The sequence below is a fragment of the Pomacea canaliculata genome, linkage group LG3, assembly GCF_003073045.1.
Source record: "Pomacea canaliculata isolate SZHN2017 linkage group LG3, ASM307304v1, whole genome shotgun sequence".
NCBI lineage: Eukaryota > Metazoa > Mollusca > Gastropoda > Architaenioglossa > Ampullariidae > Pomacea > Pomacea canaliculata.
This window is the reverse complement of record NC_037592.1, coordinates 5,698,347-5,986,704: the sequence shown is the minus strand read 5'-3', so window position 1 is coordinate 5,986,704 and position 288,358 is coordinate 5,698,347. Positions and strand designations below refer to the sequence as shown.

The following is a 288,358-nucleotide window of genomic DNA, read 5'->3' as shown; positions in this document are numbered from 1 at the left end:
TAATAATAGGAATACTGCTTTTTTGGAGCTGCATATTTGTGGAAGAGTTGCTGACTCATTTTTTTCACCAGTAAAAAGTGATTATTGCTGTATAAAACAATGATCTCAGCACTAACTTTGAGAATAATGCACCAACAACGCTCACAGTATGTGCTCTTGTATAATGGAGACTGGAGCAAATTTGCTTTGAAACTATGATTGATATCCACTAATTCAGAACTGTGCTGTGAGCAGGATGTTTTCAATTACTCATGGAATTAGTAATGTGAACAAGGGAGAAGGAAGGGGCGTTGTACTCTGAGATAGCAACTAAGGCTGTATCACTGCAGAGCTGCCAACCCTGTAAACAAATGCCTCATGCAGAGAAAGAACATGTTCAACACAAACAAGTGTCATCAACAATTAGTGTAATGAAGAATAGTAGTAACTACTTTTTTCTGTCAATATAGCAAGGGAATTACTGGTAATTTTAAAATCAATACAATTTTACATTAATATTCTTTATTGTTCTTTGACCTTTTAAATTATTCTTTGCAGAGATGCCCTGGATGCCCTTGGACTTAAAAGATATTGTTGCAGACGAATGCTGCTTTCACATGTTGACCTCATTGAAAAACTTTTGAACTATGCTCCCTTGGAAAAGTAGAAAATGGCTCTAAACTTCTTTCAGCTGCTATTTTATCAGAATTTCAGTGGAAAATAAACTGCATTGTTTGTGTTTAATATCCAATACTCTTTCTGGAATAATTTTGTGTGTGTGTGTGTGTGTTGGTTCCACAAATGTCAGCATGTGTTTAAACCTGCAGTGAAAACATTGATATACATTATATATATGCTACTCTTACCATGTCTTTTGGAAAGATTCTGTAGCTTAGTGGTAAGTGTGCTTAACTGCTAAAATGGCATTTGATTTATCAGAGATGTGAGCAGTAGGAGAGGTTAGGCTCTCTACCAAATGCCATGCCCTAGAGACGGTGAGGTATTTTTGTTTATGCTCTGAGTCTTTTTATCATTTACTTTTTACTTATTTCTAACCCTCTATATTTCTCCTGTTATGTATGATATCAGCTTTCTTATTTTATTCATTATTTGCAGCGAGAAGCTACAGCCTAATGGCATTACTGATAAAGTATAGGCATGATGTTGGGAGATATTATCATTCCCAGCCTAAAATCTGTATATGTTGCAAGAGAGTGAAGAACATTACAGATGACCATTTTGATTCAGTTGTATAAAAAAATTCTTTCTATTTCCTCCAGCCAAAATATGTGTTTTTGCTGATTGAGCAGGAGCTGTTTATTTTTAAAATAAAATTACAGCGGAATCTCAATTATCCGGTTTAATGACCGGCGCCCGTCCTCCATAGAGTCGAAATTCATGGATAATTGAAAATAATTCTAAAAATTTGCAAATGCTGGAATAGGTGCATTGTTTGGTTTCAGATGAAAGCTCGCCAATTGATTTCCCCCTTTTCGGCACGTTCCACACTTTACTGTTTAGCAGCAACTGACAAAACAACATTTTCTTTTTGTTCCCGCACCTGACTTTTCGGCACGAACTTACCTAAAGCCGCTTTCTCGCCTCCAGGTGCGGACGCCAACTGAATTCACGCGGAACAAGTATCACCTACACAGACGGTGTGACTCATACACAATCTTTTCCAAGAAAAACATTGAAGCAGAAGACAAATGTCAATTAAAACTTATTGACGAATGGCAGTATTGGGAATTTGGAGACTGGAGGGAGAGCGTTCGGAACGAGTTCTTACATCGGATTCAGTCTAATAATATTTCACAGCAGGGGATTGCCTGACTGGTGCACAAATGCTATACTTTAAATCCTTTTGAAATAATTTTCAAAAACCCATCGAAAAGAAAAGCTGTGGCTCACGTACAGTACATTCTTGTAGTCGGAATTCTTGGCGATCTTGTGATATCTAGCAGGTTTTGTTTTTTTTTTAAAGGTGATCAAGGATAACTGAATGCATGATTAATTGGAGACCGGATAATGGAAATTCTACTTTAATTAAAACTTGTACGATGGATTTTGCAAGTCAGAAAATTAAAAAAAAAGACGGAGGAAAGTTAAAACGCTCATCCTTTGGGGGTAGTTTAATATCCTGTGACTAAGTCAAACTCTAGCAGAAAAATATGCTGAAGAGGGTAGAAATGCTCGGTATCACACTGGCTTAGATATTCGTTTGTCCCAACCGCTCTACAAATGTCAAACATGGACTCGGCTTGTCGAGACTAAGAAGAGTATCAAGGTTTTCGAGAACAAGTGCCTTCTCCGAATCTCGTACAGAGAACATGAAAACCAATGAATCTTTTTTCCGAAGCAAATACTCGAGGATGCGCTCCTGTGCTCGTCAAAGGAGCAACAAGGAAGAAATACATTAAGGAATCCAGGAAACCTAATTATAACAGTGAAGCTGCAGAAGCTGGTCTGGTTTAGTTGTGTGACCCTGTCACGCTGTTGAAGCTATATCCTGTTCAACCAACCGACCATCCAAGGCAGACGATGGACTATAAACAGCTTATCAAAAATACTGTCCTCCTGATGCAGTGTTTAGTCACTCAAGTTATGACTTCAGTTTCCCGGTTTCACAATACTTGAAGAAAAGAGTTTTGTCACTAGTGGGCCCACTACAAGGAAATAACAGATAATATTTCAATAAGTTGCTGTACAAATGTATCTCATTCGAGTCTGTACATAGAGGAGAGAGTCAACTGTCTCTCGGTAAGCTAATGCTTTAATCTTTTGTTCTTGTTGTTTTTCGGTAAGCTCATATTGTAAAACTTATTTTCTTATTCCACTTCTAATCTTAATGCAACTTTTACTTTCGTTTCTTTTTCAAGAGCCAAGATTTTTGTTTCCCAGCCAGAGATTTCAGGCTGAGGATAAAACCGAATGCCTAGTGCTGAAATAATTTGTGATGATGGGTAGATTTAGGGGGTTTATTTTTTTTCACGAAACACAAATATATTTAGGTATATAGACTTGTATTTCTTATCATCTTTAGCTTTTTTGATAGATATAAAACGGACAGTATAGAGTTGTTACAACTGGAAGACCATTTACTTTCATAAATGTCTTAGTAATAAGTGTGAAACTAAATGAATTAAAGTGCCTAGTGAGTACTACTGCACAGGAAGTAGAAATTTAGCCAAACCTCTATGTCCTCTTGAATGAATAACAGATTCATTCACGCCTGCATCTTTTGGTTTGAGGACAGATATTTATCTCATAAATATTGGTCAACGCTATAGAGATGGTTTGTCAGTCATATAAAATCGTTTTTACCTTTCCACGAAATCCAGTTATGACTAGAAATAATGCCAGACTGACCGACTTGAAAAATGAAAGAAAAAGTAACCAAATGAAACTACAAAATATACCTTTAGTAATTTTTCTAATTAACCTTTACCGTTCTAAATTCCCCTTGTCTCGTTTCGAACTACTTTCTCATTCTCGGTTTTGGCAAATGACGATAGCGTACAAATCTTTCAAGATCATGAACACGACTTAACAATCACGATCATACCAGAGGCATTTATTTCTATTACCGATATATTCACAGGTCTTCTCACTCCATTCGTGGAAAATGGTATCAAATAAAACTGGAGTATCAGCACACAACTGGACCGATTCTGCGATCGAGGAATACCTAGAAACCCTGAGTTTGCAGAAAACTCTTGAACTTTTGACCCCCATCCTCTTCCTGTCGCTGTTGATGCTGGTGGGGATTCCCGGTAATGCCCTGGTCTTCCTGGTGTTCTGGAAATACTTCAAGGCGAGCTCCACCCGAGTGTTCATTTTGGCAATGGCCGTGTGCGACTTCACCACCAGCGCTGTTGCCTTGCCTTATACATCATCCGACTACGGTTTCACTACAACTTTCCAGACCCTGACCTTTGCAGGGTGATGTTCATCTTTCAGAGACTTCCGGTCATGGCCTCGGCATGGCTTCTGGTGTCCGTTGCTCTTGACCGTCGTCACCGGATCTGTCAAGCGTTGAAGCCACAGCTGAGTCCTCGCCAGGCCGTGTACCTGGTTGTGGGGTCAGTCATCATGGCTTCTCTGGCATCATTTCCCTTCACTCCTTTGTACGGCGACTTGCGGATGAACACTGCCCAAAGCGAGGTCAACGGAAGCCAGTGTGGGGTCACCAACGACCTGGGCAGCTCGATGTACAGACAAGCAGAGAATTTAACACTGATGTTAAACTTTGTGCTGGGGCTGATTATCATGGTCTTTTGCTATTCCCACATCGCACATCGGCTTCGCAAACAGAAGAACATTATATCACTTGCTCTCAGACCTCGGGTACCAGCGGAGGACACCAGGAACAGGGAACTCAAAGCCGAGTCCGAGGGTGGTAAACGAGGAGACGGTAGCATCCTGGAGGATCATGACGACAGAGAACGAGTAGTGATGTCGACACCATCGTCGAGCATGGCGACGCCAAGCAATACGCTGGAGGAGGGTACTATTGCTGAAGGAAATGTCGAGAAAAGGGAGGAGAGCGCCAGCCGATCAGAGGTGGGCGTCTGGCGTCGGGGTAGCAGGAGGATTGGATCGCGCACTACCCTGATGATGTTCGTGCTAACCATTACGGGGATAGTCACCTTCCTCCCTTTCATCGTCCTGGCGTAAGTTGACCGACTAACACCCAAGGGTCATGAGATTACCTTTATTTTTTGTTGTTGACTAAAGCAAAAAAAAAAGTCATTATTCAATCTACTGAAGCTTCATATTTTATTTCATCAACTAAATCTTCGCATTTCATGAATGTGAAGGCCAATGGTCGTGATATATTATCTGTAGATTTTACGAATTTGTTATGAGATACTGATTATTGTAGGTTTGTGGGGCAGGGGTAGAGAGAACAATTGACCAGTTGACAATACAATGAGATTCTTAAGGCTAGCAACAATAACTTATTTTCCAAATCCCTCGTCATTATACATTACATTCCTTTCCCTAGTAATTTGATTCTTTTGTGACACTGACTGGTAGAAAAGATAGTACGAAGGAAAAGTTTAAGTGAAGGGATTGGACCTCCTAAACAATCATTTCTCTTTTCAATGCACTAAGCCGTTCAAGTATTTTCGGGGTGAACCTCCATGTACAAAATAAATGCAAATGCTTATTTGCAGGTGCATCAGCAAGGACGAGTTTGCCCACTGTCAGCAGCTGAGTGGATGGCCAATGAATGTGTGTATGATCGCGCTGTACTTTCCAAACGTCAACAGCGTCGTCAACCCCTTCATCTACAGTTTCTGCCACCCGAGGTTTCGCCAGAAGTGTCGTCAGCTTCTTTTCGTAACCAGTCACAGCCAGCTTCGGGGTGGTGGAGACTAAACACGGGTGTGCACCCGATACATTTAAACAGGGTTGTTTTGCATGGGCTTGTGAAGGGTGGAGATGTTGGATGATCTTTCAAGTATCTGTATAGAAACGGCAATGGTTGTCCTAAACTAGTCGCTGTTAGGCAATGGTTATCTTATCATACTGGCTGTAAGCAAACAAAGAAAGCCCAAGGTTCTTTAAGTCGCAAACTGCCAAAGAGTGAAACATCCGAATTCCCGCGTTTTTAATAGTCTCAAATGTTCGCCCATAAACCAGTTTGTGTGTGTGTGTGTGCCACATATAACTTGACCAAACTTGCTAAAACAGAGTATTTGAGTCCTGGCAAAGTTTTACTTATGTTTTCACTCCAATGAACGCATGCTCTTGATGTCTGTGGTTATCAGTGACCACATTTTTTTCCAATATGACCTTCCTCTCCCTCCGCCAAGTTTATTTTCTTCTCTTTGTCTGTGAACACTTCTTGAGTTCGTTTATGTGTCTCCTTATTTCGGTTAATTTTTCAATGTTTAATTTCATGCCCTAGCCACAAAAACAAGACTGTCTAAAACTGAGACACACATGTCCTTCATAAAGTTCTTGATATTCTTTAATATTTGCCTTCCTTAATATTTTTTTCCTAGCTTTGTTTTCTTGCTTTTATTTCATGTTTATTTGATGCTTTTTTGTGTTCTTCTTTCGATCTGCTTATCTGTCAGAAAATATCTTGCAGCTTTTCTAGCTTCCTGTGCTCTTTAATCTGTCGCCAACAGATGTTGTTTTCCTTTCAGCCGGAAACACAAGACAAGTGTCGCCCAACACAACACGTGGACTGAGCAGATGGCATTCACATGGCCCGTTCTATTCTTGCATAATTTTACACTGGTACCTTTATTTCAAAGAGGTTTTCAGTCAAAAATGGTTAATATTCAAGTGGTGTTGACTTATGGCATTGTAAAGGTGATGCATATTTTTCAAACTGATGTCGAATTCTATTTAAATTCAAATATGACCCAGTTTACGGCATTGATGCACTTTGACCTCACCTTGTTCTACTATTTTGACTAGGGCCGATTTCTGGGCTCTTCTCCTCCCATTTTTTAGTTTTCATTTTGTAGAAGGGGACATTAATTTTTGCTGTATTCTCCTTATCGTGCTGCCAGAGGCAGCGTGAAGCCGAGACTCAAGTGTTACCTTTATGATCGATGCCAGAACTCATCTTGTCAGTTTATCCTTTTATCAAAGTTATCAAAGGTCTAATAGCAAGACTGAAGAAGCGTGGATCAACATTAACCGATTACATAGGGATTCTTGATGAGATATACTGAAACCTGGTTAAATAAAAGTGACTAATCTAGATGTCACTGTCTTCTTTGGCCCAGTCGGACCAGACAGACCTGCCACAACTACCGATAAAGAGTCCGGGAGGCTGAATAACTTTTCGCAAATGTCGCACCGGAAGAGGTGCCTGTTTTTAAGTTTAAAAAAGTTCACAGTGATACGGAAATTCTTCGAGGAAGGATGTGTACTCGCGACCTTGACCTGATCACGATTGTTTTACTCTCATATTACCAAGAGCATTGCCCTACCGTTCTGCTCACTTGGTGTATATTCATCCCAGGGCAAAGGTCACCAACGCTTTACAGCACGTTGCTGTAACACACAATTTCGACTTTATTCGCTTCTAAATTCATCTTAGCAGACTTCAACCATCAAGACCAGACACAGGTTCTTAAGATCTTTGACCAGCATATCGCATGTCCTCGTACTCAGCGTTTAAGACCACACTTGACCTTTTCTATGAAACTGCTTATAGCTCTTTACTCCTTCCCAGTCTCGGCACATGATATCATCTGAGTAGAGCACCAAGAGCTAGACTGTAGATGTTACAAGTTTATGAGGCTGTTTCGCGTGTACATACTGTAAAGTCTTTTGATACACATATACTTATGTCGACGACTTGGTCAACACCATATCCTTGTAATCTCCTTGTGTAGATCATATCATTCTGTCAAAGCGATTACCCAGACAACAAACCCTGGGTGACAAGAATCATGAAAGCAATACTGAATGAAAAAAACATGTTTGTTTTTCACGGGTTGTGTCCATGACAAGAAACCCGCAATGTGTTTGTTTGTCAGGCCGTGTTGCTATATAGGGAGAACGTGGACCCCAACTTTAGTACAGATCACATTCGTGAAGGTTGACAGGGCTTCAGGAACATAGCCATTGTTGAAGGGATCGGAAATCTCACTCTGAGGTGTAGACAGTACGGTTATGCCAAATGCTGTCAATGCTTTGTTTACTCGGTTTGAGACACACGCCACACAGGTAATATTTACACCTGCACTGCTCTGAACATTTTCTCTGGCCGTAAACAGAACGGCGAAAACTTGATCTGTGGACTGTTAGTGGCCCAAAACTAATTACAATTACAGTGTACAAATCTAGGATTTGTTTTACAGCGGTATGGCGGGTATGATTGTGTTAAAGTATTGTGAGTGTTAGTATTGTACTGTGGTTCGAACCCTTGTTTCCTAACAGAGCTGATACTAATTGAACTCTGGGATATTAAAAGCTGTATGTTACCACTGGGATAAATAAAACTGTATCTTTTCTTATTTTCTTTCCACCCCACGCTCTCCCTTCTCCCTTCTCCTCCTCCTCCACTCATGATGCCAATGAAATAAAATAGATATAAGTCATTCAGCAGTGTTACATTACTGAGGGCTACGGTATTAATTCATGACATTCATGGCAGCCAATACTCTCTAGTGTGCAGGGTATTCTGCACCGCAGGACATAACAGTCATTGTTGTCTAGCTAGTGATGCAACAAACTGTACACATTTACAGAAGTTAAAACAATTCTTGCTAAGTTAATTGAATACTTGATCAAAATAGTTCAGTACAAAAAATTATTAACTAAAGTTGTATCATATTTTTCACAAAAACACAGCTGTCTCTTGGTTAGTTTGCAGGTTGATTTTTTTGTTTGGTAGAACGAATACATCACTAAAATTACGGTAATGTTTAAACTTGTGCCAGCAAAAATAACAACTGAAGGAGATCGTGAAAAGGAACAGATACTATTAAACATGACACACGTTGAAACCAAGCATCTAAAACAAAATTAAATTAATGGAAAGCTCCGTGCATAAACTTCAAAGAATACTCCTGACTTTCCTGAGAAACTGGACACTCTTCAGACGAAATTCAGGGTTCCAGATGCTGTAAATAAACGGATTGACAACAGAATTGACATATGGAAGTGTTGCTATGATCAAGCACAAGTTCATGGTCCAGTCACTCAGCAGCGGACATTGCTCAAATGCACCATCGTAGATCACACTGCAATAACAAATACAATTTGAAATCTTAGCTGGATAAATGTTTTTTTTTATGTGGAAATATGTACACTAAATAAAAAAAAACTTGTTTTTGTCAGCATTATTATTTTTTCTTTAGTTACAGATGGATTTCATTAATAAACCTCCTGATCTTGCTAGAATCCAAACCTACCACGTATAACAAGAAAACAAAGATGTTAAGCCTACTCGTATATAATATCAACTGTTAAATTATAAACGAGTGTCGAAAGAAACCCTTGTTTGATTTTAAAACAATTCGCGATACTTTCAGTTCGTGTACAAAATTCAATACTGCTTGAGAGATGGGCGTGATTATTCAGAACATACAAGTAGAACTGTCTGTAAGCTGCTTCCTTACGACTGCGATAAGGCCACTACTATGAACTAGAATCATATAAATGAATAATTAAAATTAGGAACTTACGTCACTATGGTGTAGGGATAAAAGTGAGGATGACAGTTAAGTTCAGAACAAACATCATGAGGGTAGTTCGTGAACGGATGTTCCTGTTATTGCGATGTCGAACGACGGATGGCCCTTTAAAACAACAATTTCCATTCCGTTCAGATCTCCTTCTCTGGTCGTTTCTCTTTGGTCAGCACCAGTACCATTGGTCGCAATGGTAGTACTCGATGTGACCGTTTCTTTATTCAAAAGTACATGGTCTGCTGAGCAAGGCTCCGATGATTTTGATGGGGGTTCAGACTGCACTACCAGCTCTTCCCCTCCTGATGTCTCATTTGGTTTTCCAAGATTTGGAGACTCCTGAGTTATAGTAGAAGACAGATACACAGAACTCAGAGTTCCGGTTTGGTCGGAAATGGAAAAATCAGCCGGTTGCACTTGTTCAGGGGAAGATAACTTATCCATTTCACCATGTTCTCTGCAAGCAATAGAACTCTTCTGAACATAATCGCAAGTTTGGTTGACAGTTTTTGTAGATGCTTCCTTGCTAATTCCTTCACTTTTGTGAAGCTCAACCTGGCAGACCCAGTTTCTTTTCTTCTTTTGTTTATACAACTGGTATCCAATCTGAGAATAGCAAAACAAAAACACAACAATCCCAACAACAATATTCAATGACAGAAAGGAAGATTCAATAGTTGCATAAACTGAGTTCCTGTACTCTCTTATGTAACCGCATCGCCTTCCAAACAGGCCGTCAACATCTGTAGTCAAAAGCGACTCGCCCTTAAGGGGCAGGAAGGGGAAAGTGAACAACAAAGCCAGAATGAGTGAGAGAATGACCACGTAGGAGGCTTGACGAGGGCTCAGCTGTCGTTTTAGAGGTTTACAGATGCGATGACGACGGATCCAGAGCCACGCCCACCAGGATGCAGCTGGAGGCAACAAACGGAAATCTTTGCATCGCTTGCATGAGCTTGCAGAAGCGAAAGTCGGGAAAGGTGTACAAGAAGTGGAACTCGAATATTATCAGCGGAAAACTGAGTGCGCTCGACACGAGATCAAACACAGCCATGGCCAACACAAACACCTTGGTGGAGCCGGCTTTGTAACACGTGGAGTAGACGAGAATGATGAATGTGTTTCCGGGTATCCCTACAAAAACGAGAAGCCCGAAGACGGCGATGGTGGGTATCAAGTCCTGCATCTTGTTCTGGACTCAGGCCTCTCAAGTACTCCTCTGCCTCCTCAACCGTCCAGTTGAGTTCTCGTGATGTTATCGTCTCGTTGGTTAGGCTCATTGTTGTAGGGTCTGAGACACGCGGTTAAACACAGAAATGAACAGTTATCAGTATATCTCCTGGCATCAAAGAGGTACTAACAGAGGAATAATGCTTACGTGAATAAAAAGGACAGCATTTAAGGTTTTGATACAATTGCCGAGCTGAAGGTAGACTTTATTGAATTTATTTTTTTTTACATCTTACTTCAATGAATTGATTTATGTGCTACCCGTATGGACGGATGTGAACAAATGGGTAATGTCCCTGATACCTACAAGCTTCACTTACTTTTTTTTTAACCCAGCACATATCTTGTAAATATACAGACTTGCACTAACTGTAACATGAAACAATATGTGACCCACTTGCAAGCCGCCAATCTCTTACAAATGTCCTTTATTGTTCAACAATAAATCAAGATTTTAGGATAGGTTGAAGCTCGTGAATTAAGATCAATCAAGAGGAAAATATAAAGAAGAATCAAGAAGAAAATATTTTTGAATCTACAACTGCAAATATAAAATGTATATATACATTGTATCAGCTGTTGTCTGGTCTTGAAAATGTGAAGTATGCTCGCTTGACAAAAGTATGTGTAACATATTGTAGTCTCTTGTGCTCACATCTTCTGTGTATGTTATGTTAATGTTTCCTTTTACTGAAGCTCAAATGGCTCTGAGAAATAACCATACCATTTAATAAGCTTTAAGAAAAAAAAATCCCCCAAAAGAGAAACATTAACGAAAATCCAGTTGGTTGGTATAACTTTAAAAGCTGCAAGTCACCCGTCGGTGATGTTTAAATTAACTAAAATCTTAAAAAATAAAAAATACTTTTTAAGAAACAAGTAGGCAACAATGCTCACCCATGAAAACTCACAGCTGCACACAGCTCCAGTATGTTTGTGATTTTTCAGCTCCTTTGTATTGCCGTCTGCTACACGATTGTCAGATTTTTATACTTCCTCTTGTCCTAATGCTCTGTCGTGGTCACGAGCACAGACAATGAGGGCAGTTAATTAAAAAAATATGTTTCCCCTGCGATGTTCACTCCAGTTGAGAGATCACTAGGTCAGATTGCCCAGCAACATCGGGTTCTTGAAGTAAAAGTGAAGAAGAGCGGGTGAAGTCGCCGTCGTTTCTCTTCACCTTGACCTCTTTGTGTGTTTGGGTGTGTTGTTGTTTAGGAATTCCATGTCACTTACCTCGTGAAAAACATCCGGCTAACGGCAGAACGTTGAAGGCGTGCAATAAAAAAGAATGAAAAGGAGAGCACAGTTTAAACTCATTATTCTATTTTTTCATTTGTCTTATCCCTTAATAAAAATAAACTAATCCTAACTTTAGTTTCAATAAATGTTAACTCGTATTTTGTATATATGATCTGCACATCATTTGAGTAGTTCGTTTTTCTATCCAGTGGGATAGTTAACCAATACTAGGGATTTCTACAGGACGTGTTTTGGCATTAAAAAAAGGGGAAAATGGCATATGCACTATGATAGAGATTGATGTGTAATTTGAAGGTCTTGTGACTAATGATTAAGATTTGGTTGATATTCATTTCTTTATTGGTATTAAAGAGTGTTTAAATTAGGTGGATGTCATCAATAAGCAATTGAGGTTTTGATAGGAATGTAGAGAAGTCTTGCTTTGAGCTGGTATAGGCTGGAATCCATTTGTTGGTGTGAATGATGGGTGCTCCATAGAACACTACCTGAATATTTCAGCTCGTACTTGAGCTACTTTTTTTATGTAGCCGGTACACGATTTTGCAAAAAGTCTAGGCTACATGGCTTTTTTGCACTTTTCGATTTTAGTAGGCTTTAGTTTTTTAAAAATCGGAGTGTAAAAAAGTCTAGGAGACACGTTTGTAACTATTTGTTTTTAGAAAGACGAGCATATTTTCTTTGGAAAATGTCAACCTCTTTATCTTATGGACAAACTGGCAGATCATAAGTTAACACTGACACTGACATTGTTTCCAAAAGCATAGTCCTGGCATACGAGTAGCAATAATGTACACACTGAAATATATTTTTCAAAATGATCTGATACAAGAGCTTGAATTTCTCTGTTTGTCGTTTTTGACATCCAGTCTGAACTATAAAAACATACAGAGCTACAGCAGTAAAGTTGCAATTTTTTTTAGAAATGCATAAGCTACTCATTATGCCTCCACCACTGTCAGCCCTGCTATTTATTCTCCCTCCCTCGAACATTCTAGCACAGACATTCTATTTCGTCGCATTTTTGAACATCGCTACATTGTTGAACATCATTTCCTCCTCGCGCAAAAAGACATTTTTACTTTGACATTGCACTCATTTCCGCCCTCGCACAAAGACCTTCTATCTTTTACATTGCTGCCGTGCTGGAATATAGATGCAAATCTACAACCCAAAGACATTATACTTTGTACACTACTAGATACAGTCAAGTAGCCAAACATGTACGGCTACAAGCTACTTTTTTTTTTGTAGCCGGCTAAGCTACAAGCTACTTTTTTGTTACAGTATAGGCTACAGCTACTCCCCATCCCTGTGTATATGTAATTCAGGCGTGCTTTATACAGGGCGATGTGAAGTAGGGGAGTGAATGGCAGCGTTGCGCAAGGGAGGCAACACCAATCATCACAGATAATTTAAAAGGATCATTTCCCTTTACCGGAACTGATTTTCTTTACATTAAATTATCCTTTATTATCTATAAATTTAGCACAAAGGATACAAAAGTAGAAGTATATTACTTGCCTCAAATTTTCTTGTATGTGACATTTCTACATGATTTTAGTCGGAGAAACCTGCACATGCATTAACATCTACCATTCGCCATAAACTTTGATGTGCATCATTCCCTTTTTCTGGACATCAAGTTTATAGTCGACACTTGCACGCAGAAATCAGCATTACACAACACCTTTATTATAGTCCTTCTTTGATACGGAGACCTCATCATAGACTCCCAACACGATGTTGTGTAGCAGACGACGCAAGCTCTCTACTGACGGAGATGCCAAAAGCTAAATACTTGTACTCAATCTTGCCTCTAAAGCTAAGGTCTCACACAGCTCTCTCACCTCGAAATAAAGTCCAAAATCTCACTAAAGAAATTATGGTAAAAATGATTTGTACATAACAGTCACCGAGCTGATGCAATAGTTGCACAATATACATTCAAAGATTATCTGAGGATTACATGCAGCTAAATATTCCATCATGATAAACCTTGCAAAAACATTATTATTTTAATGTGTGTAATGTCTTTCCCCAATCGTGGTATTTCAAAATTTAAATTATTAAACGTAGCACTAGCTAAGTTTACTCTCCAGTACAGGTACATAGGTTTATTGTTGTGGAAAGTTCATAAAACTGTGGTACATATATACGCTAGTGAAGCTGCCTAGACAATGACATGATTCATTGTATGCTTATCTCGGTTTTAAAAGTAATGATGGTCACTGTCATGTGGTAACTTAAATGGGGAAAGATTTTAACAGTGGTTAAAATAAGCTGCAGCTTTTTCTTTGAGAAAGTGAAAAGGTTCTTCCGACTTAGCAAAGAAGAGAGAAATGTAAGGTTGGCACGAGGTACCATCCATCCCAGGAGTCCCCCTCGACCAGCCTCTTCATCCTCCCCTCGCACTCTCCAGTATCCACTTCCCTCCTGTACTGAGAAACTACAACCTACAACCAGAGGAAAGGTGTTCATCTAATTTTATTCTATGAAAATAATATTTTTTTCCTTAACATTATTCATCACTTAAAGTAAAGGTGGGCTTTTTTTGTCTCGATGCAGTTCTTCCTTGTAGACCGGTCAAGTCTGACTCATCCACGACACCGGCCACTGAACGCAAACAAAGGACAGTAAACAGAGAGGATGTTCACAAAAATATCCACTGTTAACTTTCCTTTACACGCACATTTATTTTCGAATACAAATAAAGGATTCATTTCGTTGGGTTTTTTTATTTCAAGTATTTTTACGAAATGCACAACGAAGAGTTTCATCACACGAATGTTTTCTCTGACCTAAGCGGAACTGATCAAGTTTCTCCAGGTAGCGACCTGTTGACCTCACGTGACGGTTGGAGCTGTTTGTGTGCAACCAGGGTGCATACATCCAGGGCTGCACATCAAACACGGCATTCAGAGACGTCTCACCTGCACAGGTAGCGTGATTTAACAGATTTCCTTTGAAATGTGTTGCATCTTGTCTAGTGTCATGTCCACAAACTGATTTAAAATTGACTTTGCCATCAAATGTTCCAGTCGTTGCTTGGGTGACTAATGGGGCGCGCAAACAAGTTCCTGTCAAAGTATAGTTACCCTTCCAAGCATCCGATCGTTGGTAGGATTCAAAGAAAGTTAAATGTTCTTCGTTGTTATATATCTGAAGGCATCATAAAACAAAGGTAAGCATAACTTCAAAGACATATTTGGCTCTAAATACTAAACACAAATGCTTGTAATAATGAGGATTTATATAGCCATTTTCCAAGGACCTGCTCAGAGTGCATTGCATAACTATGCAGACTGAATTATTAACAACCATGCATCCACATTCGCATAGAAAAATCACCCTCACTTTTATACCATACACATTTTATTTTCTATTTGGTAGCATCCAGTACTGCCTTTCCCATACGCGTGCACACACACAAACAAACATTTTCACATTTTAACAACTACTCAAACACATCAAGGACTGAATCGTGACATTTTGTGGTTCCAGGTCCACCGGCCAACAGCTGCAATAATATCTTGTTTTCGAAACAACAACTTCGACTCTCCGGTTACAGTGCAGTGGCCTTGTCTACTGATTGTGTGATTCTACATTTTAACACCCTTAATAAACAAGGCATTTAAAACAGCTGTGTGGGGAATACAACAAGTAATAAAAAGGGGAGAAAGGCTAATCTCACTTTATTTCAAGGTATCATCGGTTGATTATCTAGAATATTCTGTATGGAACCTGGCGATTCATCTGAGAGCAATAAAAACATGGATCTGTTGTCAAAACCTCAAGACATTCCGGTAAACCCGGACTCAAGGGACAGCGAAGGCTTCACATTGCTGATGAGAGCTTCACAACACCCGCCAACAGAATGTGAATGTGTGGACTCTAACAACAGCACTCTAAGAGTTATTAAACACTTACTGGACAGTGGGGTCGACCCTGAAGCCCGTTCTCCCGATGGGAGGACCGCCTTTGAAATGGCTGTCCAGTGTAACAACTGGCCTGCAATACTAGCGCTTCTTCCTCGATGTGAGGTGAAGATCGGTGATAATGTTTCATTGACGGGGACACATTATTTTCATGAGCTGGCTAAACAAAAAGACATTTGTGATGAAAAGCTAAGATCGTTCACGAAAACTTTACTTGCACATGGCTTAAACATCAACGAGCTTGACAGACATGGTCATTCACCTTTGACCCTTGCAGCAAAACATGAAAACTGGAATTATATTATTGCACTGTTAGAGTATGGCGCAGGCGCAAGTGTACACATATATTTCTCTCTTTTTGATTTTGTTATTTTTCACCATAGCAACATTCCTCACTCAATATTGACGGCTTTGTTGGATGCAATTCAGGCTCAGGGAGTTGACTTCAACAGTCAGAATAGGAAAGGAAGAACAATCTTGTTTGAACACAAGGTATATTCTTCTATCTATTTTGGAAATGGTTGTCATCGTGAATTGTTTAGTTTACTTGTCGACAGAGGAGTCAATCCGTTGCTGCCTGATCGTCATGGACACTCACTGCTCCGATTCTCCTTAGATGTCTATAGAGATTTTGAATTAAGGTTTCTAAAATTTCTCGTAAAAATTGGAGTAACTACCCATCAGCCAGCCGTTGACAGAAGCTGCCAGAACCAGAACTGCTTCAGCCTCCTCAATGCCATCTCCAACTCAAGCCGCCTTTGAAGTGGAAGACGTCCAGGCCTTGAAGATTCTGATAGAATCAGGTGCCAGTAACAACAGGGAATTGTTTGAGCTCAGTGCGCACCTTGAGGAAAAATTCGTAAACAACAAGACAAGAGCAAAGACAGAAATGCTGGACATTTTGAAGCAGGCTGCCTCTCAGCCTCGGTCTCTCGAGTCTCTGTGTCGCCTGACTGTCTCTCACGCTCTTGGCTGTGGCACCAGGAGGGAAGAGAAGGTCACGTGTCTTTCTGTCCCTCAACGACTTCAGCAGTACATCCTGTTTCATGACATACTGTCAGAAGAGCTTCAGACTCCAGAAGAAATATCTCATCATAATCTATGTAGGAGAGAGAGAAAAATGTTTGGCCAACGTTCCCGAGAACATATATGTCGTCACGGTCGAATGTCACGGTTTGAACAAAACGAGATGTGGCTTTTATACACTGAAGAGTAGCAGCTGGAGAGAATTTCAGTGATTATTTGACTTCGGAGTTTTTCTATTTTCAAATTAAAAACTTGTTCCCTGCCCAATTTCTTTGAACAACCAATCCTTCAGCTGCCTTTAAAAGTTTTTGAAAAAGCTGGGAAACTTGTCTTCTCGAGTGGGCTTGAATTTCAAGATTTCAGATTTCTGGCGTGCAGTCAACTTTGCTCTTTGTAATTACTAATAATCAGACTGCAATGATCCTTTTGTAAAAAAAATTTAAAAGGCAATCGTACGAAGGAGAAAGTATTTAGGATTAAGTGGTATTACCCAGCATGCAAAGCTTGCAGGCCAGCTTCACAGGCCGTGGGGTTTTCCCTCACGATCTTGTCTCCTCACCTGGTATTTCCACCTGTGTGACTAACAGCGCGCGTGACTGTGTCAACTGCTTCACTGTGCGCGTGTCACATGTCATCACTGTCCTGTATCTTCGTACCAAGCTTAAGTGTATTGAATGCCCATCAAGTAGTATTACTCACTCTCTGTCACTCCCACACACACACACACACAAAGGAAAAGGAGGTAATGAAAGAAAAATGCTAGAAAGGAAAGAAAGAAGACAAGAAGAAAGAAAAGCAGGAGGCGAGAGATGACTATCCAGAAAATAGTTTTTTTCATTTTGCTTTTAAGCACAAGCTTCAAATTTCCATGTTGATTTCTCATCAAAAGAAGATGCACAAAACGAAAGATCAAATACAAGAAAGTGACAAATATTGACTGAAAATACAAAATACACCGGACATTATATTATTTGTTGTTGATCCTATTGAGTCGCGTTTTGCCAGTTGTTTACTGTGGAAGAAAGACAAAGAGAGAGAAACTATGACCACATACTTGAATGCTTTCTTGAGTGCTTGTTAAACTGAACTGTATAGCAGCCATGTGTAATTATCACCACTTGTAATTGATTGTAAAGAAGTTTATAATGTTTAAAACATGTTCTTTAATGTCGATCATCTTCTGAAGTGTCGACATCTGTCAATTTTAGAGTTCACGCATACGTGGGTACAAATATTTACAGTTTATAGTTGGAGAATGAACAGTCAGCACTAGCAAGGGGCGACATGGACTGGCAAGTCGACACACGCCGTGACACAGAGACTAGCAGCGACACTCACTTGGACATCTGTGGGCACTCTCTCAGGGTTATGTATCCATATCCACACTCTACCAGTTCTTATTTACTGTTTTCTAAAGAAAAATACATGAGCATCCACCAACTACCACTAAAGCATGTGCTCTCTCGGACCAAACATTCTAGTCAGTGATACTTTGGAAACCTCGAGCAGTTGAATCCAGCGGACCAGGTAAAGCCAGCATCAATGAGGTCAAGTTTGGGGTCAAGTACCCAGTAGGGCACCGACAGCCACTGACACACCACCCTGGTTACAAAATGTAATTACTATCATTTATCTTTATCTTTTGAAAATCGTCCCTCGTCTTGCAATTCCTGTAACTCCACCAACGCAGCAAGTTGTGTTGTTTCCGTTTCAATGTATCAAACAAAAGTTTGTCCACACCCTCGGACTCATTGCGACACCACCTCCCTCCCTGAGAACAGTATCATGCAAACAGATCGTTAGAACCTTGTCGTCACACGCCTGGATTGTTATCACAACCACCGCACGTTGATTGGTCTCGCGCGTGACGTCCTCTCGTGGCCACGTGACCTCTTCAGCAACATCCAGGACAGCGCCAGGTCCTGCCAGCAGCCACAACATGGCGAGCAGAAGATGGAGAGGTGCTCATTGGTGCTGGCTTCTGATGATGATGCTTCAGATCCCGTGTATGATCTGCTACGAAGGTTGTTGACAATGTTTTTCTTCCTTTCTAAGTGTGATGGTTGTAACCGTTTTAAAACACTTTGACTGCATTTGTTGATTTTTTTTCTCTTGAATTTTTATAGAATAGATAGCTGCTAAGGTTATTGCTATTACTAGACTCACACAAACCCTTGCAAACGTTCTTGTGTGTATATTTCAGTTGAATTCTCAGTATTTTGGGAAACATTTCAATACAACGATAAAGATTTTTTACATGTTTTTAGTACAAGTTGTCTATGCTGGAGATTAAATCCGTTCATGAATTGCGTAATGGTTGTGTCAGACTACTATGTCTATATACTTATACTTCAAAACGAAAATAGAACTGAAATACTACCGCTTATTTGGTTTTTTTTTTTTTCTTTCTTCTTTCCTTTTATTTTTTTCTGTCTTTCTGTTTTATTGTTTCTGTTTAGTTGAAGTTTTCCTTTATTGTTCTTGTTTTTCTTCCCTTCTTCTTTGCTGTTGCAACCAGCGCCATAGAGATATTGATTAACCTAAAGGATTTTCATTAATTCCATAGTCAATATTTTATTACATGCTTATAGGATTTTTCTCTCTTCACGATACATGGTTCTGAGACTTCCTTTATCTAAAACTCAGTTCAGTTCATTCCTTGTTACTCCTCGAGGAGCATAAAGCCGTAGCATTATCTAAAGGTGGTTCCTATTAAATATTTAAGCTTTGTGATGCCTTTACAGTTTACAATTTCAAGAAAAAGACTACAATTCAAATATCGTTCTTTTATTACAAAGACAGTCCCACGTGCTCAATAACCAGCTAACTGATTTTTTTCTCCACGGAAACTGTACATTTTTTGTTCCATGTTAATGGAGGTTCATACTGAACAAGCTATTCCCTGTTTGGTTTAGGAACTACAGCAGCCCGATGGACACTCTACCAAGGTCTTAGTCTCTCTTGGAACGAGGCTTCTATGTTCTGCAAGTCTTTGGGAGGACATCTGCCGGTCTTCAACACCAAGCTACGGAGTAACGGCTTTAACTCAACGGTGTTAAAATGGGATAAAAATAATTTGGTGTAAGTTCATCCTGCTACAATATGTTCAAAAGTTAATAAAGGAACATCTGAAAGCACATACACACACATAAACTATCTCACAAAATCCTGTGTCGCCCTACCATCCTAGCATCAGGTTGTTTTGCCCGCGCAGGTGTTCTTTGAGTCCCAGCTGTCAGACTGGAAAAATTCTTATTTCCTCGGCCGTCATTTTGTTTCTCTGGCCCACGACCGCGACTGGCGGAAACGCTCACAACAGGGAGACAACAGGGAGACGCGAATCAGTGTGGTTCTTGTTTTTTTCATTAATTCATGACATGAATTCTCCTTTGTGTTATTATAAAGACTTTTTATAACATTTTATTTTCTTAATATTTTAATTCTGCATTCTTAATTTTACTTTTCTAATTGGCGATTGAATGTGATTAGATATTTTTTAATTTGTTTTTGTTTTTGTTTTTATCTGAGGGGAGAACATCAAAATGACTCACCCCCTCCAATATTTAGTTAAAATACTTCCTAACTTTGCACCAGAACAAAAATCAAAGGAGCCTTTCAGAAAACTAAGCAATTAGTTGCCATTAATTTTTAAAGATGTTGAGTTTAGGAGGAAGCTGAGAAAATAGTACAACTACTAACTACAAACTATTACTCTTATTTTGTACTTTAACAAAAAAATAATAAACATCTAGATGACTATATGAATCACATTTACATTAATATGTTAGATTTAATTTAAAACTAGAGAAAAATGTTTCTGTGCGCATCTTTTGGGGCACCATGAAGACTGCCCACCTCCTTCCCCGCCAGTCCACCTCTCAGTCAGCATATTTTTAGAAACATCTTATCCTTGCCATCGTGATTCGATCTATCTTTATGCTTTTATGTTGTTTTTTTCTAATTTTTCCTTCAAAAAATTACTATATAGCATAAATATATCATTTTCCCTTTTTCCTTCTGCTTTTGTCGCAGGTCTGTTTACTTTTTTTAAAAAAAAGCACTTATAATCGTATTTACTTTCGTTCTATCATTACATCGGCCTTTCCTAGCCTCCACTGAATAATTTAGATGTCCACTGAGTCGGTATGTAGCTCGGCACATAGCCCTGTACAAAGCTATAGGCAGGGTCTTGGCGGGAAAATTGTAAAACCGTAGAACAGAGTGAGCCAGGGTGTCTTATTAGGAAGTGCTCAATAAATAGTCACAGCAAAAAACTAACATAGTTAAGACCACAACTACTTTCAGTAATTAAAGATTAAAACAAATAGCTAACGCTGAGTTTGGAAGGAAGCTGTAATAACACATGCAAACAACATACCAATAACATACAAACTACACACTGCACTTATTATTATAATCACCTATCAGTAACTGCCAGTTGACGCATAAAATCAGAAGTTATAGAAACAACGAAACAGTTTAATTAGTGGTATTGTGATTGTTTAAAATGTGATGGTTGACAATAAATGCTCTTTGAAGATAAGTAAGTATACACTAAAAGCGATGTGAAAACATGAAGAGTTTTTACTGTTAGGTCCCAGGACATTTGGACTGGTCTATTTTCCAATAATTCCGGAAAGGCCCCCATCACCTGGGAGGAAAACTGTTCTCAACAGCCGGGCAGTCTAACCGTGTGGGGACCCCAAGAGCCTGACGCATTAGGGACAGACTTTTGTGTCCGGTACAAGTTGCATCCCTCAGATTTCACACCAGGCAATGCAATAGTTCGGAAAATGTCGTTTGCGAGTTTGATGCAGGTAAGCTGAACTTACTTTTCGTTATCTGGAGTTCAAAACTAAATCACCTTAGTATAGGTTGTGAGAAGAATAATGGCGGTAAAAGATCGCTAATGCCTGTTTGTAAGACTTAGTTTGAAATATTTTTCTCGCACGCCGTCTGGCATTTAACAACTTGTTAATAAGAACAAAATTTTCTGTATGAAATGTGACTCAGTAAAAATGTTTTAAACTTGCATTTACACTTTATTCCTTATACTGGACCATAAGATGATGAATCATGGTTGCAGGGAGCTGTAGTTATAGCACACAGCCCGGCTCACTGCTCACATCGCTTGTAAAAGTCATAAACGTAAACCTGGGTCAGTCTTCCAAAGACAGCTGTTGGCAGGCGTGCATGAACTACTCTTCGACTGTCAGCGGGGAAGAGTGCATAGCTGCAGTCTTTGACTCTGTCTTGACAAAGTGCACGGGATACGTGGGTGACACGTTGATGTCCACTCAGACAGCATTGCTGAACGTATCAGTCGTGCAAACAGCAACAACGATGTTAAAAGAATGCTTTCAAGGTGAGAGTTCCTGCCTCTGTCTGTCTGTCTGCTTGAGAAAAACAGATATAGGCGAGGAAGAGAGAGAAATGTCAAAGCAGCGGTCAACAGTAAAACAACTCCTTGCTTGCTGGCTGCTCATCCACAAACTCCAGAAAGTACAGAACTCTGCTGCACGTCTGGTGCTTAGAGCTTGTAACGGGACCACGCCACCCCTCTTCTTTGTTTTCTACACTGGCTTCCCATCCCTTCTCGCATCCAGTACAAACTGTCCGTGCTGTGTTTTAATTTCTTTGCTGGCACCTGCCCTGATTATTTCTCTGAACTGCTCCTCCCTTATGCCCCAGCTAGACAACTCCGCTCCTCGTCTGATGATCGTCTCCTTACTCTTCCTGTCACCAAAACAACAACACATGTCCACAGGAGTTTTAGTTATTGTGCAGCGAAACAATAGAACTCTCGCCGTTTCCATACCCGCCACCTACCCACTATTGAATGCTTTAAACGTGCACTGAAAACGGACCTCTTCCATAAACATTACTCCTAACAACCTTTCCCATAATAATAGTCCCTTTTCATACCCTTTCTTTTGCAATATCATGTTAGTCTCAGCTCTTGTTCTTGTTATTTGGTTCCTCTTTGTGTTTTCTGTATTTGATTTTATTCTTTGTTAGTACTGTTGTTTATTCTTTAATAGTTCATGTTTTTTTGTTTTCCTGTCTCTCATATCCAGTCCATGTGTCGTTCTTGTTCTTAGGTGCTAAGAGAATAATCCTTAGGAGTGTATGAGCTTTATAAATTTGGCATATATGATTTTTTTATTATTATTATTATTATTATTATTATTATTATTATTATTATTATTATTATTATTATTATTATTATTATTAAAGCGAATGAAAAATATGTCATTTTCAGATGAAATTAGTGAATGCTACAGTGGATATACTTTTTTCAATAAAAATGACAAACCAGTCCAGCAGGAAATCCCTGCAGCTCTGTTAAAACTCCCTTCGTCCCAGTCGTCCCCAATTCCAGTTGTGTCCAGACGTCTACAGCCACCTCAACACGAACAAGATCAGATGAGACCACCACTCAGAGGACAACCGCTTCAACTCAAACACCAAGATCAGAGACCACCACTCAGACGACAACCGCTTCAACTCCAACACCAAGATCACAGACCACCACTCAGGCGACAACCACTTCAACTCAAACACCAAGATCACAGACCACCACTCAGACGACAACCGCTTCAACTCCAACACCAAGATCACAGACCACCACTCAGGCGACAACCACTTCAACTCAAACACCAAGATCACAGACCACCACTCAGACGACAAGAGTACAGGGGAGCACTGAGCACCAGACCTACACAACATGGTCGTCAAGGGAAAATTACACCCTGGAAGTGAATAGGACCAGTGCTACCCAAGCACTCAGCAGCCCAGGTTTACAATTCAGCGATTTTCCGACGATGCCAAGCTCCAGGACACCAACAACAGATGGCACTGCGGCTACTTCCCAGTCTAATGAAGTCATCGTCGAGAGCACAAGTAGCTTCAGCACGAAATCTCAAACTACTATTGTCTTGGTTTCACACAATGTAGGTCCTTGTTAAAGCGGCCCTTGTCGCCGAAAGGTAAGCATAAACAAATTCTTCTTACTGGTGATCGATGAAATAAGGTTGAAGCATTCAGTGAGCCGAGACGACGATCAAAACACATTGACTTATCAATAGGAATCTTTTTTAAGACATTCAGTACAGCTCGAATTTTCTTCTGTTCTGGATGACATTGTACAAGCAACAGATGAGTAGTTTGTATTATTATTATTATTATTATTATTATTATTATTATTATTATTATTATTATTATTATTATTATTATAGTCTGTCATGTCACTGTGTGTCTGTCAGCCACAATTAGGAGGTGATCTTTTGTGTCTCCGTTAATATTAACATTTAAAAAAATACCACTTACATAAGCACATACAGCTACAAACACATGCACACATAGGTACATTCATACGCGCGCACACGCATAAACACAAACACGAACATACACCAACTAAGAGGGCTTATTTATTTTGATTGATAAAATCTTCATAAAAAATTAACATGGAGCTAACCGTCAATAGCAGTCAATGGACCAGTCCCACTCTCTACGATTTCTGTCGACAGGTTCTGTATCACCGTTGTGCGCGTGCGTGAAAGCCAATACAAACATCTCCAGTACTCTACCCATCGTGCACCGCAACTCCACGTCCAAGTACAGAAGGAACCACAACTCCGAGTGGGGCTCTCCCAGCATCCCCAGCACCGCCTACTCCGCCATCTTCATCGCTTTCACGGTCATTGCCAGCCTCTTGTTTGTAATTTGTGACACCAACAAGTTGATGACACTTTTCGATAAAAAACACAGAGGAACAGTCGATGAAACATCGAGGAAGTGAATTTAATCATTGTCAGACAGAGAGGTGGACAGAAAAACTGACTGGCAGGACGTGAAGAGTCTTCTGTTAATAAGAATGATTAATGATAAGTTTAGGGATACACGAACAGAAAGAAAATAATGATACAATAATGTGAAAAAAGAAAACCTTTACACTTAAAAGAATTGTAAAATTTTTTTTCCCAATCGCAAAGAAAAATTTGCTGGTGTTTCAGCAAGGGGAAGCATTTAATGAAAAAATATTCTTTAGCAATGTTTACGTTAAAGGTAATTTTGGAACCAAATGATAATCGACAGAAGACAAAATATATTAATATGTAAAAAGAAAGAGAGAGTATCGACCACCTTCACCACCTTTATTTTACCGTAGACTGTTTAAATATATTGCGGAATGAAGGGGAGAGAAGCACACTATAATTGTGTGCTTATGTCCCTTACCTAGACCAAGACAAGCATTGTTCTCGTACATCTATAAAAATTACATGGCGTTCACATGTACCTTTTCTTCGGATTTTTTTAAAATTATTATTATCTGATTCTGCTTTTCTTTCTGTGTAAGAACAGGGTGCGTGTGTGTTGGTGGGATTAGTTTGGAGTAAATTTTAAACATAGGTATGTGTATTTTCGAGTTATTTCGCTTTTTTCTTCCATATTTAATATGCATACGCGATTAATTAATATCTTGAAGAATTTCTACACGAGTTTAGTAATAGCCTGAAGGTGTGTTTGTGTTTTTACCGTGTCAGCAGTAAACGCCTAAAACAGACAAAACATGAAATAATATCTTCTCTCACACTCGCTGCTTTACCTTCTCCATACGGAACCGATTCGTCACAGGTGGGTGACTTGGAAGGAAGCGATGTCCTGTATGATGATGTGAGAGATTAGTCAACTACCCATCCCTGTCTGTGGAATCTGTGGCTTATTATTCAGGGTGGCAGTTAATTTCAACTACAACAAGTACAGTAAATTTTATTGAACATCAAGTTTTTCTGTTGAACTCTAACCGAGGGCATAACGTGAGCAAACAAAAACCTTGCCGTAGGAAATATTAGAGCAAAACTTTGCAAGAGAAGTAACAATAGGCCCAACTAGGGTCTAGGGTGGCTTGTTGACAAGAATGAGAATCCTTATTCAAGAAAGGAGGGAGAGTATGTGCCTATGCGAGTATGTAACTGTGGGGGGCAGCCAAGCGTGACCAGCCGGCTGGCGGAGGTGTCAATGAAGTCTAAGAGATACAGAGAGGTAGCTGGACTGGAACAGTGGAAGTACGTTTAGCATGGGTAGGTAGTACTGGGACATGCTCAAGTTTTTGTATTGTATGTTTTGTTTGTTTAAATAAATCTTTTATTAAGACATCTCACTGAGTCTTGTGTTCGAAGAACAGCAGGGGGGGTGGGCTCGTGAGCCGTGTAGTTAAAACTGAGTGATGGAAGTTGTGAGTATTGTATGTATGGTCCCCCTGTAACTTATCTTGACGTGGGTAACTGGAGTTAAGCCCTAAGTATCGCCCACCTGCCCGGTTACCCGGGGTAAGTCTTCAGGTTTGGTTAAGGCAGAAGAGACGCTCTCCTGTTTTCTGGAAGCTGTCCTTCCATATGGCCTTCATACTGTGACTTCAAATATCAATGGCTAGCTATCTGTCACATTTGTATTCAATCACCAGAGTTTGAACCTTACATCTTGAAAATGTTTGACTCGTCACGTTTGCACATTTGTTTTCTCTCGTTCGCTCCTTTCCTCTCTCTCTCTCTCTCACACACACACATATATGTCTGAAAGCTTTCTACCACAGACAAGTACATGATTTTTTGAGTGTTCTAACAAGAGTTTTGTTGATAAAAAGACACTAGAACAATGGATTGAATAAATATTGAATATTTAAAAATTCTCCCAGCTACGCTTAGCGAGCAACAGTAGGTAAGTGTCCATCCATAAAGACGTCTACTCTAGTTCGATAAATCGTTGTCTGTTCATTAAAATGCGACTTTCAAAAAGGAAGAAGCCGTTAGCCGACAATGCATCGCTGACTACGTCAATATTGGCAAATAGACAATTTTTGAAGAAAAGAAGATGCAATTAATTTTGTAGCAGTATTTTACTTTGAGACTGGTCAGTAAGGAGTCCCTTTGTTTATATATATATTATAATCCATTTGAAATTTTCTTTCTAGCTTTCTTTCCACGTTTTCTTCCTTTTTTCTGCTTTTATCTCTATACAATATTGCGCTTTTCTGACTACACTACTTTCTTAACACTCAACGCCACACCACGCCGAACTATGAAGTATGATATTTATATACACACACAGAATGTTACATACTCCTTTCTAATCATCCACAATGTCTCACTAAAAGGACAAAGCTTCTCGAAGTTTCCCCTCCCCACCTGACGTTGTCTCAGCTAAAGATGGTGGACAAGGACTTGCTGCGTACTCGCCCCAGCAGCCACCGCGCGCATGGCTGTTTGTGTATGACGTCACCCCGGGACCGTTATTTCTGTCGGAGCTATGAAAGGAGTAACGATGCTGTCTGGAACCAGCATTCTGCCAGTACCGAGGACAATGATGACACGAAGACAGGAGACTGTTTCCTGGTGGTGGGTGTGTGTGGACTATGGGGCAGTGTCCTCCCTGTTTGTGTTCGACACCTTATGTAGGTTGGTATGGTCACAGTCATTTCTTCCATTCTATATTTAGCTGCTTTATTGTTTTTAACGATTTACGATTTATACAGTTTATCGTCTTTACCGATATAGTTGTTGAAGATATTTGTTTTATTAATGACATGCACGCACGCGCGTCAAGAAGCTACTGAATTAAAGTCACTTGTAATTTAAGTGGATGACATGGTTAGAGTTATAGTCTTCCGTTCGGATGCTGTTGTACCAAGATGATGCAACATCCCGCGATTTACACAGTTCACAACCCGTTCTGTTTTTTTTCTGTTTTGTAATATTTTTAGAGACAACAAGACTATAATACATCTCCAAATTATTTACTTATAAGTTAAATACTTATCTTAATATTTGTAAAGGAATACAGTTTAGGAATGTTCGACTTTTTAGTGCGTAATGTCTTTTTCTCGACTGAAAAACGGATGTGAAAACTAAATGAGCTAACTCGTAGCCCTGCACAACAAATTCAAGAAAAAATAAAACTCAGGCAGTAACCACAAGTCAGTAGGTAGCTTTTCTGTTATGAAGCAAGTGCAAGACAAGTGACCATCCAGGAACTGGACACATCTCAATGTCAGGTTGTGAGGGGAAAATCTGACAAACCGAAACAGGAGTCAAAGCCTTCTTCCCCGTCTGCTACTGTTAGACATTTACGGTCTAATTTGTAATTAGAAATAAAAAGACTTGTCTGTTGGCACTTGGTGACATACTGTACAAAAATATTTGACAGCGAGAAAAAAAAACTATTATTGCATCATTTAAAATTATTTTGTACAAGCAAACAAATCTGCATAACCTTTGACACGAACACGGAATGATTGACCAGAAGGTAAAGGTGTATTTTTTTTTAACATTTTGCAAAAAAAGTTCTGATCTTTATAGGTTTTTTCCCCAAAGAGATTGTTCGTGTATTTTCTGCGGTCAGTGAAGCTTCCCACTAAGTCACGTGACGTTTGGTCTTTCTTAGCCACCACGGCAGCTCAGTGGACACTGTACTCGGGTCTCAGCCTGTCTTGGAACGAGGCTTCACACTTTTGCAAATCTTTAGGCGGACATCTTCCGGTCTTGAACTCCAAGCTGAGATGGAACTCTTTTGACGCAACGGCTGTGAGCTGGAATACACAGAAGTTGCTGTAAGTTGAGGCTGGTGTCTGTTGCTTGAATTTGTGGACACGATGGACACAAACATGATTTTTTTTCAAATCAAATGTGCGTCTATCAAGCGATTCTATGCGTGCACATACCTGCATCATAACAGAACATAAAAAGGCAATGTTGGCTATTAAAATATCCATTTTAATTAAATCTGACAAATCATACTAACTTATAATAAATTGATAAGAATAATAGCAAGCAAAGTGTTACAATATTTACCATTCCATTAAGGGTGTCTAAGAAGCGGTTACTGTACTCGTGAATAATGGATGTAGTAGAAGGAAAACTAAACCTTTACTCTCAAGAAAGAAGCAGCACCGACTGAAGCTTTCGAGATATATTCTGGAACTAAAAGTGATTTTGGTGTGACACCACCCTAATGGTAACAATCGAGTATGCAACATAACATAAAATCTTTACAATCTATTATTACTATTTTTTACACTAAGGTCTAATGATGTGTGGACCGGCCTCTTCACGCCAACTGTCAACAACGAGCCCAACAGGTGGGAGGCAGACTGTTCGCTGCAGCCAGATGGTCTAAAGTTCTGGGCATCGGGTGAACCTAATGATCTGGATCAAGACCTTTGTGTAAGGTATCAAAAATCATCTCGAAAACTGTGCACCAAGGACTGCTGGGATCTGTACAATGTCGTGTGCGAGTTTGACACAGGTAAACGGAGCTCTAGTTGACATTCCTTATTTTTTCTGTGTTTTTCTTTGTTTATTTGTCTGTTGGACTCTTGTATAAATGATTTATCTTATCGTTTCTCAAAGTATTTGGGAGCCATGGGATAAAAATTGGATACACGTGTAGTGCATCCGTCGTCTCCCAGTCGACACACTTGTCGGGAATGGTTAACTGACTCTCCAGAGGTTGGGAAAGGCAAGGAAGCGAAAAAAGGAGGTGATAACTACCTTACAAAAGCTAGACCCGAGATAAGTGAGGTCTCTTCAATCCCCCCTGTAATATCTCACTACCCCTCACCTCTCCCTCCAACAGCATACTACCCCATCCAACACCTGACGACACAACGATGTAAAAGTTACGGGATGATAACAACCTGTTTATTTTATCATTTAAAAGATGCCAATCTTTGCCATAAAATGTATAAACCTACTTCCTAGGGTAAATTTTTGTTGTTTTGATGAGTTACACTTGAGAGAGAGAGACACTGTCGGCGGTAGAGCAATGCTCTCTCTTCATCTCATTGTGTTGTTCACACTTTTTGCAGGTGGCTGTCGTAAGAACACACAGTCTGGCTCACTGCGTTCACCACCACAACAAACTGTGACCCTCAATGAGTCTGCCATGGACAGCTGCTGGGAGCAGTGCATGAGCTTCCCCCCGACCTCCAGTGGTCTGGAATGTGTGGGTGCGTTGTTTGGCCCGACAACGTGCACAGGATACCTGGGTGACACTTTGATATCCGTCGTGAGTATGACGACGAACACCTTAACGACCACGATGATAAAATCATGTTTCGACGGTGAGTCTTTCTCTCTCTGTTTTCTTAATCACTGCACTTTCATCCCATTTCCCAAGGTTTATTGTGTAGTTGTGGCGAGGGTTTTTGGTATTTTACCGGCCCGCTGCGTAGTTTACAACTGTGAGAGGCCCGCGAAAAGAAAACTTTGCCCATCCCTGCTTTATGGAGAAGAACTTTCACTTTTCAACATCTTCATCAGCAGAAAAAAATGAAAAAAAGCACTCTAATGAAAGACACCCTTTTCAGGCAATGTTAGCAACTGCTGCGTGAACTACGCTTACGTGGATAAAAGCAACTCACCACGACCTGCAGGAGATCCGTGCACCACCACTGTTGTCCAATCGACTACAGACGGCTTCAACTTCATCCACAAAGGTCAGAGGAGAGAACGACTGAGGAGACAAAAGCACAGTGGAGCGCTGAACCCAAGACAGAAGCAACATGGCCGACAGCGGAGATGTCCTCCCCAACACTTATGGAGACAGGTAGTACCCTAGCAGCCAACGGTTCAGAGTTTCAAAATGAAGTCCTGCTGACGACGGTAAACGACAGGAAGACGACATCAGAAGGACCTGTGGAAAGGGAAAGCACTGTTAAGGACAAGGACAACACAGAGCAGCTGTCAATGAACTCTGACCTCCCTGAGTATCGACATACTACTGTCTCGGATGTCACACAAGATGGATCATCATCTAAAGAGACCTCTGCAACAAAAAGTGAGGACGATTGTAGCTTATAGATAAAAACAAAAATCAAAGCATTAAATGAAAAAGAAAATGAATGATACAAACAAAGTAAAGTCTGTAAATTATCGACAGTCTGGTGCGAAAAGATATACATACTACGATAAATTCAGCTTGTATCAATCAAGGGGTTTGTAAAATTATGATCATCGGTCTGTCTGCCTTTTTCATTCTTTTATGTCTATTTTTGCATTCTTCGTGCTTTTCTTTAAGTAAAAGCATTGCGGCATTTACAAGCGGTTAAAAATTAAACATCTCCCTTCTACTTTCAGTTTCTCAACCCTGTTGTGCCCATGTATGAAGTCCCGCCCCAACATCTCCCTGATGATGCAGATTCCCATCATGCACCGCAACACCACGTCCAAGAACAGAAGAAGCCTCAACTCGGAGTGGGGATCTCCCAGCGTGTACACCTCCACCTCCTCCGCCACCTTCGTCATTGTCGTGGTCGTTGCTGGCATCCTGTTTGTGGCGTCCGACATCAACAGGTTGACAAGTCTTTGTGGCAAAAAGTACCCGGGAACAGTTCAAGGGGCAAATCCAACCGCTTGACATCATTAGCCACTGACTGATTATCTTAACACTATGTCGTTTAATACTAAAACAGCGTATGCGAAGAAATTGTAACTGATTGGAAAACAATTTTTATCAGTGGTAATAATTTTCAAAATACATCGAAGAAAACAAACAGATAAGTGACAGCAGACATGAGAGTGTTCGGTTCGAATCTCTTGTCACGCGAACTGTACTAGATCGATTGGACCATATTCGTTATCTTTATCTGCCATATAGTTAATTAATTTGAGTACAGACTAGTTGCTGGTCGGCTCTTTTTTGTTGATATTCTGGGTGTTAGGAGTGAGGTCTCACATACTTTGCAGCCACCAGTTTGGCACCTCTGTCTAAAAAGTTACAAGTCCATCGACGAGTGTGAAACCAAACCATAATCAATATACCCTAAACATTTCAGAGTTCTTAGAACTCCTCTCTTTATATTTTCAGCTAGACACCTACGATACAGGTGGAAGAATACACATCAAGAATACTATACCCAAAGATTTAAATGTACTCACAATCGGGGTGTCCGCTTACAGCAAACGGAGGATGCTCAAATGATGTTTGTGTTGCTGTACTTTGGTCCAGCACGGAAAGCAAAGAATGAATGACAGAGGAAAACAAGACAATGACATCTCGTAGTTATGCAGTTTATATCTTTTTTATCAAAGGCTTCATTCTAAACGGCAAGTAGACATGTTCTATGATTTCTTGCTATTGCCTTGTTTTGTTATGTCATCCGCACAGCATGTGTTCATATGATGATAACCGAGTGTCATTCGCTAGTTTACAGATTTATATAAGTCATGACAATTCTGTACCTAGAATTTTGGAAATAGTATTTGGACAGATATAATAATTGCCACTGAAGTACATATACATGCATGTTAGTGCTCACAAACACACATACACACGCGTGCGCGCATTCGAGAGCGAGCACAGGTACATCCTTGCACCCCTCATGGATGAACGATTTTCTTAGTGTCGACCACAGACAACTACCCTAACAGAAGTAAAAGAAGCTCTTGCAGGATCAGGTTTTAAAATAAATGTACCGAAACAGCATCCTGGGCAAATAATTAATATTTTACAGGTTTGCAAACATCTAAACAGTTCAATAAAACCTTTGCCTTTAAAATTAGGCTTTGTGATGAGCTGTCACCGAAAAAATACTGACAGTGTCCCACTCAATCCGATAACATTCACTAAAGAGAATAATTTTTTTTAAGTTATTGATTGTGTCGCTGCGTCAACTCCGGTTAGATATCTTCAGGTATTGTATCTCGATCAACAAAATATATTGTTTCCTTCCTGGTCGTTCTTTCCTAGTTGTTCTGTTATTTGTATCTTTGTTCTGTTGGCGAAACGTAGGATGAACAGTCACAACTTATTAATGTTTTCTGTCCATGTACGATTGTCTATTATTGTTTTGTCTGAGCCGCTTGTTTATTGGTACATCTTGAATTTCGGGATTCTCACTTTTATGGATGCAGAACTTTCATTGTATTGAAAAAAAGTTTCTCTACACCACTACACTGCAAGGCGTGCATATTTCATGTGTGTGTGTGTGGCAAAAATAACAACACTTGCTACATACCCGATCCTTACCATCGCCCTTCCACAGTTATCTCCCCAGCCTTCCGTGCGCGCGCACACTCACACATATTAACAAAGCGCGCAGAATCCTCTGTCCCTGAAGGGTCTCATCAAAAGTTCATGGATAAGTGTTGTTCGACTAGTAACAGACACTACAGCTACACAACATTGGAAACCGAATTGCGCATGACTGACGTCAATCGTGACAGTGTATTCCTCCGCTGAATTTAGTGTGAGGGCGACATCCGGGTGTCCAGAGCTAGTCCTGCATGTGGCACTGACAATGGCGACAGGAGAGTTTTGTGGTGCTGGCTGCTTGTGGCAACTTGGCAATATTTGTCGTGTTTCTGTACAACAGCTTACTCAGGTTGGTGTGATAACATCTTCATTTTGACCCACACATACACACACACACGCAGACCCACACACACAAAAAAACCAACAACACACGCACACAAATCATAATAGTGAACGAATTTTAGATAGCAACTGTTCTTTATCTGTTGCCAAAATAAAAAAAAATTGATGACCTGTAATAGTCACAAATAACATGATTTACTGCGGTCTTTCCATAACTATTGTGATTATAATCTCCAGAACTAATTCACACACAACAAACAAGTCAGAGAAAACATTGCGCGCACACTCGCTGTTGACGAGAGAAAAGCGGGATTTTTCTTAGGTCTTGGTATTGTGACAAACAAGGTTCCCTTTGTGTGTAGGGAAACTTCTACCGTGAAATATTTGTAAACAACTATCTATTTGAATGCCAAGATTTCATAAATGTGTTTGTCACAGTTCCGTTTCGACCACTGGTCATAAGTAAAACTTAAGAAAGCAGGTTTTTCCTCAGGTAATGTCGACAACAGCATCAGCACGCCGAAAATTTCCACCACCAACATCAACAGCTCACCACAACCTGCGGTAGATGCATGCAGCACCATCACAACTTCTTCATCCCTTGTCGTCCCTACGTCCACTTTAACCCAACCACAAACATCATCAGAGACCGACACTACTCCACAGTCTACTGACTCTGTTGACAACATCAGAACCACAAGTACAGAGAGGTTAACATCCAGCACTGAGCTCAGTCAGTATCAACCTCCCACTACCTCCCACACCTCCTCGTCAGAGATGACCCCTTCGACAAATGGTGAGGATAAATATTGACTTGCAAGTAATATATAACAAGAGGTCAAAGCAGGAAAGGCAGTAAACCCACGGAGCACGAAGCTAATGATAAACTAAAACCTTTTCTTAAAACTTTGTCTTTTACTCACTTCCTCCTATGGAAATCTTGCACTAGTATAAAGAAAATATTGAAGACAATAAATTACAATGCTTTTATTTTCAATATCGATGATGATGTCTGGTTTCATTGTAGTATAAACAAAATATTTCTTTCTTAATGTGTGGTTAATATGTCTAGCGTCTTTCTTTATTGACTTACAATAGAAATTAAACTCAATGTGTCAAATATTTATATATATATATGTCTTTCCTTAAACATGTCTATCTTTTTGAGTGCTACTTTAATAGTGTTAACATTATCTGTCAATAGATGTGCCAGAGTACTTTCTGTGTCTCTCTTTCTCCTATTGTACGTTAGTTTGTGAAGGTTGCTGTCCGCACGATTTTCTTTGAAGGGGAAATCGCTTCTTCCATAATCGGTAAATGTTCTTTTTTTTTCTCGAGGGTCTGAGAGGGTGGTGTGCACGTGCATAATGAAACTCCCTCCCAACGTCTCCATGGTGATACCCGCCATGCACCGCAACACCACGTCCAAGTACAGAAGAAGCCACAACTCGGAGTGGGGATCTCCCAGTGTGTACACCTCCACCTCATCTGCTACCTTCGTCATTGTCGTGGGTGTTGCTGGCTGTCTGCTTGTGGTGTGCGACATCAACAGGTTTGCAGGTGTTTGTGGCAAAGGGCGCAGTCTTCGTCAGCGCGACAAAGTCAGCCATCCATGAACAGATAGTCAGCCATCCATGACAGAGTCAGCTATCCATGAACTGGCTGAGACAGGCAGGCAGCTATACACGAGCATGAAGAACAAAGGATGACTGAACAGATCAGTGGACATGTCTGACGAGAAAGCAACAATTCACAGTGTATTGAATATCTGTAGAAACTGAATAAACAACATTTCACAGTTTGCTTGGTACCTGTGGGAACTACATGAACAATACTACAACACATCTTTAATACTTACTGATTTATGCTTCAGGTAATATCAAATTTCTTAGAACAAGATAGCAGACGAGAATTTATATTAAGACCTAGTAGTATTGGTATAGGTAATAGTATCAATATTACGCCTAATATTAGTACTGATATTATTATTTAATACTATTATTATTCTTGTTAGACCTAGTAGCATTAGATTAGTATTAGATACTAAAAGATTCGTATTATATTAGTTTCATTATATTATAGTGGTATTAGTTATCAAAAAGACTATAGAAATTAATTTGTTATAACAATAAAGCTAGTAATATTGGTATTATTATAAATAGTAGAACTAGAAGCTAATATTATTATAACTACAGTTAGTAGTATTATAACTAATAAAAGAATAATTCTTAGTCTAAGAACTATTAGTCTTACTATTGTTATTAATGTTACAACTAGCAGTATTGGAATAAGTTTTATTACCATTAGAAATGGTATTATGAAAATTAGTATTAACATTTTAACCAGTAAAATAATTAAATTAATAATTCAACTATTAGAATGAGAACTAGTATTGTTAATATTATAATGAGAACCAAAAGGATGCAGCACAGTTTAAAACAAAAGTATGGATTTTTTTGTAACTTAAAACTAGAAAATTAAAGAGTATAATTGCCTGTAAGACTCTTTCAAGTGTACTAACAAAGTACTAACACCAAGGTGTTTTAGCAATAAGGAGAACAGACATAGGAATGTTGAAAGCTTTCTCAGTATTGTCTGGACCATTTTACTCTGATCATGAGACGATTGTCAACGTTTATTTAAGGCGAGAAACTTATCTTTGAAATAAAATAAGTTTTCATCACTGACTGATTTTGAAGGAAACTGTTTCCATTTAAAGTTGTGTTCTCTCAATGTAAATGTTTTTAGTCTTTGTGTGTACGTGTTTCTACATACAAAATTGATGTCTTGGTGGGCAAATAATGATTTATGCACAGACCTTGAGGATTTAGACAGCAGTGTATTTTGAGATGATATTGTGCAAAATCACATGCAAAGCCTGCATGAGCTGCCTCCTATACAGTTTTATGTTTAAAAAATTCAGTTGTTACACTATCACGCGCACGCGCCGGGGAAACAATGGAGATGACAGTCATCAGATGGATGTCCGGTTTCTTTGTGTGAACTCTGACATCTCGTGTGACAAGCCTCATGTTCCGCTCTCCCTCTGTTAGAGGATTTACTGAGATCAATGTGATCAAGTTCAGTAATCATAATAGTCTCAAATGACGATTGCTTACATTGACACTTATGTGTATAGCAGGGGTGGGCAATTAATTTTCCCAAGGGGCCGCATGAGAATTGGGATGGTTTTAGAGAGCCGGACTAATATAGTTAACTCAGTTTTACCCAATACTGTATATATAGTGTATATACTGGCAGGCGGGCCAGCGGGCCGGTCAGAGACAGGAGGCGGGCCGGATCCGGCCCGCGGGCCGGCCTTTGCCCAGGTCTGCTATTGATTGTGTCGCTGCGTCCAACTCCGGTTAGATATCCTCGGGTGATTGTATCTCGATCAAAAACATATATTTTTTCCTTCCTGTTCTGTTATTTGTATCTTTGTTCTGTTGGCAAAACTTAGGATGAACAGTCATGACTTATTAATATTTTCTGTCCATGTACGATTGTCTATTATTGTTTTGTCTGAGCCGCTTATTATATTGGCATCTTGAATTTCGGGATTTTTACTTTTATGGATGCAGAACTTCATTGTATTGAAAAAAAGTTCCTCTACACACCACTGCACTATAAAGACGTGCATATTTCTATGTGTGTGGTCAAATTCCTCACCATCGCCCTTCCACAGTTATCTCCCAGTCCTTCCGTGTTGCGCGCGCACTCTCACATATTAACAGAGCGTGAAGAAACCTCTGTCCCTGAAAGGTCTCATCAAAAGTTCATAGAATTGTTGTTTGACTCGTAAACAGACACTAGCTACCCAGCATTTGAAAGTGAATTGCACATGACTGACGTCAAGCGTGACAGTGTATTCCTCCGCTGAACTCCGTGTGAAGGCGACACCCCGGGTGTCCAGAGCTAGTCCTTCGTGCGGCGCGGAAAATGGCGACAGGGAGAGTTTTGTGGTGCTGGCTGCTTGTGGCAACTTGGCAATATTTGCCGTGTTTCTGTACAACAACTTACTCAGGTTGGTGTGATAACATCTTCATTTTGACACACGCACACACACCGCACGCGCAGACAGCCGCACACAAAGCATAACAGTGAACGAAATTTAGATAGCAACTGTTGTCTCTCTGTTGCAAAAATTAAAAAAAGATTGATGATTTGTAATTGTCATAAATGACACGATTTACTGCAGTCTTTCCATAACTATTGTGATTATAATCTTCAGACCTAATTCACAAACAACAAACAAGTCACACTCGCGCTTGACGATAAAAAAAATCGGGATTTTTCTTAGGTCTTGGAATTGTGACAAACTAAGTTCCCTTTGTGTGCAGGGAAACTTCTACCGTGAATTATTTGTATAGAATTATTTATTTTGAATGCCACGATTTCATAACATGTTTGTCACAGTTCCGTCGATTATGTTTATAATACCTTTGCCCCAGAGTATCTTTCCCCTTTGTTCTAGACCTCAGGGGTAAAGCGGGGTCTCGACAATGATTCCTAACTTCGGAGACCAAAATCTTACCTTAGTTTCCCTGTTGCCCTGGAGAAACTTAACATTGCTTCATAAATATAGAATAAACTGGCTAAGTTATGGTTTAAAACGTGGTTCCAAAGTGTAAACAAAAATAAAATCCCATATTTTACAGACATACAATAGAGACCAAACATTCTTAATGGAATTTTTCTCTCTTTTTATTTTTTTTCCTTGCAGCACATTAATAAACTATTTAATGATAATTATACCAGCCTTATTCATAAAATGTCTCCTGCTTTTCAGTTCAGAATACTTTGCCACTATGAATAAAAGAAATATTTAATAGCAACACAAAACTATTTCAGTTTTTTTCCTGTGGAAAATGACAAAACATACACAACCAACTCATAACCACTGACATACAGATTCCACAATGTTGCCTTTTCATAACAATTTAATCAGACGACTGATAACAGCGATGGGTTTGTTTGAAGTCGAAGATTTAGTTAGATGAGACGGTAAACATTTCTTCTGTGCACAGGAACTACGGCGGCTCAGTGGACACTGTACCCACATCTACAACTGTCTTGGAACCAGGCATCCCAGTTTTGCAACTCTTTAGGAGGACATCTGCCGGTCTTGAACACCCAGATACGATATCACGGGTTTAACGAAACAGCTGTAAAATGGCGCAGTGGGACTTCGTAGGTCTTTTTTAAAACAGATAATGGGTTTATATAATATTATTTTTATATAATGTAAGCACCATTACAAACAGCAATGAACAAATTCGCAATCGTTCATACACTACAGTATTCGGAAACACACACGCACACATAAAAGTAGAAGTCTAGTGGTTCAAGGCCTGCTCTAGCCTGGAGATAAATGATGGAAGGTAAACGCGGCGGACGAAGAGGGATTTGTTACGCTTTCAGATATATTGTTCCCTAGACACGTTGAACCACTTACAATCAATGCTCTTCCAGGCACTGAATATGAAAACATCTACCTAAACTTAACCTTCTATAACTTTTTGGTAAATCTTTACAGGAATAATTTTTATAATAAAATAAAATTGTAAAAGGTGTGTTAAAATTGTGGTGGTTAGGGAGGGAAAGGGGATTACTGTACATGCGCGGTGTAGCATTGACTACACAATGTTCAAACTTTTCCATTATGATTGTGTCTACTAAATATTTTCTACAATAGGATAAACGACATCTGGACTGGCCTTTACTCACCAACTCCTAATGAGACGCCCAACAGATGGGAGGGAGACTGCTCGCCACAGCCGGATGGTCTCTCGTTCTGGGGAGATGGTGAACTAATTTTCAACAGACAGATTTTTGTGTTATGTACAAACAGGACAACCAAAAATTGTGTACCTGGAACTGCAAGGCCGTGCAGCGCTGTGTGCGAATTTGACAAAGGTAAGATTGACTTGTCTGCTGTGACTTTGTTCAAAGAAAATAAACTCTCTCAGAAAAGGTCAGACCCATGTCAAAGGTCAATACACGTACACCTTTCACCCTTTAAGCTAGATCCATCTACATATTTTTGTTTTTGTTTATTGGTATGTATGTATTTTATATCTGCCTCTATTAACGTGGAAATAATTTCTTATACGATTCCAGACAACTTATTTACTGACCTGACAATTTCCGATCATTGTTTACATCCATGTTGCTAAGTAGATAAAGTGGTCTATTGTGGACTAAAACCTGTCAAGTCACCAAGACAGTTTGGTCATGTGTCCGTGTTTGCAGGTAGTTGTCGTTCCACTACAATGCCTGGTTCATTGCCTGGTTCATTGCCTGGTTCATTGCCAAACCTGCAGACTCAGCAGCTTAATGCGTCTACTCCGGACAGCTGCTGGCAAAAGTGCATGAGTTATCCTCCCTCAAACGGACAAGAATGTGTGGGCGCAGTGTTTTTCTTGCATGCACAGTATACTTGAATAAATACATTGCTGTCTAGACTGCTCATTACAGTGAATTCGTCAGCAACCACGATGCTAAAAGAATGCTTTGAAAGTAAGATTCTTCCTTCTCTCGCGCGCAGGAGAGAAAGAATTGTGTGAAAGAGAGAGAGAGAGAGAGTGAGTGAGAGAGATAGTGTGGGAAAGTCGAAAAGACTGTGCGAGAGTGTGTGTGACAAAGAGAAAGTTTGTGTGAGAGAGCGATAGAGTGTGTAGTATGAGCGAGAGAATTGTCGCTCTATGACCTTTGACTTCGACCACTGGTCATAAGTAAAACTTATCAAATCAGGTTTTCTTCAGATGACATCAACAACATCAGCACGCAGAACATTTCCACCAACATCAACAGCTCACCACGACCTGCGGTAGATCCGTGCAGCACCATCACAACATCTTCATCCCCTAATCGTCCCTACGTCCACTTCAACCCAACCACAAGCATCATCAGAGACCGCCACCACTGCACAGTCCACTGACTCTGTTGACAACACCGGAACCACAAGTACAGAGAGGTTAACATCCAGCACTGAGCTCAGTCAGTATCAACCTCCCACTACCTCCCACACCTCCTCGTCAGAGATGACCCCTTCGACAAATGATGGTAAAGGATAAATATTGACTTACAAGTAATACATAACAAGAAATCAAAGCAGGAAAGGAAGTAAACCTATGAAGCACGATGCTAATGATCAACTGAAACCTTTTTTTTAAACTTTGACTTTTACTCGCTTCTCCTATAGAATCCTTGTACAAATATAAATAAAATATTGAAGACAATAAATTACAATTCTTTCATTTTCATTCAGTATCGATGATGATGTCTGGCGTCATTAGTACATGTATATACAAAACATGTCTTTCTTAATGTGTGGTTAATATGTCTAGCACCTTTCTTTTACTGACTTACAATAATATGTTATATACATACATTTTTTTACTATATATATGTGTGTGTGTGTTTGTCTTTCTTATCTGTCAATAGGTGTACCTAGCGAAACTTTTGTCTGCCAGAGTACTTTCTCCTATTGTTTATTAGTTTGTAAAGGTTGTTGTCCAGCGCCATTTTTTTAAAAGGTGAAATTGCTAATTAAAACTTATTAAAGCAGATTTTTCCTCAGATAATGTCGACAACAACAGCCCGCCGAATATTTCCACCACCAACAGCAACAGCTTACCACAACCTGTGGTATTTCCATTCAGCACCATCACAACTTCTTCATCCCCGGTCGTCCCTACGTCCACTTCAACCCAACCACAACCATCATCAGAGACCGCCACTACTCCACAGTCCACGGACTCCTCTGTTGACAACACAGGAACCACAAGTACATCCAGCAATGAGCTCAGTCAGTATCAACCTCCCACTATTTCTGACTCCTCAAATACAGCTCCTCGTCAGAGATGACCCCGTCGACAAATGGTAAAGATAAATATTGACTTGCTAGTAATAGATAACAAGAGATCAAAGCACTAAAGGAAGTCAACCCACGGAGCATGAAGCTAATGATCAACTGAAACCTTTTTTAAAACTTTGGCTTTTACTCTCTTCCTCCTATGGAATCCTTGTACAAATATAAAGAAAATATTGAAGACAATAAATTATAATGCTTTCATTTTCAGTATCGATGATGATGTCTGGCTTTAGTGTAGTATAACAAAACATATCTTTCTTTATGTGTGGTTAATATGTCTAGCACCTTCTTTTGTTGACTTACAACAGAAATGTGTTATATAACATATATTTTTTTACTATATATATGTGTGTCTTTCTTTAAGTATGTCTATCTTTTTGAGCGCTACTTTAATAGTATTGACATTATCTGTCAATAGGTATAGCTAGCAACACGTTTGTCTGCCAGAGTACTTTCTGTGCATCTCTTTCTTCTATTGTTTATTAGTTTGTGAAGGTTTTTGTCCGCGCCATTTTTTTAAAGGTGAAATCGCTACTTCGATAATCAGAGAAACATTCATTTTTTTCTCAAGGGTCTGAGCTGGTGGTGTGCAAGTGCATAATAAAACTCCCTCCCAACGTCTCCATGGTGATACCCGCCATGCACCGCAACACCACGTCCAAGTACAGAAGAAGCCACAACTCGGAGTGGGGATCTCCCAGTGTGTACACCTCCACCTCATCTGCTACCTTCGTCATTGTCGTGGGTGTTGCTGGCTGTCTGCTTGTGGTGTGCGACTTCAACAGGTTTGCAGGTGTTTGTGGCAAAGGGCGCAGTCCTCGTCAGCGCGACAAAGTCAGCCATCCATGACAAAGTCAGCCATCCATGAACTGGCCGAGACAGGCAGGCTTCTATACAAGTGCATGAAGAATAAGGATGACTATTCACAGTGTATTGAATATTTGTAGAAACTGCAGGAGCAACATTTCACAGTTTGCGTGGTACCTGTAGGAACTACATGAACAATACTACAACACATCTTTAGTACTTACTGATGTATGCTTCACATAATATCGAATTTCTTAGAACGAGAAAGGAAGTGAGAATTCATATTAGACCTAGTAGTATTGGTATCGGTAATAGTATCGACATTAGGCCTAATATTAGTACTGATATTATTATTTAATAGTATTATTATTCTTGTTAGACCTAGTAGCATTAGATTAGTATTAGCTATAAAAAGATTAGTATTATTAGTATTATATTAGTTATAATATTATATTGGTATTAAGTATTAAAAAGACTATGAAAATTAATTTGTTTTAATGTTAGAGCTAGTAATATTGGTATTATTATAAATCATAGAACTAGAAGCTATTAATAATAATATTATTATTATTACTACAATTAGTAGTCTTATAACTAATAATATCAGAATAATTATTAGTATAAGAACTTGTAGTCTTACTATTGTTATGAATGTTAGAACTAGCAGCATTGGAAAAAGTATTATTACCATTAGAATTGGTATTATGAGTATTAGTATTAACATTTTAACCAGTAAAATTAATTAAATTAATAATTCAACTATTAGTATTATAATTAGTATTGTTAATGTTATAATGAAAACCAAAGGATGCAGCACAGTTGGAAACAAAAGTATGGATTTTTTTTTTGTAACTTAAAACTAGAAAAGTAAAGAATATAATTGCCTGTAAGAATTTTTTCAAATGTAATGACAAAGTACTAACACCAAGGTATTTAGCAATAAGGAAAAGAGACATAGGAATGTTGAATGGTCAACGTTTATTTAAGGTGAGAAACTTATCTTTGAAATAAAATGAGTTTTCATCAAATGACTGACTTTGAAGGAAAACTGTTTCCATTTAAAATTGTGTTCTCTCAATGTAAGTTTTTTTAGGCTTTGTGTGTACATGTCTCCATAAAAAATTGATGTCTTGGTGGGCGCATAATGATTTATGCATGGACCTGGTGCGCGTGAGCATTGAGGAATTAGACACCAGTGTATTTTGAGATGACAGGAAGTGTCGGTCATTGTTAGGATTTGAAGTCAGGTGATCAGTGGTGTGTGGTTAGTTGGATGATATTATGGATAATATATATATTAGTGATAACAGTAAAGATGGCTGTGAGCAATGTCCAATCATATCATGTCATCAGCTCACACTGGGGTCGAATTGAGGTCATCGGAGGACGAAAGAGACTAAATATATGTATATATCTATGCTTGTTGGTTAATGTAGTGATCATTTCTCGTCAATATATGAATATCATGGTAGGTCAATATATCCGTGTCTTATTGTTCGTCAATACACCTGTCATTGCTCATCACTATATCTATCCTGCTTCGTCAATATACTTGTGTCCATCATAGTTCGTTGACATGTGTGTGTTCATCAATTTCCATAAATAGTTATGTATTTGATATTTCGTCATTGCTTTACTGAGTTATTCATTAAAGATTTGTTATTAGCAGTGAGGCTGCACTTTTTATTCCAAGTGCTCAGTTTGTTTTTATTAATTCTGTCAATGTCCTTCTCGCACCTTTCTTGTAGACTGGTCTCTAAATATTTTTAGAGTAATGAAACTTGTGTAAGCATGCTCTCTCTCTCCTTCCATCTCTCACGTGACTCAAGGTTTTCTTGGGGTTTTTTTTACGGTTATGTTTTGAACAAATAGTTCCAGATATGTGTGTAGACATTTCAAACGCTACACACGCACTATCCCCTCCCACATATACACACATGAACAAGAACACTTGCCTTAACTCCCACCCCAATGAAGCAAGAAGCCTTCCACCTGTAAATGTCGGAGGATGGCGATTGGCTAGTGTCCTCCCGACATTCCCCCGCGCGCCTGAACCAGCTCGCGTGTGACGTCACCACGTGATGGAGAACACCTGGGTGGGTTCACTACGGGGACAATGCATTTTCTTGAAGCAATTCCAGTGGCGAGAACCATGGTGGCCAGAAGAAGGCAAAGGTTTATCTTGTTGTGGATGCTGGTGGCTACCTGGGAGTGTCTGCCGTACTTCTGTACACCTGTCACAGGTGAGTGAACTTGTAAATCATGTCTTATAGTCTTGGCGCTTAATTTTATTTATTGTCTTTCAATAAAGGCCACATAAGATTTTCACGATTTATTCATTTTTTACCTTTTGTATAGATTTATTTCTGTTTTCGTGTAAACAATTTTTGCTATTGAATGTAACAGTAACGGTCGTTTCTTTTAGGAACCACGGCAGCTCAGTGGACATTGTACTCCGGTCTCAGTCTCTCTTGGAATGAGGCTTCAATGTTTTGCAAGTCTCTGGGGGGCCACTTGCCTGTCTTGAACTCACGGCTGAGATTTAACGGTTTTGACGTAACTGTTACAAAATGGCGCAAAGCAAACTTGGTGTAAGTTTTCCTTTTGATTTCCACTGAATGTGAAAAGTACTCTCTGAAAACCACGCTATAACACATAGATACTATTATTTTATTATGATGATTATGATTATCATCGTCATCATCATCATCATGCGTGTGGAGCCCGGATGTGTGCGGATGTTTGTTCTCGTACCCGTCTGTGCATGCCGCCAATCTCGTCGTCGATTTTATGTCATCTTTATCAAATGTGTTTAACAAACCTGCTGACAGTTTGACATTTTAACGACTTTTAACGAACAAGGCTTTATGGTTGAACAAGAAAAGCTTTTCCGCCCACTGTTTGCTTGGCGACTATATTTCACACCGAGTTCTGCCCCGCACAGCATCACGGGACAGACAGGCTCTGTTGATGATGGGATGTAGTTTACACACATGTATACATATATACACACTTCTCTTATTCTCTTATCACTCCTCTCTCTAATTAAGTTAAAATCTCTCTCTGATTAAGGAAAAAAATAAATTATGGTGACTTAGAAGAAATATATTCATTGAGAATAGTAGTGAATGAAGGAAAAGATCATGAATTGTGAGTGCGCATTTTTTTTCTTTATTAGGACAGGATATCTGGACTGGACTCTTCTCGAGAAATCCCAAAGTGGCTGCCGATGTCTGGGAGGCAAAGTGTCTGGCACACCCGGATCGGCTGGTTTTGTGGGGAGCTAATGAGCCTGATAACATAGGGAGACATCTTTGTGCCCGGTACAAACTGACGACTGGGAAGCTTCACACGAGGTCCTGTGGTGATTCACTCAGTGTCGTCTGCGAGTTTGATGCAGGTACAAGTGTGATGGATGCTTGTCCTCACCACTGACCAACATCTCACACACACACAACCTAAACTACTTTGTCTTACACGTTTCGAGCTAACTAATGTAGATAATATATCTGGTTTTGTATATTTCTTAACGCGTTCCGGTGACAGTGAAGATTGGGTGTCCTGGGTTCAGATCTTGTCTCGGGCACACTGGTCTTTTTCTGAAAGTGTTTAGCTGGCTTTTTTGGATCGGTGTCAAACACCAGTTCGTCCATTTCCAAGAGAAGACATAGAAGACATAGTCTGTGGTTTCAGGTAATTGCCATTATAGCACTGCCTCCGGCTTGGTGCCTAAGCTCCAAAGGAATGAAAGCCTGAGTGGAACCACCATGAACAGTTGTTGGGACCAGTGCATGAAGTATCCTCCCACGGCAACCGGACAAGAATGTGTGGGGGCAGTCTATAGCTCTGGGAAATGCACAGGATACGTGGGAGACACCTTAGTGTTTGCTTGGAGTTTGACGGGGGACTTATCAGTAATAACGATGGCCAAAGAATGTTTTGATGGTGAGTGTTTAAGTTTTGTTTCTTTATATTTGTGTGAGCACACGTGTGGGATTTCTATGAACTTTCACTATGTGTGTGTGTGTGCGATAGAGAAAGTGAGGAAGTAAACTAAGAGTCATGCCAAGACCACCTCGGGAATAATTTGTTGTTCATAGGGTCCATTGTGGACCAGGAACCATGTGAAAATTATGCTTTGATTATGTTTATTTATATCTTCCTCTCCCTTACTCTCACACTCACACAGAGAGAGAGAGAGAAAGAGAAAGACACGCACACTGAAAATGATTTTAGAGTCCCATATTTGTCACTAATTCACTCTAACGGAGAACGCCATTTTCAGTCAACGTCAACCGATGCTACAACAGCTACACCTACGTCGATAAAAGTAGCAAACCACGACCAGCAGGTGACCCCTGCAACCCCTTCAGACGTTCTATCCTACTCGTAGTCCCCACGTCCACTTGTCGCCAGACGACAACAACATCAACTCAGACACAACCGTCAGTGCTGACCACCATTCTAGCGACGGGGGAACACTCGAGCGAGAAACTCCAGACTCAGGCAACATGGCCGACGACGGAGATTTCCACACAGGAAGTAAGTGAAACCAGTGCTACACCAACTGTGAGTGGCTCAACGAGTCTAGAGAGTTCCTTGCAAACCACAACAGAAAGGGCCGCAGATATTTCCCGTTCAGACGAAACGACTGCCGAGAACACGAGCAATGAAAGGACAGAGGAGCTAACAACGGGCATTGACCTCAGGATTCGGAAACGTCCACTGTCTTTGACGATGGAAGAAACGGTTCATCGTCCGGAAATGTCCTATCGACAAGAGGTGAGGACAACGTCTTCTTGCAGGGAATCGATAGCAGGAGATCGAAACACGAAGAGCGAAACCCATTTATTTAAAGATCGACGAGTTTCATTTTACAATGCTTAGTCCTTCTCAGGTTTTATTTGTCAACGGCATCGTTAAACGAATAGATTCTTGACCCACCGATACCTTCAGTGATTATATATATATATAATTTTAATTTTTTATAAATCATGCTATTTGCGTGCAGTTGAAAAGTTTAAGCTGTGTTCACTGTTTTCATATCATCATATCATCATTTGTATTTTAGTCTTTTTTATTGCCAAAATATCTGTTTAGAGGACTTTCTTAGGGTATGATGCCTACAGTGGAGAGATAGTCTGCAACCCTTAGTCAAAACACTCCCTCATATTACAAAATATTTTGATTCTGACCAGGTGGTCGGCGGCTAATGTGCCCTTGCATGAGATTCAATCCCAACGTCTCCTCATGGCTACCCACCATGCACCGCAACACCACGTCCAGGTACAGAAGAAGTCACACCTCCCAGTGGGCTCTCCCAGTGTGTACACCTCCACCTGCTCCGCCACCTTCGTCATTGTCGTGGGCGTTGGTGGCTTCCTGTTTGTGGTGTGCGACATCAACAGGTTTGCAGGTGTTTGTGGCAAAAACCCCGTACAACAGTCCAGACGCTGTCATCGTCACAAACATCGATGTAAGTTCGTATTTGTGTAAAAAACTGCACCTGAAAGATAATTTTTATTGATCATATAAATACCTAGAATCATGGAGATTATGTCTTCATTAATTGGTATTTAATTATTCTGCTGCTTACAATTTTTTTATAGGTTATGAATTTTTTAAACGTAATAGACATGTTTATTGGCCATACAAGTTTTATAAAAATTATAATTAATTTTACTATTGTTACAACTCATGTCTATAAATTGATATATCGGCATCCCTTCACACTCCTCTTTGTATGGCTTGCTGAGTGTCGATCACTTTGAGTATCGTTCATATTTTTCTCATAAATCATTTTAATTTGTTACTGCTCCCACCAATAACTAACATTATATTTTTTATTGTATTTTATAGTACGGACTATAAAGATGGGATTGTTTCAAATGTTTTATTTTAAAAAATATCATTCCATTACTACTATCAGCTAAAAAATTTTAATTTGGCAATAAGTTTGTTTTTAATATAATTGCTGTTCTTATTTTTTTCCTTCACTTTTAGAATGTTTCTTCAGGGCGATGATGACTGTACGTGCATATCCGTACACAACCTGCGAGAGGTCCTGACATCAGCAGGTCAGGTGATGTTTACCTGTTAGTCTCCCCCAGGGTCGTCAGGTGTAAGTGTGGTGTCTACTACAGGCTTCACACGAGGTCGACTGCCGAGCAAATATTGATGACTAGAAAAGCTCGACCTATGAGCACTGAAGTCTCCTTTACATCGGCGCCATCAGATCCATAAATAAATGTTGTTCACAATTTGTTTGATGTCTGTTTCTATTTTTTCGATTTCTTGGTTGCTTTGTTAATTTTCGATACAAATTGAAATAATAGTCTGCTTGCATAGATTTTCGAAGAAGCATATACGTAAACAAAATGTGAATACACATGTGTATTTTTTGTTGTTGAAAATTTTCATTAATATTTGGCTTTATTTCGGCATTATTCCTTTATAACTTGCGGCGCTATGATGCATCTTGCAGATACTTGTAATTAATAAATATTATAAGCAATAACATTTTCTGGCGCTGTGCCACTTTTTTCAAGTATATCTCTGTTGACCCTCGATCAAAGAAATCGAGAGTGTATTTCCTATCCCTGCCAGTAAAACTTCATTGTTCCTCCTCTGTCATTGTTGTTTCTCTCTACCCTTGGTTTCCACATTTTCACAACTGTGTTGATTCACTCTCCTGCCTTTAAGTGCAAATAGTTCACAGCCATGTGAGATTGTATGTAATAAAGAGACTTTCGATACTATAATCATTAATGTCAGTCATAGAACATAGAAAAACATGTTCACACAAAAAGTTATATCTGGCTTTATTACATGAGGCAAATGTCCCGTGACCATGAAATGACATGGAGTAGGACATTAGTATGAGGGTTGCTCTAGTGCAAGGGTATAATAAGTAATGATTTTATCTTGCAAACAAACAAACAAAGAACTGTTAAAGGCCAATACAAAGTAGTCTTTAAATAGAGAAAAATACTAAGAATTGGACCACGTCGATAAAACTATCATCATGGCAACTCTGGAGACAGGCATGGGGCCAGAGGGAGCATGGTCTTCTGTCCATCCCTCAACTGGTGCAGCGGGACCCCAAACGGAGGAGGTCGTTCGTCGTTTCTTCCCTGTAGGAGATCCGAAGGAGTCTCCTGAAGCATTTCATTTCGCGTATATAAATTTGGATCCGTCGTTCTCATTCTGTGAGCAATGTCCACATCTCGAATCCATGTTCAGTTCATTGTTACTCCTCGAGGAGCTCTCTAAATACACGCCTTCACCCATTACCTTTATAGAAAGGAGACCATCAACACATACGTCAACATTGTATACATTGTATGTTGCCGGTGTCAAGGTAACAGGGTTAGGGATTTATGAATGTCATTATCTGGTAATTCGGAGTAGTTGATGACATCCATTGATACCTTCTGTAGTGATATTTCAAGGTTTGAGAATAAAAGCAGGATTTTCATTGAGATTTTTTGTATCGGTCCTACACACAGCACTCAGTCAATAAAGATAAAGACTAACAAGGCCTGTAATCAACTATAGCTGGCCTGCCATAAGGGAGAGTCACTCAGTCTGCTGATATTGTTGAAACACCAGTCAATAGGATCGTTGTCCTTCACTTAAAATGCAGCATCGATGTATGGTGTAGTTCACAGATAAAAGGAGCTCGTAAAACCGAGAGGTGATCCTTAGAAACGATGATGCGAGCGCAGTCGCCCTACCTCCCAACACACACCTATGTTGCCCCGACATTGTGTCTCAACAAAGCTGTATCTATAACACTTCATCAAAGACAAACAGAACTGTGAACGAGGCTTGAGCAGGATGTCACTCGTGACTGTATTTCATGTAGCACAGGGCGACATCTGTCCACAACTAACGGGTCCTGGCACTGGAGACAACAATGACACCAAGAGAAGGTTGGGTGCTGGTGGCTGCCTGGCTCTGTCTGTCGTGTTTCTGTACAGCACAGTACATAGGTTCGCTTCTTGACTTATCTTCATTTTATTTTAAAAGTTTATGCTGTTTGTTACATATATGTTAATTAGTTTTTAATTACGGTATTTTAAATCGTTATAATTACTTTCCAATTATTTCTAAGTATACAAGTATTTTTAAAAAGTCGATTGTTTTTCCTTGTCTTTTATCTATCAGAAAAAATACAGGTGTACTTCATACCATAGGATATCGTTGTTATTATCACAAATTAAAAGGATTTGGGTTACTATTAAAATCATTGGTAATGTTGGTTACAATCTTTGTTTTTTCTTAGATACTGTAAGTTGGTAATTTTGAATAAAAAAATTATAAGAATGTTAAAATGTTGTATAAATGTTTGATAGCAAGATGAACCGATAGTTGGTATTTTTTAAAGGTTTCTGTATCCCGAAAGGTCAATGTACAAGATATAGAACATCAAATCCTTGTAAGACGGTTGCTGATGTGACAATACCAAATATCTTTAAGTCGGTGATGTTTCATTTGATTGTGGATCAATTTACGGTCGTTTCGTTCAGGAACAACAGCAGTTCACTGGACACTGTATTCAGGTCTCAGTCTCTCTCTGGAACGAGAGCATCAAACTTCTGCAAATCGTTAGGAGGACACCTACCGGTCTTGAACACCAAGATCAAGTGGAACGGTTTCCGTGCAACTGCTGACAAATGGATAAGTGGCAATCATCTGTAAGTTGGTGTGTCTATGTATGAATTCAAGGCACAATGAAGCATCTATTCAACTAAATTGTATTCAACCTATCAACTGAACATCGGATATTTTGCATTCAGTTATTTTCCCCAGACGGCTCATGTACACAGGACATACAACTATCGTTGTTATACACCCCCATTAACATACTTGCAAACACGCAGTAAGACGTAAGAATTCGTGTTTATTTTAATATAGTAAAATCATCCACATTTGTGTCTTTTTATTTATTATACCTGTTAATGACTTTGAGTGTAAAATACAAGGAATATACCAATAATGAGCATTCATGGCGAGACGGTATTACAATATAAACTGTTTTCTGCAATTAGGACAGACGATGTGTGGACAGGACTATTCACACAACCTCCCTTTACATATCCCAAGCTTTGGGAGGCAGACTGCTCGGTGCAGCCGGATGGTCTTGGATTCTGGGGAGATAAGGAGCCTGATAACACTGGTACTGACCTGTGCGCCAGGTTCAAGCTGTCACCTCAAGGACTGTTCACCTGGAACTGCAAGAGTGAATACAACATTGTCTGCGAATTTGACAAAGGTAGCTTGAACTTGCATGATAAACATGCCTTGTCCAATGAGAAAAAAGAACAGCTCTTAATTTTGTTGCCCCAAACAGCTAAAAAAATGTTCCTGGCAAGCTTGATTATGTACACCGGGTGGAAGTGTATGAGTTTGTTTTATTGGAATATATTTTTTCTTGTCTACATGCTTGAATGGCGTCTTCAGGGGGCGTGGAGGATGTCTTTTTGTGTGGTTTGTGCAGAATTTTCAATCGTTATTACGTGAAAAATACGGTAATTATGCATGACAGTGTCCTCCTTCCTTCGTGGTTTCAGGAAGCTGTGGTCAAAGGCTCGGCTCGATACCTGGAGCTCTCCTTACAAGCTTAACCCTAAACACTCTGAACCTTAATTCGCTTAATTCGTCTACAATGAATGAGTCCTGCTGGCAACAATGCATGAATTATGCTCCTACCTCAAATGGAGGCGAATGTGTTGCTGCAAACTTTACCTCGGATGAGTGCGTGACATTCGTGGGAGAGGCCTTGGTGTCCACTAAAAGCACCAAAACACTACTCTAGGAAACACGATGCTAAAAGATTGTTTTGATAGTAAGTGTTTCCTTTTCGTTTTTGTATGTTTGTGTGTGCATGAGTGAGTGAGAGTGAGATACTCCCATACACAGAGAAAGTAAATAAAGAGATAATGTGTGTCAGAGAGAAGGAGAGAGAAAAGGGTTTGAATAGACTTACTGCCATGTTTGTTATGGTCAACGCTAAGCAGTTTCTATTTTGCAGATGACATCAACAACAGCTACAAGATCCCTGTGTTTGTGGACAAAAGTGAAAACCACGACCTGCAGGAGACCCATGCAGCCCCAACCTAACTACCTCCATTCCGCTCGTTTCCACCACTGATGTCATGACCTATGGTTTCTCGTCGGAGAGGACATCTTCGATTGCAGGTAAACAACTTCTCTTCATGGAGAAGATCGAAATCTTCAACAAAAAAACTGGAATATAACCCACAGTGTCATGATCGACAAGACCTTGTTTTAGGCACTTCGTCGGGGTCAATTTTTTTCTTCGATAAGCGGTGATACTGAAGTTCTGTACAGATGAATAGTTTAAGGATCAATGCTTTGAATACTATTGTTTCTTAATTCTGACATATTGTTTGTTTAGTTTAAATCATTTTATTCCCAACACGTTTATGTTGAGTCCTGCTTTTCCGCGAGCTGTTGGCGCCGCTTTTATTTTTTTTTCAAACTCGCTTCTGCCATCACAAACAATATTTTAATTTGTCTTCCAATCTATTGAGTGAGAAGTCAGTAACTTGACTGGTGACCAGTTTCGTTGAAACTGCCATAGTAAAGGGTGGGTAAAGCCTAATTGTTTCCATGTGAACGTTACAGGCTCGATTTTTTATTATTTGTTTTCCTTTTTCTATGCAATTTTTATATATTTTTATTTAGACTATTGTGTGTGTGTGTGTGTGTGTGTGCTTTGCTAGCCCGACATATGTATATAAATTAGCGCTTAGTTTATGATTAGTAGGTTTGGGGCGAAAGTTTGTTGCAGGATTTTAGTTTTTAAAAAATGATCTAGGAGACAAAACATATTGCTATACTTACAACTGCAATCGGATGCTCCTGCAAGTGTAAAACAGGTCAGTAAATAGAATCAGGGTAGAAAAAGTAATTGTTACTTTAATTCCTTTCATGATCGCATCCTTCAGGTTCTCAGCCTCTGCTGTGCCCATGCCTGAAGACACACACGTCCACCGACAAGCTACCCATCGTGCACCGCAACACCACGTCCAGGTACAGACGAAGCCACAACTCGGAGTGGGGATCTCCCGACACTTACACCTTCTCTTCCTCCGCCACCTTCGTTGTTGTCGTGGTTGTTGCTGGCTTCCTGTTTGTGGTGTGCGACATCAACAAGTTGACAAGGCTTTGTGGAGAAAGTCGCCATGGAGCAGTGGAGACGATGACATCGTGACAAAACGAACAGCAGCACATTTGAAAATATTTGTGTGGAAGATCAACACTGTCACCAGGATCAAGTGAGACGACAAGAGAACAGTCAAGTAAGGAGCCCAAGACCCAGGAAACATTGTTGACAACAGAGGTGTCTACCCAGAAGGACTCTGAGACTATTGCTACCCACATAGTCAGCTATTATGACAGATGGATATTTTTCTAAGGCGACTTCAGTGAATATAAGTGAGAATAAACTGTTTCTATTACTCCTGATCCATAAAAAAAATCGTAAAATGATAAAAAAAAAAAAAAACCAAACAAAAAAAACAAACAAGCAAACAAAAAAACCCGAGAACAAAACTCCCAACAGAAAATGAAATAGTTTATTTCTTCAGTTTTTTTTCGTGAGCGACAACTAATGGTAAATAATTTTTCAAGCGATGTTTTAGATATTATTACTGCTTAACTGTATTATGTTTTGTCTAGATTAAATAATATTACCCAATAACAGTTCAGTGTTTTGTAATCCGTCAGTTGTATAGTCTATATGGCAGGTTTGGTTAGTGACACACACACAGACAACACAAGAGACATGACACCAGCACTAACACACTTAGGACTAGCAGACAACGCGCCACACACACATTCAAACAACAACAGCAACAACAACAACAACAGCAACAACAGCAACAACATCAAACAAACACATCAATACCTCAGCCAATGGCATTGAACATGCACAGTGAACATTATTCTATCTATCTATCTATCTATTCCTCTTCGTGCATCAGGTTGCACATAAGGCCTCAACCAGAGTCCGCCACCGATGTCGATCGGCTGAAACCCGCTCTAGGTGACCCCATGTCCAGCCCTTTCCTTTCATCTCCCTTTCCACTGTTCTTCTCCATGTTTCCTTTGGGCGGCCTCGTTTTCTTCGGCCGTCTGGAGTCCATCGTAGGGCGACTGTGGAAAGGTCTGCTGTCTGCTGGCGGAGCACATGTCCAATCCATCGCCAACGCCTTCGTTGAACCTGCGTGGTGATGGACTCGGTTTCACTCTTCGGTGGAGTTCTTCGTTGCTGATGGTATTTGGCCAAAAGATGTTAAGATTATGCGCCTGAGCATCTGTTTTGGAAGACGTCAAGCTTGTTACTTTGATGGTTTTGGTCATCTTCCATTGATTCTGATCCGTAAAGGAGGGTGCTAATAACATTTGACTTGAAGATTCTCAGTTTGATCTTCTTACTGATGTTTTTGCCTTCCATGTGCTCCTGAGTGAGGCGAAGGCCTGGCTGGCTTCGCCAGTCGGGCTCGAATCTCCACCTCCGCATCCCCGGTGTTTGACATTTTGGACCCAAGATAGGAGAAACTGTCAACTTCCTCAATCTCTTCTCCATTTAGTTTGATGCCGTCTTGGACTCTGGCGTTCACTCTCATACTTTTCGTTTTCTTTTGTGCTGACCTTCAAGCCAAGGTTTCCAGCTGTTCTGAGAAGGCCTTTGTTTTTTCATGCATGTCTTGGTGGCGGTGTGACAGCAGGGCAATGTCATCAGCAAAGTCCAAGTCTTCCAGCGTTGTTGTTGCTGTCATAGTCATGGTCCATCTGATCCCTCTCCTCTCACTGTCGGTGGAAGCTTCATGATCCAGTCCATGGCCAGGATGAAGAGGAACGGCGACAGAATGCAGCCCTGCTTCACCCCGGTACTGACGTTGAAGGGGTCTGTGAGCTCCGTGTCACAGACAACCTGGGATTTGAAATCGCATGTACAGCATTGCAATGACCTGAACAAGTTTTGCAGGGACTCCGTAATGCTCAGGATCTCCATAAGGACTCGCGGTGGATGCTGTCAAAAGCCTTCTCCAGGTCGATGAAATTGATGTACAGCGGTGTGTTCCATTCGTTGCTCTGCTCCAGAATCTGTCGCAGAATGAAGATGTGTTCGGAGCAGGATCGCCCAGGACGAAATCCTGCTTGCTGTGGTCGGAGGTCTTTCTCAAGAGTTGCCGTCAGTCTTGACAAAACAATCTTGCTGAAGACCCTTGCTGGTGAGGGAAAGAAGTGTTTATGCCCCTCCAATTATTGCAGTCTCCAAGATCTCCTTTCTTGGGTAACTTGAAGATGAGCCCTGTCTTCCAAGCAACAGGGAGCTGCCCTGATTCCCAAACTTGCTTGAAGATTTCAGTCAGCTTGGGAGCTGTCACATTTATATCTGCTTTCAACATCTCTGCTGTTATTCCATCTGCCCTGGTGCTTGCCGCTCTTCATTGTCTTGACTGCTGCTGTCACTTCTTCCAGGCTTGGTGGGTCTGTGCAGATGTCAAGGTCTATAGCTGCTGGCTGGATGTCTGCAAGCTGAGGGGATCTGGTCTGTTCAGAACCGACTCAAAATGTTCCTTCCAGCGCTGTAGTTTTTCTGCCTCTCCTCGATGACATTACCGTTCACGTCTTTCACTGCACATCACTGTTCTTAAACCCGTTGTTTAGCTGTTTGTTTATCTTGTACAGTGTCTTCAGGTCATTTTTACTTGCTGCATTTTCTGCTTCATCTGCCAGTTTCTCTATGTGGTCTCTTTTGTCGGTTCTTGCCATCCTCTTTACCTCTTTGTTTAGTTTTGCATATCTTTGTCTGAGTTGTTCTTTCAGGCGTTCAGATCTGGTGCTGTTGATTCTTTGTTTGGCTGACTTTCTCTCTTCTATCTTCTTCCATGTCTCTTCTCTGATCCACTGTTCTTTCTTTTTCCGTTGGAAGCCCAGTATTTTCTCTCCTGATTCCTGTAAGACTCGATGAAGTCGTCTAAGGTCATCTCTTGTTTGGTCTCCTAGTGCTTGGAACCTGTTCTTTACTTCCATAGCAAAGGCCCTTTCGATGACTGGATTTTTCAGTTTGCCAGAGTCCACTCTCTGCTGACGTGCCTGTTTTCCTCGTGATCGACGTAGCTTCAGGGAAACTGTGGCTATCACAAGAGTGTGGTCACTGCAACGTCTGCTCCTCTGTAGGCTCTAACATCTTGAAGTGAGCTCCTCCATTTTCGGTTTGAGATGACATGGTCTATCTGGTTCTTTGTGCTCCCATCTGGTGATGTCCATGTTGCCTTGTGGATGTCTTTGTGTGGGAAGAGTGTGCCACCAATCAGTAGGTTGTTTTCTTCACAAAAGTCTGCCAGTCTCTCTCCGTTGTCATTGATGGTTCCGATTCCATGTTTGCCCATGACATGCTCCCTGCAGGTGTGTGTCACTTCCCACCTTGGCATTGAGATCGCCGATGATGAGCAACAATGTCGTGGGCTGGAACGCTCTCTGAGGCTGCTTGAGCTGATCGTAAAAAGCATCCTTGTCTTCTGCCTCAGAGTCATTTGTTGGTGCATAGCAGGCTAGCACTGTCAGCTTGGTGTACTTTGAATGGAATCTTGCTCTCAAAAGCCTGGGTCCATAAGGCTTCCATTCCAGCAGTGCCTTTTCCGTTTTCTTGTTGAGGAGTAGAGCTACTCCTTCAGAGTGCTGGTCGTCTGATCTTCCTGAGAACAAGATGGTATGTCCTGACGCTAGTCTCCTCTTTCCCGTGCCGGTCCATCTGACCTCACTGACTCCCAGGATGTCCAAGTTGTAGTTGTCAAACTCCTTGACTAGTTGGAGCATCCTGCCAGTCTGGTACAAGGTCTGGACGTTCCAGCACCCCACCCTCAACTTCTGCCTCGGCTTCAGTAAATCCACTGTCGGGGCGCCAGCTCCCTTTCGGGTTTGGCTGTCGTCCGTCATTAGTCCAGTCTCCTGGTGTGCTTCATTACCTTCGCCATCTGTGACGAGTTCTCTGGTTTTAGTTTCTGTAACATACTTTTTTTTACATGGTGGGGTTGTTAGCCCTACCACAACCTAATTTACCTCTAGGTGAGGTGTCCACCTTAGTCGCCTCTTACGACATGCCTGGCTGGATGGCAGGGACCCTATTCTTACAATGCTTGCTAGGCAAGCATACCCCGGGGTCCCACAGGGGAGTGAACATTATTAGGAATATGAAAGTGGAGATCGGACAGAAGGTGTGACATGATCAGCCGTCCGTTTGCGGAATACAATGCGAGTGACATTGTTTTAACGCTCTGAAGCTTGTCAGGCGGCTGGTCAGGTAGACCAACACATATTAGATATAATAGCCGAGGCTGGACAATGCAAATGCCGACACAAGCTGCTTGGTGGAAGCCAAAGACAAAAGATGTCTAATGGGGCTGAGCCTGTCCAGTCAAAAACAGGAAATGTGATTTGCAGACAGAATCAATCTCTCTAGAAGGACAATGAGGTGTCGAACGTTAGTCCAAGGTTACAAACAAACTGACAAAGAGTAATGATTGATTCAGAAAAGTGAGTGAATCAAGGTCTAACTTGTCCGACAGCATCCAGTGTTGGACAGTATCCAGAGTGTGCTGAGTGCTGGCGAACAATCTGTGGAGCGTGCAAACTGGTCCAGAAGTCAGACGATGAGTAAGCCAGAGTGGCGAATCACGTGACCAAGTGGCTAGACATAAGATGTAAACAACAAAGTTCTCTTTGAAGAACACCTCCCCTAACCCCAAGTACTGAAACATTTCAAAACATTATGCGGCTTTTTAAAATCGGTATCATTCCTTCTTTCATAATATATACGTGGAGAGAACTCTTTGTTGACATCTATCACTGCCATTAATACAAGATGAAACTCGTTTCTTTCCATTCACACATATACATGCTCTCACACACCTGCATACATAAATATTCATATTAAAATCTTCGAACTTAAGAGAAAGTGTTACATTTTAATTCTAAAAATAGTATAAAAAATTTATTATTGCAATTTATTTTCCCAACAATGGGAGGTAAGCGTAAATGGCCCATGGTATGCGGTTACTTCCCTTGTCACACTAAAACCTATTGTTAAAGGACGCGCATTCATGTCTATAAATAAATTTTGTCCTTTGAATGTGGGTTTTGTTGTTGTTTTGATCGCTATTCTCCTTTTTCACTGTGAATGCGAAGCAGATGTTCATGTCGTCTGAGACGATGAAATAGTCTGATGCTGACAAGCCTGATGCTGTTACCTGGTAGAGACACATGCAAGCTCTCCTTCCATGTCATCCATACAAACGACATGAGAGAGAGAGAGGCGCAGTGTCTCATGGGTTCCTTCTGTCTCCGTTCTTCCTGAGCCTCCCTCTGCCCTCTGCCCCGTCCCGACAGCCTGTGCGCGACCTTCAACTGTTCACAGGCATGGCAACGGGAAGTCTGAACAGCACGCGCATGACGTCATCGCATGACATACAAGTTCTTGGGGTCAGTGTGGGGGCGCCACGGGACAGTCGAGAATTCCTGCCAGTGGCGAGGACGATGGTGACACGGAGAAAAGAAAGAGTTTTCTTGGGTTGGATCTTCATGGCTACCTGGCATTACCTGCTTGTGTGTCTACATCAACAAACAGGTGAGCTGGTACCTGTAATCTGTGTTAATAGTCCTACCAGACATACAATCTTCTTCAAGACATCCGTCTAGAAATAGTGAACACACACATATGCAGGCGCGCACTCACAAACACGCTCACGTGAATATGCTTATATTTAATAATATATCTAAATGTAAATTCTAGTAATGTACTTTGATAGCTTTCAAAAAAGTCCACTGCTTTCTAAACTATTTTTAGCCTGTGGACGTGAGTAAGTTATGGATTCAATGACAGGTGTAAGTGCCGTTGACGAAGATAGGCCACACCTGACAAACACCGGGAGTTAGAGACGGGAGATATACATTCCTTGTTTGTTCTTTTGAAATCATATCTGTTTGCATTGTCCGTTCTTTTTGTGTTTTATTTCTTTTCTTATTTCCTTCTGTTCTTTCTTTTTCTTTCTGAAGTAAATCGATGCAGATTCTGCTTTGTCTGCAGACCATCGAAACATTTCACTATGGTTGGCATTAACTTACATTATGTGTAGAGATTTCGTTGTCCTGCAGCTATAACTATTTATTTTATGAAGAAATATTTTTCAGACATTTTGTTTCCCATTCTCATTTTGTTAAAAACTATTTAAATATATTTATATCAATTGTAAGATACTATTTACTTAAATTCTTTCAGTTAAAATTTTTAATTTGGGTAAAAATTGGTTTGCACTCTTTTGTTGCAAATGAAAATATTTGAAGGCAATAATCTGTTATTATATTTTTGAAATATGTAATAACTTGCCGGCATAGTCTTTGACATCTATCTAAAATATGTAAGGGGTGACATCAGGGTGGCACCGTAAAGGTCAGTGAAAGAAACTTTTTAGCACAGTCTAGGCGATAACCACCCTTACATTCTCAGAGGGATTAACCCAGAGTACGCAAATTATTATCTTACAGTACGTTTCTTATTGTTTCATATGGTGTCTTTTAGGTACCAAGGCAGCTCAGTGGACACTGTACTCAGGTCTCAGGCTGTCTTGGAACGAGGCTTCCATGTTCTGCAAGTCTTTAGGAGGACATCTGCCGATCGTGAACACCAAGCTGAGATGGAATGGCTTCGACTCCACGGCTGCACAGTGGCGCACAGATAATGTGTTGTGAGTTGACAAAGCTGTCCATGCATGCATGCATTTAATGAAGTGCAAACAGAGAAGTGTCGTCAACATCAAACCAGACGCCGATAAGCACGTGCAGTCACACTAGGCATGCGCAGACTGGAAAGTCTAAGACCGTGTATATGCGAGTGTGTTCATGTGTACTGCGCGTGTGTGTGTGCATGTGTGAATCAAATGGATTTTTCTGTTGTTTTTTTTAAAGATAATAAGAAATGTTATTTGTAAAAATAAAATAAGCACGGAGCAAGGTTGTTGACTGGGTAAAAGTCAACGCAGAATCAAAGGATTGATGTCTGTTTAAAAATGTAGATTTTACTTAACTGTAATAATTCCGTTCTTTCTTCTTATTTAAAGATCTATAAAATGTTGTAGAGATAGATATAGTCTATGCAGACGAGCTTTCTACATGTGTGAATAATCGGCTTAAAAAACACAAGTAGATAATGGCACAATATCCAACATGCTAAGGAGAGATTTGGCTAAAGTCTTGTTCATATTTTCGAGAATAAAATCTTTGTATTGGATTTCTTAAGTATGTATTGAATGTTTATATTGACAAGTATGCAATATGTATGTGAGCGTCTGTGTGAAAAAGAGAGGGGAGGAAGAAAGATAGAAAAAGAGAGAGGAGAAAGAGAGAAAACTTGAGGAAGAAAAGAAGACAAAGGGTTACAATAGGGAAGAGCTTAGCAAACATTTCCTGGAGACTTGTGATAACAAGCGACTAGCGAGTCCTACTTCGCGATGTTTTCTGTTCTCAGGTCAGACGACATCTGGACTGGTCTCTTCTCGCCAACACCCGGAGCAAAACCTACCCGATGGGAGTGGGACTGCTCCATACAGTCGGATGATGTACATTTCTGGGGAACTGGGGAACCTGATAGTTTGAGTGTCTGTTTTTGTGTCAGGTACAAACTGGCAGCCAGAAAACTCCATACCTGGACCTGCAAGGATCTTCACAGCATCGTCTGCGAATTTAACAAAGGTGAGTAGAATATGTTTGCACTGATTTATGTGTTACATCATTTCAGAAACCTAAAAAAGTCTTCATAATGATGAGGCCTTAAATACCAAACTCTTGCAAAATAACACCACCACTAACAAAAGCAATAATAATAAAACATGATAATTATTATCATTATTATTACTTACTTTTTGAAAAAAAGTTGATCCATGTTTATGTTTGCTTGGCTGCTCTTGCATTTGTGTTGGTCTCTCTGCGTTTGTTATTTAAATGATTTTTAAGCATATTTATTGACCTAACAGCAATACAATCTTTTGTTATATTAAATAAGTATTTTTTGTAATAGCAGAGTGGCATTTTGGAAAGGAGGCAGATTTCTTGGTTACAGTGACAGACAATTATGAAAGTCAACAAGACTGCTATTATGTAGATATGATTGCAGGTGGCTGTCGGTATGAGAAAAGCCCACTACCACTGCTTGCAGCCACCGTAGGATCTGTGAACTTGACAGCATCCACCCCAGACAGTTGCTGGGAACAGTGCATGGACCTTCCCCCTACATCCAGCGGAGAGGAATGTGTAGCTGCAGAGTTTAGTTTGGGAACTTGTAAAGGTTACCTAGGAGACAGGTTGCTGTCAACAACAGTGGCCTCATCAGCCAATAAATCCTCGATAGTGAAAAAATGCTTTAATGGTGAGTGAGTGAGTGAGTGAGTGAGTGAGTGAGTGAGTGAGTGAGTGAGTGAGTGAGTGAGTGAGTGAGTGAGTGAGTGAGTGAGTGAGTGAGTGAGTGAGCGAGTGAGTGAGTGAGTGAGTGAGTGAGTGAGTGAGTGAGTGAGTGAGTGAGTGAGTGAGTGAGTGAGTGAGTGAGTGAGTGAGTGATGCCAATGATTAAAGGCCAACATTCATTTGTAGCTCTCTAATAAAGAATATGCCATTTTCAGAGGATGTCAACATTAGTTACAAGAGCTACAACTACGATGACGAAAGTCGAACACCTCGACCAGCAGGAGATCCGTGCAGCGCCAACAAAACTACCATCCCTCCCGTTGTCCCCACGTCCACATCCTTTCAGCACAGCCACCAAGATCAGAGGAGACCACCATTCAGACGACTAGAGAACAGTCGAGTTCACAGGGTCAACTTTTGACGACGGAAATCATCTCGGAGCTGCCTAGTGAGACTGTCATCGTCGATAAGTCGACAACAAATGCCTCGCCCACCCTGCCTGTAGGTGACCTAGGTTCGGGCATTTCCACATTCAACGGGACCTCTCTAGCACGAGGTAAGCACATACAACTTCTTGAAAGCAGTGAAAAGCACTGAAATTGTTCTTCCCCGTATTGTTCTTTGAATAAAGTCAGTGCATTCTGGCTACAGTTTATTCTTCAGCTGTAGGAGAAACATTTTCTCTATTTTCAATTTCCGTCTTCAGGTTCTAAGTCATTGCTGTGCCGTGTATAAAATCTCATCCCAACATCTCCACCAAGCAACCCGCCATGAATCGCAGCACCACCTCCAAGTACAGAAGAAGGCTTCGCTCCGAATGGGGATCTCCCAGCATGCACAGCGTCGCCTCCTCCGCCATCTTCCTCACTTTCGCGGGAATTGTTTGCATCATGTTTGTGGTGTGCGACACCAAGAGGCTGATGGGACTTTCCCACCAAACTCGCCGCGGGAAAAATAAAAGCCAACAAATTTAGCCATTGACTAGCTATTAGACCTGCAAACAGACAGTCAATGAAATATCTGCCTCTGTCAACACATTTTTTATTTTTTATTATTTTTTTATTTAACGTAACACTTCATAAACAAGAAAAACAAGCGATTAACAAAACACTTCACAACCAGGGGAGAGAAGCGCATTTTGTCCATATTTAAGGTGTCATGTTTACCTCCCTTTACATGACAAGCCTTAGACTTTCTTTGGCTGCGGGCATTTTCAGGTCTTTAAAAGGTGCTTGAGTGCATGTTCTTTTTTATTTTCTCTTGTTTTATTTTGAATGGTGCACTTCGCTTTATGTGGGTATGAAAAAGAAGCTCAACATTGCACTTTATTTGCTCAAACTAGAATATATACAAAGACACTACATTGGAGAACTTTCGAGACAGCAGCCATGCCCTTAGGCTTAGTTCTGACTGTCGAAAACAAAGTTTTGAACAAGAGGACATCGGAAATTTCAAAATAAGTCCGAGACACATGTGTTTTTTAATATCAGCCCTGTATTTGTTTTTCTTCAAAAATAATGCACGTGCTTAAAAAGAAGTGTTATGCTTACTCTGGTCAAGCACCGAAAGGCACCGAGAAAAGAAATGTAGAAAATAAACAAGGAACTCTAGTAGTGATGAACATTTTTGAAATAAACATGATAATTACAGACTCACGGTGTTGTTACTATTGTGATGAGTGTTGTGTGGCATTTCTTACCTCTGTTCTACAAGGTTAATGAATACATAATACCTTCCCTCTCACACACTCTTTTTGTTTGTTTGTTTGTTTTTTTTTCTTGCAAGACAACAGAATCCGTGATTCACACAATACAATCCCATGACAATAGGTTCACGCATACTTAATTTTAAAAAAGTTTTCTTTAAATAACAATGGCAGAACGTAGAATGTTGTTCTGAATAATTAATTTTTTGAAGGAATTGTATAAGTTTCCCTAGTCTCTTGCAAGAAGAGTAACCCAGTCTACGTACATTGCTTTTGAAAAACACGTTTTCTAGCAAATACTTTTTTGCCAGAAAAGAAAAGCCAAAGTGAAAATAGAAATGTCAACATTAAACAAAAGAGTGTCGACAGAGTGTTAGAAAGCACTCATTATAAGATTATATCTCAGTCAAGTTCAGCAAAGGACGGTCTCCCGACAGCCTCTGCGCGTGCGAGCGATGAAAGCTCTTCACACCCAGAGACACAAAAAGTCTTCAGCGACTCGTGCATGACGTCACTGTGTGACCGTGTAGACCTCACGGAGCTCTGTGTGGACAGGACATCAGTGTTGTCCACAACCTGAGAGGTGCTGTCAGTGGCCAGGACAATGGTGACACGCAGGAAAGTCGTTTGCTGGTGTCGTCTGCTTCTGGTTACCTGGCAATACCTGCCGTGTGTCTGGGCGACATCTTACACAGGTGAGTGCCTTGGTTGTGAGGATCTCAGTAAACTTTGTTTTATTTTGTAAATATCGCGCATTGTTGATTTGATACTTTTGATTTTTGTAACTTAGTACGTCTTATTATGTTTAATAGACACACACACACACACACACACACACACACCTGTACTTTCTTTAGACGTTCTAAAGCTTTTGTTTGTTTGTTGTTGTTTTTTGCTTGTTAAGGTGTTATGATGTTTTTTGCGTTTTCTCATTAAACATAAAACTGGGGCGCGCGGTTGACAGGACCCCTCGAAGGTCTAAGACATTTTATAGCAAGTCACCTGTCGTCTGTTTGTCGCAGGCACGACAGCAGCTCAGTGGACACTGTACTCAGGTCTCAAGCTGTCTTGGAACGAGGCTTCCATGTTCTGCAAGTCTTTAGGAGGACATCTGCCGGTCGTCAACACCAAGCTGAAGTGGAACGCTTTTAATGCCACGGTTGTAAACTGGTACAAAAAGCCAATCTTCTGTGAGTTGACAAAGTTATCGATACATCAAAAAATTGACCCTCAAAAACAGAAATGTTGTTGAATTTGCAAACATAGTATACATAGAAATCGATACACAATAACATTTTTGTACATATTTATAATACCGCCATCATACCTTCGTTGGCAGGTTGTGTGTGTATATATATATATCATGTATATATTAATGTCATAGTAGGAGAGAGAGAGAGAGAGAGAGACAAAAAAAAAAGCAAAAAGAAACGTCCTTTCTTCCTGTCTTCTAACAGACATGACAATATTGTACCCTGTTTGTGTGAGCAGGGTGGACGACGCGTGGACTGGTCTGTTCTCACAAAGTCCCTCCGCTAAGCCCGATTCCTGGGAGGCCGACTGCTCACTACATCCGGGTGGACTGGACTTCTGGGGACCCTTGGAACCGAACAACCTGAATACTGACATGTGCGTCAGAATACAACTGGTCATCGCAAGACTATGCACCATCAACTGCACTTCTCCTTACAGTGTCATCTGCGAATTCGACCAAGGTATGATGAACCTGACTGCTCTTCTTCGCTTCGCGAGTCTTGAACAGCAATAAATACATATAATATTATAATGAAAATGGTATTGAATGGTCTCCATGTTTGCAGGTAGCTGTCGCTCCATCACAGGAGTTCATCCTCGTTGCTGGGACCGTCCTTGGGTACTACGAGTCTTGGTGCGACTACAGCAGCTGGGTGTTGGGACGAGTGTCTGAACTACACCACGACAGGCAGTGGACAAGAGTGTGTAGCAGCTACCTTTCTCTTGACAGTGTGCACAGGGTTACCTGGGGACACTTTATTGTCCCGACAAACTCTACATCGCAAACTCCAGAAACAAAAACAATGTTTAAAGAATGCTTTCGAGGTAAGTGTTTGTATTATTTCCTACAATTAAGCCTCTGACAGTGCCAAGACGATCATAACTGCATAACTTTCTTTAATTATTTTGATTGTTTGCTATGACAACAAGACCTTTTGAATAAAGTAATGAAATAATTTGTGATTAATTTTTTTTAAAAATGCTGGTCGGCAAAGCAATAATTAAAAATAAAGTGATTTTCAGACAATACCACCAACATTTACAACAACTACATCTTCGTCGATAGAAACTATATTCCTCGGCCTGCAGGAGATCCATGCAGCACGAACATGTCTTCTTTTGTGCCAGTGGTTCCTTTCCCAGCAATACCACGGGTGTCCAGACGAATATGGCACGGACAGCATGGTCAGGGCAGACGACAACTTCTCTACTGATTGATAGTTCTAGTCTACCGTTAAGTACTTCCCCTTTCAATAATACTACTATACAGACCAATGGTTCTACTCCACAGACCAATGGTTCTACGGTACAAACCTATAGTTCTACTCTACAGACCAATAGTTCTACTCTACAGACCAATAGTTCTACTCCAAAGACCAATAGTTCTACTCTACAGACCAATAGTTCTACTCTACAGACCAATAGTTCTACTCCAAAGACCAATAGTTCTACTCTACAGACCAGTAGTTCGACTGTACAAACCAATAGTTCTACTTCACAGACCAAAGGTTCTACTCCACAGACCAATAGCTCTACTCCACAGACCAATAGTTCTACTCCACAGACCAATGGTTCTACTCCACAGACCAATAGTTCTACTCCACAGACCAATAGCTCGACTCTGTATAGCAACAGGTTCTACTAAATCAGTCCCAGTTCTACTCTACCAGTTGCCAGTTCAAGGTCTGACATCAGGAACATCGCGGACAACACAAAGCAACGTGGAGATAACTGCAAACAGTGACAACAACACTGCCATGGACACCAACACTTCAGGACCAGAAAATACCTCCACGTCCACCTCTGGTCCAAAAGGTGAGGACACCCAGCTTCTGAGACGGTGATTAATAAAAGGTGGTCACAGGTTTTAGACTAAAGGAAAATTAAGAAAAAAATAGCGAGCAATGCAAGAGATTTTTTTTATTTTACTATAGGTTAAAGAAAAAAGTAAGATTGTATTGTGTTGTATTTTCTTGTATCTACTGACTCAGTTTCCCACCGCTGCTGTGCCCCGTGCATCAAACCCCTCCCCAGCAGCTTCGCCAGCATGGAGACCCCCATCATACGCCGCAGCAACACGTCCAAGGTACAGAAGAAGCTCAACTCCGAGCCGGGGTCTCCCAGTGCCTACACCTCCACCTCCTCCGCCACCTTCGTCATCGTCGTAGGAGTTGCTGGCTTCCTGTTCATAGCGTGTGACATCAACAGGTTGATGATACTTTGCAACAAAAAACTCCGAAGAAAGGCCGAGAAACTGAGGGAGTAACAAGTTTAGTTATGGAGTAGGAGCTATTGAATCATGTATCTTTAATGTTTAATGTTGGTGGTGGAGGGGAGGGTTTATGACATTTTTACTGATTAATTGAATTTTTGTCTACTCCTCCGGACAGTTAGAGATGACGGTGGGCTAACGTGGTGACAGGATGATGGGTCTATCTGTGATGTTTATTTGTCTTCCTCATAAACAACAGTAGTTGTACGTTTCATCCTTTTCTCCTTTTCATCAACGACCGTTTGAGCTCATGGATTGATATGGATGGTGAAGTTTGCCGATGAAACCACGGTGGTAGGTCTTATAAATTTGCATACAGAACAGTTGAATCATTGGTGTGTATTATAACGGATCAACAATTTCCTAGTTTCGACAACTCTTTCTTAATTTATGATTTTCCGAAATGTGTTTGTCCTTTCCACTGATGTCCTTCACTGATGGCACGCGGCTAAAGAATTCACCGTATTTTATAAATTTATTCTCCTTTTATGCATAAAAATAATCCCTTTTAGTTTTCTTTTTCTCTTCCTTTCTCTCGATTTAACCATCATTGAAAGTGTTTATCTGCATCAAAGCAATTGTATCTTATCATTTTTCTGATTCTATTTAATCTTTACAATATGATAAATAAATTTCATTCGTTTGAATTAATAATTGATGTTTTATAAAACATAGCAAGTATTGCTATTTTTTAATGTCTCACAATGTGACGAATTTATCTTGCCTTGTTTTAATTTGTTTCAAGCTCGACTTTTTATGTCTCCCGCCGAGACTAATGTGATTAGCGGCGGACATCATGTCTTTAAATAAATTATTTAATAACGTGTTCATTGTTTCTTAATTTTTGTTTGGCTGTTGCATTTATTTGTTTGGTGTCCGATTTATTGGTACATGCATACTATTTTATGAGCATGTGTGAATATTATATATTCATGGATTTAGTGTGTCTATAAGGAATAGGCAGAAAAAGAGAGAAAGACTTATTAACCGTTTACTAACCGAGACAGGCCTTATAAACTATTTTTAATTCGGCTGTTCTCAACCGATGGACTGAGGACTGCAAAGACCTGTACGAGGTTAGGTAGCAACGGGAGGAGGTCAAAAGAGATGAACATAGTCTGAAGGGAGGAAAGTCGCCAGGTGTTGATAATGTGGCAGATGAGCATCTCAAGCAGGGTGGGGAAGAAAGTACAAAGTCTCTGTAAGGAACGGAGGGTTATTGCCCTTGTCTGTTGGGAGGCAGGGATTGTTGCCCTTAATATTCATAGCTAAGTAAGGAGTTCAGGAATTACCCACGTGTAGGAAAGACGAACAGAAGTATATCATCGCCCGGTGTATCTGCCGAACCAACACCTGTGGTTCTGGGATACTGTAGTGTGTCGCAGGTGTGTCTGTTAAGTCAGTACCTGCCGATTTGAATTATTGAAGTGGATCGTCAGGTGTGTCTGCCTAGTCAGTACCTGCTGTTCGGAGTCTGCAAGTGTATCATCGTCAGCCAAGTGTGTCAGCCTAGTCGACACTCATTGCTCTGGGTACAGACACTGTATCGTCGTCAGCCTGGCATGTTGGCCTCGTCCACCCCAGCATAGTGTTTTTCAAGAAAAATTATTCAAGGAAGTGTAAATGTGTGTGTAAGACTGAATGCTCTTGGACTTCACCGACCGTAAGTGAGAAATTTGGAACTACTAAGGTAGCTTTTGTTTAAATAGATTGAACGACGGAGAGGTTTACAGTCGCCTATGACATTGATGTGCAATTTTTACTTTGACAGTCATTACATGTATTTGAGTTACGTAAACCTTGTTCTACCTTAAAATAAATAAAAGACTCCTACAAGATAATTATAGAGTTGAAAGCCCACCCTTATCAACCATCCATCATGCTAAAGATCATACGAAACCGCAACAACACCATTTCAGAGGAGGTGTTAGCAGAATAACAGGATGGATTCAGACCAGGTAGAATCACAGATGAGCACATCTTCAACTGAGGCATCCTTCTAGAAAAAGCATCTTCAGCATCAGCATAACCTTTACTACAACCTCATTGAGTTTAAAACGGCATTCGAAGGTCTGCCACGAGGGGCTATGGCATATAATGCAAAAATTGAACACTGAAGACCTCGTTCAAGTCACATAAGCACTATATAATAGCTCAAATAGTAGAGTGGAGCTATTTATGTGCATCAATGACAATAGAGAACTGACTGCCATGGTCATGAAGCAAGATAAGTCGTTGCCCCGGGTAAACAAAGGGAAATCAGTGATAAGCGTCTTCTCTCTATCTTTGAGGTATAGTTATAGAGCAGTGGTAGAGATGCCAGAGACTAAAGTAATAGAAAACAATATTCGTTGTTAATCTATGGAGATGTGGTCTTTGCTATTGATGTTCTCATTTTGCCACGTGGCAACGGCCAGACGTGTATAGGTGGACTGCTGTCTGTTTGCCAAGACCAACGCTTAGCCTCTTGCGAAGTTCTCAGCTGCTAGTCTCGGCGAGCCGTAGCAAAGAATGTGAACTAAACCGGAAGCTTTGTAGCCTAATGCCTCGTTTTAGCAGTTAATTGGAAAAAAAATCGTCAGCGAGCAAGTTCGTGGACACGGCTAATTCCTGTTCATGACTACGACCTAATGTGTTGTTGCTATTGTGGCGAGTACTGTACGCCAGTTTCTCCTGTTCGAAAACTTTAGAAAGCAAAATGCATTATTTATGTTTACAACAGCATGATGGTAGTTCTACCTGCTCCTCTCGCTCGCGCACCCCCCACACACATTGCGCTACCGTTTTTGTTCGTATTATCTCGCAAACAATTTTTTAAAACTATCCTTGCACACACTTCATTCCACACATCATATGTTCACGCATTTTGATTTTAACATTTCTACAATATGATAATGCAAGAAGCCCCGAATAGTCTAGAAAATAACGAGTGTTCCTTAAATAATTATTAAACTCTTTAAAACATTTCTTTCACGAAAGACCCACCCAGTTGGTACATATTGCAAGATGCACGTTTCTCTCAAATCGTTACCTTTTTATCTTCATACAAAAGCTGAAGCTAGAACTTCGAGAAGAAAAGTTACAAATAGAACTGCTCCCATGGAAACGTCAACATTCGACAAGAGTTTCGATTCGGCAAACGAGCATGACAAAGAGCACTTACTCTAACGATTATCTCGGTGAAGCTTGGCAGATGGCACTTCGTCCTTTGCCCTTGTCCGTACAATGTCCCCCATACCCGAGGCTGTCCACGGACTGGAGGACCAACCCCAGGCCGGCTCGCGCATGACGTCACAGTGTCAGAGGGTGTGCACGTCCCCTTGTCCGCGTGCAGACGACATCCGGGTGGTCCAGAGCGAGTGAGATCCATGATGACAATGGTCGCACGAAAGGTAGTCGTATTTCGGTGTGGGATGCTTGTCTTTGCCATCGAGTGTCTGTCCTGCTTCTCTGCGACATCTTCTGCAGGTTGGTATGGTAACGAGTCACACCAGTCTTCAGTCCACTTGTCTGTCTTCTTTCCTCAGTATCGGTGTTGGTTTTATGGTTTTTGATCCTATTGGTATACAAGTGATTGCAACCTTTGTGAACTTTGATTCCATGATTTTATGACAGACTTTGTAACTGATACAACTTCCGGTTTCTCTGGAGAAGAAGACATTTTATAGCAAGTCACCTGTCGTCTGTTTTCGTAGGCACGACAGCAGCTCAGTGGACACTGTACTCAGGTCTCAAGCTGTCTTGGAACGAGGCTTCCATGTTCTGCAAGTCTTTAGGAGGACATCTGCCGGTCATCAACACCAAGCTGAAGTGGAACGCTTTTAATGCCACGGTTGTAAACTGGCAAAAAGCCAACTTGTCGTGAGTTGACAAAGTTATCGATACCTAAAAGAAAATTTGACCTTTGGAAACAGAAACATATTGAATTTACGAACATAGTATACCTAGAAATCAATACACAATAACTGTTTGTACATATTTACAAACACCGCCATCGCACACACTTTGGCAGAAATAAGTGTGTGTATATATATATATGAATTTTATAGTAAGATAGAGACAAAAGAAAATGCAAAGAGAAACTTTCTTTGTTACTGGTGTAGACGACATGACAGTACCCTGTTTTGTGTGAGCAGGGTGGGACGATGTGTGGACTGGTCTGTTCTTACAAAGTCCCTCCCCTGTGCCCAATTCTTGGGAGGCCGACTGCTCGCTACAGCCGGACGGACTGAACTTCTGGGGACCCTCGGAACCGGACAACCTACATACAGAACTTCTGTGTGAGGTACAAACTGGTAAGCAACGACTGCATACCACGCTCTGCAGTTACCCTTTCCAACATCGTCTGCGAATTCGACGAAGGTAAGTTTAACTTGTTTGCTTTACACAATTATCATCTATCAATCATCATCATCATCATAGCATCAATGTAGCCTAAAGGAGAGCTGACCGTTTCCTCAGACTGTGACAGACAACCTCAAGTCGACTAACGAATTATTTTCCGTTTCCCTGTTTTCAGGCAGCTGCCGCTCCACCACAGGATCCCTGCTGCAAACCCTGTTACACACCACCCTCAGTAAGGGCCACACTGAAGCCAGTTGCTGGAATGAGTGCCTAAACTACCCTCCCACGGGGAGTGGACAGGAGTGCGTGGGAGTAACATTCTCTTTGTTGGGATTGCTGGTGGAACCTGTACAGCCTACCTGGCAGACATTTGCAATCCCTTCAAGCTCTTCACTATCATCAACCCTGTTAGATACAACGATGGTTAAAGAATGCTTTCGAAGTAAGTGTATCTGGTATTGTATTCATGATGTATCCTCCGTAGCGATCATCACTGTCAAATAATGGAGGTCAGGGTAGAAGTGACCTGAATGTGGAAGAAGACAGTAAATTAACGTGGGAAAATATTTATAATTGTCAATAATACGGACAAATTCCTTTAATTATTAAATAAAAAGACACAGAGTTAAATTATAAAAGTTGATAAAATTCTATTTTTTAACTAAGTTTAGAGTTTTAATAGAGCTGCATTCCTTATCAAAGGAATCTGAATTTTCTGGATATTTTTTTTTCGCTTTTCAAACGATGGCGTAACCAAGACAGTAGTCAAGATGGCTGATGACACTCAGAATCACACCCATCATCATTCTAATCATTATAAATCAAGATTATTAATTTGTACATGGTGTTTGACCATTGCCAGTCAACTGCCTATCAGAACTAGACATTTCTGCGATCATGTATGTTGGGTTATCTTGTGTTCAAACCGTTTATCGGGACGAATTCCATTTGATGTTCTTAATTTTTCTTCTGATGAACAAAAAAGTGTTGTTTCACTTGGATTTAAATAGAGACATGCTCTGGATTTTAATTATTTATGGATTATTTATTGGGTCAAAGGAAATGGAAAAATGTTTTTGAGATGCTTTTTTTTGTATAAAATCATATCATTTTCAGCCAACATCACCGACTTCTGCAGCAACTACACCTTCGTGGACAACAGCAACACGCCGCTGCCTGCAGGAGATCCTTGCAGCTCCAACACAACTTCTTTTGTCCCGGATGTTCTTGTTTCCATCAATTCCACCTGCATTCACACATCTGCAGCTTCTTCGTCCCAGACATCAACTTCAGGGAAGAACTTAGCTCAGACGACAAAACAACAGTCAGGCAATGTATCCCAGACCGGAACAACATGGCCGACTACGACAACGACTTCTATGCCTAGGAACTTTGATATTGGGTCTACCATGCCGGTTAACAGCTCTACATACTCCATCATCACTTCTACTGTAGAGGTCACGAATTCTACCCGGGTAAACAACTCTACACACTCGATCACCAGTTCTACCAAACCAGTTGCCACAGGGTCGACATCAAGCACCTGGGGGACAGTGCAAAGCAACGATGGGCTGACCACAAACAGAGACATCAGCACTCAGGTTGGCACAAGCACTTAGGACAGGAAAGGACGACGGGGGGACTCACTCTGCCTCCCTCTGACCCCGTTTCTGACTTCACAAAGTATGTTTCTACATCAGAGAAGAGTCCTTCGACAACAGGTAAGAGTACTATTAGCTACTTCTTATTTTTAATAATAATCATAATAGTAATAATCATCAACATCGTCATCAAAGGATTTAGAAACTCATTTTCTGTTGTGTTTCGCTCAGGTTTTCAGCCGCTGTTGTGCTCGTGCATGGTATTCCTACCCAACACCTCCTCTAGGTTGGAGAATACCATCATCCATCGCAACATCACATCCAAGTACAGAAGAAGCCACAACTCCGAGTGGGGATCTCCCAGCGCCTACACCTCCACCTCCTGCGCCACCTTCGTCATTGTCGTCGTCGTCGGCTGGCCTCCTGTTTGTGGCGTCCGACATCAACAGATGCACGTGTCTTTTTCGCAAAAAGCGCCGAGGAACAGTCGAGAGATTGTCAGAATAATTAATTTAGCCACGAACTTGAGGAATGGACTCTTGAAAAATGTTTGTCCACGTTTCTGTGTTGGTGCTCTAGTCCTACCATCTCCGTTTTCCAATATTTTCTGGAGGATGATAATAGTCATTCTGGTCAGATCAGACACAAACTGACTCTCTGCCATCTTTTAACTTTTAAAAATTTTCTTCTTATTTATTGTTTCAATCTCATATGTATATTTTTGCAACCCTGACCAAGCCAGGCATGCACAGTATTCTGTAGTTATCTATGTTATGGGATTTCTCATTGTGTCTTTCAGGTCAATGGCTCATAGTCTGTAAATTTACTTATTGGCAAGATCATGAGGCCAGTAAATAAACTTGTTATATATTTATCTTTATTACTTTCCTATATATCTGTGTGTAGTAGACCGCATATAAATGTGTTTTAAAGCGCACGTAAATCAACAAAAATATAAATGTAATTTTATTTTCTATTTTTTACCCACGTGAATATTTATTCTCAGCTGGATTGATGTACATATGAATAAATGATTAAATAAATGTATGATTAGTTAATGGATATTTAACTCATTATTATTACTTTTGTTTTCGTTTACTTGAGCTGTTTATCAAGCTGACCGAGGAGGTTAGTTCTGTACACACAGACCAGAAAGTGAAGATGTATTTACTCCCAGGTTGAAGGATCAACATCCGCGGAGAAAATGTAGTGCGAAGACAAACATCGACGTGGATCGTTCGTGAAATAATTGAGTGAAAATCATTAACACGAGCTCAGCAAATGTTCTCCACAGTAGCAAGTGAGGAAAATAGAATGCTCTTGAAAGAAAACAAATTAGTTTATTTGGCACAAGTAGTAACTGCAAGAAAGCACTTCGTCCCTTTTTCTGGGGATGGAGAAGCTCCAGTGTTTGTTTGTCCACACTTCTTTTCATCACCAGAGAAGAGCCGACTGTCTCTTTTGATGAAGATGGTTTTCTTTCCCTTCGAGAACATTACAGTCTTTTAAAACATTTTTGGGAGTATTTTGTTGACATGAACACATACCATTCTTAAAACCATTTTTATCTTTTTCAATACCATTAAATATTTCTGACGAGTTTAAACTCATTTCTTGATATTGTTGCCTATTTGTTACGTTCGAAAAAGCTGCATGAAGATTGCAATGCTAATGGTAATGACAAGGTAATGACAAGGTAATGCTAGGGGTTGGTTCAAGAAAATTGCGATCAGTTAAAAAAAAGAGCGAGCAAGCAAACAGAAAAGGATAGACTAGTTAGAAGAAAGTTTAATAAAAATGTTAATGGAAATTTTCCTGGAATCGTGAGGACTCTAAATATTTGATTGAGATGTTTCCTTTCTACCCCAGCTCTCACTCCTTCGCTTTTATTTGTCTCGACTTTTTATCTCACTCTCAATAAATATTTTTCCTGTCTCTCTTCATTCTTTCTACTTTCTTTGTGTACTTTTCTCCCTCGATCTTGCTCCTCGTTTCTTTCTGTAATTATTCTAGTTTTGGTGGGTCCGGTGAGCTCTCTTGCTCCTTCTTTCATTCTTTCTCTTTTTTTCTCTTTCTTTCCTCTGTTCCATGTAGCTATGTATTTATTTATGTTTCCTTTCTTTCTTTCTCTCTGTCTTTGTTTGTCCTTTGCCTTTCAGAGTGTTTGCATGTCCAGATTTGTTTCATCATTGCCAGAGTTCAAAGTAATAATTCATTGTGCCTAAAAGTGCTTTGTTTTCTTTTAAACTTCAAACGCCACGAGCTTTGAGGTTAAAAGTTTCAGTAAACATAGAAACATTCAAGGGTTTTTTTTATTCAAAGACATTTCAACACTTGTCGTAGCTTATTGATTTTTCTTATTTATTATTTATTTATTTATGTCTTCTATTAAGAAGTCGTCACCCTCTGTTCAAAACATTGACTTAGCTATTGATTCTTCTACAATTAAAAAATCTGACTAGTCAGAGAGGGAGCTTTGTTAAAAATTACGGGGTAGGGAGTAGTTAATGTATTTCACCCAGGAACAACCTTTCGCACACAAAAGAGAAAGGACCGCAGCACAACTTTACGAAATTTCAAAACACAGAAGAAAAAGAATTCTCCATAGTTTTTTTTTTTCAAAACCTTTGTTTTTGCCAGCAGATTACATCCAGCTCCCTCACCTACCACGGACTCAGGTATGTCACAGACCACCTGTAAGCCGCCAGACACACCTGGGCTCGGCCAATGGCGCACCTGACGTCTGCAAGATGACGTCAGTCGACTGACAAAACACGGGGGAGTGGGGAGGAACAGGCGCAGTACCTGCCGAGTAAACTGTATTGAATGGCTTACCTGTGGAGCTGATTGGCGCCAACGATTTATTTGTTTATCAGCTTGAGGGTTGTTTGTTTTTTTTTTGTGTGCTGTTTTTGTTTTTTTTAAGAACTAACACTTCCACAACACGGCTCAGAAAATACTGGACAGTAGACCAAACAGGAAGACAGAGCAGGTATCTTGTTTCCTTACTTCCTTCTTTCTTCCATTCATTCTTTCTCGCTTTTATTCAATCTTCTTTTGTTTTACCTTTTTCATTTCACACATACAGCACAAACACACACACAACATTCACACAACATTGTTCCAATCAACATCGACACCAACATAAACTCCCTTTCCTCCCTCCCATCGCTCGTTCTGCCCTGCACGTGCCTCTCCAGCTCCCTCCCTCACTCACTATCACACCTTGATGGGAGGCTGCACCCGGCGGACCTAAACAAAAATCTACAAATAGGAACATCACGCAAAGTATGGCAGGAGGCAATTACACCTTGCCAAATTCCTAAACCCTCTTAAATATCACCGCCAGCCCCGCCGCCCCAGGGACTCCGGGTAGCAGACGCCGCACACCCCGAGTGTTGTTCTCAGAGCCAGTCTCTCAGCTGCTTCCCGTCGAGGCGACAGACCCTCGGTTAAAAGAGTTCCAGAGCTTTGGATGTAGACCATCTGCTCTGTTGGAAAGGGTTATTAGGATAAACTCTTGGACAAAAGCCTTTAGACTGAGTTGTTTGAACATTTTCACATCTGTGTCGAGGAACCTAAGTCACGAGTTAGCTTCAGTTCCTATCAAAGCCCTGACAGTCTAAAGAACTGTGAACAACACCTGAACGACAAGTGGATCTGATGAACGTGGCATTTAACTTTTTAGTTTTAAATTGAACAAGAAAGGATGTGGTTCAGGATACTTTAGTGTAGCTGTGATATAGTTTTTTGATAATCAGACCCACTGAGACAGTTTAAAATAAAAGCAAAACAATTTTATTGTTCAAAGAGTTACAGTCGTATTGGACTATCTGAACCTTCATCGACGGGATGAAGTTTCCTGTTCACATTATCATTCTTGGTCAAGAAGGGGTAGGAAAGTCAGGTAAGTCTTTAATTCGTTTCACAAAACAATATAATTTTTTTAAATCAGCTTTTTGTCTACATAGAGCTTGCTTTCAATGAAATAAATGAGTTTCAAGATTATATCGTTATTAAGCTTATATTTTCATTTATCCTTTGCTGTTTATTCGCGACTGGTTCAAAAGTAAAACAATGGAAGTAAGCCGTTTGAATCTGGTTTTTTCCAGCAATTAGACACTAACAACATTATAAAGTATCGCTTTAATCAATTGATTAAAAATTCTATCAAAGTGTTTTGAAACAAAGTAGACAGATGAGAGAGAGAAATGGTGTGGCTGAGAGATGAAGAAACGGACACAAAAAAATATAGAGAGATATTGGGAAAAATAAAATCTCTTCTTCACCTCTTATACAACTTCTTGTGGGGTGAGGAAATGGTTCCCCGAGTCTCAAAGTTCAATGTTCTAGCCCCATCTCTAGGCTGAGATTATTTTCATAAAGAGGTATGTAGAAGGTGGAGTTGTGAGAGATCCTTTCCCGTCTTAAAGACGACCACAGGTGAGGACAAACAACCTGTTGAAACTTTTAATGTAACAATTATAATGATGATTATCATCGACTACCTGTCTCCTCTTGACATTTTTACCTGATTAATTCCTTCCCACCCTCACCTTTTTTGTCCACGTTCCAAAAATTGCAGCATGTAGATAAGGGAGAGAAGCTGCAAGGAGGAGGACTGAACACTTATCTCCCCCTCTCTACTTGTCTTTCTTTACCTTTTTGCTGAAAAGTCTCATGGCGGCGATAAAAGCGACTTTATTTCTCATCTTTATTATTTCTCACTCGTTTTCCAGCTCTTGTGGTTCGTTTCCTCACCCGCCGTTTCCTCACCGAGTTCGCAGAAACCGACGAAATCGACTATGAACGAACGATAACCCTCGACGACCGGCAGGTGTCGCTTCGCATCACTGACGTCAGTGGAAAGGTAGGAAATGATGGAATTTGTATTTCTTTCTTTTTATTCTGTAATTTATTCCTTTTTCTGTTTTTCTTTCGCGCGCTCTTTTATTTCAGAAGAAGGGGACTGAGCATGACAAAGGGAAGGTGACAAAGGTTGTTTAAAATTTGAACAGGTCACACCGTTCACAGGTCATCTATTATTACCGGTAACGGGAACTTTACGGCTTTCTGTTTCTGCTCTTTGACTCCTTTGAGGTATCTGTTTGTGAATAATACAGGAAAGAGAACGAGAGTGATGCGAGAGAAAAAGAGAGAAGATGAGAAAGATGAATAGAGAAAAACCATTAGTCTTCCCACCTGACATAATCTTATTTGCATCTTTAGGCTGATGTTGGCCTGTATGTACATCATTTGCGATGATAATAAATTGCAAATAAATTTCGGTAATTAATCCCAGTCTGAACGAAAACATTTGTAGTTATGAATGGAGGAATGAATGTGAGAGAAAAGTAAAATTGTTCTTTTCGTAACTTTATGTCGAGGACTGAGGTGTTGAAATCTTTGCTTATCTCGGGGTTTGGTGTTTCGTGAGAGTCTGGCCAATCTTCTCTGTTTCTCCTGGTCTGTAACTAGTCAGGAACTACTAGATTATGTGAGTTTTATTAGTGGAGCTGTAGAGGGTACAGTTTCCACTAGAAACTCAAGTTTTGTCATAGTCATTGCCTGTCTTCTTTTTCTTCTTTTTTCTCTCCCTGAGCTCTCTGTTTGTACTTTACGCGATAGCGAGTCTGCCAAAAATAAAAATAAAATTTAGAAATGAATAAATTTTGTGTTTTGAGACAATTTTTATTAATAGCAATGTTCAAACGAAGCTGTCACAATCCCTAATTAACAGTTGGAAAATCAACCATAGCGGATAACCTCCCCTGTTGCTCATGCTGCTCATGTCTGTAACTCCTTCCACACAATTGTTTGCCACAACTTCCACAGTCTTATAATTACTGTTTATCTTCTACGGCCTTTTGCATCCCGGTTTATCGGAATCACGTAGTTGAATTGTACCACGTGATGACAACGTAAGGACACTATAGTTCATCCACAAACCAATCTTATCATCATCTACCCACACAGTTGCCAATCCTTATACTCCTTCACCCTCCTTTTCTCACCTGCATGGCTTCGCTAATTTTCTATCTCTTTAATCTTAATTAAGAAACGAGCCACCGTCGCTCTTGAAGTCTAATGTCTACATGGCCAGTAGTCTCGATAATGAAGTTCCTTAACGATAACCCTCTTGTAAAACTGCAGTTTCTCCATACTCATCTCTCACCACCAACACAAAATATACTACTGTAGCTGAGGTGTCCATCATTCAGTTCATTTTTTGCATTTAAACTAAAACTAATTGATTTGTTTACTTGGCAACTGATGCTTTGATATTTCCCCAAGAAGGCTGACAATAATATAAATTGTCAGATAATTTCATTTACACGACATCTATCTTAGTTTCAAGTGCACCTTTATCCAAATGCGGAGGAACAAAGTTGCACCCTGATGTGACTGGGGGCATCTTGTACCCAGGAAGTTGGCTGATTGTCGAAATGTGTTTCCAGACTAGTGTCTAAAAATAGTTTTTCCGAACGCCTGGCTGCCAGCTCAAAGGAAGAGGTTAAGAGAAACCTTAACTCCTGAAGAGATATGGATAGGGTGCGATCAAAGACTGTGAGAGAACACCAGCGAGATAAAACTAGTGTAACGATGAAAGCAAAGTTCTTGGTGATGAAGGACAGGTAGAAATGTGGAGGTGGAAGGATGTCTGGTTGTGTTTGTGGCGGCGGGTGGGAGGGATTAGAGAAAGGATGGAGGGGTGGTGTTCATGTGATCGTACAGTGAGCTTTGACGATTTTCAGCATTCGTTATTACGGGTGTGATTACACGGGTGGAATGGATCAGTATCGTCAAGCACTTCATTGCTACTACTGCCATATCAACCTATCACCACTATAACTTCCGTGCCTGTATTTTCAGAGCTTGCAGACGAGGGCTGCATCCAGGGAGCTGCTGATGCAGGCGGACGCGGCCGTCGTGGTGTACAGCGTCACTGACCAGTCCAGCGTCACAGCCGCACGTCACGCGCTGCACTGCATCCGCAAGTACCGGCCGCCACCTCTGCGCCATCGCAGACTCCAGGTACCAGGGGTGGGACGCAGACGAGTGATGGCGGGGTGGCCGACAACACCAAGCCTCTGCCGGTGCTGCTGCTGGGCAACAAGAGCGATCTGGACCACATAAGGTACACGGCTTGGGTGGTAGGGTATGAGTAGTGTGGAAAATAACGATAAGTATACAGGGAACACAACAGTTTGGACGACATTATGTAAGCATCTGGGGAACAAAGGAAGGAATGAAACACAAAAGATCGACTTACACAAACAGGTCTGGGACCTCACCGGCTAGTTATTGGTGGTAGCAGGAAGTGCTTGGAAGGAAGGAGAATTTTCGTGTAAATATGAGTTTGTATGTCTCGGTGTGGCGAAGAGAAAAAAAAATAGTAATGATGGGACTACGACGACGACGTTGATAATGATAGCAATATTGACGATGACGACAATGGTGGTGGTGGTGGAGGTGATGACAGCAATACCTACTGCAACAGTAGTGATAGTCATAAATATAATAATAACCATGACACTGAAGATGGCGACTTGCAAAGGTTGATGATGAGTTGTTGACTGTGTACAGGACGGTGAAGAGACACTGTGAGCCGTCAGACTGGACGTCAGACTTCACGCTGACAGCCGAGTGTTCAGCTCGTGACGATGCTGATGGCGTTCGTGTCTTATTCCACAAACTCATTCGGAAGGTCAGCTCTGTGTTCCCCAGTCCCTTCCCTTCCGTCTTGTCCCGTCTTTCTGTCATTTCTATTTCTTTTTTCCTCTGTCTTCATTCATTCATTCATTTCTTTGTTTATTTTGTTCTCTTTATTTAAGAGAAACAGCAGACTGTAGTCACCCTCCGAGTGATTTACTTGAACATGACCTGCATTCCAAACCAAACCCCCATTAAAAACATTTTGTCTTGCACTGAATATAAATACATCATGGTTTAGTCTGATCTGTGAACTCTGACCCCGAATGACGTGGCAGGTGCTGCAGACCCGAGAAGCCGGCAATAAAGGTGGCCGCAAGATGTCGCACGCCTCCCTGGGCTCCCCCAAGCAGCTGCGGTCCACCATCAAGCGTCGCTTCAGCATGTTCAGCAGAGAGCGCATCTCCACCCTGTAGCCATGGCAACAGCACGTGACAACAGAACGCCTTCACTGGGCGTTGTTATGGTGGACACAGTGTGTGTGAATGCTTATGCACGTGTGTGGAAGTGTGTAAATGCATCTAGGTGTGAGGGAGTGGTTCACTGAGTCTAAGAGTCAGAGACGAACGACTAGAAAAATTATTACTGTTGGACATCACGAACATTTTTTTTTTTAAATTGTCGTGTATGTTTAAAATTTCAATATAACTGCACCAAGGTCTTGTCTACAAAAACTGTTTACCAAGCTGTTGTATATATTTATATCGGGAAGACATACTGCTTCGTGTCACTAATTCATGCCGACCATGTGTCGTTGGGTTCTACATTATTGATGCCCTTCACCGAGTTATGGACATTAAAACTGAGTCTTCTCCCAGCCTCGCTCCTGCTGTTCATTTATTTACACACGGAGCCAGCAGGTGTTCTTGTCTACCTGTTCACTACCTGTACGCATTTTTCTATCGCAGGATATATTTTTTTCTTTACCAGGCAGATTATCTCCCTTGTGGTTTGACGCCTACGAGCGTCAGGTTGTCCAAGCAACAAGACCCTTGTGGAAAAGTAGAGGGAGTTCGCATCTAGAATGAGACGCGAAAATGTTTGAAATTAAAGGTTGCAGGTTTTTGCATTACAGCATAGGAAGGTCTGAGAAACTGTAGAGAAAGTGACATGAAATAAAATTAGACGAGCAATGATATTGATAATGTAACGATAACATGGTTATTTAGTGAGAAGTGATGGCGACAAACGAACAATTTGAACATCGAGTATTGAATGATCGGAACTGGGTCCAGACAAACAATTATATATGAGTGATTGGAAATGTCCAGGCTGTGATGTCATTTTGTGTTTGATATGTATGCCTGGGGAGATAAACATTCTCGCTTTTATTTTCCCTCCCTCTCTGTGTTACTATATATATATATACAAAACAGATATAACCACGAAAATGAAAACTCACCAGCGCATACAGCTTAACAAATTATACAGCTACACAAAAAAATCAATGTATTAATAAATAATAATATATGATAATTATCTTAATGATAACGAAACTAAACCTTTTCAAATTCGTTACTTCCCATATGGTACTGGCATTGAAAGTTTACATTGGTTGTTCACGATGTGGATAAATAAATGGACTGATGTTTTAACTGCTTTTTTATAAATATTTTACAAGAATTAATGTCTTGCTTAGCAAGCAATAAAATCCAATCTTGATGTCTTTTTTTAATCTGAAAACATAATTGCTTGACCAAGGTAGACAACAACAGCTTTAGCGGGAATACTTCAGTGTGCAGGTGAGTGTTAGCTCCCTTTGACTTAGAAAACCTGGGTTATCTGAACATTAGAACCACTTCAGAAAATTTCTGTTTTTTCTCCTTGAATTTTTTATGCTTAAAATATAAAAGTCCTGAAGTGTAGTGCTGACACACAACTGGTGCTGAACTGCGATAGAAAGATTTTATCGACAAATGTTTTCATCGCCATTCTTTCTGGTCTACAAGGTAAGACCTGTGATGTCACAGCAGTACATGAGTCAATGACAAGGGTGGGCAAGGTACAGCCCGCAGACATCTATGGACAGACCCGTCTGCTTGTGAAGTGAAATAGTGTTACTTTTTTATTCAGCCTAGGTTAATTTGATTACAATTTTAATTTACAAAGTACAATAGCTTTAGAAACCGGCCTGCCACATAGCTTAGAAATTTATGACTTTATGCAACTAAAGCTTCCAAATTTTTCTTTTACACTTACACTATTATATATATATACATGTATATAAATTTGGAGAGAAAGACAGATTGAGGAAGCAAGGAAGAAAAACATTTTATTTCATGTTGTTAATAATATTTCTCAAAACCAAAATATGATTTACTTAGTGCAAAGTAAGGAGGAATTGTTGCACTTTATTTTACATCAAATACATAAAATAAAAATAGTAAACTGGGTGGTTGGAGGGAAGGAGGGGTAGGTAGTGATCCAGCCCCAGAAAAGCTGAGGTCAATAAGACTGAGGCTCGGCGCGTGCCGATGAAGGACGACGATCAGGAGCCGATGGTGGAGGGCAAATTACCGGACATGTTGTCTTTGTGTGAGTGCGGCCTTTTGTCAACAACAATTTTCCCAGAGCCTCTTTGGCACTGTCTGCAAGCAGGCGGGCCGACGATAAAGAAATGAAAAGGAGGCGGCGAGGAGAAGAGATCGATTCTTGCTATTCCCTAAGAGCTGTTCCACGATAATTTTTGGAGTATACTTGAGAGGAGTTTGGCTTGAGAACACTTCCTACCCGTGCACGTGCATAAACACGCGCAGTCTTACCCTGGACTGGCAAGGAATCCAACGGTTGAGCGGTGAACATGTTCTGTCCCTTGTTGAGACTTGTCTTCCTTGGAGTCAAATATTGATCCCCTCACTCACCTACTCACCACACACACCTTCTCTCACTCATCATTCTCCCACATCCACCCCGTTTACCCATTCACCCTGGGTGTCTTAAGAAGCACGACTCAGCTGACCTGTCGGAGCTGCGTGCGATGGGCACACCCTGACTGCTGGAACAAACAATGGCTGCAGATCAATATGGCCTCCGCGATTTATTGATTCCACCCTACTCCCACCACCACCACCGCCGCCACCCGGAATGTGTGTAAGCCGGACTGTGTCTTCCACGATGGATTCACAATGGTTTCCGTGATTTTCTAACTTCTGGGTATAGCTGATTCAAGTGACTTTACCTTCAGCTGTCTTTTCTGTAAAAAAAATGTCACAAGAAATCATCAACAATTGTTAAAATATTCATCTAGATTTGTGCATCTCTCATATCTCAATCTATCTCTTTATATGTCCACCGTAAGTGTTATTGTAGTGAACATCAAACGATAATTTCGCAAAAATTGTAATGAAAAGTTAGCTGTACTTCTGTAATAGAAGTAAGAGTGATGATGATAATGAAGAAGATGGTGTTAGCTGTACTTCTGTATTAAAAGTAGGAGTGATGTTGTTGATGATGATGATGATGATGATGATGATGATGATGATGATGATGATGATGATGATGATGATGAAAACACAGTCAGGTGACAATAGACAGAGAGACCAGTCATCTATAAATACTGTACGTATCCTTGCCGCTTGTTTGTGCCGCCTACGGCTGCTGCATCACAGGCTCCATGTGCGCAGTCTCCGTGACCTTTGACCGGCTGCTGCTGCCGCTGTCCCTGCTGCTGGCGCTGCGTGTTTACGGCAGGTGTGAGACGAAAGACGTGGTGTCTGCCGCAGGTGAGTTGTTCTCTTCGGTCCTGACTGTAGAACAGCAGATGATTGCGCATTATGGCTGAATTTCCTTTGTCTTCATCTCGGTATGTGGATTTGTTTACTGGTTGAAAAATAATTATTTTTGATGATGATGATGACGATGACGACGACGACGACGACGACGATGATGATGATGATGATTTACGAACTATAAATGTGACGCAAAAAGGCAGGAAAAACACAGACATCAAGTTTAGATGGGAAAAATTTTATTCCAAAAGAAAACATTCACTGATTTTAGTCAGAACCCAAAGATGATGGCAGACCAGGTAATCCTATACATCGGCAGTTTGCCTCCATTAGTTTTTCCTTCTCTCTATATAATTTTTCCCGTCTGTGTGAGGGTTGTAACAGGTTCCCCTGTGTGTGAAAGGCTGGCTGTTACTTGTGTAATCATGCATGGCAGGCTCTGAAGGCAGCAGGGACTTGCAGGGAGAAGCAGATGAAATATTTAGTGTACATGAAAGAGACCATGCTTTCTTTACAGATACTGACAACAAACAAACCTCGGTCCTGCTTCGCGTGCTGTTGGGAGGATAACTCAGCTCAATGCCAAGTCATTGAAAGACATCAAAGCTGTGTAGTCATGAGCCGCTGGCGGTCTACCTGGCTCTACCTGCTGGTCACCGTCGTCGTGGAAGGTGAGTAAGACTCGACATGTTTGAGACACTAACCTGGTCATCGTTATATTTCCATTTACGGTCTTTCCTGTGTTTGTTTGTTTGTTTGTTTGTTTGTTTGTTTGTTCGTTCGTTTCAGTTTTCTTTATTTCTCTCTTCATCCATATTCTCCCTTCCGTCTATCCTTCCATAGTTGTGTTACTTTGTCTTCTGTCATTTGTTATTTTAGCCATAGTACACATTATTTGCAGCTATTTGTGTTTTATACCCAGTCACCGTGTTCCTGTTTTCTTATTTCTAAAGATTTCAGAGTGACTATTTGTTGACACAAACTAAAACAAATTGATTTTCTTCGGTTCTATTTTTGGAGCATACGTTTGGTGTTACATTACTTTGTTTTGCTGTAAAAAGACTGTAAAGCTGTTTATTAGCCAACATTATTGCTGAGTGATGCCTTTCTATTAATTAGCTTTCGATCCAAACTTGATAAGACTTAAATGCTTATAGCACCTTTGGCAAATAATGTATTCAACACACAGAACTTGAATATTGTGGTCTAGTCATAAAGTATATCTCTTCTACTCGAAGGTAATGAATTCTTCTTATCCAACACATAAATATTAAGTTCATTCTATTTCTATTTTTTCACCACTCTCTTTTCTTATAAGTGAATCTTTCTCTTCATTCTTTTGTTTTAAATGTGAATTATATTGTTTACTCGCGCTTTTTTTTAGGCTGGCTACTTTTCATTTTTGAAGTCTGAGAAAATTCTGACTTAAAATATTTATTTTGAAATTTACCTTCTTCAATAGTGACTGATGAGACCATGTCCATGAGACCGGGTACTGTGAAGTTTAAATCTTGTATTTGTGTTTTAGAAAGTGAAAAAATAGCGATAGATACGGGCTGGGAGAAAAAGTCCGACAGGTAACATGTAGTAACAAAGAACATTAAGCAGGTGTGTACCTTAGCAATTGCCTGTAAGGTGTTGTATTGTTTATGTAGTACGTCATTCATTTCGTGGTAACCAGCGCTTAAATTTAAATCAAACATTTAATTTCACTTAATTTAATTTCAATTCTAAAACCCTGATATTTACTCAATATAGGTAAATAGTATTAAAATGGCATGGTATTGCTGTATTCCCTCTAGTCTTCGCGCAGTGGATTGTGCCAAGGAAGTTTAGACCAGATTTTCAATTTTTAATCCTGAAATTACAAAGAAAATAATTTCATAAAAAAATAACAGAGTTAAAATAATAGAGTTCACGAGGAAGCTGAGTGAAATGAGATGTGGGAATACAGTAGACAACGTGGACAGTTTGTTTAGAGCAATCTGCTGTACCATCGTGAGATAATAGACAAAGTAGACAGAAGAAAGACCAGGACATGTGGGTGTGTCATCACCCCGTACATACAAGGTGTCACAGAAGTTATCTCCCACAATATCAGGAAAAACGGGGTTACTGCCCATACTAAACCTTGCAGCACCATCCGTAAAAGACTAGTGGCAGGTGAAGACAAGACTGACAAGCTGGACAAGTTAACCATATCATGGCTGCCCCCAGACTCTTGGGGGTAAAAGGATAGAAAACCTCATTAACAGAACATGAAAGGGAACTAACTCATTGCCTCGAAGATGTCACCAATTTGGACCAAGAGGCTCAGTGATTCCAAAGCAGGGGGAACGATGTCATTTAAATCATGGCTTCAAAACAAAAATGTCTCAGTAGAGACCAATAAGGGCACTAACTGTTGGCAGTCTACAACAGTCCTGTTCAGTCTTATCTCAGGTTGTGCACTGAACATTTAGCATGTAGGTGCTGAAGAAGGAGTATGGATGTATGTGGAAGCTTCCAGTGTGCGATACTGTTTTATCTTGACTGTTAGGTTTAGCATGTCTTCTACTAGACAGGTGTTCTTTTCCCTTATTAGTGATATCATGTTGTGGGCAACAGTAGACAAAGTAGACAGGGACTGTTCTAGATTAATGTCATGTGCATGTCGTGAAATTGTAGACCAACTAGACAGGATGTCCTGTACTAGTCCTCTACCTTGCTGTGTAAACTAATGTTAATGTCGACAGCAGCTGCAGTCTGTGGTCCCCAGTGAATGACATCCTGCGTTAAAAACAGAAGCAGGTCAGCCTCGGACTGCATCAGTCAATAGCCAACAGCCGGGTCATTTCCCTTTAGGGCATCTGCTTGTTGTGCTGTGATTATTTGGTAAACACTGGGCTTAGTCGCTGATGATCTCGTTGCTGCTATCGATTTGCGTGTCTGCATCCACCCACCCTCACCGACACACACACGCACGCACACACACGCACACGCACACGCACACACGCCGCCTGTCTGTAGAGCAGATGTCAAGGGGCTTTTTGTCATGGGGAGGAGAGAGGTGCCAAGGAAATAATTGCCCTCCCACCAGCCCCACTGTAACCGCCGCACGGGCTGGACAGAGGTGTAGGATGTGACGTGGGCTGCCAGTGCCAGACTCTCTGTCGCCGCGCATAATCGCCGTGAGAATGGCAGCAATTATACCCTCGTGCCCGCCATGGCGATGTGAGAAATGATACGACGGTGTTATTGATGGATAAATTTGTTGATGTCGAGCCATGCTGGTGACTGGCGCAGAAATCATCATCATCATCAGCAGCAGCAGCAGCAGCAGAAGAATGAAAATGACATATATAACAACATTATTAAGACAAAGGCAACAATGACGATGATGATGGTGACGACAAACGTGATGATGACAATAATGAGTTATCCTAACAATGAACTCTCCAAGTGCAGGTGTAGAGAATAATTCAAGAAATAAAACAAAAATAATAACAACGATATCAAAGGAAATGCTATATAAATTAATCTATAAAAGTAAAAAAAAAACCAAACCAACAAACAATAGAAAAAAAAAACATATACACGAACATTAAAAAATACAAAAATAAAAAGCAGGAAAGCCCATTGAATGGAAGGATCCACTGACGGGAAAATACATTAAATATTCTTTACAGTCACTTTGTATGGTCAATTTATTTAAGTATAAAACAAAAAAATAATAAAAACAGTGATGACATCAATTAAAGATATACATAACAGTCTCTGAAAATTATCTGTACTCATATTTTGAAGTCGTGGTTTTGCAACACAAGTGGATGACTTAGGAAAATATTGATCAGTTTACCTGTCCTTCCAAAGGCCAACCACTTGTATTCTTCTCTTCTGCTTTCTGTCCACCACGGTGACGTCATAAGTGCGCGCGCATTCCCCGTTTTTCTCCGACTCGAGGAGCTTTGCCGCGCGGCAGCAGTGCCGCCTCTTTTTCCTCCGCTTCTTAAAAGGGAACTAGATGTTTCAATGAGAACGCTGGTGTGTGTGACAATGAGTGATTGATGAATTTTCTATGACAGGTTGACATGTCACGTGTTAATGTCGCACTGAACAACAACAAACATAAAAGTTCGTTGCCATGGCGCAGGTTTTTAAATGAGAAATTAATCCAGCCATGAAACAATCATGGCGACTAGCCATGTACTCACAGCCACGCTCGCACTGTCTGATGGCTTGAGTCTGGGTTTACTGGGTTTTTTCCCGCCTGTCTTCTCCTTGTCTGACTCGTTTTTTTTTCTGATTTGTTCTGTTATAAATTTTTGAGTGTCCTATGGTTTTACTGATTTTATGTCAGTCTTTTTATTTACTCGGTTGTCTGTTGATATCGATGTTCTATTGAATTTTATCTCACATTTTTTTCTGATTGTTACACATCAAACGAAGGAGAAATGTAAATACTGATGAAGACATGAATTCAATGAAAAACCAATTTGTCCAACTTGAAGAACATAGTAGTATGATCACAAGCTTCATACCGCTACATTGTGATAGCTGATTGGTAAAAAGCCTGAATCTAGTATATAAAATGAAGAATACTGAAATAAACTGTATAATTATGGGTAATCAAAGAAAGAAAATGAAGCACACAAAATGGTCCTGTCATGTAGACATGTAGACAATGTGAATCGTGATGGCGAGATATACCATTTCCTTCCATTGATTGTCGTGTGCACACAATAATGCTTTATGTACCATCAGGCACACAAGAATGCATTGTATTCATTAAAGCAGGTCGTTCTTGGAAACCACACTGAGAGATATGCACGTGAGATCGATACTCGTCAGGGAAGGCCACCGTCCCGTTCGCAGGACTTGCCCGCCAAGCCACTCATGCGAAGGAAAGTAGCAGGAGACAGCTCCCGTTGTTTGACTTTCCTTTCTGTTGTCTTTCTTTCCTTTTATGTGCTCTTCAAACAATTTAAACGTTTAGAAAGGACAAAGAAATCAAAAAGCATGCTCGACAAACACAGGCGGCTGTACTGAAAGGTGGCGTGAAAGAAGGGAAGAGATATTGAAGAGGGGCTTGAGAAGGCAGACGTGTGTGTGTTTAAGAGAGAGAGAGAAAGATAGAGAGAAAGAGAAAGATAGAGAGAAAGAGAAAGATAGAGAGAAAGAGGGGTCAGATTGACCAATCAAAAACCTACATTGCGATCCACAGTAGCAGAAGGTCAGCAAAAGTCAGCAAAACAGTAAGAATCGGGTGAGGATGGTTCGTATCTGGGCTCCGCCATGCCTCATTCTGAATGCGACACCTATTTGCAGAACTGACCGTCGCTTCCTCCACCCTGTTTGTATTTGAGAGAGAGGGAGGGTGGGAAGAGACTGAGTAGTTAGGATGTCAAAGATGGGGAATCAATTTGTAAGAGACACGGTAGCAGTCGTAGGTACCAATGGAATGAGAAAACAACTATAAGCATGTGCTTGTAAGACGGACTATAAACTTATTATTATTGTTATTATTGTTGTTGCTGTAAATGAGGTTAGGGAGGAGAGAACGAGATTCTGAGAATCTGTCAGCTTTTCAAGAAACACAGTACACTTATTAAAACAAATACCACCCGATTTTTTTTCTTTTTTCCATCAACGTCTTACCTGCTTACACCTGAACGCGGTGGGAGAAATCGATGTGCTCCTGGCAGGATGTTTGTACGTGTCTAACACCGCCATTTTAAGTGTAGGTTTACTGGTTGCATTGAGGACGCCATGTTTGGTTTTTTGTTTGTTTTTTTCATGTTTTTTTTTTTTTAATTAAACGTTGGCACACATGAGTCGTGTTTCCATAGCAACTCTGTTTAACATTGGTAACAAAAATCCTGCCAGCGGGTTACAGAGACCCGTGTGTGTGTGTGATACGACAGAGAACCATGGGTTCATTTTATTTTCATTGCTGAGAGACTTCAAGGTCCGACACGGCGATAAAAGTGTCGGCAAACACACACAGGGACAGACTACAAAATAAAAGGAAGTGGATACCTTTGATTTGTAACACTAGCAGGTACGCGCGTGCTGTCTGATGATACCTGGCCACTCCACCACAATCAGCTCTGGCAGGCTGGTCGAGTGTCGAGTACATTTTTAGCCAGAAGAAATAATTTAAATGTTCGGGGACTCACCAATGGCTAATAACTTTGCATCATTCATGGCACTCGATTGCGTGGTCTGTGTGAAAAAGCTGGTTCCGGCTTGTCACCTTTTATCATTCATCCACATCCATAATACATGGATATGTGTTACCACCTTTACTGCTTTCGCTATATCAACTCCCCACATGGCTTCTTTATGTTTTGTATTGTCCATACCGTGGACTTTACCTTGCTGTAATTTACCTGTTATGTCCCTGTCATGTTTGTCAATAAGTTATTTTATTAATTCAGTGGCTATTCCCATTGTTTTCTTTCCTTAACTTTCAGTTTCTTGGGTGCCACCATAACCGCATGTATAAAATATGTATACGTGAAGAAAAAGCGAGCACCACGAGAGCGATGCACAAAAGAATTAAAATGTTTGAGCACCGAGCAGATCGGGTGTCGAGGTATCTCTATATTGTTCATTCATTCCTCTATTGACCGTTGGAGGAGCATTCCATACACCCCCCCCCCCCCCCACAGTGCCGCCGAGGTGTAACCCGAATTTGCCCTCAACTGCTGGAGCCTGTATATAAAATAAAACACAAGACTTACTAACTCAAAGCCACCAATGATAACTATTTAACCCTTAACCATAGGTAGCAGTTATTGAAGTGAGACAGGTAAGGTCAAGAGCAACATGGCTAACTTGCTGGTCTAACTACCTTCTGGTCAGGTAAAAAGATCATTTTTTTACTCTGTGTGTCTACAGTTGCCGTGTGCACCACCAAGTGCTACAGAAACATCAATCTCGGGGAGGGGCCTGAGAATGTCTACTATTGCTATGACGACACGCTACCCGAGTGCTGTCAGCAGGACGCCACCTTCACCTGCTGCGAAACCAGCTCCAGGAAAAACCTGTAAGTCTTACACCCGGATGGAAATAGTTTCTCCAGTGGTGTGAAAATGCTCGTACACAGCCGTCCCAGCCCACATGTAGAAGAAGCAAATATCCTAGACACATCTTCATGTTGTTCAGTGTGTCTATATATACCTCACTGTGTACTGGCTATCTTGCACCTCATCTTTATGTTGCTCAGTGTATCTATACATACCTCATTGTCAGACTGTTATCTTTTTATCATGTCTTGGTCGTGATGCTGCGTGTTAAGTTCACAGCCTTATTATTATAACTAATTCTTTTTTTTTTTGTTGTAAAGGCATTTAAATGTTAAATTGTAGTAACATAAAGTAGAAGAATGTTGGTCATAAGAACCTTGAAATAAAACCAGATAGTATCAATACGAGAAATGTCTAAACATTTGCCAGGTGTAACTCATTATAATTTACCTGTCACTAATGTTCAAATCACATACTGTCATTAAAACCTACAGTGCTAGACACTTATTTTTACTACAAATGCTCTAGAATGAACGAGAAATAAACAAGTTCTTACTAAAGAATTTCCGAAGTGCATGTTTTTTGTTTGTTTGTTTTTAAATGTCATAGTAGAAGTACACTATACTACACCATACAAAATCGTATAAAAATAATTATTCAGCAACAATTGCAAAACAAAAGGTGAATAAGATTATTTACTGACAAATTCCACTTTTTTTACAGGAGAGAGCAGCTGCAGTTGTGGGGAACAGTGACAGGTTTCGTGCTTATCATAATTTTTGTCTTCTTGTGCTGCAAGTATGACTACAGCATCTGCAACGACGACAGGCCGCTGGTTGAACGAGTGGGCCTCAGGCAAGTCTTTTGTTCCTTTCTTCTTGTTTTCACTGATTTATTTGCTTTCGGGAAGGAATTGACTATATATTAAATGCAGCAACAACAGCCATTATAAAGGAATAAAGGAAGTTAATTAAAGGGACGATACCTGAAAGTCGATGTTAGATAAGAGTTGCTTCCCGTTATACACACCTTGCTTTTGTTTAGTGTAACACGAAAACAAACAAACACGCATGCACGCACGCATGCACACACACACACACACACACACCATGCTGTGTCTGTGTCTATACATTTGTCTGTCTATGATCTACACATCTTTCTATTATATATTATTATTACTCAGTACAGTTATTGATTATTTATCACATTATTTATCAAATGTTTCTGTGGAGCAGGAAGGCCCCGGAGCTTCGCACAAGCAGTGTGACTCCCACCCACGATGTGTACTCTTACAAACAGACCTACGACAACCGCTTCAACAACCGTCTCTACGAACGCCTACCTCCTCTACCCCCGTTGTCCCCGCGCCCTGGGGAGATGCTCAGCAGGGGAGACTATTTGCGAGAAGAAGAAAAGCGCCGCAAGGGAGGCAAAGCAAACGAAGCGTTTGAGTACGACGAAGACCTGCTGCTGTAAACACGGTACAGAGAAAAACAAGGGGAACTAGTGGAAATCAAGTTTCTAGTCCAAATATCGACATTACTGACAATATCTGGCTAGAACATTAACGTGCCTTGCATTTCAAAACGCTAAGGGCAAGTACTCGGGAAGGCTTGCTAAATAAATGGGAGACAACAAGCTATGGTTACGAATGGAAAAGCTCTCTCGCACAGTTATTTGTTCATTTTGCACAAGCTGAGTTAACTTAAACTATATTTAAGAGAAATGTCTACATAGCGATGCTTTGTTTGCAAATATCGTGAACTAAATTTGTCTTAAGTATTACAGAATGTTATAAGAAAATTATTTTATCATCATATTAATTTCTGTAACTGTTTTTCTCAAGCAGAATACCCCGCAAAGTTTAACGTAAGATAAAATGAATAACGCTGTAAATTGTTCATTTAATTTTTATTGAAAATTATTTAAAATTAAAAGCATAAATAATAATAATAATATATTATTAATAAATAGTATCGATGTTTTGTGTCAAGTTTACCTTTGGATTACAGCATAGGTCGAGATAGGCGAGCTCAACTTTTCCCCCAGAATCGTGATCAATGCCAGGAAAACTGAACATCACTGCTATTTAAAGTTGTTATCGGTGTAACATTTATTTGTAAGTGTTGGTATCAAACGCAAAATTCGTTAAATGCTTGCTGTGCTTTTTGTTTTTGTTTTTTGTGTTTTGGTTTTGTTTTTTTTTTGGTTTTTGTTTTTGTTTTTTGTTTTTTTTGGAGGGGGATGTACGTGTGCAATTTTGTTAGGGTAAGATGGGTGTTCATAAATATACAATTTCGAATCCGTCCATTTACAGATATCTACATGTATGGCCGCTATTTTCTCTGTGCCTTAGATGACACTATTCTTACTGGGCACTGAACCGTCCTTAAATCACAGAGCATCTCATTAACATAATGATTTTGTATTTGATTTTTTAAAAACAATCATGTCTTATATTTGTTTTACTGCAAATCGCTCACTTTGATTTCAAGGATTTTATATGGGAGATTCCAGAATGATAATAACTATAACATGTAATGTAAAGAGATGACCACGTTACTAAAATTATCCAATAATGTTAATCAAGGTTTGCGATAAGAACAATATAGACGGCGTATCGGATTAAGAAAATGTTTATTTTTATAAGAAGATTATATTCTACTCAAAAGTACAAAATAAATGAAAATAATCTTAGAATGGGACACACACAATATATTTATATATATATATATCAAGGGTAGAATCTTACTGAATCTCTAAATCTTGAACATTTGAAGATTTACATTTGCAAACACCTTATTGAGGGGAATATGCGATATTTTAAGGACTTTGTAAACATCAACAATTTAAAAAAAAAAGTATCTGCTTTTACTATTCACACACACACACACACACGAGGCATAAAATATTATTACTGGAAATTTTAGTGATCTTTTACCTTCTAGGTTTTTGCTGAAAAATGGATCCCTTTCTTCGTCAGCCTGCACACAGTTTTCTTTCAGTGATAATCTTCTCTCCGTTGTAAGACCTTCGAGATCGAGTTTTGTGTTGTTCTTTTCATGGTGCTGTTGTAGATGTTGTTGATGGCCACCTTATCACAGTTCCCTCATTTCTTCTTATAATATGACCTTGTAAGACCAGTTTGTCTCGAAATTCTACATTTATGAATCACCATTTAAAATTATCAATCTTTTACTTCAGCCTCATTATGCATAAAAATTCAGTATTTATTGATATTTGCTTTGGCTGTTAAAATGAAATACATTTGCACAAAAACATGAATATATAACGCATTTGATGAATTTCTAATGCCAAATTCGACTCTAAAATATAATATAATGAGCCTTACAATTACAGTATTGCATGTCCAAAGTTATTTTTATAAAGCGGTTGTCTCACACTTTTCACGACTTCTGCCATAAAACCGAGCTTCTAATAACATGATATATTAGAATAATAATTACAAGAAAATGTAGCGCAGTGAGTCAATTGAATTTGAAACTGAGTATTGTATTTTTATGTATTTTTTTATTTTCAGTGTTTAATATTGATATATGACTGTCGTTTGGTGACATCCTTAATAAGTGACATTGTTGTTCTGAGTTATTATTATTATAACTTTCACTGACAAAATAATACACGAATAGTAGTTTAAGTTTGGCTTTAATAATAATAATAATAATAATAATGATAATAATAATACCAACTACAGATTTAAGTGCAAGGGTTAACTAAAAGCGCTGTACATCAGAGTTTACAAATGATCCCACAATTACCATTACAATAAAGAAACACAAGTCTCAGCAAAAAGATGACACCATGGTAGGCAAAAAAATCCTGAAATAAAGAGGAAAAAACCGAAGAGTGAGTCAGAACAGTCTCTTCGATTATAAAAGATATTTCTTAATCAGGTAGGTGAAACTTGAAAGCTTCAAACGTAGACACAATTGGCAGATAAAGGGAAAAAGAAATCCAAAAGGTAAACCAAACATTATGAGTATGTTGTGAAGTGTACAATACTTGTCTTTAACTTATTTAGACTAAGAGAGATATTCCTCTAACTGGTTGAAATTCATTTCCTAGCTTGATTATTTGTGTTTTGATTTTATTAACAGTTTGTAAATTACATTTAGTGACCAATAAACTTAAAACCCATACGTTTGAACTTTGTATGTTTGGTGTTAATGTGTGCAAACGTCCAATGCAGCATGGAATGACAACAGCGAACACTTGAATGTGCATGCATGTATAAACAAGCACGCGCGCATACACACACCTATATATATATATACACACAAGAAAGAGTGAAAGTGAGTCGCACCAGTGGATATTTTAACAATGGGTTTATCTGTCCGTTTTTCTGTCAAATTGCGTGTCTGTCTGTCTTTTTCACTGTACCCGTGAGTTTTGCTGTCTCACCCTCTCCCTCGTCATCATCAGCACAGGTAAATGTGTAGCAATGCTGTTTTCTTCTTCACCTTCCATGCGAGAGGCAGCAGCCCCAGCCTGCTCCTAGCCTCGTAGCACTTCACAACAATGTGCTGACAATGTACATCCGCCAGCACCTTGCAGGCCATTTTTCTGAAACAATACCCGTTTCAGCCTGGGTAGGCTGCAGTCTTTTTCTTCGAACCTTTTGTGATCGAAACCATTGTCCGCCACCAGGTTTAAATAAGCTGCAGCAATACCAGGCTCTACAACGAAGCCATTGAGGAACTCATTCTATGCAAGCACCTGAAGTCAGATGAGCATCTTCAGACGAAAAATAAACTCTTCACCCAGAGCTGATCAAATGGAAACTCTCAGGTCATAAATAGACAAACTCCTCTAAGAATAAAAGGGGACAGGACAGATTTCACTGGAAAAGATGAGAGATGACATGTTTAAAGGACAAATATTCTCAGAAAAATCTAGACTATCTGTTTAAAAGAAGCAAAGTCAACACTGAAGGATGTGGAGAGTTGTAAAAAGAATGGCTTTATTATGGATCTGTTGGTCCATTTCCCGACTGCCTTGATGGCAAAGTGGACACCATTTTGGGATGAGTTTTTTGACAGGTTTTGAAGACCAGAAGTCAGACATAGGAAGAGGTTCGAACCGCAGGGAGACACGTTTTTTACTTAGGAGCGTGTGCTGACGAAAATAAAAGGAATGAAAAGACGATGCAAGTGATGACAGTTGCCAAGGGAGAGTGTCACAGTGATAATTTTCTCCAGAGAGGACACTTGGATGTGCAGAGCTGATGATGGAGCTACCTCAGGACTATTAGACAACAGGAGGCAGCCACCTTGGATGTTGTTATGGATGGATAAGAAAGAGCACTGCACTTGTCTTGGATGCTTGGCTCTCTTTGACTTTCTTCTGCATGATGTCTTCCATCTAGAAGGTAAATGATTTATAAGAAAACAATAGAATTAAGATGTTTCTTTTTTGGTTCTGCCTTCAACAACTCTCATTGTTCCCCTTCCAATCATAGTTAAAAAGTCAAGAAATTATTTCAGAGTATATCTGGAACATGAAGAAATTTATTCAAGTCCAAAAATTAGTGGTCGCGAATTCATCAATTTATGAATATTTATTTTTACAAAAGCTAAATTTAAAATAATAGAGACAACACATGATCATAAACACAAACTGTTCATAGACTGTGACACACTAGACAAAGAAATGTCCATACATACATTCGACAGAGATAGGTTCACACATACATTTGACTAGTTTTCGAATTCGCTGCTGCTGACTGGCTTCTAAATACCACAGAAGCAAAAGACACTTTAGTCCTGGCGAGTGTAAAAGGTTAGACAGGGAAGAGTGTCGGCGGACATGGTGACACAGGAATGCCGACCGTTTGTTGCGGCTGGAGGGGAGTTCTTTTATGCAATCATGCCTGCGTTGTCGGGTATCTTCGGGGATGGAGGAGATGCTCAGATGCTGCTCACAGAGTCAGCTTGAGATAGTTTCGAAAAACACAAGGAGAGCCTTATACTGCTCACATTTTGTGCAAGATCATGTAAAATAGAAGGACAGCATTATACTTCTCAACTTTTGTTCAGAATCATGTTGTTTGGTGTTTCCCTCTTTCTCTTGCCCATCCTTAAGGTTTTCCGAATCCTCCTACGTCTGATACCTTGTTGTCTGTCAGTATACTTATTTATTTTGAAAGAAATCTTAGACGATTTAAATTCACATTTTTTGATAGCCTTAAAGACTTTCTCACATATGTTCTCTGATGTAATATATTGTGTCGCTTAACTGGAAAACAAGTAAAACTTAATAAATATTAGAGGGAGCAGTCATTGTCAAGATAATTAAACCAGAAGACATGAGTATCCCTTTCTCCAACTTCTGATTCTCTCCTTCTTCCTCTGTATCGCCATCGTCTCGTTGCCTTCTTTTATTTCATCTGTTCAGTCTGATCGTTTAAGGGACAGAGGTTACAACCACTTCTTCTCCTCTTTCTTGTCCTTTGAACTATTTCTATCAGATAACAGGTTTGACATTGCAGCGCCCACTTAACTTTAATTTGTGCAAGCAAACTTTTTGTTAAAATACTGCCCCATTAAAATATAATCATTGTAGATAGATCATGTATTACAAATGTCTTCTTAATGTGCAACAACATTTTACTGTGCAGCAAATTTAGTAATTATCTTAAGTTCCTAACTGACTATAAAAAAATATCTTCCATTAGCTGGGATGTCATAAGTTCAGAGTAGGAGCGTTTACAGCAACTCAGACATGTGAGAGCCTCCTAGTTTATGAATATTCATACCTGATGTTGCCACACACGCATTTCACACTTGGCTCTGCCCAGTTACTTTCTGCGAATGAAATTTATTTTATCTCCGATGTTGCCTCCGCCCATCAGGACGATTGCTTTCGTATTTGCTTTTGAATCTCCTTCTCCTTCATCTTGAACCTGAATATTCTAGGTGTCCTCCTTCGAGCCCCCTCCATCTCCCTCCCCTTGCATCTCCCAATCTCCTCCTTTTCTCTCTCTCAATCCCATTATCTTCATTCTGTATCATACTTATCTCTCCTCCACCGGAAAGTCAGGGTTAAACTCTTCAGTTGAAAACCCGAGTGAAGTTAGGCAAACAGAATTCACAGAAGACGGAGAGTATATCAAGTTTTCATAAGGCGGGTGGCTTTGACATCATCTCTACGCAGTTTATACGGGTGGCTTCGTGTTCAGTTTTCCTTCTTCTAGACACCAGCATAAATATGAACACCTCATGGCATACATGACCGGATTTTCTTTCTCTGGCATCGTACAAGGTAAACAAAAACATCACTGCTGATTACTTTCAGTCTGAGGTTAATGGTAGTGGAGACCAATATCATCAGGCTTTTTGATAGAAGGCTTTAATATTAATTTTAATTGTAAACCGTAAAATTAGTCTCATTTTTACGGTAGACTATAACAGTTATAGAACATTTACAGAAGCTAGAAGAAACAATACAAGCAGTTCAACTTTTAACATTACACAACTTTTTATAACATTTGTAACACACATATATATATATCCTTTATAATGATTAGTTTCTTTAGTTCTTCACCTGTTTTGCCTAGACTCCACAGGATCAGTTTTTCACTTGTGTTTAAAAAAATCATTGATCATTCGTCAGATTCGATGATCCTAGCCAGATCGCAGAATTAGAAGAGCAAAGATGTGGAAAATGTTTGAAATCTTCATTAGTATCCAACATTTTTAAAAGACAGATTACATTCACTTTTACTAACGCACTCTTTGAATGATCAACGTCCATCAGAGATAACGACAAGAATGGATGAGGTATGTATGTCTGAGTTTGCGTGTACGTGTGCGCGCTCGCGCAATTCTCAATATTGTCACAAGGCATGCACCACTCTGCTCGGTATATGTTATGTTGGTTGTTTTATTAAGAAATGACTTTTGCATAGTATAACATGTCTTCAAGTTTCCAGTATCTTTTTTTTAGACGCAATGTCTATAACTAAGGGCAAGATATCTCACTTTAATCTCAAAAGTCATCCCCTACACCTTTTTATTCGATCGCTCTTTCCTGGGGAGCACTGGGGATAAAGGCGGGATGGGATTTTGTTTTTAAGGGATGTGCTGCTGCTTCCTATTTTGACTTTTCCAACCTTCTATAGAGTCATGTATTCATTACCGAAAACTAAGTCGACTGGAAAAGGTTCACTGCGGTACAAGGGTATCGAACAGGTGTTCATTTAGGTTGACACGCCAGTGCTCTAATGTTTCGGATATTGGCTTAACTATCTTTTTTTCTCCTCAGCCTGTGATATAAACTACATGAAAAGGGCGTTCAGAAAATACTTGCAAGTGAACTGAATAGCATCACAACAAACAAGAGAGAGAGATTGAGAATCGTATCAGAATTCGTTAAAATCTCTTTTATTCTTTCATTAACATTCTTTTATTCACAGTACAATACGTATTTGCAATATGGGTCAGCTTTAGAAAGGGACACATCTGTTCTTTCATGCTTGATATTTTTACCAACCAATGTAAAATTTAGTAAGTATTCTAGTTAAAGGTCTACTAGTACAAACCTCTTTCCCTATTTGGTAGACCATCAGTCCAAGATACTAGTACCTTAACCTGGGTCAGTAATACAGCTGAATGTACAGCATGACAACATCACTAAGCACAGTACGAAGTTACAATAAGACATACAGATGATACAAGGATACCTCTACATACATACAGGTGATACAGGTGATACAGGTGATACAAGGCTACGTGTACAATGTCAAGGTCTCAGCCAGTCTGAGAGAGATGAAACTATACTGTAATTAGATAATGTCACGGACCGGTCCGTGCCTCCGTGTTTTTCAGATTTTTTTTAACCCCTTAGCGACTTACGGACTGCAAGTGTAGATTAAATGTATGGGAAAATAAATGAGAACATCAGATGGGAAAGGGTTAACGTGACGGGTAGTGTTTGGTGAGCCCGGTTGAGCAGTAGATTTTTGGTGGGAACGGGGTAGAAAATTTGCACAAGCCTCAATACTCAACTGGTCGACAGAGAGGTGGCCCCTGCCTTTAACCCTTGACTTGCAAGGCCAAGCCTTGAATGTGTTCTACGCTTTGAGTCTCAAGAGAGAAATCAGTTATGAGATAAAAAAGGAACTAGCATTGAATTGTCAGCATACAGAAGAAGAATACAGAGAAAAATTAGAACTGTACGGCCTCATGCTACAGAATCCATGAAGGCCTTCTTGGAAAGAATGTCCAACCTCAAATGTCTGAAGAAAAATCTTGAAAATATTATCACAAGACTGAAATCTCTGGAAGGAAACATTGAAGCAGAAAGCGTGGCTCATCGGGAAACTAAATTTGACTTAGAAATCGTCTAGCTGCGTGTTAGAAGCCTGGAAAAAACTCTAGAAGAGGAGATAGCCAACAGCAAGTATTACGGAGCAACGGAAGGTTTGACAAAACAATTCAGAGAACTCGGACAAAAATACGATGAGAGAAAAACAAGGAAAGTGCTTCTGAGAACGAGGCGTCAGTTGGGAGAAAAGAAAAGAAGAAAAGGGCCATTGGCATCTTGTTTTAACTTATTTGTTTTTCGTTGTTTTATAATTACATGTTCATATCTGACAAATCATATTCCCCATATCAAAATCCTTTAAAACATTTTCCGAATACGCGACTTTAGTACTTGCGGCTGATGTGTGAAATATCTACAGACTGGGAAAAAAGTAGATAGACAGGTGGATGATTCTTTTTTAAATGACACCTTTCATGATGATTGTTAGTTAACCGCAGTGACACCAGATAATCCAAAATGCACCCACAACAAGCGAGAAAATAAACAAGTAAACAATCAAAAAAATAAACAAATAAACAAGCAAACATTACTTGTCATTTTTCTCCCCCCACAAAGCAGTGCCGACAAGGGGACAACACTGAGATTACAAGCGCACACAACAAAGCTTTACTTTCCGCGGCCAGGTGTGGGATTAAAGGGAGTTAATCTTCAGACTCACGAGTCTTGTCCCCTCACGCGCCGCAATCATGCTGATCCCAGACGACTGCTTCGTGGTCTTGTGTTCGTGCCTGTCCACTAAGCCTGGGGTTCCCTCGACCTGATGGATGGCAACACCTCTGGGGCCGGGAGAAAATACATCACTTGTCCCCCAAGCATTCTCTCACACCTTGGCGAAAGTTGGGATTTGCTGTGGCTGATATTGTCAAAGCCTTCGATGTGTGACTCATCCACCTTCTACCTGTTTGGGATTGTTTACTTAGCACCGACTTTTCTAGTTTCGCCTTCTGGGTACCACTGTTCTGCCATTTAATCAGTAGGTGCTGCTCATGTCGGAATTTCACTCACAAGTCGTGTCGACTGGTGTGAAGTAGTATTTGATTGTTGAGAGAGTTGTTTGGTTAAATTGTCTCACCATTGATACAGTTTAAATTAAATCTTTCTCAGTCTCTCATTCTATGCCAGTTTTTTGTTTGTTTATTGATGCTATTTTTTTTATTCCTTTATTTGTTAATTTGTTTTAATGTTATGTTGATCTCTTTCATATTGTTTTTATGATTATGTTTTTGTTCGTTTAAAAAATCCATTCCTTCTTGCTGTATTCATTAATTTTTTTGGCTTTGTTTCACAATTTTTGTCCTTACTTTCTGAGTTGTTTGTTTTTTGTGTATTCTTCATCATTCCTTTCTGCATCTTTTGAATCCTCGCTGCTCCTAAAAGTGTATTTATTATTTTGACATTATTTATTTAGTATTCAATACGGAAATAAAATTACCTCCGTTTGTCTGTATCATGAGCGACTTTTTAAACATTTTGTTTATACATAAGCTAAAATTATTTAAAAAAGCAGTAGTACAAATAATATAAGTGATCGGAAATTCTGAGGTGCGAACATTTTTATCGGAAAATATTGTGTTTTCAAGCTGCTGGTGTGACCCCATGTTGAACTCGCGGATTTCTTATGTCACTAATGACTACCAGGCATGCGCACATCTGGCTGCCAACACTTCCTGACCAAGCGGTCTGTGATTGGTCAGATCGATGGTCGGACTTTGCAGATCATTTATTAGGTCTGTGTGCGAGGGTTCGCTGTGCAAGTCACGTGACTAGAGCAGCTATTAGACGCGACCTGTAGGGGTCACAGTCGGTCTTTGGTGTGGATGGCGACATTATACAACAGAGAACTGTGTGTTTGGTGTGTACGCTGTGTGTGCGTGTGTGTACTTGTGTGCACGTGTGCGTGTATGTGTGCGTGTGTATGTACTTGTGTGTGTACGTGTCTGTACGTGTGTGTGTGTGATCTGCCCTGCTATCAGCCGGCGCCAGGGAGCGTGACAATAAAAGCGATGACAGCGGCTGTGAATTAAGAAACACACTCGATCAGTCTCGTGCCCATGACCATGGAGTAAATTTAAGTAACATAAATTGGTCAAGCTCATGATCAGTGTGGGAATTTACGGAATACAGAGCGGTAAAATAAACAAATAAAATACAAATTGATTAGAGTTCTCAATGAGTCAAACTTATGAGCATTTATTACAAAATGTAAATGGATATGTCACTGCACTAGTACCAGAAACACATCCAGTGACAACTAACTACACAATCATTAACATATAATTGTACAGTATATTCCCGAACGAAAGGAGGGAAAATATTGTGAATGGGGAAGCTAGACAGAGAGAGAAGAGAGAGACTGTGAAAGGGCAGAGGTCAGAAGGAGGTAACAGGAGAATATGTTGACCGGGGAAAGTTTTAATGTTTTCTGTTTCTTGGTTTATGAATTGAGAGATCACTTTCACATCTTTTTTCAGTTCGTACTGCCGATGAGTGAGATAAGTGTGGACTGTCAGCTTGTATCACGATCAGTAGCATGCATGGGAAAAGAAAAGAAAATATCTGAAACATATATATCAGAACTTTTTCTATACGTTCACAGGCCATAGGTCACCGAATATTTCCGGAAAAGCTCGAACTGAAATGAAGCATCGAAAGCTAGCCCAGTGTCTGTTTAAATGAGATTATAGCAATCGGCTACATTGCTTTCAGTTGTAGTTAACCCTGATGAAATGCAAATCTGATTGGTTTTAGCAAAAGATCTCTCAAATCTGCGATTTTCATTTTTATATTTGGATATCCTTTGTGTCGCACAGGTAAATACAGGTTAGCTTAAAAGCGCGGTTTCTGATAATTGGTAAACATCTTGCTTTACACACAAATTGTAGACACAAGTCTTGGTCGTGGCTGAAATTTAATTTATGAAATGAAATTAAAAAAATGTTAACATTATTCACAGAAAGCTATGCCCCTATAAATCCACATTGCAATTCATTTGTTATCTTATCAATAAATCAGCGTTGAGTCTTACCTGGCCACTAAACAATTAATAAATTTAATGGTACATCGCCGACACTAACAAAACAGGCGAGCTGACGACGACAAATAAAATAATTATCTACAAAAACTGCATACAATAACCTCTACATTTATTGCCAAATGCTGTATCATTCTTTAAACAAAAAAAATATATTTAAAATGTGGCTATTAAATCATCATCGTCGCCGTCGCCTTTATCACCATCATAACATTAAAAACTTCAAAGACAGTCGAAGAGACATAAATAGTAATTAATATTGATAGTAAGAGATTGAAAAAAAAAAAACAGCAAGAGCAAAATATATTAAATTTAAAAAATGTTTTTTGTAGGCTTCCAGAGTGTCTCTGAAGTATCGTTCTGTGCATTGAACCAGTTTTACTTGTTACTGAAAATAACCGCTTGACAGTATGTGGAAACTAATGCGGCTTCAGTTAGAGTTCAAATATATCTAGATGAGCTTCTCTTAATTAGCATTGTTATATCTCTCGCATTTGTCCCAGTGTGACTTCAGTCACATTCCATTAGTCATTATTAAATACACATTCCAGCTCCATGCTGAATGAAAAAGCAGAAGCTATACTATTGCAAAAACCAAAAAAGTTGTAATAATCGACTATTTTAACTATTTGTCTTTGAAGTATTACTTTTTGATAACATACTGTTGTACTTTTATTGTCAGAACACATTCGCGAAATACTATTTTTTTTATCTTAAGTTTTTAATTGAGATAGTTAAAATTTGTCTACATGGCTCGAGTCGCATTGCTGTAATAACACTTGTTAGTATTTTAAAAATACTTCTCTGTCATTTGACTTTTCTATCGTAAACAAGCGATTCTCCTAGTCTACTGTCATCTCGTGAACAAAGAACTTACAGCTAGAGGGCGCTCTCACTCTAGCTGCCATCTTGAAGCATTGTGAGGCAAGACTAATCAGCTCTGGAGAGTTAAGGGATGTCTTTCTGGAGATTGTTGTTGTTGTTTAAAATTAAACCCATCTTACCATACAGTTGCTGAAACGGAAATAAAGTAGCGATGTGAAAATGTTTTATATTTAGTGACACTGTCGAGAACAACAATAAGACAGAGATGTCCAGTATTGCTTACAACAATTAATATTGATATAAGCAAGAATTGAAACAAATTTAAAGTGCTGTTCAAAATTGAGGTAACAAAACTTTAATAAGATTTGCTTTCATTTTATTTTTATGTCATTCGCTTTTTCTTTATTTCATTTACTGTATTACTAATGCTGCGGCTGCTCCTTTCGCAAAAGCTTAGAGGTTGGTAACAAATATTTAGTTACAGCATACACATAAATACACAGGTACATCAGAAAATGCTAAGAAATAGACGGGATAGAGAGAAATAACTTTTTAATGAGTGTCCGCCAGTTTGTGTTACGACAATAAGAAGTTTGGTCTCAGTTTCTAGAGAAGATGTGACTTTAATTTCAATATAATTAAAAATAATCGAAAAGTTTTTGCTATATTTTATATTTCAGGATGCAGATATCTCGTAAAATTGACCTTGGTTTGAAAAACATACTTCACTTATGTTCATGGAATTTAAAAAATATGAGCAGGTTATTGTACGGACATCTCAGGGAGGTCACAGGTCATTAACGAGTCTCCCTACCGTTGGTGTGTAACTTCTAAGGTTTGGTGTTTCTTTTTTTGTATTTTAATTAAGAACCCTTTGGGTCGCTGTTCGTTTATCAGGCACGGAGAATTCTGATTAATCTAAACGAACGCTTCTTTCCTTAATAGAGCCGTTTCTCTAGTTGGACATTATTACAGCACTTTGCTTCGTCATATCTCCAATTCATCGACCACCCGTTATCAAGACAATCACGTGACCCAACGAAACAGCCAATGTGAAGCGTTGGAGGTAACAACCCTCACACACTGGAGTAGCAGACCACTCTCTCAAACGTTGAGTCGCACTCCCCAGTATCAATACATCATTTCTACCCGAACTCGTGCAGGGAGCGGGTGCACACATGTGGCACGTTTTACCTGGGGCCGGTCTTCGCGGGGGCAAAAGCTCATAGGTGGAGTAGATATCTCACCCGTTTGCGTCTTATCTCTCGCACAAACCCAGTCCGGCAAGCTGTAAAGCGTTTCATGAGACCCGTAGCCCAAGCCACCCGGGTGATTAGAGCGAAAAGGGGCTTCTACCCGCCTCTGCACTGACGCCTCCTACGGACCGCTGACGTGGGGTGGAGTGTTTGGGAGGCGCGTGTATGTTTAGTAACAAAGTGATCCGAGAACAGTCATACCGGGTGCAGGAGAACCTAACCCGAGTGTTAAAGTTCTGAGGACCACCACCACTACAACCACCACCACCGACACCACCATATCAGCTGTGCTCCTCAAAGTTCATCTTCTCTCAGCCCACTGGACCTCATCATATGTGTCGTCAAGCGAGGAAAACAAAAGGACAGGTGGCGATAGAAGGAAAGTGAGGTGTGATATTTATTATGGAGCTCTCAGACGGATAGAGTGACATGCTCAAGCGACTTGACCTATATGCGCATTGGGGACACTTCGCAGCATGGGTGAGACATGTTGGACAACACAGTCTACAGCAGGCGATGTAAGACAGTTGTCGACTGGCAACCGTCTGGTCTAGGTGATTCGTCCGTCCACAAGACACCTGCAGGTGAACACGCCGGTTCCAGAAGCGGCTTTCCCGCTGCCGGGGACTTGGAGTAACCTTTTCCTTCACTTGTAGTGCTTGCCTGTGGCAAATACAACCTCAGAATGGGACAGGTAATTTACAGCTACAGTATTTCGCCGTCGTGAAACAAGGCTTTGGGATTATAAACACAATTAGCGCTCCCCGAGATCGAGGTGGCATGGACATTTTGTTGCCCATGAACAGAGCTCACCTAAAAATTACTTTTGCTTCGTTCTCCTGTTCAGGGAGCAGCATAATAGTCAAGATCCTTTGAAAGAGATAATATTCTATATGGTCATCTATATGTTTAAGAGAAAACTGTGTTGTTCTGAAAAAATAGTCCTTTGCTGGAGCTTGTCAACAGATATTTTGTCCTGCAAAGGTGTTTGATGCTGAGTCAAACAAAATGTGAGATAAGGGATTATGTTTGTGTTAGGTATTTTCCAGCAGTGAATTCAGTCATGAAATTCTCAGAAAGTAATTATTTATAAAAATAAACTTATCACTGAAGTACATAAGTGTACAAAGTGTCTACATGGACATTTATTTGTCGCATTACAAAGCAAACGGAATAGGTGTGACTATCATAGTCACCAAATCCGACAGGATAATATTTGTGTCCATTTCTTACATCAAATAGTTAATTAATACATTCATTACTGGTATCTGATATTGACAATGTCTTCAAACAGTCGACTGTGTACACAGGCAGGCTCCAAGTGAATCATCCTTCGTCATGTTTATTTTGTAGCTTTTACTTAAAAAGTGCAAAATATCAGTGAGAGGAATACAGGACAAAAGCACCGACAGCATCAATGTGATTCTTGTACACATCAGACTGTTTCAACCCCAGCTTATTTAAAATAACTGATAAACTATGTCTAGGATTCCCCTCGAGATAAAACAAACTTAAATACATCTATTAAACTGTCGATGATCGCCATAACCAAAGATGGATGTAGGAGAGCAAAGATCCATCTGAAAGAGCGAACATGATGTCAGTGTGGGCCTAGTCCTCAGAAGAAAAGAAAACATCGGAGGTTTGAGATCACTTGCACTCTAAGTACGAGGTAACTTCCGCTTCCGCTAGGACCGCACAGAAGCATTTCTTGCTCTCCAAGAGAAAGAAAGGACAATCTGCTTACGAGCTTGTCAAACGTGTACGGACCGTTTGCGAACACGACTACCGGAGCTCGTTATCGACACTCTACCCCCCGGCGACAAGCCTCTGTTGCGACAGTGAGAAGCAAGGCACCGAGTGGCAGTCCCAGGATTGTTTCTGCTCCAAGAAGAAAAGGAAGCGACCATGCCGACCCCGGCGAAACGGGCCAGACGGGAGGGAAGCGTTGAGACAGACCGCGAGTCCTCCTCGGAGGACACGACATCCCCGGGGGCCGACCGTGCGATCGGTCATGCGGCGAGTCGACGCTCCACTGGAAAGATTGGTAGGTCACACTTCATTTACCCCTGTCATGCCCTGCTTCCCTTGGTCATCCCCTTTTTTTCAGGCGGCGGAGTCTTTTGTTTTGAGATGTAAACACTTGGCAGGAGGACGTTCCCAGGTCTGTCCCTTAGTTTCCAGGTGCAGACTTTATTCCTTGAACCTTTAAGGTCGCTGAGGTTGTAATGTTATTTATTTATCTGACTAAAGTTTAGAACACGGCTGATGTGAGAAAGGTTTTTATTCTGCTTGGCAATGTCCTGAGGTTAATTCCTTGTGAAGAAGTCATTGGTTCAGTACCTTCCATCCAACGGTTAAATGATTTCACGTGACTGCTGCCTCACCTTTCTCTTATTCCTTGTTGCTGATGCAGAACTATGGCTGTCAAAGGAACATTTTGTTTACATAATAATTTTTTTAGTACACATTTTTCATCCTCGCCCCTATTTCAATGTATGTAGTGTAAAATTTTTCTTAAACTTAATTAATATTAACGGCGGGACAATCTTAGACATCTTTACAATTTTCATCCGTGTTTAGAATGTCACAAACAGAAGCAGCGTGATGATGATAATAACGATGATGATGATGATGATAAAAAAAAACTATGCAGTTGAGCATCTGCTCTAATGCACAAACGGCAAATGCATTTAAGCTTACATGCGTACACGTTTGTAGTTACAAGGTGGCGCTGTTGTTTAAATAACTTCAAAGAACATAAAAAAGAGACAAAATGAATCGTTCTTTGTGGTCGAAATTTGCATTCTTTTATTTTGTTTTGTCTTTTTTTTTCTCCTTCACCACTCTTCAAACGTTTATTTTTCTTTTATATGCAGAATGTGTGATTAGAGGTTAATAGAGGATACCTTTTAAGCGCAAATCATTGAAGAAATTAGAGCAATTCTTTTTTCACAGTATAACTTTTTTCTTTCTTTCTTTCTCTCTCTATGTATTTACAATCTTACTATGAGGTTTACTTTGAGGTTTAACGACTGAGCTAATATATTTTGCCAGTGTATTTTCCTGTTCACTTACCTGTATCTATTTGTAACTCTTGTAATTCTTTATTTTTATATCTCCTTATCTTTCTCCTTATTTCCGCTGTTATATGTCCTTTTTATTATTATACTATATTTTACATCTTTTCATTTTTTAAGAAATATTAAATTGTGGTTAATAACATTTTAAAATGATTGCTTAATGCTAGTGTTAAAAGTAAAGAAAAGTAACAGTAAACAGAATAAAATCTACCGATATTTTTTATTTCTTGAAAACAATTTGTCAAAATTTAACTAATATGCGTTGAATAGCAAGATTGTTAAATGAAAGCCCAGACCATGGTTTAAGAATTAATAATCTGTACATATTGATTTATGAGAAAAATGATTATTTTAAATATTATTATTTAATTTCACTTTTAAGGAACAAGGCAAACATACTTTTTCCTAGAATATGGACGAACAACTATTTCGTATTATTTAATTCTTTATTTTGACCCATTTTCCCCTTATCTATTTATTTTTAAATTTCCTGTCATCTTCCATGTACGTGCTCTTTATGTCTTGTAATAGCTGTGTGTCTGGCAATTTCTTTCTCTAATTATGTGTCTTGAAGCCAGTATATGGCCGTTCGAACGAGCACAAAAATATCTAAACCACTTTTAAGTCCGGAAACATAACATTGAATATGCTACTTTAGTAGCAAGTTAGTTACTGACGATAAGAGGTTTTCACTAGGCTGTATTAATTATAATAGCTAGATGTAAATAATAAATGTATAATTTTGTCTCAGTTATTTTTAAATGTTCATTACTTGAATATAAGCTTTTATAGTCTAGCAAGAAAAAAAATAATAACAAAGTAACATACAAGTGTTGACTGTCGAAAAGCTTCTCAACAAAATGCCACCCACAGACCAATAAAGGTTTTGACAAACAAACACCAGACATACAACCGACGAGCTTCATGACACATTCACAGCATACCAACTTCTTTTTGAAATCCTGTGAACTTTGACATCTCTACGTCCATCAAGGACACCACGGTTTGAGTAGCATGGGAAGGGGGAGAGTAGGGTGGGAGAAACCACCAGACAGGTTGAACAATTCTGGAGCAAAAGTAAGAGGCATGAAGGCAGGTAGAGCGTGCGACATCTTTAATTGTACCTGCAGGATTTGGGAGGGTGTGGAGGAGGGCTGGGAGGGAGGCATAGGGTGGGATCCCGTTATCTACCCGGTGTGGTCCCTCCCGAAGCACCGCTACTTGTCCATGAGTGGCTTGGCCAAACACGCGACCCTCGAGGTTCGACCACACAAGGGTTGGCGCTGTCATCTTGATTTCCTGTCTGCTCGTCTCGGGGGGCTACTTGTTCGGAAGCAAGGGCCAGGCGCTGCTTGTGCCACGTTTTGCAAATTAACTGAATGCAAAAGTCCACACTGGGACTGAGGGATCAGCCGGGCTCTAATGGACGGAACACAAATATTTCTCTTATAAGCTGAGGCCTACTTTTCAATGATATTCTGTCAGCAAGTTTTTCTTTCTTGCTAAGAAATCGTTGAAATTTCATATACTAGAATGTCCATAAAGTCCGTGAGCAATTTAAAATAATTCTATGTATTATATGTGATAAAAAGAATCAGTAAAACTAACAAGAAAAATAAATTCTTACGTTTTTTTATTGTTATTTTTAATTCTACCATCATTACTAATACAAACGGTAATACGATTCCATAGTCTCGGAAGATATTTTACGGCTGACTTTTGGTAATACCAGTAATCACATCAGGTATCTAGTCTGCAAGTCTTCTAAAGATGGAAATTTGATTGAATAAAGGCTAGTTTTCACATGTCCCTATAAGACAAAATACAATGGAGTCAAATTTAGGGAATGTAGAAGCCAAGAAAATGAATACACATCTTTCAGTCCATCTGTTAGGGAACTGGTCATGTAGAGGCTAACATGAAAAGCAGAGCAACTTTTTTAAACTTATGCTCAACTTTCTGTTTGTGGTTGTGCAGTGAAAGTTAATTAATAGCGATAATGAATACTATTTAGTACACACATACCTCCTTCCGATGGACGAGTTCATGGGATTTACAAAGTGTCTGCACACGTGTTAAACACACAGACAGGCTTGCACGTGCACAAATAAACGCATAAGCCCAAAAGAATGTTTACCACCCAAAGCTTTTTCATCGTTCATCCTTTGTAAATTCATAAAAAAATAATGTTGATACTTGTAGGCCTGACTTGTATACTGAGGTTCCTAAGATGCCGATGATGATTTTTCTTTTTATTGTATTGGTCCAAATAAGCATCAACAGTGGTCTATTCTTGGTTTGGATTCATTCATGTAGAATTCTCCAAAATCGTCCATACAGGCCGCAGTGAAGATTGACTGTCCTGGGTTCAGCTTTCGTCTCGGGCACGGTGTTTTTTCTCTGCGTATGACAGCTGGCTACCTTGCAGTTACATGATTTATTATTGTTATTATTGTTGTTTTTGTTAGTCCCTATTTAAAATTTTACGTTGCTATAAAAAAAACCTTATAGATTTACTGAAATCAGCGATTGGGTTGGCGGGCCGGAGCAAATGGTTTCTTGAATCCTATACAGGCCTGACCTTTCCCACCCTGATATGGAGTAAATAGAAATTAAAATAGGTTCAAGTACTAACAAAGAGTTAGAGAGAATAAGCTCAACTAGTCTATTTGAGGAGACCAGGACCACAAATACCATGGTTTGACTAATATTATGAACCAGGCTAGAAAATTAGTTGACATAGAGCTGTAGAGCCAAATTAATCAGTTAGGTTGACTATAGATAACGGATGGAGGCCAGGTATAATGCTCAACCATTGTGTACCTTTCATACAATGAGTTCTTTAAGTGAGACCATCGTAGTGACTATTTATTCAGTTTATCCTATTTCATATCAGCTATTTAGAAGTCATTAAATTCTTATATTTTTATGCCAAAGTTTTACCGAAATCATGAGGAACGTGGCATGTCTACATGGTATAGACAGGGCGCTAAGAAATTTTTATTATGAGTAGATTTTGCTTCGGTTATTTGTTAACAACCTCAAGTATGTTTGTAAACAAACTGGTGAAGATTTCAGTAAAAAAAGAATAGTCTGCAAAATTATAATTCAAGTATGGCGATTTTCATCTCTTCTTTTCTAACCCCCGTTTGAATGTGGATAAGCAGTAGTTGGGTGGAGATGAAGTTTTCAAACTGAATCCGTTGAATACTAGACGTTGAGAAAACCCAGTCTTGTGTTCATTTTAGGCAAGTATTGATCTCATCAATTTCGCCAGGTTTCACCTTATTTCTACCATAAAAGTACACATTTCTTGCCCAGCGAAATATTGAACAAATATATCACAGCTGGCACCAAATTTCGACCCGCTCTCGTAATAAGCTATTAATCTTTCATATGCATGAAGACCACGTCCACATGGCAGACTCTATGGCCCGCTGTTGACATCCAGTCTGATAATCATACAAGTTGTTTGCCGTTTGGTTTGGTTACATGCACCCGTAAAACACAGGCTGCTTTCACAAAAAAGTCCGAGTCTTGGGAAAGGTTATTACAACACCAACTGATGTTTCTGTACTCGATCTCCTCCCATATATAAAGGAGATGAGAGAAAAAACTAATTAAAGCCTCTGTTGGAGAGAAAGTAATCTTCATGGGATTTTACAGGTATTTTCGCTTGCAACACTTAATCAGGATTTGTCAGAACGGCATTTTTGTATCATTAATTCTTCTTTCCTTCATTTTTTTAACAAAAATTCCCGCACTTTCTCTCACCTCTACCTGCTATCTCCGCTTTTTCCTGTACGCGCAAAAGTCAACACGGTGTGATACTCATAACAATAAAATTATTATAATTATTGTAATTATTTAGTTAAATGTTCTCCTTTTTGTGTAAGGCACAATGGTTTTAGAGTTTCCAAGGGTTATTTCACACCGATGGAAAAAGTTAAAACGAATTCACGAAGAAAGGTAGAATTAAGAACAAGACTTTTGCACATTTCCTTTTAATAAAGTGTAAAATATTTAGTTTAGCTGTGTATACTATCATTTTCTTCACTGGGTCTGATTTTTGTAAAGACTTCATGTAAGGACATGTAGGAAGACTGGTGTTTAAACAAGTGAGAGAGGCTAAGTGAATGAGGAATCCGTGGGAAATAGCCGGTGGATGTTGCTGTGAAAGAAGAGGGACAAACAGGGCTTGGGAATCGTAAATGATGAGAAAAAATTATCAATAAATTAAAGTATGAAAATACTAAATGGCGATATGAAAAATAAGGTAAATGTCTGACGAATAGTAAGATCCACACAGACCCTACAGATACATATTCACAAACATTGACAGGAGGAGAGGAGAGAGGTGACAAACACTTACTCTCATCGTGTTACCTTATTGACTGGCTATAAATACTTTAGTTGATTTACTCAAATATTCAACGATCTGATGAGGTAACTTTCATCAAACATCTAGTAAAAAAGAATTTAAGAACAGATGACTCAGATCTACCCTGACACCCTTCTATCCTCCACCCGTCCCAGGTCCATCCCTGTCTCTATTTCAGCTGAGTACCCGTGACTTTGCGACATGTACCCGACATGAAACCTGCTCACATGGTGTTTGGACGCCCACCTGGCTTACTGCCTCGTCAATCAAACACGTGGGCCGCCGCTAAACACTGACCCATCATCGGTCAGATAAAGTGGAGGCCACTTAGGATGAACAGTGTCACCAGAAGGGTCGCATTTATTTTTAGCCTGGTGATGACTAGATGAACAGTGTTTTTACACATGTCTCACATCCAACTGATGTTTTAATCTTTGAAATAAGTAGAGAGAGGTTTTAGTTTCTGAACTAGTCTTTTTACTTTGGTTTTGTCCCCATCCCCAGCCTTATTCTTGTGTAAAGGGTTGCAATACTTGAAAGACAAATTACTGTAAAGGTTTTTCTCGGCAGATGGACTTACTTGGGTTTCTAACATCTACGGATATTTAGGCAAATGAAACATCAGCCTTCGACTTCAATGACAGAAATTCCTCTGATTTCAATGTAGCTACAATCCTAAAAATAAACGTATAACAGAACATCTTCAGATTTTATCTATCCACTTCAGAAGCACGATTTTGAACGAGACCTAGCCTTGCGGGACAATTTATTATTTATTTTTTATATTGGTTAATATTTCATTTCACGTGGTATCAGTCAGATAAAAGTACCTCTGTCTCTGCCGACAATTTTGCGAACCATACGTGAAAGGTGAAAAATAAGGCTACAAAAATCGAACAAAGGAATAGTTGCTAACTACTTTAATTGATTGCACTTTGCGACTTTTAAAGAAAGAAAGATGGTCCAGGGACTTAACATCAGCAGCAGATCATGATGTCAACACCATCCTCTCAACATGGTTACATGTACAGCAATGACGGGATGGTTGAGTTATTTTGAAGTTGAAGTTTTCCTAGTGTTCTCAAGATAACTTTGTTGACACAGTTGCTGACAAGGAAGACTGTGGACATCAGACGAGGCTAAAACGAGTTAACAAGTCGTGTGCCATTAATTTCTTTACCAAACAACAGTATCTTGTGGGTTAGTTAACTCGATGAGATTTAAAGAACTAAGGTGTTGACTCCCACTTTCTCTCGTGAGTTGCAATGTCTTTTTTTTTAATTTTTACAACTATTAACAGCATCAGCGTGACAGGGATGAGTAAGCATCAGTCGCATAAAATGTTGGGCGAGAAACATAGAAGACACGAAGGAAAGGTAGTCGACAAACAATGATAACAGAGGAAAGGGGGAAGGTCGTCAGGACAGAAACAAGTAGGAAGGCGGAAAAGGGAAAAAAAAGCGAGTCTGTTTATTGTCTTTATCACAGGGACGTTCCCCTCGGCCGTTGCAGCCGCTAAGTGGCATGTTTGGGTTGTTTGGCTCATGTCCCGTCCACTACCTTTCCCTGTGAGAATGTTTGTGACCAGGCTACACAGTCCCATGTAAAACGCGGTTTGGATACAGTTCGAGGACATTAATGAACTTGAACAACCGATGGCCGATACACAATGAACATAAGACCCTGGTGGTCAACTCTCGCAGATGGATCATCGCTTTTTTTAAAGTCTAGTTTAACTTTAGGTCATCTGTACTGCTGAGTTATATGCTATCATTATTTAATATTATGTCTTAGTTATTGCGCAGTGGTAGGGTGTTTATTTACGAGAATTTTAATTGTCTATATCTGTCTAAATGAGAGATTACTGTCATATATTGTTATTAGGTTGTCCTTATTACAAATATTGTGCTACGATATTTAACAAAAGGTTTAAATTTAATTTTCTAAGATATTTTATTATAACATCAGATTGCCAATAAAATTCTATGATAATTGAAAACACTTTAGGTCATTTGTATGCGAGCGGCTTAGAAAGATTTTTTTAAATAGAAAGCTACTAATCAAGAAAGTTCATTGTAAAACAACAGTTCCGTGACATTTTCCTACGGTCTGTAATAGAAAAATTTGTTATCAGCCCTCTGATCTTGGGGAAGAAATAAATTAGGCACAGACACTGGAGACCTCGTGCATGAAGCAGGAGAGGGGTCAAAGTGTGGAACTATAAAGAAGTCCAGCATCACTGAGGAAAGTCCCGAGTGTCTACACTTGTCATCCTCCTGCTTTGGTCCACGAAGTTGGCAAACACGATGACACGATCATTGACACCCGCATCATTCAGTGCGGGTGTCTGCTGGTGATGTTGTATATCACAAAACTCAGATCATTATTAAGGCTGTAACTGTTTGCTGGCGCGTGTTTCTTGTGCAGTTGACTGTTGAAATTTAAACTCTTATAAAAGGAAGGGAGGCAGAAATGGATAAAGGGAGACCAGAATCAGTACAAATAAAACAAACAGAAGTAATAAACACAAGCAAAACTTATTTGTAATCATCCTTTATTCTTTTTTAAACTTCCTTTCTCGTCTCTTCCTCTATTCTTCCGTCTGATTATTTATTAGTCTGTATGTCCGTAACTAATATTTATTTACCTGTTTTTTGTTATTTCACTTAATACCAGCTTCATACTACAGTTTACCAGAAAACTTCATTTTAAATTTCATTTCATATAAAAAAATCTAACAGCTAATCCTGCTTTCCTATCAATATTATCGTCTTCTTCTCTTCTCTTTCTTCTCGACGTGTTGTCGCCAACTGCATCCTGTTCGATGTAACACTTTGTGTACAATCGTGGTCCATCGCCATTGTTAGTTTGTTGTTAGTATGTCGGACTGAAGCTAGAGGTGGAAATGTTTGCCACAAGGTGGGGAAGGGACACTAATGTCTGCTCTCCTCACAACAGAGGAACGAAGGAGGAAAAGATCAGACATCACTATCCACCCATCTTGTCCACTTATGGATCTTCCTGCTTTTCTTATCCTTGAGAAGGGAAAACTGCACTTAGTTTTGAGAAAAGCAAACATTGACATTGATAATGAAAACTTCAGGGAAAATACCGGATAAGGATATATATGTAAAAGTAAAGAGCAATATTTATTTTGATTATCTTGAAAGAAACTTTTCTTTCACTCTTTCTTAAATACTTTTTTTGAACTATCGCTGTTGATACCAGTGACATGAAAGATAAATAAAAAAGAACTGATAAAGATATACCATAGTAAAATGTCCTCTTCCTCTCCAAGATTCAATATAATGACAAGCAGCCATGACTGTAGAGACATGATTCTCACGCACATCATCATCTGAACCCATTGTATCGGCAATGGCACGAAGACACACGCACACACTAACACACACACACACAAACACACACAGCTAGATGGTAAGTGGACAGGTGTGAGAGCGGATGTTACGCGCATGCGCAGACAAAGACTGATTAACACACCTTCAGACGCTCAAGAGTCTTGAAGATGCAGAGAACTCTTTCTCCGCCATTTTATTGCCCTTGTCAGCCAACAACTTGTATTTATTCTTTGTGTTTGCTTCCTTCCTGCGTGTATCTTCTGACAGTAGTCATTGGTTGTGGGGGATAAACATGATCTGTTAAAAATATGTAAAAATGAAAAAAAGGTTCATTAACTTCAGCTGATGTAGGGGCTCAGACACATGAGTAAATGAAGGGATGAAATCGTGGATTCCTTGACGGAATAAAAACAGAATTCACAGGAAGTCCCCGATCGTCAGTATTAGTGAAGAAGACCAGGGAAGAGGCAGGATGATGAGGACTTGAAGATGGGGGAGGAGAAGGGTTGATGAGGAGGATCTGTAGGTCATTGGCTGGTGGAATGAGATGATGTTTAGCTCAGGTTGAAAAGAACACTGACTCTAAGCAACGAGGTTCAGAGTGTTTGGCGTCCTGCAACATTATGGCACACACCTTTAAATGTGAACAAATTTTTAAATTGAATATTTCTTTCTTTCTTTCTTTCTTTCTTTCTTTCTTTCTTTCTTTCTTTCTTTCTTTCTTTCTTCAGCTTGTCGAGAATGCAAGGAGGCGTAAAGTCCCAATCATCGCATCTGCAACAGTAGACCAGGTAGACAAAGAAAGCAAACTGAGAGATATTAAATGGAGCGAATCACGCCTTACAGACACACGAACAAAACTGTTTCAGACATTCAGGGAAGCGAACCACATCGTTCAGTCAAGCAAAGAAAGCGGTTTGTCTAAGACATAGTCCCTTTCGATAATTGTACAAACTGACTTAAGATAATGTAAATAAAAGGAGACCTGGTGGCTCACGGTCTACTGAGATTGATTGCCTGTCAAAACAAATCAATCACTGCCCCACCCCCAGTGAAGTGGACGGTATTCGACTTTTTCTATCACTTCTACCTTGACAAACGACGAATAATGCTTTCAACACCATGCATTAGTTTTACTTTTTGAATCTCAGAAAGGGAATTCGTTCAGTTTTGTTTTGTTTTACTTCGTCAGAAGTGTGGCAACATTTTGCCGAGAACTTGGAAAACGTATCTAGAGAGTTTGGACAACACGTGGACCTGTGTGACGAGAGCTGCAGCTGCTGTTGGCGACACTTAAACCTCCAAACTGCTTCATATTCTCTTTATTTCCACATCGTGATTGATGACATTGATCAAAAACAACAGCTGTATATCGCTCCACAAAATACTTGAAACCCACAAGAGAAAAAAATGGGAAAATTATGTACCTCCAATCGTGAAGAGCTCTTCATACTCAAAGTTATTGATGGACGTCAGTAGATGGAGAGAAAAGCTACTTGATAATACACAACCGCTCGTTAACATCATTAACATCGTAAAAACATTCTGTTGCAGTCATCTCCATGTTTTACTACCTTTCAGTGAGGTAGACTTCTCGACATAAAATGTTTGACAGAGTTTTTCGAGGTTCAGTTCAACGGAAATCTTTTCACTTCTTTGTTACCAGAGAGCTCTAGTGTCTGGGACTTTAATAACTAAAAAGGCTGTTGTAAAAAATGAGCAATGTTTTATGAATGCTTATAAAGTGTGGTCAATAGACTCATATATTAATTAAGTTATATTGTGCTCTATATATTAAAACATATTTCTGACATAAGTACTGTAACACGACGCTGTTAAAACTGATAAATCATCAGTTCGCTTGATACTGTACTTGGATGCAGTCAATACAAAAAAATTTTAAAACTCTTTTTTGAGTGCAACAGCTTGCTGTTTGACTAATAATATATTTGACATAGCAATCAAAGAATATTGACTAAATTATAATACATAATAAAAAATCTTACTGATTTGCATAAATATTTTGCATATATTTCCTTGATATGTTTTTGTTTTGAGATTTTTACATCCAAATTATTAGTTAATGATCCGATCTGGACAACTCCTGCCTACTAAACAACTAATAATTGATTTGTTAGAAGAGGTAAATGCATCTGTAGAAGAAGCCTGCATCGCGCCTTACATATCTCGTCCCCTAGGTACGTTGAGCCACTTATGTTCGCTGACCCTACTGCCAGCAGGTTATGAGACTTGTTATTTTAATACTGTTGATGTGTTACAACCACGATGTCTTCTGTAAAGACACAATTAGCTACCTGTGGTTGCTGTTTCAGCGGAGAAAGGGGTGTGGAGAGAGTATATCGGGTACAGGTATGGCAACAGGGTGTGTGAAAAGCATATCGGGTACATGTAGCGTAACAGAATGTGGGAAGAGTATATCGGGTACAATTATGACAATCGCGTGTGGGGACTGCTGACGTCATTAACGTGCCGACACTTCTACAGAAACCTTCCCTTCCGTGCAAGCCAAGGTGTGTTTCCAATGGCTTCATCAGGACGATCCCTACTTCCTGCTGAAAGCAGCTCACATTGCACTGAATCTTCAGTTGCTGTCCTCTTTGTTCCGATATTTTTGTTATTGAAGCCGAGAATCTTCTAAAAGAATCAAAATATATTTTACTCTTAATACTCTTAAGAGGTATAAAGTCAAGTTCATTTTTTATCAAACCAAAGCCACCTACGGACAACTGGCAAATACTGATTGAAGATCTGTTAACTGTTTTAATTATTAATTTTTTGCCGATTTTCGCATTCACCGTGTGTGAGTGACTTCAGAGGAAGAGCAGTGGGTGGAAAGGATGCGACAGACATCTTTATTGTCTAATTTTGTTCGCAACAGACAGAAATCTTAGCTGATAGGGGGGTCTCATGAGTAGCAAATTAAACAGAATATGGTTATACCTAAACACTGATACAAATAAATAATCACACTGTCCCGAGCAATGACTATCAGAGGCACACACACACGAGGTATATTTATTAGTTTTGTTAAAGGTTGCTATGGCAGTTGGTATGATGGACCTGGCAAAAGCACTCTAGTTGGTTACCAGTTGTTTTCCTCTTCAGCCAGAGAGTAGGTGATGTAACAGGTGATAATGATAATGCCGACATCTCACAGCCCTGGTGTACAGAACCCTTAGCAGTCATTGTGGAATGTGGTCTTGAAGGCAATGATGTGGCTGTTGAAGACTGTTTCATGCTACATTAACAAAGTCTTCATTTGGAGTTCGCCTCACACTCCAGAATCCCCGTAACCAGCGATTCAAACCAGAAGTGAGCAAACAACTGAAGGGGTATGATACCCAGGGGTTTGTCCCTCCCATCGGAACCGCGGTGTCTGCCCTTTACAGTCTTACAAGTGGCTGACCACAACTCACCCCTGATAACTACCGACAGTCCCTTGGACTGTGAACGTTCCTTGGTCGAGAAGGACCCACCACCGGGACTTACACAGTCGCTAGTGGAGGGTCATTGCAGGGAACTATCATCCCTGGCGGTCGTCCTCCGACTGTGATTATGTCAACTACTATGACGATAAGAAACGGGCCCGCCCTCCCTGACCTGCGCGCTCGCCAATAAACCATAAATTAGGAACTGATATGAAGGAGGAAAAGCACGACTGTAATTTCATCCCTTCACAGTTTGGAGTAGGAGCGAAGTTTCAACTCGGACACTTACTGCGAAAGCAAACAGGCCACTTGCCGGTAGGATGAGTGCGAAAAGTAAGGGACGGAACTCTCAGCTAGGTGTCGCACTCTGTCATACTCGTGGCCTGCACGAGAGATGCTTCTCTAAGTTGAATGATGCTATGCTGTGCTGTAAACCTGGTTCATCAGGTACAAACTTTGTCCCCGAAGAGCAAAAGGTTGTGTCCTAGTGCCCTTGGCAGGAAATGTCCAAAGGAGGATTGATGTTAGAATATTTATGGTCTTGTTGAGGTGACCCGTATTTTGTAACCAATCTTGAAGTAGAAACGTCTTTGACCTTTGTTTTGTGTATTATCTAAACAGCATAGAGTCGTGCCTTATCAATTCTTGTTATTACTCTATATTTTTACATTATACCAACAGTGGTAAAATTGCTTGGTAAGGTTGCATAAAATAGTTTTTTTAGTGAACATTGAAAGTTGTTGACCAATCCATTTGAAATTTGGGATACTTCGGAGGCTTGATGGTTCGGCACTTTGTCCAGTTAAGAACCAACTTCAGGTAAGCGAAGGAGACACGAAAGCATGAATGTTAGTGGATGGTGTGATCACTTATTTTGTCAGCTTTTGATAAGCTAAACAACTCCGACAGCTGAACTGTGAATGTAAGTGAAGAAAAGCATCCCTCACACCTGCTACATTTCTCAGGTGGTGTTGGGACTTGTGAAGATATGTTCATGGAGACACCAACAAAACTTTTATTAAGATTTCACTCGTTTGTCTCTCTCTCTGTTGTCTTGTTTGACTATGTCAGCTTTTTGGCATATCTGTTCATCTACATCTTTCTCTTCACACACTTCCTGTCACAAACGGACACATACGTATTTTCCCACAATTTACCAATCCATTTCGGAGCTAATCCGCCTTTTGTGTTGTGGTGTCAAACCCGAGTACAGAAGCGTCCAGGCCGTCAACCACTGAGGTCCTCATTCTCAGTCACGATAGATATGTATGTACCCGGCAATCAGTTACCTGCAGGTTGTGCATGGCACCCACACTTGAGAGTATACACTAACACGAGAAAGCTTTTGCAATGAGTTTGACTTTTGCGGTCAGGGCTAAAAGGCAGTGGGTGTCTGGGGAATGTGAAAAACGGGGATGTAGGGACATTGGGGGAATGACCTCTCATTAAAGAGCATTGGCAATGGATGGCTTGTACATCTGGGTGGAATTTGAAAGGAGGGTAGTGGACATTAGACAGCCCTCACTTTCACACACGTTTCTACTTGTCTGTCGAGTGTGTGTGTGTGTGAGAGAGAGAGAACGAAAGAGAGACTTTTTATTGTTTTCAATGTTCCTACGACGTGAAGCACGGTGCAGGCCTGACCTGTATCCGTCGCTGATTTTTTGAAAAATACTTTTCCATATATTTAACAACCACCATTGTCAGTATTTAAATTCTTGAGCTTTGTAGTATTTAAGCAAAACATTAATCTTATTTTCCATTGGAAAAACACATCGTACTTTTACAAAATGTCGCCATGGAAACTTCGCGGACAATTTTCTGGGTTTGTTGATGGTGAGGCTCAGCTCACCTTTGAACTTTCTCAGAGCATGATGCCTCTGTTATTTATCATTAAAGGGTTTGGCTTCCCCAAGCCCCGGTCTCATCAGGTTAAGTTTCTTACACACACACACACGTCACGTCGTTGACCGTTATGAACTGTTTGATTACCGCTACGTCACCGTCACGTCTGGCGACTACGTCACGTGCTATCCTCAGATATTCGCGCTTTTTCATCCCGAGTAAGTTTGAAGAAACAAACAAACATCTCACGCTCCGCGAGGAAAAGTTCTGACGACTGACCAGACATTAAACAGCATATTATCTACATCACATCGCCTGTTCTGCCCCAGGACAGATAACGGGTACAAGGTTAGTAATTTCCACCTCGCAGATGATGGTGGAGGGGTGTCATATGCCAGTGTGTTTGCTCGTTACTCCCAGGCGCTGATAAGGGTATCCGCGTTAAGGGTATCCTTGATAAGGGGCATCACTGATGGGATTACTTGTGTAGCGCGGCCTATTCACCGCCAGGGGGACTAAAAGGGGCGAGGCGATGGAAGAGTTATCGATCTTTGCCAAGGAGTTGGATGCGAGGAGAGAGGACGAAAATATGAAATAAAGGAACAAGAGGATTGGTCGTGTTGTGTGTGACAGGGTGGAGACTGAGGGTGAAGTCAGGGTGAAGTGTGTCATCGATGTGTGAAAGTTGTGAATGGTGGAGGGCAAGAATTTGACAAGTATATGTAAACGTTGTGAAATGGAGGGAAAGTTCAGATCTTTGGCAACTTCGTGGATTTGATATTTTGACTGAATATACTTTCATACGAAGGAAATCATCTATGAAGAATAGAAAACACACACACACACACACACACACAGATGTTTAAGAGTAGGTACTTGAGTTAGTTTTGACAGTCACAAAAGTTGTCCTAAGCCCACAGGTCAACAGGGTTTCTCAGCAGCCGCACGGCAACATTGTATATAACCAGTCATCATACAACATTGATCATCGTAAATCACAACGGTCACAATTCCACGCCTATAAAATTATAGTATATCAACGGTACCATCTGTAAAAACAAGATGTCACAGTCGTGTCCACAATGTAGTCATACTAACATTTCAATAAAGCTTATCAGACCTTCCAAGTCAACATGGGGCCTGGTGCACGGAAATACTGAATAGTCAGCAAAAATATTTATGAAATATTAGGACCTTGGAGCACTTTTATATTTCTCTTTAGGGGTTTGTCTCTGACTTGTTGATATTTTTCACATTACTGTATGGGCATGTGTGCGCATGCGCGTGTGTATATGTGTGTGTTTGTCCACGTGAATGTTTTTGAATAAGAGAGGAGAGAAGAGAAGGTCCTAAGGTTACTGCCAGTATCCTTGAGATAGGGAACATTACATCCCTCTATTGTTTAACTCTCTGGTCTGTTGTTGTCTGTTTTGTCAATAGTTGTGTCTGTGTTTTGTCTGTTTTGTCCCTTTATCATCTCAATTGTCTCCGTCTTAAGCTTGCTATGTCTGTATTTACTCTTTAAATTTTTTTGATCACTTTTATATCTCCTTTGCCTGTGTGTTTGGTATGTTTTTATTTCAGTTTTAATGTATGTGTGTCGGGGTGAGTGGGTGTGTACTTGTGTTAGCAAACCGTTTCTATGGAGACGTGTTTTTCTACACACTTTACTTGTCTGCATTTTCGTTCATATTTGATTGAGAGAGAGAGAGAGAGAGAGAGAGAGACGGAAGGGATGAAAAATTAATATTCTTTATAATTAATTCTTAGTCTTGGCTTAGTTTTTGAACAAGAAGCAAGAGAAACAGAGAGTAAAAGTTACAGATAAATATAGAGCAGATTCGAACCACTGACTCACAAGACCAACAGCCGCAGTAACAAACAGTCTGTTGGACAACACTGAAAACAAAAAGAATAGAGAGACAGACACACAGCGAGACAGAGACGGTGCTTTGACACAACACTTCACTTTTATTCTCTCACTCCTGCCTCTCGTCACCAACTTTACTTCTCCCGCGATCTTCATTTATGGCTTCCGACATAACGCCTGTCTGTCTTGTTGACTGAGGAGCAGGCAAATGATCCGCAGGTGTTGGAGTGTGCCTCGTTTTGACATCGCTGCATGATATTTATCTGGCTGGAGTGCTTTCTGGCACTGTCAGTCTCTCGAAAACTGTTCACACCCTACAGTTATTGTTGTGGGCGCTCACAAAGAAGTCTTAGATCACCGGTGGGGTTGCGCGTCCCGTCTGCCAGGACCTGTAAATCTGTGGCGCTGCATGTCACTTCAACTGTAGTTTTACAAGTCGCTGTTCAACTTGTCGTAAAAGGTTAGAGTGTAGGAAGAAAAAAGACACACTTATTTTTTTTTTTTTTTTTTAGCGCCATCGATATTGGCGCATCATAAAGTGGAGTAAGATTGAAGAGCGCACTAAATTCTTCCAACTGTCCGATGGCAAAAGTCTGATGGCAGAATCAAAAACCAGAAGGCTTCCAGCTAAAGAGTTGGCTATTTTTATTTTCTTTGTCTTTTAGTTTATTTTCTTTCTTTTTTTATTCATTTTTATTGTCCTTTCCTCTTCTTCATTTTTTTTAAATTTTTTCTGTGCGTATTTTTTTGTTTCTTTGCTTCCTTCTCTCCTGTCACTACCTGAGACGTCTACAGTGCTTCCTGATCAACCTCTTCAGGAAGACAATGTCTTCATACTTCTTTCCAGACCCAAGTGTGGGGCCCGAGTCCTGCTTGCGCCGGTGTTGACACTGCAGGAGGGCTGGATTTATGATCTCGCGTTACCTGCAGAAGAAACATCTTCACCTGTCCTTGGCGACTCGGGACGAGCCGTGGTGAAGAGTATTATTTCCCTTGATTGCTGCCATAAAAGTGGACGTAGGCGAGGACCGGATGACGTGATTACGGCCCTTGACTGTGAGAGTACAGGACCGTACAGGATATAGAGTGTCTCTGAAAATCCAGAATATAAACTTTCAAAAACTGTATTTTAAGTACCTGTTTAATATTAATTGAACACATGTCCATCGCGAGCTCAAGAAAATAAATAAAATCATAGACTAACTCGTGCGAACACTCACTCCTAACACATTCAAACACATTTACACATGGAATGAAAGAAGATGTTAACAAAGTAACCAAGTACTAAATTGTGAGGAATAAATAAATAAATCTCATCAGACATTCTTTGTTACTTTATTTGCGGAATGTCTTGTTCCAGACCACGACACAGATGACAACAGCGCAGCCTTCTCGGACGAAGAGAGCGGTGGAGAAGAAGATGGTCACCTTGCGGGTAACGGATCGGCGTCCGAAGATGTCCAGCAACAGCAGCAGCAACAACAACAGCATCAGCAGCAGAAGAAGACTGTGGCGCAGATCATGCGAGATAAGAAAAAGCAGACGCAGCTAACGCTCCAATGGTAAGTACGAGGACAATGTCATGGATGCACCTACATTTAAACACTAATATGTTTATTTATTATTTTAATTACTATGACAGCATGCTTATTAGTAATGCAGTCAGGACTAATACAAAGTATTCCCTTACAGATCAGGCTTTATTTCAAAAACAACAATACACAAACTCTTGTATATCAACGTATAAACAGATAAACCTCTAACCTATCAATGTTCATAAACACGACTTATGTCATCGAGCAAGCCTTAAGTCCCCAAGCTCATTCGATTGCAAAAAAAAAAATTAAGTTTCAAATCGAAAAAAAAACAGTATAAATATATCTAAAGATACCACTTCATGCACTTTTACGTACATGTTGACCAAAAATAGTGTCTGTCCTCCAGTTTGATTTTGGAAAAAATGATAAAACAGTTTAAGATTTTATCGGAATGACAGTACTTTGCCTTGAGATGTCTCTACAAACGAAAAAAAAGGACTGATGGACTTTATTTTTGTCCTGCACTTACTTTTCCGTCCTGCCTATTAACACTTTATTTTTTAAATTCATTTCTGCGAGCGTGTAGGACGATTAGCAAATGACAAAGCGACGAAACCGTCACTTCGACTCAATTATCTTATCATGGTGTCATCCAGTTGTGGAGGGAGAGCACTCTTGATGCACAAATACAAGGGTGAGAACTCTCGAGACACTTATGCACCACTCTGAGCTCTCACGAGTGATTTTGGAAGGCTGATAATGTCAGCTGTTCTTGCCTTCACGTGGCTGAGATGACGTCGCCATCTGTGCTCTGCCCATACTTAACTTTTAAAGGTGAATGAGCATTTTTTTTTCCAGTAAGGACAGTCTCGTGCTTGTTAAGGTCGTCTCCAGATACGAACCCATAGCCGATGAAATACACAAGTACTCAAACATGTCCGACAGCATGAAAAATAAGAAGCAGCTCTCGTGGGCAGACCTGATTCTAGACAACCTCGTGAAACGACAGTAAACAAGATGTGGAACTTTTTTCTCATACAACTAATAAACTGATCCATAGAGTGACAACCTGATCCAGACAGTGAACTCTGTGAAAACTTCTCCAGAATATTCTGACCGCCATTGCATCAGCCGGCGGTTACCACAGGTCACGTGACAACTATGGTTGACAGAGTTCGTGCGTTAACGATCTCTGATTCCTTGGCGTGTATTTATTTGTTTGGTTGTGTGAAAATTGGTTCTTGTCGGACCCTAACAGTCGCTGATGGGTTGTATACTATAGAAGTCGTCAGATTATTCCTGGTGTCAGATCTGACGGCCTGTTTACACCAGGTCTGGATTATAAAGATAAGGTTTCTTGTCCTCGCCTATCTCCAGGGCTAAGCTACCTCCTGTGGATAACAGACATATTAACGTTTAATGATAGACCAGATGGCAGCGAAATTCGTGTATACTGTACATTTAGTCTATTGAGCTCACCTGTATTTATCCACACCCACTAATTTGTTTTTAATCTCTTCTTTATTCACAAACAAGCCAAACTGGTTTATAAGCCGCAGGTAAACACAACATGAAAACTGCATCCGGGGCAGTTGGTCTCGTTTTCGGCATGACGAGGGTGTGTGTGCTTCAGCAACTGATCTGATGGTTTCAGTTGTATGCGGCTTTGATTTAAACATGTGAACAGTTAACACTATAACAACGAGAACAGTTAATATTTTAATATGGAGCTCATCAAAAAATTAATCAAAAACAGAAAAAATTGGAAATAAACCTCATCGCTGTTTAAACCGGGTAACAAGTCGCGGCGTATAGTCCGAAATTTTCGGTACTACTTCCTGTTTAAAGAAAATAAAATAGCATTGAAATTCAGCGAAAGGAATGCATGTGGGAGAAAAAGATGGACGACTACAAAAATGAAGTGGGAAGTTCGGGAAGTGTGTGTGTGTGTTCGTGTTGAGAGGACGAACGGATGAGTCAAGGAAATGACTGTAGATACAAGCCTCTGGACATGAACTTTGTACTCTGAGCTACATTGCACTTTATTTACGTTTCAAAATCTGTGTGTGTTGGCTTTCTGGGTTAAGTGCATCTTACGACAGAGCTGAGGGCAGGCGTCACGTGACCCACACACAACCCTTACAATGCGGACCGCTCGGGATGAATAACACTAGAAAACAGCCGTTGGAGAGCTGTCACAAGAGCACAAATTTCTAAGTTAAATGTGAAGTGTGAAGAGGATCGGTTTAACATCCTAGAGGCAGTGAACGGTAAGCGGCTCACCGTGTCTAGGGAACAGTGTGTGGACGATGGACCCTGCACTCACGGTGACTAATGAGTGTGATAGTTAAAGGAAACGGACAGCGACTACCGAAAATAAACATTTAGCATCCACTGGCAATAAAGACTTTGTTTTGCCTCTACTTCTGTATTTTTATTTACTTTTTCACTCGCTAACCTTTTTATTTCGCCTCTTCTCTGTACATGCGTGTTTATTTTCTCATTTTCATTGCTCTCTCTGTCTTCCTCTAGCACTACTTTTCTTTTCTTTTCATCACACACCACCACACACTCAATATCTCACACACACAAACACATTTTCTCAAACATGTATACACACACAGAACACAGTCTCTCTCTCTCTCCGCGCGTTATGAGCGGTTACTCCAGGGAAGTAATTCAAGTCGCTCAAGAAATCTGGACAAAATACTTTCTTGCGACCTTTTCACACGACCGGCATCTTTTCTTCTGCCCCTTGACCTCAGAGCAGATCATAAGACAATCCCACAGCGCCCCCCGCCGGCATCCCCTGGCAATGCTACAGAGATCGCCGCCAGAGGGAGCCAAACTGGCAAAGGATTTACACGGGGATTTCGTAAATGAAAAAGGAGATTTAGATAAGGTTGAATGCATAAGCCCTACAGCTTCCGCCACGAGTGCGCATGACATGTTGGAAGGAACGGGAGGGTCGCACTAAGTGTGAAAGAGTTGTCGCTGCATTAAGAGGCAGTAACTCTAGTCACGTCTGTAGTAATAAACCCACAGCCTGCAGGCAGCTGCTGACTGATACACTGTGTGAACAGTGGTCGCGTAACTGCAGCATCAGTTTAAAGTGTTCATAGAAACACACTAGCAAACTGACTGATGAATGAGTAAAGTAGCGCATGATTGTACCTCCCGATGTCCAGAACATTCTAGTTTCAATGGAATGCTTCGCAACACTCTCCCCTACCTCTCGGATAAAAACAGCGGAGCAAAAAATAATTTTAAAATGTCATCAATAATATAATATACAGTGTACCGTAGCTTATGTAGCTTATGAATTATAGTAGATAACAGTGTTCAAATATCGTGCAGTGGTTGAAGACAATATGTTTCATGGCATGTAGTGGTAGAGGATCTTCCAATCCACGTCTTCCTGTTCAGCGGCGTCAACCCTTTCCCATAGCTTCACCTGCGTTCACCAAGATAAATATTCTCTTTATGTAGTCTGTAGTCATAGTCTTCAAACAAAATGAAATCATATAAAATACTTGAATAAAACAGACACGTTTTGACCTGCTGGACCAGATAGTTGCTGAAGGGGCCGGGTACATTAATTTGTTCTGAAGGAGCTTGCGAATACACAGGCTCATAAGGCTGCTTCCTTTCTGTGACGATTTCTCTCACCACATCCTCCAACTCCAGAAAAGAGGACCTATAAATCCTAAAAGACCGTTTCAGACAGAGCTTGGTAGATATAATAACAAGAAAAAAAGGAATAAATAACCCTTTATCCTCAGCTGAAAATGTCATAGAATAGTCTGATTTGCATAACTATAGAAGATTGAATTATATGTTACAAAACGGGATAATGACAATGAAAGTATTTTTTTTATTGAGCTAAGCTCACTCCCATACTGATATAGGTATTCAAATATATTAATAACCGACAGAGCATGTACATTTATGGACAATAATTATGTCTTACAGGAATTTACATCTCCTTGTACACAGTTAACCTCAAAACATTGTGATCGTATACAGCACTTTGTTACACTTTTGGCTACACTTGGGAGAAAATAAAAAGGAAGAAAATAAGATGTAGAGTAAGGGATATATATATATATACTCGTTTTGAATGTCTTGGAGAAGAATCAGGGCAAGTTCTGTATGACTTTGAGAAGGAAATGTATGTCCTGCATCCTAGTGAAACTGGAATCGACTTCATCTTGTTTGTGTGCGTTCCTCGGTGACCTCGCAGTGTCATCTACTAATGTCCACAGTGTCATCTACTAATGCCCTCACTGTGGACCGAAGCAGCATCTCTTCATAGTAAGACCACGTGATCCAGGGTGGTTAGTGAGTCCAAACAGAAGGATGAAGGTGAAAAAAGATGCGATTTTAGTGGGGAAAAAACCGCTTTTGATTCGAATGTATTTATGATACATTTTTTCACGTTTCGAGTGAGTTTCCGTTTATACTAATCTCGCTGATTGTAAAACAAGAAGCTGACTTCAAAGATGGAATGAAGCAAACCTCACGGAGGTCTTAAACAGGGCAAGGTGAAGTTTATTTGTACAACACTGATGTACAACTTTAGCGGGATATTCGAGAGAATTCTCCGGAAGCTATTTCTAGGTTTTGTACTTCGTCTGCGGTGAAATAAGTAATTAATTTAGACTTTCCCTCTTCCAATAAATACACTAGCACACATATACACGCAAGCACTCAAAACAAACAAACAAACAAACAAACAAAAAACCAGAGAGGCGCGAAAGCAGGATCTTCTCTCTTTCTCCAAGTTTCTCTTTCTCAGTGTGCAAGTACACTTTAAAACATTTTTCTCTTCTTTACTCTAATTATGTAACTTATTAATACATTTAACAGAGACAAATATTTAATTTATTCGTAACGACCTCAAGATATTATTGTTCAAGAAATGAACTGTTTATTATTATGTATGCTTATACTTGGTTGAAACATTTCCTTGCTTCATTTCTCTCAAAGTTTTATCTTATTTTCAACACTAATGATTTATTTCCTCTGCATTATTTTCCACTGTATGAAGTAGGATTTTTTTTTATTTTTTGACAAACTCAAGTTTAAAATTGTTTACTTTGAAACTGGCTGCATCTCCAGAAATTACTAACGATGTTGATCCAGAAACCAGAGTGATGTTATCAGCTGATTCAGATACCAACATCGACAAACCCACACAAAAACACGATCACTCCTACAGACATCGTCTGCTTGTTCACCTTGCACACATTCCTCTCCTGACGAAGACATATTCTTCTTTTTTTTCCATTTCCTTCTTCGGTTGAAAATCCTCTCCGCGCTTGCGCACATCCCATTTCCTGCCCCGCCATTGTGAAGAGCCGTTGCAGTGTATTCGAATTCCTCGTCTCCGGGTCTGAGAGAAGGCAGTGGTTCTCGAAGACGAGCCTCTCCAGACCCTCGAGGTACACGTGGGATTAGGGTAACGACAACCCTACACGATGTGCGGACTGAGTAGAGTGGCCGCAGATTAGGGAGTTGATCGAAAATGGATTTGCGCACGCCGGCTGCATGCCTGGCCGGCCGGGCTATTCCCACAACGCTGGCATCATCAGCTGGCGCAGTCTTGATAAAGCAGCTTGAGGCAACGAGGGTCGATTGCGGGGGTTTTCTGTTTTCTTTACTGAAAGTCTTGGCCATGGTGAGGTTCTCCGTTGTGAAGTTTAAGGTCTTTTCAAACTTAGGTGGTTAAACAAAGTTGGAGTGGTGGGAAGAGCCCTGCTGATGGGGTAGGTCGGGAGGAAAAAAATAAGAGTCTACTAGAGGGTTTGAAAGAGAGAGGACATCAACTTTGGCAAGGTAATTACAGAACCAGGGAAAACCCGTGGTTTGATGGTATTTAGTGGACTTTTCACTACTAATGAATTTTTTCAGGACTTCTTAATTTATCATTTTTTCCATGCACATAATCCAGTAGTTTCAAACTGCTGATATCTACTGTGTCCGTGATTCTCATTAAAAGTTTTGATAATGTCCCTTTGTAGAAAATGGAATAGTCGTTTATTAAAAATAATTCTGTAGGTTATAAATATCTTCGTCGATTTTAGGTTCGAATATCAAAGGATAGGTTAACCCTAATGGATTTAAGTGCAAGGAGGGTATAAATAAATATTCTTATAGATGAATGCATTTTCTTTCCGGAAACTTCATGTTTCCGTGCGTGCATGCAAAGACACATACAGAAGGAAACAGGAGGACATGAAGACAAGGTGCAGTAAGCGAGAGAGATAGAGGGAAGGAAGAAAGAGAGTGCGAGGGACTAGGTGCACAGTGGACCCTCAGAGTTGTCAAAAGCCCGTTATCAAATGAGCAAGGTCCTCCAGGCCCGGGGTTCACTTTCCCCCCGGCTGTCTCATTCCCTATCCTCGTGCTCCCTCGTAAACCACCTCGTCTGGTGCTCGGTCAACACTGTAGATCAGCTCAGGTAGCAGCGATCAGTCTTGCTCCAAGTCACCCCTCTGACACGGTTCCATCTCCAGAATATCGCTTAGAACATCAAAACTTCCCCGACGGCTTTACAACCCACTCGGGCAAGGAAGCTTGGGATACATAAGAAAGCCCCCCGCGCCATGGATAGTATGCGGTACTCGAGATTTCTTGGGTAACCCAGACCCCCAGTAAAGTGAGTGGCGATCTATGCACGTCGTTTACAACTGCAGCAAACATGTTTATTTTTACTGTCTCTATTATTACTTCGAAAACAGCCGACACCTCTTGGGTCCTCGAGTTTTAACACCGCCTTCACTTTGTGAGGCAACGACGCCATAAGTTACTTTGGTTAACAGGCTAGGAGGCGTTTATGGCGGCAAGCACATGGATATTTAATGAATAAATATTTTAAATATCTCTTATAGTGAGTGAGTGAGTGAAAGCTAATTATCTTGTGCCTAGAAATAATTAACAACCAACCAACAAGAGACCTGCTGGGCAAAACTGTCTCCATGTTTGTGTGTTAATTCTGATGAAAGATAATCTTTCTCACCCTCACAAACATGAACACATACACATAAATGTGTAGGAAGGTAAGTACATATGAACAGTCGCATGTTCCTGTATTTACATTTTCTGCGAGGGTCATATTCACACTCCGCAGCAGTACTTCACGCGCGCCGAGGTCATGAGCGACTCAATGCACCCAGTGCCCCTACCCGAGCTCATGCCGTCCCTGGTACCCGCATTAAGACTGCCTGATCCCTTGTACTATCCTTGTCATTCGACTTCAAATTCTTCTTCGATTTATGTACTCATAATTCCTCCTTTAGCTTACAGTCTATCCGCTTGGAGGCAGCACTTAGCCTCGTTAATATGGGCGACAGCAACAGAAATCTTCACTGATTACTTTGTATTAGGTTAGCTTTCGTCGTGTGAAAACCTCCTCCGGGCAACCAATTTGACCTGAATGTAAGCCTCTTGTACATCATGGTGGATCAATTTCACAGACCACTTTATATCAGTTCCCACTCTCCTCTTCTCTCTATTTTATATGCGCGCGCACACACGGTCGGATAGAAAGAATGAAGACAGAAGAGATCCTAAGATAAAAAAATTGTATAGACTTTCAGCAACCCTCTCTACTTAATAAACTAACTTATTGTTCACATTCAGGGTGTCACCGACAACAATATATCACGATGAATCATATAAACTTCCGCAGTAACTGCACGTGTTCACCTCCGATACAAAATATTATGTTCTTCCTTATTAGACCGAGACATGTGGTAGGTCACGTGTGGTTTGATTCTCTAAACTAACGTATCATAAATAAAAATGTTGGTGTCGGGTATGTGAAGAAATATTTTGAACCACAGTCTCTCGCATATCAAGCGGTCTTCCTCTCAGTTCTACCTGTCCATAAATCTTCCTTCTTGTGTCACCTGCCCACCTGCCCACCTGCGGGAATGTGTGACCATCCTTCAGCGGTGGGGGAAGCTTGGGAGGATGTGGCTAGAGCCCAGTTATGAAACTGAAGACCGCCAGATCGCCGTGGACTGGCGAGAAGATAGCGAGAAGACCAGCCTGAGGTCCCCGACTGTAAATCTGTCACGTGGGGGCAAGAGTAAGTGGACTCCGTGCGGCCTGCCGCAGGTCCCTAGGGTTTGTCTGTTTGCCTTCGCATTTCGGCAAGAGCCCTGTCTGCAGATATCTGCCGCATCATAATCCTCCACTTTTCCTCCTTTTTTTTCTGATTAGACTTTTACACTGGTGGACATTTTACTGAGTTGATCGTCTTGGATATTTTCCTGAACATTTTTAGACACCTTTCATTATTTATCTTCCACCCATCGACACCCACATATTATTTTTATATATATATGCATCAGAACTATTTCTATTGTAGAGAAATAAGTCATAGAAAGTCTCATAATCGATAATTAATAAATTAATTATAAGAAAGCTTTTTACAAGCTCACATAATTTTGTAAACAAATGAACACGAGATAATTCTCACATCAGTTGCTAGTACAACTGTTGTGTAACTACTCAAAGTCTAAGAGAATTAGTTTAAATTTCTGACTGTGAAATGTGTGTCAAATATCTCTGCTCCTTTATTATTTATTTTATTTATTATGAAATTTATTTAGTAAAGTTACTAAATTCTCGTCAAATTTGACGAAACGAGCCCCGAGGACAGGACCTACCCCGGGTGTTGATATGTTCACTGAGTACCAGGCTGACAGGAAAGTGTAACATGGCGGGGTGGGTGTGGGAGGGGAGGTGTGTGGAGGGTGGCGAGTGCGGTTATCTTGAATGCGAATGAAGCCCAGTCATAAAGATGGCGGCTCAGTTATGGCGCTGTCAAAGGCCGACTACTCTTTCAACAAATTTATCATTAGCCGGCGCTGACACTGTGTAAATTGTCCTTGTCCAGAAAGCAAGAATTTCAACTTCGACCGCCGCTCTTCTCTCCTAGTCTTACCTTCCTTTATTTTCTGTGTTGGGCTGGTGTGTGTGTGACTGTGTGTTGTTATTCAGCGACATTTGTTCATGTTTTGTGTATGTGTTTGTATGTGTTTGTGTGTTCTTTCTGTCGATCACCCGTCGGTCTATCCACGTACTGGAACTGTGTTGTTTTATCTTCTAGCTCCTCTGCACTTTCAAACATCGTCATGGGTATGCATATACCGACATGCGTAGTAACATAATTACATAAAATTATTTATATATATATACTGTGTTCATACGTATGAAGTTCATGTTTATATTACCTATGAAATTCATAAAACTACTATTAAATTCTGATAACGACATAGTTGAACAAGACATGGACAGCAGACAAAGGAGGGAAGAAGAGACAAAAGCACAGACAAAAAAAAAAGACAAACATAGAAGATGCAAAGAAGTATTGAGAGTTGAGGAAATATGCAGAGGAAGACGAGCAGGTGGGCTAGTCAATAGACAAAAAGTGAAAGAAAGGGTTAGAGGAGGGACTGGGATGATGTGGAGGGATGTTTGGAGTGCACATCGACTGGCAGGGTGGGTGCACCCGGTGATGGACACATTTGTGTTGCAGGCTGGAGGAAAACTACTGCATCTGCGAGGGAGTGTGTTTGCCGCGCTGCATTCTCTACGCCCATTACCTGGATTTCTGCAGACGAGAGTCGCTGGAGCCCGCATGCGCAGCCACCTTTGGAAAGGTATTTCCGGTTCTAATTTTAGACTGAAGAGTTTTGTTTTCTCGCTGGTGCTGTAGGTTATCTGTTTCCTTCTTAGTGATGTCCTGGACCCTAGTTCTCCAGGTAACAACAGGATGCGAGGGTCCAGACAATGAAACTGTGCTGAGTTCAGAGCTTAGAATTAGTCTTAGACAAGAGGTCGAAAATTTGTCAGAGTTCGTGAGACATTAGTCTCCTGAGGCAGGAAGTTGGTAAGATAAAGGTACAGGTCGTCCCGTAACCTATTTGTTGGGGTGCGAGGTATTAAAGACTGATGCAAACTTCCTTCTCCTCACTTCGCCAATGTTCTATGGGGTCAGGTGTTTATGTGTCGATGGAGGAAAGTCTGGGGAAAGTTTTCTTGCTAGACTTGGACAAAGCTTAGAGACTATGTCAGGGTATGTTAGTTCTGAGAATCAGTCAAATACAAGAAAGTCTGGGTATGGATAATATGGCCACTTATTCAATAAATGTTAAGAATAGTGAATAGCATGGTCTTTTGCTTTTATATTATGTATACGTATGTGTGTCTGTATGCCCGCCTGACTCCAGAAATATTATGTGGGTTTATATGCATGGGCTTATATGTATTAGTGGATTTACGCGTGCATGTATGAAGGAATGTGGCTATACACATGTTAGTATGCCTGTAGGCATGTGTGCAAGAATTTGCGTATAGGTTTCTTTGCATGTTTATCTGTATGTATATATATAGATGTGAAAATATTGCTTGTTTATATAGGTATGTTTATTAGCATGTAACAGTATATATATATTTTCGCACACTTCCTTTTCCAATATGTTAGTCTCAACCCTTGTTCTTGTTATTTGTTCCTCTGTATGTTTTCAGTATTTGATTTCATTCTTCGTTTAGTACGGTTGTTTGTTCTTTTAGAGTTCATATGCTATTTTTTTTACTGTCCCTCGTATGCTGTCCATTATTCTTTCTGGTTCTTAGGCACTAAGAGCATGCTCCTTAGGAGTGAGAGGTTTGCGCTTTACATATTTCGCATTTATTATTAGTAATAGTAGTGGTAATTATACCTGAATATGTTTGTACCCTTAAATGTGCATCTGTGTAAATACATAAATGCAAATATGATCAAATGAGAAAAGCAAGAAGTGAGCTCGCACCACTAGTGTTTTTCACCATCTTCCATTTCCTTAAAACTCACTTCTGCCTTCTCCTCCTGAAGATGAAATCAATGCCAGGACACTAAGTGAACACAGGAAGAAAACATTTTGTTTTTCTACTGCTGTATTGCAAGAAACTTTGTTGTGTACGAGACTGCGAAGGAAATGAGAGAACGTAATTGCAATTTGCGAACAAATGCTTGTTTTCTCCGACTGAGCAGATAAGGAGAATGGTTGTAAACACAGCAACGAGTCTGATAAAGCAGTGCTTGGAGGAACACTTCTCGTCTGCTCTGTTCTACATGGCACGCAGACAGAGGCAATCAGACAGGAATACTCGAGAATATCCTACCACGGGACCGGAGCGGTGTGAGGGCATGGAGGATACTCCAGAGCTGAGCGTCCTCAAGATGGCCGACTCGCTCTGGACCACATTCTTCCGAGACAGCAGCTGTGTTGATTGTCACCACGTCCAGGCTTTTACGACTGCAAGACGAGGCCATGACCGAGGTCAAGGACTAGGAGTGGAGGGGGAGAGAATGTAGGGGGTAGGGGAGAAAAATCGTAAACCCTATGAACACTCGGGAGTCTTAGGTTAGGGGAGAGAAGGACACGGAACTTTGACGATTGGGACGGAAGCAATGAGAAATTGAAGAAAAAAGCTTTATTCTCAATGGCTGCCTTAAAAAAGTATATGCGTTTTTGTTGTTTGTTTGTTTGTTTGTTTGTTTGTTTGTTTGTTTGTTTGTTTGTTTGTTTGTTTGTTTGTTTGTTTGTTTGTGCTTTTAAGAAAGCAGAGTACAAGATCATGAGAGAGAAAAAAAAGAGAAGGACCTACAGAAGACCTGGGAGAAATGTATGCTCGTTGTTTTGTCTGCATGCATGTTTAGCTTCGGTTTACACGCAACACAACGAACTCTACTGGCAACAAAAACTGTTTTGTTTGTACAGCTGTACATAATGCGATAACCGGCACCTAGGCTGTTTGACACTTGATGTCATTTTGATTGACTCTTGAGATTGGTGTGGCTAGAAGTTAACCCACCTACAGTACTACACAGATAGCTGCCTTCATTAGCTCTACACACAGGGACAGCCATCTTCAAGAGCAGCTGCTGCCGTCACAATACTAGTCATCATCATCATCATCACACTTTAGTTTGTTTTATTTTGTGTATTTATATTATTTTCTATTATTGATGTACCTTGTAATACTTGTAATAAAATATTGTTTTTCATATGTGTGTGCACGCTTGCAAACGCCACATCGTAGTACAATTATTTAAATGTGTCATTAATGTTATAAAAATTGTGCACATGCACATACCAATGTACATACAACCATAATTACACGCACCTATGTGTTGACATGTTCTTTTTCTCTGTCAGACGATCCGGCAGAAGTTTCCGCACTTGACAACCCGGCGCCTGGGCACTCGTGGACACTCCAAGTACGTGACCCGTCCTCTCCCCGTCCTCTCCCAGTCCCTCCCCGTCCCCCCATTTACTCGTGCCCATGCCCTCCTATCATCATCTGCTCTCGTGACTGCCGCTCTCGACAGAAGGCAAAACATTTGTATAATTGCTTGCACACTCACACGCACGCACGTACGCACACAGAATTTCATAGTGCATGTGGACAGGCAAGCAGATAAGGACGAACACGCACACAGAGATGCAGACCAAATAAACAAAACAAAAACAAAATCAAGCGTGTTAAAGGCAATCTGACAGTCCAATCGCAACTGCAGCAGCCATGACACACCTGACAAATGTTGACATCACGATTGATGCCACAATCTGATTCCACTTATACTGACTACCTTGCAGGTACCACTACTACGGAATAGGAATACGGGAAACCAGTCAGTACTACCATTCTGTCTACTCTGGCAAAGGACTGACCAGGTAGGAATCTCCGTTACTTCCTTCACGGTGTCGAGGGTTAAGGGTCAAAGTTTGCTGCTGTTGCCCGCTTTGTTTATCTAAATCTGTATGTGTGTGTGCGCGCGCGCGTGCGCCTTTCTATCTATTCCTATATAAAATAAAAGAGCAGCTTGAAATGGATTCACAAACCATGAAATATCAAAGGTAAGTGTTAAATAATCAGTTAATAATGAAACCAATCTCAGACTTATAAAACCTTCTATAGACTCTCCGAGTTCGACTTTTTAATTATAAGATTTTTTATGCTAGATGGCAGAAACGTGCAGCATTTGTATCACATTAATACACCCCGGAAAGGAAAATTTTGGTACGTATGCATAGGTTTTAATTAAGCTGAAATGTGCAGATTATTTTTTCGATTGGATGCCAGAGAAACGAGAATAAAAAGAAAGAAAATATATACCGAAGATAACTTTTTAAAATAATAAAATTATTTTTACACTAATTAAATAACCGAAGTGAGTTAGCTTACATAACATGAGGGCACAATTCAATAAAGCACTTTCTTTTAGCTGCTTCCATAACCTTTTGTTAAATGAAAGAAGCATGTTGAGTTAAAGCTCAAAAATACACCAGATCCATACAAATGTATTGTTTCAACTTTGTATTCTCATCTTTGTAAAATTTATTTTTCATAAATATTAAACGGCAGTCAAAAGCTTGTTTACTGCACTCTGCTGACCTCTGTTAAAACAAAAACAAAAAATGAAAAACAAAAATCAGTGTCCTCTGATTGGTTGGGTAAAGGGAGGTGATCCCTCTCCCGCCAGAAGTGTGGAGTGTTACGAACTGCAGACAATGGGAGGACGAACCCTGTATGAGTAATGGCTAAACTATTTATTTCCCACCTCATAAAACTGCGTGAACTTGGCGAAAAGAGCTTTTTATGTCACGGGCAGTGTTAGAATTAACATAAATTACACATCATAATCATAAGAGGCCTTCCTGCGCGTCACGCAGCCGGCGAGAGGGACAACTTGACCGACTTGAAATCCGCAAGAAGGCAGTGGAGACAAGTGAGCCAACGATAGAGAGGCGCGGAAAAAGTAGGGGTCCTCCACAGTCTCCTAGCACTGTAGTCAACCCTCGTGAACAACACTGTCAACGCTTGACGCGGATTTGAAAGCGCTTTGGCGTGGTTAGCTCCCCTGTGAAGATTTACTGCCCTTCCTCGTGCCCCCAGCGGGTGCAATCTTCAAAGAAAGAAATAGGGGAAAAGATTGCATGAATTGAATAAATACATAACACACACACACACACACACACACGGGGTGGGGTAGGTGGTGTGGTGCCCCCTTAATCAACAGCGTACATTTGGAAAATTTTATTGAGTGCTCTTTTCCAATCAAGGAGAAAAAAAAGCCGTTAGCAAACATATTACAAACTACTCTTCAGTCTAATTTGTACGATATCTCTTAAACTGCGAACTTTCTCAGAGATTTTAGGGTTTTTAGTTGCCGAAAAAAGTTTCCCTTTACTAGCCATAAACTTGACTGTTTATTGTGGACCATCGTGTAATATCACTTTAACCTGAATAGCTTGCAGTCATATTCACTGAATCTGGTCAGGCAAGAACAGTTTTTCAGCAAGCAATGTAGGTATGCTAGCTAACATTATTTGTTACAATGCAGGACTGACGGTCACGTGTTTTGTTGTAAAGCATAACAGTATGGTGCGCATACACTACTCGAATTTTGGCTAAACAAGCCACACACAGTTTTAAAGCAAAAATACATTAATATACGTTTTATACCCTGAACCACGATGAGTAAATATCTAAACAATAGCATGTGTCATGCACGTGTCTTTTCGCCTGCTGATGACCCTCCCAGGGACAGAGTACTGAGGTCATGAACGACCCTCCTCTTCACCCTGTGCACCCGATGACCTTACCCTGAGAGAAAGGTCTTTGAAAACAAGATGGTACACGATTGGTTCTTGTCTGAAGGCTAGAGTGTCCTGCAGATGTTAAATGTTTTCTCTCACGAGACATTCAGTCTTCCGGCGATGCCACAACACAGTGAATTTCATTTTCTCTACTTTTTCTGATCATTAAATGCTGCTATGGCTTGTGCAACGAATATTACCCTCTGGGTTTCATTCTTTGAAATAAGAGATTCAGGGGTATGTATTAGAAATATTCGAAAGGTATTGGCATTTTTTCATGGATAAATTTGTTGAAATAAGGCCATCAACGTTCTATGAATATGATGTTTTTCAAATAGTCATCCATATTGTCACTGTCTACAAAAGTTTGAAGCTCAGAGCTCGAGTTAAAAGATATCAAGTTTTTCTTTTTTTATACTATCCACGATTACTTTAAATGTTTTGTAAGCGTTTGATAACGGACATGTTGGAAGGGTTTCTATTTTTTCTCTATATGTAAGTATCCAGTCTTCCAAAAAATTTATTAGATTAGCATTTTCAGAAATTCTTAGCGACAGGTTTTGCCGATGTCACACCATCCTGCACCACTTGTAAACTGTGACATGACAATACCCCAAGCCACTAAGTGCTTTCGCGTGTTACAAAGTTCCATAGACTGTAAAGACACAGTCGTATCCATTACTCCCAATAAAAACATTCTCACTAAATTATCTTCTCGCTAAGTTTAAGCCTGAGATCTTGGCAAAGGAGGAAACGTTTGGCAATAATACTCGTAAATAATGATGTTGAGGAAAGGGTCTAATTTTGCTAAGTCGTCGGGCGCTGGGACCCCTCCAAGTGACATGGCCATGTCTAGGACTGAGATACGAGCTAGTGTTCTTAAAACCCTTCATGCCAAAACATGCCACAATGCATTTCATGGAATGAAACAGGAGCGAGGACTGGAACATGGAGAGAGGCCGGTAAGCTCGCGACCCTTGAGAAAAACTTGGAAGTGTTCTTACGCCGCCACATCACCCCCTGCCGACGACCACCACCACCCTGCTTCACATGTCCCCCATCCTTCAACCCCTACACCATTCCACCCTACCCCGACCTCTCCACCCTCCTGTTGCTTTGCCGGGTATTTAAACCACGCCTGCTTAAGAAAAGAAAGAAAGCAAATCCAACCCACCCTGCCGTGACATTGGGTCCGGCACCTATCCTCTGTCTCTCTCATACCTTACTGGGGTGAGAGAGGGCTCTCATGAACCCTAATCCAGACACTTGTGTGAGTGAAGCAGTGAAGAATGAGTCACAGAACCTCTCTGGTCACAGAATTTCCAAACAGATCCCACACCTGCATTAAAAAAATTCTCTCATTTTAAATTAAAGACCTCAGATACTGAAAGACATTGTCTTCTTGCTGGTTGCCCAGACGGGGACATACCCATGTAAACCTGGCATTAGTTTTTAAATTCTACCCAGATGTGATCAAGCAATGTGAGGACATTTTGCTCGCCTTTGGACCACCAGGAGCTGAAGCAAAGATGATAAACCATCCCATTTTTGCCTTAGAAATTTATCGCAAAGAACCAAAAGTAAACCGCAAAGTAACATTTGTGCTCAAGTGTTTGTTCGGTTGCAGGCTCTCAACATCTGGCTATACATAACACAGTTGTGACACAGACGAAGTGAAAGACATGACATGTAAAAAAAATATGAAATAAATAAGTGGTCTCGCGGGGAGGAGGAAAATGGTGGAGAGGGGATCGAGGAGGGCGATGACACGTGTGCATGGCTTATGATGGGGTACGAGGGAGAGAATGATGGAAGAAGAGTTATTTCTGCAGCACGTGTGATCGACTCGTCCCCAGTACTGCTGTGACTTTGTTGTTATTGTTGCTATGACAAACATACCGCACCACAGCTCTTGACCTCAAAGACAGATACAATGGAAGGAGCTGAAGACAGCTGCAAGGGCACTGAGAACAAACCACGTGACCTAACGGGTGGGGGGAAATCAAAGACAAGATTATGAGATGCAAAAATAATTGTAGAAGTACATGTCATTCCTTACAGCAAATAATAACAGTCTACGATATGTATTTGCTAAAATATGATGCTAGTTTGGTTTGTTGTTGTTGTTGTTTGTAGAATCCTCAGTACTTACTCTGTGTGTGTGTGTTTGTGTGAGAGATACATTTTACACGTTAGTGGATATTGCTGTGCCCCTGGCTGACATTACCTTTGTTCATTTTGCTTGTTTTTTTTATCTGTACTGTTAAAGACTGGCTCCAAAAACTAATTAAAAATAAATTCGAGATACGCTGTTATGATCATTTTCTAATTAAGTTGTCTGTCTATTTGTCTGTGACAGATTCTCGGGATGCAAGCTCAAGAATGAGGTACGATCAAGTTTTACTATTAACGACCAAGCATTCTTTAAAATTTAGTCTTTAAAAAATTCATTTTCAATAACAAGGGAGAAAATGATTTCAATGTCATTTTATTTTCTTCGATAATATTTCTCGCTCTGTTCAAACTCACTGTCCTTGTATCACAATTCAGTCACTGTCCTGACTTGTCGGATCCCAGTCATCGTCCAGGTATCATCCCAGCAGGAAAGTTTTGCTTCCGATTTTGAATCCTTCTCGCAAATCGTGCACTTCAGCAGGTGCGGGTGTACACTGCATCATGTTTTATCACCTGAAAAGGTGTTGGAGTTTTGAGGGGTTTTTTTCTAACTGCCCCGCGCCAGTTGCTGCGAGATTATTCACTGGAGTGCGTCACTCGTCAACGACCATGTTATCTTCAACGCTAAAGCGTGCGGTGGACAAGTGAGAGGATTTCAGTCTGAATACCCTGTGAGCGCCACCCCGGGTGGCTGTTCTCGAACGCTGTCGGTTCTGATTTGTCGTAACACCTGCAGCTTCTACCTGTGTCTTCCGTGCTGATCAGAGGAGACAGCGCCTCTCTGATACAAGGGTGTTCACATGGCGGGTGTTCACTGTGACTATCAGTTGTGTAGCAAGGTTGTTGTTTGTTTGTAGTAACGTGTGTTGTGCTGGCACTCAGTTGATATCTGGCAGCGAATGTGATGTGTGGTGAGGTAACTAAATCTATAAAGACCTGTGTTTTGATAATGACAGTAACAAATCCAGTAGGTTCAGTAGAAACAGTACTGATAGCATCTTCAGCATCTTCTACTCTTGCTTGACCTTCTGGTCATAGAAGACCGGTCAAACCTCCATCCTTTCAAGCCCGTTACATCTCCACGCTCTTATAAAAAATCTTAATATACCTGTATCCCAGGTGTGCATTGGGTTATTTTTGTCCAGGTAAAAATCCGAAAGCCTAATAGTCGTAAAGGGGTTACACTGTTGATGGCAGGTGAGGTTTAGTATCACAAAGGAGTATCATCAGAAACATTTAGTATTGCTCTTGTGTCCATTGCTTTTAACTTCTATGAAAACTCAAATGCCAGTCACAGGTAGATGAACCCAGGTAGCTTTGAAATCACTGGCACAAGTAAGCCTTGAACCAGTGCTCATGATAGTTTGGTGGGTAGAGTAACAGTGTCTGATGGCGTACACACCAGCTGGTGCAATACCCGTGTCACGCAACCTACTTCACCCAGTTCACCCAGTTGACCCAGCTGTGGGGGTAGGTACCCGACTTGCTAGAGGACTGCAAAAGATAAGTCGGAGAGGGAGACGAGAAGGACAACACCCTCAGAAGAGATGACCTCGAGATAAGTGAGGGTTCTGTGACCTCACTCTCCTACGACCTTAGTAATGTCACGACACCACCCGAACCTATTTCACCTGTCAGAAAATGCACAAAGCCTCTCAAGTTTATGTCCAAAACAACATGAAATAACCCCCTTTGTACTTATTCCACTTTAAGCGCAAACTTTGTTCTCCCATAAAGTAGTTGCTTATTTACAATTAATGATTTTGGAACTTTTCTTTCAGGGAGGATTTACTCGGAAGTATTCCCTGAGCTCCAAGACCGGAACCCTTCTGCCGGACTTTCCTAACGCCCGTTACCTGATCCTGCCGGACTCGATGTCAAGGGAAAAGGTAGGAAAGGATGTTGTCATAACTATTTTCCTTCATCGACAGTCTTTGAGGATTTATGATAACAGTGACAAAAGTAGAGCAGCTTGCCCACAATAAGTATGAAACCTGGGATCGCGTTCATGGAGAGAGGATAAGTCGTTGATGAAGATTAAAATTAATAAATGAAGGACGTGTCTGTAAGGTTAAAAGTAAAGGCAAATATGTGTCCATAAATATTAAGGTCTTAGACTTATGATAAACTGTGGCTCGATTGTTGTTTACATGACTACAGTTCGCCTTCCCTTGATGCTTTATACATTCTTGCTGACGAGGACATTTGTTTTCATGCCAACATTCAAAGGTCAACTGGCATATTCACCTCGTTTACCTTCTTCGTAGGAAGAGTTATTAGCAAAGAATGTTTTCGTAGCGAGGATACACCGACCACAAACTGAAAAAAATTTATCAGCGAAAAAAAAAATCAGTGACCAGCAGAAGGAAAGGGTCCATTTCTGGGACTACAGGGGATTTCAACAAAAGCGAATAGGACTGAGTTTATCTAGAAGATAGTAACACTGAGTCTTCCCCACAGTTTTCAAGCGATGAGCCATTTGTTTTTGTTGAGTGTGCGGAGAACCTAAGGACCTTTCTTGAATCGGACAAATTAGGATGAACATTTGGGAAATTTAATAAAGTTTTTGTGCAACTGCCAAATAAAAACCTTCCCCAAAGTAGTAAAATCGTTTATTCATTATCTAAACGGCTTCTGTCATTAGCGCATTTGGGTTTATTTGGACTTGCCGCCGTGCAACCGACCGCAGATGTGGTCGTCATCAGTTTCTGCCGGTCACGTGACCCTGCGAAGGCTGAACCGTCAGTCCAATCAAAAGCGATGCACGCTAACAGTTGAGAAAACCCTTTAATCACCTCCCGTCCGGAGGAGACGGCGGCTGGAAGGAAATTAATGGCGCGGCGATGGGTTCCAAAACAAATCGCCCCACAATGAAGTCCGCCGGACCAGGCCGGGCATGAACAAACGCTATCAAATATTAAAAGGCGGGAAGAAAATTTATTTCTCTTTGGAGCCAACTTTAGGTCTTGTCGACGTCCGCTGGAGCTGATTGTGTGGTGAGGAGAGAAAGAGAATGAGAGAGAGAGAGAAATGTGCCTGCGTGAAAATGCGGATAGGGGTGCGAACGGAGGGAAACGGGTGTACGACGATAGAAAGAAAGAAAGAAATGTGAGAGATGAAAGACAAGCGGGAAAGACCGAGTGAGGGAGGGAGAGAGATAAGAGCTTTGTTGATGGGTGGTGAGGGAGGTTGGGGTGGCTGGGGGATGGGTGGGAGTTGGGCATGTCGGGTACAACGGCAAAAGCGGAGACGGGTGCGAGTTACAGGGATAGGGAGGCTGATCCCTGGGCGCTGAAAATAAATGATGGGAGGGTCCGGTTTTAGCACGTCGAGCAGCTTGGTGGAGGATCTGAGAGTTTTGACGAACTAACAGGCGGTAACTGAGAGGACATAACTAAGAACGTCATAGCGTCCTGAATTAATGAGAGATAGACGAGGGCTGGGGTAGATTAAAAAGTGGGTTTTTTTTCCTTCAGGAGGAATGCGCAATCTGGTTTTTGCTCACACCCTGCACTCATTTTGATAAGGCGCTCCTCCACATCATCATCATCATCATCATCATCATCATAGCCGTACGACAGAATGCTAAATCACTCGTTCGTCATCCGTACAGTTTACATCGAAAGGTTCAGGGTTCAGATCTCAGCTGGGTCTGACTACGCTTTTAATGTAACATGAATTTACAGGAACAGCCGTCCGCAGTTTCACGAGAAGCTCCATACCTCTCCTCCGCAGTAGAGAGAAATCACCAGATGGAGGCAGACTCTCATCAAAAATAATTCTACCTTTATCAGCTACTCCATGGTCCATCTGCCTCAGTACTCCTAAGTCTTTCCTCGCCCTGTTGGATCGTGTTCTTTCCAGCATAAGTGCAAATAAGAGATCATAATGTTGATAATAAGGCTACCCTTGACCCTTGACCACCCGTGTCCTGTATATCTGTGTTGGTTTGTGTATTTCAATCATTGCTGTGGAGGAAATACTCTTGGAGTAACTTCAATATAGCTCGAAGTAAAGGAGAGTAATTGTGATTTTTTTTTCTTTTTTTGAGAAGAGTCGGGTGGGGTGGAGAACGTCATGCTACCCGAACAAAGATCAGGCTGGCATCTGTACATTTAGCAGATGTCACTTCAATACCACAAAACACGTTGACAGTTATAGAGATGAATGCAGCTTCGACTGCAGAATAGTGTAAACAGACGACGCCATGTCTCCTTCTCCTTTATTACGCTGCCGGGTGGGAGGGAAAGCAGGTTGGGGGGTGATTAGGGCTGGTGGGTGAAAACTAACAAGGGAAAGAGAGAGGGGAGGAAAACGAGGATGATAATGGTGACGAAAGGGGGTTGTGGCTCGGTGGAGAGGAGGGAACGGGTGGTCTGTCGACTGTTACCTCCCGTTTCGATTCTCGGGGGGTTGTAGCTGTTCTGGGGCTGAGTTATCGCTCGTTTCTGATAGCGCGAGTTGGCGTGCCTTCTTTATTAATTATATCTAAATCCCAGCTTATGTAGCGGAGGAGAATGGCCAGCGAAGACCCTGGACTTGTGCAAACACCAACCTTTTCCCTTCTTCTGCAATTTGCCTCGGCCGGGCCGCATCGGAGAAAAATTTATCAAACCGGCAAACCGCCGGGCCCAACTGGCTGTCAGAAGAAAGAAGCCTTGGCGACAGTCAGGCTTTCAATGGCTTTCTTTTGCTTTCAGTTCTGTCTTCGCCTCCAAGTTGTCTTAAGTGGCGAGGACTTGTGTCGGGAGAGGATAGACAAGCGTGCGTGCGTGAATGTGTGTGTACGCATGTGGATGTGCGTGTGTTCGTATACTTATCTGTGTGTTGAGGATTCGTATGCGTATTCGTATGACTGTGCGTGATTGCGTGTGCTGGTCTCTGTGTTAGTGCGTGCGTGTGTGTGACCATGCATTCCATGTGGACTATAATTGGAATGTTACAGCAGCCTCCCTTTCTATTTTTGCTGTCGTCTGTATGTCTCCGATGTCTATGATGCGAAGGCCAAGAAATTTGGACTTAGTCATCAGATGACATTCCTTCCCTTGCATGTGTGCATGTCTGTATGCTCATACTGTTTAAAAATTTCTAGCATAGGATTTACGAAGTCTAAGACAATTTCTGTACATGAACATATCAACAATGGGGCTAGACTTGTAACATTTATGCTTCACTGAAGCTCTCTCACATTCTGATGTCCAAGTGCCAAGTATTCAGTTTGGCTCAGCACGTGAGTCATGGGGACGCGGTTGATATTGAAACCTTTGTTGGGAGGGTCGCAAGAGCTTCAGATATAACGAGGATTATTGATCAAGGGACAATGTTTTATCTTCGTTGAAACAGCTCAAAGACTCGCATAACATCACACTTAAGTGAATGGCTTTTGATCTTCCCTTATCTTGTATCGGAATGCAGTGAGGAGAGGTGTGTGGGTGTGACAATGTGTGTGTGTTATGCAGACTTTGTATATGCAGGCTGTGCGACCCCACGTGTAATGTGATAACACAAACCGAGTTCTTTCAAAAATTCATGTAAGATCAGTAATTGTTTGTGAGACCAGCATCCATTATTATTATGTTTATGTTGTTTTTTTTATTTAGTAAAGCGTTTGAGTCCACCTTTAATGATGGGGAAAAGCGCTATATAAATAAACTTATTATTATTATTATTATTATTATTATTATTATTATTATTATTATTATTATTATAGCTTGGCATACACTAGGTTGTTTAAGTAAAATGATATTTTTGATGCACTCTTTACTATTTCAGTATCTTGAAATTTCCACAAAAAATATATATTAAAAGGAAGAAAGAAAAAACGAAGTAAAGAAAAAAAACCCTTGATAGATTTTGATATCTAGCTGACATTTAATATTGATTAAAAATTGAAGATCGTAGGTGATAATAGTTTCATTTCGATATCGACCTCTGTGTGTGTGTGTGTTTTATCAGCGATACTACGAGCTACATATGTGGTCGAACTAACATTGATTTAGGAAGTTGTAGGTTGATTTTTCGAACACCCACCCTAATAAACTCTTTCTAAAGTGTAAAGACATGTTTGTCTCTTTTAGTCCTTTTTTCTGCTTTTCTTTTCATTCCTCTCTCTCTCTCTCACGCCGTTACATGTGGGTGGTCAGTTCTGTCCCTCGCATGCAGGACCGGCCACATGAGATTTACCTTTGCCGTGTCAACCGTGCGGCTTCTGAAAGCCGGTTTGCATGAGCAATTGTGGTTGTTACGTGGGTTTTGCTGGTATTAGATTATGTGGCGGTGTTGTTGTGCGTTGATTTGTGACAGACTTACTAAATTCTCACGGGACAAATCAATTTCTGTTGTATATCTCTTTAGTAATCTCCAGCCAATCAAAAAGAACTAATAAAAAATACAATGCAAAATACAACGAAAGAAAAAGACAGCAAATAGAGGAAGCGATAAATAAAAAAATAATAAACATAAACAATAAAGAAAGATAAAACAAGATAATATGAACTAAAAGACATCAGAAAATAAGAGAGAGAGAGAGCGGACTTGTCCCCTGGTTTATATTGATCCCTCCTGGAGTACAGTCTTCACTGTTCACATTCTGAGGTCACAAGGTACATGGAATGCCAGCACCCGGACCCCTACCCACTCCGTCACATGACGGAAATTTCACACTGTCAAAGCCGTTAAGTAGCGAGGTCTCACGCAGTATGGCGCGACTGAACTGTAGTCACGACTCTAATGTAGTCGCCTCTTGATGCGACTCCCTGTCACAGGCAGTGGGTGACAAACTCTACCTGTGGGGACAAGGGGTGCATTTTGTGCTGGGGGGTAATCTTGAGACTATTCTCGTCTGTGCCAGTCACATATATTTATCCCCCCTTGTCATCTCTTATCTTCTCTTGCCAGGAAAATGTAAAGCATTTTTACTTTATCGCTTCTGGCTATTAATTTTGAGTCAATCACATCGCGAACTTTCTGCTGATATTGTCCCTGCTGGAGCTGATGACTGCCTTTGGCTTCTGTCCTACTTCCCTTGTAATGACAACTGAAGTCAGCACACACCTTGGCAGCTGACATCCCTCATGTCACTGAGGCCGGACTATATGACAGCTGACATCCTAATGTTACTGAAGCCCGACTATATGACAGCTGACATCCCTCATGTCACTGAGGCCGGAATATATATGTATCATTCTGACAAACATTGCTTGCCATCTGACAGAAGAACTGTATTAAGCGTTTACATCATTTCAGGTAAACTTGTCCGCACCTTAACTAATTAATTGTCTCTTGATGCAGGTGTGAAATCCAGAAATCGCTTGTCTGTGAAGGAAGAATAACAATAATTAATGAAGCCGCTCTCTTCTTTCTGTTGCAAAGGTGGAGACATTCATCATGATGTACAAAACCCACTGCCAGTGCATCTTGGACACCGCCATCAACGGGAACTTTGAAGAGGTAAAAAAAAGTGTTTGTAATCCCCCACTTGCAGTAGAACTGTAGAACATTCATGAATTTTTCTCAAAACGAGAAGAGAGAAAGAGCTGGGGCAACAATATAGAAATGGTGGTGAATCAACAGCAGTCGATTGATTGTAATTTAGCAATGTGTTCTCGAGATGAAGACGGGACAAAAAAAATGTAGGTTAGAGGCACTGGACCCAGGAGTGACGAGGGTTTCAGCACAAAAGAATTAATATAGTAATAATACAGTACTTGTATAATATAATAGTATATAATATATATATTGTAGTAATAACATAATGTATATAGTATAATAATATTTTACTTATAATTACGGGTGTTGGAGACATGGTAGAGTCTGCTAGTGACAGTAACAGTAGTAGTGGATGCAAAAGTTAGTGACTAATACGACCTTATGGTAATTTTTGCAATGTGTATAGACATAAGACATGACATTATGGTAAGTACGATAATGTACACACAGCCAGCTCTATAAACACCGACAGGTATCTGCAGACGATAGTTACACCCAGTATACGATTCCAAGCTTTGATAAGATGATACAGATTCTTATCAACACCCATTTGTGTGCCGGGGTTGCGCCGGGTAAATCTGTCATCATTCACAGGTCATCTATGTGTGGCATACACAAGCAAAATGGCCGTAATTACAGCCACAGGTATTCATAACGATAATCGCCCCTTTCTACTTGTACTTACCTATCGCCAGAAGACAACACGCAGAGTAGTCTGCCCTTGTGTGCAAGGTAACTTTACCGGTCGCCTTGCTGAAGATTTCTCAAGGGGGAGATAACAAACCTGCATCGGAAGGTTTGTGTTTGAACAGCGAAATATCAAGGACTTCAATGACAAATGTAGAAAAACAAGCAGGATAAGAAATTATATTCCTTCGTTCTTAGAAGAATGTTGTTCGCCTTGGTCTTTAAGTGGACTGTTTAGCCTCGGCTAATTTTAAAATGAGTCCGTTGAAAGCAGGGACTAGCATTTGAAGTGCTCAAGATAGTGTGTTTAGTTTTTGCCTGTCTCTTTTCTACTTGGTGTTGTTCAACATTCCAATAGATTTTGCTTTTTTTTCTAACATTCCTTTAGCAGAAGGGCAACTGCACATGATAAACATTGGGGAAAGGGTTTTTTGCGTGGCTGTTCTTATTTTTCAGAAATACAGAAAAAAGCAGTGATTAAGCCTCCATTTTTAAAGGACAGTTCAAGATAAATTGTAGCATCTTAGCGGATAACTCAGTAGGAGGGCGGGGAAACTCCGATGACCACTCACAGAATGAGTCATTAGAGGTGCGAGCCAGCTGCTGAGTTGAAAGTAAAAGATAAACCCTCAACCTTTATTACTTTGTATTTTTTGGAACTGTCAAAGTTTGTTTTTTCCCCTCAAGTGCTTTAGTTAAAACTAGAAAGATGGCGGGCAATGTGTTTATGAAGCATGCTGGGTTATGTGAAGTGGGCCTTACAGTTGGTAGGATGCTGGTGTAGGCGTTAGGGTTGGTAAGATGAATGTTGTGTGCGTCCAGCTTTCATAGAACAGAGTCAAGGAGGCTTCTTTGGCACACGGTTGTCATGGTAGTCTCTAACCATATCCACTTTTTGCTTTTCTTAAATCAAGTTCACAGACTTTTTTTTGCACAGAAAAAAACTATGATTAAAAGTTAGTTTGTTTCTAGGTTTGGTTGCCTGAGTAAAAATTCAGTCACTTCCCGAGTTTTGCAGTCACCTTTTTAACAGAGATATAATTTATCCTTTGCCTTATTTCTGATGCAGATTCAGAACTTTCTGCTCCACTTTTGGCAAGGACTACCCGACCATCTGCTGCCATTAATAGAGAACAGCGTGTTGGTGGACATCATCTGTGTCTGCGACTCCATTCTCTACAAGGTCAGTAACTCCTCAAGGTACTAACTCATTCTTCAAGCTGAAAACTTGTACAGATGTACACTTTTGTGATGATATATGGACACGTGTGAAGACATGACACTTGTGAGGGCATATACACGCTTAAGTATACATAACACAATTTTATTCTTTATATTGTGTCAAATTAAATAAAACACTTTTAGTTTATCAGAATACTAAAAGCTTCTAGAAAGATTCAATTCCAGTAGAGAATTTGTCTGCCACATGCCGAACTTAAATTGTTGGACAACTTTGTATTCACATCGCCCAGTAGGGCAGAGAGTTGCAGTGACTGAAGGCTCCTCAACTGTTTTTTCTAGGTCCTCACTGAGGTTCTGATCCCAGCAACAATGCAGGAGATGCCAGAGACGTAAGTAGTTGCTTCAATACCAAAATTGTTTTTCTTGTTGTTTACACAGACTCATACAAAGTTTATTCAAAATACGATTGACTGCAGAACAATTTTGATACTCCCTTCTTTTCTAAAGTTTCCCATGATGCAAAGTACAATATAAATAACGGACGGATTGATAGTTTAATACACAAAGCTGGCTGGAAACAAAGAGTCTGGCTGATGTAAGGAAGCCATGTATGATGACAGGCTTCTGTGTGACATCCGCAACTTTGCCAAGCACTGGGAGAGCTGGGTGGCATCAGCTCTGGAGAACCTTCCCGACTCTCTTGCCAGCGGGAAACTTCCGGTCGCAAGGCGCTTTGCGCAGGCGTTAAAGCGGCAAACTTCCTTTTTGCACTTGGCACAGGTAATAACATGAGACGATAGGTTGTAATTACTGTTCATAGACAAAACAACATTACTTTTAAATAAACGTGGATTGATGACTCTTTTATCTAAAAGAAAATTGATATTAATTTAAACATCAAAACTGATAAGAATTAATATTAATGTATCTCGTGTGGTATTTATTTCTGACACGACCAGAGATTATTCGAAAATGTTATTCAGTTTGCAGCATATGTGGTTTTGGCAATCATTATATGTAATTAATTTTTAAATAAATGTGATAAAACTTGTATTTGCAAAGGCTAAATAATTAATGATCACACGTTAGTGTCTTCGCTTTCTGATACACTTTTTAGATTATTTATATATGTACACACAAACAAACATGTGCGTGCAATTCATGTTCAGACTGCACGCCCAGTCCTGTACGATGCTCAGATGGTGAACTCCATGATTGCCGACATTGATCGAATAGACTTGCCGTGCATCGAGTCCCAGCCCTTCATCAAGGATGGAGTTTCTGATGGAGAGCTGAACGCCGAGTGTAAGTGCATACACTGTACCTCTCTATTCACGGTGACATGGGGAGCTGAGCGATGGATGTAAAGTAATTCATGATATACTCTGTCTATGGGTTGCAAGCTGAACGATGGGTGTAAGGTCCTACATTACATATTATTTGTCTCTTATGTTCTGTGTGGAGTATATAAGAGATTAGATGAGTAAATAAAATAAGTGTAACCTGGCCAAATGTAGTCCCGTGCGTTAAAGACGATTTGCAGCGAAGATGCTTTTCCTGCATGTACAAGAAAACATTCAGATGATAAATACAGAAAATGAGGGAATGTCAGTCAGTCAACATGCCATAGTCGACAGTATAAACACCAAAACAGAGACCTACGGTTATCCTCGATATGTGATCGTTTCTTCTCTCTAATAAAATTACTTGCAGAATATTTTACACAAAAGGACAAGCTATTATTGTCCTGTGGAAATAAAAGTTAACTGTGATTGTCATCAAAGAAATTTTCTTTCAGTTCTCCGAGAATTTAAAGAGCTGCTGAGAAAACAAGCCACTGTGGAAGCCTTCACTGAGTGGCTAGACTTGGTGGTGGAACAAAAAGTGATCAAGGTGACATGTCTGTCTTATAATATTTTGTGCTTCATCAAATTTTGCATTTAAGTCGTACTGACATGGGGCTTACTCAGGGATTAAAAATGGTCATCACAAAGAAACGTGTTTTCATGATAAAAGAAGAATTGGATCAATTACTTATTTTGATTGAATGTCGACAAAACTTTTGGGAAAAATTAGAAAGCAGTGTTGCTTTGTTTGTTTGTTTGTTTGTTTGTTTGTTTGTTTGTTTGTTTGTTTGTTTTAAGCATTCTGTCTGTTGAATCCTCTGACAAAGTTGGAATAATGTTTAAAAAAAACCATTGTAGTTCCTGTTTTACTCCCTCTACTTTCTTTTTCTTTTCTTTTTTTTTTTTTTTTTTTTTGTTGTTTGTTTGTCGGTTTGTTCTCTTTCTGTGAGAAATACGTACGTGTGAGTGAACGAATAAATAAGAGATGCAAAGACGATATAATAATAAGTTGGCGGAGAAGAAAGAAAACAAGAAAATAAGCATGAAAGGGAACTAAAAGCAAAAGGGTAATGGTCTGTGATTGTAGATTGTGCTTAGAGACATGGATCGGCTATACCTATCTTACATATTGTTCAGGATCTTCTGAGTTCACTGATGCATCTGCCAACATCCGGTTAAAGGCTTGCTTTTGAGTGTTGCTCATTTTTTTTCTCCTCCTTTCTCGTCTGCAACTTCATTTCATAAACCCGGTATCGCTGGCCGTGCAACAACAAACTTAGAAGCTAGTGACAACAACAGCAACATTTATATTATTATTATTAGTGTTGTTATTATTAAACACACTTGACATTGTGGATTTCCCCAATGACTAACGTGCTCAATTCGCAGTTAAAAATATTTTTTAGAATGTAGACGAAGAAAGTATGCTAACCCCTGCAAAGCACTCACACTTTACGAGTGGGGGGGTATGGGGCAGGTAATTATGCAGTTTGTGTCGGTGATGCCCCCTGGTAAAGAGACAGCACTTGAAGTTCGTGTTGTCTTGAAATCAATGTCGGAAGTTGAGACCTAACTTGAGACCTACCCAGTGTTAATCTTTGACTCATATCTCGAGGTGCGCATTTGCACATGAATACTTTCCACGATCATCTTCCGCCTGCCGATGGCTGGACGGTCGGGTCCTTTGTGTGCACACGACTCCAAGGAAAGTTGATATTCCGGCCGTTTGAAGCCTCCGAGTCAACAAAAGATCAAACGGAAGGTATTTCTTGCCGAGGGCTGCGTGTTGACGCAAGTAAGGTCATTGTAAGTGACAGGGGCCGGGATGAGGATTACTTCACACTGAACTAAGCTCACGGAGGGAGGAGAAAGTCAAATGTGACGTGCAGGGTCGAGTGTTGACACTTCCCTCCCGCTACCCCCTTTCAACTATCACTTCTTTTATGGTCGCAACGGTTAGCGTCTGTCACCAGTACAGTGAGGATTGCATGCCCTGTGTTCAGATCCTGTCTCGGGCAGAGTGTTTTTTTTTTCTCTTCTAGTGTCATCTCGTTAGGCAACTGGCTGCATTGCCGTGAAATAGCAATAACACACTAATTTCTCCTGTTTATCATGGTCTTTGATCTACCCCACTCTCTCACACACCATCGATTATATCATCATCATCTTATACTACTATGGTTTTCATATTGTATTCATTACCCTCTTATTCTCTAATCCTCACCTCTCTCTTTATATTTGTATACATTTGTATATGTATGTGGTCTGTCTCTGTCGCAGTCTAGCCGAATTATATAAATTATTTCTCCATTTGCCATACATTTTCTCGGTATTTGTCGGCTATCGACTGTGCTCATCAAACAGTTGGTGGAGGTATCAGAAGGTGCTGTAGACATGTCGTGTGTGCCATGAGCTACACACACTTATCAGCAGGTGCCAGCCAGTGTCTAGTTCCTCCCTTCTGTTTGTGACATTTCCAAAGTCAATACACTGTGATGTGAGTGACCTGTCGTGCCTAGACAGACAGGCGAGCAGACGCGAGGGTAGCCGTGTGGTAAACCGAAACCCGAGGCTCTCATATCGGCCGGTTCGATACCCGCAGGTCGCGGCATACCACTAGTTCAGCTATTAATTGCTGAAAAAATACAGGCAGTATGGAAGAAGTGATGGCTACGTTTTTAAAAAAGCGAAAACTATTTCATAAATAATTGCGGGTCTAATAATGATAATCAAATTTTTAAGCCTAAACTTCATAGTCCAGGCATCTATAGAAGTTTACCAAGTGAGATTTAAAAAAACATTGTAACCATTATCTCCAGAGATTCTGAGATTCATTACCTTCTTATGGAATGATTCCCTGTCTTACTGTCTTATCCGGTAAACCAATAATCTCACAGGTTCTAAGTCTCACTTTCTTCTCACACCTTGCTAAATCGTTGTTCTGTGTCTCACTGTCTTATCACAACTTGGTGAACCACTTTCAAAGATAGTCGTTGAAGACATCAACACAAAATGAACGACTTTAAAAATGTTTCCTGATTCATCGACAGCCAAGTAAACAAAATGGACGGTCCTTCAAGAAGCGTGCCCAGGAGTATCTGCTGAAGTGGTCCTTCTTCGGAGCTCGTGTCATGCACAACCTGACTTTGAACAACGCTCAGAGTTTCGGTAAATTGCTTTACAATACAACAATAGAAGCTTATGGGGAAATGAAAGTAACAGAACTCAAAAAGTACTACCCAGAAATCGTTGTGTCTAATAGCGGTTGATCTTGTACCCGATCTCAAGGCATGCGACTGAGTGTGTGGGTGTAAAAGAGAACAAAACACTAAATGTTGAAAATCGTAAATCTTTCTCTTTCTCTCTTTCACACACACATACAGACATACAGAGAGAGAGAGAGGAATCGGGAGAAAATATACACTGTAGTTTCATTATCTTATGTGCTGTTATCTCCTTTGTGTTCAAAATGTCAGCAAAACGACTGTGATCAAGTTGGTCCATGAGGTTCAATTAAATTTGTTTTCTTTATCTCGCGAAGGCTCGTTTCACCTGATCCGCATGCTGCTGGACGAGTACGTGCTGCTGGCGGTGGAGAGTCAGCTGCACTCGGAGAAGGAGCAGGAGCTGCAAGCGGTTCTCGAGAAACACATGAAGCCAGGTGAGTGGTCAGTAGGAGTCACACAAATACTTCAATGTAGTGAAAAAACTAAGTGTGAAAGAAAGGGCAGGTGAAAAGAGAGTGTCACGACAAACCTTTAAATGGCAAGCACAGGTGTCACATTGCGGTTTGAAGCAAGATCTGAACTCCTGGCATTTGGATTGTTGTTACAACATTGACACATCAGCGCCATCTTCTCTTGCGTTAAAGACCGCTTTTATTGAAATATAATCAAACACCACTTATTTCTAGAAGTTCTCGGCAAATTTTATTTCTGTGGCTGATTTCAGACGACACAGGGTCGAAGCCAACATTGCAGCAGCCTGCCAGCACGTGCTTTGTAGCCACGCAGAACAGAGCGCCCTCTCGCAGCGGAAGTGCGCTCAAGCGGGAGCACTACAACGATGTCCCCACTAACGGGCCCTTCACACCTGTGCAGTACAATGGGAGGGACTCGTACGGCGTCTCTCCGCAGCTCCCTCTAGGACAGGTAAGGGACCGCTTGTAGGGCCGGATTTTAGACTTGTTCATGGGACAGTTGCTGAATATGAAATGAATGTGAATATGCGCTCTTTAAGTGTGATATAATTGAAAATTATCATTTCCTTTCACTCAAACTTCCGGATTTTTGTTTTCAGACCATGTCTGGAGCTCCGATGCTGACGCCCCCGATCTCACCCATCGTACCCAATCCTATCAACCCACGAAATACTGTCATCAGCCAGGCGCCTATCGCCTCCTACGGACCGCCCACACAGCCTCCCATGCTTTCTTCTACATTTCCTTACTTAGGTCAGCTCCAGGGAAGATGCATTCATTGAAAAAATATATAAATAACCCCACGAACTTTTGACCGCATAGAATGAGAATGAAACTTAGGAAAAGCACTATGTGGCACTGAGTCTCGTTGTTTATCAGTCTGTGTAAACTGTCTTTATACTCTGCTCGCGACAAACAATAAATTATCAACTACCAGTTTGGTAGACAGACCAAGAAAACGTATCTTACTAACCGCAAACAAAGAAAAAAGTGGCACATACTTATTAGATACATATCAAGGATAAAGAGATGATGTTGTGGACATGGTTATTTAAAAGAATTTAAAACAAACGAAATATCATTACGAGGTTATGTTACAGTGGTTAGAAAACTTCTCGCACTGATAAAATATATTTTCCGTCTCTCTCGGATGACAGGTCAGCAAGCAGACTACAGCCATCATGGCTATCTCAGCAACTATCCTCATTCCCATCACACCAGTGCTTTCCGGTCGCATGCCAGCGCCCCCTACTCCGGAAGCTACGGCATGAAAAATGATCTCGACTCGTTTCCTTACCCTGAGCAGCCTTTTGCCCCAGACCCGTACTCGTACCCGACGTACATGAGTCAGACAGGGGGCTACCCGACTTCAACCGTGAGTCTGTCCAGTGCGGGTACATCGGGTAGCGCCTTCAACGTGGTGCAGAGCGCAGCCAGCAGCTTCTCCACCCACCATTCCTACCAGAGCAGTGGTACGGTGCAGGGACCTTTCCTTGATTGCTCATTAGCGAAATAGTTCCTTGACATGAGAGAGTGATTTCGCTTAGTCCAGTTAATTCCTTCCGCTTGTCTCCCCTTCATATTATCTTCATGATGGTATTTTTTTTTTTTTTTTTTTTTTTTTTTTTTTTTTTTGTCTTTTGTTCTTCCTGCTGTGGTTATTGCTGATACTGAGCAAATTATTCATTAATAGCTCGTTACTTTCTCTTCATTTAAATTTCATGTAAATTTTCTACAATTAATTCCTGTTGTTGTTGTTGTTGTTGTTGTTGTTGTTGTTGTTGTTGTTGTTGTTGTTGTTGTTGAATAGTATTTCTTTGTTATCGTCATCGTCAACAGCAACATCACAAACATCACCTCCGCGTTTTTCTTTCATAATGTAACAAGGTAGACAACCGTATTTACTTGTCGGAAGAGAGTTTGTCAACCGAATGATCAAAGGGACAGCACCCACCTTCACCATACGATCCAGTTTACCTGTCCTTTTATTGTCAGCGTGAAGATTAAACCCTTGTCACTCCACATAATGTCTTGTCAAACTCTGACTTCAGCTTTTCTCCAGCGAAATAAAGGCTGAAAGGAAACACCTTAGCCTTTAGCCACCTCTAGAGGACCTCCACCATTTTAACATATCCCAGCGACAAACTCATTGATTTAAATTTTGCTAGTCTCCCCCCTAATCTCTATTTCCTTGCCTCTTTCTTCTCTCAATCTGTCTGTTCGTGTGTGTGTGTGCAACGTTCTGTTTCTAATTACTGTGTAATCTCTTCTGTAAAGGCCATCAGGTTTCATTTAAAGTTCAATTCAATTATATTTTCTTAGCCATTATCTGTAAACTCTGTTGCTTCCTGTCATTTGCCTGATGGTAATCACCAGTGTGTTGTCTCCAGATTACTATGGAAACGCCGGTTTTCCACAACCGCCCAAACCGTTGGTGGAGCACGTGCCTGTCATCCAGCAAAGGTCATCTGGTCCCTCCCACCATCCCCACCCACACCACGGCGTTACCCACGCTCACCTCCACCACCCTGCCCATCAGTACCCGGAGGTGAACGATCCGCTGAATTTACTTGACCGGCCACACAGGTCGAATGGTGTGGGTATGGGGATGACCAGCACAGCAGGAACGTCTGCAACATGCCACAGTCCACCACACTCAGGTAAGCAGGTTGGCACTCAAGTGAGCCAGGTGAGCCAGGTGAACCAGGTGAGCCAGGTGAGCGTGAGTCTTGAGGACAAAAGAGTTTGTGTTTCATTTGGGGATCGCCTAATTGTCTTTACGATCCTTCTGGGGTCAGATTATGGTCAGTAAACATTTCGTTTAAAGAGTGGCTATCATAGACCGGGTAGCATAACGGTTAGACCAGCAGCATCCAAACCTTAAACCCGTTTAATACTCGTTTAAAGAAAAATACTTTATTCAGTTGACCCGCTGTGAAATGAGTACCTAACTCCGTAGAAGGTTGTGGAAGGTAAGGCAGTGATGGACATCAGGTAGGTACTATCCTTAAAAATACCTGAGAGCACACATCCGAGTTTTGTTTTTGTTTGTATTTTTGGTCCAAGGGAAACAATCGTATTACCACTCATTGTGCTTGCTTCTTCTTTTTCTGACTCTTATTTCTTATTTTGCAGTTCACCAGCATGGATCTCTAGGAGAGGATCTTTTGTCTATGGATGTTGCACAAATGATGGGAGCTGACCCCGATTTGACCTCCGCTTACGTGGATCCACGACCTTTGCCCTCAATTAACACTGTATTCATGTCATAGCATTGCAGTGGCCTTGCACTTCACCAAAACTTTATTGTTTTGTTGTTTGGGCTTACGACTAAGCGTGTGCTTGTTTATTATTCTTCAAGTTTGCATTTGGATGTATATTTATTCTTTGCTTGCTTCCTTTATGCTCTTCGGACTTTCTTCAACTTCCCGCCTTTCAGCTCGAGTGAGAATTTCTCAGATTTAGTGTTTTTTTAATTAAAGGAGCAGTACAGTTCAAACACTTGTCCTTGTGCACAAAGACCACGTGTTGCATGTTTCTGGTTTCATGTTCTGATAATTTAGTCCTCTCACCACTGAAACATTTATTCTGGTTTTGTTTGTTGTTTGTTATCTTGACATTATCCTTAAAGAGTTAAAGACTTTTTGATGATTTAATTAATTGCTTTCATTAAGAGAAACTAATTATTATTATTTCTTTTTATTGCATTCCAAAAAAACAACTCGTTAATCAGTGTGTGCAAAATATATGTGCGATGATGATAATAATAATAATAATAATAATAATTGTATAGTGCCTGTCTCCATCAGGACTCACAACCCATTACAGTAATACAAGTGTTAGTGTGGATGTACTTACATGCAATTAATTGTGAGTATCGGTTAGGAAGGAACACTATTAGTCATGTGGACAGATGAGGAAGAAGTGCAGATGCATGCAAATGAGCGCGTGTGTGTGTTTTTAAGAGAGTAAATGGATTTTTATGTAATCAAATACTTTCTTACATATGACAATACTTTTTAAATAAATGAAATTGTTAAAGTATGGCCTTAGAAAGCCTAACCCTTGGATTCGTTCAGCATGAGTAGACAGCCATTAGAAACAAATGAATTGCGAAGTCACAGATAGAGAAGGTGGTGTGGACATAGTGTGTCAGAGTCACAAGACTCCCTAGTGTCATGGACGTAGCCAGGCCCACGTGAACAGGACGTGAATAGTGTAAATACGTTGTTGTGTGTTTGTTTAGCTAAACTAACGGACGTAGTGTAAATAAACCCTCGCATGTACCCCACTAGCTAATTACACCCTTTTTGCTTGGCGACTAACTTTTCAGTTTCCTTGTGAACTTTGACTTTAGTTGATTGTGTTGGCTTTAGATTGTTTATTCTTTGTCATCTCCAGGAGACACATAGCTGCTGATGTTGTACTGTACCATTCGACAGTATTTAGGTTGAGCTGGTTGAGATCTGGTATTAAGTACAACTGTATGTGTACAGCAATAATCCTGTTTGCCGTTACTTGTGTGGTGTTCTTATTTCATGTAAACCTGCAACTTTCCACTGGACATTGCCTTTGATGTGTTACGACAACACTCGTTGTGAGAGTGTCCTGATAAACAGGATGGACAGAAACAATATTTGTGTGTGGTCTAACACGAAAGTGCAATTTTTATAGATGCGTATGTAAATAATTTGCTCTTGATTATTTTTACTAAGTACTGTTAATTACATAACTGATGTATAAAGTAATGTTTTCTTTTGTGTGTGCATGTGTGTGCGCGTGTGTATATATATATTTCATTTTTGAGAAATAGGAGCCAATGTAAGTTTTATGAAATGAAATACCTTTTTCTAAAATACCTGGCAATGAAGAGTTTACAAATTATGTCTCCCGCTATGCACTCGTTGACATGTCACCAAGACACTGAATACCATTGAACTTTGATTCACATCTTGTCTTTGGAACAAGAACTTTTTCTAGATGTGGAATTTGTGACTGTGACTGATTGTGATATACCAACGGTTAGTGAAAAAATTGATGAGATTTCCTCATTAAAAATATAATAATAAAAGTTATCAGAATGAACATTGGAAATTAAATGCTTGCAGTCTTAGTTCTTGATGACTGTAGAAAAAGTCAACAAAGTCAGAACCACCCGATTCTAGTATTTTTGCGAGGTATAGAAAAAATAGCTTATTTATCAGAACATAAATTAAGTCCTACAAAGAGAGATAAGTGCAGTATGCTTAAATGTGTTTTTTTTCTCCAGAACATTGATAACAGAGAAATCAGTTGTTCACAGATTCAAAGGGAAGTGACGTGCAGAATTTCATTTATGTATTATAACATTTTTCAAATGTTTGTCAATCCTTGATTACAATAAAAGTGTGCAGTATTTGTGTCACATGCTTCACGTGCATCCTTAGCAATTTGTTTTGCAATGTGTGGACAAAAAAAAAATCATTGTATTTTTAAAGCAAGAGTTATCTCTCTGCCAGACAGAAGAAATGAGATTAGGAAATTGCTTTTAACGGGTTTCATCATCCTCACAGAGAGTTTAGAGAGAACAAACTTGAGTATTGGTCAGTAATGAGAAAGAAAAGATGATTTCAGCAAATGCTATTTCCTGAAACCTTGATGACATCCTTTGAGCACGTTTTTCATTGACTTTGGAAGGAAGAGCAAACAAATGAATGAAAAAAACTCCCTTTGATAGCCCTCCATTGATCCCCTGTTTGTACAGACTGGAGTTAATTGTTATACGAACATGGGAGGTAAAACTACACATGGTTCTTGCGATCTGTTGGTTCTGCAGTTTTCTCTTCCACGCCATGTATTTAATTAGTATCCATGCAAATGTCTGGATATTTTTGTATTTCTTTTGTTTGCAAGGTTTGTTTAGTTTCCTTTCCGAGAATGGGCAAGCTCGCAATCAATTCTTCAGATTTTTTAATGTTTTCTCTTTTCTTTCGCTCCGCACGCTCCACTGTTTGTTCATGATGTGCACTTTTAAAAATATTGTTTATTAATGTTTGTATATTTACTTTTGTAGAAGTGCGTGTTCATGATTCACTAACCGTGTGTATGTTTATACACACTTACATCAGAGATGCAGTGTGCAGATAGTCGTTGTTGTCTGTATGTTTTCTCGACCATGTGTAGGCGTGTAAGTGTGTGTGTTTGTCTGTGTGTTTGTCTGTGTGTGCGTGTGTGAAAATGTTGTATAATCGTGTGCATTGACTCCGTTCGTTGGCGTAAAAGCATTTTTACTGACTCATAAACATGTTTTTCCACTTACACTTAAAATACTGCCTTCATTCTTTTTGTTTCTGAAACTAAAGAGTCTTGATTGTAAAGTAGTCAAGCTTTTAACATGTTATAATGGGTCCTGTAAAATCCTCCCCTCTGTATTAAACGAACTTAACAATGCGATTTTTTTCAAAGAAAAAAATTACTGTTAGTCCTGAAATATTTGCTGTAAGTGTTGAGCGGCTACCTGTCTTTTTAATTTTTGAGCAGGTACACCTAGACGAATGAACAGATTGGACCTAACTGGCACAAAACAGGAATTTAGCTTGAGAGCAATGACAGTATTTTTTTCTGGATTGTGAAATGTCTCTAGAGATGCATGAGCAAGTGGTTCAGTGGTACAAGAATCGATTTATACAGTCGTGTGATAATGCTATGTATTGAGGAAATTGCAATAAACGAGTTGTGTGGCTATGTTTATGTTTGTGTTTATAGCTGTGTGTGTGTGTGTGCGTGAAAGAGAAAGAAGGTGTGAAACTGAATATGATGTTATATTTCTTTAAGCAAACATTTCACCACGACTTTGTAGCCTAGAACAGGATCATACAGCATTGTATTAACTAAAAATATTTGCTTCTCAATTTCAAGATAGAAAGCGTGCATGCGGACTAGTGAACGAGAATGCATATTCATTCGCGTGCGTTTCAGCGTGTGCATCTCGAGATCAGAAAGGACACAATTTCACCCTGATTTTTGTAAAATTAGAAAAAACATTCTCGCCACTAGACTCAAACAGTTGTTCTCTTCTTCATAGGCAACCACTGCTGTTAAACAGTTTCAAAAAAAATTTAGGAATCTGACAAAGGATGTTAAAAGGAACAGTTATAGAAATCAATGAGCGAGCCACTGGTGCACGTGCATAATGCACTAAGAAACTATTGTGTCCTGAAATCAGTGGATGTGCGCATGTCCGCATCATTCCACCTTCCGTACGCGCAGAGCGAGCGGATGAGGCCTGCACGCGCTCCGCCAGGTAATCCAGGTGCAACAGAGAATAGACAGAATTTCTTCCATTTGTGAGTCCCTGCTGCAGAGTGGACATACATCACTGTATGGTCTGCATCACTACAACTACAGACAACAACTTTACCCTTTCTTGAATGGATGTCAGAAGTTCGGACTCAACTAATTAATAAACAAGAAATTCTGCTCAAATTCAACAACGATGTGGACATTTTTTTTTACCAGATGATGAAACAGAATTTATGTTTCCGATGTTATCACTGGGCCGTTGCAGCAAAATAGAACTAAGTATTTCACTAAGGAACAAGCTCACTGAGTCTGTCTAGGGTCACGTGGTCAGATGTGGAAAAGCAGTGTGATGACAATGTTCCGGACTCTGGTAGTAGTGTTGGTAAGTTTGTCATCTCTTGGACATGGAAATGTTACCCAGACAAAAATCAAGATGGGCGTATTGCTGATATCCGATGATCGGGTACCATTCAGCGTGCAAAGGGTGTACCCAGCCATTGAAATTGCCATGGAGACCGTGAACACCAAATACCTGAACGACAGCTACGCTCTGGAGAGTGAGCTACAGGTGTTTGACAATGTTTGTAACTCCAGAAATGCTACAGGTAAGCATTAATTAAACAAAGCATATTCATTTACCCCTTACTTTTATCAATATCTCCAACCTCAGCATCTCTTTGTCTCTGTTTTTGTCCTTGTCAATATTTGCCGTTTATGTTTTCTATATTTGGTAGATATCCGCTTCATCTCCTTTTTCTCTCTTTTTTTTTTTTTTTTTTTTTTTTTTTTTTTTTTTGTTTTTGTTGTTTTTTTGTTTTTTTTGTCAGTCAATATTCTGTGTAAAGGATAATGACCAAACATTAGACATACACAAAATATAGTTAAAGAAGAAAAATGGAAACAGACAACTGAAGATTTGTGTGATATGTCTATCAATAATTACAAGATCAATATTCTAATGGTCTCAGATATTGTAAGTGAATTTTACGGAGAATTAAAGTGGACCTCGAGAAAGCCATCTGAATAGGTCTTAGTTCGCATGCACTCAATATGAGTCATACTTGGTTTTCACAATTCTTTTCCTTTCACAAATAGAAAGGAAAAATCAGCCAATCACAACACGCTGAAAATTCTGTGCTGATGTCTGACTCAGCTATTTAAGCCGGATGTTGCGTAATAATTGAATAAAAAAATAGAACTAATCAGAAATCACTACAAATTTTTAATAATTTCATAGACAGCAAAACTGGTTCCATATTTTGCATCAGTCAATACTCAGGAAGTCCCAAGTCACCAAAGGAAGGCAAAACACCGCAGCCTACTAAACCGCAATGCACACGAGTGTTTGCCGCTGATATAAGGCTAATCTCCCTGATGATTTGCACAAATAAAAACTTGACAGACAGTGAATGGGAAAGTTTTTAAGCCAAAGATTAAAAAAACTGCAAACAAAGTTGAGAACAAGTCAAAAATCTTAGCAATAAGCTTACATCAAACAAATGAAACTAAAAGAGATATTACTTCCTGATGCGACTAATTTATTAAACTAGACATATAAATATAATAACACAAACCAAAGCCTATGTTTTAGTCTAGAATACAGGACGATGGCTACAAGTGGATACTTTAACCAGCATTGTAAACTTGGCAAGTCTGTCCCATACATTTTCCCGGCTACTTTCTTACAATTCCCCCTTTCCCCAGCTAAAATCCCCATGTCGTAAGTGTGAAGTAGCCTTTAGGTGGAAGGACATTTCCCATAATACAATACCACATACACTAATGTCAGGTGATATTAATAATTGAATAAAAATTTTACAAATCACGTGTACCAGTAAACAGTCTTAAGGCAAAAAGAAAATAATTCCCTCTTTTTTCAGGTTTTGCAGCAAAACTGTTCTACGAGAACCACGTGTCTGTGTTCGTAGGTCCAGCCTGCGTCTACGCTCTGGAAGGAGTTGGTCGTGTGGCGAGCTTCTGGAATATTCCTGTTATTACAGGTTGGTCTTCTCAGTGATAAAACGCTACTTCTACTGGTGTTGTATGATTGAATGGGACTACATGGATTGTTGCATTTACCATCATCGATAACACATTCACAGGGAATATTATAATGTCATCTACCATTCGAGATAATACCTTCACAGCGAATGTTACAATTTCTCGATATCCTTTTTTATTATTTCTGCTCAATTATCTTGTGTATATATATATATATAGTGTTTTTTATATATATATGTTGTTTGTATACTTAATGTCCTTCATCCTGTTTCTATGTTTCGATGGAGGTGGGGCTTTGTTTTCTCTACAGGTTTGGGAGACGGAGGGCAGTTCAAAAACAAGACTGAGTACTCCACCCTGACCAGGTTTTCCTATTGCCAGTGTCGTCTGCGAAGTGTCTTCGGCAGTGTTTTGAAAGAGTTTGGCTGGAAGGACCTGGTCATCATCTATGATGTGGATGATGTGCATTCCAACGAACTGGGGATGACACTCAACGAGGGCTTGACGCAAGAGGGATACATGCCGATCGTCATCAAGTACTGCGAGTGCAGCAGCCAGAAAATTCAGAGCATCCTTCAAGACGCGAGTAAACATGCCCGAGGTAGTAGGAAACAGAGAAGGTTCACTCATTCACTCATTCAATCACTCACTCTCAATAGCTGTCTTGTTCATCGATTCCAGGGCCAGAAAAATTGCTGAACTTTTGTCTTTGGTCACAACAGAAGGAAACCATCCTCAGAAAATAAATGGCAAAGAAAGAAAACAATGCTCTTACATTTGTTGTGCTCATGAACCTTGTCATAGTGTTAGTATTATATTGATATTGAAGTTTGTTCCTGTGTTCGTTTGTTTGATTGTTTGTTTTGTTTGTTTGTTTGTTTGTTTGTTTGTTTGTTTGTTTGTTTGTTTGTTTGTTTGTTTGTTTGTTAGTCAGTTTGTTTGTTTCAGCTTGCAAGTTTGTGAGTTTATTTTTTCATTTATTGCTTTCCTGTTTGCTTTTGTGTTAGTTAATTAGTTTTGACAGTTCGGAGATAGGCTATCATTATTCAGGTGGAGTAACGTGTCTGACTTACTGGACTTGATTGTATTTTAAAAAGCAACGTTTTCAAGACAAAGGAGAATATCCGCAAGCTTGACTAAGCTAAGACGGTTTATTCCAGCAGGGTAGTGTACAATTTACTGTATCGTATAACTTCATACTATGTCCAACATCAGATGGCTGTCAGCCTGACTGGTGGCTGTTCTGGTTTCTTGCAGTTGTAATCCTGATCCTACCCGGGGACACACTGCGCATGTTCATGCTGGCTGCTCACGGCCTTGGCTACCCGCAATCCGGAGACTACGTCTTCCTGGACGTGCAGCTGTTCACCTTCCCGGGACCCTACTGGGGCGACCACGACTGGCGACGGGACGACGACAGCGACGCCGCAGCCCGGGAAGCCTACGATGCCATCCTAAGGCTGTCGTTGTCGCTCACTGAGGGCGATGACTGGCAGACCTTTTGCCGAGAGAGTGCAGAACATATCGCAAGATCAGTTCAACTTTACCTTTGGTTCTGAACAGGTGAGAACGAGGACAGTGTGACAAGGCAATGTAATTATCATAGGACGTGCGTGCGTGTGTGCGTTGGTGTGTATTGTTCTTATTGCATATTTCTTACTGGTGTGCATTTGTACAAAAAATAGGCTTTTTTATTCTACTTTTTTCCCACCATGGCAGGTGAATTTTTTATTGGAGCGTTTCATGATGCCATACTGCATTATGGAGATGCTCTGAACAAGACTCTGTCACAAGGTGGCGATATTTTGGATGGCTACACCATCTCACGGTACATGTGGAACAAGACATTCATAGGTATGACAGACATTGTATTTTGGTCCTCTACCCAAGAAACTTCAGTGTATTCAGGTAAAGAAACAAACGTGTTCTGGTGACTGCCAGACATTCAGTCTGCTGATGATGCTGTAGGCTGACTACATGGCGACGGTTTAACCTGATGCAACAATAAAATATTTATTATTCTTTATGGCAATAGTCCGGCACCAGAACACGACCTTCATAACAACGCAATAGAAATGTTTTAATTATGGTTAAACAACAAACGATAATAACAAGCTAGTTAAGTGTCCACTCATCAGACAAAAAGTGACAACAACAAGCAATTAAACACAGAATACTGGATAAGATGTCTTACAGGGTAACAGCATCTTCAGGAAAAAGAGCAAGGATACATTATTCATTAATAATCAAGCTATTTGATAATTTACGAATTTGTACTTTCACTAGGAGTTACAGGCGAAGTCATCATTGACAGAAATGGAGACAGGGTCACCAACTTTGCCATTCTAGACATGAATATGGACACCGGACATTTTGAGGTAGGGACTGCTTGAACAGAAATGCTATTGGATTTGTTTGGTTTTGTTTTTTTACAAACTGTTGTCGCTTGAAAGCTTGTGCAAATTCTGGGTAATTTACAAATTAAGATTAAAATAAACATGAAATGTCAACAATGAAAACTATTGTCGGAACTTGAAACAGCTTTAAATCTTTTATTATTTTTATGAATAGATTATTAATGTGGGAGTTGGAATAACATTGATTCTATAATCACTGATGTTCTGTGAGGTAAATATATCATGCTGAACTTGAAAAGAAAGGAAACCCTCTTCATTTGGAGTTGGAAATGTCTCTTGTATTAGCATATTTGAGGCAGGTTATTTCTTCAAAATGTTCACAAAAGCTGCTCAGTGATTTTTTCAAAGACTGGCATGGTGTCACTGGATGCTTGAGGATGTGATTGCGGAATCTCTGATTACAGGTCGTTGGCAACTTCTTGGGGGATGATTTAAACTACACCCACATCACTGGCAAGCACATTCACTGGCCAGGTCCAAAGGGTACCCCGCCGGCTAACCGACCTGTCTGTGGATTCAAAGGAGAGGACTTGGAATGCCAGAAAATGGTAAAGCGAGCAAAGACGAAAGCTTTAGATAAACAAACTCCAGAAAGTACAATTATCCAGTTTGTACGGGGGCTACATCCTTGCTAGATATTTCCAGATAAGTACATTTGGGACGCCTGAACAATGTGGCAAGGCAACATATTTTGTCCTCTTACTTTCCAATGGTTTCATTTTTTTTCTCTCGTTTTCCTAGGACTGCTTCCTAGCTATATGGTGGCCATCTTGTCGGTGCTGGCAGTGTCCATCGGGCTCCTCGTGGCTTCATTCTTTGTCTACAGGTAAGCTCTGCTCTCGTTCAGGTGGCTGAGTGGTTAAACCGCGCGCAAAGACGCTTAAACACATTAACATATATACATATTATGCAAGAAATGTGTTTCTAAACATGTCTATCTTCACTTCAGGCGGCTTGTGACAGAGAAAGAACTGCGAAGCATGGCCTGGAGAATCGACCTGCAACATATTCGTTTCCGCCCGCTCCGGGCAGACAGCTCCAAAGTTTGCAGCTGGTCAGAGGTCAGTCACGTGACCAGAGGTTTCATACTTTCCTCTCGCCTGTACGGTCTGAAACCGCTTTGCCATAGTTCAATTGAGGCAGCTCAACTATAAAATTCATCTATGGCATACATTTTTGCTTTGATGTTAGTAAATCTGAGTTTTACATGAGCATTATTATTCCAACATAAAATAGAATGAATAAAACGTCGATACTAGGTGAGTCTTTCAAACACATCAGTTATTTATTGACATTTAAGATGTGATATATAAACACACTCCTGTCCACACTCTCTCACCTTCTGATATATAACATGAACGTGCAGTTCATTATTGCAAACCACCCTCGGCAGGTCTAAGGCGATTATGTCATTTGTTCAGCACACAGTGTACCTGTGATGGATGCGATAGGACATATTTACACCAGGTGTTGCGGGCACACATGATGTGATACACATCTTATAGGATGATTAGTTTGACCCTCATGTCAAAAGGTTACAGGTGACCATTAAGTCTTGCAAGTCAGTGTGTGTGTCTGTTCACAGCTCACCTCCACAGGGACAAGTGCCGACACTGACAAGCAATGCTTCACGAATGTCGCCGTGTATCAGGTGAGCATCAAAGACGCCGACCTCGTGAAGGCTGTCAGCCTCTGGGTTTACTTTCTCTGATTTTGAGAGTTCCAAACAAACTCTGGAACTGAAGAGCTAACTCGTTTTATGGGGGCAGCGTCTGTAATTGGACGACAGCTCATTCTTGTCCTGTTTGCTGCCAGAAAATGAAATAGAAATTCGAGTGAGAAGTGAATATTTCCTGGTGTCAAAATAAAAATAATGGGAAGGCTGGACTGGGCTGGGAAAATGTCATGAGAAAATGGAGATGTGCTAGTTAGTATACAGTTCCTTCCACTTCGTGCTCAAGAGTGGGTTTCATCCGTTATAAAAGTGTAGCTGGTAGCTTTGATGGAACCAACTTGAAATCGTTAGCAACTAGATACCACGTCCAACCTCTTCCCCTGAGTTTTATAAAATATGTTTGTAATCTGCATGCAACCGATACCTAGAATTTTGAATTCTGTAACCACTGCAAACTATTTGAAGCATCTTTAAACATTTATTTCTGTAAAATATGATTAAACTACTTTCAGAAACTAGGGTCATTACAAACTGAGGACAACAAAAGAGTTGATTGTATTTGAGGACAAGAGTACTTTAAACATTGTCGTTGTTCTCGTCTGCCCTGGTCTCAGAGCACCGCACCTTTGTTTCCGGTTGCACGTGCGCGCCGACAGACACATCATCATCGCAATCAGCACCTGACGTCTGCCGAGGACTGAAATGTATTTTCTGTAACTGGAGAGTTCCCTAGGAGCGGGAAACTGGGTCTCAGGAAGGGAGGAACATAGCAATTACTGAAATCAATCGACCACAATGAACCAGAAACAATTCCACAGAAGATGGCGAATTTGCTGCTGGTAGTGGACAAAGTGTGTCCAGGACGGTCACAGTCTGATGAAATGGGGTTTGTGGACGGGAAGTGTTTGTCTGGGAAAGTAGTATTTTGGTTTAAAAATACAAAACACAAAACTGAAAACCTTTACAATGAATTGATGGCACAGAGAGAGAGAATTTAATTCTGCAGACACTCAGTGGACTTGCAAAACCATTGAGCTACACGTAAGAGTATTGATAAAGTACCCGGGGCTAATGAACTCAGTCCAAACAGTAATGAATGAATATATAGATTATCAGCAAGCAGAGGCATCTACGAATGTACAAAATCCAGTCAAAGATAAATAAAAGCAGCTTCAACTAAAAGTAATCTGTATTTTCTCTAAGCATTTCAAAATACCTTCTTTTCAATGAGTGAACTTTTTTCCACCATTAACGAGATTTACGAAGTGAGACAATTAAATTCCGGTGCTTTTTGCAAGAGACAGACTCTTTATCTGTACGGACAACAAAATAAAGTCCAATTAGTTTGCTTTGTGGATTCCGAGGTGACATCACGGACCTGTTAGTTTGAGTGCAGTCTCAACCTCGACTTAAGTACACCAGGGTTGGATACACTCTACAAGTCTCGGTTCTCTAAAATAGACCAAAGACAGGACCAGACAAGTATCAATCAAAACCTTTTAGCTCAGGACCCCGAAGATAACAAAGAGCTAAATGCACCTTCCAATTGCCCTGATTTTTCTGTACCATCGTGAGCACAGGAAGCTTGGTAAAGATTTTACACGATGGTTACACAAAAATATTGGCATACTAAGTCAAGTGTTGGTTAATTTATCTGGTTAAAGAATAGCACATCAGGGAGATGACACCCACCAGCCACCACTACCACAATCAGTGACCTGAAGACGTTTGACCTTTGCAGGGAACTCGTGTTGCGGTCAAACAAATTGATGTGGAGAGGCTGGACATTTCAAGGCGACTGCTCCTTGAAATAAAGACGGTAGGACATGTTGTCAGGGTTAGTGGTTGCACTTTGACCCTAGACACGGCATGGATCAGATGGTAAAGATGCCATCTGGGGACTTTAAGCTGCCCTTACTACATAAAGGTCAAACTATTATAATTCATGTTGAGCTTTGCTTTGCACCTTACTCGATTATTGATGAAATGTTTGGTTGACTAATTACAGATTGATTACAATGAAGATTTACTGGTTTTTGTGAAATCTGTAGAATTTACTAAAAATATACAAGACGGTGTTGACAAATTCAATATATTGATACGATTGACTTACAAGTTCCAATATGGATGGTGGCTAGTGGGCCTGAAGCAGGGCCAGCCAGTATATATACATGTATTTTACTTACGAATCATGGTAGACTAATCAGCATTGACGACATGATTGCTATGGTTTCTTTTCAGATGCGAGACCTGCAGCACGAGAACTTGGCGAGATTTGTAGGACTTTGCTTACAACCTAAAAAGGTGTACATCCTGACAGAATACTGTCCCAAAGGAAGTCTGCAGGTACACGCTGTCCTGAAACAGATCGTCTGCGTCTAGTAAACGTGGTCACCTTACCTCCCTTTCTTAATGAAAAAACTCGTTTTTGTATTTCTTGTTATTTTTGTTCTTGTTTCTGTTCTTGTTCTTGTTGTTCTTGTTGTTCTTGTTGTTCTTGTTCTTCTTGTTCTTCTTCTTCAAGCCCAAAAGTATTGCATCAAACTAACAGATAATGTCTGACTTGGTAATACCATCTTCTACTTTAATCAGAGGTTAGGTTTTTTACTGCATTTTTATTGTTTTCTGGTGGCTCCTGTACCAAGGCAGGTTTACCTTTTCTACCACTGGTATTTAGGGCTACAAACGTCCGTACCAGTATTTATCAGCTCTCCACCCAACCTTTCCCCTCCTACTATCGTCTCCAATATCAGCGATTATTTCCTCTCCAACAGGATGTGCTCCTCAACGAAAACATCAAGCTCGACTGGACTTTCCGGCTGTCCTTGCTGACGGACGTTATTAAGGTGAGCAGAGTGGTCCACTGGGGGTTGCCGGGAGTCACCTTGCGGTTACAGGGGTAACTCGCTTCCGGTGTTGACGTTCCGAGTGACGTACCAGTCGCCATGTCACAGGACTGTTACAGGCAACAACTTGATAGGCTGTCTGTTAGATGACGTGTCCTTCTTCACTTTTACTTGCATATACATGTATCTTTGTTTGTGTGTTTGTGTAAATGTTGAGGGTATACTTGTGTCCTTCTGCTCGTGTGTTTAAGCGCGTGTGTAAAAATACGGACTACTTATGTTATGACATGGATTTGATGCCTCATTCGGTTCCCAACCATTTTTAAAAGTTTTAATAATTGCCCGTATGGATTGTCTGCTAGATCCTATGAGAAAGACAAACTTTCAAAGTGTGAAAATCGCTTGGTAAATATTCTGCCCAATATTTGAGTTATCGTAATTATGGGATGGAAAGTGATGGATATCTGCATTCATACACCTGCATTCTGTGTTTGACGGTTAATTTACTGTGATGCTAGGACGTGTACAGGGTGTGCTGTACAGTTTCATGGAATAATATGCATTCGAAGAAGCATTTTAACAGGGTATGCTGTATATTCACAGGGTATGCGATATATTCACAGGGTATGCGGTATATTCACAGGGTATGCGGTATATTCACAGGGTATGCGGTATATTCACAGGGTATGCGGTATATTCACAGGGTATGCGGTATATTCACAGGGTATGCGGTATATTCACAGGGTATGCGGTGTATTCACAGGGTATGCGGTATATTCACAGGGTATGCGGTGTATTCACAGGGTATGCGGTATATTCACAGGGTATGCGGTATATTCACAGGGTATGCGGTATATTCACAGGGTATGCGGTGTATTCACAGGGTATGCGGTATATTCACAGGGTATGCGGTATATTCACAACTCAGGTCTGCAGTACCACGGCCACCTCACATCATCTAACTGTGTTGTGGACGGTCGCTTCAACCTGAAGGTGACAGACTTCGGTCTGCCAGACTTGCAGCGGCACCGCCACGTGTCCCAGCTCAACAACAACCACGAGTTTCTGGAAAGTGAGTGATGACTGTGTAGATAATAACCATGTTAACAAAGGTGACTAGTTCCAGGAAAACCTACATCTCATCTGTTTTCACAAAACACATACAGTCACAAAGTCTCGCACGTTTGCTTGCTCTTCCATTAATTCATTTATTCTTTAGCAGGCAGCTCACTTATTTGTTATCTTCGACGTAACTAATTATTTTATCTCTTGTCTTTTAAAAGTCAAGAAACTCTAAATTGTCTTATTATGCGCAGAACTATTATGGGTAGCACCGGAACACCTCGGAAAGGTTGGCAAGGCATATCTTATGATCGGTGTCAGCCAGAAAGGAGACGTCTACAGCTTTGGTATAATTCTGGAGGAGATCATCCTCAGGTCACTTCCATTTGATACATGCCGAGGCATCATCGAAACAAAAGGTAGGTGTCATTTGGTTGATTGGTTTATTTAGTAGGAAAGTGTTTCCTCCTTGAGATGATATCGCTTTATCGGGGGAGGAAAGGATGAGGAAACCGGAGTACCTGGAGAAAACTCCAACACCCAGCCTTATGGACAGGTGTCACATACAGAGATTGTCCCGAGACGAGGTCTGAACCCTGAGCCCCTCACATGACAGTCTTCGAAAATTCAAAGATGAATATTTTTGGCTCAAGATGTTGTATGGTCAGGTCAGTTGACCAGCGTATATAAACTCAGTCTCATAAATTATCACCAGAATAAGTTAAGGAACGAGCATCCTTCTCTTTTCATCGTTTATTTCTCTGGTTGTTCTAAGCTTTCAAGTCACAAATAAAGGGAAATTATTTTTGCAGACATTCTGAATAAAGTAATGGCTCGGGAGTCGCCTCCCTTTAGACCCAAAGTGCCAGCCCAGGAGGCACCGGCGGGTCTGTTGCTGCTGATGTTGCAGTGTTGGGAGGAGTCGCCGCTACTCCGCCCCACCTTTGAAGTCATATTCAAGAAAGTGAAAGCACTTCACAAGTAAGTCAAAAACATAAAAAAGATGTTGGAGGAGGAGGAGGATGCGGAAAAACAGCCTACGAGTATTGATTGACTGATTGATTGTATTAATTTTGTCGAATATTTTTTTACTTCGATGAATTTACTTTTTCCACCGATTAACGTACAATTAAGCTTTCCGTAGTTCGCTTGAATATTGTATTTACAGAAAGACTCATTAGCTCCAGAAATAAATCCCGTATGACTAACTGGCCCTGAAATTGCCAGAGATAGTGAACTTAATACTTTGCGGTCACTGTGCTGCAGCAACAGGGATGTCAACCTCGTGGACACACTCATCAAACGGCTGGAAGAGTACGCTAGCAACCTCGAAGATGTCGTGGAAGAAAGAACTCTCGAGCTGATTGAAGAAAAGAAAAAATCGGAGATGTTGTTGTATCAGATACTGCCAAGGTGACTGTGTGACATGTTTGTTGATAGCTAGACATCGGTAGGAGTATATCAACAACCTGTTTATACTATACTCTGTGTGTGTGTGAGAGAGAGAGAGACTGCGCCTGAGATGATTCCAGCTCGGTACAAGTCCAAAGAAAGACCTATCAGTGATATAGTTCATATGTGAACATAATTAAAATTAAAAACTCTTGTGTTATTGTAAAAGTCGTGTCAGGGAAATGTATAAAGCAGCCACTTATTGCTACATGCTACCATTATATATAAACTACCGTCTTCACTACCTGGTTCCCTCCACGAGCCACCTGCATGGACTCACTAGCGCCGCTCTGTGGACAGGTGTGTGGCTGAGCAGCTGCGACAGGGCAAAGCCGTGGTACCTGAGCTGCACGACTGCGTCACCATCTACTTCAGCGACATCGTGGGCTTCACCACCATGTCCGCTGACAGCACCCCCATGCAGGTTCATTGTTAAACAATAATAGCAAAACTTTTCTAGTCTTATCAATACAATTATCAGTGTACAGGGAGGTGTTAGGGAGGTGTGTTAGGTGCTCATTATCGCAGCCATTGGGCATCCAATGCTCTCAAACTTACCATCTGCGTAAACAACTCTTGTTTTTTTCTGAAATCATAAAATAAAAAATTAGCCGACACATTTGTTGTATGCCTGTAGTTTAGAGTTGTCATCACCAGACACACAATGTGTTTCGTGTTCCTTATCCTCCTAGCGGTGGAGATTCGAGCCCGACTGGCGAAAGCCAGCCAGGCCTTCGCCTCACTCAGGAGCACATGGAAGGCAAAAAACATCAGCCAGAAGATCAAACTGAGAATCTTCAAGTCAAATGTGATCAGCACCCTCCTTTAAGGATCAGAATCCTGGAAGATGACCAAAACCATCAGTAACAAGCTTGACGTCTTCCAAAACAGATGCCTCAGGCGCATACTTAACATCTTTTGGCCAAATACCATCAGCAACGAAGAACTCCACCGAAGAACTGAAACCAAGTCCATCACCACGCAGGTTCAACGAAGGCGTTGGCGATGGATTGGACATATGCTTCGCCAGCAGACAGCAGACCTTTCCACAGTCGCCCTACGATGGACTCCAGACGGCCGAAGAAAACGAGGCCGCCCAAAGGAAACTTGGAGAAGAACAGTGGAAAGGGAGATGAAAGGAAAGGGCTGGACATGGGGTCACCTAGAGCGGGTTTCAGCCGATCGACATCGGTGGCGGACTCTGGTTGAGGCCTTATGTGCAACCTGATGCACGAAGAGGAATAGATAGATAGATAGATCCTCCTAGCACATTGTCTGAAAACATTTGCGATTATAATCTCCGAAATCATTTCCCTCCTGTGTATTACTTTGATTATTTAGGCTTGTATGTATTAATAAAGACGAGAAAACTCAAAGATTAAAAAATGAATAAGGTTTAAGATTTAAAGTTGTTGGGTTTTTTATTCTTTGTCATAACAATTCACGATTTACCGTAAAATACATTGAACTTTATTCATAAAATTTGTAAACTCAGCGCAATGTGTTTATTGTGTCAGGATAATGAAGAAAATAATAGTTTAGAGCAAACCTGTTTCTTTTTAACTGCTGCACTAAAACTTCTTTCACTCTTACGTGTTTCAGGTTGTTGAGTTTCTCAATGATCTCTACTCATTGTTTGATTCTGTCATCGAGAATTACGATGTGTACAAGGTAAGCATGACACCAGTAGAAAATTGCAATGTTTCTCTCTTCATCACAGCTGGAATACCATTCGAGTATTTTGAAGTAAACAAATTGAAAGCTGTCAACTATCTCAGCAGGACAATTTATTTTTAAAATAACAAGTTCAATCAAACCAAGATTACAGAAAGTGTCGTGAAGGGGCTTGTTAACTACTGGGTACTGTCTGAACAAATAACAAAATAACCACTAGAAAATTTCTTGATAAGCTTGGCTAGAACCTAATGTCATGAGAACTATTGGCGTCGATTAAAAAAAATTTGGGAAGCAATGATTTGTAGAAAAACTGTGAAAAATATAAGAAATGATTGGAAATCAACGGTATGCAAGGCCTTCACGGTCAGTCACCGCCAGTCCTTCTCGATGTTCAGTCCCATGTCGCATGCCTGTGTCCAGGTGGAGACCATCGGCGATGCTTACATGGTGGTGTCCGGCCTGCCGCAACAAAACCGCGACTCGCACGCCGCCGAGATCTGCCGCATGGCGCTGCAGCTCCTGGTCCGCACGCAGACCTTCCACATCCGGCACCGACCTCAAGACCATCTGCTGCTGCGCATCGGTGTCCACTCTGGTGAGAGGGTGGTGACTTCTTTCTCGTGTATCTTGAGAACAGAGGAAGGATATTCACTAGACCTGAGAAACAGTATCTTGCCCACATTTTACCTTTTCATTATAATAGATTAAATTGTTGAACCACACTAGAATTTTAAAACAATCTCATGTTTGTCAGACCAGTCAAGTAGAGGCTTTTTTGTTCTATGGCAGGACCATGCTGTGCTGGGGTAGTAGGGCTGAAGATGCCCCGATACTGTCTGTTCGGAGACACTGTCAACACTGCCTCGCGAATGGAGTCTACAGGTGAAGGTGGGTCTATGCAGTTATTTTACACCAGGACAGAAACTTATGTCACTACCCCCCCCTCTCTCTCTCTTTCTTTCACTCCATCGCTCACGTTGCCATGGCGGTATGAGACAAATTTTAAGTATGTGTCAAGATCGTTTATAAATACGCTTTAATTTATTATCAGCTCTGAAGATCCACGTGAGTTCTTCAACTAAAGAGATTCTCGACAAATATGGAACGTTTGTGACTGAGCTGAGAGGACAGGTGAAAATGAAGGTAGGACTATTCATCTCTCCCAACCGCTTTTGTGTTTGTGCGTGACATCATTGTAGACATCGTTCCAATGGCAGCCACGTTTCTCATTCTTTATTCACACAAAACCTAATGACAGGTCTATCCATCTCACCTTTGCGTGGAGTTAACTTTGTTGTCTTTGACATGAATCAACAGGAGAATTATGTAAAGTTGACATCATCTTACAAGATTAATTGTAATATTGGTAGTTAATGGCCCTGACAACAATAAAAAGCACAGTATCACGCGCTTGTCAGCGACTTGATGTTTCAGGGCAAGGGGATGCAAACCACTTATTGGCTGCTGAGAGAGAACCCCGAGTTGTCCTCACAGACAGCACCAGAGACTAGAGCTTGCGTTACTTTTACCACACCATAAAGTGCACAATTGAAGAAAGAAGAAGAGGATTATTTTTACCACAGATGAGGGTAAGGGGGAGAGAGAGGATTGGGAAAAGGGGAAAAGCCAGGCACTTTGCTCATCTGCTTACCAAACTATACAAACTATGCACGCCTCCTAGAAAAAGTTCGTTTAGGTGTAGTCCGTGTGCTAAAATTTAACTTTCGTTTGTTCTACATATCTATCTATATCGGTTTTCATTATAAAAATTTCATTCTATTTTTTTTTATCTTGTTGGCTTAAGTACGGGGGTTGATGCTTACATAATCGATGAAGCCATGAACCGTGTTAATGAAAGTGCAGCTACGTTGTTTGTCGTATCATGGGACTGTTTGTCAACCACAGATGACATGTTTGCTTGCTTAGTTTTTACAGTTTTTTAATCGCCGAACCACCTAATAGCTTGTTCCTTACATTTTAGACTAAGGATGTACGTGTGTCATCGGTATACAGTAACTGTTGATGTGGTGTGTCCTATGTTGATGAGACATCCGACATGTCTACTTGTCTTCGTCGCCGGTCAACATGCTTTTATGCTTACATTGGCCATCGTGAGCTGAGTGCACTATAGTTCTGTGGCTTCCCTGATTCACAACTTCATTAAAAAAAAACTGTGGACTCCGCCTCGCCATCACTGCTCAAACCGACTGCTGTCATCTTGTGGCATGCTCGTGCACAGCATTATCTTTTTCTGCCTTGCATTTATGACTTGCTTGGTACTTAATCGTTTATTACAGTTTTACAATGTCTGTTTGCAATTACTTGTTAATATATATGTTCTGTGTTTAAACGATTCTTAGGAGCTTTTTCAAAATTATTTGCTTTTATTGGTGCATTGGCTCTACAGTACAAAAATATACTAATCTTTATTATTATTATTATTATTATTATTATTATTATTATTATTATTATTATTACTACAACATTTAGAGCGTTTTGTATAGCTTTATTCTTTGTCCCTTTTCAGTATTATGGAAAAATTATTTCGCTTTCAAAAAAGCAAACCAATGGACGCTACGAAACAATTAACATGTAAACAGAAACACTCACGGCGAGCTTGGATTTCTTGTAAAAACGATAGAAAGCCCAGCAAGGAATGTTATGATGATATACATTTTTATTGCTATTAAAACATAACAATCTAGCCTGCTTTCATTAATTAATTTTTTGGCGTGTATGTATTGGCATGCGCTCGTGTGTGTGTGTGATTTTGTGTGCGGGGTCGACAGAAAGACAAAAGCATAACGGAAAGCTCGAGACATGATGTGCAGGTTGGTGTGTAGATGCTATAGAAACTACCCGTGGTATGAGTATAATCACTGTTCGTCGACTGAGTCGCTCTCGCAACGCGCACCTTCTTCACACACGTTTGAGAACAGAAAAAGGTTGATAGAGGTCATCAGGTTCAGTGAACCTCAATCACAACACTCATTAATTCTCCAAAATATGGCCTTGACCCTATGACAATGCCTGAGGAACAGCGTCATCCCGGTCCTCTAGGGTTTTCTTCCTTTCACAAAATTTGCGTCCCCTAGAAAACATGTTTTCGTCTAGCTCCAGACTTGAGAGAGTGCAGGTACACATAACACTCAAGTTATTCTTTTAGTTCCAATTATTTACCTGTCTGGCATCAATGGACCTTCATTTGTTGGCATCCATAAAGAGCTAAATATCTTACAGTATTTGTGAAATTTTCTATTATGCATGCATGCATGCAGGCGTGTGTGGTCATGGTGGATGTCAGGTCACCAAGTAGCAATGTGTGGATCGTGTTTCACCGCTCGGCCTTGGGCAGTTCCTTGCAGGATCAGAATAGTTGGCGAGCTTAACAAGCAGCTTCCTGCGCAAATCCGGTTGTTATACGGCTACGAGGTGGTTGTGGAGTATAAAGCCCTGTGGGCGACTCCCTAAAGGAGACAACAAGGCCCATACACCATTCAAAGGACATCACCGTCTTGCACAACTTAAGAAACGGCGCTGGTAAACTGCACTACCTGACCTCGCATTCTTTTTTCAGAGAATAAATTCTGACCATCCGACATGAACACCTGTCCCTGTCTGCTACTGCTGCTGATGATGACTAGGTACAGTTTGGAGGAGATGGGTAAGCTATTGTCACATTTTTTCGGGGAGAAGGGTAACAATTAGATTAGTATTTTCTGTATTGGCAAATAAATAAAATTCTTCTTTCATCGCGATTTCTTACAACTATTATTTCCTCTTTCCACTCCTACAGTCAGAATGAATGTCTCTATTAGCACATAATAAAACAGTAGCAATTACAAACCACGAGATTAACAGCATTGTTCTCCGCCACTCATCATCTTCAGACAAGCACCGACCATTCATGATCTTCCATGGCGAGGGACTCGAGAGTTCCTTCCAACAGCAAGAGGGGAGGGTGAACCTCTCTCAGCATCTTGTTACTAAATATAGATGCTCTCTCCACGAGGGGGGCTCTCGTGTTCCATTGTGTTTGGGGACAAAGCTTCAGGTCAGCACGAGGGACAATGAAAAGGACGTTAACAGACGAGGTTGTCATGGCGGAGCTCACACTTGATGGCTATCATACAGCTGGCAGAGCGTGTGAAAGAAAGAAGGATTTGTGTAGGCGATCTCCTTCAGAATGGAATCATTGTCTTCTTCTTTCTTCGTTTGTCCATCCATGTTTTCTCGTAAACAGTCTTGAAGACCTAAAAAGAAAAATCCACAAATAGTGAGTAACAAAAAAATATTTGTGGCACTTGATACGAACTAAAGAATGTCAGTACAGCACATCTAAAATTTTCTTGCCCTAACGCTGCAATAGGGGATTGTTCCAATTCATGTGTTGTTGGTCAGATTAACCACTTAGTTAATGTTCCAATAGGCGCTTGTGACAATTGTGACAATTGTGACAATTACTGTATCGTATTTTACTGATGCGCAAATTGATACTGATGGTTCGGCAAATCTCAATGCAGAATTCAAACTTCTCAAAATCAGACGAATACAAATATTTTGTTTCCATTCACATTAATAATTAATCAATTAAACCACATATTAAATTATTTGTGGCTCATCATTCCCATTTGCTATTATCTTAACGACTTGCATCTATGTACAATCCTGATGTCAGCATTGCTAAACTTTTTTATAAAAGGTTATGTTTGTAAACATGATGGAATTATTTCCATTTTGGGAAACGGTACAATAAGCTTTATCTAATAATTAAAAAATAAACTCCAATAGACATTGTAAAGGAGCCTGTGTAATGACTTCTTGTATTCATAACTATAAACATACAGTTAGAGTTTTCTATTACTTCATCTAGTAAATACCTGTCCTGAACTGAGACTGAAAAATGGTCGAGAAAAGACACGAGGTATTCTTGACAAAATTTAATCAACTATGTTAAAAAACGTGGTTATTTACCTCTAATACTCCCCTAGGCACAAGTGCATTGAATAATAATGTTTGCAGATCCATCCTATTTATTAGGTTTTCTTTTGAATTAGCTAGTTTTTCACTCGCTTTGTTGTTGTGTTTTTAATATAGTAAATACTTGTCCTCAACCAGTCCTGACGAATGGGCGAGTGAAGATTAGTGGTGGCAAAATGGCCTACTTCAGGTGTAACAAAAAAAAAAATGTCTCCACCCTCCTTCACAGATAAGCAGTAAAAATCAAGAATGCGTTGCAGAAATTTTATTTCACTTTTTTTTAGAAGACATGGTTATTTTCCAACTATGTTTTCTATTTAAACATATAGTTCTTCCCTCATGTCTTTTATTGGTCTTTTGAAATCTAGAAAAGCCTTGTCCTCAACCAGTCCTAAAGAATGGCCGAGTGAAGATCCGTGGCAGAATGGCCCTCTTCGAGTGTAAGAAGAAGTTCAGTCTTGTGGGGCAGGACTTTGCAGCCTGTTTGTCAAATGGAGTGTGGAGTCAACAAGTTCCAGTCTGTGTTCGTAAGCATTCATATCTATATGTCAACTGTTGTTTTTTCCAGTCTATGGTTTAGAGATCGAAGTCATGAAACAAAGTCACCCAGATCGTTTTCCAGCCAGGTTAAATCGGCAACTCACGAATGGCGGTTAAGAGCTCGTATTTATAAATTTAATGAGAAGCTGCCCCAATCCTTCTACCAGCTGGTTAGTTATCGATATCTTTCTTCCATGTATGATAAATATCGCGGAAATCAAGATTTATTTCGATCAACAAAAGCAAACACAGATTTTTGTAGATTGGAAAAATAAATTTCTCAGATTTATAAACACTGAACTGGTTTATACATGTTGTCTTTATTGAATTAGTAATCTGTACCATTTGTTTTTTTTCCATTAGTTATTTTTCTTCCGAATAAAAATGAATTAATATTTTTATTATTTGGTGAATGCTTGATGAATTTCGTTTGGTTGACATAGCTAAAAGATGGTTCGTGAATCGGGCCTTAGGTGCCTGTCAGATTAACTTAACCAGCAATTTCCCTACCCAAGTACAGAAATTTTACCTTTAGCTGGTCTGACGATGTTTATGAATACGAATCCTAAACTTAACGAAAATTCAGCATAAATATATCTCACTCTTCTTCAGTAGCTCGCTCAAACATTTATGTAAGCGGTGTGTGTGTGTGTTAGGTGCTAACATCAGCGAAACACACAGAGCTGGTCATTTGACAACAATTCTTGATATTATGATAAACATATGATATTGAATTACATTTAACATTACATTATAATATATTGAAATTTCGTGGTGCGTAAATTAAATTTTGATCCATTATGGCTGCTTGTCGTTCGTCACTGTCGCCATCAACTGTTTTACTGATCACGATACTGACGTCACAAACTTTTCTTAAGAGTATGACGTTTACATTGTACTGTAAATTGTGAGTTTAATAGAATAATGTTTAAAATATAGTACAGTCGTGACGGCATGCGTGATGTCATCAATGTACGCTAAGACCACGTGCGACGTCAGTACCACAGTTTCTGCTGGCAGGTCGTGGCTGTCCTAATCTCGGAGCACTGCCACACCTGACGGTCACTAAGCAACACCAGGGTGGGGTCCTGTACTTCGACTGTCCTTCTGACATGCGCAGAGAGGGTCCGCCTACGCTGATGTGTGACGGCACCAACTGGAACGCTGCACCACCCAAATGTCTCTGTGAGTTGCCGCCCTCCTCTCCACCTATTTCTACAGTCACAAGCGGTCATCTACCTCATTTCTGAAGTCATAAATTATATAAAACTTACGATCATCTTAATATTAATGTTGCAAAAGATTGTTGTTTCAAATAAAATTAATAAATACTATTGGAGTGTTAAGTTAAAGGTGGAAGTTAAGCCCAATAAAGAACAGGTAGGGTTGTTCAAACCATCTTAAAAGCTCCACTCGAGCCAGAAGGTATGGCGTCAAGACAGGAAAAGGATGTATTCGGTATGTTAAGGTTTTAAGTAAAGGCAGAAAAATATCCCTAATGTTTCTAGTGGCGGCAGTATAAAGAAAAGCATCCATCTTTACTGTGTGTCTTTAGATACAAAAATAACCATTACTGTTTGAGATGAATATTACCTTTAATATTAGAGATAAAAATAACCATTAATAATAGTCAGCCAGCTTACCTGTGTGATTCAGATGGAGAGAGTTGGGAATGTGACTTCGAGGAAGTTGGCCTCTGTGGGTGGAGTCAGGATGTAAATGATCATTTTGACTGGACGTGGATAAGTGGAGCAACACCCTCACCTAACACTGGACCAGATGGAGATCACACTACTGGTACAGGTAATAAGATTCTATCCTTTATTCACAATTTAAAAAAATAAAATGTTGAAATTTAATTTAACAAATAAAACTGTAAAAAAATTGACTTTCAAAAGTAGTTTTTTTCATGAGATTATTTAATTCATTTGTAATTTAAAGGTGTAGACTCCCTTAAGCATTAACCATTTTGTAGAAATTTTCTTCAGTAATAATAACAAAAGAAATTGTAAAAGGCCAAACTTTCATTGAATGAATTTGATCGGCCAGACCGAGGCGAGGGCTCTTGTCGGCCAAGATGAAAGTAATTTCGATGAATGACCACTTAGCTGGCACTGCGTGTTTTCATCTTCCTCCCTTCTCATTCTTCCCTGCCTAACCCTAACAGTTTGACCTTTGAGCATGAGTTCAAATGTTGCTAGTAACCTTGCAGGTCATTACATATACATGGAATCTTCGGTGCCACAGAAACCTGGGCAAGTCACTCGTTTGATCTCGCCGCCATTTAGGTCCACTGAAGATCTTTGCCTGCGATTTTTCTACCACATGATGGGTTTTGGAGGAGGTAATGCTTCACTATGTATCTTCGGAAATTCTTCTTAACAGAAAGAGAAAACTCAAAACTTCTTTATCTAGGGGCAATATACGCATGTCAATTCTAGACCCATATCATAACAGAAAACTGTACCTTTGATTTAAAATCTTAAAAACAAAATTTTGAGGTTCTGCTGTGTTGCCTGACTTTTATTGGGTTTATGTTTGTGAGAGGTATGTGAATCAGTTATAAAAGAGTGGATTTTATGAAGGCGACAGAACATCAGTAACATGAGCTTCACTCGGACAGAAATGGGGAACCTTGACGTGTACATCAGAACTGAAGGTGAGGGAGGTCACCAAGATGAACAGGTGTTCCACCGGGAAGGTCACCAAGGGGCTGAGTGGATCAGAGGAGACGCAGTGCTCGCTAAAAGGGCAACACCCTACAAGGTGAGATGACTAACCGCCTTTTAAAGTTTCTTAGTTACTGGACAAATAAAAGTGCTTTCTGGCATATTGAGGCTACCGCACATTATGTGTGTATGTGTGTGCAATCTTTTCAGATCGTACTTGCGGCAACACTGAAGTCTAGTTTTGCAAGTGACATCGCAGTTGATGACATCCGGGTGTTCAACTGCACGGACCCCGAGTTTCAAAGTAAGGAATATTAATGTTTCCTGCATCTAATTCAGTAATCCAGTATGCTCACTATTCTTGTCACAAGACCACCATCATACGGTCACAGGATTTTTACTTAATGTGCAACAAAACAATGGAACTCTTCCCCTTTCCATATCCTCTACCTATCGACTGTTGAATGCTTTAAATGTGGACTGAAGACTCTTCCTTGATTACTACTCCTAACAACCGTCCACAGAATGCTCCTCCTTTCTCAACCCCGTCCCTTATCCGTTTATTTTTCTTACTTTCCTACTCGTCTTCCTCTGCTGAGTCAAGACGCTCTAAGTTCTCGTTACTGGATTCCTTTTTTGCAATTGTCTAAATTTGTCTATTCTTATTAATCATCAATAATGTTGTTCATCTTTCCGTCCCTTCGTATGTTGTTCATCTTTCTTGTCTCAAGCGTTAAGAGCACGCTCCTTACACGCGTGATTATGCGCTATATGAACCACGCATGTATGTTATTATGTCTCTGTATGCAAGCGTTAACAGAGTGGCAATGGTGAGGCTGGACAGGATCTTCCGCACCCATAATATCAGGTCTATCTGAAATAGTCCCTCATACTACCAATCATAGTAAGTGACTGAGGAGGCTGCTTCAGATCTCGAACAAGGAACAGATGCCTATTCTATCCTCCTGTTCCCCCAAAACGACCGACACAAGTCAAAGGACGAATGACAGACTCACTTATAAACTGTCATAAGAACACTAGTTACTAAGCACCCCTAGGGAATTACAAAACAGTATTACACCTGCGCAAGAAGTCAGCCAACATGTTGTGTGGTACACAGTAGAGATCAGGTATTTTTGTAACCAGTAACATGGCAGGCACGCCACTGAACTTCCTGCTTCCCTCCCTGTCAACAGATCCCACTACAGGTGGCGTTCCACGCGACAACCCCGATAAGAGAGAAATCCCCTTACAAACGGAGAAATTGTCAAGGGAGGCTACCCATCTAACCCAAGCTCAGATGGCAGCTTATCATGAGCTCCTAGACATGTATGACCCATCTGGGCAAGGCGAGTGGATGCCCGGCAGCAACAACGACATCGGCAGCGATGAAAACGGCGACGACAACATCATGAGCAATGACACTACCACTGTTATGAAGACTGAAGACGTCGTCACCACTGAGATGACGACTAAAGACGTCATCAGTGCCATCACCACTGATATGACGACCAAAGACGTCGTCACCACTGATATGACGACTAAAGACGTCGTCACCACTGATATGACGACTAAAGACGTCGTCACCACTGACATGACGACTAAAGACGTCGTCACAACTGATATGACGACTAAATACGACGTCACCACTGATATGAAGACTGAAGACGTCATCAGCGCCATCGCAACTGATATGACGACTAAAGACGACGTCACCATTGATATGACGACTAAAGGCATCGTCACCACTGATATGACGACTAAAGACGTCGTCAGCGTCGTCACCACTGATATGACGACTAAAGGCATCGTCACCACTGATATGACGACTAAAGGCGTCGTCACTGCTGATATGACGACTAAACACGACGTCAGAGCCAAGTCATCTCAGAAAACCGAGTCTTCCTCTAAGACTGACCTACAAGACAACATTTTTCAGTTCCAGTTTCAGTTTCTTTATTTCTTCAACCTCAAGGGGAGTAACGAATAATACGAGTTGACAAAAATGAGTTTGCGATAAACCAGTCACGTGAGCTCAGAAAGTAATCAAATTTGAAATAATAAATCTCCAAATTCAGTTTGAAAATTCTTTGATTGGTCACTTTTTGTTGTTTTGGATGTTAAACATATGTCTTGGGATATTTCCCCTCCTAACCATGAGAAATTCTTGTCACACACATTTTCATCATTAATAAAGACATTATGCACCTTTCAAATGAAATATTATAATCTAAAATCACTTGCCGACAGCTTCTTAGCTGGGGGCCGGCGGACTCGGTGACTGGGAGAAAACCTTTCTCGATATAAGATGGCGGCTATAGCTCTACAGTTGATCTTCCCAGACTGTTTCATCGTCTCTCATCGACGTCGTTCACATCTGGGTTACAACAGTTCTTTTTTACTTCCCCCTAGATAATTCCTAACAAATTCATCTGTATTAATTCTCTATACACAAAATTTCTTCTCTTTCACTTCAAACTCAACTGTCACACACTAGTTAAGTTGCGCAACTACGGTTTATCACTTCACAGCTCTCGCCACACATTAAATCGTTAAGAATTCCAAAAATCATACATAGAAATAGTTTAATTAGAATAAGTAACGAATAGGTTTACAAATGTTACCTTGGCGAGGCAAGGAGTTACTTCTTGAACGCTGAGTTCTAAGATTCTTCGCTTAACTCACACGTCCGCGTCCTAAAACAAAAATGTCTGCCAGTCGTCTGCTTCTATTGTCTCCACTAGAGTGAGCTCCCCTTGCTCAATGTTCACCTATACACTCGCATATGACCCATCTTTGTTCATCTTTGTGGTGTGTACTTGCGTGTGCTTGTGTGTGTGCGTGTTTGTGTATCTGTGTGTGCGTGTGTGTGCTCGCGCATACATGTCATAAAGGATGAGAGTGAGACACGCAAAGACTAAAAAGTCCGATGTAGGCTGATGGGGTCTTCTTCGCACCGACCTCCACTTAACATCTGCTGGTGTGTAAGTCATTAACCGAAGTCATTAAGTCCAATCAACTTCACGCGTGTTTACTGGTTGTCATAGATGTGACCTTGATCTTGTGGCAATCCCTGAAACAGGAAGTGATGTCATTCACCCCTCTCTAGAGTCTTCTTCCTTCCACAGAAGTGCCTTCCCCTAAAACGTCAAGCTGTTTTCGACCTTTTGACGACAGCAGGGACAGAGATCACACAACCCCGCGAGTAAACACTGTGTTTGCTGGTTCCACCAACAGTGCACGTGCATGGTATATAATAACAAGAACTCTTTATCTGGTATTAATAAAGATAACATTGTTTAAAATTCATTGTGAATTTATTACTCAGAATGTGTCTGTTTGTCGCTGTGTCTGTTTACGAGTGTTCTATCTCTCTTAGTGTGTGTGTGTGTGTGTGTCCGAGACCTTTGACTTTTGATCATTTATTGACACCCCCATTAGGTTCATATCAAGGGGGTAAGTCATTGACATTTAAAAATATATTGGGTCATCAAAGATTAAAATATTCACAAAAAAAGTTTGTGGTTCACAAGTGGTTATAAATACGCTCATGTAAACACCATTGTCATGAGTTTATATTCTGAGTGCTAAAGCTTTCTCTGTGAAGCACAGAAATAGTAAACAACCCAATAGCAAACGAGTGTACGGAAACGTACACACAACAGCAACTATCATTGTGTAACAATTAGTCTTATTTTAGTACATTTTGTTTGAAATTAATTTAAAGGCTCTATACAGATAGTGTGAAATCTGCCTAATGAGGGTTCAGAGGTCTCTCCCATGACCCGTGACATGCAGTTTGAGTCAGTAGTGTAGTGATGGGATTTGCTTTCTGATGTTGATATAAGCTTCTACTTCTGCTTTACACAGGGGACATCCTGCATCTCGTGGGACCACATCATTTCTGTATCCTGGCTTATGTGTTATTATATCAGATATTCCAAATCTAAAGCTGCTTTCAAACATTTTAGTTGCTAGAGGTCAATGTATAGTTCCGGGTGGAGATAGCTTTTATACGATGCATACACTTTCCAGTGTGTGTCCGAGAGAGAGAGAGAGTGTGTGTGTAAGCTAAGCTCCAGTTAGTCAAGTGAAATATTAGGTCTGATAAAATCAGTATTTAAGTGCAAATATCTCCTACATCCTACAGCAAAGCCTCGATGTCGATTGTAATACATCCGCACCTTAACAACGGCTTCAGTCTCTTCACAAAAGTGCACAACATCTGCATCCTCGTCTAGTTAGAACACACACAGGAACACACACTTACGTGTGCACACGCGATGGTATGTTTGTTGCTTAGTAGCTACTGTCGAGTGTCTTAGACAACGGCAAAGGGCAGAGGTCACGCACCAAGCGTCATCCTTTGCCTGTGTGCTTCAATTTTATGTTGTGACCAGGTCCGGCGCTAGGAGGTCCTCAGAATCTGAGAACGGAAGTTGGAGCATCCTTGTTATAAAATAGTGAATGGTGGAAAGTCCAAGCCGTTGAACAAGAGAATGTCGTGGACATACCACTGGCATGACGGCATCGAGAGACAAGTGATGACCATTTGTTAGTCTAAGTACAAACGTGACGTAACGAGTTTAACTGTTTCTCTGAATTAAGATATTGACTGGAATTATTAGTATGTTTAGCAAAGTAGTTCTCGTTTCCATCGATGATGTTAAAAGCTTGTCTTGGATCATTAAATGTTTGGGGGCAATCATCTTTGCAATCTAACATGCATAAATGCCGTCAAACAACAAACACTGAAGTCAATACATATATAAAAAGTATAAAAATGATGAAAAATAAACACCAACTAACAAAAATAACATGCATTGCAGTCAACTTCCACAACATCGTAACGAAAACGACAATCAACAATAATTGAGTAAGCAGAACAACTGAAAAGAGTAAATAGTAAGAGATCCATCTACATGCACAGCGAGCATAAGGAAACAATGTTAGATATACAAACAATGACTGTAGTCAACAAACACAGCAATAAACAAATGATGGCTTGCTGTTGACGGAAGCTTTGTAGAAGTTAGGGCAGTAAGTCTTTTTGAAATCACACTCTTCTTGTCCACCCACTCATTTCTCTTTTCCTCCCTCCCTCTTTTACACACACACACACATATTCTCTCTCACTGTAACACACACACACACATACACTTATACACTCTCACTCACACTATTTCTCTTTCTCTCTCTCTCTCTCACACACACACTAAGATTTTGCGTGGGGGTATACGCATGGTTGTGTGGTTGTGTTTTGCGAGTGCGTGTACTTCCCTGCAATCACTTATAGAGACCTAATGTGTAGTAAGGGTGGGCCCAGGCTCAGCGTCACTTCCTCCTTCTGTCTGCACGCTAGTTGGAGTGCAATGTACTTGAGAGTCTGTGAGAAAGGCGCAGTGGTCGGCGGTAAATAACAAGACGAAGTAAAGATGGCGATGTTTGCAAGTCAGTCCCGACCAGTGCGCTAGCAAACTGCTTCAGGAAACTCAGCCTCTGCTCTTACAACACAACTCCAGTTGGGACTGTATTTCTTCTGCATTGTACTTCCGTCTTCTGAAAACTGTATTTCCTGGCCGGCGGTCACAATGCCTAGTCTCTCTCACTCTCTAAAGGATACCCTAGTTTCAACCTTAATTTTAATGAGAAATGATGAAAATTAATCTTAATATTCATTATAATCAGTATTTAAACTAGTAGGGCAGTAGATGTTGACCTCGTAGTCAGTATGTAAGACAACTTACTTTCTTCTGCTTGTAGTATTAGTACACCAAAATGCAATAAACACAATTGCTATACATGTGTTAGGAACATGGTATTGTATTTAGTAGTTTGTGGTGTTAAGATATATAGCGACCAACCAGACTGCCTCCTATTCGTTAAATTTAATTTAAAAGTACTGCTGGATATAAACAATATATGTATTGTGTTCAATGACATAGAAAGTAATTCATAGAACCTGCCTTGCCGTGTGTGGTGGACTTGAGTGAATGGTATGCGGATCTTGCCAACAGGTCTTCTTGATAACAGCATCTGTGGAAATAAAAATGTTCATAGCCCTGTGCTTTATGGCGGTGACGCCACAACGTCTTCAGATGGTAGGGTCGTATACCTCTCATTTTACTATTTACATGATGTTATTAGTAGTCTTGTGTTTCGTTTCGTCCTTTTGTGTATCTGTGCTGTCAATAACTTTCCAATGCCATGCGATGGTAGTTTCAAAGATTATCATATCATTTATTAACCAACAGCCATATTCGCAACATTATCACTCTGCTTTCAGGTCAGTTTTTTTTATCTAATAGACAACTGTTTACTTTCGTCAACCCTGTCCTATGCTCAATCTGATTAAGTGGTAAATATTTTTGTAAATAACGCTTAAATATCAATTGAAGTTTTGTACATAGCTGTTGCATTGAGACTACCTTCAACTGATGACGACTTCTCTCTAAACACAGTAACAAGGTACAAGCCTCATAGTCCCTTAGCCACAACTGCGTCAGTGCCACGAGCACGACACGACATGGACTAGAGAACTGGCAATGCCACAAGCCAACAGCGCCACGAGGACAACAAGACACCAACTAGAGGACTGACAACGCCACAAACACAACAAGACATCCACTAGAGGACTGACAATAACACACACAGAGCAAGACATCAACTAGATGACTGACAATGCCACTAACACAACAAGACATCCACTAGAGGACTGACAATGCCACAAACACAACAAGACATCCACTAGAGGACTGACAACGCCACAAACACAACAAGACATCCACTAGAGGACTGACAACGCCACAAACACAACAAGACATCCACTAGAGGACTGACAATGCCACAAACACAACACGACATCCACTAGAGGACTGACAATGCCACAAACACAAAAAGACATCCACTAGAGGACTGACAATGCCACAAGCCAACAGCCCGCCAGACGTATCTCCTCAAGACCTTGTAGGCTAAGTCGCCGCTTTCTCGGATAACATCTATTTCCGGGCTTTTCTCGTAACCGCCTTCTTCCTGTGAGCCACTTCACGATCTCGCGAGAGCCGTAGCCTTCTGACCAGGGCGACCTGGCTTCAAATTTCTGTTCACCGAGCAGCGCGCCACCACTTAGTCCTGAGACCGACTGGTGGCAACTGTGCTCCTACGTCCTCAGTACCGCGAGTGTTCACTGGAGACATTGTCAGCATCCACCATGAACACGCTTCTGTATCTGCTGCTACTGTTGATGATGATAGTTGGGTACAGCTTGGAGAATGATGAACAACGTAAGTCAGTTTTATTTTTATTTATTTTTTGAGAGAGATAGGAAACATTATAGATGTGTCTACGCATGTATCAAGTCTCTTTGTGTATGAGAGAGTTTACAAATAACAGATAACAAAGAGAGACAATGCATGTCTAACTGTAAAAAGAAGGGGTATAAGGTGTGTATTTTTAAGTTTTTTCTGATAAAGGAAGGAAATCAGCATTCAAACCTTTTTTATCATTGCCTTTATAACTTCGTCAAGGACATTTACTGAATAAATTGAATAAACGGCATCCTGCCTTTCTCTTTGCGGGATCAGGATACATTTCAGTAAACAAAAACAAAAACTTTATTTCACAACTTGAGTTCAAGCTTTTCCTGTTTTATTTGCTTAAAAGACCCTAAGTTAATCATTTCTCAGCTAGGTATCTTCCTGCTTGTAAGTAAAAGAAAAATGTATTTTATTGTGCCATCAAGCCCTGTCACACAAAACTGTGTTTGTGTGTCCTTTACACATCTGGACATTATCTTTCCACACATAACTGCGTCATAGATTTAGCTAGGATTTGACTTAATTAATTCCGTTCTCTAATCTTCTTAATTAATTAACAAACTTGCAAGTTCCTGGTTTCTATTCATATAGTTAGACGTAGTTATGTTTTAAGCAGAATTATTTATAGCTGAAACTCTGTATAATTAACATTATTTTTGTTACAACTGGTGTTTTTTTTACCTCTCCTGCAACCAGTGTACTCAGGGTGGATGTCTGCTTAGGGACACAAGACATTGGACTTACAAAGAGTGAAACAAAAAAGTATGCTTCAAATACAAATGAACTCACTCTCCACGACCCCGAACCCGCCCATTAGCCGATTACCGATCATTTTAATCTCGTAGCGGAACTCCATCCATTATTTTAGGCAATTCATTTTCTCCAAATAGCACCACCTGGCTTTGTTGCTTATTTGCGACTCACACTTTGCAGTCTCTCAAGTTCTTCCATTGTTTTCGGGGGACAAAAGTTGTAGGTCAGTGTGAAGCACCCTAAGGGCTTGAGTGCGAGTATTTCATGACGGACCTCACGTCTGACGATGGCTATCTAAGTATGGCAGGCCCAACTATTTTTACAAGACAAAAAGTAGGTGACTTTGTAACTATTGACTCTATAACCAGAGATGCAAGTTTCAGTCCCTTCTGACTGCAATCACTAGTAGAAAAAAATTATTAAACAAACTTTGCAAAAAATTTGGATTAAAAAGAGGGAAATGGAAAACAAAGGGTCATCAACGGGGGCCGACCTCAACACATCAGGTCTTGACGGAAATGGTTGTATATAATAGTGAGCTCAGTGACAAAGGGGAACTCCACTTGAATTACCTTTTTTCTCACTCAATCCGCCTCTTCCCCCCAAACAAGTATTTTGACCCAAAAATAAACTCTTTAAAAAAATCTGTGTAAACTAACTTGACACAATAGTTCCTGTTCGTCCGTTCGGTTTCGTGGTGTCCCTACAAGGAAGTCACGCTGTGTAGGTTGCCATTGAAATCATTTTGTCTAATGTAATCTTCTTTGTACAGCAATAGTGATGACAAAATGTGTGATCGTAAAATGGCAAAGTCAAAGTAATCGAGTTGCTAAACAGTCTTGTCCACTGACTGCAATAACCTTTCCTCCGTTCTAAGTGCTTGGTCCTTGTGTTCTGGTCCTTAGATTCAAGGTGTGGCGTGTTTTTGTCACTCACTCCTTCCATCCATACCCTGCTGGTGTTTATAGTTCTTTCTCCTCGCTTCTTCTGTAACATGTCTCCGATCTCCTTCACATATATGCAGTAAAAATCAAGAAATACGTTGCGGAAATTTCATTTCACTATTTTTAGAAGACATGTTTATTTTCTAACTACGTTTTCTGTTCAACCATATAGTTCTCCCCTCACGTCTTTTACTGGTCTTTTCAAATCTAGAAAAGCCTTGTCCTCAACCATCCCTGAAGAATGGCCGAGTGAAGATCCGTGGCAAAATGGCCTACTTCGAGTGTAAGAAGAAGTTCACTCGTGTTGGGCAGCACATTGCAGTCTGTTTGTCAAATGGAATATGGAGCCAATTAGTTCCAACCTGTGTTGGTAAGCATTGATTCATATTTCTCCCCCTCCTCTCATTCTCCATTTCTTATATATTTTTTGTCATGAATTCTGTATAATTTTTCTGCAAAAGCAGTTGCCTGCAATATAGTGGAGAGTTTCTATTCTAAGTACTTATTCTTTTTAGTTAGGAGGTTGCATACGTTTGCGGGTGTATGTGGGTTCGTGTATGCGTGTGTGTGTGTGTGTGTGTGTTGCATGAGTGTGCGAGACAGAGTGTTTTAAAATTTAATTTAGACAAGTGAGTTGGCGTTTGGGTAAGTGGTTAAAGAGAACATAATGAAAAACTTTGGTAACAGAGATTCATAGGTGACTGTTTTTATTATTTTAAATAAATAATAGGCTATAACTAATTATAATAAAGGATTTAGCACTTTTACGTTAAAATTATTTACCTATTCTTGTCTGTGGCTGATTTTTGTTTTGCCGACAACAGTCAAGATACTGAGATGACACCGTAGTTCATGAACATTTGACCTCACACATTTTTACGCTCTGGTAAGTGAGGTGTGGGGTAACCATTTAGAGATATCTAGCACCAAGGGTAGCCCATGCGTGAAGTGATCACCACAGTTTATGCTGGCAGGTCGTGGCTGTCCTGATCTCGGAACACTGCCACACCTGACGGTCACTCAGCAATACGATGGCGGGGTCCTGAGCTTCGACTGTCCTTCTGACATGCGCAGAGATGGTCCGCAGACGCTGATGTGTGACGGCATCAATTGGAACGCTGCTCCACCAAAATGTCTCTGTGAGTTGCCACCCTTATCTGAGCCTACATACCTTAACAGAAGCTAGAAGTCGTCACCTAGCAAACACAAGATTTGTCCAGGCTTAGGCCAAGCTTGGGGATATCTTGTAAGACTGTTTTTCTCATTGCCAAGCAAACCAAAGCAAAATCCAGAGAATCGCGATCTGGTCATCGCGTGATAGTATTTCCTACACGTTGCTAAGATTTATGACAACCTTGGCTGCCCAATATTTAGCCAATCTCGCAGACATGCATATGCACGACCATCAAGTCTTTGCGTTCGCAATGGACATACACGGCGATAACTATAATTATTGTGTTTTTTTAATAACGCAGACTGTTAAGTAGCTTATCAATAAACTTTTACACTTCAGTTTATCTGATTCTCAAAAACTATATTTGTGATCTTCCTAACATGGAAAATTTACTTTGGCGATAAATAATGAATCAAAAAGCCAGTCTTTAACAAGGTTTTCTTTGAAACCGAAAAGAAATTAGTAACGATTCTTGTAGCGAGTTGATTTTATTAAGGATGAACAATAATTGTTTAGGTAATAGATATATCGTACAAAAATGTTCTTTTAAAAAAGATTTTTTTAACATTATTTGGTACAGATGGAAACAGTTTAGGTTGTGACTTTGAGGATGCCGGTCTTTGTGGGTGGAGTCAAGATGTAAATGATGACTTTGATTGGACGTGGATAAGTGGGACCACGCCTACATCTGACACCGGGCCAGATGCAGACCATACCACTGGCGCAGGTAATAAGATTAACAATAAGAAATTATTATTTTAGTTTTGATATCTGCTAAATAAATATACTGCTCTTTTTTTCAATTTTATTGATGCACTTTAATTATCAAGTGATATGTGAAGTAAGATTGTCTGTCAACTTGCAGGTCATTATATATTCATGGAATCTTCAGCGCCACAGAAAGCTGGACATGTGTCTCGTTTGATCTCGCCGCCATATAGGTCTGATCAAGATCTCTGCCTTCGCTTCTTCTACCACATGAAAGGCCCCAGCGTTCCAGGGGGTAATTCTTCAGCTTTTAGTTTTGTAATAAGACAAACGTACACTTACCTTGCATACACATGACGTATTACACACACACACAACGCTCGACGAGTCCCTGCAGATGACGATGAGGATGAAGAGATTTGTAGGTGAATGGAATCAAAGAGAAACAAGTTCAGAGGAATGTCACTGAGAGAGTTATAAAGATGGCGGAGAAGATCGTCGTTTTCTCGCTCACTCAGCCATTTTTAGAGCAAATGCTTGTCTCTTATATATGACGTCATTTTCTGCTTCAAGTGACTTGGAACAAATGACGCACACAAGACGTCAGACACAAGACACCATTCTTACACGAGACAATACGAGCCTACCACGTGTAACAAATGACGCACACAAGACGTCAGACACATGACATCATAGAGGGTAGCTTGCGTATTCAGAACATTTCAAAGAGATATGACCTAATGACCTTGACCTTCCTAGAAGTCGGAGACCTTGACGTCTACATCAGAAGTGAAAGTGATGAAGGCCCGGCCCTCGATGAGACCGTGTTCCACCGGGAAGGCAACCAAGGAGCAGATTGGATCAGAGGAGACGTGCTGATTCCCAGGAGGCCAACAGTATATAAGGTGAGCTCCCACACTCCATTTCAAGGAGAGGACCACGGTTCACATCTCGTCTCAAGACACCCGTTCACACGGATGGGTGTTGGTTTTTTCCCTCCGTTTCTCTTCTAGCGAGAAATCACCTTCACGGTGGAAACACTTTCCTACTAAAACCAACAAACCAAACCAAATTTCAGATGTTCTAAAGATCTTTCTTATCCACATACATAATGGTAATCACGTAGTTCCTTCTGCCAGTCACGGACACGTCACGCTAGATGTTGTTGACAAAGAGTCGTGACATGTCACATCTTACCTTTCAGATCGTGTTTGCGGCGACGAGGAGGGAGAGTTTTAATAGCGACATCGCACTGGATGATATTCGGGTCTTCAACTGCACGGACCCCGAGTTACAGGGTGAGGCCTTTGTGCTTTTGTGTTTTAATTTATTTAATGCATTAGTATACCTTCTTAATATATTAGTGTATTTAGAGGATGGATCGATGTATTTAATTGACTTATCATTGTATTTAATGGATGTATTAGGAATAAAACATTGATGTAGTCGCAATGCAGCTAATTTATTTTTCATTGATCCTTAAGCCCAGATATCAATTAGACACACAGCTATTTTTTTCTCTGGGCTGTATTCTTTTCTATAGTGGATGAAGCCGCAGTGCGAACAAGAACACAGTTGCCGTCCACCACCAGAAGACGAAAGACGACAACATCTCCAACAACGCCGACTACTACAATGAAACCAACTACATCAACGACCAGAACAACGACTACAACCACCATCGCGACGACCACAACAATGATGATCGCGGAGCCTGAGACAAAGCCGGTCAGTGACAGGACAGCATCGTCATCACCGTCCTTGATGACTTCTCCACCTTCGTCCTCAACAGATTACTCTACCAACCACATACCGGGTTCGACTCTAGAGAAGGGAGAAACACCCTTCAAAAATGATCCCACGCCTGTCTCCGAAGTTAACTTTTTACCCCCTTCATCAACATCAACATCGGGCTTAGACGATTTCTCTGGAGCCACGGCTTTAAATCCCGACGACAGCAATGAAAAAGCCGTCGATGGCACTAGCGACAACATGGCACCAGAGGACGGCAGCGATGCCAAGTCAACGCATCCAGGTGGTTCTTCGTCCAACAGTTACCTGCAGCTCATTGTCGGTGTGACTTTGGGAGTGGCTGTCGGAATGGTTGTTGTCGGGATCCTGCTGTGGCTGTGGGCAAAGAACCGACGAGAACGGATGGAGAGGCGAATAATGAAGAACCACATAGACATACATTGTAGCTCAGACGACAACCCGTATCACCATTGACTAGGCAAGTGGCAGAAATTTGTTAAAGAACATGAAGCCTGGCTGAACGAAGAGCAGACGTGAGTAGCTTTCAGCCCGGAAACATCTTTGTAGCTGCAATACACTGCCAAGATAATAAAATATAACAATGCAACTGGAAATCTAGTACTATCGACATACCTAGTCAATCACAAACTCATGTGGTGCTATTGAAAGAAAACGTAGATGATGATTGATGATGATGATGATGATGATGATGATGATGATGATGATGATGATGATGATGATGATGATGATGATGATGAGTGTTGTATTGACGCAAGGTGGTCTAAAAAGGCTTTAAATTACCCAGGGACGTAGTAAGACGAGTATTTAAAGACAGTCCGTATTTCTTTCACAAGATGAAACTAAAGAGAATTTAAAGTACATACGACTGCTAAACTGTTTGTTGTCGAATTACTGGGTTGAGATTAGTGTAAAGAAAGGTAAATGACTAGCCCTATTGGCTTAAATGTTTCCTCTAAACACAATACGTTGTAAGGAGTTTTTGTATGTAAGCAACAATAAAGAAAACAAAACCGAAGTTATCATTGCAGGTACCTAAGATAAACATTATTTTATTTTACACGGTAAGATGCTTGTCATAAGGACTTTCTCTTCCCTGTTGTTGAATGGCAAGGTATCACTCATTATGGCCAGTTAAACACATAACAATAGATGTAAGCATTGTGTCTAATGTAAGAAATAACCACAAATATGGGGTTTGCTTTTCACTTGATAAGTGGTTTGACGATACCACATTCAGCACCTGACAAAGAGTCTGTATACAGCTTAACGAACTGAAATACAACAAAAAAGTAAATAAATAAAACCAAAGTAGTTGACCAATCAACACAAACACCAACAATGTGTATCTACATTTAAACATGAAATTTCTCAAATGCGAGACAATTGTGTACTGTACAAGTGTAGCCCACTGTCGTGTTCAATCATTGTATAATGTCATGTGGTTTAAAAGTGTATAATATACAACAACGGTAATATTTTTGTCATAGTTTTTTTTTAGATTTACCCTAATACTTTATAAACAAAAGGTGCGCAATATTTGTTTCAATCGTGTTTTATTCATTAATAACCTATGAAAGTGGCTATTATGATAATTTATTACTTAGTCATGCTGTACATTATATGTAAATACAAGATGTGTGTACTAATGTGTTCTTGATATCTATTGTGAGGTAAACAAAACCAAGGAAACTATGTAATGTAAGCAATGTTACAGTAAAAATAATTGTAATAGATGTTCGTGGTTTGCACTTCCTGGAGTGACCGAGTGAGTGGGTGAGTGAGTGAAAGTTAACATCACGTAGAGAGAAATTTCTTTCAGTTGCATTTAAATGTCAGAATTGTTTCAAATTAATTATCCTATGAGTATTGTTGATAAGCCTTTTGTCGTTTGTCTTTATTATACTCACCAGAAGCATTATTTATATTTCAAATCATTTTAACTAAATGGTTTTTATAAAGAGATCGAGTTGCACTGACGTTGCTGTTGTCATGTTTTGCGATGGTCTTGTATCAAGTTTTGAGAGGTATCTGAGAGCAGCAATGGACAATAAATTCAGAATTTCCCACAAAATATGTTTTCTTTTCATCCACGACTACAGCCTTAGAAAAGTACCACTAGAGTCGAAACTAGGGAAGAGTACTTCAGACGATCAACCTGCTTTCGAAAATCGCTACAACTTTATTCCTTGGGTAGCAACAAACTTTTCTGCCTCATTCTTTCAAGAAAGTAACGATAGTTCCTCGAGAGTGAATAGTCCACAGAACCACCTACACCTGCAAAGCTTCTTTGTGAGAACTTTTCTTTCCAAAATGTCGTCGGACTGTCCAACGAAAGGAACTATAGCATGAGAAAGCGGAATCAAAGCTTCACGGCTACATTTTGGGAAAGTTTACTTTTCTGATGAATTAAAATAAATTTTAAAATAGTTTTATACTCCAGGACGTTTCATATTGCATTGTTACCGGAATGAGTAAGCTTGTGAGAATTTCCTTCTCTTTAGGATAAGGGAAAGTAGGTACAAATTGATTTTAAAAAATTGTACTGGACGGACAAAATAGTGAGTTAAATAAAAGTAAAACTACACATTGGCAATACAAACACACGCACACACACACACACATAATGACTACTTGTGTAATTGAACAAAACCTTAGTAAAACGTCCAAAAATAAACTTTAATGAAAAGAGAATGTAGCTTATAAAGATCATTGCACTTCACACCTCAATACCTGCTCACAAATAGCACATTAAAATGAGCAATGTCACTATCAAAATTCCATATTTGTAGTATTATAGCAGATGGACAGGTATACAAATGATCTGGACAGGTAATAGAATTATTTTTCAAATTTAACACGCAAGTGACAATGACAGAGCTGAGTTTGGTAAAAGATACTACATTCTTCTATCTCATGGGGAAAGGCATTCCGTTCTTGAGATACAACTGGTGTTGAACACAGAAAGAGGTTTCATAAAATGGAATTACAAATACATGTGAATATTTTAAGTCTCTGATGGCTACAACCAAAGGAAGAGGTGAGACAAGACACGATTTTGAAGTTTGACAGGACGTGTATGGGCATGATTGAAGGCTTACATCTCAAGAACGGCTGGAGGCTATGTAATCAAATCTTACACCTCTTAAAATATGCAGTTTTGTAGTTTTTAATAACATATTGAGCAAAACAGGTGAAGAATATTTACAAATAATTTTTCTACATGATCATACATACATTTGAAACATGCATTGCAAAATTTCATAGTAACTGCTGTAGCATGAGACAAATGCTCCTGAATGTTCTTATTGGATAGTCCAGAGCTGTTTAGAATGTTCTGATATCAGTATCATACATTTTTACATCAAAACTGACCTCTGCTTTAACCAAAAACAAACCCAAAACAAAGATTTTATCAAGAAACTTGATCAAAGGCACTGAAACAGAACCACCTCCATTTTGTTCTGCTTTCTTCTCCTCTCATGGATCCTGCAAATTTAGTTTCATTTTCAAGGAAAACAACCAGAAGCAGAAAGCTCAGCAAAAAACTGCAACACTATCAGTGCTTTATGATGCAGTGCAAAATACAGTTTCAAAATGCTTCAGATTTTAAGAAAACCCACATACCATCATGAATCAATGAGGAGAAGGACCCACAGAAGGGACGTAATCAACATTCACGGAATGTCATCTTAAAGATCCGCTAGTGCACAATGTTTATACATTATAACCAATAATGAATAGATATGTACAGTGTATGTCAAGGGTCATGTGATGATCCTTGCACTCGCTTCAGGCACGCTGATCTTCAAATGTTGAAGAAATCTTACCGGCAACAGTAAATTTATTATAACTTTGGGAAGATAAGCATAGTTCACAGATTAAATTTTGATTATGCTGCACATTTTTCAACGTAGCTAAAATAAGTCATTGTGGTAAGAATACAAAACAAATGTTTACATACGTCAGTATATTGAATATATTTCGTTTAGAGACTCGATGTTGAGAAAAATTATTATTTTAGTAAAGTTATGTTTTCTATCTTCTGAGTGCGGGCCAGGGTCACAGTGACAAAGAAAGTGATAGACAAAGAAATAGAAAAGGATAAATGGGAACAGATACTAAAGGAAGATGTCGATGCTGAAAAGTGTTAGAGGAAAAGATGAAATAAAGAATACGTGGGTGTATTGCGGAGAAAAATCACCACAGGAGTTTCAGAGATACTGAGAGTTGTTTGTCTTTGTTCAGATGTTCCCTGCAGACCTCACAAACTGGTTTTCTTCGGAGGTTCGCTTGAAGGAGGCTGTCGCAGCTCGAGGTTCAAACTCTCTTCCTCCCAGTCGCAGTCCCCCTGCCAAGTTCCCGAAGCCTCCTCTTCGCCCACCCATCGTTTGTGGTCATCGATGAACTGTTGCCGGTCTTCTAGTCATTGTTGGTACGGGTTGCCTTCTATACTGCCGATAATGTTCTGCTGGTCCTCCTCCACCTGCCGTTCGTACTGCTTCCGGCGGTTCCTGGCCCACATCCAGGCCAGAACACTGATCACCGCCATCCCGACCGCCAGACCCAGCGTCACGCCCACGATCAAGGGCAAGTAATTGGTGGAAGATGCTCCGCTTTCTGTAGCCTGTGCGTTGTCTGCTCCTGATTTTCCCTCGTCGTTGCCGTTGTCAGAGATATAGTCTTCGAAATTGTCGATTCTGTCTTCGTTAACTGCCACACTGTTGTTGTTTCTGCTGCTGTGGTCGGCGTCGTCTTTGTCGTTGATCTGGTTCCTGGTGGTCTTGTCTAGAGCATCACCTGTACCGGATGACTCATCTGTGTTCAGAGCGTCCGACCCTGTGGGCAAAGATGGCGTCACATTGTCCAAACAAAGGGTCGTCACTGACGACCGGTCTGTCACGAACGAAGTAGTCATAGTTGACGTCACTTCTGTTTGTGACGTCGAGCCCTCGTTTTGGCGGCTGACTTTAGTCAATGTGCTGACCTCTCCCTCTTCTGCTGTGGTGAAAGTTGAAAACAAAATTCCTTTCTCTGTCATTTCTTTTGTTGTCGGAATGGTAGTCATAGCTGTTTCACTCAAAGAAGTTGTTGCAGGTGTGGACAATGTGGCGGCAGAGGAGGCAGCAGGGGTGGTACTGGTTGTGGTTGTGGTGGTCGTGGGGGATGTGGTGGTCGTGGTAGTCGTGGTGGTGGTAGGAGAAGTGGTGGTGGTGGTAGGAGAGGTCGTGGAGGTGGTGGTCGTCGTAGTCGTAGTAGAAGCACTTGAAGTCGGAGTTGCAGGAGTATCAGGAGTATCAGGAGTAGTGTCTGTAATAGAAGCTTTCGCTGAAGTCGTTGTCCGTGGCTGTGAGGTAGTACTCATCCTCCGCTGTGGCACTGTGGACTGTGGTTGCGATGGATTCATCATCGTTGTGCTTTCAAAGTAGTCTATCGTGCTGCTGGTTTCGAATGATGACCCCTCCAGCATTGCCGTTGTCCTCTGTGTGGCGGGTGATTGCTCTGTTATCAAGAAAACATCAACAGTTTTATCGACCAAGTTTAGTGATGAATCAGATACACATTTACAAAGATAGATGGGTGGACAGATGAATGAATGCAGGCATGCTAGCTTGCAAAGTCACGTGACATAATTACCTACCATAGAGATGGCGCTCGGAGCATTTGAAGACACTAATGTCATCTAAAGCAATATCACTTGTCCAACTCTCACGTCTAGTCGCAGCGAACACAATCTGAAATAAGGAGACAGGATGTTTTTATCAATTAAACACTGGCTTTAGACAACAGAAACTCAACCGTTAACCACAGTTACAATACACAATTTTAAAAATGTCACTATTTGGCATAATGTTGTAAAATTCTTTTCAGAATATTAACAGTATATTAACGGCTACAAGTATTTGTATATATTACTTTTTCGGCTAAATCAGGAAAACACATTGCTGTCTTTGTTATACCCCATAGACTTTGTAGATTACTGAAAATAACTATTTGTTTTATATATATACACACTATCTTTCATATGACTCACAGAAAAGACTGACTGTTGTCTCGGTAATACTACATTTCCTCTGAGCCATTCACTTCCCTGGTTGCCCTCTTGATGGAAGACGTTCACATCGACAGGGTCATCAGTTGCATCCTCGGTTCTTACATAAACATCAAGGTCACCCACGTCTGATGGAAAATAAATTATGATTGTCGAAGATTGTCATCAGGGAACAAACAATAAGCATGGAAATGTTATTAATCTGAAGAAAAAGACGAGCAGGCGGGTAGTCAATGGACTATAATCACAACTATTGTAGATAACAGATGGCGCAGGTTTAAAGGATTCAATGGAGGGTAGATGGTAGACATGGAGTGGAAGAGAATTCCAGTTTTGCAACACAGTAACTAGAAATTTGGTGACCACGGGTGGTTGTTTTTGTAACAGAGAGCATGCGGTCATCACGCGAAGAGCAAAGTTGTGTTTCTGGGATGCAGGGGAAGAAAGTTTCAGATAAATAGTCAGAGCAAGAATCTTCAAATAAATAAAAACACAACACAGAACGTTTGCATTGAATATGAGAACAGATGGGTAGCCAATTATGCCAAATGAATTTTTAGAAGTTACTTGAAGGTCTACCTCCTTCTTTATCAGGTCCTTGCATGTGGTAGAAGAAAGTCAAGCACATTTCTTCCGTCGGACCGTATGGCGGCGAGATCAAACGGGTCACCCAACCAGGCTTCTGTGGTGCTGACGATTCCATGTATATATAATGACCTGAAGAGCAGAAGTCAAGCTGTGCTGATGAGATTCTTATGAAGTGGACTACTAGTAAGCAAAATACTGATTTAATGTTGCCGTGTACCTAAAGGGCAAGGGTTACAGCGGCTCGTACCTTTGCCTGTGGTGTGGTCCCCCTCTGGTCCCGTTCCAGTAGTGGGCGTGGTCCCACTTGTCCACGTCCAGTCAAAGTCGTCGTTGGCATCTTGGATCCATCCACAAAGACTGCTGTCCTCAAAGTCACAACCCAGGCTGATGCCATCTGACACAGATATTTCAAAGGATGTAGCCCAATGCAATTTAATATCAACACAAATCCATATATGGTACAAAAAGGTATAAGAGCGAGCCTCCCACCAATAATAATCTTACCTTGAAAACTTGTGACAAAACGATCTTTGGCTGAATATTAGTCAAGACCAGACAGCGAGCAATTTTATTTCTATTTCTCTATCTAGACTACAGAAACAGGAACACGTGTGAAGATTTGGACGAGTGAGCATTCTTAATAATATATGTATACTTTATATTTTTTGAGACTCTAATAACCATTGGCAATTTCTAAATCTTGCGTGCTTGCTGGGTAGTTGATGATGAGCCGATAAATACTAATTTCGAGTCGTTCTCTTTTCTAGTGATTTTTGTTTATAAAAACCTAGAATAATACAACAATAATATAAAGGTCAGAGATGAAGCTGTGAATGTGTATTTTTTTGGCCACATGACTTCATTTCTACCGAGCAAGTCGCCTTTTGTTAAGGCGAGACAATAACGAAAATAGAGACAGTAGCAAGCAAGCTTGTGGAGGAGAGGATCGGGGCCAGCCAAGGAGGCTTACAGAGGCACTTGGGTGGCGCGCCATTCCACTTGACGCCGTCACACATAAGCGACTGTGGACCCTGTCTGCGCATGCCCGCCGCGCACTCGAAGTGTAGCACCCCGCCGTCGTACTCCTCCGTCACCGTGACGTCTGGCAGTGAGCCAAGATCGGGACAGCCGCGAGCTGTAACAGCAACAATCATCATCATCATCATCATCATCATCATCATCATCATCATCAAAAAAGACAGAGAGGAAAGATTGCTGCGTAGCGAAACATTAGAGGAAGATCGAAAGCTTTGGAAATATCTTACCAACACAGACTGGTGTCTGCTGGCTCCATGTTCCACTTGATAAACACACAGCAAGCTTGGCTCCCACCCTTGTAAACTTCTTCCTACACCGGAAGTATGCCATCTTGCCTTGCCTAATACGTACTTTTCCATTTTTTAGTGATAATGACGGGCAGTTCGTTCCTGGAACACAAAGAATTTGAGTTAGTGTCACCAAACTCAATGTGTAGCATCTGATAGTAATACACTAAAGGCAAGACACTGTGGAAAGACACCATATAAGTAACTAAATACACACACTACTTAAATACACTATACTCATATAAATACATTAATTACACACACCTTTGTTTCATTAGATAACAGGAAAGATTTCGAGAAGATAATGGGAAACTTTGACAAAAGTTGGTTATTGAAATAAAAGAAAAACTCGTTACACTATTAAGATCAATAGGTTTTGAAATAAAGGACAATTTGTTTGCTGTTGTTTATCTCTAACTTTAATATAATGTTGGAATTGCGAGCCCTTTAGCTGTTAGGAAGGACAACTTTGTTTGTCCTTTTATTCCTTTGAGGTCGATGATGAATAAACTGAGGTGATGGATGGAAAATAGTTTATTCAAATTAATCATTGTATGAGTGTTTGAAATCAAGAACACATGTCTTGCGAATATCACGTGACCACACGAGGCGAGCGAGTGACTCAATGCCGTCCGTTTCTTGTGTTCACATAGAGCTACCTGATTGTGTTCAGTTAATTAGAGAAGATTCTACAAGCATGATCCCTAATTTCGTCATCTAAGCCAGCATCTGCGCAATAGTAATAATAAGGCCTTATATTCAGGTCCTCTACATGTTTGACTTTATTTCTTCCTCCCAACGAGGACAGTTAATTACTAGTCTCTCTCATTGTTTGACGTGACAGCTGGCACTAGGGTCCTGTTGACTTCTGAACCTTAGAACTTGTCTTCGAATTAGACTTAAGTGCCTGGTAAACAACTCTTCTACCAGCTAAGTGTTTCTGATGCACCTCTAAAAGCGTCCTCTAGACCTCTGCTCCACACCCGCCATCTTGGCCAGCGTCACAGGACATAGAGATATTTCTGTTCCTAAAGGTCTAAAGCAACTTTTCTTTTGCGCTGCAGAAATACAACTAGACAGCAGATATTGTGAATAATTATATCGATATCGTTGGTGGGCAGAGATTGCCAAAAAAAAAATCATGACAAGTTGTAAACTTTGGCTACATTGGTTTCTTTCCCCATAATATATCACGGTCTTGCCAAATTTCGTTTAGACATCTTCGAGACAAGTTCTGTCTTTTGATAAAGGGATTCATTTATTTCTAGCAACAAAAATAACAATAAAAGCATTTCCAGAATTTCTTACTAGACTATGAATGTAAACTGCTTTATTTTAAACGTATTATCTGCATGTTTTTACTATTTAAAGAATTAGTGTAGTTCTCGAATAATGTTTTGTAAGATATGTCATGAATACACATTATATATTTTTAATACTATTAATTTTATTGCTTGACAGTTTCCTCTATTGTTTTCTTTAAATTGAAATTTCTCATAAGTTAGGGACTGACTCAGTCCTGCTGCTGTCTGCTCACATGTGCATTTCGTGTTGTCCAAGGAAATGGTGTTGTCAGCTGCTGATGGCGACCGGAAGTTTCGAGAGTTAATGGCCCTTCTTTGAGGGTCTCTAAGCTCTGTCATTAGCAGTCAAGTCTTAACCTTTCACTTCCGGTGTCGCATGAGAAAAGTAAAAGCCAGCGATTCATACGCTGTTAAGCTTCACGCAGTCCACGGAGTCGACTTGCTGGGACAAGACGAAAATAGAGACTCTTCACACCGGAAGTTCTCTGAAGCTTGAGTGCACTAGCAATTTGAACCACTACCATTTTGAAGACTTGGGGAAAATTTTCCACTGTTTAGTATGACTGACAGAGCACTTATACATTTTTAATAACATAGTTTAAATTGCACAGAAAGCATAAAGCCACATATAAAATGTACAGTTGTTTTTATTTTATTAAATGAGTTTTTTTTCTCTTCTTCTCCTTTTACTTTCTCTTTCAACAACTGTACACGAATTTGCAACACATGTGTGTGTAGTGTATACATATATATCGACATCGCCAGTATGTGTGCACACACATGTCTGTACAGCACTGCGTGAAAAAATCCTTCGTGGTGACAGTGAACGAGGTTCATATTCTTGCCTCCTTGTTTGAGGGGGCCGCTGCCCCCCTTGTCTCCTCTGCGTCCTACTCCCATGATAAATGTATAGATGTGTTTTTATGTGTGTATCTTTGTCATATGACCTATGGTATGTACAGCAATATTTTATTTTTGATGTATTGGATGTCTATATATCTCTCTGTTAGGTGTATATATTTGTGTTTTTAAAAGTGTACACATGTACATGTGTAAAAAATAAATAAATTGATATCTCTGTTAAATACATGTATGCTTATCTCTTGTGCATAAATTATTGTATACTCATACATATGTTTTACATGTCAACTGCATACATAGATATGTAGATATGTAAGTACATTCATGATCTTGTTTGAATTAAATAATGACGAAAACTAAAGGCGTCCAAAAGGAAAAAAAAATCGAAAAAGTCGGTAAAGTGTCCTTCTAAGAAACAAATCGCCAGAGATGTTAGAATACATGCAACTAGCATTTTTTACATGTGAGATCTCCTATGTCAGCATGACCTCATGCAATAATTCATACACATTTCTCAAATATTCTATTTTCATTTATTAAACGGAATTTTCATCTGGTCCATTGCTGCAATCATACTTGAGATGTCAGACGACAATAAAAATAGAAAAAGAAAATTGGGCAGTATTGAATGAAAGGATAGAAAGAAACGATGAATGATTATTAGCTGCTGGTCTGCAAATCACGATTCTTAATTTTGTATTGCACCACTCTTTTCCCTCATTGTGCTAATAATCCACCTCAAAAAGTACACAGAAAATTTGATTTGTGAAAATGCATTAAAAAGAAATACCAGTGAAAAAGAGCAAGTTGTATAAGTAAGCAAGAAATGAAATCTTACTTTGTGCTGTAGTTTCCAATCCGATTCCAGCGATCACAGCAAGGAGAATGCACTCCCACACGTTCATTTTTGCAACTTTTGTGTCTTAAAGGTCTGTTTTTTAGAAGCCTACTCTTAACAACTCAGCTAGAACACAGAGATAAAATCTGTCTTTGCTCTCCTCCACGAATTATACGGGATCCGCGGCGCTGAAGCTGGTGTCGAGCTCTCGCAACACCTCGGGAGAGAGAAGGGTCAGCAGGCGAGGAGGGTCACACGAGGATGCGATGTGACAGCCCCAAGGGTGACAGACCCGCTATGGCCAAGCCTGCAAGGTCTGGCAGAGATGACTGTGTAAAGTGCTGTGTCTCTTATTCCCGCGCGGTTGGTCCAAGGGGAGACCATTCTCAGTTATCGCGCATATAAAATACATACTTACGCACACGTCACAGGAAAAACCAATCAAGCAGCGCCCTCTTGTCCACCTACATCGTCTTGTTGACTATTCTCATTGATAACTTATTACTCTAAAAAAAAAATCTACTTAGCGGAAACGTAAATAAACAGCCTAGCCTACAAAAGGGAAGGGGAGAAAACCCAGAGATGACTCGTGGGAGTTTTTTTTTTATGCTGTAAGCGTCGGAACTAATTCTAAAGAATGAGAGCAAGAACTGGTGCAGGATGGAGACGAGGGACGAGTGTGTGACTTGTCGATGGGCTTTGATGCTGTCAACAGGAAGAGGAAGACTGAGTGAAGGAAGTATATCTGTTGATAGAGTCGCCGACTGTAAATAATCCGTGCGCCAATATACTTTTCGCCTTTATTTCATTCCATTATCTTATACTTTCTGTTTTTACTTCTTTTTTTTTTTCTTTCGTTTCTTTTCTTTCATTTATTTATCGTCTGCCTTTCTCTTGCTCTCTACATTCTCTTCTAGTATGACCTGAAACTGTTTGGCACAGCTGCCTGTGTGGCTGTCGAGCTCTCTGGTGTGGCGAACACCACTCAGGAGCTGACATTAGTCGGACACCAGCACCATGTCATATCAGCCTCATGACTGAAGACACAGTGGATCGCATTTCACACTAGCTACACCAGGAACTGGTAATCTGGAAACCAAAGATCCGGTATCCACACCTCTTTGAAGTGGAACCAATGGCTGATTGCGTGACTGATGCTCCAGAATTTGAAGTATGGTGTGTAATTAGACATACTACTAGACATACAAACTCTATGAGTGCTCTACGGAGGAACCACTGGCTGTTAAAAGGTCGAGTTTCACTATCCGGTGTTGAACTCTGCTCACTGGTAACATTGGATACACTGTCTGCTGATTGTATCTTCTGTTAATTGTACTTCAACCTGTTGTTTAGAATGTGTGCTGATTTGGAAGAAGTCTTCCTGTTTTTTTCTGACTTACCAAATCAGGAAAGGAACTCGATGCTTTGCGAGGATGATTCAGGGTGAAGCACTCTGACAAAGGTGTTGAGCATCAGCCGTTTGGCGCCTGCTGGAAGTGTCTGGTCCTCTGGCATCCTCCAGTCGCGATACAGCAGCAGCAGCAGCGAACTGCAGTGAAGAGCAGTCGCATCCGCCGGTGGGTGACTATTCATCACTTGTCTGATCATAACGATAGCATTGCGATGACATCCTCGGATGTGCGCAATACTAAAACATCTTGATGGGTTGGACTCGTGAAGTGCTGGGCATGCGCACTGAATAACTCGTCAAACATTATGTCTGAGTTGTAATAATTAACTTAAACTTTTCTAGTTTTCCAATCATATTTCATAGCAAAAATAATAACTGAAGATAAAATAAGTAAAAAATAAATATAGTTCGTCTGTAAGTACATGTCATAAAATTGTTTTTCTGTCCTTTATTCTTCCCAGGAGCAGCAAACTTTCTTCGACATCAGCTCACACAATATTTGTAATCCACAAAAAGCTGACATTCCTTCTTCAAATAAATTACAAAAATTGTGCAAACAGGACTGCTCCGTAACAAGATGATAGCCACTACATACCAAAATCTCTCTTTCTGAAATAAATAAATAATATACCACGATTGCAGCCGCGAGGATACATCAAAGGCCTTAAAATAGCCTGGTAAACGAGCTCAGCTATTTGTCGGTCATTGTGTAGAGATGTGGTGATAGTCTGCCAAGTGGTGTGTTGGGGCTGACCTTTCATCATCAAGGACCGCGGTGCCCGAATGTCCAAGGGCCTTCTTCCTGAGACCAGTGGGCCGCGTGTGGGCCGTGTGTGCGTGCGAGGGTGGTGTGTGTAGCAACGACAAAGACCTGAAGCCATGTCACCCTTCCCGCCAGTCTGTGCGGCTGTCTGTGTGTACTTCTGCGTGCACACTCACATGTGTCATTGTGTGTAGACGGGGGGTGTGGGAGTGAGTTTATTTGTTTGTAAGTTTTGTTTTTTTCTTTCTGTTCATCCAGTGTGTCAAAAAGGATGTTTGCATAGTTTTGTGTGTGTGCATGTGAGTGTGTCTGAGGGGGATAGGGGGAAGATGTGGATGAATGTAAATAAGAAGATTGAGAGCGATCCCTTTATTCTTCATTTTCCAGCCAGTTTGAGCTTTTGTTTACTTTTGTGTGTGTGTGTGTGTGTGTGTGTGTGTGTGTGTGTGTGTGTGTGTGTGTGTGTGAGTGTGTGTGTGTGAGTCTGTGTATGTTTTTTGGGGGTACATGGGGATAGCATAATAATAATAATAATAATAATAATAATAATAATAATAATAATAATAATAATAATAATAATGTGTGTGCATAGTGCAGGTTCATAATATCAGTATTCTTCAAACCCATTTTGTGGCCCTCTGCTCCTCGAGAAGCAGCAAGGATTAAACTAAAATCTGAAAGCCATTACTATTATTCATTAAGCACAGATGTTAATGAACGAGTTTTTGCTCAAGAATTTTATTTTTTAACTTATGGTAAAAAAGTTGTTTGATTACATGGTTACAAATGTTATGCAAATATCTGAAGTAAATTCGTCTGTTATTTTTGTTTGCCGAATTTTATGGCATCCAGAGCTCTCAGTTTTCTCGCAGAACTTCTGTGGCACATGGCAGCGTGTCCAGGGGAGACTACCTTGCTGTGATGTGGCTCCACCTTAAACACAGTTACCTCCCTTATCCCCATTTCTGATAATTGTAAATAAAAGTCAATTAGGATGGGAAATTTAACAGGGTCTTCACACACAAGAAAAGTCTTTATCCGTTGCATTCAACTAGTATCTACATTTTACTACTAACATATAATTCTAGTAAACAGTAAACACAAATTCAGACATTGTCAATAACAAAAAGTGTCAACCAAAAAAAGTTTCTTTGCTGCTGATGTTATCAGTTTATGATGAGGTGGTTATTTAGTTGTTGTCATCACCACTTCAGTCCCCGTTTGGGATTCTATTTCCGTTAAAGCGCTGTTAGGGGCCTCTTCATCAACATGATTTTCTCCATTTTCTAATTTCTGTTTTTGATTCTGAACCCATTTCCAAGCTGCCCATCCCATGAGTGACATTCCGAGAGCCGTCCCCAAGCAAACAGCACCAATCAAGGGGAGGTCAGTCGAAACATCGATGTCATCGCTTATTTCCTGTTTTCTAGATGTGTCATTCTTCTTGTTGTCGTTTCCATCATCTAGAGGTTGTTTCTTGTTGTCTGTTGAGGCGATCGTCTCCAGTTTGCTGCCGTGTACCGTGGGCTCTTTAGGCGAGGAGACTGCGAAGCTACCGGAGTTCATGGGTCGCACCTCTCCTGCGTCTCGACCAGACTTCATCTTGGAGGCTTGAGTCCTGACTGAGTTGTATTCCCCTGTCAGCCCTGTGGATTCCATGAAAACAGCGGAACTGGATTCTGCAATGTTCTGCCCGACAGTCACTGTGGATACAGTTGAAGTACTAATCAACGTGGTCTTACCTGGGGAGTAAGAAATACCTGTACTGCGACCTTCAGACGCTGTTTGCGTTTCCAGGGTTCGAGAAGAGTCGTCTGAGGTGTGTAACACCTGTGTACTTGTGCTCGGGGGCTCCGTCAGTACTTTGTTAGCGAAATCACTGATTGTTATAGCAGTACTGCTTTCGAGATTCAAGTAGTTGGTCTCTGAACTGTCATCCATGATGACAACGGTCGAGGAGAAGTTGTCAGATGTCGATGAGGTACTGTATGTGCTTCCAGCTGTCATTACAGTTTCCTTTGTCGTTTCATCATCTAACCAGGTGCTATCAGGTATCAAGGTGGAGGTGTAAGCTTCCAAAGAATTGAGTTCTGTCGTGAGTAGACTGTCGTCTGCTGAAGTAAAGCTATTTGAGTCATTAGTCAATCTGTCCGTCACCGGAAGTGACGTTTCTGTCCCACCCTGGTTCACGGTCATGTCTGTCAGCTCCTCAGTAGATGTCATTTCTCTCTCTTTTGACCTCAACTCTCTCGATGTACTTTCTGTCCGCTGTTTTGTCTTCTCACTGAGAGTGGAGGAAGTGTAGTCTCTGCTGGTGTTGTCTTTCGAGCACAGTGATAACAGGGATGTGTCGTTGGTGTCTGCAATATCAAAAGAATAAATCATGTCTATGTATGTAACTGTTTGTGAGAGGAAGGATAATAGAAGGACGTCTACTCACTCCTAGGACAAGAAGTAAACTTGATGTTGTCAACAGCAATGTACCCTACAGAGCTCTTCCCTCGGGTGGCCGACAACACGATCTGAAGAGACAAACAAAACCAACAATATCTTAAACCGCATCAACAGTAAACATCTTTAAGCATTACATAATGAACAAGGTATTGTAACTATACTGACTTTTCTCAGACTTCCAGTATCACAAAGGGGGAGTGGGTAAACTGTTAACTTTGGTAATTTCCGTACTTTGCCTTGTGTCTCTTTCTAGTTCTTTAATCTTCCTCCTACTTATCTGTATCATTATCTTCTTAATAGTCTCCTCCTCCACCTGCATCAATAATCATATTCTAGCGAGTTCCCACAGACTTAAAGAAGAAAAGAAAGAAAGATAACAAAAAGGACAAGAAAAATAAGTAAAGAGTCGCGAGAGCTTCTTCCTTTTTCTCTTGTATCCAAACAGTCACAGTTTATATAAAGCCTTGCCTGAAAATCTGCACACTGCTCTGGAATCCTTTTCTTCTTTGTAACCCAGCAACTCTCTGTCAGGTTTTTTAGCCGGAGAATTCGGTGTTCGTGCTTTGCATCCTTGACATAAATTTCAAGGAAGCCAACATCTGTATGAAACAAAAAATAAATGAGAAACTGAAACTGGTGTCTATTATTAACTTGTGCGTCCGTGCGTGCATGCGTGTGTGCATGGGAGAGAGAGACTAATCCAGTGAGTTGGTGATTACCATCTAACCTACCCTTCTCCTTATCATCGGCTCTCATCTGATAATCAAAACTCATGCACAGACGCTCTGATGAAGGCAGCAGGGGCGATAACAGACGAGTCACGTGGGTCTCATCGTTAGGAAAGGCATTGTCGATGAGTATATAGTGGTCTGGTGAAAAAAAAGTGAGAGAATTATCATACAGACAAACAGCTGATTGTATGGGAAATAAGAGTGAATAAAACAAATAATTAAGAATATTTTGTTTTGTTAGGCCTTTGTGTCCATTCAAATAGATGGACAACATATTACAGTGAAAATATATAATACACGAAAGATGAAGCACATCTCTAGTTTAGTTTCTTTACTTTGTCGCTAAATATAGAAACTGAACAAGGTTAGACATTAATATTTCATTTTGGGTTTACATCAGTATCAGTAGTTTAAACTTTTCGGTTTAATGTAATACATTTTCAAAATAAACTTTTTCTTACATCAGACATGGGCAACATAATATAAAATGAAACTCATCCTCTTCATCGATGGAAACACAGAGCACATCTTACTGATATTATTATAAGAATATATATTAATATAAACACTACATTTGTCACTGCTATTGATGATACAATACCATTCTTGTCAGTGAAATTCAATAATCCTTTTTTTCAAACATTTTATAAAATTGCTGCATCTATTCCTCGACTTAGCCAAGCATCTCCAAAACCATACTTAAAAAGAAATATCACCTTTTCCACTGTAATCATCCAGTGGTCCTGTTTCCAGAATGGGTGTGGCCTTGCTTATCCACTGCCAATCATGGCTGTCATTCAAGTCTTGGCTCCACCCACAAAATGAATGCTCTTCGAAGTCACAATTAGGCAGGCCGCTTTCTTAGAAGGAAGAGGAAACAGCAAAAGTATTGTTTTCTAAAACACAATACAAATTAAGAAAATCAAATTTATTTCTTCGTTCCTTTTGTCTAAACTTCCTTCCGAACAATTGTTTCGACGCCATTTTAAAATACTTTGACTGAGTGTATTTTCGTGTGGGATATATCTGATTTATTTCTGGGGATATAACATTTCCCGTCCCAGATTTAAAATGATTTAACTGGCGACAAATAAAGGCTTTTCTTGACATAGTTTCTTTTTAATTCTTGCCGTTTATTTGGAAATGTGGTTTATACACAACTGCTTTTGTATCAGCGGAAAAGTAAGACATACGAACACAGATGGGAGGATCACTGTTCCATCTCCTCCCGTCACACATCAGTCTCTGAGGGCCACTTCTGCGCATGCCAACTCCGCACTGAAAGTGAAGTACCTTCCCTTCGATTTCCTCTGTGACAGTGACATTGGAAGGTTCTTGTATTTTGGGACAACCTGATCCTGAAAAATGTCACATGACAGCCATGAGTGCACACGCATGCATTCCTGTCTACACACTATTTTTTACATTTTATTTATTGACATACATGCGTACAATAAGAAAAGAATTCCGTTCTCCTTTAATTGCTGCTTCAGAAAATAAAGAAAGAAAAAGAAAATAGTCAGACCAGAGGAGACCAAACCACACGGAACTACAGATAAACCGGAGGAGAGCAGAAAAGACCAGAGAGGACTAGACTGGACCAGAGTAGAGAAGACCAGACAGGACTAGACCGGACCAGACCAGAAGAGACCGGACAGGACGGGCTTACGAGCACAGAAGGGAATATTGACGCTGAATCTGCCGTTAGGGAGACATGCTCCGTTCTTCTCCCCAATCAGATGGAAGGTGTTGTTACATTTAAATTCCATGCGTGTCGGTGAGACTGGTTCCTTACTAATAATTCTCCGTATTCCATTTTCAAACTTCACAGGCCCACAGCTGTTGCCTTAAAACAGAGAAAATGACACGTTAAACGTTTACATATCAGAAAACATATTAGAGTTTCTCTGCATAAATGTGACCACGTGTTTGTGAATCTACATATTATATATATACTGGGGAGATTTGTAGGTTAAGAATAAAACTGTCTTAAAAAAGAGAGTAAGTTGATAAAAAAAATCATGAAAATACCATAAAAAAGTCATCATTTGGTATTTAGAAAGTATTTTTCCCTAATGTACAAAAAACTCCACATCTTACTGAATTACCAAGAGGAAACTAAAAGATTTGTGAAATGCTTATGAAATACGAAACACAACAACACGGAAGAGACGTGAAACATTTTAAAATTGTGAACGACTAAGTAAATGCAAAATTTAATGACTAAGAGAAAACCCAGAAGGAAACTAACAAGAATATCAAGCAAACACACAGGACTGACAGAAGGAAGTAATAGAGGAACATGATGTAAATGAGTTGTGAGTGACTTAATGAGTAACAGACAATCAAACCCACATACCTTTGGCAACATTTCCTATTGCAGATTTCCATACAACAAGAAGTAATAAGCCAAAATTAATGTTCATTTTTATCTTCTGCTTCGTTACTACTGGTGTCTAGTGATACACCCAGTCTCTGTCTCTTTGAAAATCATCAATGATTGAATACAGTGGCTTTAAACAGTTCTTTAATCTTCCCCCTGCATGTGTGATGGTAACAGGAACAAAGGCAATAAGCTTATTGTGGTTTTCCCATTTGATGATGGGAGTATTAACATGCGTGCGTGCGTTGATGAAGTAATGATGAAGCTGATGTCAAGTCCTTGTGTAGGTGTGTGTGTGTGTGTTCGGAGGGGGGAGGTGTAGGAATGTATCACTCGTGCTGTGATTCGGTTGGGGTGAAAGAGAGTGAACTCTCATACTGTCGTGAGTGCTCTTCATCCCTCTCGTTCTATCCACCAGCTGTAGTGTTCGATCACGAACACACACACACACACACACACACACACACACACACACACACACACACACACACACACACACACACACACACACACACACACACAGATAAGCGCCTGACATCAGTCCACTCGTTATAATATTACATCATAGACGCCGACCTGTTGGCAACATTCTGTGTTGTCGTGTTTACAATCACTTCACGGCGCCATGTGTCCTCCACTACAGTGTTGATGGTATCCATCTCCCCACCAGTGATACGGCACGTCCATCGGAAAATACTTGAAGTATTTGCTGGAATGTTCATCACAGACAACAGTCTTCCTGTTTAACATTAATCTGATGCATTACTATCATTGTTCTTGTCCTTGTCACAATCATCATCCTCCTCGTCGTCGTCTTTTTCCTTTCATTCATTTTTCTTTATCCCTCCCTTTTCCTTTTTATTTTCATCTTTTCTGCCATCCCTCATGAAGTCAATGACATTTGTAAATAAATCGTCTCACTGTCGGGATGAACGAAACAGCACAAACTTATTAAACATAAAATACAATTTTGTAGAAAACCGATTTTCATTGTTTTATTTACCAACATTTTATTTACCAATATTTCAGTTCAGTCATCAGAGACTGGTTTGGCGGCGGGGGAGACAGTTTCAAACTAATAACAAGTTTAACCTCGTCTAACAAGCTCTCCTGGCACATAACAACGAACGTATGTACAGTGTATAAAGATTTACCACTCAGTTTTTAATAAACTTTACACAACTTTCACAGCTTCAGCAACAAGTGATTTCTTAAACCACACATGCCATGAATTATCTTCAGCATCTGTTGGATGTAGAGGAGGATTGTAGAGACCAAAGCAAGTAGGCGAGTGGTTGTAGATGTCTAAGAGAAGATGTTCGCCAAGAGGCCGACGGTCGGTGAGACCCATGAGATCGTTTCCCAGAGGGCTCATGGAATATTTTACCCCAATGGGAACGTTTAAACAAGCATCTGGCTACAGCATGCTTTATCAGAATTAGAAAATATTTGCAGTAAATGAATGTCCCAGGTATGTAACATCCCTCGAAGTGTTTAGTGTACAATGAATAAACTAATGTGTCATCTATAGCTGATGATGTTGACGAATTTACGAGAAGCGAAAAACAAGAAAGTCAGACCGACAGACTTGCAAAGAAAATGTATGGTTTGATCAGTAAAAACTAAATATATAACTTTATAGGGTAGCTTTAATTACACCTGCTTTTATTTCTGATAAGCTACAACTCTTACTTTGTTAAGAAAGAGCTTGGAAGACAACTGACTATACTCTCTGTGTCCATGAAACATAACAGACCCTTCTGGTTCTTTTGATTCTGAATTAAAACTGCTAAGAAGATAGTGTAAATTAGTTTTTCATACCTGTGTGTAAATATATAAAGACAATAAGGATTTTATCTCACACACCCCTATTTGTAAAACTTACTTCAGAATAATGACAATTTAACAAATAAACACGTGGCCAAGTGAAAGTAGAAGAGAAGCAACTACAAAAGCCTGTGTCGTGTGCAGTGAGGTGTGAGGAAACCTAACGGAGGCTGATGCAAGGTAGGTGAGGTAGATGTGTGAGGTATTCTGCCCCTTGTTGAACCTACGGAAGTGCAACGGTTAAGAGACTCGGTGAAGACATACACAATGGTGCCAACTGCAAATTCGTTGCATGGAAACCTTTATGCGAAGACTGTGCTCGTGAGGCGAGATCAGACTACCCTGCCCTGGGTCGGTGAGACTTTTTCTGTAGGAACCGAATTCTTGTGGAAAATTCATCTGCTTCTGCTAAGATAATTGCTTTCTGCATTCTTGTCAGTAAAATTTTTTTTAGTAGCCGTTACATTTTTGGGCGCCAGTCATTTGAAATTTGAAGATTTCTACAGTCTGTGTACCTGAAGGAAGACGTCTGACATGGAATTTTAACTGGGACTTGTTGCACATCATATTTTATAGTGAAGCATTATATTGTCATCAACTTATTATTGTGCTGGTTCTCTACATGCCACTTAAAAATCTCTCCTGTAATATTCTTAAAGAACTGAGCAAAAATGAAATGCTGGGGGACAGCGAGTTTACAAGATATGAGATACTAAGTAAACAACCAAACTCATGTTTGGAATTTTACTTTACGAAAATTAAATAAAGTCTACTGTTGCAACCTTCATTAGCAAAATCATGCGATCTGACTCTACATATTTATCTACATTATCATATACAGTCATTTCCGAAACTAAACACACGTGATGACAAGAAATCTTTTAGAATATAATATCTCTTTTCTATAAGAAACTAGAATGTTTATTATATTGAATTCAAAATTTTCATCGTATTTCGTAAAAAATATCATGCTTATTTTTTTCAAAAATACAAGGACACGTGTGAGTGTATAAACATCTGCAAATATGTAGACAATGCATTACATTTGCTACATAATGATTTATACATTATGCAGTTTCATTATTTACTCGGCAGAAAGTACTAATGCACACTTATCTTGAACTTTCACCTCAATGCACAGAAAATAGATGAACGGGTAAAGGACAGGGGTTGTTGTTTATTGTAAAGGAGAATAAGTATAAATATTGTTAGTTTGTTTACAGGAGGATAATCGAGAAGGACGTGGGGGGCTATTTAGCTGATATATGCTTGATGTTGTTTATTGAAATTCAGTCCCTGTAGTCCTCTTCATTATTTTAAAGTGCTCCATACACTATCCTACATTCAGTTTTGCTGTACATTGATTCGTGAGGTTTTAAAATTAAACACGCCTATTGCCATACGTGTATTTATTAGCATTGTATTGTTTTGAATGTAGAGTGTATTGACGAATTATCGATGTTTTAGCCCTTAGTTTTCCAAGCGAACATTTCTGTGGATGGGGATGTTTGTCGGATGAAGTCGGCCATGATGGCGCCGTGAGTTTACAGGGACCCATGCGTCGCCTCTTCCGGTTGAGCTACACTTCTATCTAGGATATCTGTGTGTGTGTAAGTGTGTGTGTGTGTTTAAGTGTAAGTGTGTGTGTTTGTGTTTGTGTGTGTTTTTTCAGAACTTTACATGGTGTTTCTTTTTTGTTTTGCAGGGGGCTGTTTGGGATCTGACCACAGTAATCAAAACAATCGACTGTTTCACAGAATGCAGGTGTCAGAATGCAGCATGCGCTCACAATCTGTTACAAAGATATTACTGAGTGATATGTACACAGTATGTTCGCGTGTTACATAGACTGATGCACTGATTCATCATGAGTCATCCTCTCAAAAATCGTGATAACAGTGTCAAGTCTATCGAAGAGAGAACCTGGCTGCTCCCCTCTAGACAGACCAGAAAGCAGTGACAAGGGGTGGGGCAACAAACAAAAACATCGTGAGCTGTATTCATCCATCACACACGAGCAGTGAGAACTACAACGAGGCTACACACAATCTCTAACAATCCTCAACCTACATTAGTGCTCTACACTACGAAAACGAATAACTGAAAAAAATGAGTATGTGTGCATATACACTTAAAAATAAATTTGAATATAACTGGCTTTAAGTTGTTTTTTTTCTCTGTGAACAAAATGGCAGTCTCTCAGCTGTTTAGTAAGTCGAAGGCTTTCAGCTGAACCTGAAATGACAGCTAAGCCACAATGTGTCCTAGCAGCAGTCACAGTTGGGGATGAAACAAAGATTACTTTTTGTAACCACATTCTCTGGTTAAGTGGGGACATTTCTTATCAACAGTTCGATAAGCATATCGCAGCTTCAACCATACTCAAACAGTTCGCAAGGACGATGTCACCTTTTCAATAACCGCAGACACATTTTTGTCACAGTGCGGTGTGGATCCGAACCCGTTCCTTACAGCATGCTGTGAAACACGTGGATCCCTTGAAACTTTAACAAATATGTATTATAGACAGTTTACATTTTCTTTGGTTATTGCAGGATATCCAAAGTAGATACAGTGGCACAGGTAACAGGTCTTTCTTGCAAAAAGATGGTTGATAGTTCAATGTTTCGCTTTCGGAGTCATTCGTCCTTAGGAAGGCACACCCCTCCCCTCCATCGTGGCCATGATGTGTGGTCATCACACGCACGCACACAAACACACAGAAAAATATAGTTCACTCGGGTTCCTGCACTCACAAGCTATCAAGCATCGGTAGTTACACATCTATGTCACTCACACACAGACAAACGCGTGTGCAGGCTAAAGGTACAGAACTTACATAACAAACATGAAACAGTCCCCTCTTGAAGATTAAATGTGTGTTCGTGCCTTTCGTGCGAACATTCACACCTGTTGATACCTATAAAGGTAAGTATACACACACATAACTTCCAAACAACCCCAAATGTGAACATAATCCAACACGGGGATACAAACACACACATAGACCGCGAGGCAAGCGGAAACTGTTTTTGTTTACATCATAAACTGTGTGTTTGTTTTTGTGTGATGAGGGAGGGTGTGTGTGTTTGCGTGCTTGTGTGTGTGTGTGTATATAATTATATAATAGGCGACTGACTGTCTCTTAAAAGCTTCCTGCTACATCTGCCCTCAGCTGTGAAACAGTCCACAGAACTTGTTCCACACCACAGCCACCAAGCACCCCAGCCACAGAACAGGAAGAAGAATCATCCCATTGGCGGAGCAGCAGTCTCTCAACACCAGCAGCAGCAGCACAGCAGTCAAACAGTCTGCACCACTCCACATCCTCCTGGCTCCAGAGCGGTAGTCCGGTCTGTTCGCAGACGGGTCCTCCGCCCGAATGGGGGCAGAGGTCATGACGGACACTGGCGACGTGGTTCGCAGAACGTCCAGCGGGTGACCGAAGGAGCAGCCGTACCCGAGAATAGCCTGCACCACAGGGGCCGACATGTTGACTGTACCCATGTATTCTTCCGCCACCTCCATTGTACACCCTAGCGCCATGACGCTGTACACACACATGATGTAGTCCTGGGTCAGGCTGCAAAAAGTGTTCATCAGTTCGTTAAAATAATAATGACTTAATAGAAAATAAATAAAGTTGAAAACAGTTGTCATGTTAAGCTTGCTAAATCTCGGAGTATTAAAAGTTTAAATGTTTCCGACAAATCAGTCCACTTATCTTTTAATTATTTTTCACAGTGCGGTTGGACAAGTCAGTCCAAGAATACATGGGTGTGCTGTACATTGTTTACTCCAGTGCATAATACTGATTCTGTTTTGTGGACATGTAAACATCGCAATATGTGTGGACTCACTTGCACCAAGGGTGTGGAGAAGCTGTAGAAGGAGGGTACCATCGTAGGCTGTCTAACTGATCCTTTCTCTTGGTGCTGCAGTGCTGGAAATGTCTGTGAAAACGCCTGAAGCATGACTTGAGCTCCTGCATTCCTACAAATAATAATAATGATTGTTATGGATAAAACAGTACTCGCTCGACAGGTCTGTCTGCCTGTCTTACATGCACTCCCACGCTTTCGCCTCTGTGTGTGCTGACAGCCGTGCGTGTATGCATTTTTCCCTTTCTTATTTCTTTAACTCTCTTTAAATGACAGGGTCTTAATGGTTTATGATTTTATTCAAAACTAGTTTCAAGAAGAGCAATGCCTGCCAAATAAAATCAGCAGCACTTATCGTTTAGACATAGAGTACCAAGGTAGACTACCCATGCTCACACATACAAAGATGTCTCAACAGTTATTTCCCTTGCATTGCCAAGCGCGATGTCTTTCTCAAGTAAACCACCAGTGATGGATAATGTCCACTGACCGAGAATTTCTAGTAACATTTCAGTACACTTCTGTCGCATGCGTGTGTGTGTGTGAAAGTGAATGATAATGTCTTTGTGTTATGTACGTTTTATATGTGGTTTTAGTCAGTATATATATTTATTCCCAGTCGTTGACCCCTCTGCAAGTCTTGAAGCATCTCTGGTGAGCTCGCTAACCGTTTTGCTATACCCGTGTATTTAACTGAGAAGAAATTTAATTAAACGCACACTATTTAGTATTTAAATATGTGCATACAATTACCTATATAAATATTATATAAAAGAATCTAATGCAAACACACATAATAATTATACACTCTTTCCTTAAGGCTTTTACATTTGTGTGCAGAACATGAATCGTAATAATACCTACAAAGGATATTTCAGTGCTATTTGTTTATCATTCTTTCTCTTGCGTTAATAGACGGGAAGGTGAGGGTTCATTTACTGTAATTATACCATTTCCACTTGACAGCACATATAGTCAGTTGTGTATAATATAATATTAATGCCTTACTTTTTTATTGGAACTGTATACATGTACCTTACTCTTCTTTCTTTACTTTCTTCTGTTTGTTCCTCTGACGAAAATAATGATTCTGCGTGTAGGGTTTTATAACATTTGATCTTCCCCATGATGTTAAGGGGAATTCTATAATGTGAGACAAGAAGCCTTGTGGGCCACCGACCCCGCGGTTCCTAGTCGCCTGCAGTACCTTGAGCAGCCAGCGACCTACGGAATTAAATTTCTCCTCCAGACATGTTAGTCAACCCGCCTCTATTTTTACCCCAAATCATTTTGCGATCCTTTAGAGAGAAAGATCGAATGAGAGTCAGCCGTCCATTTTTGATGCCTGTAGCAGGCGCCATTCGATAACCTTTCAAGGGAGAGAAACGCTGAGGTAAGACGATGCTGTCAGAGCTCAGAGAAGGGAGACAATTTATTGAAAGGCAGGACTGGATGGGGACTAGGCAAGAAAGAATAAACAAAAACAGTTCTTATGCTGAAAACTGCTGGTAGGACACGACGCAGTACAACTCATTTAACTGATCTGGAAAATAAGTGTTCAGAAACAAAAACAAAATTGTGTGAAATGCAAGACAGATGGACAATGATTGCTTTGCTAACGAATGTTGAAAACATGGGAGAAAAAAATGTAAAGCTTGTGGATATGTAGTAATGAGGAAGATTTCATTTCTAAATCACATCGACTGTGTTCAGATTTCTTAGGCAAAAATGGGGGGTCATTAGTGATAAGGATGATTAGGATGAAGCGGGGATGCCATGAAGCAGAGATGACTCAGAAGAAAGAGGATTATAATCATGATTTTAAAAAAATATTTCAGAGAAAAGTTATGGTAGACAGAATTACAGAGACATAAACAAACCACTGAAACAGCAAGTTGAGATGAATGGACGAGCCAACGAACGAATGAATAAATAAGAGTGGTAGACAGGCGTCTTGAGTGTCTGTTATTTACACGAAATACATATGGGCTGACAAACAAATAATAAATAATCTTTTGATCTTTGGCAGTCACTGACCTTTCCTAGTCTGCCTGTTGCCACAAACGTACTGGATTCTTGACTTGAGGGCGCCACTGGCGTAGACTACCTCCCCTTTACACTCGGCCAGAACAGCATCCGAACACATGGGTGTCTTCAGAAATCTGAAACATTTTCGAGCGAAAAGTGAGGCAGGAAAATATCATTCATTGTAATTTTCTTGAAATGTTTATGAATGTTCATATCAAGTTCACAAACTGTCAGTTTCTCTCTCTCTCTCTTTCTGAGACACTGAAATACACTTTAAAGAAACTCAGTGGGAGGGGTCTCATCTTCAAATATTGTTTCTTGTTGATTATAGTTTCATACCAGGTCCGGAAGATGAGGAAAGCTGCCTCAGTGTATGTAAAAATATCAACGCATGGTATTTTTGCTTCAGATGTGCCTCCCGTGTTTTGTTGTCTGCTGCTGAGTTTACATTTACTGTTTTCTAATTATTCATTACCACATCTTTAGTTACCTTCTTTTATGTATCCAGATCATATATTTTGAAATTTATGGCAGGCCAACACACTTGCTACTGCGTTATTGCATTCCTTTTATTACTATTCTTATACACAGGACACTATGACACTATATTTCTTTTTTAATAAAAGGCAGGTGGATTAATGGGCAGACCGCCCAACACAAACATGGACCAGCACAAGTATCAGCCTAGACTGGGATCCTCCGCTGGTTTCCAGGCTACTTTTTCACCTCATTCCACGAAGAGCGCTGATGGCGATACTAAAGACAACTCGGGCTAATTAATGGTCTTCTGGGTGCCAGAAAAAAAACGGGCTTTAGTCTGGTTTCGCTTCTGCTCAGCATCTGACAGCATGACCCCTTAGGGAAATCTCGGGTCTCATCCCCTCTTCTCGGGGTCAGAGGAAAGCCCCCGTGGGTGATTAGATCGGTCCTCTGCTGAGGTTACCGTCCCTGCTGCTCAGGAGGGAAGAATAGTCATGCGCAATGAGGGCAGATGACTCCGGTCATGTTGATACGCCAGCGGCTTTACAAACGATACATAAGCCATCAAACTGGCTTCATGGTGATTAGGGTTAACTGGCTCTAGGCGGCGCCGCTCGCGCAAGGGCTGCTGGGACTGGTTCGATGGTGAATACTGGAATGTTCATCGGCGTGGACGTCTTAAGAGTTGTTGGTTGGTCGGGTAATAGAGATATGAAGAGAGAAGTAACAATAACTTTGTGGTAAACTATAATCTCAAAAAAAGAAAAAAAATGGCATTCCATATGAAGGAAAGAGAGAGAGACGGATGCAAAAAAACAAATAAACACTCATACGTATTTGATTCACAGATGGCAGACAATTAAGAATATAGTCAGCAACACGGATAATATAAGATGTTGCTTCTTTCTTCACACTATCGTCAGACAATGGTGCAAATGTCCGAGCAAAAACCGGGGGACAGAGAGCATCCGTTATTGACTTCGCTCTTCCTATTTCCCGCCTCTGAAAGGCGTCCTTCGCGGGAATTACATTCCAGCCCGATTCCTCCACAAGAGGATTGCAGGAAGGCGTTCACTTCCGGCCCGGCCATGATTAGCCTCGCGCAAGCGGAAGTAGAACTCGCAGTGGACCCAACCAGAGGACACTTGGCACTTGCTAGCTGGGAAAGCCAGCTTCTTCCACCAATGTTAAAAAAAAGGTTGATCGAAGAGTGGAAGGCAAAGAAAGTTTTGTTGACTTGGTGAAGAATCACTGCAAGGACTGGGACAAGGAGAGAGAGAGTGAAGAAAAAAATCAATCGAAGAGTAAAAGATCTTAAAAAAACACACAGACCAGTGTTAGAGAATGGAGATAAACGGCAGAAAAGAAAGTGCAAACTCATTTCACCTTGGTGTTGAGGCTGAGAAAGAGGTATTTTCTACGATAACTTAGCGGAAGAGCCCCTGTGACCTAATCGTGTTTGTTTTCGCACAATAAAGTGCGGCAGTAACACGGTTTTACTCCAGGAAAGAGCTCAAGTCAACAAGCGCTCATGAATACCCCTAACCATCAGCAAATATTAGCCTATTCTTTGTTCTCACCCCCTATTTCTCGTCTGTATCCCCTGCCTCTGTCTTTTGTCCCCTTTCCAGTTCGTTTTCTTCTACTCTCTCCATATCTCCCCTTCTCTTCCGAATTTTGAGTCCAATCCTGGTTTTCTCTCTCTTTTTTTTTTTTTTTCTTTGCTTTGATTCCTGTCCACACAAGCAGATTGGACACTAGACACAAACAACTCAGCACATGATGTTTTCTTACAAACAAAGGGAACAAAAGTTTGTCTTGTGTGAGAGGATAATAATGACCGACTCTCACAGTCTGTATTTTGGGGTAACCCTGGGAACAGGTGCACAAAGGTGTGACTAGACCCTAGAGGGACAAGCTTGGTTATTAAACTGATTACTACGAGTTAGTCATCGACCTAGGAAAGTGTCTTGCACCTGGTTCCATGTCGTTTTGAAAAACATCTAATGTGATAACAGCCACATAAACAATCAAACATCTGTACCCGAACGCAGGGCAAACCACGTGACGAGATGCTTTCAGCTTGAAGGTTCGACACTAAGGCACACATATAAAGCAGGTAGATAAAATAAATAAAACACTAAAATCTTGCTGATTAAGAATTTTTTGGGAAAATGTCAACATTTTGATATGTTTCCCCTTTTTTTTATTTTTGATGCACCAGTCCTGTGATTTTTCCGAAGAGTCATCGGCATTAATACATCCACAGTTTTACGACTGAGTGCAGTTTCTCTGAGTTTGCACTTAAAATCTTGCTTCTGATGTTAGGGGCGTTTCTAGAAAATGCAAAAATAATTGAACATGTAACTCAGCATGTTTCTTTACAATAATGAGTAGACAGGTATATGTAGATATAAAGTCATAAAGATGCAGACTGAATAAGAATCGGAGAGCAATAATGAAATATTTTAATTTTTTTTTTTTTTGTAATCTATTTGATAGAAAACGAAGAATAATAAGTAAAATGGAAATGTAAGCTTAGCAATTTATCATTCTCAGACTTGAATAACCTTCCCCAGAACGACACACGTGTTTAAAAGCTTTTCTATTATAAAACATATAGAAGCAAGATCTTTGTGAAAGGACAAAAAGTAGCTTTTATATGTAATTTTTTCCCAAGGAACCAAAAGGTTTTTCTTCCACGGTGGAAAACTACTAGTTTATGCAACGTCCAATTCATGGCAAGCAGAAGGTTCAGAAGGGACTGCTGTCAAAGGACAAAAGCTCATTAAGAGTCTTTAGGCTGATTGCACATAGCCGAACACTCGAGAAGGTCTAGTACACCAAGACCGAGCAGAAATTCCAAGACATCTCTAATAGTGCGTCAGGAGAAGAGACACTTGTCTGGCTGAACCACCGCCTCTCGGCCGGCCAGCCATCGACCAGAGCCCAGAAGGTCTGACAAATTTTCTCAGACCGTATGGCGTGCACTGAAAAGAAAGCGTCAAGTTAAGGCCCTTGACAAAGTCCGTCAGATGTCTTAGTCTGTCTTGTCTTGTAAACCACAGAAGAGAAGTAATCTAGTCTGGAAGGGAGAGGTTCAACACACAAACATATACATATAAATGGGAAGAGTATGGTTTCTTTCTTTCTTTCTTTCTCTCTCTCTCTCTCTCACACACACACACACAAAACTTTTTCCCTTTAATTTCTTTCCTGGTCTGCTTTCTGTCTTCAAACCACGCAAAGATCTGTCAGATAATCCCAAGTGCTTTATTAGCTTTCTGGAGATACCCGGAGGCAATTTTTGTGAGAAAAATCTTTTCCTTCTACCAGAATGTTACTTCGTCCTTAATAAAGAATCTTGAATATAGAGATTATCTGAACTCGTGTGACAAAGGAAAAACAGATTTTCTCTAAAGTAATGCTTATCATGCTGAAGTTGTAGATATAATTCTTATCTACCAGGGGCCGTATGCATGAAGTAACCAAGACAAGCTTCGTGTCTCTGTAATTTTCTAGTGGATCCAGACGTTGCGGATGTTGCTTTACCCCTGGGACCACAATTATAAATCAGGGGCAAAGATCCCTGGGGTAAAGTAACATAATGCAATATCCGTGGGGTGGAGCTACGGGAACAAGACTTTTGTCCCTGATTTATCTTCTTTTCCACGGGTAAAAACTTACCCTGCCTTTATGGATACTGTCTCAGAGCAGAGAGTTTGCTATCTCTGGTAGCACATGAGGAGTTGTTTCTTTTGCAGCCAAGAATCTTGAATAAAGTTCCATTTGTGTGGTGAACTCTCTGCCTTTCGAAATTATGTATTTGCACGCTAGCACCCCAAGAATCTCGATAAAGGACGAACAGGAGGGCTATAGAGTATGGAGAAGGAGGAGGTAGGCACGAGACGAGGTGAAAAAAAAAACTTGGTTGGGATGAAAAGGCCTGGGAATGAGGGGTGGACGAGAGACTGGACTGGGAAGGAACAAAAGAACATCCTCCCTCACACGCAAGCTTCCATGTTTGCAACGTGCGCGCATTCACACTAACACACACTAATATGCGTGAACCTCTTTGAACCCCAAAGCATATTGCAGAGGTCACAAGTTCATTGGCTGACCTGCAAATCTCTTCCACGGCGATGTCTCCGTGAACTGATGACACGAAATCCGGCATCAGGATGACATCCGCAACCCCTGACAACGTCGTTTCCAGAGTGTTGCAGTCGTAGAGAGACCGTGGACATTGCTGCATGTCCGCCGCCGGAGAAACCGTTGCTATAGTAACAGAAGTACATAGCAATGACGTTAGTTGCACAGACAATTCTATTTTTCTTTCCTCTCTTTCTCCTTTTGCTCTCTCTCTCTCCCCCCTTTTTTTGAACTCTCCTTCATGACAATTTACGACATGTTAATGTATTCTTTTACTTTAAATTACTACTTGTCTTGCTTTGTAAATAATAATTTGATTTCTAGTTTTACGAGCAGTAATCAGAAATTGATTGCTCAATCTCTCTGGGGCCATAGAAAGTACCTTCAGTGCAGTTCGAAACGATGAGCTGCTGTAAGTAAAAGGTACAGTTAATGTACACGTGTAGTTTAACATTGTAACACCGGGGCAAAATGTTGTTACATATTTATTTCAAGATTGTCGCACTCCGACCATGAAAAGTACGTTTTTATCTTTCACTCCTGCAGCCATTCCGTTCGTCCTCCCATCTCTGCTCTTTGATTAATCCTTTTGAAAATATATTCAAATATATCTGGTGGTTTATTTTATTTTATTTTATTTTATTTTATTTTATTTTATTTTATTTTATTTTATTTTATTTTATATTTGTGAATTGTTCTCTGTTCTTCGTTTATTAGTGTAATGACTAGCATCCAGACTTTCAATCCCCCAGCCAATCTTGGTGGGACCTTCCAATTATTTTCTCTTTAAATTTACTTATTGATTTCGTTTGATAAATGTTCAGTTTGTGCACATATCTGTAATATTTTTTGCAGTGAAACACAAAATAGTTTGCTTGTTGTTTGTGTCTAAGAAGATAAAATTAATCAAATGAATCTGCTATCTGCAGTTTTTATAAGACAGCTTTCATTTTCTATGTTTAGTTGTTTGCCATGTGAGAGATCCCACTAAAGACTGTAAACACTGTAACTGGCTATCCAATTAAACTAATAAGTTTTAGCGATACACCGAGTGCAACAGAATGCGTCGTCACTGTCACCAGACCTTGTCCTCGCCAGAAGATAATTTACAGAAAAGATATTTTTGACTTTTCTACTAGGTAGAATTTCCTAGGTACTATTTCCTTTCACGAAATAATATTTAAAAGAGACAAACTGAAAGACTGTGGTGTTCTAACAAAGTGTGGTACTGTTACTGCACGATGTCTTCACTCCATCTGTATCTGTAGATGTCAAAGGAAAAAAACTAAGATATATATATATATGTATTTTAAGTTTACTCAGAATTAAATCAAATGTCAAGACCACTGATGACTTCTTCAATGACACTTGACATTTCAGTTTTCCTTCAAAATCTGACTCGCCTTAATCTTCTTTGTTTCCCAAACCATCGCTGACGTCAACCGAGCTTTCCACGAGAGGAGTTTTGCTGTTTACTCATTCTGAGTGCAATTTGGCGAGGAAGATTAAAAGTTCCTCTAGCTTATCGCACCAGCTTCTTTTTTTTCCATTTCTCAGCTTTCTGTATTTTTTTAAAAATAGACTTTTAAGTTTCTGAACCTTCCTGCTGTCAAACTTATTGTTTACTTCGTGTAACAATACTCATAAGCAAGGCAAGCTCCTCGTCTTAACTCCTGACGTCTGTACGTTGACAGTGACCTCATCACGTACTACGTCATTTCCACGTAGTAGACGGACTACGTCTTGTTAGTCGGAACAAGAGGATGTTTCAGAATAATGCGATTGATCTGAGCGGCTGCTTCCTGTCTTCTAGATTAGCTCGCCAAGTCTCGGACGTGAGAAAGATGCACAAGGTTCGAACGACATCTTTACACAATATCCAGGCAGTGTATATGTGTGTGCGTGTGTGTGTATGCGCGCGCACGTGCTTGTTTTGCTGACTACGTGAGCAGTATTGTTTTAAAAACATTTTGAGCAGAAATGGCGCTTGGTGTAGTTTCTCAAAAGCCAGTGGCTTTGAAGTTTAGCTTTAAGCCACCTGCAGAAATGAAAAGGTCGTGGATGTGTCCTAACCAACCCATCCCCAGCGACATCAGTCTGATTTACTACTGTTGTTTCTCTCTTTCCCACTCTCTTTCTCTCTCACACACACACACACGCCCACCAACTTTTTACTCTTTCCCTCTTTCCTGCGCCCAGTGTTATTTTAGTAATTCTGTGTCGGAGTATATTTACACTGCCGGAAATGCTGTTAAAACGGAGAGAAACTTCTTCTACAACCGTCTTTTTCTTCTGGAGTTTGCTACAGTCGGCAGATAGACCATCTTCAATCAGATAAAGTGAGGTCGGCAGTCAAGTCTGGTGTTAGATCACGTGATGAGTCATGTGTCGTGGAAATGGCGGGCGGCGGGGTAAAGTTAACACGGGGCTATCGTATCCAGTTCCCCGATCAACATCACCATCAGACCTCGGAATACAACATATGAGACAGGTCCTTGTTCAGCGATAGTGGGGGGGCATGGGAGGGAGGTGGAGGGAGGATAAAGTGGAAGCAAGACGAAGAGGGGATGGAAGAGAGAAGGAATGGATGCATGTGTGTGACAGAAAAAAACAAAACAAAAATAAAGATGAAGATAAGGAGGGATAGAGTAATGACAAATGCAAGCAAGACATGACATTTTTGTAACCAATCATTTCTTTATCTGAAGCACTTGCAACAAGCTATCTCTTTCTCTTCTCTCTCCAGTCCGCCTCTACTTTCTGAGACTTCACTAATACAGATTTCTTGCAAATATTTAGAGACTAATGAAAAAAATATTTTTTTACTAAACCAGAAAATAAAGCCATGCTGCTTCACCTCCAACTGACAAATGTAGCAAAGATGTCTAACAGGTAAATTTTCCGCTACACTCTCATCGCTATTTTCCACAAAAATACAAATCTCTCAAACTTCTAAACTAATTCCAAGTGACTACTTCAGTGAAGCTTGAAATGATGATGGCGGGTCCTGTAGAACAGCCTCTATCCTCATCTCCAGCAAATGAACTCTCTAAGCTGCTTCACACAAGAATGACTGACATACTTGCATCAAAAGCCGAGGGCCATTTGGCGAGGACTTTTTTCCAGGACTGGCTAACTTTCAAAAAGAACTGAAGCCATCAAGCCTGCAGGTAGATATTTCCAGACTCAAAAACACCCGGTAAATATGAGTTAATAACTTCTTCCTACAGTTTGTTATTGTAGCAGTCGCTCAGTTTAGTTGACATTTGCCTTCGTTAAGGCGAGAAGATGTACATAAACACGCTTTTTGAATCCGAAAAAAACTCGTAAATAAATATTTACAGTTCTGGTTCTGTTCAAATTTCTCTGTGTGAGTGTGTGTGTGTGAATTTTGCATTATTGAGTTCTCACTGTTTGTGGTTTAGCAATTAAAGTGTCAATATTATAAATGTCGATCGATGAGAAAATACAAGAAGATTCGTTGATACCATTGATGGTTGAGTAAATTATGTCAGAACTTTCATTTGCAATCAAATCCCCAGTTTGAACAAAATATATTTATCAAGACAGTAAGAGAGTTATTCTGGAAACTCGAGTTACACTCTACAAAAATTATGAGAGAGAAGAGGTTGTCAGAAATGTCTTTGAACAAAAAAAAAAATTAAACTTATATAGAAATTGTTTATCCAACAGGGAAGAATAATTGCAAAGTGTTTAGAGCGTCCGTTGTATAAGTACATGTATGTAAGATAAACCAGAAGTAAACAATATTTTCACGCAGTTTAGTTGACGACTTGACAATAATTTACAACATTTTAAATTGACAAATTGACAATATTTTTAACATTTGAGATTGCCAAACTGACAACATTTTGAAACATTTTTGAGTGAATGACTGACAGTAAAAGAGTTTCTCGTCTGAAATAAAAATTTACACGAATACAGTGCCTTCTCTCAATAAGACCCTCGCCAAATACACAATCAGTCGACAGTTTGTCATCCGCGAAACGCAGAATCCACTTGAAAGAAGTATGAGTCCTGGACAAACTTCTGTTTACGATCTGGCACCGAGTCTGACAGGAATTTCTAGAAGAGCAGACGCTTTAAAACTAATGGTTCGCAGCTGCAATCAGCAGAATTCTCAGCTCGACAAGGGTTATGCCATGACCTCTCATAAAAATAATTTTTTTCTCGCAATTCACCAGACGTCCAGACGGTAAGCGTGTACTTTACTGCGTATTAACCCACTTTTGTTTATACTTCACAGAGTAGGAAATGAACTAAAAACAATGTCTGACGTATACTGGACGAGAGAATTACTGTGGGCTAGAGAAAGAGAGATGAAAACAGAGAAGAAACTATTTTATCGACATCCTGTTGACCTAGACACTGAAGACTAAGTTAGTTGGGGTACTTTTAATTTTTTCCTTTTTTGCTTGCTTTTTTTTTTTTTTTTTGCACTGGCTTCTTTTCCATCCTTTTCTCTAGAGAGTGCTGGAGAAGAAAACAAATCTCACATCTCTTTCTTACCTGAGCGGAAAAACTGCTCCCCAGCGCCAAACTATCTTAACGAGTTTTTCTAGCCCAGTGGCCACGTCTCAATGACACAGAAGCCATCAGCTCCTGACTGTTTCTGAACGAAGCTTTCTCGAAACATTCACCTCCAGACAAACGCAAGGGAAATGGGGGAGAAGACGAAACGCGAGATGTGAGTGAAGAGAAGGAAGTCAAAGGCTGACTAGTCGAGATGCTCGATGTTTTTAGTAGAGCTCTGTGCTTGAAATACAACGATGGGAGTAGGTCTTACAGATAAAAGACCAAAAAAAATGAAGGCAAGGAAAGACGGAGCTATGGAAGATAGAAGATAGACAAGCATACAGACTGACGCACACAGATAGAAAGGCAATATAAATTGTGCTGCTTAGGAATATCCAGACGATGTATACGTAAATGGTGTGCTAAGAAAGAAAGAAACAAAGAAAGAAACAAAGAAAGAAACAAAGAAAAAATAAAAAGAAACACACAAACCAAGGAACAAAACAAAGAAAGAAAGATAAAAAGAAAGAAAGAAAAAAACAAACAAACAAACAAATAAAGAAACCAAGAAACAAAAGAAAGAAAGAAAGATAAAACAAACAAAGAAACCAAGAAACGAAAGAAAGAAAGAAAGATAAAACAAACAAACAAAGAAACCAAGAAACAAAAAAATAAATAAAAAGAAACAAAGAAAGAAAGATAAAAAACAAACAAACCAAGAAACAAAAGAAAGAAAGAAAGAAAGAAAGAAAGAAAGAAAGAAAGAAAGAAAGAAAGAAAGAAAGAAAGAAAGAAAGAAAGAAAGAAAGAAAGAAAGAAAGAAAGAAAGAAAGCTCATCATCGTCGGACAAAAAGAACTTTCACCACAGAGCAAAAATAAGCAAGTGATCTGGCAGTACATAAATAATTTCTCACAGTCAGGAGAAGAAGTATGTTTGTCGTCCAAGACAAATACCTGCGGTCAGAGACAAATGCAGGAAGCTGGGAGTGCGCATGACAAGCGAGGAGCTCTCTCACTCACGGAGGCATTAATCGTCCAGCAGTTTACTCATACTGGTCCCGGCGTCAGGAGCAGCGAGGAATCAATTATTAACGAGAATTAGAAGCTTCTTTCCGCCTGATCGGACATCGCGGCAAGGAGCAGGCGCTGGGTGGGCAACCACTCACTGCTCAATAACTCACCACCTCACTTGTACTTGGTATGCGAACAGACGGATGGACGGATGGACGGACGAATGGACAGACGGACAGACGGACAGACCGACGGACGGGCGGGAAGGCGGATGGACAGACAGATTGTTTCCTCACCTCGTGGATTTTATTTTTAAAAATAATGTTCAACAGTTTAATAAAGGAATTAAAATTATCGGCAGTTTAAGCTTGACCAGTCATCAGGTTTTGAATGCTTTCTCGTCGTTTCTTCGCCTTAATTTATCATCGTGGTCACATCATCGCTTTCTCTTCCTTTTTTTTATTTCTTCTTTGTCGTGTTTGTTTATTACAAAAATTACTGTTCTGGAATATAATGTATAACAGCCATCTTTCACTTCCTACTCTCTCTATATTTGGTATCTCTTTTTGTCTCTCTCTCTCTCTCTCTCTCTCTCTCTCTTTCTTTCTCTCTTGCTCGCTCTTTCCCTCCTATTTCTCCGCCTCTTGTTACTTGCTTCTCTCTAAGATTTGAAATTACTAAAAATTTCCTTTCTTGTGTCTCATGAATGAACTTCAGACACTAAAGGTGTCAAGTGACCTGTCCGTCTTGTGTGGGGTCTCTTTCTCTCTCTTTATTCATCCCTGTGTGTGTGATGTCTGCAGAGCATTACAATGTCGTAAATGTACTCTGCGCTTCCAACAAATGACAGGTGCGTGTGCGTGTGAGAAAAATGTGACTTTTATTGACATTTTTTGTTTGTGTTTTACACCGTGCCAGCAGTCCAGACATGATAACAGCTGACTTTTATTGACGGACATAACCACTTCAGGAGTTCACATGATCCTTAAACCCAAACAAGAGTAGTAAAGTTATCTACAATTTGACAAGTTTGTTGAATGAATTTTATCTCAGATTCCTGGAAACAGACGCATAGTCAGACACGCTGAACACGACATAAAATAAAAAGAAATAACTCCATTGTAAAAGGGGAAGCAACCTGTTTGTACCTCGTGGACGAGTTAGTGAACGTTCCAGTTACGTGACTGCCAGAGTTTGTGTCGGAGAAAAAAAATTAGAGAACCACTGAAAACAGAAGCAGATCGCTTTCTTGCCTGATTTCGTAGAAGATAAATGTTTTGGCAAAGGATGAAATTAAGGATGCATTACCCAACTAATTAAAAGCTAGGTTAATTGGCGATAACCCTAATGACATGAACACCACAAGCTTTTCATTTTGCTTATTAAAACTGAAAGCTGTTTGAAAATTTTCATATACCTAAAGATAAAATAATTTATCTGTGTCCAGAAAGGAAGCCAAAACATATGAGTGCTGGTTTCCAGATGGCGGCGCAGAACTCAGAGGTCTTCTGAAGAATAGGAACTCTTTGTTCAGTCATCCGAAAGTGTCGAGACATAACCGAGGTAATAGCTTTCTATTTGTGGACAGTACCCTGATGAGCGACGACTTGGTGTCCGGCCAAATGCCAGAAAGTGGGGAGAAGTGTCGGCAGGACAAGGGGAGCCCAATTGATTCTCGCCATCCACTCAGAATCCAGATAAATATTTTAACAGGACTTAGCCCACCTCTGTGACGGGATCCACAGGCCCAGAGACGAGGACCAGCGGAGCGTCTGTAAATAACGTTATTATCCTTTCCTTGTCTCTCACCTCCGGCAGAACAAAAAAGAGTCTTCGAGACGGGAGGTAACTCTTTCGTCCCCAGGAAAGTAGCCGAATGAGACTTTTTTTGAGAGAGAAATGGGTCAGAGCGAGTTTCTGTGTGAGACTGGACACAGAAGTAGGGGGCGGTGGTGTTTCCACTCCTCAATCTTCAGGATCAAGGACTGTCATATTCATCAGTGTGAAGCCTGTGTGTTGGTTGTGTTTATTTATTTATTTATTTTTTTGTATATAAAAGAAAAATTTTAATATTTGCATCCCTGTAATCACAGCACTGACCTCTCATCCACACTAATGACCTGTACTTATATACTACTTTTATGAGATTGTATTTAGTCTAGAGGGAAATCCGCTAGCTGTCAATGTTTACAGGTGAATTCACATGTTTAGCGTGAAGTCTGTTTGCGTTAGCGCCATTAGCGTGGAAGTCCATAGCCGAGTGGGTGGAGTTCGATACCCGTGTAGGGCAGCTCACTTTCCCCCAGTCGACCCAGCTGAAATAGGTGTCTGACTCCATAGAGAGCTGGGGAATGTAAAAGCTAGAGGGAATAGAGATTACTACCGGATAAAAAAGAAACAAATGACCGAGAAAAGTGCGGTCTCTAAACAGCTCACTCTGATATTTGAACGGCTCGCGGAATGACCTTTGTGTCCCAGAAAAACGAGGTCTGTTACCGAAAATGCCTAAAGAACTACTAATTGTGGACATACCGCCTTTTATGTTGGTAATATAGGTGTGTGTGTTTCTGAACTATCTCCGAATGTTCACATAGGAGACTGTCTGTGTAATGCTTGAACATCGATGCGCATAAATATGGTGTGTTTGCCTGCGTGTTTGCACACGTGTGTGTATTCATGGGTGCATAATCCTGCTTTCTTGTTTCTTATTTTAATTTCCTTGTCTCTCGTGTGTTTATTAGCTGTAAAGACTACACTAACACGCACAAGTGATGCTGTAAACACAAGCACTCAGGGTCTCAGTGGCACTTGTCCCAGAAGATGAGCTCTACGAGCTCATTTCAACAAGTTTACAAAACTGATACAAACTCTCACGCAACCCATTCTAAAAACATTTATGATCAAAGGAAGGAAAAACTTACAAACCTATTTTTAAAAAAAGGTAAAAGTGTGCTGCAATCACCTGAACGATACCTTTGTCCCCAGTGAACTCAAGAAACCTGCAGCGCACGTCCTCCACTTGATGCCGACAGAAAGTTTTATGCGCGAGCACTTGAGTTTGTCTGTTGGATTTTGAGGCTAGAAAGAATACACAGAACTCACTCACAGAGCTAAACTATAGCTAAAACACAAAAACATAACTAAACCAGGAGTCAGACCACAGAGCTAAAACACATGCCTAGACCACAGGGAGCGTAGGAGAAGAGGAAGAGTATCGAGTGGTTCAAGAAAACTGAAACAGCTACCGTGCTTCTCCGAAAATAAGACTTAAATAAATTTTATATTAATTTTTGAAGAAAAGGATATATTAGAGCTTATTTTCAATGAATGTCTTATTTTTAAATGTTCAAAAATGTACATTTGCTCAAGCGTTTTAAGAAATTAGCCTCCCAACGAAAGCGGTCCACCGTGCAAGTTTACGATACTTATACACAGGCGTATACCTCTTGGTCAAAGGCACCTGCTTGGACATTTACTTGTAATTATAATTATATTATTATTTATTTTAAACCCTAATGTAATAATATTATTTATATAGCAATACCGTCCATTTAGAATTCAATATCTTTGTTGTGTTTCAACAGACGAATAAAATCTGTCTGTCTGGCTGACAATCTTAATTAGGATTTCTGTATGGGGTAGGGCTTATATCATGAACACCAAGAAAAATTATTCTATGACTTATTTTCGGGAAAACACGGTAGAACACCAGCTTCTCTACTAATTACAAGGTGCTGCTATGTCCTGATCAGTAATGTTGTTGCCTTTCTCAAGCCCTCCAAAATGTTTGTCCTGTAATTATCGTCAGCTTTAGGAGTTAATTAACCAAAGTAAAACTCATCTTGTGCATATTTTTAGCATCCTCAGCCCTTTTGGATGAGGCCGAGGCTGATTTGCGTTCATATCCTCTCTGAAAGATAGAAGTGGTGTTCACTGATTAGTCGTTTTTCTCTCTGTCTCTCTCGCACTCTTCTGACTGTGTGTAAAATGGATAGATGGTTCGGCTTATTCTGGTGAAAATAAAAAAAGGAACAAGTTCGGGAGAAACAGTTAAAAATACAGTCCATGCTTTTATTCGAATCAACCAAGATGCCACAAACTGTAAAAAATATCCGCGGGCTTAAGTTTCACTCAAATACTTTTTCTCCTGAACGGTATTTCATTAATGTTGTAAAGCAACTTTGTGCTGCAAGAAAGTTATCCGCTCATCTAAAAGCATTTACAACCTGTTCGCAAAAAGGAAGAAATTATAAAAGTTTTGTGTGTTTATGTGTGTGTGTTGGAGCTGTTTCAGGGATTATGGGAAGGCTGACTATGACAAATTACTTTTTTGCATTTTTCGTTGTCTGTAGTTACATATCAATAAAAGAAAAAAAAAACTCCATGCACATTAAAACGGATAAAACACCAAATCACATATTTATATATACAAATATACTAAAAGCCTACTACCATTGGGAAAGCTGAAACCACTGTGTACCAACTCGACCCTGTGATTTAAGAAATATAAATTTTGTTCCCTACTAGACCTTTAAATGCGGCTGCTCCCTGACTTACCCCGCTCCATGCAGTCCGGGGCTAACAATAATTTAAACTTTCATGCCAGGTCTTCACAATGTCTATAATTACCCATGGACATGTAAGAAACAAATATAGCAAACTGGCATGATCATTCCTTTACTACATTTTTCTGTGTTACTACGATTAAAAGAAACTACATTTTAAACATTTTCTTCTTCTTTTTAGTTTTGACACAAACTTGTTTTTGTCAGCAGGTATCATACTAATAAAATGTATCTACATACACCGCCAGCGACAACTTCATCTGTGTAAACTAGGTTACCGATTTCTTCCTTCCCTCCTGCCTTTCTCTGCTCAATTACAAGACTTGTCTCTGCTGTCTTGCTGACTGATGAGAAATGGAGAACATGAGATGTGTCAGTCCTAATGGACTTGGATGTAATGTTGTGCTGTCTATATTTGTATCGTGGAGATAAGAATCAAGTAAGCAAGAAAGAAAGAAAAATTGCAAAAGTAAATGCAACAAAAAGTCAAAAGAAACGACAAAATAAAAAAGCGGAAGACAAGAAGTATATATCATCATCATCATCATCATCATCATGATCATCATCATCATCATCATCATCATCATCATCATCATCATCATCATCATCATGAAATACACCTTTAATCTGCCAAGAACAAAACACGTGAGTAAAAGAAAGAAAAAAGACTGAGCGCCATTTCCACAAATATCTTAAGCCACGAAAATGTCAAAAACACCCAAACCTCGTTTTTGCTGACATTAATAGCTGCTTCCAAGTTTGTTCTCTCAGTTTTTTAGCATTCTAAGCATGAAAAAAGTTTTTTAAAGGAAGGTTTTCATTGTCAGACGTATGTAAAGTAAGAGTTTCACAGTTCTTACAATGTGTTTTTGTTGTCTTTTAAAGCATTGCTATCCTGCAATAATACTTGCATGTGATTTCATCTACCAAAAAAACCAAACTAGGAATTTATTTCCAATTACTGAATGCCATTGTTACACGTTTGAGCACCTGGTGTACTGCAGGGGGGTAGGTGAGCAGGAAGGCAAGTGATGAGAAACGATAAGCGCGAATTAAAAAAATTATCCTTAAAAATGTTTTATTAAAAAGTTGGTTCTAGTCAAACGAACTCAAACCTACTCCCTGGTAAATATTAGCTATTATCAGTTTTTTTACACTAATGCTAAATTATTTTAAGCACTTTTTTAGTTAATGAGGTTTGCGGAGACCGCTTGACCTGTTACCTACACCAGGTGAGAACTGCAGTGTTCAAAGGCTCTTCACTCGTGTACAGGACAAAAATAGACGTTGAGGTACTGGAACTGGTATCTTGTAATGGTTGAAAAACAGCTTCGCACTCAGTCTATCCTTTAATAAGACACGACCCCGACAAGTCCTTCTGATAGCAACGAGACAAGATTGAAAGGTGCCATGGTTACAGTACTTCATTCTTCAGGTCATTCGACACCGAGTCGAGAAAACATAAAAGCACAGTTTTCTCCATTACAATCTTAACCAAAAAAAAAAACAACTCTGGAAACATTTCTGAGAAGATGGCAATTACTGAAGCGGGTACAGACGTCCATAAAAAAGTTTCAAAGGAAATTATCCAAAGGAGTGAACAACAATTCACAGCTGCTAGACGCACGAGAGTAAATTGGAAACAACAAAAAAATGTCCTTTTCCTTAGGTGAGCATCGACACAGCCTATGGCCACCGCTTCATCAGCTCAGAGGGAGACAAACGAGCTCAGAAGATGTTTCCAGACGAGCATACATATGGGCAAAATCACACACTCACACACAATCCATAACTGGGTATTGTTCTCCGGACATCTTTTGAGGTAAGTTCATTAAGAAATGTCTACCCGTCCCCTCTACATTAACAGATTTTTAAAATTTTATTTGAATGTGTGATGGGGATGGGGATAGCTAGGAGTGTTCTGGAAATGGATACATGCGTGGTTAGAGAGAAAACTATTCCATCATGTGAATGTCTGTGAATGTCTGTACACTTAGCACCAGATAGCTTCTGCCAAACCATTAACCACCTCCATCCTAACAGCCCATGACCCTGACTGTATCGGAGACAAGCTCCAGAATACGAATACACAATAAACAGTGAAAAGTTTTGCCCAGTTTCCCAGAAAATGATTTATGAACTTGTTTGCCTCAGTTGTGCCACGTGGCTGTTGCAGTGCTTTATAAAAGAATTGTCTGTAGATGCTTTATGTTGTCTCTTCTTTCGTGTGATTGCGTTTGTCTGTCATTTTAATTCTTTCTTGTCCCAGGAAAAGTTCCAACGCCCTCTATATTTTATGTCTGAAAATTGTTTTCTGTCCTCTCCGTGTTGTATCTCAGTGTTCAGTTGTTGCCAGGATTCACTTGTGAGTGGAGGTCGATGTCGAGGCGACCCTTGTGAGAGTTGGCGAATCGTATTTGATGTTCCAAGATTTCCTCTGTGTTTTCTAAATGAAGTTCCTCAAATAAACAATGGATTGCGAGGCTTTCGTGAGTTTGAAGTATTTTCTGGGGTGAAAGGAAAAGCTTGTGCGTGTATAAGTGCAGGGTAGAAAATGTGTAGTAATTGACAGGATGAAGAATTTTCTTATCACAGACAGATCAGCTCAATATTTGCCCTGACATGTAGGACAGAAATGTTTTCTGGACAAGTGAATTAAAGTAAATGCAGTCCATTTTGGAGTAAATTATTATTTAACTTTTTAAACGATTGAAATCAAGTCATTCAAATTTTTTTTAGCTTAAGCTCTGATCTGAAGATTTAAGGCGAAACAATTATTTTGTGAGCACGCAATGCTATTAAAATAGTTTGGTGAGCCAGTTTTTTGCTGAAATTGTTTATTTTATTACGGAAGGCATATTCTATCCTGAAATAAAAAAAACAGAGGTAAGTCTGCAATAATCTCCCAGATTACATACAGTAAGGTAAAATAGGGGGAAAATTCGTCGGTGGACGTATAATGTGAGTGTAGAGGGAAGGACGGACTGCGGCTAATGTGTACAAAATGGTCACGTGATAGAAGTAGCTTTCTGTCTGCTCATCTAGAGAAGACCATGAAGAATATTTGTGATACTTCTTTCTGCATCAAAAACGTCTTTCGTCCTTTCTTCTGCCACCTTCACTCCGTGTTTCTTTTACTCCCTTCCTTATCCTACAAACTCCTTCTCTTTTCTTCTTTTTCTAACACGTTCTCGTTTTCATATTACTTTCATTTATTTATCACATGAACTTTGGAGGCAAGATCCCACTATTTTAACAGACTTTCTTGGTTCTCTCTCCCTTGGGTATCGCCGTTATGGGGAAAACAGCAATTCCCTGTGACGACGAGAGCGATGGGATGCTTTTTTGGTTGTTCTTTAGGACAAGAACTGTTTCCGCTTTCGTGCGATTTCGCAATGAAGAGAAGAGGGCAGAATAAATGTGGGTGTGGCTTGGTGCCGATGGATTTGTGCGAGGGGATTCCTTTGAGGAATCGTCTGCCTTCCTCTGGAACCGGTCACGTGACGCGAGCGTTGTTTGCTTGACTGCCTCGCGTCCTCCTCACGCCAGCAGGTCCTTGTCCACTGGGGCCATGAACTCTTCTGGGACTGTCGACACCTTCTGTTCACCGAGAACTACTTTATTCTGGCCTCCAACGTGGATTATACAGTTATCACAAACTAGTTTGCTGATTGTGTGCTCTTGACCACCTATTATCATACTAAGAGCTAAGTTCTACCTGGCTCCATCTTGTACCTTCATTCAACCTATCTAATCCAAATCTTCGAATCTTCGTAGTTAGTGTATCAGTACAGTCTGTCTGATATGGCAATATAGTTCAAAATTTTGGCCTTAATTGTTATTTAGCAATAGTTTCTTTTCTCATCCATCATCGTAAATTATATTCGTTTTTTCATTCCAACTTGCGTTATTATTTGAAGGATATTTTGAATTATTTTTTGTGGTAGATTGGGGGCGTCTGCTTCATATTTCTTTTCGACAGGATAAATTACAATAGGAGATTAAAATTAGAAATATAATTAAAAGATCGTGCAAAATTGTGTTTTCTTTTAAGCAGATAATAGGTGCTAATACAGGTGATGACATGTTCAGCAGATTTCGAAATCAAATCAGAGCTTTATGTGGAAGTCTCTTTTTTGAACAAAATGAGACATTGGTCACATCTGTTTTCAGAATAATCATATCTCAACAAATGATTGTCTGAGGTGCTCATATTTCAGTTATAAATTGGATATTCTGCAGAAAGCATGGCCGTCTTTAGATTAGGAAGTAAAATTAATTTGCTTGCAAGTATGTATGTCATTTAAACAAAACACACAGAAAGTCGCAAAAACCAATTCTTACTTTGTCTATTGTTACTTTTGCATTTTTGGTTGAAATTTGCAAAATCAGAAGGTCCTCACCAATCGTGGAATCCTTGCTTCTTCACAAAGTCAACAGCAAAATTAGGAATGAGGATATCAGCTGAACTACAAGCTGGTTTGAGTTTTGCTGACTTTTCTGTTTTCAAAACGGTAAAAATACTTTTAGCAAGAATATCCCAACTGCTGGAAAAAGGGATCTGGGTACAATCGGTTACCCTGTCTGCGCATGTGCATCTCTCTCAACATGTGTCAGGAGGTCCGGTGGTGGAACGGTTAGCGCCTGTCACCAATACAGTGAGGGCTGACTGTCATGGGTTCACATCTCATCTCGGGAAACCTGTTCTTTCTCTGTATGTGGCATCTGTTTACAGGGCTGGTCGTGATATAAACTCAGTTGTTATTTCGGCGTAAAACACCGATCCCCCTGTCTCCCCCAACACACCTTCTCATTCAACTCCTGAAATAAATTGTCGAACATACAACGGGAAGTAGTGAATCGCTAAATAATAAACCGCTAAAGACTCCTCGACAAAATTATGGAAAAGAAAACCATCATACAGAAAAGTAAAGCTCATTTAGCGACACCTCATCCGATTGTTAGCAAAATGCGATTCCCATTTCAATTTTAAAAAAGATAGTTCGATGACATACAGAGAGACAGTAGGGGAAGGACACAGAGAGAGATACAAAACAAAAAAGAAGCAGCCACAGATAAATCTGGTATCAGACATGAGTGTTTCCGAGGAGAATTAATTCTTAAAGTGGGAGAAGGAGGCACAGAGGGGACAGATGAAGTCGATCAGTGCGCCAGAGGGCGCCACCGATAGAGACAGACCGTCACAAAGACCAAGCCACGCGCAAAGACTGCTATTTATAGATGACAGACTCACAACCATGGCCGCATAAATGGAAACAAATTCGTTTAGTCACCACAAAACCCGTATGAGGCTCTGGTTTTATGTGGTTTTGGAAACGAGGCTCTTAAACTCCCTAGTTGTCTCCCCTTTTACAGAGCCTTTTACAGTCTTTTCAAAAAAACACAAAAAACTCAGTTATTCTTTTTTTCTTCCTTCCCCACCACTCACCCACCCCACCACCTCACGTCTGTCAGCCGTTGGGTTTCTAGAAGCTTGGTTGTGCTGGGTATCCGGACACCGCCATGGCCGACGCCCGTGTAACTCTCATCAGTGTCTGCGTAACGACAGAGAGCAGACAAGGGGAAACCACTCCAATCTGTTACGACCCGTTCCTGGATGCAGTGCTCGAGCCGGCATGTCTGTTTTTCTTCCTTCTCCAGCTCGACTCGATGTAGCCGGAGATCCTGGCTCTAAAACAAGGAGGAGCAAAGTGGAGATGGTTGGAGGGTGAGGGAGGATGTCTCTGCTTTCAGAAGTAAGCGGATGTCGAACGCCGTGTCGATATATCGAATGGCACCGTGGCATGGAAACAGAATGGGATTTACAGATAACGGGAATTTCTCTAAATTTATTGTTCTATTTTAGCTCCTCCCACCCCCGTCTCCACCCCCACGTCAAGAAAAAAAAAACTAATAAAAAGTTTTTGGCTTCAATTCTCATTTCCTGTTTTATTGCCAGCATTTTTTTTCAGGCTTGCTATCTCGGTTGGAGCATCCAACCAGACAAAATTAGCGAGTGACAAATGTCTTTGTCTTCTATCAGGGTGGTGGTCGTCGTGGTGATGGTGGTCGAGGTGTTGGTGGTGGTCGTCGCCGCCATTGTGGCTAGCTTGTTAATTCTCTGTTTGTCATTGTGTCGGCAGTGGCTATGAAATATTTGTAACGATTAGAATGACAACGAATCCATTTTTTTTTAATTTTACTTCAAAATTGTTTTCCTGTTCTAGACAAACATTAAGCACAGACCTCTAGAAAGAAAGAACTTTAGAGAAAGCTTTAGACATTCTCATTTTTCTTTGTTTTCGTGCTCGATTTAGGTAAATTTCTCACTTATGAGTGGGCAACATTGCTGTCTCATTTAATATTTTCTTTATATTAACTATTGTTGTTAGGCTTTCGTTTTAGCTGAGTCAGGGTTCATGCTTGAAGCTATTAAGAATGAAAGGCTTGAAATAATATTCACTTTATTCAGCCTAATCCAGGTGCTCAATGCATGACTTATCCTGGATATATATGCTGCATTATTTACTGACCTAAAAGCTGTTTCTAATAATTACAAGAAAAGTATAACAATGACATCGTAAAAACAGTAACAAAAGTTGGCTTTTACGGAGAAAGTTACAAATCGCAGAATTTTTTAAGAGTTCACTGAGTGTGAAAAATAAAATTTACTTCATCCTAGCGTGCAAACATTTTCGATAAAGGAAAGAAGACAAAGCACGCCGTAATAATTCCGACATAAACCTATAAATAATTAATATAAATTAACCAATCAATTAATCAATCAAGCCTTTATCTTTATGAAACCGTTGAGGTTTTCCTGATGCACCCAACGATTGTCAGACCAAGTGTGTCTGGATGTTGTTGACAAACGGTCCTGGATGATGACTGAGTTTAAATATAACCACCTTAGTCTTGCTGTTAGACATGCATCTATGTGTCTAAATATAGCTTCTCGTGGTCTTCTCATTCTGAATATCTAATGTGTTCACAGTTATAACTGCTTTGTCTTCTTATTGAACTTACTTCTGACATTCATGTTGGTTCCGTCTGACATCCCTGGAGTCTGCCAATGACCTTTAAGAATTATTTGGCTTGAAAAGCCTGTGTAAGAGTTGACATATAGAAGTGTATTGTAAAGCCCCTACAATGTGTTCTTTTCTTTCTTCAAAAGCCCCTTTATTTTTTCCGCTTTCAGGACACAATAGAGAATCCTTTTAAATGTGGTTTATTGCAATTTCTTCAAGGGTTCCTTTAAAATTTGTTTCTTGTCTTAAAATCCCTTAAAATTTTCGCTTTCATGACTTTTACCAAGAATCCTTTTGAAGTATATCTTGTTTTACAAAATTTTGATTGTAATTTAAAACTTGTTTGGAGTGTACGAGAAATGAAAGATACCCTGGCTTATTGGTTTTTTAAATAGTAAAGGTCATCCCCTGAAAATTTTAGGTCGGTGGGTAGTGGAGGTGTTAGAGACCTCACTTTTCTCATTGCCCATCTCCTTCTCTTGGGATGCAGGACCTTCCCCAACCTTGTATTGGAATCATAAACCGATTCTCGCCAGCCGGGTGGACTTGTGGTTGCTGTGCGGTTTTCAGGTATCACAAGGTACACTCTAACCACTCGGCTCTCCGCTCTCCACATGGCTGAACACTGAAGGAAAGAAAATGGAGAACAAAAGGACGCAAAAGGTTTGTCGTGCAACAAAGGGTTAATCCCTAGCCGCCTTATCTTCATTAAATAACATGATGAAAGGCCTGTATGATAATATATACGATGTGAGGGAATGTATGCACATTTTTAAGCCGTCATTTTGTGGTTTTTACATACATTATTTTTGTGCTTTCTTGCACTAATGCATGGACGAAAATATCGTGGCACGCCAAGCTAGGGAAAGGTCTGAGTGTACTGAAAGCATCACACGCTTAGAAGCCGAGCTGATGCCAATGATGCCACGTGATATCGAGAGAGAAGGAAACTTCAGACCTTTTCACTGACTGTCTGACCGTACAGCCAGCAGACCGTGAAGAAAAGATGAAAAGGGAGGAACGATCTTGGCATCAGTGGCTCCCGCTTCCCAGACGAAAGCTCCTGGCTGCCCCTGGTTTATCGTCGTCATCACTACCTCAAGCTACCATCGCCTGACAGGCGGAGGAGAGGAGAGCCAGAAACAAATGAAGTGTCGCGTGACATTAAAAAAAGTTTACTCAAGGCTTAGGTGCCTCGGCCAAAAAGGAATGTGATTCAGGACTGAAGTTAGCGAGGGTGGTCTAGCAAAACAGCAAGGAGGTACTTAGAGGATACAAAAAAATGAGGGTGAAAAAAAATTCCAACCAGAGAAGTGTTTTAAAACTGTTTTTCCTTTGTATATGTATTATGGATGAATAAAAGGATAGTGGGTACGAGGATTGAAGGTTTGGTTAATGGATGTAAATGTCGGAACTTCTACATTCAGTAGGTTTTGAAGAAAATGTTATTAACGAAAGTTGAAGACATTGATGTGTAAGATCGGTGATCGTAAAGAAAATTGACATAGCTACTGTACATACTATACTTTATATGTATATAAAGACTGGTTTCTGCATTATTATACAAATAAACACTCGCAGCATGCACACATACATACGCAAGCACCAAAAATAATTTGCCCATTGGCACGCATTCGCACTCACGCACTTCACACAGACCCATACTCTCTCCCCTGTATATTATAGTCTCAATAGATGGCTGGAGGGTAAAAGACCATTCCCTTCTATTGTTCGTCTTTATATGTTCTTCTAGCACGCAGCAAGTCTCGCTCGCTAAAATCCCACTTGGACACATTGTTCACAGCACACTCCTGCCTCCCAAGTCTTTCCTCCCCTTCTGTGAGTTTGTCTACCTCCCTTCCCCCTTACAACATATAAAACACATCCTTCTGTAAGTCTATGACAAAGAAAATCTCTACCAAACAAAAGTCCAAAGAGGAAGCTCAGTAACGCACGTCCATCCCCTCCTCTTCGGTGACCTCCCCTTCTACAAGTCTTGCCGCAGCATCCACGGACAAGAGCAAAGATGTAGCCTTGTAAGCTATGTAAAAAAAACAGTCGTTCTCCTTGTCACGATGCAACGGTCCGCAGTCCGTTCAATATCGGTCTAGACTTGCTCCTCACCCCCTATCCCCACCCCAAACCTTCATACATCCCTTGACTTTTACAAGCCACCTCTCGGCTTTTTTAATTTACCGCTGACGGTGCGCGCCGGATCATGAAGCAGAAAACACACAGAAAGGATGAAAAGGTAAAAATAAGGAGGAAACGAAAGAGAAAGAGAACAGAAGGAAGAGGACGAGAGAAACGAAATGGAGAAGAAGAAGGAACAAGAAATCCTTTCTGTACTTATTGTGGGTTTTTTTCTTTACTAAAAAGCTAAAGAATGGCAGCAGTGCAGCAGATGAGATTCGCGTCAGGCGCCTGATGGGAGCGAGGGCTCTGAAGTAAATGGCGGCCATTGTGTCGGGCACACAGTCATGTCCCGGAGAAAAAAAAAATGAAGACAGTTGGAGCAAAATCCTTGCTTTATTGATTGCGGGATAGATGCACGGGTACGCTTCGTCTTCTTGGACTTCAGGGAGGGAGTTGTGGGTGTGCTGGGTGCACCCCTCTGCCGATGGATGGACGTGCACCAGCGTTACGTCACGTATACCGTTTTTTTGTGACGTATCGCGCAGCTTCAGTCGTTAGCGCTAACATCGTTTCGCGGTAATGACCCGATTGTCTGCCCACTCGGAATCAAAGAAATTATAAACCCTTCTTGCTTGACGTGGAGTTCATTCCCATGATTCGATCAATCCATTCTACTTCGTAGGCGGGGTAAGCGCTAGTTGGAGAGTAGTCTCCCCTTTCTGTCCTTTCCTTGAGGGCAGAAAAAGTCAGCACGATAGATCTTTCTTCCAGAGAAAGAAGTCCTTTTAGTATTTGCCTTCAAGCTACGATCATGAGCTGACAATGATCGTCTGTAGATGACAACTGCCTACCAGGACTGCCCTGTCATGGCCTCCTGACACGCTAGGATGTCGTAAACACCGTCAGTCGAAAAATAATGTTTATGTTTACAACGCTTTTCCCTGGCTATCAAAAGGCGGGTTCAAGGTGCTTCACGCACGCGCACACACACACATAAACACAGGTTAGAGGAAACCAGGCTATCCTGAAAAAACTGTAAACGAATCACGTGAACAGATGTCACATCCTACAGAGGAGCCGACATTCCGAAACAAAGCCCTCGATTTTCAGTTACGGTGACGGCTTCAACTACTCCACCACCAAAGTCCTTGTCTCCCGGATGTCTCAGATGACGACGACAGATGACAACGAAAAAAAAAGCGTTTGTTAAAACTAGCAAAGACGGAAAGGAGTAAAAAATAAAAAGTGGAAGGTGACAGGAAGTAGCACACCTGGATGAAGACCAGCAGCCGAGAGTCAGGTGATTTCTTTGATGTGTGTGGGCTTCTGTGAACAGTACGAGCTGTGTGGAGAAGTGTCCGCTAATGAGCACGGTTAATGGACGACGCCTCGACACGACCGCGTGTAGTTAGACTTCATCGATCACCTGGATGCCGAACACCTACACACTGACGTCAGCAAGGACGACCATCAGCAAGAAACACTACAGCAGCAACAGCGGACCATAATGATGGGGGTGTGGAACAATTGTGATGATGATGAGGAGGATGATGACGACGACGACGACGATGATGGCGATGAGGAGGATTGGGATAAGGAGGTTGTATATAAACACTAGAACGTAAATGGACGTAGTGATAAAGGTGAAATATTTGTAGTCTGACACTACAACTACAACAAAGTCATGACGATGACGAAATGGCCATCCGACACCACCAGGGACCCCAACCTTAGTCACGAACGAGGTAACGTTACCTCGGAGTTAGCTGTGAACCGGAAGTATTGTTGCGGGGCTCCTGTAATTGAAAATGGCGCAAACCTTGGAGATCGAATGATAATCTAGAGTTCCTCGTCTCGCCAACGGTCCACAACTACGATCCAGAAGAACATGGGCTAGGGTTGTAGAGATGGAACGAAAAGGAAAGCAAGAAAAACAGAAGAAACTGCGCAAGAGAAAGAGCAGTTGTACCCTGGCATCCCTCCAGCTTCATCATGGTCACGAACAGGAGGAAGAGAAATGAGTTACCATGGCAGTGTAGCAGCACAGTACAGTAAGTGCAGCAAGAGGTCAGCGCGTGCAACCACGGACTGCCACGGCACGTCCCACGTGCTAATTACGTCGCATGCCGCCAGTCACAGACTCACATCGCCGACCATCTCAGTGCCAGCCAGATGCAAATGAGGGCAGTTCACTTCCATTGATTCGCCGCTAATAACCAGCTGGACTATGAGCCACGTCTCCTGCTTTCTTCTGAGATATCTACCGCAGGACGAAAACATAAAGCGATCGAAGCCACGTAGATGGCGGCTGACGAGCGGTGTCACGTGACTTGAGGAGACGAGACAGAGCTGACAACACAGTGTTGACGTCATTATGTGAGGAGACTGAGACACCTTGCTACATCCCGCTATTTGACAATCCTATCTTCATCTTGGTTTTGTCGATGATGGTGATGGGGATGATGATGAGGAGGAGGGGAAGAAGGAGGAGGAGGAGCGATAACAACCTCTAGGTGCATTGAGTGCGTGCTGTAGTATGGTGTGCTGGTATTAACAGCGTAGTACAGCTGTTTTCACTAACCTAACCTTCATTATTTTTTGATCGACTGGGGCTTTTGAAATTGTTAAGAAACCTAATTAAGTGATTAAAGATTTTTTTTTGCGACCTCGAAATACTATACACTTTCTCAGGAACCCGGGCAACACACGGTGAACTAACGTCTTATTTATTCTTTGCATGCTCGTTAGTGTCCCAGTTAGATTATTTTATAATTAAAGTAAATTGTAACCGCAGTTTTTTCATTTTGTTATTTGCTTTTATCCACCACAACGACGAGAAATTATTTTTCCCTTTTGTACTTTTCTTGTCTGTTTGCTCGCTCTTGTGTTTCTTTGTTGTGGGATCTGTTTGTAGTCTCTCGTGTACAGCTCATTGATTCCCATCATCATCATCGTCATCATCATCATCATCATCATCATCATCATCATCATCATCATCGTGCACGACCCTTACTTAACCTCATGACCCTTGACATTTGAAACCTCATGACCCTTATTTAACCTAAGTTACTGAGGGCTGTCACTTCCTCACTAATTGTACATCCACAATCGAGGACCCACAGATTAGATGGTCCAGTTTTATCTCCAATCCAGACCGACCACGTGACACCAAGACCCTCTTCTCAAATCCTTTAAAAGGTTTCGATGTTCTGTGTCTACGCAGTTCCGACACCAGCAACACCAGCAACATCAGCAACATCAGCAACACTGTCAGCAGACTTTGCTCATACGGCTAAACACGATAAAAGGACAAAAATAATGACAAGAACAACAGACCCTATACTGTCCACAGTGAGTGCGCAATATGTCTCTTATTCACTTTATGGAGCGGATGTAACGAGGGCCCAGTAGGGAGGCTTTTGCCTCGTCTGCTCCACACAACTGTCCATTGATTGTGAGTGGCAGAGACAAGACCCAGAGATCACAGTGCTCCTTGTTGCTTGTTGTTTTTACATGAAATTGTTGGATTTTGTTTACAGGCTAATTACTAATTTCTTCAGACGAGAATTTGACTTTTATTTGATTTCAGTTTTTTTTTGTAATAATGGAAACTAAAAAAAATCTTGGCGCGAATTATGGATAGATAATATTTTTCTGTGCTATTTATAGGAAAGTAATTATTATTTATTTAAAGAAATCTTTGAAATTGTCAATATCTTTATTTTAGTCATCAATCTCGTCGTTTTTATCAGCATTATTATCTTATTCATCTCTTTCTGGTCATTTTTCTTTTTCTTCTGTGTGTGAGTGTGTGAGAGAAGGAAGAGAGATAAATCGTGTGCATCCTTTTCAGATCGAATACATCTTATAAAAAATTTCCATCTTCTATTTTCTTAATTAAGTCTGATTTATATATTGTGACTTTCTTTCTGTCTGTACGCCTGTTGTGTTCGGTTGTTTTGTCTGTCCGCTTCCGTCACTTTCCTTCTTTAAGGTCATTCACACTTTCATCTGCCCTCATCCCTCGGTTATTTTTAGCAACCCTCACACAAAGATGATTGATAGAAGCACTGTGCTGCACCTGACAGACACAGGTGTTATGGAGTTGTCCAAATATCTTGGTATCGTAGTTTGAGTTGTTTCATATCGACTCCTGTCATCCTAGATAAACACCGCATCGCCTTTATCGACGACCTGTTACCGAGGGCAAGACTTATCATTATGTCTGTTCCTCCACTGGGATATAAGATAACCATTCCTTATATTTCTTTTCCGTCATTATAGGGTCGAACGGTGATCAATGCTTTTTAATAGATGCTTGCCTCCACAATCGCGAAACTTTTTGGTGCAATGCGTACAATGAGAGAGAGTGGGTGGATGGATGGACGGGTGGGAGGCAGGTAGGTGAGTAGGTGGGGTTGACAAGTTTATAGGCTACGGTGACAAGGAGTCCCAAGGATGTACTGGCACAAAAATTAAATTTCAACAACTGACTATTTTATTAAGTCACCCATGAAATACTCAAGGAATGTCATATGAAACAGCCTTCCTCGTCATCTCCAGCAAATAAACTCTGACCTGCTTCTCCACAACTTGTAATACTAGCATCAAGTGTATTTACAGAAACTTTCCGACTCTGAGACCTCCTGTAAATATGTATTAATAATTACCACTTGTATATATATTGATACTTCTCTCGTAATACTTTATTTCATATTAGTTTGAAAACTTGGTTAATTCTTCTTCTGAAAAGGATGTGCTTAAAAGCATGTCTTGCTTGTGTATCTACCCTTCTACATTCACGGGATGGGTTGGCGATGTTGTTGCGGCCTCTGCTCCTCAGGAGCAACAAGGAATAAACTGAAACTAAACAAATATGTATGTCACGTCCACCCGCGTGCCATCAAACGGAAAGCAACCGTTGGCATTCTTAGGTTCCAAAAATCTTTGCAGCAAAGACTGTCACAACACAACTACTACTACTACAGTGCACGCCTTAAAATAGAAAAGATGTTTATATAGCAGTTCAGTCCTTAGCAGATGAGGAGGAGGAGGAGGATGTAAGACGTATTCCTGTTTCAGTCAGACACTATCTACATCCCAGCACGACAGCCCTCGTCACAGCCTCACCACACCACGTGCCGATCCCACCCTGGCTGCTGTTATGCAAACAAGGTTCAGACAGGGTAGAAATCTCTGATCGCATGCTCACCGCCCGGCACGTTTGACAGCCCGACCCAGCACCGGTCCAATCGGTGGCCAATAAGCCGACCCACATCTGGCTTTTTTCTTTTTTAATCGACTGTTCTAGAAAGGACGGGCCCCGAGTCAAGCGCTTCCGATGAGTTGGGCAATGACAGCGGAGAGAAGAGTGCCGGGATTCCGCTTGCTGGAGCAGGTCAATATACCTGGCCAGAGTCCCGATAACTCCTCCTGGTCTCTTGACAAGCACCAGGAAGAATAAACTTAAGGATCGGTGGGAACCCTACTTCATGTCCCTAATTAAATCTCTTTCCCAGCCAGTCCTTCTATTGACGGAGAGCCTCCCCCGGTCTTGTGTCGGGTGCGGGCGGCATCCAGATATGAAGAACATGGAACAGATTGCTGGCTGGCAACAAAAGCGAGGGTTTGGATAACACACAGATAGTTTTTCGCTCTTTCATTCACCAGAGGGCAGTTGTGTGGTTTGGCAAAGCCGTTGAACATGTCGTTGGTGAGAAGACAAGTGGAAGTCGTCAGATTCAAAGAGTTGAACGCTGGGAGTTCTCTAACAAACTTTGTCATATCTCCTTGGCTTCGTCGATTTTTTTTCCTCCCTGGGTCTTCGCTTGTCATATTCTCTCTAGTTCCATTCCACAGTTTGGCAAGAAGTTCGGGCTACAAAAGGCAAAGGAAACAGTGTGCTTAACACTATCGACTTCCCTCGTGTATTACACTCCAGCAAACTGAACATGAAGGGAAAAGCTTGGAGCAGTCTGCAGATAATCATTTTATTCATCCAAACCTGCGGCACTCGTCAGGCAGCGGTGTCCGACTTATGTCTGGCACACCTTGATTGTAGATATCGCTTTTCTTTGTTTTATATTTTTCTATTGTTTCTTTATATGTCTAGGTTTTGCAAACATATCTTGGCTTCTGATCTTACTTTCGCTTCATTTTTTTTCTTCTTGTCATTTTTTTCTCTCTCACATATATAGATATACTAGACTAACAAATAAGTCTTACCGCATGCTGTTATGTCATCTGCAAGAAACTAGCTATTCTTTTGGGGCTTTTTGTGAAAGAACTTATTTGTTTCAATGTTTTATTACATGTGTCACTCCAGCAAGGCTGAAGTTTTTAAACAAAGACTCATTTCACCAAGACTGGCACGAACGAACGATTTGAAAGCAATTCTATTTTTTAATGTACAGCGCAATATATATATATATGAAAGAGAGAAAGAATGCTGTTTCAGGAAAAAGTATATATCTATGATGTTCGGAACTGAGGAGCAGACGACAAAAACACCAGCAACAGTCGACATTGTCTTTTTGTAGAGAACTCTTATCTTAGAAACGCTGGAAATACGTTTGCGAAGAACTTTGTACCTGATCTGTCTTTATTTCCTTTTCTTTCAAAAAAATTTCCAGTTCTGGTAGCTGCTGGCTAATTTTAGCGATATCTACCCGCCTCCGATTGTTACCCGTTTCTGTTAGCACGGTCCTGAGAACAGTGACTGCCAGCACCACCACCACCAGAGACGAGGGATGGAGAGGTTGCAGCTGTCGCTCTGCCTGACAAAGTGTCTACAGAGCTGGAGATGCACAGATAGTCAGGTGTAGGTGGGTGTCAAACTTTTGTGTAACATTGCAGCGATTGTTTGCCAGAAGCTTTGCCCGTGGCGTGTGTAACAGTACTCGGGGTGGAACAATGACACAGACGTTTGAACTTTATTTAAAAGTCAAAGATGATCGAGCCTAAGCTTCGACTGAAGATTAAAAAAGGTCCAAACGGAATTGACTCGACAGACTGATAAATAAATCTTCTCCATGTCAACATTTAATGGGCAACAATTACAATCATTGCAGTCAACGTTGTATTATTATTGATTCTCTATTACATAGTGAACATATTTGTTAATTTGTCCACGGGCATTATTGTTAATAAAATACAAGCGAAGGGGTCAGTCAGCTTTCTGTTGCGGATCACCTGACATGTCGAGTCCTCATACAGCTGCTGGATGATGATGCAATGAACTTTGGTGGCAACCCGCAGTGCAGCATCAACTTCCAGATGGTTTCCCTATCTATGGAGTCAAATGCCTTCTCAAAATCTACAAATGTTATGTAGAGTGGCGACTGACATTTGATGGACTGTTCAGTAATATTGCCTAGTGTAGTGATTTGGTCTGTACATGATTTACCTTGAAAGCCTGCCTGGTCTTGCCTCAGTCTCTTGTCTAGGACAATCTTCAGTCTACTTTGGTATACAACTGTAAAATGTCTTACAAAAATAATATAATTTTTTTTCTATCCCTGTCCCTTTAAAATGTTTTTTTAAAATTTAAAGGGTATTTGCGTCTATTTCGGTATACTTTTAGTCAAAGACATCAGAAGTTAATAAGTGTGTTCTATTTATAGACACTTCAAACCCTGTGGTAGAGATGAAAGAATGTTCAAAAGCCAGCAAACAACCATAGACCGGCTGTTAACTGTCATTTTTTCCTCGCTGCTTTCATCTCTTTCCGCAGCAAACTGAACCCTTCTTCAGCTATTTCTTACTTTGCTTTTGATGCTTGTTTAATGATGTTGACAGGTTTCCTTTTATCATTAAAACGCCGCAGCTCCCAGTTGAAGACTTCTATTCTGGCTTTTAAAACATCCAATGAAAACATGAGAGGCCGACAACTCTTGTCTCAAAACTCGGGTCAAAATTGACTGAATATTTACGAGGAGGTGGTTTTTACTCACTCAAAGCCTTCAGAGCAGAGTCAGTCAACCTGTGAATAATGCACCTAGAGAGAGAGAGAGAAGATTTAGAGGAATGACAGAAATAAATCCACCTATATGAGGACAGAACTTTACTTAGTAATTCACATTATGTGGGCAAGGAATTTTACACTGAAGAAGAAAGAAATATTTATAGGGAAGGAAGGTAGACATTCGCCAACACACCATCTACTGGTTTCACTAATAGATCACACCTTTAATTAGAGATATTCAGGTGCTCAGTTTACTGTCGGCAGCCATAGCTGTTCAGTAAACACTGTGTTAAGGCTTCGAACAGATTCTGTGTCGTGGCACGAACATGTTTTTAGAGTAATTACTGGCAAGATGTGTGCTACTAAAACGACAAGCATTGATTTTCCAGTCCACTGTTAGCAAGAATCTCATAAAAATTTTGCTTTCTTGATAAAGAGTTTGGGTGGTTCTGAGATCGCTAATTTCTGTTTTAGTATTTCTAGGCTCTGTAGATAATTTTCGTTTCAGTATTTCCAGGCTCTGTATATTATTTACAATACAATGTTATTTACTGGGATAATGCTACAAAACATTAAGATGGAGTAATTACTGGCAGGTGACAAGTTATAAAGTGATGAAAGTGTGTCTGCTAATAAGGCATTCAATAAAGAACTCGCTTTAATCCTTTATACAATTCTAATTCACTGAATATTAAGATGTGACTATAGTTACATCGATATATTCTTTCTGTATATTTTTCTCTAAAAAATTATATCGATATTTCAGCCCACTCGATGGTTCCTTGGAAAGGTTTCTTTACATATCGAAATCAGTACAGCTAGTAGTTTTCGAAATAAATAGGTCGAGTTATCTTTCATATCGATTTTGTTTTGTTTTTTTCATATTTTGATCAATAAAATAAGTACTTAATAATTTATGCAATTAGTATGAGGCGACTTCTCTCACTAATTACCTAGCAATTACTAGCTACTCTCATCAAAATTAAAAAATTCTCGGACGAAGCACACATGTGCAGGTTTGAAGTGTAGTTGACTGATCTCATTCCTGCACCTGAATATTGTCCCCGTCCTGGTCCACGACATTCCTGCCATCCAGCATTTCAGCTTCATACAAGATCGTCATTTGCTACTTCAGTGGCCTCCCCTTAGTTCAAAGCTCTCTAAGCGATGTACCAGGCTACTCGAGTGTCAAGAACAAAGAAGCTAAGACCATCTGAAACTCGATGAGCTTCAGAAATGTAGTATCTCTTAAAGGTCGCCTTCAAGCACTTTATCCTCCATCACGAATATCTCTAATGGACATTTAACCTGTCTGCTGAACATGAACTGCGACTTGCTTTGAAGCCTTGACTGAACGTGGGAGGTGTTTATGAAAAAATGTGTAAACAGTTTTTTTAATACCAATGTTTATAAAAAAAAGAAGACATGTTAATGTCAATGATGATAAAATGTAGAATTCTTATGATAATTATATACTTCTAAATATCTTACATCATGTTTATTTATTGGTGACTGTATGTGTCACCAGTGTTTTATGTTTTATGAGGTCTTATGTCACGTGATGCACATACAGATCATTTATATACATACACACACACAAGGATGCGAATGTTTATCTTCCTTCTCCATATACATTTCTTTCTTCTTGAGTGTAAAATTCCTTACCTACATAATGTAAATTACTAGCTCAATTCCTGCTCTCACATAGATGGATTTCTTTCTGTCATACTTCTAAGTCTTCTCTCACATATCCACACACATGTGTACAGTAACCATGAGCTACCACAAATAAACCCAAGCATATTTACCAGAAGGAGAAAATGTTTGTTTGTGCCTTTGACCCAGCTGTCCTTTGTTCTTTCTATTTGTTTACTCTACTCCTTTCTAAGTTCTTAGACAAGCTCTTATTGCACCAGACAACCAAGACAAGCTTCTTAGTACAGTTGTTGTTGGGGATGGTTGGGTGGTTCAGAGGGTGTTCATTCAATAATTTGAAATTTTTCTTTTTAAACCGGCGAACATTCACATTTTTGTGAGATGCAGCTGCTAAAGCTGACAAGAAGGTCGTCGTTTGATTGGGTTATGGAAAGGGCAGCACGTGTGGACATGGCTGACAATATTCAAGACAAAATCACTTGGGAGCTGACAAGAAGCAGACGGTGATGATGGCTTTAGACTTCAGTCCCTGCGGCGCCCCATTGACTACATCGCCGGAACCCAACGTGCAACGTAAATTAATTTTCTGAAAAGCAATTTTTGACTACAAAAATGCATTAGGTTGTCTTTTTTAATCTGTTTGAAGTAAAGCGAAAATCGGTTTTGTTTACTAGCTTACAGTTTACAGGTTAATGCTATGCATAACTTGACAGTCCAACAAACGAATGTCAAATACTAAGTCAAGGAACAGAGATTCTAGAACATGATCGCAGTTAAAATAATATGTTGGAACCTTCATCTTTTGTGCTGTTTGTTATTTAACAGCTTACAACTTTTTTTGGCAGTAGTACCTCTGTTCCATTCTGCAGACCAAGACAAACACATTTAGTTTACAATTCTACTTTCAAACAAATTCAAATATTGAAAACATCAGAGGTACACACCTGTCCAGCATTCACCTATCTGTATCTCTCTATACGATGTAGACAGGGTTGTGCAATCGTTGATAATTCTGCTTGCACAGCTCCATGTCCACCAAGACCTCTCAAAGAGGTTGTTTTTTAAGCATGTTCAGGCAAGGTTTGCCAGGTCCAGAGAGGGCCATACAAATGTTTTCAGCAGTGTTGAAAGACTTTGTTGTCTGTATGACGGCAGATGGATTTCTGGCATTGATTTTCTCCTGGCGATTCTCATTCACTTTATGGCTTAACCTTCGCTTTGAAAAAACTACAAAGATATCACATGCTTCTCCTTCGGGACGCGCGAGGGAAGAAATTGTTGGCAAGTGGCTGATGTGTATTGCAAGCAACTTTCTCAAGCTCCTCTCTTGGCTTCTGTCATACAAACTGTTTCCATACATTGGTAAACAACCCTTTACAATTGCTCGGGGTGAACAGGCCCAAAAAACAATTGTTTTCTTTAAGTCAATGGTATCTCCATAAAATCTTTATACAGTCCTACTAAACGGAAAACAATGAACTCCGCTTACCATCAAAGGACGAAAGTAATGCAACAATTTATTTTGAAGAGAGTAGTGTTCAATATATTTGTTCAAAACACTTTTAGACACAACACTAGCAAAAAGTCCAAAAAAAAATATGTTGGAGGGAAAAGTTTTGTGTAGGGGTGGAGGGTTCCTTTTTTGGGGGAATGGTGTAAAAGAATTTCCCTTTCCATTTTCTACATGGCTGACGCATCCCAGTGTACCGTCGCCCTATTTTTCTGCTCGGAATAATTTGGAAGCAAACGGGGTAATTATGTGCGGGTTGTTTCAGATGGAAAATGCACACCTAAGTACAAGCGACTTAAACCAGACGCGAGGGCAATTCTCTCCCCTCCAAAGTCTTCCCCAGCGCCTGATGAGTTTCTGTCAGGTGTGCCTGGCGTGGGCGCCTCACCTCTGGCACGTGTCGGCAGGTTGAGGAGAGTCCGGGCTGAGCAGCCTCACTCTCAGCTCGCCTTTCTCGGGCCTTGAGACTGAGTTTACAGCACCGGAATCACAACTCACAGCCCGACATCCAGGGCGTTGGCGGTTTGTTGAGAGATGGAGAGGTCTGGTTCATTCCTTCACGTCAGTCTGTCCCTCCGTCCGTACGTCCGTCTGTCTGCCTCTCTGTTGGTCGGTCGGTCTTCTTTCTCTCTTTTTAACACTTTCGTGACCCTAAGTATTATCCTTGTATTGTCCTTATCTTTATATTTTAATTATCATTTGTTTCTGTCTATTTTTCTAACTGAGCATACTTCTGATCATAATTCCCCACTGGGATTAATAAAGTTCATAAAATGAAAGCCAGTCAAAGAATAAATAAATATTTTCGCACTCTAACAGTGACTGCCCAGCATCCAGCTTTGCCTGAGGTTATTACCTGGGAGTGGAATGGTGTGGTTAGTGGAAGGTTAGTGTGTACAACAATTCACTATACCATTTGTATTTTTTTAATTATTCAGACTTTAACCAATTGATAATTCTTTCTAAAGAAAAGCAAAGTTCACAGCAAATTCCACTGACAAGCAATTTCGATTTTACAATTTCGTGTGCTAAAAATAATCTGAGATTCTCACTTCATTTATATTCTGTTCGTATATTCTGTTCTGTGTTTACCTAATGGAGAAATAGTTCCCAAAGGGTTCTGTCATTCGAACAGAACTTTGCAAAAAGTGGATTTAAACTTAGTGAGATTGCAAAAGGGATCATAAAAGATAATTAAATTCTTTTGTGAAAGGTCATCAGACATGCATGTTGCTGTATATCTCTGAGAACAAGAAGTATGAAAGATGCGAACTCGTTTTTTTCTGTCGCTTGGACAGAGTAGATGTGAGCATGCATTAGGCGCACCTTCGTCCTGCACACCAGGCATGAGCATGAAAAATCGAGTGAACACTAGTCACGAACCTACACAAACATCGTGAATATAATTGACAAACAGTAATGCATGCACTGTGTACAGTTTCAAAGGGCAGGTATGAATTGTATATACACGGACACACTCACACACACACACACACACACACACACACACACACACACACACACACACACACACACACACACACACACACACACACACACACACACACACACACACACACACACACACACACTATTCTCCAATGCAAGCATGCACGCACGCAAACATGTCGGTGGCTCAGCAACAGAAAAACCTCAGTCAGCGATGCGTGCTACATTCAGCAGGCGGGGCCCCTCTTTTTTCCATCAGCCCTAAGCCCATCACATCGCTTCGCTGACTACTTTTGATATTCACTTATTACAGTCCGATTAAAAGTGCATTTCCGGTGCACCCTCACATTTTTCTCCAATGTCCACATTCAATCTTCTCTTTCACCATTTTTAAAAATTTTTGCACCTTATTTTCTTGTAATTCCTACCCATCACAACCACTGTACCCACTTTGTCATTACCTCACGGAAATTATTACATAAATCGGTGAATTCCATAATATGCTTCTAGCGCCTGAAGTCTCAAATTAAGACCAGCAAAGCGCATTGGTCACATCAACGGTTACAAGTTATTCCAGAAAGTTCTATCAGAATTTCCGCATCCAGACCTCTCTCTTTTTTTTATTTTATTTTTTTTATTTTTTTTTTTTTTTTTTTTTTTGGTTAAGGGCTGGGATGGTGGGAGCAGAAGATCAGAGAAGAAGAGTTAAGACTACTTCGCAACAGTCGCAGTATTGCGCAAATAGCCATTATTACAGCCACTGGTTCCCGAGCTCCTGCAGCCACTCACTCGATAAAAGGTGATTATGGGGAGGATTAGCTCACCTGTCTGGAAAAACTGCGAAGTCAGGCGAGTACAGGAGTGTAAAAACTGTTGTGTGACAGATATCAAACGATGTTGTTGCCAATACATGTTACATACACATACACTGATATCAAAAGATATTACTGTCGGAACATGTTACACATAGCCAACAAAGTATTCTCTATTGTTGATTCAGGTTAAATTTTTGTTTTTAGTTTAATTTTAATGTTAAATTCTTTTAGGCTTTGATATGAAAGAGAATGTGCTTTTTTTAGATAATTGCTCCTTCATCACAACTACATTTCTTTATATTCAATTCTAATTTAAACATTATTTGTTCTTATCGTGTGTGAGACACTGTTCTAAACATTACTATTCTATCTTAAGATAAGGCCCTATTAAGCTGTCTAGAGTGCAAGGTGTTACTAACCACACCTTTCTTTGTGCCAGCTGTTTCTACCTCCTCTTTTTTGCTGCCTCGGGTAATTCTCTAATCCTCTGTGTGAGTCGGGTACCTCTGTCCGACAGCTCGGTCGACTGGATGAAGTTTGCTGTGCCACACGGGTACCCAACTGCCATGACTTCAGGTTCGTCAGTACTTTAACCACTTTCCTATCCGATTATATATTTATATATAAGAAAACGGATAGGTGAGTGGTTAGGACACGACTGTCATCTCTCAACAATGGATGCTAGGCTTCATAGAAAACTGGCGAAGGCACCTCCCGTTGACCCCGAGAAATCTGAGGTCACAATGAGCGACATTTACCCTTACAGGAATTACCTTACCTTTCCCTTTACATCTTTGTATATCTTTCTATATTATACATATACTTTTACTCCTCTCTTTCTATATTTCTGTTTTTTGCCAAAATGATGCCTGTCCAGATTTATTATTCTATAAGATTCATATTATGAAAAAACTTAATTCTAAAGGAAAAAAAATCCGAGATAACAGTTCTCTCTGTTATAATCAAGTCTGTTCTCGCAATGAATAAACACAACATGGTAAAGTTTCATTAAGGGTGGATTAAGAAGCCATGACTGAATGAACTTGAATGTATTTTGTCGTTTAAACAATTACACGTGCATGCTGCTGTGAACATTCGCATATTAAACAATCCTTGAGAACTGCTCCCTTGGTATCGTGATCTCGTAGTTAATTCTTCGTCATTTAATTAGCTGCCTTCGGTCTTCTGATGAACTCTTTTGTTATGAACATATTGTTACTGTGGTGTGGATGTTAGCACATCCCCTGGCATTACTGAAACAGTCAAGATGTCTACCTTTGCCATCTGTCTTCTAGCGAGTGATTGTTGCATGCTTGGTTTGATTAATTCACTTCCTGCTTTGCTTACTATCTTATCTCATGCCTGAATAAAGGCGGTGCCCATCTGTGCCACGGTTAATCTCTCTCTTCCTTTCTCTCATCATCGCTCATTCATTTGGTCTCTTCTTTTTTTCTCTCACTTCTCTTTTCTTTTTTTTTTTCTTTTTTATCTCTCTCAGGTCACTTCTTCACTCATTCTCTCTTTACCCATTCCTCTCCCTCCCTCATCCCAGCGTCCTTTATTCCATTCATTCATCCTTTGCGATGCAGTATTTTGAGATCAAGATTTATCCAAGGCGTATGCACACACTTCATGGTCGGCTGATCGAAGAGGAATGCACGCGGGACACTCAGGTGCCAGGAGGAGAAGTGTTGCCAGCAGTCCTACTACAGGCTTTGAAACCACGTGCGCAGTTCCAGACGAGGAACCACACGCCCCTGGGTGACATAATTAACCAGTAAATCATGTCAAAGTTATCTGCTTGCTGTCTAGATTTTCAGCTCTACAAACCTTCCTTTAATGTTCTGGAGAAAGAACGCTTTCTCAGCTTCCGCAACCGCCATCATACTTGTCTCTGCCACCATCTTTCTCTTTGCCTCGCAGACTTCCTCCATCTCTCTATCTCATCCACACTTCCTCTCTCAGAGAAACCAAAAGAAAGGTGCGATATGGAGAAAGAAAACATCAAATCATAGAACAAGGAACGAGAACAGTTCTGTTTTTTTTTCAAAAAAAAGGTGTTGTGTACTGACAGGCTAAATTTCGTCTTCCAGCAAGTCAGATGGGAAAATACTCATCGGAAGACGGGAACAATTATGAGAAGGCTGATAGAATTACACGGAAGGGAGGGGGAGAGTGTACATTCGCAATTTAGTTTCCTTTTTTTTTTCAGCGAAAGGGAAAAGTGAATAGCTTACTGTCGTTTTCAGTCGAGGGAAACAAAACAGATGCTATTTCGTTCAGGGGCTCCAAACAAAATCCAATGTGGTGAGTGACGAGTGCCTTATCTTCTCCCGGCTCTGCTTTTTTTCATTCATTTATTTTTTTGCTGAAGAAAGGGAATGATTTTCGACTTTTCTTCAAGACTGAAAACGGTTTGTTGATGTTAGTAACTTAGTGGAACAAGAACAGAGGGTTTAAAAGTCTTGGTGCATGCGTTGTAGGAATTGTCATCTTGAGGTTTCCTGGAGAGTGAGGTAGTCATCCGGTATTTGTCACTGCGTTGGTGTGTGTGTTTGTTTGTGTGCATACTCCGTTTTATATGTTCATGTGTACCCTTTAATCCTCTTACTATTGCAAAAGAAAGTATCAGAATTAAAATTAATGGAGAAGACAAAATCGTACAAAGACCAGGGACGTTGTCATCAACAGATTGTATGTTATGAAAAGGAATTAAGACATTAAATTCCAATACAGACCCGAACATTGAGAACATAACTATTATGAATAGTTAAATACATTCTTTATACAAAAACAAACCAGGTTTTCTCCACCTAATCAATTTGACAGAAACACACAACAGAAGTAGCCACAAATCAAAATAGCAACAGACCTTCACCGATGTGGGAAGCAATAGTAGTAGAAGTAATTGTTGTGGTGGTGGTAACAAAAGCAGCAAGATAAAATCGACCTTTCTGCTAAGAATGGAAGCTCTATATTCTGAGACTAGTAGAAAAGCAGTAAAAATAAACACGAGTATCAGTAATCACTTCCCCTTCTGTCACCGCAATCACCATGTCAAACTCTTTTTCGTCGTTTTTGAGCGGCCACGTTCATCAAGAGTGAACCATTTCCGAAAATTCTTAAATCAGAAAAGAAAAGTTTGCAAAAGTGCAAGGTAAGGCATTATAGACCTAAAAAAAAGAACACAACAGACAAAAAAAAAAACAAAAACAAAAAAAAAAAAAAAAAAAAAAAAACAACCGAGATAAATGGACAATCAGAAAGACTAAAGAACAGGACGAGATCACAAAAGGGAGAAGACAGAAAGAAGAGAGGAAAAATACAAAGTGGCCACGGCATCCTGCAGACAAGAGAAAAAAAAAGAAAGTGTCCATCATTGTCTAGGAATGTAGGATGAACCTTGCAGTTCGTGCTTGAGTTCAGTCAGCCTCAAGAAGGCTACTTACTGGTCGAAAGAAAGGTTGGCAGAGGCTGTAATGGCGGCCGTCAATGGCGGCTGCTCAGGGAATATTCGATACAAGTTCTGGCCAAGCACTTCAACTCGCAAAAGGACACTCATAAACATACTCTCGCACCGCACCACGCGGTTTATTTCTATGGCAACCAATGATGAACTTGCACGCAGATAAAGGGAATCACGAAAAGGTAACGAGAGCAGTTTTAATCGCTCTCTCTTTCTCCTTCTCTCCTTCTCTCTTTCTCTCCAGCTCGATTTTGTCTATTGTCGCTAAACTTTATGACATCCTGATTGCAGGTACATTAAAGTTTATAAATACACATCAGTATTATAATTACTGCCCTGTATCTGTTCATTTTCGTTGTGTTGATGACTTTTAAGGTTTTAGTTTATTCTTTTAAAAAAAAAATTGTTTTTTCTTCGTGGAAAGGCTACACAAAAGCTGATTGTTAGTGCTTCCTGTCACCATGGTTACTATCGTTAATAAAGAATTGTCATCATCGTCCTCTCTCTCTCACACACACACACACACTGTCATTGTAAGATTTAAAACTAGTCAACGTCTTGTAGAGTCACGTGATCACAAGACAAAGTCTCATTAACCAGTTTGGTGTTATCGTGAACAACGTGTCTCCCATCCCCATTATCATCTATAAACAACCCACCCACAAGAAGTATATTTTCCCTGGCAGCTTGCGTCTGCCAAAACAATGCCCCCTGTACAAAGCAAACACTCAGCCCTCCGTGTGTTACAAGCTGTTGTTCTGCGACAACTACTTCCCCCCAACACTGGTTGTTACTCCGATGGTGGAGGTAAGACAGCCTCGTATTGATCCTCCAGCTGTGGGATTTTCTCTCTTTGCACCGATTTTCTTCTCAGCTCTTCCTTCCTTCCGGTCCTCAGCTCATTTGTAACGAGCTTTTCGCAAGCCTCGCTCTCGCTGAATCGTTGTCGAGACTGAGAGCGCAAAGAAAACTTTAAAGCAAATATATACATTTAAAAAAAGATAAATCGTCAAAAACAATTTTTCTTACTAATAACTCACTGATCTGAAAGGAAAACTTTCCTTCTCGATTTCTGTTTGCAGCTCTCGTTTGTGGAAGGTGATGAATGGCGTGAGAGACATTTTCGAGTTATCTTTCTTGACAAAAGCAATCTCAGGGTTGAAAACCTCACAGTTTCATTAGTCAGGTGGGGGAAAAAATTTCTAGGGGTGCAATGCTGAACTGCAGGCGGGTGCTGAAAGACGGGGGTAGGGGAGGGACCTAGTGGGTGGGTTTAAGGGGTAGAGAGAATGGGATATGACGTCAGAAAGGCAAACCTTGCGAGAGTTGCTCCGCCTTAAGCACCGTTCAAGCTGCCTTTATGGGAGCTGATGAGGGACATCCAGAGAGTTTAGCGGGGTAACACTTATTGCTGGCTATGATATCTCAAAATCCTGATGAAGACCACACACACATACACATCATTCTAGCGATTCTAATCTACAAACATCACCATGTGCAGAAAGAAGTCAACATCAACACACTTCACCGTTCACGTGGTCAAGGCTTCAGCCAATGGTAGTGCCAAACCCAAATATTACTTATGAAGCTGTGTACAAAAGCGATGTCACGTGTTTTTATTTATGTGCCTGACGATTTTTGTATGCCGGGGTTTACAGTTACAGAGACAGGTAAACACCATTTATCGTTCAGCCTTTGGGAATGACTAACAAAATTACTGAGGACAAAACAGAAAAAAGAATGTTTATTTGTTTGCTTGTTGACCAAGTAGGAAAAGAGGGAGAAATAAATAAAGGAAATACCACTTTCACCTTTATGCACTCATCCTTTTCTAACCTTCCTGCTGCATTTTTATCGTGAATCAGCTTCATTCTTTTCAGCTCTGAATGGACAGTGAAACCCGCTACAGATGTTTCCATCGAGAGGAAAATAGACCAACCTAACATTCCTTCAAAGATGCAATACCTGAGTCAGGAATGGTCAACTTCCGAACTGTAGGATTATGGTTAACGATTTTGTTGTGGTTTCCTCTTCTTCCCCGCCTACTCTCACCATGGCAACAGCCGATGCTCTCACAGCACTGGCGACCTTTAGTTGTTTTTTTCTAGTCACCGTCTACTCTCATTTCACCAGATTCATTTTTTACTCCAGCTTGTATTAGATGCTAAACCCGATTCGTCGCACTTTTCTCTACATCAGATAAATAATACAATACGGACAAATCTCCTAAAATTTAATAACATATCTAACAAAAGACAACCTTTGGTCCCATGAGTAACACCCGGACTGTTCTCATCACTTCAGTGGTCTCCTGTACCATGCTACGAGCTGTAATCAAGTGATGAAGACATAGATAGACTATAGATATTTATGCTGTTTCATGTTCAATTATTGTCTTGAACCCACACTAACAAAATTTAACTAAAGCAGTAGCATGAAGTAAAAGAAAATTAAAGATGGTCTGGAGAAATGTTTTTACACTGAGCTCTTCCAGTCACTGAGGAAGAGAAGGTTGCATCCCATCAGCCCTTTCAGGAACGAAGGAAGAATTGATATTAAATGTCTCTGTGGACAGACAGGCAGACAGATGAGTGAAACAGATAGGATACGAGGCAAAGAAGTAAGCAAAAAAAGCAGGTGAAGGCATCAGACAGACCACACAAGACAGATAATTAAGCACCGTGCAGAAATTTCACAATCTATTTTGGTCGTGCCTGAGGACGAGGCTAGAAAGATAACTACTACAGCGATACACAATGTAGACTCTCCATCAAATGGTCTGTGATTATCTGACGATTATCTGACGACCTCCTTCTCGATAAAGCAGCAAACCTATTATCGCTGAAAGTACAACTGCTCCATAAATAGCGGCTCGGGTATCACGTGCTCCACCTCCGGTCTTTGCGCCATGTTTGTCCGTTTTATCACAGTTGTACTATGAATAGCAGTGAAGCTGGATTGAGAGAGACGGATAAAGATTTCAGCTTATTGACAAAGGATAAAGATTTTTGTTTGTGGACAGGGAGAAATTAATGATAATGTTAATGTAAAATTATAAGATGCACCACCTCTCCTTGTAATTCTGAATCCACTCCCGCTGTTACACTAGCATATTCTAAGGACCAGGCTTCTGTGGGAAGACTGCGTGGTCAGAGACAAAATGAGAATAACAATAACAATTTTAAATGTACAAGAGTTAAATAATGTAACATAGCCATTGTCCATATGTGAAGCGTACTGACATATGTACTGGTCTCTGTAAGTTTAGGACAGGAAGGTAGCAGAGCGAGAAATATGATAAAGACAGAGACATTTCTTCATTTACCAGGGTGGTACGATAATTTAATCAAACAAATTTACTTTACCCCTCCCGCTCTAAAAAAAAAAAAAAAAAAAAAAAAAAAAATGTGTTCCTAAGTTGCAAGAAAATCATTCAGCAATAAAGAAAACAAAAACAAAAAACAAGTGACGCACACAGGTGACATTTCTACGTTTGTATTATTCGTGTGCGTGTGTGTGTGTGCTAGCCCGCGAGTGCATACGTGAAAGAGAGTGAGAAAAAAAGTTATCCCAGAATTCACGTGAGCTTAACCTCGTTTCCTTTGTTTTAGAGACGAGCTTCAATTTCACGCACGAGTGCTCTCCCTTGCTCGCCAGCGACATCACGCGCGATGTGTTCTAGCAAGGGGTGATAACTTGGTTATGCTAATCGAAGCGGGCCGAGGTTCGCTTATGAGCTCGAATCCAAGTGTCCAGGAGGACGAACGGTACCCTGAGAGCTGAAGGCCCTCCTGAAAGTTAGGAACAGGGGGAGATAATTGCCTTCATTTACGACACCTACAGCAAGACTCCTGTGAGGACAATACTCTTCTCAACGCGGCTTTCCACACAGAGTTATCCCTCCTGTAGAAGGAGGTAGGTACACAATGTCTAACACAGTTTTAAGTACGAGCTTCATCCTCAAACAGTTCTAACATCGGAAAGAGACAGGATGTGGTCCATCCGACCCACCTAAGTTTCACCAGCGTTGGGTCTCCAGAGAAGCTTGAATAATTCGAAAGTATAGACTAAATAAACAGAAAATGTGCGGCCACAAGAGGACGGAGAAAAGGTGTTATGAATGCTTAAACAGGTAACATGAAATTAGAGCTAAAAATACAAATGAAAGGTGACTATGTGGAAGAAGGTAACAGAGCTGATTAGATGAGTAAACTATGGAAATTATATTTCATATACAGGGTAAATAAAGATGGAAGACGTGGGGTGACAGAATGTGTCAGGTACCCAAACACTTGCTGCACTGGTGACTGTGTGTGACACCTTAAACAGAAAGTGGAGACTGATGGTGACAAGTCAAATAAAGACTGGCAGTAATAATACTACATGAGGCACAGAGACATGACAGTGAGAGAAGCAGGCAGTGACAGACTGTGTAGAACAATAAACAAAACAATGACTGGACCATGACTAAAATGACTGGAGAGTGACTAGCTGAGTAAACTGATGACCGGCAAAGTTCTGACCACACCAGCCTCCACACCAACAAAAGGCAAACGAGCTCCGCAAAAGAGGAATAATCCATTAAATTCGTTTGTTATTAACAAGAAAAAATACTTAATTTGATTTTTCTCTGAATTTTGAACTCTTTAAGAACAATTGGACATCCTTCGGTCTAGGCTTTCACCTGGTGGGCTTTGCGATTCGTGGAAATCAATTGACAGTCCGTAAGCACTTAGTCGATAACCTGCTGTCCTTTTGCTTGTTTTTGTTTGTTTGTTTTGTTTTGTTTTGCTGAGAACAAAACAGGAACAAGAAAGTATTATTTGTCTCAAGTCTCTTTACCGTAGAAAGATTGCAACAGCAGCAATAAACACAGCAGTAGCTCAAGAAGAACAACAAGAGACGTAAATGCCACGTGCGGGTCACGTAGGTAGTGAAGTAGCAAAATGCTGCTGATGACAGACGTGACAACCGAGGTATTATTCGGACCAAAAAAAACTATTCTGAAATTTAAAGTGCAGAAACTAGTTCCATGTAATTCTGAGAATTAATTTTATTGATTACAGCGAATATTCATTCAAGTCCGCAAATCGTCCGTCGCTGCACTGGAAATACAGGAAATCATTTTGATTTCGCTTTGTTGTAACAGTGGCTTGTGATGTTCGCTGAATGTTTTTGTCCTGTACTTGTCTTCGCTTGTCTGGACGTAGTTGTGCTCGTCCTCACTCGCCTTCACTTGCATCCATCTTTACTTTCCTTCACTTGCATCCATCCTCACTCGCCTTCATCCTTCAAATATCCTCACTCGCCCACATTTACTTGCATCCTTCGTTACTCCCCTGAATGTACTTGCACTCGTCTTCACTCGCCTGGTTCGCATTCTGAAGAGCTAGATCATGTGCACACAGAATCGAGAGCTCTTGGTGGTCCTCCAATGCAAAAAAAAAAAACTTCCATCTCTGCCTCTAAATAAAGTACCTGGCTAGGGAAACACAAACTATCGCAGGTTCGCAAGTGTGCATGTGTGTGCATGCATTTAGAGTTTTAAAAATAGTTAATGAAGTAATTTGTTTACTTATTCACTTAACCACACACCCACACACGTGTATGAAGTGACCTTTGTTTACCTTTTTACACAACAATAAACATCCACGCGTTCTCGATTGCACGATTACAATTTGTTATTCCAAATATTTCCTCTGTTTTCCACACAGAAATCGTGCAGAGCTAATAAACTGTGAACTAATAAAATCGTAACATTAAAATCTGTTGTAGTGGTATGTAATCGTATGTTAAATGTAAAATAATGAAAGTTGTTCAGGTCGCTAAATAATAGACAATCATGTTGGCGTCTAATTTAGTCGCTTTTCATCGACATTTTAAAAAACTAGAAAGTTCTTATCACCATAAATATTTTTTAATGTTGTTTACAACCTCTATCATCGGTCCAGGCGTGCAGTTCAAATGAAACGAATAACTTGGCAAAGCAAATTGACAATTTTTGTGTGTCCCCATATTCAGCAAATTCTTATGTTTAAAATCATTGATATCAATTTATATAATTTATAATATTTTTTAAATCTTTACCTTAATAATAACAATTTCTAAAAAGTGTGACAACCATGTAATTTCTTTTAATGTCACTTGTTTTGTCAATAATTTTTTCAAGCCTTCAACCAATCATAGCTGCTTTAAATATTGTATGAGAACATAAAATGTGTTTATATTTCATGTAGATGTAGTCTAATTAGTGAAGGAGATTCATTGAAAATTATCAATTTTTCCTTCCTGCCGTCTATTCCAAAGTGTTGTTCTAGTTGATATGTTAAGATTGTCAACATCTGCATGTTTTAAACTTGTATTTAGGGGGGAAGACGGGGCAGGTATGACTTTGTTCAGACAGGTAGAGTTCATCAGGTAAGTATCCACGTAAAAAGACCAGGATTTTCATAACCTTCACATTTGCTTTGTTTGGTTTCCTTGGACACGCTGACAGTTATGTTCTACCCGACAAAAGGAAGGACGAGAAAGTTAAACTCGGTTATTTCCAGTGCTACACTACTTACAGACAACATAGTTCTCGGTATATTTTGTTTGATTTCATCGCACACACCTACTACACTTTGACTACTCCTTTGATGTCTCTAAATATTTTATAGATAAAATAATGTCGAATGAAAACTATTCTCGCTCTCTCGTTTTTCCTGTATTCCTTCTTGATGGACTTGCACATGTGTGCACAGCTGTGTGAGAATGAATGCATGAAGTGTGTTTGTGTGTGTGATAGAGAGAAAGTAGAATTAACCAGAGTGTAGTAGGGATATGTACATACACAGAAACATGTGCATCAGACAACAGGTGAGGTGGTGATTTGACTGAGTTCTATTTTCTCATTTACTTCTTTAGCACACAGCATGGTTCTATCATTTAGTCTTGTTTCTTGTTACTCATCAAAATAAAACATTTCAGTTTTAGTCACTTTATTTATCTTTCTCTCCCCTTCTCTATCTCTCTATCCATTTCTTACTCTCTCCCTTGCTGCCTCTCTATCTCTCTCTCCCTCTTGTTTCTCACTCTCTTTTGATTTGTGGGGATATAACCGCGGAGAAAAAGGTAAGTGCTGGTTACTATAACTTATATATTTTGTTTCTACAAATTCCAGAAAATTGTAAAATCTCAAACCTTGGCTGTACAAAAGTAGCTGGCGCAATAAAAAAAGAGTATATATGATGTCTCTCTGGATGTATATCTTTCTTTCTTGAACAAGAAATGTTTTCCTTGTCTGTCTTTCGAACACATATTCGCACACAGACAGAGAGAGAGAAAAGAGAGAAAGAAAAATAGAAACACAATGCTCATCTCCAACACATCTCTCCCTGACACCATACAAACTTACCTGAGGCTTGAAGCAGCAACCCCAGCACCGCCACCATCGTCGCCAGCACCCACGATCCCGTGGCTGCACACTGTGTCGCCATGCGATCCATCACAGGTATGGAGACATGGTGGTGCTCACACCCGGCCAGCCACCTCACCCGGCTCACACACCCGGAGGACAACTGTGTCTGTGTTGCGGCTCGGACCGGCGCTGTAATTATCACAGTGGTAATTGAACCCAATCATTCCGTCGCATGAAGTGGAGGAGCTGTGCTTATCTCCCCAGCAGCTTCTCCCAGCAGTTCTCCCCCCGACACTCACCGCTGCCTCCTGCGAGGCGTTGCCAAGGCCCGCAACTCTCTAGCGGAAGATGTCGGAGTGGTCATTCCTTTCAAGACGGCGTAAGCCTCTTGTAGAAAGACAGCCCTAGCACTGCTGCTCGTCTGAAAACAAACACACCACATACTTTGTCGATCTTTTCATCAAAAGGTCCATCAAAAAGATTCTACAACAACCAACGTCGAAAAAAAAAACTTAAAAAAATAGATACCCACTTCAGAAAAGTAATTGAAGATGGAGAGGATGCACTTGGTTCATTTATTTCACCATTTCTTTCCCTTTTTTTAACCTCCACTTAGGAAGGAGAATAAACATGTGTTCGTTCTGAGAAGAACACTCAAAATGTCACTTCGAATCTTTCTCCGTGTAGTCGGTGGCAATATTTGCTGTACCTAGCTAGTTTTCTTTTCTCTCCGCGTGGGTATATTTCATCGCTGGGGCAGACGGCTCAAGCATGTTACCAAGGGAATAGATTTTTCTAAGTCTACTAAGCAAATAAGAGGATTGCACTCAATTTGTTCTCGGACAGGAGCTCGTCAATATTTTCTATATTTTTCCGCAGCAATTCGTGTTATCTGACATAAGAGAGCGGAAGATTAAACGCACCTTCAAGCAGGTCCTGTTACCTGAAAGACGGATTCACTTTCTTGAGGATATAAAGACTTTTCCAGATGTGGCTTCTCTGTTTGTTTGAGCCCACACAGCTTCTCCTGGATGTCTTTTCCGATCGACAAAAACTGTTTTAGCCTTTGGAGTCACTGAAGCATAACAGTAATAAACATGGCGATCTCCGAGAACTTCTTTTTGTGTTTTTACTATGCTCGAGTTGGTCGATTGTTCTTCAATTGTTGATTGAGGATTATCGAGAAATATCCGACTTTTCGTGTTACCATCTTTGTTGCAAATCCTTGCTGGTTAATCAATGATAATGAAGAGCCGATCATAAAATTTAGTGTCAGGTCTGTCGATGACATGCCCGTTGTGTCATTGTTAACAACTCAATATGCTTCCGCGCCAACGACAGGTGAGGAGGAGAAAAAAAAAAACTCACGCCTGCCAGACGCACAAAAAAAAGGAGGAGGAGGATGTTCTGTACTATTTCACATGTCCGTGTCGGAGAACATCTTTATTCAATCAAGTCTGCCAAACGCAAGTATGCGAAATGCAAGGAGGAGATCACTCACTTGTCAACCTTCATCCAACGAACTTTTCTTTTCTCCCCTGCTGTGCCACTCCGTCATGTCGGAATGTTTCTGTCAATCACTTTCATCGCTCATGTCTGCTTTTTGGGGGGAGGAGGGATGACTAGCGAATGGCAGAAGAACGCGGAACATTTTCAAACCAACAAAGGCTTTGTCAAGCTCCAATTAAGCGGCCATTTTCCCCCCGAAAAGAGACTGCAACCACACAAGGATGCTTTACCCAGGAATAAACCTGTTTCTGTGGACAATCCAACGGGTATTTCCCTGGCAACTACCACTTGCAGTTTTTTGATTGCGTCACTGTCCTACCTCACTGAAATTGAGGTGTCTTCTTGCCTTCCGCTGGCAGTAGTGGGGGTCGTCAGCGGGGAGGAGGCGATGCATCCTCGTTTTCCAACGGCTGAAAAAGCCGCAAGGAATGATTGCCTGCTCTTTACAAGCTGGGTCTTTTAAAAGCGCGATGGGATGAGACAGAGATGGCTCCGAAATGCCAGAAGACAGAAGCGGACGGCGGAGCAGGATGCAGGCTAGTGAAAGAGGGACTGGCGGAGGAGCAGACGGAGGAAAGCTGTATCGGCGGTGGAGCGATAGCGGAGCCTGGCTTTGCAGGCGCTCGCCCTGCTGCTGAGTTAGCAACGGTAGGGGATTGCCGAGACCACGTCTGCTGCAGGATCGATGGCGCAATAGTCTCGGCCAGCCTTTGCCGTGGGTTCATCATTCGGCCAAGGAAGTTGCTTGACCAAAATCCCTTCTCACACTTTCGCCATCTTTGCCAGTTTTGTGGATATTCGGATGAAAAGATGGCTGAATGAGGAAGGAGAGGAGACCGTGTCATGATAAGTCTATAGATGTATTAGTTGGAGAGGACTCGGGGGTAAGGAAGAACACACACACGACTCAGAAAATCACAAGGAAGGAAATAGGTATGGGTAGCTTTGATTGGTTGGTCGCTTACTTGGTTATGAACAGTCAAAAAAAGATATTTGCTCGCTTGCTTTCCGCTTTAAGATTATTTACTTTCTTCGATTACAAACATTAGACGTTCTGGTTCTTGAGAAAGCGTCTGTCTGTCTGTCTGTCTGTCTGTCTGTCTGTCTGTCTGTCTGTCTGTCTGTCTGTCTGTCTGTCTGTCTGTCTGTCTGTCTGTCTGTCTGTCTGTCTGTCTGTCTGTCTGTCTGTCTGTCTGCACTCTATATATATATAACCGCTATTTTTCTTTTCATTTAAACCAGTAGCAGTAAGCAAATGTATTTTGAACTCCACACAATGATCTACGGACAAATAACAAAATCAACAAGCGCCGTTATTTACGAGTGTAACTACTTCCTTCACCTCATTCTTTTTGTACAACTCCATCTCTCTCTCTTTATATATACAGAGAGAGTTGCGGCCCCTTGCGCATGCCAATCCTTATGTACACGGTGGGTGTCTCTTATTGGTTTTAACATCAAGATCTCCGTAGAAAATCTTTTCAGATTTTCATATTGATTTTACTGTGCAAAAAAAATACGCCTCTTCATCCTCTGTAAATCTCATTTTCTCTAATTTTGGCCTGGAGGTACATTCTGCAGCGCGCAGCCTACAACCTCGCCACATTCTCTTTCAACGAGCGAACTTTGAAATGAACTCCTCAGTCGATTATTTAATGTCTTTTAATAGTTGTTTCAAGGGAAATCTGCGCCATGATACTCATGGTCTTGCTTGTAGTTCCGAGACGAATACGTGCATCAAAAAAAAAAAAAAAAAAAATGTCAAAGGTAAAGACACTGGAGCCTCGTTGCTGCTGTCGAGTTCAGGATGTGTCTCCCTCAGAAACTGCTTTGGGCAAGTCTTCAGGCTTAAGGTCGGTGCTAAGAGAGAACTAGGTGGCACCATTGGTGGACACATCTGGAACAGGTGGACGTGTAGTTGATAGGAAAATAATGAAAGCAATGTGCATGTTTAGGATCCAAAAAATTAGTTTCTGCATCCAGAACATTATGGAAATGCAGCCGTCTGAAGATCAAAGCGGGTTTTATTTCAAATTTGAAAAACATGTTTCGGAACCAATTTGAAATTCATTTCTGCATAACCTTATAGAATATTCAGGAAATCCAGCAGTCTGAAGATCAAAGGAGATACTGTTATAAATAATTAGGAAAGCGAAGCTCTGTTAATCCCATAAAATCAAATCTTTTAAGTATAATACAACAGTGTTAAAACAAAACGTTGAATTTAAATTATAATTTTAAGAACACAGCAACAATGATAGTAGCCGTCGTCTAAAAGCTTAGAAAACATAATACAAATAATTATATATTCAATAATAATATAAAATATAAAAAATAATCATCTTCTAATGAATACACTGCAGACAATACGAAGTGTAATTTCTCAGACTGTCAATATATCAGTTTTATTATTTTTATTATTATTATTACGACTTCCTGAGGACACGATTACAATAGTCATATTCTGCAGTTCCATAACCTGTTACATATTTGAAATAGGGATTTCTATACAAGACATCCAGTGGTCGTACTTAAGGTATAGTTAACCAAACTGAAGAGCTCACTGACGAGGTCATCGATGTCAAAACAGGAGGGAACAGCCCCAAGAGTAAGAAAATCAAAATATTAACGATTTTTTATACTTTGCTTGTATGTATTAAATATGGTTATGTTCGAAAGTATGGAGATTAGTAACATTTGCGGAGAAAAAATTCCACTAAACATTAGCACATGGTGGGGAGAAGGCCTGAGAGGAGCTGCCGGCTGTGAGGATCTCTGAATGAGTGAGTGTAGAGGCCCGGATGGTCAGCTGGAGCTCACGTTTCAAGAGGTCGAAGTGGTGGTGAAAGCGGGGTTAGGAGAGGAAGTCACATGGGAAGGTCTTAAGACCTGACCATTACTCTCCATTAGCCCGGTGGTCAGCCGGCGATCTAAAAATAATGGCTGTAAATACAGTGGCTGACTGGTCAGGGACAATGGCCGCCGCAAACATCGTCTTCTCGCGTCAGCTGGACGTGCGAGGTGGCCAGTGAGCTCTAGACTAAACAAACACTTTCTTGTCTTCTCCTCATCTGGGTTGTTTATTTCTGTTCCTCCATTTTCTCGTCTTCTTTCTTCTTCTTATCCCCACGTCTGTTTTCTGTCTGTCTGTCTGCCTGCCTGCCTGCCCGCCCGTCCGTTCGTCCCTTCGTCCGTCGTTCGGTCCCAGTTTATATTTAGTTTTCTACACGGATTATGAAGGAGTGCACTCTCAGCACTTGAGACAAGAACGAGACATGGATAAAAGACAAAGAACAGAAGGACAAACAACAGTACTGAAAGTTAATAATAGACAAACATACATAGACGTAAAGAGGAATCTGGTAACAAATATAAGGTTGGGAGTTAGGTGAATGGTGAATTGGAATGTATATGTATAAAGAAGTTCATCATATTTGTAATATATATAACAGTACTAAAACACACACAACACACAACCAACTACCCAATGCACACTTACTCTTACGATAAATTAATTGGAAACACGGGAGTAGCCACCACAATAACGATCTTTTCTAGCTTTCTGCTGGATCTTCTCTCCCTCTCTCCTTTTTTACCTTTTTCTACTTAGACTTTTGACTTTGCTTTTTCTTTCTGTTGGTTTTTAATCCATTTTTGTGGGCGTAGAGGGATGAACCTGTTCACCTTCAGTGCTTGGAGTAACGTCCTGTCGGCACGCCAGAGACCCTGGACGAGTTGGCGAGAAGCCGTGTCGACCCTCACTGTGGATGTTTGTCTTCGCTGAGAGCGCTCGTGGAATGGTGGAGACACTTTCTCCTTTACTGAAGAACCAGAAACATCTTTCCTATTGTCGTTTTCTGTCCAGAACCCAACCCACAGCCTGCTTTAGGCGCCAAGCAGGTATCATGAAGAAAAACCCGATATGACTGTATTTTTTTCTCGAGTACGGAAACCTGCAAACAACACTCACACCAAGACAGCTGATGAAATAAAGAAAAACATGTTTCTGAATCCTCTGCTTTTTTAAGGTATTTTTAATATAATCTTACCAACGTTTCCCTCTATCTGATTTCGTTTTCTGAATGATATTTAGATGAAGGGAGGAAAAAATAAAAGAAGGTTGGTAAACAGACATCTATGGGGATGAGAGGAAAGGATACGAAGTGGGTTGGATTGCATTTAATTTGTCATCTTGCTGTCCTAATCGCCGATTGGTGTCCGTCCAGTCAACGGTTTTTTCTGCCATTCAGCCATTTGTTTTCGGTCTGTTGATGTTGATTCACTTTTCACAGTTTTATAGCTGATCCACTTGTCACGGTCTCTAATCTCTAATTTCAAGGCCTTTCTGTTCGTCAACTTGTTTTCTCTTTGATCCGTCCTTCATGGTCTCATTCTGTGACCTGACCTTTCCTTGTTTCAGGTCTTTGATTGACCTTTTTCAGTTTTATGTTTTAAACCATTTTTCAGTGTTTTCATGTCTTTGTTTCAAGTCTTACATGGTCCATGTCTTCAATTCGTGTCTCACAGTTTCATGTCTTTGAACCACCTGTCACCTCTTCTTGTCTTTGATTCAGTTTTACCTCGTCCTTTTGATCAACTTTTAACAGTCTCTTTATTTAATCGAATTTGCTCTGTCTTTGATTAACTTTTTGAGGATTTGTTTTAATTTTTACCAAGTCCTTTCTCGTCCACCTGCTGTTTTTTCTGTCTTTGATCCACCCGGAGTCATTTCAAGAGCTACCTCCTTTTTTCTGTTTTTTTGTGCTGTTGTTGTTGTTGTTGTTGTTGTGTTTTTGTCTGACTACGTATGTGTCTTATTTACATTTTATACTTGCTTGAATGTGTTCTTTTGAATATGCTTTCACAAAATATTTGTAAAGCGCATTGAGTCTACTCTACAAGTGGACTCTAAATGTGCTATATACATTTAGCACCATTATTATTTATTATTTTTATTTGTTACTGGACGATGCGGGGAGCACCAACTTGTCAGGTACAACACAGCACGTGCTGCATGCAGGCTGTTCAGTCACGTGCCAGACTGTGACATGACCTCAGCTTTACTTTTGTCGACCAATACATCATAGATAATAGGGAAGCTTTTTGTTTTGCTCTACCCCAAGTCATTTTTATCACATTAGTTTCTTCAATGGATGTGCACTCATGCCAACGTCAACTGCATGCTCACCTCCCTGACATTCCCCACTTAAATTATGTTGCACGAAATGAGATCACAGCCAAAGGGAGGCTGGCTACACCGAGTGTTTGGCTGAGTACCCGCGGAGTTTATGATGTTCTGAGTGCTGCTCTCGGGTTTGTTGGGTTCTCTCTTTTTCTCTCTATCATTCAGGTAGCTTAGACATATACACATCTTTTTTACATCTTTTGAAAGAATTCAAGTGCCAAGGAAAAAAAACCACTGATGGTCTACCTGCAAACATGTGTCACATCTGTCGGAGCACGAACTTGTATTACTGGACTGCTGGCAGACGATTTTTTCCAGTTAACTACTAAAACGAGGCATGAGACTACAAAGCTTCCGGTTTATCCACATTCATTGTTTAGGCTCGCCAAGACTAACAGTGAAGAACTTTGCAAGAGGCAAGCGTTGGTCTTGGCAGATAGACAGCAGTCCACCTATACAAATCCATGGTCGGAACCGAGATACGAACCCCTCACGCACGAATTTCACCGTCGAGCTGGATAAAGTGATTTTTGATTGGTTTGTACTTTTGTGTTTATTAGTTCTGAGAAGCCTCCCATGTAAATGTCTGTGACAAACATCAGCAAACAATTTCGCATTTTTTGATTGGCTGGTTCTTCTTCCGGACGTGACGCACAGGAAATATTCATGAGATTACGACTGATTTGGAGTGCATGAGAACTGCCACCTACTTAGCATGCATCACCAAGACAGCGTCCCCCAACCAAGTCACAGGGTCAGTGAGCGAATTTCATTCACTTTCATCTAAATAATCTTCAAAGATGTGTAAAACTTGAAAATAACAACTCAATACTCGCTGGGTATACACTGTGGTCATCTCAATTCCGCCATCTTCGAATCCCTCATCCCGAGGAATTTTGAAGACTTGGAACTGACAGGCAAGACGACTGACAACACGTTTGACTGGCATTTGATTAGCGGGTATGTTGACATTTGCTGGTGGCTCTTGTGGCGGTGTTGACACGCGGCTCGTGCAACAAGGGAAGTAATAGAAGCGGGAAGCAACGCTAATCGAAGAATAATCGAGTGAGCCTTTCCGACCGCTGTTGACCCGACAAACCTTTCTTGAATGGTTGGCATCTTTGAAAGTCAACGATGTCATAGGCTAGATTTTCGGGGTTAGATGTCAAGGTCATCGAGGATGGTATATTTTTAAGTCAAGAGGACGCCGCTGGTTTCGATCTCAGCCGCTGCAAGGTTTCAAGAAAGTGGGACATACGCTTGTATCCGAGTTTATTCTAAACTGTCTGTAGATACAGATACCAAGAATTGTAATTTGCTGGTTGAGTTTGATCAAAATTTTTTTTAATTGCAAATATTTAAATTTATTGGTGTTTTTATTATTATTTTTTTTTTCGGGGTCTGCTTATTTGGGTGGAAGGGGGTAGGACAGGAAGTTTACGTTGAGGAAGAATATTTGGAGGGAGGGTTGCTTAATTGGTTAATAAAAAAGTGAAATTTTGTTACACGGAAATATTTGTAACAATTGAGAGCCGAGGGCCATTACCACCTTCACGAAGCGGCTTGAGATGCTATCTTGTGAAGCGTGAAAGTTTTCTTCCAATTTGAACGCCTCTTTACATATCTTCCTCCTAAAAGGGAACAGGACTGTTATTCCTAACCGTCTATTTTAAGAAGGAATCTTCAAACGGTTTCTTGTCTTCTGTCTATTTAATGCAATTTATTTCGCTATGAAAATGACGAACGAAAGAGATATAAAAGTATGACAGCCTTCTCGAGTTTGTAATAAAATGAAAGATTTACAGTGAAGACTTGTAGCTGAGAACTCTTATAACCTGAATAATCTGTAGCTTTCCTTGGCAACCCAATAGTTGCTAACTGGCATCTAAGGGTGCAACACACAAAAGGACCAAAATAAAGAAATGAGTGAAATAAGTCTTTGATGACTATTGATAACAAAATGAATGAAGTAAAATTATTTTTATTAATGGTACAAAAAAAAACCGTGTGAAATAAGAATTTTTTTCTGACTAATGATGAATTAAAAAATAAAAATAAAAAAATAAGGATGGGATAAACACGTGCGGTAAAAAGAATTCCAGAAAAGGAAGATCTGTGGGGGGAAGTAAGATGGCGCCAGTGGAGGGTAAGACTCCTTCATGACAAAGCCAAAGCATCGATCTGTCATCTCACGTGTCAGAGCCACACGTGGAGGTTATGTCAGTCAACAAGGAGGATTTCTGTCTTCCTCTGGCACTGAGTGTTATTGTCTCTCGCTTCTCCATCAAAAACTTTCTTTTTGCTTATTCATTTTAACGCAATTTGTGCCCGAAATACAAGCAATTCTCTTTCCTCGGCCGCTGGCCATGTTTTCCCAGAGAAACGAGATAATCTCGCATGCTTCCCGCCCTAATGATGTGTGTCCACCACATCAGCGTTTAGGGAGGAGGCAAAAAAAATTATTTTTTATTATTTTTTTGGCTTTTTTGGTGCGTTAGAGAATGATGGCACAGTGGAGAAAATCCGTCTTTTCTCGCAGACTTGCAGCTAGACAAATGGAGAGCAACTTCTAATAACGGTTGCAGATGAGACCCGGGCTGGACGGCAGGTCGTCCATGTCAAGTTTGTCTTACAGTATGAGTTACGTCTTCATTAAAAGCGATTGCTTCTGTCTGAAACAAGGAGGAAAAGATGGATTGGATCGGGACTCTGGAAAGCCGGCTTTGGACGAGAAGACGCGTGGACGAACACACAACACAGCCATGTAGTTTATGGCATGTCGATAGTTCCTCCTTCTGCTCTAATAACCTACAGAGTCGTTTCCTCTTTTTTGTAATGGAACGGTTTTTTTTTTCAAAAATATAAATCGGGCTTTTTGCTGTCAGGATTTGCAGTACTTTCTTTCGATCGATTAAATCGAAGCACCTCCAAACTGAAGAGAGAGTAATCAATAAAGTGTTAATTTAAAAGACTGAATCTACATTGTTTGATGGCTGGTTGGCTGGTTGCTTGCTTGCTTGCTTGCTTGCTTGGTTCCTTGGTTGGTTGGTTGTTCGGGGTTGGAGGTTGGGTTGGGTTGGTTGAGAAAGTGAGTGAGTGACTGAGTGCGTGGTTGAGTGAGTGAGTGAGGGTGGGAATTTTAAATATTTTGTTTGCCTGTTTGTTTATCTCAAGAGCTACTTGTTAATCCTATTTAAGCAATCTCAACAGATATTCACGATGCCACATTGTAAACAAACACAAAATGTGATGGTAAACAATGAGCATTTTCTCTAAATTGAGTAAAAGCTGCTAAGCCGGTGTCCCGATCAGTAACTGAACTCATAAACAGTTTCAACTACAGTTTATATACTGCTGAATCCGTCTAACAACCAAATCATCTTAGATATTGAAATATTTTGATAGTAAACCTACACATCTATTCAAATTTCTTATTATTATTGATGAGCACTCGTAATCTGTTTGTCCCTCCATCACACGTGAAGCAGTTAACCATGAGATCGATTGAACCCTTAGCTAAACTGCGTTGGCAGCAAAGTGGTTAACATCCCGCCACCTAATTTAGAAAAAAAAATCGAAACATCATATTGTCCTCCTATTAAACAATTTAAAAAATACCTAAGCCCATCTCATTATCTTACCGAACTACCGGGCTAGCAGGGAGGTCGTTATGAATCAATTTGCAGAAGAATTTCTCCGTCAATATTAAGTACAACGGACTTAGGACTCCTGATCGGAGAAAATGAGAAAATAAGTTACCAGTGCCGGAGTCTACTGAAAATAAGCAGCCTGGACAATATTCTGTCCTACTTAGGCCGCCGTGAGACCACCAAGTTCTTAATTCCCGTATCAGACGACTAGTAGCTGTTTGCTAATAGGAGCAGACAGGGTGTTCCAATAAGAAATCGAGTACAATCTGTCAGAACTGTCTGTGTGTTTTGTTCGCTTTCTGTGGATTCTGGGCCTGTGTCCCAGCAAGCACGCAATATCACTTCCACCCAGTCTGTGCCCCTCTCACCCTCAACACTCACCCATCTCTCTCTCTCTGTTCCTTATTTATTAGTCCGTCGTCGTGCGTGTATGTTAGTCACTGTGTTTACTTTCCCAACTGAGCGCAGATATTTTACTTGTCATATATGTTTTACTTGTTATCCACTATTCTGATGAAAGAGATATAAAGAATTATGTAATACCAATACAATTGTGTGCGTGTCCGTCCGTGGGCAGGAGAGTTCGTGAATGAGGTATCAGCATTCATAAGATCCCTTTCACTTCTGTAACTCTCCGATGGCACTACTATCCACAGTACCAACATCTACTACCAAACGATGTCTTTTTTCTTCATTTCATCACATTAAAATAATCCCACAACCGGTCTGTCATACTTCTGACCACGTCACGTACCCTTTGACCCAGCACGAGCCCTAACCATCGGAACCAGCACCCCGCTACTTTCTCCCTATATCCCTTTCGTCTAGACGCCACCCTTATTTACAGTCGTCCGTAGCAAGACTGGCAGTGAAAAGTACCAGCGCCATCTTTGTTACGGTATCTCTGATCTCAAACACGGGCCCCCTTTTGAACTGCCGGCCAATTTCTCTCTGGCCTCCTATTTACCTCCTACCCACCCACCTACTAATCCCCCTTCTCTTGCGGTTTCCTGTAAAAGCCGTAGAGTACATTCTTGTTCAAAGTCCTGTCCTCCCTCGTTTAACCTTGTCCTCTCCCAAAACCCTCGAGGACCGTTAATTTTCAAGTCTCGGCTATTGCGGTAACTAAAGGTTTTAATTTCCGGCTTCCATTTCGATATTTTGTCGGAGCTGGTCGTCGAAATGGCGACGTGAGGGAGGTGGGATGTGCCTGGACGACGAGAAGATTGAGGGCGGGAGATGAAAGTACAGACAGTATTTGTCAGGATTCGGGAGAAGACTTGACTTCAAACAGAAAACGATGAGAGACAATTCGGAAAATTTCTTGAAACGAAGACAAAGGATGGTTTTCTGATACTTACATAGTACAGCAGGTCGGCTTAAAGGCAGAAGAAACATGAGGACCAGAAATGAATAATAACAAATCAGTGTGACCTTTGTCTTCATTCGTTCCCTCAGCCTGGCTGGCGACTGTGTTGGTGGTCTCATCCATTGTCATTGTCTGTCAATCGGTGTAACTGACTGAGGACTGACTGACTGAAGGACTGACTGACTCTTTCGCCCAGTTTTTGTATTTTACCTTCGAAAACCAAAACCACAGTGTCTTTAAGGAAAATTCATGCCTTCTCACAGAGGTGATTTATGGTTTTAAAACAATTCCAAGAAGAGCAAAATCAGATGGCACCTCTACACAGGGAAGTGTGTTTGGGACATTCAGCTATTAGCATGATTATTAAAAGAACATTATTATGTCCAAATCACAAGTTATTATGATTATTGTCGTTTTAACAACTAAGAGATAAAAGCTGTAAATCTCACAAATGTGACACCACCTGAACTTGTGAACATGTTGGCCATTACAAAATTTATGATAAAATGTTGGAGGTGGTTCGATCAAAGGAAATAATATATGCGGGAGACCATTTTGATGCACTTTGCAGACAAGTAAATTACGACCACAATATTTTAAAATTACCGGCCAAGAAATTCAGAATTTGTTTTCGTTCGCCCGATACAGAGCCAGGATGCAGGACTGTTTCTCTGTCCTCTTCATCCATCTTGCTTGTTGTGTAGCCGAGAAAACACTTCCCTCCATGCAACCTACCCCAGGTCACGAGGATGAGATGTGCAAAGCGGACAGTGAACTGATCTCATGCTGAGGAAGGTGATGATCCTACCTAGTTATCTCCTCTACCGTACTCCATTTATCCCCTTTTATTCTTATTTAGCTCCCCTTTTCAGCTAATTTGTTTCCCCTGTTCTGCTAATTTGTTTTCTCTTTTCTATTCATCTACCACCCTAACCTGGCTTAAGGCAACACAAAAACAAGAATTTGTAGAAAGAGTGTAATAGGTTCATAAATTATGCAAAGATCAATAGCTTTTGTGCACCAAACAACACCACTGTCACCTCCATTCTTCCGCGCTCAAGATGGCGGTTGAAGAGAGAGTCAAGGGGAATGTTCCTGCCGACCAATGTTAAGACAGTTTTTATTCCCATTTAGCATTTCGCAGCTGCGGCTGCAAAGTAAATAGGAGGATAAGAAATAGAGATAAAAAGTAATTTTGTTCCCTTGACCAAGGGTAGCAGGGAAAATGGCGAACATTACATGAAGATACGGTTGATTAAGTACGACGCATGAACCGGAACATTTAGTCCGATGACAACATGGGTAGTTGGGCTGATAACAGATGCGATAATTGATGAGAGTGGTGCCCCTTGGCCCAGCAGGCTGGAGGAGACCAGCTTTCCCCATTTTCGTTTTTCTCCTTTGATTTGTTGTGATTTTAGTGCCATTGCATTGACCTACCCGTTCTGATGGCATCCTCGGAATTCCTGTTTATTGACTGATCTGTTCTGCTTTGTGTATCTGATTGTTCGATTGGTAGACAGCAACTGTGACTCGTCAACCTCTTGGTGTTTGAACAGGATGCCATCTTCTACTCCATTAACTTCGCATGAACAGCCGCAGGGTCTGTGCTTTGTGTTTGTACAACTTTGGATAGGATACTGCGCTATCAACACTCACATTGTTATTTATTGATGATGATGATGATGATGATGATGATGATGATGATGATGATGATGATGATGATGCAAACCTTCCATTAATATCACAACACCAAATGTCCAAATGACTGACGAGCAGACGAGGATTTTTCCGCAAGGCTTTACCCATAAGACCTCGCTCGATGTTTGACGATGCAACGCTCTTCTCGCTTTTTTTTTTTTTTAAGTACACATGCGAGGGACAGGCGCTTAGAAAATTTAACATTACCTTTTTTCTGTTTGCTTTCGCTGTTGCTCTTGTTATCAGGCATTGCGGTTGATTGACGTCTTCAAGCCTCTCGTTCTTTCTCGACCGTTGCGCGAGATTTTTGCACACGTCCCGCTGCCGAGTACATGTTTCCCTAGCAACTGACTGCAAACGCTTAGCGCAGCGGTTTTTTCGTGAACGCTCACAACCTCGAAAGACAAGAGTTGAGAGTTCAATAACCAATGCTCAGATTTGCCAATTTAACTCTCGTCTGCTCCCCCGAAGAGCGTTCAAGAACCTCCCTGCCCGCTGGCCGCCACAGAAAATCAACATTCTCTTGTGAGCAAATCGAAGTGCGGGGGGGTTTGAAGAGCAATCAGTTACAGGTTTGACAGTAAACAGTTCGATTAGTTTTCCTCGTTTGTTATTAGCATTAACGGGGGAGTTCCGGGGAAAGAATAGGCTCGTCCTCTCCATTCATTTAAGGCACGAAGGGAGGAGGTATTTTGTTTATTGACCATGTTGGAATCTTGCTATTTGAGGAAAGCGAAATGTGAGAAATTTGACAGCTGCCGCACAGTTGGGCTGATCAATACGGAAGTACAAATTGACTGTTGTGGAGGATGAAGGAGCAAGGTGAGCTGGAGCAAGCCAGATGAGTGTCGAGGGAGATGGGGGTGAAAGGAAAAAAAAAGGGCGGAAGGATCGATAACCCCTTGACGTGCTATTGTCTCCCCTTGAAAAGACTTTGTTTGACTAGAAACTGATCTTATACGAGTGCTTAAACAAATTCGTAAATTTTTAAAGGAAAGTTTAGAGGAGAGAAATAAAATGTTTGAATACTTCCACATTCATTACTAACACGCCGCGCGCATTTATAATATTTCATGGTGAGGTAAGTGAGACTGCCTATACTTCTGTCATAAGACAATAGCACTGAGCTGCATTTATCATCTTATTATCTAAAGAATCCTAGATAGCCAAAAGATAGTAGGTCAGACGATAAGACAGGGAACCGCTTTCCTGACCTCATATTAAATGTTTTAAATAGGTTCAAGCAGTTCTCCAAGATCTCAAAACTTTCAATATATATTTTTTTCCTAAAATAAATTATAGTTTTGCTAGAATCGTCCACTGTCTGTTGAGCAAACAGTCGAACACAGAAACGTGTGATACACATGAACAGCAAGCCTCTTGAATAACCTTCACGATAACTGCTTCCATAAGGAAACTCCATTTTGTGGAGGGAGGAAAGGTATCTGCAACGCCTTTCCGTTGCGCGGAGGGTTTGATACCTGGAGACGAAAATCCAGGTGTCTTGGGGAGGGGAGAGGTTGGACTAGGGTGCTGGAAGGGAGTGGGTTGATGCTTGCATAAAATCAATAACTATTCATGCGTTTGGCTACGTGTCCACGAACTCAGACCTTCGTCGTAATCATTCTTTGCTCTGCGCGCAGTATTTCGCAAGGAAATCCATTGAAACTCAAAATCACCTCTTAGGCAAGAAAAATATAGACACCATTTTTCATTCTGGCCGTGCTGGTCGCCCTCCCATCTCCCTCCCCACGTCTGCCTCCTCTACCCACAAAGAACCTCATTTTCACATTCTTCACTGAATAATCTGAAGCTGCACCCACTCCCGCGGGTTACACACAAAAATAAAAATTAAACAACTCAGAGGTCAGGAAATATTCTTTGAAAGTCCAAATGAAAAAAAAAAACTCAATATTGGGTAAAACTTAAATGTGGGGATAAAACTCACATGTTCTACTCAAATGTAGGAGCCTGACGAAACAAAGGAAGGATTTTTCGACATAACTTTCTCTTGTTGATTATTTTTTCCTTAGTTCTGTTTGAAATTGTAACTTTGTTATTTTTAATGTTACACTTTCATCTCACTTTTTATATTGTTTATTTTCTGGGGAAAGAGGATTGATATTGCTATGCTAGAACTACATGAAACATTTTTCTACAGCCTGAACATTCTACAGCGGTTCTTACAGGAACAGCTGGACTTGGCAAAGCTTTCCTTTGTCCTGGGAAATTTATTGCAGACCTTTTTCTAGGGGATCAAAGAAACTCTCTTAAATTGCCATCATCAGCTCCACAAGAGACAAAAGAAGGTCAAGTTATCTGCTCTTCAGAGGTTGCTCTACATGGAAAAGGTTGGATGTGGAAAGGGATCTCTCTAACAAAAGATGGAAATGCCAGCAGAATTTTTTTTTTTCATTTTCTCCCGCATGTTGAATCATGTCTACAGACTGGTAGACAAACCGACATACGTGTAGACAGTCGAACACACACACAGAAGCAACCAAATAATTTATATGAGGGAAAGAAACAGAAAAATTAGTAAAAGTAATGAATCATAATAAAGATCCTGGTAGTAAGAGACAGAAACTTGGTTAGAGACAGAGACGTCTCCTGTTGTGCTCTTCGTCATCGAAAGACTTCAGTGATGAAATTGATTGATTGATTGATTGATTGATTGATTGATTGATTGATTGATTGATTGATTGACTGATTGACTGATTGATTGAGATCCTAATTTCTGTTTCTGCTCACCATCTACAAAGTCTGGTCCCTTGTCGATCTCACCACCTCCATGTTCCTATTGTGACGTCACACATTATCATTCCGTTACATGCTCAGTGCTTTCAGACTTTATTTTGGGGACATCATCCTGTCAGACACTAAGCCTACTCATTTCCAAAGCTTTCGAACTGGCATGACTGCGGTCAGCTGACTGCTTGGCATCATTAACCGTGCAGCTAGCGCCTGGCGTTGTGTGGAGCACCCGGCCCCAGACCGCCATACTCCGGTGACGTCACGTCGCGACTCTGCATCCCAACTGCCAGCAAGACTCCGGTTTCCGCTTGTGG

General features: G+C 40.4%; 16 protein-coding genes and 3 long non-coding RNA genes across 25 annotated transcripts in view; 14 read left to right on the top strand and 5 right to left on the bottom strand.

Annotated features, from left to right (window-relative positions):
- The window catches only part of LOC112560071, an 847-nt gene extending 202 nt beyond the window's left edge, over positions 1-645 (top strand). Inside the window, exon 2 of the long non-coding RNA XR_003098468.1 lies at positions 538-645. This is a non-coding gene — a long non-coding RNA (uncharacterized LOC112560071). The remainder of the gene's footprint in view (positions 1-537) is intronic.
- Positions 646-2,338: 1,693 nt separating this feature from the next.
- Positions 2,339-8,007, top strand: LOC112560496 (gastrin/cholecystokinin type B receptor-like). Its single transcript, XM_025232395.1, has 3 exons — positions 2,339-2,739; positions 3,581-4,652; positions 5,160-8,007. Exons 2-3 carry the CDS (start codon positions 3,925-3,927, stop codon positions 5,362-5,364), a joined length of 933 nt encoding a protein of 310 aa, XP_025088180.1. The 5' UTR covers positions 2,339-2,739; positions 3,581-3,924; the 3' UTR covers positions 5,365-8,007.
- A 44-nt stretch (positions 8,008-8,051) lies between these two features.
- Positions 8,052-10,452, bottom strand: LOC112560497. Its single transcript, XR_003098547.1, has 2 exons — positions 9,144-10,452; positions 8,052-8,699 (listed from the first exon to the last, which is right to left on the bottom strand). It is a non-coding gene; the product is annotated as an uncharacterized LOC112560497 (long non-coding RNA).
- Positions 10,453-14,475: 4,023 nt separating this feature from the next.
- LOC112560792 lies at positions 14,476-23,031 on the top strand. Of its 2 annotated transcripts, XR_003098588.1 has the most exons (7): positions 14,476-14,577; positions 14,678-14,820; positions 15,141-18,624; positions 19,516-19,681; positions 21,195-21,417; positions 21,687-21,965; positions 22,863-23,031. XR_003098588.1 is itself a non-coding variant. In XM_025232851.1 (3 exons), the coding sequence occupies exon 3, from the start codon at positions 15,374-15,376 to the stop codon at positions 16,334-16,336; it is 963 nt and encodes a 320-aa protein (XP_025088636.1). In that variant the 5' UTR covers positions 14,476-14,577; positions 14,678-14,820; positions 15,141-15,373; the 3' UTR covers positions 16,337-18,757. The 2 variants fall into 2 exon arrangements, 1 of the variants encoding a protein (XP_025088636.1); XM_025232851.1 differs by lacking the exons at positions 19,516-19,681; positions 21,195-21,417; positions 21,687-21,965; positions 22,863-23,031 and having other exon boundaries at positions 15,141-18,757.
- Positions 23,032-36,843: 13,812 nt separating this feature from the next.
- LOC112558711 lies at positions 36,844-39,914 on the top strand. The gene is made up of 5 exons (XM_025229313.1): positions 36,844-36,998; positions 38,002-38,164; positions 38,670-38,890; positions 39,227-39,407; positions 39,728-39,914. Exons 1-5 carry the CDS (start codon positions 36,914-36,916, stop codon positions 39,912-39,914), a joined length of 837 nt encoding a protein of 278 aa, XP_025085098.1. The 5' UTR covers positions 36,844-36,913.
- A 3,900-nt stretch (positions 39,915-43,814) lies between these two features.
- On the top strand, positions 43,815-44,957 carry LOC112560409. The gene is made up of 3 exons (XM_025232252.1): positions 43,815-43,900; positions 44,083-44,248; positions 44,836-44,957. The coding sequence occupies exons 1-3, from the start codon at positions 43,849-43,851 to the stop codon at positions 44,942-44,944; spliced, it is 327 nt and encodes a 108-aa protein (XP_025088037.1). The 5' UTR covers positions 43,815-43,848; the 3' UTR covers positions 44,945-44,957.
- On the top strand, positions 44,844-47,879 carry LOC112560408. Its single transcript, XM_025232251.1, has 5 exons — positions 44,844-45,057; positions 45,351-45,602; positions 45,943-46,439; positions 46,856-47,133; positions 47,661-47,879. Exons 2-4 carry the CDS (start codon positions 45,425-45,427, stop codon positions 46,868-46,870), a joined length of 690 nt encoding a protein of 229 aa, XP_025088036.1. The 5' UTR covers positions 44,844-45,057; positions 45,351-45,424; the 3' UTR covers positions 46,871-47,133; positions 47,661-47,879.
- Positions 47,880-69,741: 21,862 nt separating this feature from the next.
- LOC112558816 lies at positions 69,742-70,734 on the top strand. Its single transcript, XM_025229501.1, has 3 exons — positions 69,742-69,850; positions 70,078-70,243; positions 70,519-70,734. The coding sequence occupies exons 1-3, from the start codon at positions 69,751-69,753 to the stop codon at positions 70,664-70,666; spliced, it is 414 nt and encodes a 137-aa protein (XP_025085286.1). The 5' UTR covers positions 69,742-69,750; the 3' UTR covers positions 70,667-70,734.
- A 5,318-nt stretch (positions 70,735-76,052) lies between these two features.
- LOC112560196 (ras-related and estrogen-regulated growth inhibitor-like protein) lies at positions 76,053-80,959 on the top strand. The gene is made up of 6 exons (XM_025231843.1): positions 76,053-76,234; positions 77,067-77,197; positions 79,201-79,362; positions 79,416-79,465; positions 79,915-80,035; positions 80,319-80,959. Exons 1-6 carry the CDS (start codon positions 76,180-76,182, stop codon positions 80,454-80,456), a joined length of 657 nt encoding a protein of 218 aa, XP_025087628.1. The 5' UTR covers positions 76,053-76,179; the 3' UTR covers positions 80,457-80,959.
- Positions 80,960-83,174: 2,215 nt separating this feature from the next.
- Positions 83,175-94,943, top strand: LOC112560517. 2 transcript variants are annotated; one of them, XM_025232434.1, is made up of 6 exons: positions 83,175-83,193; positions 83,649-83,762; positions 84,286-84,439; positions 90,651-90,798; positions 91,502-91,633; positions 92,014-94,943. In XM_025232434.1, the coding sequence occupies exons 3-6, from the start codon at positions 84,385-84,387 to the stop codon at positions 92,252-92,254; spliced, it is 576 nt and encodes a 191-aa protein (XP_025088219.1). In that variant the 5' UTR covers positions 83,175-83,193; positions 83,649-83,762; positions 84,286-84,384; the 3' UTR covers positions 92,255-94,943. The 2 variants fall into 2 exon arrangements, with proteins under 2 accessions (XP_025088219.1, XP_025088218.1); XM_025232433.1 differs by having other exon boundaries at positions 83,177-83,193; positions 83,649-83,842.
- Positions 94,944-97,764: 2,821 nt separating this feature from the next.
- Positions 97,765-162,721, top strand: LOC112559287 (DNA-binding protein RFX6-like). 2 transcript variants are annotated; one of them, XM_025230399.1, is made up of 20 exons: positions 97,765-98,059; positions 124,583-124,784; positions 134,311-134,434; positions 136,976-137,037; positions 137,417-137,494; positions 141,780-141,807; positions 143,377-143,484; positions 148,967-149,044; positions 150,840-150,953; positions 151,292-151,341; positions 151,573-151,732; positions 152,122-152,257; positions 152,751-152,845; positions 155,349-155,466; positions 155,840-155,959; positions 156,250-156,449; positions 156,598-156,751; positions 157,156-157,470; positions 158,389-158,658; positions 159,134-162,721. In XM_025230399.1, the coding sequence occupies exons 1-20, from the start codon at positions 98,017-98,019 to the stop codon at positions 159,268-159,270; spliced, it is 2,592 nt and encodes an 863-aa protein (XP_025086184.1). In that variant the 5' UTR covers positions 97,765-98,016; the 3' UTR covers positions 159,271-162,721. The 2 variants fall into 2 exon arrangements, with proteins under 2 accessions (XP_025086184.1, XP_025086183.1); XM_025230398.1 differs by lacking the exon at positions 97,765-98,059 and adding an exon at positions 105,080-107,282.
- Positions 162,722-163,311: 590 nt separating this feature from the next.
- LOC112558710 (atrial natriuretic peptide receptor 3-like) lies at positions 163,312-167,673 on the top strand. The gene is made up of 6 exons (XM_025229312.1): positions 163,312-163,884; positions 165,160-165,279; positions 165,591-165,881; positions 166,496-166,792; positions 167,000-167,134; positions 167,567-167,673. The coding sequence occupies exons 1-6, from the start codon at positions 163,611-163,613 to the stop codon at positions 167,671-167,673; spliced, it is 1,224 nt and encodes a 407-aa protein (XP_025085097.1). The 5' UTR covers positions 163,312-163,610.
- LOC112559288 (atrial natriuretic peptide receptor 1-like) lies at positions 165,619-178,900 on the top strand. Its single transcript, XM_025230400.1, has 21 exons — positions 165,619-165,881; positions 166,538-166,843; positions 167,000-167,134; positions 167,567-167,658; positions 168,102-168,245; positions 168,439-168,523; positions 168,647-168,758; positions 169,283-169,348; positions 171,114-171,191; positions 171,614-171,718; positions 172,147-172,218; positions 173,122-173,290; positions 173,535-173,699; positions 174,093-174,261; positions 174,547-174,693; positions 175,033-175,156; positions 176,335-176,403; positions 176,830-177,004; positions 177,199-177,297; positions 177,461-177,552; positions 177,844-178,900. Exons 5-21 carry the CDS (start codon positions 168,233-168,235, stop codon positions 177,946-177,948), a joined length of 1,845 nt encoding a protein of 614 aa, XP_025086185.1. The 5' UTR covers positions 165,619-165,881; positions 166,538-166,843; positions 167,000-167,134; positions 167,567-167,658; positions 168,102-168,232; the 3' UTR covers positions 177,949-178,900.
- Positions 178,901-179,063: 163 nt separating this feature from the next.
- Positions 179,064-190,685, bottom strand: LOC112559291. The gene is made up of 4 exons (XR_003098312.1): positions 188,869-190,685; positions 183,573-183,699; positions 182,932-183,093; positions 179,064-180,662 (listed from the first exon to the last, which is right to left on the bottom strand). It is a non-coding gene; the product is annotated as an uncharacterized LOC112559291 (long non-coding RNA).
- On the top strand, positions 179,942-186,829 carry LOC112559289 (zonadhesin-like). 2 transcript variants are annotated; one of them, XM_025230401.1, is made up of 8 exons: positions 179,942-180,073; positions 181,758-181,916; positions 182,950-183,114; positions 183,586-183,732; positions 184,142-184,273; positions 184,553-184,695; positions 184,809-184,902; positions 185,795-186,829. In XM_025230401.1, the coding sequence occupies exons 1-8, from the start codon at positions 180,010-180,012 to the stop codon at positions 186,586-186,588; spliced, it is 1,698 nt and encodes a 565-aa protein (XP_025086186.1). In that variant the 5' UTR covers positions 179,942-180,009; the 3' UTR covers positions 186,589-186,829. The 2 variants fall into 2 exon arrangements, with proteins under 2 accessions (XP_025086186.1, XP_025086188.1); XM_025230403.1 differs by lacking the exon at positions 179,942-180,073 and adding an exon at positions 180,554-180,685.
- Positions 190,686-191,694: 1,009 nt separating the features above from the next.
- LOC112559290 (MAM and LDL-receptor class A domain-containing protein 1-like) lies at positions 191,695-199,337 on the top strand. The gene is made up of 8 exons (XM_025230404.1): positions 191,695-191,881; positions 193,823-193,981; positions 194,586-194,750; positions 195,366-195,512; positions 195,651-195,788; positions 196,253-196,398; positions 196,698-196,791; positions 197,037-199,337. Exons 1-8 carry the CDS (start codon positions 191,809-191,811, stop codon positions 197,717-197,719), a joined length of 1,605 nt encoding a protein of 534 aa, XP_025086189.1. The 5' UTR covers positions 191,695-191,808; the 3' UTR covers positions 197,720-199,337.
- A 584-nt stretch (positions 199,338-199,921) lies between these two features.
- LOC112559723 (serine-rich adhesin for platelets-like) lies at positions 199,922-208,582 on the bottom strand. Its single transcript, XM_025231074.1, has 8 exons — positions 208,232-208,582; positions 205,169-205,330; positions 204,874-205,038; positions 204,151-204,297; positions 203,895-204,032; positions 203,298-203,443; positions 202,905-202,998; positions 199,922-202,765 (listed from the first exon to the last, which is right to left on the bottom strand). Exons 1-8 carry the CDS (start codon positions 208,296-208,298, stop codon positions 201,690-201,692), a joined length of 1,995 nt encoding a protein of 664 aa, XP_025086859.1. The 5' UTR covers positions 208,299-208,582; the 3' UTR covers positions 199,922-201,689.
- A 2,542-nt stretch (positions 208,583-211,124) lies between these two features.
- Positions 211,125-216,165, bottom strand: LOC112559721 (putative GPI-anchored protein pfl2). The gene is made up of 8 exons (XM_025231073.1): positions 215,950-216,165; positions 215,260-215,436; positions 214,784-214,948; positions 214,307-214,450; positions 213,591-213,728; positions 213,328-213,458; positions 212,846-212,927; positions 211,125-212,765 (listed from the first exon to the last, which is right to left on the bottom strand). Exons 1-8 carry the CDS (start codon positions 216,014-216,016, stop codon positions 211,591-211,593), a joined length of 2,079 nt encoding a protein of 692 aa, XP_025086858.1. The 5' UTR covers positions 216,017-216,165; the 3' UTR covers positions 211,125-211,590.
- A 2,610-nt stretch (positions 216,166-218,775) lies between these two features.
- On the bottom strand, positions 218,776-274,254 carry LOC112560105. 3 transcript variants are annotated; one of them, XM_025231687.1, is made up of 6 exons: positions 272,409-274,254; positions 271,874-272,297; positions 228,311-228,467; positions 223,719-223,843; positions 221,661-221,793; positions 218,776-221,383 (listed from the first exon to the last, which is right to left on the bottom strand). In XM_025231687.1, the coding sequence occupies exons 2-6, from the start codon at positions 271,962-271,964 to the stop codon at positions 220,972-220,974; spliced, it is 918 nt and encodes a 305-aa protein (XP_025087472.1). In that variant the 5' UTR covers positions 271,965-272,297; positions 272,409-274,254; the 3' UTR covers positions 218,776-220,971. The 3 variants fall into 3 exon arrangements, with proteins under 3 accessions (XP_025087472.1, XP_025087473.1, XP_025087474.1); XM_025231688.1 differs by having other exon boundaries at positions 272,800-274,254; XM_025231689.1 differs by having other exon boundaries at positions 273,378-274,254.
- Between the last annotated feature and the right edge of the window lie 14,104 nt (positions 274,255-288,358).

Bases quoted from the DNA above. Each gene is read 5' to 3' on its own strand.
- LOC112559287 (XM_025230398.1), top strand. From the start codon at position 107,144: ATGCCGACCCCGGCGAAACGGGCCAGACGGGAGGGAAGCGTTGAGACA. The intron at 137,495-141,779 runs GTAGGAATCTCC...TGTCTGTGACAG, and splicing joins TCTGGCAAAGGACTGACCAG to ATTCTCGGGATGCAAGCTCA. The intron at 158,659-159,133 runs GTAAGCAGGTTG...CTTATTTTGCAG, and splicing joins CCACAGTCCACCACACTCAG to TTCACCAGCATGGATCTCTA.
- LOC112559721 (XM_025231073.1), bottom strand. From the start codon at position 216,016: ATGAACATTAATTTTGGCTTATTACTTCTTGTTGTATGGAAATCTGCA. The intron at 214,949-215,259 runs GTAAGCCCGTCC...GACATTTTTCAG, and splicing joins CAATATTCCCTTCTGTGCTC to GATCAGGTTGTCCCAAAATA. The intron at 213,459-213,590 runs GTAGGTTAGATG...TGTTTCATACAG, and splicing joins AGCCGATGATAAGGAGAAGG to ATGTTGGCTTCCTTGAAATT.
- LOC112560196 (XM_025231843.1), top strand. From the start codon at position 76,180: ATGAAGTTTCCTGTTCACATTATCATTCTTGGTCAAGAAGGGGTAGGA. The intron at 76,235-77,066 runs GTAAGTCTTTAA...CTCGTTTTCCAG, and splicing joins AGAAGGGGTAGGAAAGTCAG to CTCTTGTGGTTCGTTTCCTC. The intron at 79,466-79,914 runs GTACACGGCTTG...GACTGTGTACAG, and splicing joins AGCGATCTGGACCACATAAG to GACGGTGAAGAGACACTGTG.
- LOC112560792 (XM_025232851.1), top strand. From the start codon at position 15,374: ATGGAACCTGGCGATTCATCTGAGAGCAATAAAAACATGGATCTGTTG.
- LOC112560408 (XM_025232251.1), top strand. From the start codon at position 45,425: ATGAACAGTTGTTGGGACCAGTGCATGAAGTATCCTCCCACGGCAACC. The intron at 45,603-45,942 runs GTGAGTGTTTAA...CGCCATTTTCAG, and splicing joins GGCCAAAGAATGTTTTGATG to TCAACGTCAACCGATGCTAC.
- LOC112559289 (XM_025230401.1), top strand. From the start codon at position 180,010: ATGAACACCTGTCCCTGTCTGCTACTGCTGCTGATGATGACTAGGTAC. The intron at 180,074-181,757 runs GTAAGCTATTGT...TTTGAAATCTAG, and splicing joins GTACAGTTTGGAGGAGATGG to AAAAGCCTTGTCCTCAACCA. The intron at 183,733-184,141 runs GTAATAAGATTC...GTAACCTTGCAG, and splicing joins AGATCACACTACTGGTACAG to GTCATTACATATACATGGAA.
- LOC112559290 (XM_025230404.1), top strand. From the start codon at position 191,809: ATGAACACGCTTCTGTATCTGCTGCTACTGTTGATGATGATAGTTGGG. The intron at 195,789-196,252 runs GTAATTCTTCAG...TGACCTTCCTAG, and splicing joins AGGCCCCAGCGTTCCAGGGG to AAGTCGGAGACCTTGACGTC. The intron at 196,792-197,036 runs GTGAGGCCTTTG...TCTTTTCTATAG, and splicing joins CACGGACCCCGAGTTACAGG to TGGATGAAGCCGCAGTGCGA.
- LOC112558710 (XM_025229312.1), top strand. From the start codon at position 163,611: ATGTGGAAAAGCAGTGTGATGACAATGTTCCGGACTCTGGTAGTAGTG. The intron at 165,280-165,590 runs GTTGGTCTTCTC...TTTTCTCTACAG, and splicing joins GAATATTCCTGTTATTACAG to GTTTGGGAGACGGAGGGCAG. The intron at 166,793-166,999 runs GTGCAGAACATA...CCACCATGGCAG, and splicing joins GCAGACCTTTTGCCGAGAGA to GTGAATTTTTTATTGGAGCG.
- LOC112559288 (XM_025230400.1), top strand. The intron at 168,759-169,282 runs GTCAGTCACGTG...GTCTGTTCACAG, and splicing joins AAGTTTGCAGCTGGTCAGAG to CTCACCTCCACAGGGACAAG. The intron at 174,262-174,546 runs GTAAGTCAAAAA...ACTGTGCTGCAG, and splicing joins AAAGTGAAAGCACTTCACAA to CAACAGGGATGTCAACCTCG.
- LOC112558711 (XM_025229313.1), top strand. From the start codon at position 36,914: ATGGCGACAGGGAGAGTTTTGTGGTGCTGGCTGCTTGTGGCAACTTGG. The intron at 36,999-38,001 runs GTTGGTGTGATA...TTCTGTGCACAG, and splicing joins CTGTACAACAACTTACTCAG to GAACTACGGCGGCTCAGTGG. The intron at 39,408-39,727 runs GTATACTTGAAT...TTATCAAATCAG, and splicing joins GTGTTTTTCTTGCATGCACA to GTTTTCTTCAGATGACATCA.
- LOC112559723 (XM_025231074.1), bottom strand. From the start codon at position 208,298: ATGAACGTGTGGGAGTGCATTCTCCTTGCTGTGATCGCTGGAATCGGA. The intron at 205,039-205,168 runs GTAAGATATTTC...TTGCTGTTACAG, and splicing joins GCAGACACCAGTCTGTGTTG to CTCGCGGCTGTCCCGATCTT. The intron at 204,033-204,150 runs GTACGAGCCGCT...TCTGCTCTTCAG, and splicing joins GGACCACACCACAGGCAAAG to GTCATTATATATACATGGAA.
- LOC112558816 (XM_025229501.1), top strand. From the start codon at position 69,751: ATGATGACAATGGTCGCACGAAAGGTAGTCGTATTTCGGTGTGGGATG. The intron at 69,851-70,077 runs GTTGGTATGGTA...CTGTTTTCGTAG, and splicing joins CTCTGCGACATCTTCTGCAG to GCACGACAGCAGCTCAGTGG. The intron at 70,244-70,518 runs GTGAGTTGACAA...TTGTGTGAGCAG, and splicing joins TGGCAAAAAGCCAACTTGTC to GGTGGGACGATGTGTGGACT.
- LOC112560496 (XM_025232395.1), top strand. From the start codon at position 3,925: ATGTTCATCTTTCAGAGACTTCCGGTCATGGCCTCGGCATGGCTTCTG. The intron at 4,653-5,159 runs GTAAGTTGACCG...GCTTATTTGCAG, and splicing joins CTCCCTTTCATCGTCCTGGC to GTGCATCAGCAAGGACGAGT.
- LOC112560105 (XM_025231687.1), bottom strand. From the start codon at position 271,964: ATGGATCGCATGGCGACACAGTGTGCAGCCACGGGATCGTGGGTGCTG. The intron at 223,844-228,310 runs GTCAGCCAATGA...AAAATGTTTCAG, and splicing joins GCCGTGGAAGAGATTTGCAG to ATTTCTGAAGACACCCATGT. The intron at 221,794-223,718 runs GTCAGTGACTGC...TATTATTTGTAG, and splicing joins CAACAGGCAGACTAGGAAAG to GAATGCAGGAGCTCAAGTCA.
- LOC112560517 (XM_025232434.1), top strand. From the start codon at position 84,385: ATGAGCCGCTGGCGGTCTACCTGGCTCTACCTGCTGGTCACCGTCGTC. The intron at 90,799-91,501 runs GTAAGTCTTACA...CTTTTTTTACAG, and splicing joins ACCAGCTCCAGGAAAAACCT to GAGAGAGCAGCTGCAGTTGT. The intron at 91,634-92,013 runs GCAAGTCTTTTG...TCTGTGGAGCAG, and splicing joins GTTGAACGAGTGGGCCTCAG to GAAGGCCCCGGAGCTTCGCA.
- LOC112560409 (XM_025232252.1), top strand. From the start codon at position 43,849: ATGCTGGTGGCTACCTGGGAGTGTCTGCCGTACTTCTGTACACCTGTC. The intron at 43,901-44,082 runs GTGAGTGAACTT...CGTTTCTTTTAG, and splicing joins CTTCTGTACACCTGTCACAG to GAACCACGGCAGCTCAGTGG. The intron at 44,249-44,835 runs GTAAGTTTTCCT...TTTCTTTATTAG, and splicing joins TGGCGCAAAGCAAACTTGGT to GACAGGATATCTGGACTGGA.